The sequence below is a fragment of the Gorilla gorilla genome, chromosome 5 (assembly GCF_029281585.2).
Source record: "Gorilla gorilla gorilla isolate KB3781 chromosome 5, NHGRI_mGorGor1-v2.1_pri, whole genome shotgun sequence".
Lineage (NCBI taxonomy): Eukaryota > Metazoa > Chordata > Mammalia > Primates > Hominidae > Gorilla > Gorilla gorilla.
In genome coordinates, this window is record NC_073229.2 from 65,617,158 (window position 1) to 65,905,515 (window position 288,358).

The window sequence follows — 288,358 nt, forward strand, 5'->3', positions numbered from 1 at the left end:
CCATAGAAAAATTGTTTTGTGCTTTGTAGATTATTTTCACCTCTATTGGCTTAAACTTCCCAATGCCTTTCAAAAAAATTAGGTTAGGCATTTTTTTTTATTTAGCAAATAAGACACAGAAAAGATATATATCTTGCCAGAGGTTTGAAGTTCATTACAGAGCTGGAATCAGAATGTTGATATTTATGTCCAGGGCAATTTTTTTTTAGCTGCACCATGAATATTGCATTGACAAATAGGATATTCCCCCAACTCCTGGCTTGTTCTGGTTGGTGTAAACTGGGGAACCAAAGAACTGGTAGGGAAGGGAGACTACCTTAATCTAGAGTTACTTGATAGTGGAGAGTCCATTAGTGTTAATACTGTTTTCAGGATTTTTCAGAGGCAAGGTCTAGTGCTTATCTTAGCATTTATATCATGTTTTGTATATTTTCAGGTAGGAAAGGAAAATCTAAAGATTTAGTTTTCTTAGGACAAACTGTGAACTACCATCATAGTCCATTGCTTCTTTACACGTGGAAAACCCTGCCAGTGCTCATTGTGATATGCAGTCATCCCCAGGCTGTTTTGGAAGCTCCAATTCATGGCCCAACAGTGATGGGAGGGGCTCTGTGGAACCACTCAGGGATTCCTCAGTGGAGGTATCCATGATATAGCTGGGAAGAGGACCAAATGGTGAGGTGGAAGAGTGGCTCTTTACCATCTATCTCACGTTCCTTGTCAAGGTCAATGTATTATTTTCTAGATGACATGTTTGGCATATTATTCCCTGAGTTTAAAAAATGCAAAAATTAAAATACAGATGCAATTATTTTCAAAGATAATATGGGAAGAAGGATAGCTGTGTAATAGCTACAGAGAATTAAGCACCAGCATTATTAGAGCATTAGCAAGGCAAACTAAACACCTCTGATTAACTGGGCATTTATTCTGGCTGAGACAAACTTGCATGGAGATAGGGAACATTTGGATGTACGGCTGCAAATAATGAGTGTTATCACTTCGTTAAAGTAGGTCAAGGTAAGCAAATGTGATAGATTTTTTTCCGCATGCTATAATTACCAAAGGCAATTCAGTAGGCTTTAGACCTGGACCATAAAATTATATAATAAGCAGTCATTCATTGTAGGTGATTAAAAATAAATGTCTCCAGACAGATTAAAAGAGGAGAGACACAGAGTAAAGCACCATGATCCCACTGTTTATTATATCCACTCTCGTAATTAAGGAAGGTGTAAATTTAAAACGTATTATTAAATATGTGGAGGCACCATGATATAGCAAAAAGAGAGCTGGTCCTGGAATCAGACCACCAGGGTTAAGGAATCACTTTTTATACCTTTGACAACATGGCCTCAGGAAAACAATTTGATCTCTTTGAGCTTTGGTTTGCTTATTTGAAAATGGAAATTAACAATAAATTCTTAAAACATTTTCTAGTGGTCAAATAATATATGAATCTGCAAAGTTCTAGGCAAATGACTATTAATGATAATGGTTAAAAAAATACAAGCTATAAAGCCAGAGCAGAAAGGCAGCACCAAATAGCAACAGAGCTTCTGCAGGAGTTGACATATCTAGGTGTGCAAGCCCAAGACCTGCTCTTCTGAAGCAGTCTTACTGATGAGAGGAAGATCAACCAGTCCTAGAGCAGTGAGCCAGGGCAAAACAAAAGAGTCAATTGCAACCTAAGTATCAACCTAAGAGGTGTACTAAGTATTGACTTTGGGATCCATGACACTAGGAAGAAGGAAAGGTGAATTTTTTTTTTCTTCATCTGGCCGCCTGGTTCCTTGTTCCGAGTATGCATATTAGTAGTCAGTGGTCATTATGATATAAGAGTTAAATTTTTTTTTCTGGCTGGTTTAATTAGGTTGAGATAATCCAGAGTGAAAAATGCTCATTCTGTGCTTCCAGGGAACTCCTGCTAACACCAAAATTTGAAATCAGTTAATGTCCAAAGCACTCATGTGCCATTGGAAGGTCAGTCAGCCTATCCATGTTTCATTCCTGGAGGTGTTGAGACTCAAAGAGCCCCCTGCCATCCAAAGACATCCCAGGTAGCACAGAAAGTAAGTAATAGAGCTGCAGTAGACTTCATGGTTCAGGGTTTTTCCACCTGCTTTATCTACTGGAGGTTAATTGGATGTTTTGCAGAATACCCCAAGCATGGTTTTTACTCCACACAAATAATATCATTAAGGAAAAAGGAGGCTTTAGAGTATAGCATGGGTAGGAAGAAGTGTCTGGAATTTGCTTATTTGAGGGTAACTCTCCAAGGGATTTGTGGAGATCTGGTAAAAGTCTGTAATTACTTGCTCAATAGGAAGATATGGTATATATTATTTCCAAAGTGAAAAAGATGCCTGACTGCAAGTCTCAGGGCCACATGAAGTTAGCAGTGAAAGAATGCAGCATATAGTTTGTTGGAGAGGTGGAGAGGATAAATCAGTGAAAGGTGAGTTAAGTTAGGGTGGAAAGGAAGGGGTGGGAAGTCTTTCTGGCTTTAGAATAGGCGCTGGCAGTTCTGTTGTCAGTAACTGTCACCATACTATTCAGGGAAAATTTGACAATCTCCATTGCTAAATCCCCAAAAGTAACAGTTTAATTTATTTTTCAGAGCAAGCCTCATATAGATTGCAAATATTTTGAGTGGCAAGTTGATTTATTAGGGGAAAATTTTTCCCCATATAATTAAGTTTGCCTCTTATGTTATAATGTCAAAATGAGAGAAAATGTAGACATATTTTAGTTCACCCTAAAGAGACTAGAGGTACTGCAATAATACTAAGAAGACTTCTAAAAAGTTCTTATTTGATTTTTGCAAATTAAAATAGTGATACTATCTAATGGAAACAATTAGAACAATATTGCACAAAGACATATAAAGGCAAACATAATCAATGACCTTCCCTCCAATATAATATTAGTGTTCACAGCATGACATGAGTCTTTCCACATAACTCCTTATTTACACATATAAAAAAAAATTTTAAACAGGCAAACGCTTAGACAAAAACAGAGAATCTCAAAGTGCTTGAGATTTTTCAGCAGAATCAGAGAAAACCAAAACTATTCTCTTTGGCTTCAATCTTAATATAGAAAAATCTAGGCTAAAGCATTGGGGCTAGAGTGAGGTGGAGGTCAAAAAAGAGCACCAAGAGAAGTATACCTGAAGCATTTATTTCTAGAAAATTAGTCTTGTGCAGAATACTAGATGCTAGGCCGTGGGACTTCTTCTCTCAACCTTCCTCTTTCATTTTGCTTATAGAGAGAGGTACATGGTGACATGTCAAACAGCGACTCATGTATCCTTAGGGAAGCTCTAATCATCAAAGTGTATTCAATATACGTCTTGGTGAGCATGTGGTTGTATGGCACAAAGGTTAGGAAATCAAGCTAAAGAGATATGGCCCTAACTTCCAGGGCATAGAAAGAGAAATCAAGGACCCAGAGGCAGATGAACAAGGAAAATAAGTAGCAGAATGAACCAGGGACTTAATATATTTGCAATGTGTCTGGTTTGTATTCTGTGGAATGATGAGGGAGGAACCTCTGGAGCACGCGCACATTTGGACAAGATGAGCCTACAGAGGAATAGCTGTCTCACTTCCAGACATGCTGCTACCTCTGCCTAGTGAATATAACACAGGGAAGGGCTGAAATGAAAGATCATTTTCACATGCGGAGATGAAACTGCAGTCTAAATCCACTGAGGTATAATCCCACTATGCCCAGGGTTACTTATTTAAAAATATTTTTTGGGTTTTGACAGGTAGTGTGCTATCCAAAGTATAAAATAACAAATACCATGATAGCTACATTGTATATTTGACCACTCCACGGAAGAATTTGGATAAAAAACCTTTTCTCATTCTTTTATCTTCCCTCCCTCCCTTCCTTCCTTCCTTCCTTCCTTCCTTCCTTCCTTCCTTCCTTCCTTCCTTCCTTCCTTCTTCCCTCCCTCCTTCCTTCCTTCTTCCCTCCCTCCCTCTCACTCTTTCCTTCTCACCTTCTCTCTTTCTCTTTCTTCTTCTTTCTTTCTTTCTTTCTTTCTTTTCTTTCTTTCCTTCTCTTTCTTTCTTTCCTTCCTACCTTCCTCCGTCCCTCCCTCCCTCCCTCCCTCTCACTCTCTCCTCCTCACCTTCTCTCTTTCTCTCTTTCTTTCTTTCTTTCTTTCTTCTCTTTCTCTTTCTCTCCTTCCTTCCTTCCTTCTTTCTCTTTCTTTTTTCTTCATTCATCCATTCATCTATTTATATAGCATATATATATGTATGTATATCTTTATGTACACTTGTGTATGCATAGATACAATACGAAACAAATTTAAAACACATGTGGTGAGTTATTGCATTATTTTTGGAGTTCCCTCAAATGGGAAAATTTGGTATTTCTTTCTCTTGTGATAATCAGTTTTATTTACAGAAAGGTCATAAGTAAACTGCTTTTATCATTTGCTAGTGGGGTACATTACAGTGAGCAATTCTAGTTACAAGTTCATCAGGGTTTGGCTACTACTCCTGGAACTCTTTCCTTCCCATTGGGCTTCCATCTCTAAGATCTAACTGAAGTTCCCTAAAGCAAGCATTCAACTTGCTGCTTGGTAAAATATCGAACAACCCCCATGCCCACCCCAGTATTCCTAAATAAATAGTGTAAATAAATAGATGAATCTGGCCTCCGAGAATATGGTTCAGAGATTATAGAGTATCTATATTGTTCTGCTCTCTATGAATAGGTATAAAAACCTGTTGAATAGATGCTAAAAATCAGTGGATATGTTGCACCTCAAAAATGTTGTTCTTTTAAAGAGGGCAGGAACAAATCTGCTAGTCCCAATAATCTGGATGCAGACAGTCATAGTAATGATGATGACTGTGGTAAGAAATATGAACCTATATTCTGAGGCCAAGAAACCTCTTACCTGTTCACCAGGGCTTCAGAAATGAATGGCAAACTCCAATATATTTTTTGAAATGCAGAAAAGAATTTAGAGTATTATTTGTATTTGGCTTTTAAACTTGAGAAAATACACGGCCAATGCCAACTGAAGTGTTATCGAAGTTTAATCATGAGTATGTAACATATATCAGCTACTCCCTCTTCAATCTTCACAGATTTTTGTAAAATAGTGACCCAAGATGGAAAGGATATTCTAAGCAATGGGAAGGCAAAGAATCGCTTAAGCTTTTCATTCATTGTGATAGCAACTGAACTTCTTGATGTATTTATTGTTATAAAAATGTCCTTGAAACCACCAATTATTTCTTCCTGTAGATGGTTAGAACTTTTAATATTGTCCGGGAAACTTCTAGAAGCATAATTTGTCAAGTCAACCTTCATACAGCATTTGTAAGTACTCTCTATGAGAACACTCAGAAAATGTTACAGTTTCTGACTCATTCTCTCTAGCCCAGTTGTGTGTTAAACTGAAGGACACACTTGACTATTGCACTAGGATAAAATGGGTTAGGTTCTTTTTATCTCTGTCAGTTTCCCTTTATCCACACATTTAAAATAATTTCTCTCTTTTCTTTTTAAGTCACAGCTGTGTTATTCAAGTGCACTTTTTTTTTTCAATAAAGAAAATATACTGCATTGGCATTCTGAGTCATTCTGGTTTTGTTGGTATTGTTTATTTTAAATTTAAAGATTCAGCAACACAGTGGGTAATAAATGAGAGGCTTTGACAGAACTAAAATAAGGGTGCCTTACATTAAAGGGATCAGCCAAATTACACAATTCAGTAATTCTCCATTTGCCCATAACTTTGATTTGTGTGGACTTTTCTAAAACCACAAGGTTTAGGTAAAAATGCTCAGTAGTTGGGAATATTTCTAAGCATTTGGCAGCACTGGGTGCTATCCAAGAAACTCAGGATATCTCTGTGAAGCATGTTACTTATTTCCTTGTCTGAGCAAAAGGAAATATCTGAAGTTCACCCTCTAAAAACTGGAATAACCAATAAATATTCTATTGTTATCTTTATGCCTTCATCTTAGCAGGTAACATTTTCTAGTTAGAAGAGCTGGTTCTCCCCACTGGCTGTAAGTATTTAAGGCAATCTGTGCATATTGCAACAAAGGCCCCAGAAATTTAGAGGGACACACTGTCCTATAAACCCAGCACCATAGCAAACATCTCAATCCCATATTATGGCCATTTGGGAAAGAAACAAAACAGAAAACATGGAAGAGAGTTACTCATGAGAGTATGAGTGTCTCTTCACTCTCATGAGGTGAAAACATTTGAAACCTTTTAACATATTGCTACTGACGGGTAGCGCTATTTCACAAAGCCATGTAAAACAAAGGCTCTGCTATGCTCTACCAACACCACCAATCAATCAAATGAAAAACACCAAGTCAACCCCTAATCTGAGTTGCTTCAAGATTTATTGCTAGACGTGCTTCCCAGCACTTTGGAGGGCCAAGGCCAGAGGATCGCTTGAACCCAGGTATTCAGGACCAGCCTGGGCAACATAGCAAGACCTCATCTCTACTGAAAAAAAAAAAAAGAAGTTTATTGCTTACTTGCATCACAATCCAATACCAATGGGCAGAGGGACTCTGTGCACACAGTCCTACAGGGTCAGGCTCCTTCCATTTTGTGACATCTTCATCTTCTGCATGCAGTCTCCAAGATTGCTACTAAAGGGGGAAGTGACAATGGAGACTTAAACGGTGAGATTTTGTAAGTCATGCCATAATGTTTTATCTGTCACTTCCACCTACTCTCCATTAGCCAAAACTGCCATATGTCCCAGCCCAACTATAACAAGGTATGGAAAAATGAGTCCTCCTGTGTGGCCAAGAGGAAAATGAGATGGTTTTGTTGAACACATGACACAGTGGTTGTTCTTTTGTTTATTTTATTTGTTGGCACCGGTGAAAATATTAACTCTTAATACTAGTTCAAGAGTTTTTAAGTCGTTGTTAAAATATAATGAGGGGGATAAATAATATCTGTTATTTATTAAGTTCTTAGTACATGCTGGAAATGCAACAATACTTATTTAATCCAGTCTTTACTGACCCTATGTGTATGAAGTAGATACTATTGTTTCACTCATTTTATAGATGAAAAAAATGAGATTTAATTAGGAACTTGTTTTGTAATTGACAGAGCTGGGTTTCTATCCAGCCATTTGCTGTCAGAGCCTGGATTGTACTCACTGAGCCATATTGTTTCACCAAACAAACACTGAGTCCCATATGTATTTGTTTGGGTTCACTCTTGGTCTTGATTCAGAACCAAGTGCTCTACCCTTCCATGCCTGATCTTCATGATCTACAAAAGAGCGATAAAAATACCTCCTACTCCCTTGGCATTTCAAACCAACTGGGGTAATCATTGTGAAGTACATTAAATTCCGTCCAATACAGGCTGCACAATATCCTTATGGTTTAAATGTGATTTACTTTTTGAATAGGTAATAGATTCACATGATTGAGATTTCCCAAAGGTACATCAGGATCTAGAGTGAAAAGTCTCCTAACCGCTTCTGTCCCTTCTCCACTCATTTTCCCAGCACAAAGACAATCCATATTACTAGATTGATTTGTATAATTCATTTATATAATTTGTTTACCCTTCGGTAAATAGACTAAATTTCTAAAACAATTCTTGCTTTTTTTTTGCAATTAACATTTTAGCCTGGTGATTATATTCATACATACAATATCCTCATTCTTTTTATCCATTGTATAGTTGTTAATTATAAGAATATATTATAATTTGTTCAACCAGTGTATTAGTCCATTTTCACACTGCTATAAAGAAATTTCTTGAAATTGGCTATTTCTTTGTAAAGAACTGAGAAGTTTGATTAACTCACAGTTCTGCATGGCTGGTGGGGGGGTCTCAGGAAACTTACAGTCATGGCAGAAGGGGAAGCAAATACATCCTTCTTCACAAGCTGGCAGGAGAGAGAAGTGCACAGTGAAGGGAGAGGAGCCCTTTATAAAACCACCAGATCTTGTGAGAACTCACTGACTATCATGAGAACAATGGCATGGGGGTAACTGCCCCCATGGCTCAATTATCTTCACCTGGTTCCACCCATGGCACATGGGGATTAAATTCAGATTATCATTCAAGATCAATTCAAGATGAGATTTGGGTAGGGCCACGGAGCCAGACCATATCAACTAGTTTACTATTGATGGACATTTAAGTTGTTTATAATGTTTTTGCAGTTTTTCACGTGTGATTATTTGTATGACAAATTTTTAGAAGTGATGCCATAAGAAGTCAAAGCTAACATTTAAATTAATATCATTGCATTTAATGATTGAATTTGGTATTAGTCATTGTAGTGTGCAACTGCAAATATCACAGTAAAGATAAAAAGTATATAATGTCTTTTTTTTTGAGACGGAGTCTTGCTCTGTCGCCCAGGCTGGAGTGCAGTGGTGCGATCTCGGCTCACTGCAAGATCCGCCTCCCGGGTTCACGCCATTCTGCTGCCTCAGCCTCCTGAGTAGCTGGGACTACAGGCGCCCGCCACAGCGCCCGGCTAATTTTTTGTATTTTTAGTAGAGATGGGGTTTCACCGTGGTCTCGATCTCCTGACCTCGTGATCCGCCTGCCTTGGCCTCCCAAAGTGCTGGGATTACAGGCGTGAGTCACCGCGCCAGGCTATAATGTCTTCTTGACCATCTCAGGATGCAGCTGCTATTAGAAGAAATGAGGTTGTGATTAGTAGCACTAAATTCTAAAGATTCTGATTGTGGGTCCATCATTATTTAAGTGGTTGGCTTGTTCTTTTTCCACGTTCTTGATCTACATATCTAAATAATGATTGTATTTCTATTTGTTTTATTGCTGTTAGATGGGGCCATGACTCTAAATAAAAAGTTCATGAATCCAGTTTATAAGATATTTTGGAACTTAATCATATTATAGTTTTTGTTATTTTGCTTAACTCTTAATTATAAACCAACATCACAGGCCTGCAGGTACAGTCATCAACTTGTTTCACAATCCCCTCACAATATCTAAAATAGAAAGTGCAAATGATAGTGGTTGGAATAAGTCAGAAGTTTGTTTCTCTGGTAAGTGGTCATATATTATGATGAATATATTCACTCATCAGGGATCCAGGCTCTTTCCACCTGTTGCTCTGCCATTCTCAGTGTGTAGCATCCATCTCAATGATCAAGGTGGTTTTCTCCAGCTCCTCCCATTGTTTCCACAATCCAGAGAGCAGGAGGGTGGAAAGGAGAAAAAGCATGTCTGTTCTAAGGACATAACTTGGAAGTTTCATTGTCTCATACATCATCTGATTTCACAATTCTATAGCTAGAACTTAGTCACACGGCCACATCTAATTATGATAAAGATTAAGAAAAGTGGTCTTTATTCTGTTGAGGGGCATGTTATCCCATGGCTAGAACATGAAGTTTAATTATTATGAGAGAGAAGGAGAGAATGAGAGACATATAGCAGTCTCTGCCATGGCTTATCTCTCTTCCAGCCAAATACCTATGTGCACCCTTCTTCTCACTGATAGAACACACTTTGGCACCTGCTCCATTCCCATCAAGAAAGACAACTACAAAGTTTTATCTGGTAAATTGCATTAGGAGGGCCCAGAAGTTCAGGGTGATGTGAGTCATTTCTATCAGGTTTGGATGAGTCACCCTATGGTCTATTACCCCTCATCCCCAACTCCACACAATAGACAATGGTGAGGGTGGGAACTGGGTAATTACCATGAAGACTTTCACTCAGAAAAGTGCAGAAAGGGATGTACTGAATCACAGAGAGCTATGGCATCTAGCAAATCCAACTCAGCAGGTGTTTTGATACTTCCCAACCCAAGCAGTGAAGTAAATTCCTTAATCAGCTCTATCTGGTAGTGCTGGTTCTTCCCACTGGAAGGAATCCCTTACCATTTAGATTCTTTGTGCTCCAGTGGTGTCTTTTAGACATCCTTTTTGGCTCTTTATTGTCTACTACTAAATGTGAAGTAGTCACTGGAGAGTGTGCACTTCCTGAAAGCTGTAGAGGGTTCTCAGTCAGCTTTCTGACGGTGCAGGTTTGGAAGTTCAGGGTTTATTTTAGGGATCAAAATTACATCATTTGAAGGTGAGGCTTGCATGTATTGCCCCATACCTGTGATTATAGAGAAAGTGGGGTAGGGAGAGAAGGCAATGAAACTGGAATTAAAATTGTCATCGCCACAAACATGTGTGACTAGGACAAGTCCCCCTCTCAATGTTGATTTCCTCATCTACAAAATGATTATTTTGAACTCTGGTCTCTGAGGGCCCCAACCAGTTCAGTCCTGACAGCCGGTTTTAAGTGAGTAAGCAGTTGCCATTTCTAGGAATGTTTGAATTTCCATCAGCCTTGAAGTCTTTTTAAATCTTTTGTTGGTGGAATGTAGTTTATTAAAATAGAAAGAGCACATCATCTCTTGCATTCATACTGTTTTCCAAAGTAGCTTGTGCCATTTTAGTTCACCGTGCTCTTTCCCCCCACCCCCAAACCTGGAAATAGGACTCCTTTCTTTCCCATCCTGGCTTTGGGCTTCATTCCTGAGTATCCTTATGAGAACTGTCAGACACTTTTTTCTCTGAATGGAGGAAACTGTATTGGTTCAAGGACTAGAAGGTCAACAGTCACAGATTCTAGAGCAGTGGTCCTCTGTTGTGTATGTTTGTGTGTAGAGGGAGACTTGAATATTTTGAAAAATATTCTCCAATTCTTTCCTGATACACCGTTCTATCACTGCCTTATTTAAGATGGTAGATTTTGGAAGAACTTTTGGGGTGATCTGATGTCTATTCACCTTCTATGCCCCACTCCAACACACACAACACACACACACAGACACACACACCCCTTCATGAAGAAGCTTTACCCCAGATTGGGGAAGTTGCTAAACATTTCTACATAAAAAGAACTTAACCCAAGATGAAAATTTGATGGAAGACTGTGTTAGGTTCCCATTGGTGCTGTAGCAAATCGCCACAAACTTAGTGTCAACCTAAATAACAGAGAGAGAATCTCTAAAAGAAAATATATTTGTTTGGGAATAGAGCATTGAAATGAGAATACACATGTCATAGTAACCTATGTGCATATTCAGGGAGGTAAAGGAAGATGAAAGTTTTTACTTTATTTTATTTATTTATTTATTTATTTATTTATTTATTTATTTATTTATTTATTGAGACAAAGTCTCACTCTGTCTCCCAAGCTGGAGTGCAGTGGCATTATCCCTGTTCACTGTAACCTCTGCTTCCTAGGCTCAAGCTATTCTCCTGCCTCAGCCTCCCTAGTAGCTAGGATTACAGGCATGTGCCATCATGCCTGGCTAATTTTTCTACTTTTTAGTAAAAATGGGGCTTCACCATGTTGGCCAGGCTGGTATTGAACTCCTCACCTCAAGTGATCTGTTCATCTCGGCCTCTCAAAGTGCTGGGAATACAGGTGTAAGCCAGTGCACCTGCTTGATAGTTTTTAAAATTAAAAATGAGAAGAATTACATAATTGTTTTGAAGCAATTATCCTTGTCTACAAAGATCAATAACAAACGTGATGCCAGTCCAAGGCTGGACAGGGAGTTACTGGGCAGATTTCTTTGCAGAAGTATTTTTTGTGGAAGGCCTTTATGCAAATTGTTAGTTTTTGTAGTGCCTGATTTTTTTTTTTTTTTAAATCAGATATACAGGCATGAGAACCCTCTCTTCATGGCCTTCCTCAGCTCTATCTGTCACCATTTTCTTTCTTTCTTTGAGACATAATCTTGCTTTGCTACCCAGGCTGGAGTGCAGTGGCATGATCCCAGCTCACTGCAACCTCTGCCTCCCCAGCTCAGGTGATTCTCCCACTCCAGCCTCTTGAGTAGCTGGGACTACAGGCATATGACAGCATGCCCAGCTATTTTTTTTTTTTTGAATTTTTAGTAGAGATGGGGTTTTGCCATGTTGCCCGGACTGGTCTTGAACTCCTCAGCTCAGACAATCTGCCTTTTTTGACATCCCAAAGTTCTAGGATTACAGGTATGAGCCACTGCGCCCAGCCTGTCACCGTTTTCTTAATATTAGTGACTCTATCTTAATTCTGACAACTTTCACAGTAGCTTAAAACAATACATTTCTTTTTAAACTTACAGTTCTGGAGGTCAACAGTCTGAGATGGTCAATAGTCACTTGGCTAAAATCAAGGTGCTAGCAGGGGTTCATTCCTTTTTAGAGGCTGTAGGGGGAAATTCATTTTCTTGACTTTCCAGCTTTAGAGGCTGATCACAGTTCTTGGCTCATCATTCCCTTCCTCCATCTTCAAAGCCAGCAATGGCTGGTGGAGTCTTTTTTATGATGTCATATCTCTCATTCTGATCCTCCTGTCTCCCTCTTTCCCATTCAATTCCCTTGTGATTAAATTGGGCCCACCTGGATAATCCAGAATAGTCTTTTTATTTTAAGGTTAGCTTATTATCAACCTTAATTCCATCTGCAATGTTAGTTATTCATAGGTTCTGGAGGTTAAGACATGGAGATATTTGAGACCATTATTTTGCCTAAAACAAACACCAAGCAATGTTGAGAGAAAACTAGCAGGTAATAACATTTTAGGTACATGTTAGATAATGAATTTTACTCTATCTATTTATTTGACATATTGTGTGATTGCTATGAATCTGGCACTGAACCAGGCTTTAGGAATAAATGTAATGAAAAAACAAACAAACATCACAAAAACTCATGTATTTTCCTCTGTGTGGAGAAATAAGCAAGTCTGCAATAGGATAACATGGAAATGTCCTATTATGGGGGACTACAGACGCTACAGGAGCAGCTTCGAACCAGACCTATGGGATGACGGCAACTGGGGAAACCAGGCAAGGGATGGAGGGGTGAAGTGAAGGGGTGGGGGATGCAGCAGTGAGAGAGAACATAGTGACTGGCCACTCAGCAAGGAAGAATAACTAGAAGCAGTTCATAACTGTTGAAGATGGGGACAGAATTTGGGAGAAGCAGAAGTTAGGAGATCAAGCTAAGGATGGAACTTTTGGCCAGACCATGGGCTTTGTAAGTGATTTTGAAGCATTAGCACTTTATTCTGATGGTATTGGGAACCGACTACAGGCTGGGAGGGCCAGATTTCCCTCATATAAAGGTCATTGCAAAGACCGGCACCAGAAGGGTGGTAGTAATGGAAATGAGAGTGAAAGGGTAGGCATGTACTATGGTTTGACTGTCCCTTCCAAAATTCAGGTGTTGCAACTTACTGGCCAATGTGATGCAAGTGAGGCCTTTAAGAGGTGATTAGACCATGAGTGCTCCTTCCTCATAAATGGGATTAAGGCTTTTATGAAAGAAGCTTCTCACAGCATTTGGCTAGCTTACCCTTCTGCTTTTCCCTGTGTGAGGACACAGCGTTCCTTCCCTCTCGAGGATGCAACAACAAGGTGCCATCTTGAAAGCAGAGATCCCTCACCAGACAACTGAACCTGCTGGTGCCTTGATCTTGGACTTCTCAACCTCTAGAACAGTGGAAAAATAAATCTCTATTCTTTATAAATTACCCAGTCTGTGGCATTCTGTTATAGCAGCACAAATGGACTAAGACAGAATGAGACACCTTTAAAATAATTGAGGGGAGCAGAGGACTGACTAGATGTGCTAAATAAAGAAGAAAATCGAGTCAGTGACTATGAGACATTGCCCTTGGTGATGAAGCAAAAGAAAATGAGTTTGAAGTGGGGCTGATGCATGTGAAATGTGGAGGATCCCAAAAGATGATCAGAAACATCCAGCTCTCCCCAGTGGGGACTTGAACACACTTTGAAGAATCCTGAATTAAAAAAATATGAGTTCTTGTTAAATTTAAAATGATCTCTGGCTGGTAAAATTGATACATTCTTGTTCTTTTATTGTAAAATGTAAGTAACATCATTTATAAAATTTGAAGATCAAATTGAAGGTGAACTATAATAACAATTTTTTCTTAAAAATAGAACCAAGCATTTTCTTGCTTTCCTCCTAAGTCCAAATCTAAAGATACAGTGATGGGGAAATTACTTCATCTCACCTGGCAAAATGACAAGGGATGTCTTATAAAAATCTGTTTACAGTAGTACATTTTCAGCCCCATCATTGTAAAGCAGCAGCACACCTCCTCTGGTAGATTTCACACTTTAGTAATTCATTATGTCACAGGTTCCTCTTGGTGTGAAATTCCTCTGATTAGGAAGAGCTGACAGAGGCAGGAGAATGAAGTAATTCTCTTCTTCTCTCTTCTAAACAAGTCATTTTTAATATTTCTCCAAGGTCAAATTCAATTGAAAATAGGACAGGGTGATAGCTCCTTAGATTTGTACTAATAACGGGGTGTTCTCAGCAGAGGCTTTTTGGCAGGAGAGCAAAGATGACTTATCAAAATGCTTAAGAAAGCAAAATCGCCTGCCAGACAGGAGATCCAAAAGTTTTGGGGCTTGTTATAGCTAGATTTTTTTTTAATTTTGCTAATAAGAATGAGCCTAATGCTACAACAGCAATGCCTTTGAAAGCATGATTTCAGATGCAGAGCGCAAATGTTCCTCCTCAAATTTTCTTTATAATTTTAATTTTAGATGTTTCCTTCCAACTAGCTTCAGAGTTAGATAAATTATGAGAGAGGCCAATGCTTTTTATCTTCGTGGCAATTGTTTGAGTGACATCTTGCAGCTTGTATTCAAAAGACCAGTGGCTTCTTCATGAACTTTCCTCAATGAATCCTTCAATCATTCTAGTTGTCTTCTGTGGCCTGCAATACAGAGCCTTGAAGATCTGGAAAACTGATGTTGGTTGTCTATAGATTCAAGGACCTGTGGCTAGATTCACTTACTCATAGGTGTCAAAGAGGGGCTCATATTTCACAACAAGTAGTGACACTAAATGGTCATGGTTAAGCTCTTGATTCAAGCCTCAGCTCCACCCTTTCCTAGGTTTGTGATCTTGGGCAAGTTAGTTAACCTATCTGAACCTAACCTCAATTTCTTATCGGGGACATAGAGATACAGGTAGTATTTGCCTCATTGGGGTTTATGAGAAGATTAAATGAGATAAGATATAGAAAGTATTTAGGCCAGTGGGTAGCACATAGTGAGCTCTAAACAGGAGGCAGTTATTTTTAATTATGTGCTACAAAAAGAGAAAAATGAAAAAACTCTCAAGTTCTGAAAAGAATATTAAAAGATTTTTATTTCTTCCTGTATAGCCCATGTTGTTTTATAATTTGGTACCACCTGCCTTTTATAATAAACACAGCATCAAACTCTATGAATGCATTAATAGAAAATGAAAATCTAAAGAGAAAAAGAAAAAATAAAATGAGGGGTATGATGAAAAGATGATATGTGAAAGATAACTTTTCTTGTTGATGTTAATATATTGAAAAAGCACAGAGAGAAGCCTGTTTGGCTTTGAAGTGCCGAACTAATTAGGTCTGGAGAGTAGATCCTGAGAAAACGTGGGGATGATAAAAGGGAGCATCATTCCAAGATATTTAGGGGAAAGAATCACATGTAAGAGAGCCTGAAGGCTTAGCATTATTCCTCAAAGGGGAGCGACAAGGGAATTAAAAAAAATTTAAAGATTGGTGTACCTGGAAAATTCTCTCTTCTCTCTGCACTAATTCCACCTAGGCTTCTAGACCCAGGTAAGTTTCCATCTTTCAGGAGCCTTCGGACAGTATATATCAAAGCTGTTCCTGTCCACTCTTCCCTCTGAAAGTCCACACCCTTGGACATCTGAGATTTAACATTTATTCTATCTTAACATTTTTCTTAGATTGTTCTGATTTTGGTGATTGGGGTGTCCATATTTGATTCTATGCCCTTCTTTACAGGCTTGGGCATATAAATATTTCCCAGTACTTTCCTTTAATTTTTACATCTACTCTATGTACATATACATTTTATTACTCTATGTGTAATGAAAAGTATATGCACAGAAGTAATTTCCATAGTAAAGTAATTTACACAGAAGTAATTCAGGATCAGGGAGTTGAAGAAATCTCGGATGGTCATATATCCATGCCTTCCCTGTCATCTTTTATCAACCGTATCTTTGTCCATTTGGGCTACTGTCACAGAATATCTTAGACATTGTTGCTTATAAGCAACAGAAGTTTATTGCTCACAGTTCTGGAGGCTAGGAAGTCCAAAATGAAGGCACTGGCAGATTCAGTGTGTGGTGAGGACCTTCTTCCTCATAGATGCCATCTTCTCACTGTGTCCTCACATGGTGCAAGGGGACAATAAGCTTCTTTTATAAGAGCACTAATCCCTTTTGAGCAGGAGCTCTCATGACCTAATAGCCTTTCAAAGGCCCCACCTCTTAATTCTACCACCTTGAGGGCTAGGTTTCAACATATGCATTTTGGAGGGACATGAACATTCAAACCATAGAACACTGGATGCTCATCTTCCTCTACTCTGTGCAACTTCTAGACACATCCAACATCTAGGTTCCTCTCTCCACTGTGATTTGCTGATTTCTCTGTATCTTCAAATGGTTCTCTGAATGCTCCCTCTACATCCTTGCCTTTTCTCTAACCTGGGTTTCCTTTGATGATGAGGCTTCTCTCATGGCTCTCTCAAATAAAGACCCTGTTTTTCTCTCACATCTCATAAAACTCGAGGCCAGAAAATGGTGTAGGCGTATCCCTGGCTCTCAATTGTTGCTTCCAAACCATGTCTCTTCTTTCCTATCTCAGAATAAATAAACAAAAACCCCAAAACAAAAATGCAGGTCCTTTGAAACTTGGTGCTTTCAACTCTTCTATCATTTTTTCTTAACCTTGCTGCTGACTACTGGCCTCCTGTCCTGCAATCTTTCCTGTAAGACTTTGACTCCCGACTTTTTGTCTTCCTATCTCTAGTTCTGTCATCATTTATGATAACTGTAATATCCATATAAATGAACCAGTTAACAGCCTGAACTATCAGTTCTTTAATATCCACACATCAAATGACCTTTTGTCTGTCCCTCTTCCCAATCCTTGACATTAATACTTCTAAAATCCTTACTTCTGGCAGTGGAACAATCTCATATTTCATAGTGGAACAAAGTTAGCTAAGGGTAAAGTGGCCTTGAAAGGGCTTTGTAGCTGGAGACCAGGGACAACTTTAAGATGATCTCTGTGAGTTCAAGAGTCAAGACAGAATAGGAACAAAGACATCTTGGTGGATGCCGGGGTGGTTTTGATAACCACTAGGTCACAACCCTCATGCCCAGGCACTATTTAAGCCCCCAGCCAATACTAGAAATCAAATATAATCTTTAAGAAAAGAGTAAGCTCCCAAATTGGCTAACATTAAGCTCCCATCACCTAGTGGAGTTTTGCAGATTAAGCTCCATTATAAAAGAGTATAGAAAGTTACATTTGCTGTACAACAATGCTGTGAGATAAGATTGGTACCTGCCTTATGCACTTTCCCACTTTTAAAAAAGTCTACTTAATAGTTTCTTCTCTCTCCTCAAACTTTCCCCTCTCCCATCTCTTTTTGTACATTCTTCATTGAGAAATGTAAAGGAATACAGAAAAACTTCCTTATATTTTGAGCCAGATTCACATTTACATATTTATACATGCACATATATATATGTTCTCAGTCATTCCCCCCACCTTTACAATGTATGAAATACCCCAAGTCCATTCTCTTCTCAACATTGTGCAGCTGCAGTAACACACCCTCTTCCATTCTTTTTCTTATTTTTTTATTGTATATTTTTAAGGTCTACATCTCTTTTTGATCATCATCGCCCTCTCTCTCTCAACTGGAAGTTCCCACTAGCATACAACTTGACATTCTTTTTCCTTCACTCCAGGATTCTACAGCGCCTTGAGCTACCACCTCATCTCTTGGCTCTTGGCCAAGGCAAAACATTTTGAAAGGGTTGTCTCCCCTCATTGTCTCCACTTCCTCATTTCCCAGTCATTCTTCAAGCTCACTTCAAGCCCCCGCAGTCTGGCTGCCTTCTCCCACTCCACTCAAGATGCTATTTTCATATTTTCCAATGATTCCCATCTTTCAGAATTTAATGCATATGTTTCTCTTCTTATTCCATTCAAGATTTTAATTTGCATTATACCCAGAGAGTCACTTTTTTCTCTTTCTTCTCTTGGCTTTGTCTTTTGACACTCGACTCTCCAAGTTTTCCATGCATCTCACTGTTCATTTCTTCTCATTTTCCTTTGCTGGCAACTCCTTCTTTAACCAATTGATATTTAAAAAAAATCATTTGATATATATTTTTTTAAAAGAGCCTGTCAACCATGAACATAAAACCCTTAATGGACTTTCACTGTATTTAGAAAAATATTCAAGTTCTTCAGGTACCTTGTTCTCCAATATTTCTCACACCACTCTTCTTTTGCTCACTGGACTCTAGAAATGCTGGCCTTCCTCATGATTTTCCTGCATCACAGCCTTTGCTCCTGTTATTCTCCCTTCCTGCCACTCTCTTCTCTTCACGGATATTTTGTGTGACTGGCTTCCTCAGGGGTCAGGTCAATTGTCATCTTCACAAAGAGGACTTTTCTGGCTTCTTTCTAAGTTTCCCTTTCACACTACTCTATTTCCATTCTAATGATAATTATAACTGTCTTTTTCTTCAAAATATATTTCCTCATTAGTTGTCTCTCTTTGAATGTAAGATTGATGAGAGCAGGAACCTTGTCTATCTTTTCACTGATGCATTCTGAGCGCCTAGAACAATGCTTGGCGCATAGTAGATGCTCATTAATTATTTGCTGGGTAAATAAATGAATAACTAGGTAGTATCGGGGCAGGGATTAAAACCAAGTTTAGGGATTCCAATCTCTGTGTTTGTATTTAACCACTCCACTATCCTAACTTTAATAGTACAATTATAGGATCAGAGACTTTTCTTTCTGATCTTCAGGGGAAGATGTTAGCAACCTTCTGGGGATTTGTCAAAAGAACTGAACTCAAGGTTTTGAACTTGGAGTTGTTTGCTCTTTAGTCCTATTCCTTTCCTTCCACTTTGTAATGGGGTGGGCCAGGGTCTGTGTGGCAGCTACAGGGTTTGGGGTTAGTGAGCTCCTTCCATCTACCCAAGACAGTTTATCACCGGACCCAGTGGAGGTTTAATACATTATTTTACCACGTGGTTCAAGCTAATACAGGTTGCATATCCCTTATTCAAAATGCTTGGGAGAAGAAGTGTTTAAGATTTTGGATTTTTTCAAATTTTGGAATATTTGCATTATACTTACCAGTTGAGTATCCTAATTAGAAGATCTCAAATCCAAAATGTTCCAATGAGCATTTCCTTTGAGCATCACGTTGGTGCTCAAGAAGTCTAGGATTTTGAAACATTTCAGATTTTGAATTTGTGGATTAGGGATGCTCAACCAGTGATTTGAAACACTGCAACATCAAAAGCCTGGGGATTGTTCCTGGTATATCTATCTTATACCTTATTTTTCCCACACACAAGTATACAGGACCTTGTCAAATAGGTCCTTGGAGGGTGTCTTTCATGAACCTCCATGCTCCCCTTTTCTGTGTTCCTTTCAGTCCTCATGAATTCCCCACAGTCCTCTCTTTTTCATCTTTTCATCTATTCCCACTCTTCTAGTTGTTCCCACATCCAATGACCTTCTTTCCCACAAGACAAAAAGCATCTAAACCCTTTGTGGAGTCTTGTGAACTTAGGCCCCTCATCTGTTTCATCTTCCACTGGCCCCATGCTGGTCTATGGAGGATGACTGGATGTGGGTGAGTAATTTAACTCTTGCTTTTCGATCCACCCATACTACCAGCTTCCAGATAACCTGCTTATTCAATCTGTGAAACTTTCTTGTATTCTGTGGTGAAAATTGGTGTGCTTCTCAGTAGTTGCTTCCTTGTAGTCTTAGTTTTCAGCCTTATTTAGTCTTCTAGATCAGTCACTAAACGTCCATCTGCTTTCAAGTTTCCAACACTTTGTTGACATCTCTAATCTGCTGTTGTTGTGTGTCTGGTCATATTTGCTGTTGTGGGCATATGCCATGTTTATACCTTAAATGGCTTGTTTGTTTTTAGTTTTCATGGGGAATAAGAGGCAAACCACTATGCTGATCTGCAGTGTGGTCTTTTATTTTTGCCAGTCTTCTTCATGAGTTGGTGCCTCACTCTAAAGCAGAACACTTGGGCTTGACGTATCAGTCTCTTCTGGTTGATACAGCCTATTTCAGTCAAATGATCAGTAAATGGAACTCCCTATCAGTGTTAGTTTAAATAGTTTTTGAGATAATCCGTTTTTTTTTTTAGTTAAATACTCATCTTTCAGATGATTCCCTTTCTCCTTTCTGGCAATAAGGCTTCTAAATACATGAAGGGGAGAGTGGAGGAGCTTTCAGATTCATTCAGTCTTCTCTGGATCCTCTAGGGTCTTTGCTATGGGTTGGATGGTATGGTTTGGCCCCTGAACTGGTGACTGTTGAGGTACAAATTGTCCCATCTGACACAGATTGCTGAAGGCTGTGGTCCTACCTATTGTTATGAGTAGTGAATTCTCTATGTCATTTGGGCCTGATTTCCAGGTCCCGTCAATCTACTGGCTCCTTCAGTGTCCCTTGGTTCCATTCTGAAAGTTCAGCAGGTTCTTTGTCCCTGCACTCCCTATGAAGGTTGTGAGGAGAAGCATTTATTTCTGGTCATTTTCCCTAGCCGCTTCATTGTGCTAAAGTGTTCCACATTGACTTTGAGCCTATTATCCCAGCATGCTCTTCCCAAGGTTTCAAGGTAGAACAAAGGAAAAACTCCTTTGCTTTCAGTTTTTCCCTAACATATATAAAATGGCTTTCTATAACTGGGATTTTGGCACAATGAAGGGAAGCTGGGACACGTTTCCTGTACACTTCTACCTTTGCCTGTCTCTACACTTCAACTAGCCTGGAAAGAGCTTTTCACTCTCTGGTGGGGTATTTCCTCTTTGTCATAAATTCCTGCTCGGGAATACTCAGCTTCATGTCTCCACCTTAAGGGTGAAAAAGTAATGCCTTGAAACTATGTAAGAAAACTTCCTTTTACAAATTTTGGCTTTGATATAGGTGATGGAGAACAAGTTGTAACTATGCATCACTTAGGTTAAAAAAATGTAAAATAAATATACCAAGTATATTATCCCTTTATAAATGTCTAATGTGAATCAAAATAAGTCATGAATTATTTTAGAAAGAAACATATTTCAAATAAGTTAAAATTACTCCAGAAAAAAAGGAGGACATAAAAAATAAAGACAGCCCAGGAAGAAGCCCTAAAAAATGGAAAGGAAAGGCAAATTATGTATGTTCTAGTTGTGTAAATTCTATCTCTTTGACCATAGGCAAGTCATTTTACTTCTTTTAGTCTACTAAGGTCATTTATGAAAGATAAAAAGATTTCTGTTGCTAGCTTCCGGAGTGTTTTCCAGTCCTGATACTCTGCCTTTCATGATTTCAGATATTGCAGTATAGTAGTGTTCTGGTTATCTATTACTGCATAACAACCACCCCAAAACTTAGTGGTTTAAAACCACAATACTTTATTTATTTCAGGGATTTGCTATCTGGGCTTCGATCTGTAGGGAAAGCTAATTCTGTTTTATCCAAGGTCATCTGGGTTGACTTGATGAGTATAATGAGAAGATTAAGTTGAAAGAAAGGAAAATGCAAACTGAATTTTTAAGAGTTATTTAAATAAAATAAATAAATAAATAAAATAAAATAAAATAAAATTTAAATAAATAAAAACTGGTAACATATTTTACTTCTTCATTCTATTGATGGACAATAAAATTAGCCAATTTGGAACTTGATCAAGATACGTCAACTCCCATACATCCCCAACTCAGTGATAACAGGAGTTTGGCTTATACTTTTAAGGTACTGAAGAAAGAGTGCTCTATAATTAATACAGTGATGATGTTAAATAAAGGTCATCATCTTCCAATTCTTTGAAAATATGAGATGAGTAATAGATTCAAGTAGTCAAAAAGCCCAACATACCTGGTTTCCTCAAAGTTGAGGCAGGAATAAATGGATGGAGAAACAGAAGGCAATTGCTGAATGAATACAAGTTCAAAGATCAGGAGGAATACATTTTCGAAGTAGTGGAAATTTTTATAGGCTTTTTCTCAAAAATGAAAAAATAGTAGTAATAATGGTAACGGCTTACTCAACATAATAAAGTCTATATTAAGAGTTTTATATTAATTATGTCATACAAACCGATAAGCACTCATATGAATATATAAAATAATTATTTCATGAATGAATAAATGCACAAATAGTAGACAGTAATCTCTCAACAACATTCATAGAATCAATACATTTACACTTTTAAGAGATTAGGAAACCAAGACATTAAGAGGTTAAATACAGCCGGGTGTGGTGGCTCATGCCTGTAATCCCAGGACTGTGGGTGTCCGAGGCAGGTGGATCATGAAGTCAGGATTTCGAGATCAGCCTGGCCAACATGGTGAAACCTGGTCTCTACTAAAAATACAAAAATTAGCTGGGCATGATGGCACATGCCTGTAGTCCCAGCTACTCTGGAGGCTGAGGCTGCTTGAACCCAGCAGGCGGAGATTGCAGTGAGCCGAGATGGCACCACTGTACTCCAGCCTGGGCAACAGAGTAAGACTCTGTCTTGGGAAAAAAAATTAAAAAAAAAAAGGTTAAATACCTTTCTCACAGTCACATTCAAGTAGGTGAGAAGTAGATATAAGATTTGAAATAAATCCAAATATTTCAAATTTCAAGCTCCATGGTGTAAAATAATGAAAATCGGAAATGTGGAAAAGAGAAATACTGAAAGAAGAAAGTTTTGTCAAACTTTCAATGCTGTTTAGTAACATGTGATGAAGTAAATATACATTTCTTGTGAATATTATGTATAACCTTCAGTTGCCTTCTAAGGTGGGTGGGCCTTGGTAGCCAGAAGATTCTTTTTTACATCTGGGCTTGAGCAAGAACAGGTGAATTTGGAGGACAAGGCACAGGGATAAATTATAGCTCTCTAGGAAGGAGGAGCAAAAGATCGAAAGAGCTCTTAAGAAGACAAGACTTTTAGATGGGAAGCACCGTGGGAAATGGCTGAGAAAGAAAACTCTATGTGTCCAGCACTAACAGGGACTTGGGAGGAGAAACACATTACTGAGGGCATCACAGTTATTTGCTATGAAAGTTTGAACATAAAAGACCGCAAATTGGGTGCAGTGTATACTGCTCGGGTGATGGGTGCACCAAAATTTCACAAATCACCACTAAAGAACTTACTTACATAACCAAATACCACCTGTTCCCCAAAATCCTATGGAAATAAAAAGTTTTAAAGAAGAAACTTTCTTCATAAAACCTTTTCATCTCCATTCCTAAATCTTCCTGTAATCCCTACGTTCACTAACATTCTGGACGTGAGCAGATTTTTTTTTTTTTTCTCTTCTCAGAAATGGAAAGATGTGCTGAGCTCTACTTCAAACTTGGTGTTGGTGAGAACAAAAGATGCATGCAAGGACAACTGAAATCCAGGTAATAATTTGCTTTACTTTGAGTGACAGATGACAGCCCGCTAGATTCCATTATAGCCTGAGGGAAGCATCCTTAAGACCACATAATGTCTTAACTTTTAAATCTAAGCTCACCAAACAAAACTTTAACTCTTGAGATAGTCCTCTCTGCCAAGGGCCAAGGTAGTGGAGGGTAAAGCTATGTGGGATTAGTGTCAGGGGCTACACAAAATTTATTCTAACTAGACTCTGAATGCAGCAAATTTCCCTGACTTTTCATTTGAGAAGAGTCATGAACTCTGTGTCTTCTGGGTAAGACATGGAGTTTTTTTTCTTTTTCTTTTCTCTTTGCCTGAAAATGTAGACAAATTTTATGTCTCAATCTTCTTTAGCATCTGAACACTTGATTGATCCAGTTATGCTCCAAGGAGAACAATGGCAAATAAGGCAAATAGGTCTCTCTCTCCTCACAGTTTGTGATCTACTTTACAAATGTTTTCTATGATATCGTTCTCATTCTCACACTTTACTTCCACTCACTTAGAAGCAAATATTCTTTCCTTTGTGCTCTTTCATACTTTATATGGACTTTGTATATAACCTCCAATTGCCTTCTGACATGGGTGGAGCCTGGTAGCCAGAAGGTTCTTTTGCAGGTGAATTTGGAGGACAAGGCACAGGGATAAATTATAGCTCCCTAGGAAGGAGGAACAAAAGAGTGAAAGGGCCCTAAGGGAAGACAAAACTTTTAGATGCAAATCACTGTGGGAAATGGCTGAGAATGAAAACTCCAGATGTCCAGCACTACCAGGGACTTGGGAGAAGAAATACAGTGCTTAGGGCATCACAGTTATGTGTTACGGAAGTTTGAGCATAAAACTTTTTTATCTGTATGTTTAAATCTCCTTCTAATCTAAACAAATAACATATTATTTCATTTAGCACTTTTCAAAACCACGTTGGTCTTCACCTGCTAAAATATACACTGTTTGGCACAGAGTGTTTATATCTCCTGTGTTTATCCTGGAGCCTATCATGGACTAATTGCTCAAGTAATCACTGATGCATGTGGATGACTGAATGAAAGACTGAAGAAACATTTCGACATGGCAGCATCCTAGACTTGGGAAAGAATGAGTAGTCCTGGAGGCTGGCCTTCTGGTGGCTAAAGTGTTTCTCCATGTTCTACAGCCCATGGGGTCAGTAGAGGCTTAAGGGCTGTGAAGGAAACACCTGAAATTCCATAATAGCTAGTGCCTTTCAGCTGTGAAGACTGTAATGAGGACACCTGTATGTCACCTGGTTGAACCACACTCAGAAAATTCCAGGTAGAAGAAGAAAAGAAAGAAGTAAACATATAATGAGTTTTGGCCACTTGATAAAACGTATTTTTATCTGTGAGGACAAGAAGCTCAGAGAAGTTAGGCAACTTGCCAAATATTCCATGGCTTGAAAATTACACAGTCAGGATATGCACAGAGGTTTGGGAGACTCAGAAGACTAACTTGTCTTCCAGAAAGCCAATGGCATCACGGGCAAGGAGAAGCTCTTCACAGGTGAGATGGAAAATGACTTCTGGTATCTAGGACAAAACACTTTAGAATATACCTTTTATGTTTTAGATGCAGCAGGTATGATGAGTAATAATTGCTCCTGTGAAGGAAGGGGAGCATACAGTACTGCTTTAGAGAGAACTGGTTGAATGCCCTGCAATTTTGTAAACAAAATTTTGTAAATAAAAATAGAAGGAAGGTGGGATTTGTCTACTGCTCATTCTCTTCCACAGCCTAGAAATTATAAAGTGTTGTCCAAATTAGGAATTAAATCCCCAAATATGAAAGGATAGATGGGGATACCAATAAACACTGGCTGCCTGAGTAAATAAATGAGTCACTCCTGATAGAGCAGTGGGCACTGAAATTGCTTTTGGATCAAATTTTTGGAGGGTGTTACACAGGGTTTGAGTCAGGGAAGCTGGCAAAAAATAACTTCTCTCCTGCGCTGGTGTTGGTTTCTTGGAAACGTAGGCACTAACTATATCATGGCCACCTAGGGCTTTCCCTTTCCTGTTTCATATTAGTACATCACAAAGGACTGAGTTCTTGATGTCTACTCAGTAAGAAGACAGCAGAAGAGTGGCTGAGAAGTAATAATCCTCTGTTTGTGTGATGACTGTATCCTGCTTGTGGCAACAGTGTGATGTGGCTGCAGAGACAGCTAATATGACCTTAGGCTGCAAGAAGGAGGTAATAAATGTTCCTTCTGTATTGTACAGCAATCAGCCTGCAGCTGAAGTTCTGCGACCAGTTCAGGGCAAGCTGCTTCCAGAGTGTCACTGATGAGCAAGAGCATGTTCAAACTGGATAACCAGCGTAATGAGCTCTCTGGAGATCGTGTCATCTGAACAATTGTTGAAAGGGCAGGAAATTTTCTTTTCTTGTATTTTTTTTCTATAAGGCAAGAGTCTTCAGGGGAACAAGTGAGCTCTCTTCAAGTATTTGAGGAACTGCTTTGTGAAAAATGAGTGAGTTTTATTCTGATTAGACTAAAAAGTAGACTTAGATATCAGATCAATGTAGGGAGGAACTTACTAAGAATTGTCCAAAGACAGAATGTGTTGCCTCACAAGGGAGTCAGCCTCCCACTATAAGATGTGTGCAAGCAGAATCTAGATGTTTGCAGCTTGGATAGAAGGCTGGGCAATAAATATTGGAGAGCAAGTGGAAGCCGACCTAGGAAGAAGGTCTGGTTTTCTGGCATAGTTCAGTTAGTACCAGTTAGGATATCATGACTTTCATTTGCTAAATTTGCAGAGCCCATACCTACTGTGACCAGAGAAGGAAGGAAGGAGCCTGAGATGTCATTAATTGAATTCATTCATTTTGTAGACAAGCCTAACTGTTGTCTTCAGCCACTCAGAGGTGCTTGAAACAAAGGAGATAACAAAAGAGATCTTCTGCCCTTTCACTTACCACTGCTTTTCAAAATTATCCAGGGAGGCTGAGGGATAGGCTCCTGGGCTCAGAGCTGTTGTGCTCATCTACTGTAAATGTTTGATTTCTGCATTGGCCTTTGGAAAAAGGCTCTGCACGTGAAAATTCAGAAACGCTGGTTTATACCAAATAGCATGCCCTTCTGTCTCCTGTAGTTTTCATAGTAGTGGGATAATGGCACCTGTTCTCTGCCTTGAGAAATGCTGTCAGTTGCTTTTTCAAGCACCGGTCACCATGAGAACCCAACAGGCTGAACAAGTGCTGAATATCTTGGGCTCACTGGTTGAGATTTATTATTTTCCTCCTGACTTGCATTGCCACTGTGTGTCACTGCTCTGTTTTTCCTGAGCCACAGCCTATTTTTGTATGTGTATTAACCTAACTGCTTCCAACCTTTTCTCTCACTATTGATCTTCCCAATTTGTCTCAAACCCTTCTGGGATTAAAAATGGCCAGCCCTCTCCATTTTAGTGGTGTCTAAAAACTAGTTTCATCTCTCAGTTTTATACTGCAAGTCACCCCAAATAGCATTGTCCTATTTATTTCTTATAAATATTACAAATGCACTCTCAGCTTGCTTTCAAATATCTTCGTTCAGCTCTGTTAGCCTAACTATTTTTTGTGTCTGTGTTTCTCCTAACTGCACCTCCAAATCCGAGTTTCTGGTAAATTTCCCAGTGTGTTTCTGAGCCAAATTCATTTGTGTTCCCTCTAATGCTTGCATCTTTAACATCTTTATGCTTGTGTTTTTTGATTTTCCTCTCCTGTGAGGTTTGGGGACATTGCCTGCTTTATTATCAGTTGCAGGTTTCATTTATCAGTTGTTCTGAATCAATAATGAAGATGTAAAACAATGTTTGACTCCAGGGGCTGCAGATGACACCTTCCTTCAGCAAGATTCATTTCTATTCATTTGTTGATACTGTCAGCCTTTCAACCATGGGAGCATGTATAGCCTGAGCAATTTGCAAGTAAGATTTTGATAATATTATCTAAAATGCTTTCTGAAAGTCTGACTATATGGGCATATTGCTTATATGTTCATTTTCTGTCCCACTCTGACTTGAATTTTTAGTAATGTGTAGTCCTCATCACATCCTTTTGAGATGACATGGATATTTACTGGTTTTCTCTTTACTATTAGATTCATATTTCAATAAACTGTAACTGCCAGTTTACCAAATGGCAATTATCAAGGTCCTTTTGGTCCAGTAGGCCAATTTTATTCCCTTTTGTATTGTACAGCAATCATGTACAATAAAAAACTTCCTCCCTACATTGATCTGATATCTATGCCTACTTTTTAGTCTAATCAGAATAAATCTCACTCATTTTTCACAAAGCAGTTCCTCAAATATTTGAAGAGAGCTCACTTGTTCCCCTGAGGACTCCTGCCTTATAGAAAAAAAATACAAGAAAAGAAAATTTCCTGCCCTTTCAACAATTGCTCAGATGACACGATCTCCAGACACCTCATTATACTGGTCATCCTGTTTGAACATGCTCCAGCTCATCAGTGACACTCTGGAAGCAGCTTGCCCTCAACTAGACATAGAAATTCAGCTGCAGGCTGATTGCTGTGCAATACAGAAGGAATTGCTGTACAATACAGAAGGAAGATACAGCTACCTCCTTTCTATGGCAAACATTCCATTCATCCTGAATTATTAGGATACAGAGAGCCTAGTTTAGCCTAGATTAGCATTCATACCTAGACTGTTGGTGATCTGTGGACTATTTAATGTATAAGGCATGATGCACAGGCTCAGAGGTTATAAACTGAGGTTATAAGCCCATATGGACAGTTCCATGCTTAGATATGGCAGGTAATAGTAAATAATAGCTTGAATAGTGTTATTTATAGTAAAATATCTACCTGACAGCCAGTTGTGGCATTACCATGCAGTTTTGGGTATTTTGAGACGTGTGACCCTTGTGTTAAAATTATGTACATTTGATTGACTTTTTTTTTTTAAGGAATTCTGGGTTTTGGTAAAATAAGGAGGAAGTAAAATTTTTCTCATCCTAAACTTTCTTTTCTTTTCTTTTCTTTTTTTTTTTCCAATTAAAGCATAACAAATCATCCCTCAGAGGAAAAAAGCCAGCTCCCATTTTTGCTAATCCCTGCTAAGTTGTTAATGAATAAATGATAACTGAGCTGTTAGTATTCACAACTATGGACCTACCATATTACTTTTTCCAGAGACCTTTGCATCTTGACAGGGATCTCTAAGGGAACTGGTAAGCTTTCAAGATCAAAGGAGTGAAAAGACAATGAAACATGGCCCTGAAGTTGATATTTTTGGAGGTAGTTTTCTTGCTTGTCACTCTTTTAATTTATCCCATACAAGTTGCTTCCAGCAAATTGGTAAGGTGGGCTCTTTGGAGAATAAAAGTTTCAAATAATAGCTATTTCTGATAATATTTTCTTTTTTGGTTGTCATTTTTTAGGAAATTTGGCAAGGGCAGTGACATCGTATGTGATTTAGTGCTTGTCTTTTCCCCTGATTGTTCTTTTCATTATTTCCTAGGATATCAGGGTTTTGAGATTCAGAGATTATATTTTCAGTCATAATAATGTTTTTTATTTGGCATTTGAAATGGAATAATTAAGGCTTATAAGGCTCAGAGACTTGACAGCTCTTCCTGGAGGAAAGCTGATAATGTTTAGGACATCATGTTAGCACTTTCTCTCAAATTGAAAGTAGACAGGAAAAGTGACTTTTAAGAAAGCATGATTAGGACCCCAGTATAATCAGCTAATTACATGAACTTCCTGGTTTTAACTTGTTCTAATGGTATTCAGATATGCATAAAGGCTTTTTCCACCACCGCATCACCCTACCTCAGGCCGATAGTGGGAACTGAAAATAGCCCCAGATCCAGGTGTGTTGGCTGCATACAATTTCATTTGCATACCACATAGAGGAGGAGAGAAAACCTGGATTGCATTTTTGGCATTTTTACAGTATGCTTCCAAGGAAGGAAAGAGCCACACATTCATTTTCTTTGACAAAACTTTAATTAGAAAACCAGACTCCTCTGATTATAAAAATTACACAAGCTAATAAATCTTGGTAAGTTATAGAGAGAATAATTTTATGAACATTTTATACCTAATAAAAAAGTTAAAATAATTAACAGCATTCATCAGATTAATTTTGTTTTCACATGATTTTCTAATATAAAAAAGTATATAGTCATCAACCTTTATATAAATCCATATGTTTGTAATAGCTTTTCATAATGGGAAGGGACAATATTCATATTTAAATAATGATATTAATAATTGGTAATGAATCAAATCTGCCAAAAGCTGAAGCATGACAACATTGATGATCAAGGTTGCTTAGGGAAATTTGAGCCTTCTGGACCCAGCCCAAATAATCTTTTAGAGAAAATTTAGACACAAGAAATCATATTATGTAGTATTGTCCCACCTAACAAAAATTACTTATGATCAGTGTTGCTTTACATATTTTCAGAATAATCACTGTTTCTTTCCTTTCAACAGTTTTGTCCCAAAGTGCTGCTAACTGTGTGCTGGTGTATTGTGCTGCCTATGGGAAATGGTGTTGGATCAGCAGAAAACTGGAAATCTTATTTGTTTCCCTCCAGACTAGTAAGAACAGATGCACATTGACGACACAAAGTTTCTGCGAATACGTAGTTTCATGTGGGGGATAACTTCTATCCTGTAATAGTACATCATTAAAAAGTGTCTTGCTTCTTAAAACTTCTGCACTGCAGCAAGATGGTATCACATTGACTTCCTGTTCATGTTCTTTTGGCAAGATAAAAAACTAACCCTTGGGTTCAAACAATAAATGAGGGCCGGGCGCGGTGGCTCACGCCTGTAATCCCAGCACTTTGGGAGGCCGAGGTGGGCGGATCACGAGGTCAGGAGATCGAGACCATCCTGGCTAACACGGTGAAACCCCGTCTCTACTAAAAATACAAAAAATTAGCCGGGCGTGGTAGTGGGCGCCTGTAGTCCCAGCTACTCGGGAGGCTGAGGCAGGAGAATGGCGTGAACCCGGGAGGTGGAGCTTGCAGTGAGCCGAGATCGCGCCACTGCACTCCAGCCTGGGCGACAGAGCAAGACTCCGTCTCAAAAATAAATAAATAAATAAATAAATAAATAAATAAATAAATAAATAAATGAGGAGTCTGGGTAGTACATGAAGTAGTCACAGGTGATATCTACATTTCTTTATTGCATTCTGATTTTTTCAATATTGCATTGCAGTGCTAACTCAATTTCATACCACCGCAAAACTATGGTAAGCCATAGTGTTTGAGTTAAAAGTGCTCCTGTGTCTCTGCAATAGTATCCAAAACTAAGAGCTGTAAATTAGTTAATAGACTACTTATTTTCATTTGGGGAACAGGAATGAAAACATTGTGAAGTAAATCATCTAGTAAAGATGACACTACATTGAGCACACAGGTATTAAACATACAAATGATTGGCATTAAACATTCTTTTTACAAGCTGGTACTTTAACATCTACATCCCAAAGTTAATTTCATTATAATAATTTTTTAGCAAACTGTAACTATAAATAGTTCTATATCAAGGTACACATATGTACCCTGAAGACTAACAATAACATGTTTAAGGATGTCATTTGTTTCACATCTCAGACCCAAACCCCAAACACAAACATTTCTGAAACGTTTCAGTTGATTGAGCTTGTAAGCTAAAGAGTGGTCAAATTCCACCATCTATGGACATTTGAATTTGAGTGTTGTCCATGTACTTCCTTGTTGTACATTGCCTGGAAAGTGTTTGGTTAGAAGTTATATAGCAAGTGAGAGCTCTGAATGAATACTCCAGCAATTATAGGAGAGGGAAGGTTTTCATAAACATACTTGATTTTATGGCAGGCACCCCCAATTTTGGATTCAGGGGCAGACATAAGAAGAAAATCTGATTTGAGTTTATCATATTCACCTTACTCCATTAATAAATTTCTTCTGTAGAGCAAAGTAATGTGTATGAAAGACAATTAGATATATTCAGCTTACCTTAACTTCAAGATTCAAGTGGATAAAAATGTAAGTAACAATCTCAGCTGAGAATGAGGCAGAAATACAAGCATTAATGGAAATAAAAGTTATCACATCTCCCAAACAACTATCATTTATGATACTTTCAGAAGACTTTGCACATGCTGAAACCTATGTGGTATAATTAATAAAGCATTTTTTACCACAGATAATGGAATGCTACTTGACCAACATAAATTATCAATTATTTTGGAGAGATTCTAATAAGGATAAACTAAGGCATAAAACAAAAAGCAATAAGAAATCTGAACACAAGTAACAAGGCTACACTCCACTAGCCATCTGAGTCAGAATTTCTATGGGTGGAATAAATAATAAACCTGCTGATGTTAAGAAAACTAAAACAAGTTCCATACAAATGAAAATTTAGAAGGTGAGAAATTTCTATCAGAAAGGAAAACAATACAGCAAATGTCACATTTGTACAGAATATGCTTCCTATAATCCTTCTTGAATCTATGAATTTAAACTACCCCATTTCTCCTTAATTCTTTCAGCCATTAGAGAACCAGTTAATGATCTTACAGAACCTATGATTTAATTACAAGCATCTGTTTTTGAAACTAATCAATGAATCATTAATGTGAGCTTGGAAACAGCAGGTAGAAAACCAATAAATTATTCATTTTGAGGGAAGAAGGAAATGTTCCTGAGCATCAGATAATATATTTTATTTATGCTTATGTCAGGGTAACTTTGTGTATTTGTGTGCATACTCTTACAATTCCAGCTGAAAATGGCTTGGGGCAGTATCTTTTACTTCTTTAAGCCTGAGAAGCAGCAGCCTAGCAATTGCTCCCATTTAAGGATGTGGCTGCCATGATAATCATTCACTTGTTCAGCAGTATTTCTTTTTCTTTCCATTGACAAGCTAGGATACGAGCACAGTCCCTGCTCTGCCAAAGGAAACCATGGCTTTTGTTAAAGTTTAAGCTACTGATAAATATTTAAAGGAGTGCAGGGGTAGATGTTAATATTACCTAGCAAAGAATTCACGGGCAAACAACTTTCAAATGTATCAGTAAGTTTACCTTAAAATGACTTACTAGATAATGAGATACATCTAATATATTTGCAACTGAAACACTTGAAGCTTTCAAGGTCTACCTGAACTAATTTCTTCCCTCCCTCCCTCCTTTCCTTCCTTCCTTTGTCAAATATTTATTGAATGCCTAACATGTACCTGGCACCCTTCAGGGTACTGGGCTTATAGCAGTTTACAGAGCAGAAAAAAAATCTCTGCCCCCTTAGAGCTTTCAATTTACTGGGGACAGACAGACAATAAACAAATCCCATGACAAATATGAAAGAAGGGAGGAGATTTACTATATTTTCATGAGATGGCCAGGAAAGGCCTCTCTAATGCATACTTATTTAATATTTAAGAAGAAACCAAAAAGAAGTGAGGGAGGAAGATCTGTGGCTAACTGGGGGAAGAAGAGCATTCAGGGTGGTGGGAACAGCAATGACAAAAGACCAAATGGGGTGCATGGTTGATGCAGAGAGAACAAAGGGGGCAGTGGCTGGAGAAGTGGTCAGAGCAGGAGACAGGGGAACAAACTGGGTAGGGCTTCCCCTCTTTCATGAATCTCCCACCCAAGTTAATGTCTGTGAAGAGATGGTTCTTTTGTTTAGGCAGATAAAATGTCTTCTTCAAGGCCTATTTGAAGCTGCATTTCCTTCTTGAAGTATTCCCCTTTAATGCCAATATTTCCCTATACCCAGATTCTCTTAATTCTAAAGTATGAATCATGCAATCATTTCTTGTGCTTTACCGTGAGTGACTATTTCCTCTGTCAGCATCTTTAAATAGATTGCAAGCAATTTAAAGGTAGAAAACACATCATACTTTTTCTTCATCCCATATAGCACATGATATTAAACTCAAGGTAATCAAGAAAGAAATGAAAGAAATATATAAAACTGTCTGTCAATTAAGAAAAGACAAAGAAATATATGACTCTAAAAACAAATTCAGGTATTTTGAGAATATAGCCATGAAAACAAAAACATTAAGGTAGAACTCAGTGGATAAGACACATGGTCTGATTTTGTTTAGTAATCTATGTCATTGCTTATCTCAACTTAGAGCTTATACCTATACATCTGTAGATCTCTTCTTCCTGTCCTACAGAAAATGTAATCCCCCATCCATGCAGCCTTCTTTCTTTCTTTACATTAGCACTACTGCCCATTCTTCACAATGTCTATCTTCCTTTATGATTTTTTTTCTCTGAACTCATATCTTCAATTTCCTAGAGTATTGTTACCTAGCAGGGTCAGGGCTATTAGTGGAGCAGAAATTATATACATTTGAGAGACATAGGTAGAGGGTTAAAAACCCACTAGTCTACTAGTTTATTTCACTCATTGCTTGGGATTTATCTACTTAAGCAAAGTAATTAGGTTACAAATGAACTGGCGATAAAATACTTTCATAAAAATTATTTATCCTGAGATAAATTCTTTATGATTTTTAGACTTGAAATAATTTTATATACTTTTAAAAATCAGTTCTGTATCTAAGGTAGTATAGTCCAACTAAGAAACAGAGTTGATGTGCTCCATGCTGAGGTTGAATGAAGAAGAAAAGAAAGTGCCCCTGGATGCCTCTCTAATCATTATTTTAGTGGAACATTTCAATCGCAGTCTAATTATTGAGATCTCCCAATCCCTCCAGTGCTAAATTTCAAACATGTTGGAACTTGGTGTGAAGAAGGGCAAGATTGTTTTTCTCCATCTGTAGATGAATTCTTCTTTTTACCTAAACTACTTAGTTATGATTTTTCTTTAGGCCGTCCTTCTAAATATGTCTTAGTCATTGCCATGCTAAATAGAAGAGGTGGCAACTGGGTAGAAAACGACTCATTAACACTCCTTGCTGATGTTCTTTCATAAAACTATTTTTTAAAAAAATTTTATTTGTGTCTCAATTCTTGCCTGACTGTTCTACTTACTAGTATTTATTTCTTTTGGGTAAAATTATGAGTTTGGGCACCTATTTACACTTACATTCATAATTTGTTTAAGTGTATTAATTTCAAACAAAAAGATGTATACCCTCAAGGCTGTATCTGCTGTGTTTAATACACTAATCAATCATTAGGCATCCTTGCCTTCCTATCTTACCATTTTGTCCAAAACACATCTAGTACTCATTGACATTTATGTCCAACAAACAAAAAAATCAGTATAGCAACTTCTATTTATTATGGAAGACATGTTAACTAAGAATCTTGAACAATTTTTAGATTAATAGCAGGTTAATTAGGTTAATAGCAGGCAAATAAATAATAACTCTAGTTTTGCCAATGTCTCATAACAAATGTTTCAGTGAAAGCAAATAGTTACTTTCTTCTTTTTATGAGACATTAAAGTATTCCGCTGAGCAATTTGAACTGCTTTGTCCCTCACACAGGACTTTGTACATCACTTGGCACATTATAGGTTCTTAATCCATGTTTGTTGGATGGATTAATGAATGAATGATATGGCTAGTTCATCAGGTCATTTTATTTTCCTAGTTCCTAGGTAACTGTCCATATTTCCTGTTATCGAAAAAGTTCTTCCAATCAGTTATTCTCTTTGTCGACTTTTAGCTGTGACTTCCTATTATTGAACATAACCCAGTACTCTAAGTATTTGAATTTAATACAAAAAGAAAATCTATTGGAACATTTGGTAAGAGATATTTGACTTACATATTGTGTGTAACTCTGATTGGAGTTTCAGCACTTCTTTATTGTATAGGTATGACCAAGTTGGCCTTTAGGAGGCCTGATGGATTTTTAATGAATTATTGGTTTTGCCAATCATTACTTTTGTTACATTATGGCTTTTTTTTTAATATCTTGGGTCTGGCATATATCATAGTTTAGTAGCTGTGCTGTTGGGACCAAAGATCTACTTACAACCATTTTCAACACATACTAAATTTTTTTTGTAGGCTGCTTTCCCCCTTTTCTCTTCCTTAAAGTTCTCCAAGAAATAACCTTACTCAAGTCTTTTATTCAGGATCAAAATTTTTCAATTATTCTAGAATGCTATATCATTTTCAAAAGAATGAAAAATAAAATATCAAACTGTTTATTTGGTTTCCTGGCCATTTGTCAATTTTTTTCTTCATATTTTGCTATTTATGGTCTAGTTTAACTTGGTTTCCATTTGCTTACTTCTCATTCCCTGAAATTGTACTGGGACAGAAGGGAAAAATTAGTTCTGTGTTATTTTAATTGAAATTCATGCTGATGAATCATTTTTCCTTAAGTATTCTCTTCTTCTATTAGGTTATAAATTACTCGAATAGCTAGAAATCAGCAATATTGTTTAGAAAATAAGAACTGATTTCCACATAGACCCATTAATAATGTTTCCTTTGGAATTGTAATACTCATCTGCTCTTCAGTAACAAAGACAGGCTTCTCTAACATGACGTTATCAATGTTTGCTCCCTGGAACACTAGTTCTTTAAGATGCTCCATGAACATAATGACCCATGGTCAATTATATCTGGGAAATCAAATACTGTCTTTATGCTACTGGAACATTAATTTCACACATCGAGGGTAATTCAAAGAATAGGCTTCATTTTGCCAGGGTTGAAGCCATTTTAATTTCAAGTAGCATTTCGTGATAATATAGGAACAAAAAGATCTTCAAATTCTCTGGGCATTCATTGTACTTAACTTTTTACTTAAGAGTTGGTATTTATCAATATCATTTTTGTGTTGTATCTGACACTTGTGTGGTCCCACTTGCAGGGGCAGATCAAAATTTTGTTGAGCCTGAAGTGTATACATTTTTGGAGTCCCCTTTTAAGGAAAAGAATGCAAAAATATCATACATTTGAAAATTTTATATAAACATAAGATGTGAACATACTGCTAAGGACTGTCCTAGGGCCTCCAAAAGACTTATATAAGCAATGGGCTCAGAAATTTAAGCTTCATTAGCTACATGCTACACTTGCATATCCCACACGAAAAATAGTACTTTACTATTATTTGGCCTAATAATATAATAGTGCTTCAGCCTCATTATTTCTGGTTCTTTTCTCCACCTGACACTTACCCTACATTCTTAGGGTTGTGAGATTTAGCAAGTAAAAATGCAAGATGCCCAGTTAAATTTGAATTTCAGAGAAACAAGTATTTTTAGTATAGTAGATTCCAAATATTGCATGAAACATACTTGTACTAAAAATTTCATTCACTGATTATTGGAAATTCAAACTTAACTCATGTCCTACATGAATCTAGTTCTAGTATAGAGTGCTGGTTCTAGCATACAGTGGTTCTAGTTAAACCAGTCTATAACAGGACTTCTCTGAAAATGACACATTCTTTTATACTCTATGCCTTGATTCCATGTTCCTAAATTTTCTTCATGAAAAGACTGTCCAGAGCAACTTATTACAAATAAAGATTACTAAGGCCATCCCTTCAAGAGTTTAAAAAGTCTTCTAGAGGAGTTCTACCAACAGGTAGACTTGTCAGATACGGCCTTAGTTCAGGTAATTTCTTTTCTTCAACCTGGAATGTCTTTGCACTCTTCAACTATGCAGCCTTTCAGGCCTAGTGGTGAGAAGCTGACCTTTGTCCTCACCTTCTTCCCTGGACAGATTTAATCCAACTATTCTCAGAACGTCTGTTGCTGTTCACAAACTTAGATTTCAGAGATTTTCAAAGTCCAAGTGTGGTTCCTCAGACTAGTAGCATTAGCATCACCTGAAAACTTGTGAGAAATGTAAATTTTCAGGCCTCACTCCAGATCTACTGAATCAGAACCTCTGGAGGTGGGAATATGCAGGCTGTGCTTTGATAAGCCCTCCAGGTGATTTTGATACATGCTTAAGTGGGAGAATCTCTGCTCTATAAATGGCACCCATTATTTTTGATATATATATATATATATATATACACACACACACACACACATATATATATATGGCTATTTCTCCTACTAGTTTGCTTTGCTAAAATCCTTGATGGGTAGTGGCTGCCTCTCATTTCTCTTTGCATTTATTCTCTATGTGTCTGGCACATAGAAGATGCTTAAAATTCTTCTTGAATGAAAGATTTGGAGAATAAAGGGGTTAACAGATAATTACATTTTTTTTGAGTAAGCTACCTGGTGAAAGCCATGACCCAAAGGGCATCACATAAAGCTACGTGGATGGTCAAGCTGCTGTGTGGCCCCATGGCATGGCACTGTGGCTCCAAGTTTCAACTCTTTTACATTTTCTCAAGTTGTTATCTGCTTCCTCATCCTCACATATTTTAGTTCTATGACTGTAGAAGAATACAAAGAGTTCATATGGATTATTTTCACTGGTCATTTTAAGGCTAATGTTAAAACCATGTATGTGTGAAATATTTGACAGGACAATTATACCATAGGAAAAGTACTGAATTAGAGACAGGCCATCCAATGAATGTGTAACTATGTGTAAGGATATGTTGTGAAAATTACATTTTACATATATATCCATCTTTGCCCAGTGCTGACATAACATTGCAATACTACATCTTTATGGTAGAATAAAAGCATGTGCCTTATACATAACTTTCATAGAAGATGACTGCAGAGCAGATCTCTGATTGTGGGAGGAACAGTGATCTTGTTTCTAAGCATAAATCACCTGAACTGCTAAATTCCCTGAAATGCAAATAAATCTCAAGAATTATTTGCTAATTAAATTGATGTTTATATATGTAGATTAATCTAGATACTATTGTAGTGTCTCTAGCTATAATACATGCATGTAGAGAAGAGTTATATATACCTGAGTATCCAGTAATCTTACATGGAAAAAAGTACAAAAGATTAGACTGCCTATTTATGTTCCTAAGATATTTGTTTCTTCCTCTTTGACTCATCTTTTATTTACTGAATTTAAATAATGCAATATAAACCATTTTTCACCAAGTTAGATATGCAGAAAACCAAATCAAGCATTCTGTAAAGATAAAGCAATTTCCTGAAAATTTGTGGTAAAGCTCTACAAATGTTACAAAAATGGGCCATGCTGCATGTCAAAACCACAGGAATGTGAAGATTAAACTATACATTAGAGTTTTGTAGTAAATAGATCACACAGAGCTAATAACTGGTTACTGTTATACCACATTAAATTCACTAATGTGAATATTGTTGTGTTTTAGAGACTCAAAGTTCTTGGGTGTTCAGGCCATCTTACAGATATAAGTTTTGTGAATTGTATTTATTTCTTCCTTTTTATATTCAGTGCCACAACTGTATTTCAGGCCAATATTACCTTCATTGCTGATGATCACAACAGCCTCCTAACTTAATTCTTTGGTTCAGGTCTCTCATCTCCAGTCTAACCTACACTTAGAACATTGCAGATTAATACTTCTAAATTATGAATCTAATAATAACAATAATAAAAAGTAATCTGAGTGCATTAAATCAAATATAAATTCTGCAGCATGATGTTTGCAGGTCCTTATATGAAACTTTCTGGTTTGTACAAATTCAACTCCTGTACTGGAAATGTACCCTCAAGCTAAATTGAGTTCGTTGACCCAGGAACATATTCTGTGCTTTTGTTGCATGTTATGGCTTTGCTCAGTCTGGTCCCGTCACATGGTGTGCTCAGGCCAATAATCTTACCTCATCTTAAGTGCTATCTTAATGCAATGCACTCCTACCAGGTTTGGTTCTACTAGAAATCATCTCTCTACCCTCTGGATATCCCCTTTTGGACTCTGTACAAGTTCTGGCTTATATTCTAGTTATAGATGTCACAGACGCTTTTGTCTTGTGACTTTTTAAAACTTCACTTAATAAAAGGCTCTATCAGTACTTATTGGATTAAATGGGTTGACTTGGTTGTCTAAGCCACTGTTTTTCAAATTGAGCCACACATTGAAATCACTATGGGAACTCCCAGAAGTACTGAGGTTGGGTCTCGCTACAGGATATATTGATTTAAGTAGTCTGGCATGAAGTCTGGGCATTGAGACTTTAAACATCTCTCTAGGTCATTCCAAAGTACAGCAAATTTTGAGAACCACTAGCTTTGTTACTCCTAGGGTTATCCAAAATGTCGCTTAGTGTGTGTTTGTTGACCATGGTCTCGTATGGCCACTTGGTTGTTGGATTTATCTCCATTCTACTTCTGTGAACAGATGTCCCTCTCATGAACCAGTTGGAAAATTGGGCCTCCCCAGGCCAACTCCAACCTTATCTATAACTCTAAAAAGCATAATTAGGAAATGCTTTTTTCAGGTTTAAAGATTAAAATATATTCCTCCAAACATCTTGTAATCTGATTGCTGGTTCTGGGGAGCACCACTATTATAATTAAAACTTTAACTATTAAAAAGGACAAGGGTAGTGTATAAATCAGTTAGGTTTATGCTTAAAAACTAAGTGCGTATGTACCTTATGTGATCTTCAAAGAAAGCATCAGTGAATCATAAGGAAGTGAATTTAAAAAATAGTTTTAAGCATTTTAACAAACGCATTGTCTTAAAATTTACATTTAGAAAAGGATAGATGGGGAGAAAATCTATGCAGTTATTTTTCATCACATATAATTTGCATTTGGACTTCTCTGTACATGCACCTTTCATACTGATTTATGATGAAAAGATGATATATTGTACCATAGGGACATAGTACTTGTTTACAATGCTTTCTTTCTTGAAACAATCAATAAATCAGAGACGATAATACCTATTCTATTAGGCAGGTATTATTTGAATTGTTAATTAAAATAATATTAACAGAGATAGTTAATTGGAGTGTATTAGTTTGAGCTGTTTGTTCTGGAGAGTTTGGGTTCCCAGCAATCCATGTCAGTCTCTTACTCTCACACTTTGAGGGACACCAGGTGTATATGAGGTGACCAGATGGCCGTGGGCTTTTGTGCCAGAACATGGACTGTGTTCCATCATCAGGAGAATCAAACTCATGCTCTAAACTGGCTCTTGCAACCACTACATTTCAAAGCAAGAGAGATTATAAATTTATGTGATATTGCTGAGTTTTGGGATCCTTGATTTTAACAGATAAAATTCGAAAATAGAGACCGTGTATTTACGTTTTGTAAACAATTCACTGCATTTAAGCCTAAGGATACATCATAAAAAGAGCTTTTTCTTTTTTTATATATATATATATATTTTTTATTATACTTTAAGTTTTAGGAGCTTTTTCTTTATGATCCCTCTCCCAAATCCAAGTAACTCCCCATATCCTGGCAATCCTTTATAATACCACTCACAATGGGTGCTTCCTTTTTATTCCCATCTGTAACAAGTCTCTTCTGGGTTGCTATCATTTCATCTGTTATAGCCTTCATCCTGGACAACCTGCTTTCCTGCCCTTGTATATTTCACTTTTTCTCCCTGACTGTAGTGCCCATCCTCCATCTCTATCTATTAGAATCTTACCCATGATTCAATGTGGATCAGTTCATAATTCCTTCCTTACTTTCCTTGAATACTCCAGCTGCAAATTTCCTCAACAGATCATACATACCTCAAAGTCAGGAACTATGAATAGTTTAGTGGTATTTTCTCCTGAGCCTAGCACAGAGACCAATATAGGTGCTCCTAAATATGTGGTAAGTAAATAAGTACAATCACAAGCCATCTAGGGGTACTTCAGAAACCCATCTACATCAAATCTTGATCCTAAAATGGGACAGATTTTCTAGTTCTATCTTTTTAAAGAGTAACAAACTTTTTGGAGACTTAGATATGTCAGGGTTTTTCTGAAACTTTCCAATGTGTTCCTTTGTTTTTAAAGCCAAACTAAGCTAATGAACAGAAACTAAATAAAACAAAAAGATTTTAGTTCAGTTGTTTAGTCCCTTCTTCAACAGTTTTAGATCTGTTTTAAAATTTTTTCTCACCTTTTTTTTAAAAAAACACCCTTGTCCTTAATTTTTCTTTATGTTGGATCACATTCTCCTTTATTTTACTATCAAGATGTGTATAGCTCTAGGCTCTAGCATTTCAACTTATAGGAAAGGACAGTTATTACCAACAAACTTGAAATTCTTCCTTTATATGGGGACTTATTCTTGTGTAACTGGCTATATAGGAAAATTCAAGAAAATGAAACAAAACAACAACAAAAGCTTCCGAATATGGGCTCTCAAAGATTGAAATTATTAAATAACCTCCTTTTCTTTAGGTCATGAGCAGGCAACTGATAAGCTGGAGAAGTCTTTTATATTTTTCTTCATTGAATGGATAATTACTGAACGTCTGCAAAGCAGACATTGTGTGCTTCATAGTTTGCCATGTCAGTTGCCATTTTTAAAATAAAATCAGTGGAGAATTTCAACTTGAAGCACATATAAATGACAATAAATAGTACTTTTGCAAACTTTATTTAGTATTTGCAAATAGGTTCCACATGTCCAGCTTAATTTTTCTGAGTTCTTATTTCATTCCTTTCTAGCCATGCTTATTTTTATGTAAGGAGAAAACATGCTTAATTACTCTAAAGAAAAGTTATTTTAGAAATGATAAAAGTTGAACATATTTAAAAGAAAAAAGCAGAATAAAATTAATAATTAAAATACTAAATTTGGACAGGAAAATAGCTATTGAATAAGTCCAAACATTTCCATGAAAGACATAAAGGCATCCTTGTTTTTAAGAAAACATATGGCAAATTATATAAAATGAAATATTACTAAGACTACTTTGGTCTCCTCATCATACGTCAATAATGAGGAGAGCTTTGCAATGATAAAGCTTTTGAAGTGGCTTGTGGAATATTAAATTGTTTAATTTTGGCATCAAGTGACCTTACATATTTTGAATGTTGGTTATCTATGCATTATGTATAATGCCACCACATCATTCATCAAAATGCAGTGGACTTGGATATTGCAATATTTAACATGATTGGTTTTAGTGACTTAGAAGTGGTGCTGATAGCCCCTGAACAATTATGCCCCGGCTTGAAACTGTATAACGTGCAGCCAAAGGGATGTGCTTTGTGATTAATCTCTGGGTACTACTGAGGAGCTGCTGGCTCACTCATTGTTTCCATCTTCTGCAGCTCTCATATGGTGAGAAAAATGTTAGTTCAAGTATTTTTATAGTTAATGTTACTACAATAATGCAGTGGAATGCAGTGATAAATTTTAGGTAGAATTTATTTGACCCGATTATAAATTGCTGTAGATTTGAAGGTAACATAATTATTAAGGGGTGTTAAAGTGCTATCTGAATCTTTTAGTAATGCTTTAGTAATTTATGTGTTTTAGAGATATTTGTGAACTTAGGGATTCATAAAAATATCTCTCAGGAATGCCAAGACATTTTGTATTTGCTTCAGAATGCTTTATCTTAACCACGGAGAGATAATTGATATATATTATCACAGTATTATTTTAATGTATGTATTCTTGAATGTTTAAAGGATAAAAAATTACATTATAAGTTTTAGAACTTGTGATTCAATAAAAGACTAAGAAAACATAGATTATGTTATTTTACATTGTGATGTTATAAGATGTTTTGTTTAGGAAGTTTAATTCTTAGCCTAGAAAAATCTTTCCTGAAAAGGTAGCACGCTCAAAGTTCTCACTGAGGTTAGAGGAATAAGTTGCATATTACAATATTCTGTGGGGCATTTAATACTAACAATAAAGAATGAAGAAAAGTCTGGCGAATTTAAGAATAACGTAGCTTTTACAGCATTTGTGATTGTGATTTTAAAAGACCTCGTATTTGACCCTAAGAACCATAGAATATACACCTGTATAATTTATCACTACTTTAATATATAAATTATTTCTATTATTATGACTAATGGAACTAGATTTCTTTTGTTGTTAAAATAAAAAGTTAAGATAGCCAGAAATGCTGTTTAACTTTACCTAGTGGCACTGTAGTAAACATGATTTTGATGACTTTTTTTTCCAAGTAGCTAAGATTTAATTGTTATTTTTCTTAAGATTTTTACCTTTAAGCTTTAGATAATAGATTCGTCATGCAGATAAATTATGAGCAATTTAACTAAAATTATTGTATTTCAGTGTGTCCAAAATATGAAAATAATGATGAACCGAACAAGGAAATATTTGGAACATAATTTCCCTTGACTGAGGTATGAGATTCATTTAATTATTAAATGTGTGTTTACACATGCAAATCCATGGGAAATAATTTGTTCTTTATTTGTTTCTATTATAGTTAAGAAAAACCTGTTTTGCAAATTGTTTTTTCACTGATCAACATAGAGGTAAATTTTGATAATGGACCAAATTCAGGTGAATTGGAAACTTTGGAAGAACTTTTGGTTTGGGTTCTTAGTAAGATCAAAAATAGGTACTTTTAGAATATTTTCTTCTTTGTGAGATCTAAAATGGCTACACAGCAGTCTTCTATTTCACAGGAGATATTTTTGGATGGAAATACAACTTGGGTAATGTTTCTTTGATTTGACATTTTTGTTCACAATTCGTTTTTAAGCTTTCCTCAGTAAGGTAGCTTTAGTTGTAGAGCCCAAGGTACAGAACTACAGAGCAGAAACCTAAAATGGCTTTGTTTGTACTATTTTGGGAGTGATAAATGAGGCCGTTTTCATGAATGGGATGGACCTATATGTAATAGAGTATTTTAGAAGGAATATTCTTATGGGTAAAGACATCTGGAATTGATGGTTTGCCATGAGGTTTGTAGTGTTAATACATCAAAGTTTCATAATTTCATACACTTAGTCATCCTTCTTTGCTGTAGAAACTGGTATTTTGTCTAGCTAGGATTAAGAACAAGTGGGTTTTGTTTGGGAAAGAAAATAAAAATGCTCAACTTTTACTCTCATTTCTACAATTTGTCTATGCATGGGTGAAGACTGTTTCTCCCTAGGAGTTTTCTTTTCACTGATGCTAATGTTTCCGTAAGTGACTTGTGTTTTAAAAACCCTGATTTAGCAGAAAATAATAGCAATGCCTTCCAGAGGAAAAGAAAACTTGAGTAAAATGCCAAATAATGGTAACTTTGTCTCTTTCTATTTGCCTAGAATAAACAAACAAACACCCGAACAGATTTTTTCCTCCAAGAAAAGTGATAAGTGAAATACACTTGGAATTTTTCTGAAGTTATTCAGATTATTTGTGCATCTTACTAGGTAGACCGCTGCCTCTAATCAAAGTCAGGTTACTCTCTTTCTGAGTCAATTTTTGCGCTCTAGGATCTCTGTAGGGAGACAACTAACAACTGCCTTGAGAGATTTCATATTAATATTATGTTAACCAGAATGTATAAGTGGGACTGCGTATAGGAGTGCTCATTTTACATTTTGCGTTGTCTAATTTGATAAAGTGAATGAGCATCAAGGAAAGGTGATAAATAATATTGCTTTTGGCTTTAATATATTGCCATTTAATCAAAGATTGCATGCCATTTTGTCTTTAAATACCTTTATGAGGTAGCTTGGAGAGATCTCTGCCCTTTTCAATCTGTGACAGATTTCCTAGTTAAGAGCAAAAAAGTCTATTGCTGAAAAATATGCATAATTAACAGGAAAGTATAATAAAGTTGTTGCTTAAACTACTAAAACTTTGGCATATTTGCATTGACTAGTTTAAGGTCTAATTTATCAGTTTGTAGCACATTTATGTTTGTGAAGAAAAGATGCCAGAATTTCCTTATTCTACTTGAAAATAGATGCTACAGACTGTACCAGGAGATGCAAGAATACGACGGCCTGCTCTTTTTTTTTTTTCCCCCAGCTCTATCAGTGTTGCTACCAACAACCAGTGAATTCATCAGATAAAATGATAGAAGGTATTTCAGTGTCCAGGGAGAGATTCTAGTAACCATATTACATTAGATAATTTAAATGCTCCCCATAACATACTGTAGACTGCCTCTACTGAGAATATAAGTTAAATTTATATAGCACTGAAAAGTTATACATTTTTATTAAACACCAGTAATCTTTTATCCATGAGAGTGTTTCCTAGTTATTCCTAGGAAATTCTTCAATGCAATCTTCCAAAGCATTAGAATTTTTTTCTCCCTCTGGTTTGACAGAGCCCTGTGGGCAATGTGCTTACTCTACAAACTGTGGCAACAGAGGGAAAGAAAACCGTAATTCTCCTCTATTAGACCATGCCATTAGCTGTTGGGAAACCAGAGCTCAGTTACAAATGGCTTCTAAAAACCTCAGCTCAGATAAGTGCAATCAAATCATACACAACAGGAATCACACACCGTCAGTGGTGATTCCTACTCTGTTCCTAAAGTTTCTTTCTGATTTTTAAGATTTTATAATTACCATGACCTGTGAGACCTTTCTTAAGGGAAATTTTCAACTGGGGAAAAATAGTAGAAGCTGGCTTTCTATAATTTAAGATAGTGCAAAATCAGTGATAGTTTCCTTTATAAATACTTTATTATATTAAAATATCTACCTTATAGAGGTTTTCAGTTTAAGGTACACTCCCATTTAATTTTTACATCTTTAGAGATGCAGAAGACATAAAATGTGATTTGTAGACTAGGAAGCTATACTATAAATATATTCTTAACCCTATATATTGCTCTTTTGAGTTGTTTTCCGTTTTATAAGAAAAGCAAGTGGCTTCTCTATCAGCAATAGAGAGGTCCTCATTAAGTATGAAAAAAACTGATCAGAAAAAGTGTTCATTGTGACTCAAAGACTCACAAAATATAGTCAATGAGAGCCACTCTGGGAATGAATGATGCTTATCTCGGTGCTTACTTTAAGCTTCTTTACAAAGAGTCTCCCTAGCTTTTCACTTTCACTAACAAAAGGGTCTACGGCTCTTCCTTTGTGCTTGGAAATTCAGGAGCACCTCCCACTGCAAAGATTAGGTTATGAATCTGACAAATGAGAACCCAGTCTTCAAGTGCAATGTATTTGCCTATGATCAAGTTTGCTAGCAGTTGAGAATCTATAGTTTTGCAACACCACATGATTCTCTCTGCTGTATTCTAAATCACAGAATATGTGGTATTATTACACTTGTTCTATCACACCTACTTACAGACATCTTGATTTCTGAGATGTGGGCTCATCTCTCAATATCCTTCCAGTGTCATTTCAAATGTTGCCTGATCTAACTCCACAACACTTCAAACACAGAACACCACCTCTTGTGCTCCTAAGTAAAATGTGATGGTGGATTAATCTTGGTCCTTTAGTTGAGAAATCAAGGTAATTTACTGCTGCTATACCCATCCACAGTCCCTCCCCTGCTGGATCTCATGCAATGTGGCTTTGTTGCTTTCACTTATGATTTTGCTGCTTTCATTTGGGTCAATATCATTGTAGTTATTTTGTAGACAAAGTAGTAAAAAACTTGATTTTTCCCTATCCAATATATCTGCAGCTCACTGATTTAAAATATTAGCATAAAGGTCCGCACCACAGTGATAATGTTCAATTTCATATTGAGATTGAAGATGGGGAAATAGCAAGGGCATACCAATTCAGCCATAAATATGTTTTGGGTCAATGTCATAAAATTGTCACAAAATTTTGGTAATTGAGAAAAAGCTAAAACTTTTTTTGTTTGTTTGTTTTTTGTTTTTAAAGGGAAGAAAAAGTGCTTCTGAGGCTCTTTTGGAATAAGTAACAGTTTTCAGATTCACTTTTGCAAAGATTGCCAATATCATTCGCAGACACCAACAAACCAGACTGAACAGAAAGATCCCTGTGGTAGGATGCTGAGCAAATCGTTGACTTCTCCAGTCTCTAAGAGACAATATCTAAATGTCAGTCTCATGGCATTGTATTTTCTGCTTCACCATAAGATTAGCAAACACAAGATATAAAATTATGTTTATTTCCTAACCAATACAGAATATACTAGGCCCTTTGCCTGGAAGCCAGATTTCACTTCTGAGATTTTCCAAAGTCCATTCTAGAAGAGGTGGCTGTTACTGATACCCAGGGAAGGCAATTCTTAAATTGCTTACCTGGGGATGGAACTTTCTGTGGACTTTTGGCCCTTAAGACCAAAAGCCATGAGGCATTTATGAATAGATGATGTAAGAAATTTTAATAAAAGTTGCAATAACCCTGAAAATAGTGTCTTTAATAACCTATGTACTATTAATAACAAAGCATGCATAGTGTCGTGCATTCATAACTGTTTGGTCATAAAAATATGTGACTGTAATTATGATATTTACAGTCAACTTATAAAAATACTTGTAATTCTGAATGGCAATAGTTAATCCTTAGCTCTAACCACAAGCCTAGAAGGATTAGCTTATTACGACGAAATGTGATAGATAATTACAGAATGGACAAAGCTTTTACTCTCTTGAATTCAACATTCAAGAATAACTATAATAGCATCATAAAACATTTGTCATCATTATTCTTCTCACCTCACAAGGTAAAAACCTAAATTCTGTGGAAATAAATGGGAATCAAATAGGAAAGGGCCACTTACATGATACAACAACAGAGGAGAATAGTTCTTTCATAGAATACTCATGCACAACCTTCAAAGAGGTTCATAGTCACTGCAAGAATTCCTGGGAAGACATCTAAACATGACTTTCATTAAAAAGAATTAAGGCTGGTCTAAAGAATCAAATCTGTAAGGTATGATTACCTTTAGCCATAAGCGGTAAAAAATCTTTTAGCTGATCTCTCTGTAATTTAGGTAAGTACCTCTTTGAAGTTTATTAACATCAAAGAGAGTGGAGCTCACATGGCACTTTCCAATTCAAATTTAAATTCTGATGGAAGGAAATAAATCCACATTCCAGTTTACATACAGAAAAAGAGTAGTTTTTTCAAACTTTATAACCTCTTACTTTAAGGGCATACATGTTTCAATTAAATAAAATATTACACAAAGCTGACATATTTCCCACAAATTTCTTCTCTTCTAGGAGTTGATTGGTCATCTGCTGACAACAGATAAGTTCCTAATTTGAATGGCATTAGTACTTCATAAATGAACAAAAGAATGAGTGCAAACTTGAAAAACTAGGGAGAGGTGCATACAAGCTACCAAAAAAGGTTGGGATTGGGGGTGACCTGCAAATCATGATCTCATATCTTAGGATGTATCTTAGTATTCAGGAAATGGAATTCTTGGAAACATCTGTTTCACAGTGAGGTTGGGAGGTCAGATGATGCTCTGTTAGATTCTTCTTAGGATTAAATTACTTCCTAGGACTGCGTTAAGACACTTTAGGTGGTATATTAACTCTTCCAGAACAAATAATTCCATTTCAGTAAATTATTGCTACAGTTCTCTAAAGAGTACTACGGTGTCCTGGAAAAGATAATGTTCCTTCCAAAATGCCCTCTAGTCACTCGAACAGTGAGAAATTCATATTTATCTTAGACACTTTGATTCTTGAAGACATAAACTAAAAAAGAAGAACTGTTTTTCCCTACCCAAACAGAGACTATCTGGATGGAGACATAATACTAAATCTGCCCTGGTCATTTGGCAGTGTATGCCATTTCCTCTACGTGCTTTTGACAACTGGCATGCTTGATTCTTTCCCTGTAAATCAGCCTGCCATTATTCTTCGCATGCAGAATGGTCTATAGGAACCAAGAAAAAACCAACCCCAATAGCCAATCTTTTAAAAAATAGGTGAATGAGTGGAACATGGCACACAATGGGAAGAAAAGGAGTGATCGTTAATTAACTTTCTCAGTGATTATCTCCCATATTTTGAAGGGGATGCGAAAAAACTAAAAATCTTTACAAATGATGGGTAATCTGTAAGAGGAATTCTCCTCCTCCCTGCACCCCCACTACAAAACCCCCACCCAAACAAAAAATCAAAACCCAAACCAAAAACCTCCTCTGAAACTTCTACTTCAGATATGAGATCATGGTCTGGAGGCTACTCGTACCAAATACCAGTTCATTCTAGTACAGCAGTTCATGAGGCAAAAGGCTAGGAGTATTTGTGACATGACTTTACAAATAATGTAAAAACAATAACCCTACGATTATGGGCAATAATTTTCCACACTCAAATCTATAGATATTGCACTGAAACTGACACAATGGAGAAGACATAGATCATTTCCTGTTGAAACCCAATTACCTCAAGGTAAAACAAAACAAACTCCATTTAATAAATGAAATACTACTTAAATGTTTTCATTTTAGGGTCTGTTCCCTTTCCCCTTTATATTCTGCAAAGTTATATGTCTAAGTATACTTGTTTTGTTACTTCATAAGTCTATCAACTTCATTTCCAGAGACTATAACGAGAATGGAATGGTTTGTATCTTTTTTCTGAACATAATTGAGTCAAGGAGTTTTGTTATTTTAGGTATTATTATTAATTTGATTAAAACATAGAACCAAAGTTGATGGGAAATAGTAGCTTTCTTCTAGGTAAAAGAGCTTACTAGCAGATTTTATAATCATTGGACATTTATTCTGTCCTACCTGGAAATAAATTATGTTACTGCTTGGCATGGGAAAAGGCATTTTCTAGTAATTTCCTGTGACAGGAGGCACAGCAATAGTCCAAGTAAGAACCCAACAGGTGCTTGGGAGTAGTTTTAAACTTTAACTTAATGAAAACATTTGCCTCAGTATTTTTGTTTGAGAAAGAATTCAGCAGCAGTTATAGTTAATATCCCACCTGTGGAGAGCTGTGATCACCCTAGGAGGTGGGCCAACCGAGGAGCACTTTCCAGGTAACAAGAGCAACACTATTGCGAGAAGCTACAAATGGTACTGCAGTAGGTGTAGTGAACACTACTATAGTGATCATGGCCTGGGTTATGTTCCAATGCAAGGAATACACTAGAATTCATAGGATTAGAATAGTTTCCTTGTGCTAAGAACTAGTAGATGGCATGTGATGAGTGGGTATGGTCCATTTTATTCTATTTCACTCTACGAGTTTCCTAGTTATGTCTCCTTTCTCCTGTGTTAATTATCTATATTCCATGACAGTTATTTTCCCTATCTAAAATAAGAACGGTGTAACTATGGAGTACCCCAACTCACATACACATACTTGTGCACCCTTAGACTCATGTATGGATAATCTGTGTAAAGTGCTCATTTGCAATTGGGTGAGCTCACTGAAAGCAGCCATATCAGCCTTCCAAATACAGTAAAAGCCAATGAAAATCCATATCAACTGTTTATTTCTAATATAAAACAGTAAACCTTGTCCATGTGGTAATTAATTCAAATGCCTTTTGTGTTTTTTTGTGAAGTCATCCAAAGCAAAAGTCTAGATGACTGCTGACATGATATGCATAATCTAATGAACTCACATCTCTGTTTATTTTGCTCATCCCACAGTTGAATGACACTCTGACTGCTGAGACACTTGGGTTGATTTAGAACGGCTATTAATGAATCTATAAATTTGGCTAAGGTTGATTTGACTTTCTAGGGAAAGGCCAGCCTATCTTCAAATGGACACCTCCCTCCACATAAACGTCAATGTACCCTAAAGACAAAACTAAGTATATGTATATATGGGATATATACATATATATGTACACACAAAATGGATTGGGAAGTCCTTTGGTTTAGACAGTATTAAATATGTACTTCCCAAGTGCATAGGTTTCCTTTGACCAACCTGTTCCAAAAACAAGCATGAAAAGTGCCATGGCACATTTCTTATGCCTTTCCCCCTATTTGAAGGACACCTTTCCTTGCTTCTCCATCACTCCTAAGCATTTTATTTTTAAAAGCAGGTGGTTCTTTTGGCGTTCTATCTTAACACTCCATTGATTCATCCATTCCTTGGAAGAGCTCTCAGATTACATCCAGAAACTTGTTTTTAGAGGAGAACAAGGTTGCAAATAACTTTTTCCTCTTTTTTTAATTCCCTCTTCCCCCCCAAGAAGCAGGCACCTTGAAGTGTCATGAATAATGCACTCTTGATCTGACTTGCCTTGTTACCCCTGGCCAGCCCAAGCAGCTGAGGTCTGAGCTTTACTTGCCCTGCATCATTGTGCAATACTGGAAAAGAAAAATAATCCACTGGTCTATACCCCTCATACTGTGGTGACGTGATCCGGGTTCTCTTGGATTTCTATGCATTCAATTTCCTCTCTCTCCTTTCGCTTGGCACGTTTCTTTTTCTTGTGGTGCTTTTTGGAAGGGGGGAAAAACGTTAGGAACACAGGTAAAATAACAAAACAGTGCAGAAGTGTGCAACCCCCAGTGAGCAGCAAGCATTTGAACAGTGTGAAGGTCAGGTTCGAAGGCACAAATAGAAGGGGGACTAACCCAATAAGAAAAGAAGTAACATTTTGCAAAATGGCTGTCCCATGCTCTTGCAAGGAGCTTTTTATACATTGTGTTCGGGTGTGCTCAGTTGCTAATACAAATGTGAAAAGCAGTGGTGCACAGTGGTCAATGGCGAAATTCAAGGTGTAGATAAGGCACAAGATAGAAATGCAATCCATGTCGACGTTCCATAGTGTCATTAAGCCCAGAACGCCCAGCTCAATTGAGGTGACGCTAAGAATTAGCCAGAAGTTTCCCAGAGGGTGGATCACTAGGAAAAAAGTCAGGATTAACACCAGGAGAACACCAAAGCCTGCAATCAAAACAGGCACTGTGACAGACAAGCTGTAATGGTCCATGAAGACAAAGGAGGGGTTGAACACGATGAATCGGATGCTCTTTGAGAGGGATAGGGGCCTCAGCTTTTCCAACACTTCTATGACTTCTTTCTGCTTGTCTCTGCTAGTCCTGGCCACCAGATACAAGCGAGAAGCAATGATATTGCTTTCATCCCCTGCCTTGGAGAAGATGATATCATTTCGAAAATGCTGGAATTCTGGCTTTTTTAAAAATGAGCTTTGCAGGACACTGATGAAGTCACTTTTGTTATTGGCACTGATGTTGCTGACTTTCAGGAACTGGTAGTACTGCTCCACCCAGGACACTGCAGTGAATCCACTACAGAGTCTTCTTAGGTCATCCTGGACGCTGCTGTTCCAGTACTCTAGGGGCTCATAGACATAGAATCCTATCACAGGGCTATAGTTGCTGAAATATTTCTGCTGAACCATGGCATAGGAAACACTTGGCGAATCACTGGCTAGTAGATTGATGATGTTGGCTCCGTCACTGATCTGTAAGCACCCCATGAAGGAGAAGGAGGCATAAATGAGATAGAGGATGACGACAAATGGCTTCACGTATATATTGGTAATCCATTCATTATAATGTTCACGGAGGAAGTGCTGAATGAAGTGGTGCTGGTAGGGGTTCGTCTCATGATGGGACGTCTGTTGATGCCCATCACTCATCACTGTCTGGAACCACACAGGTTTGCGATCCAGGTATTCTGCAGAAGGGATCTTACAGCAAAAGATGCTGTGGTAGCGGTTTTGCTCTAGTTGGCCAGCAAAGACCAGACAGGAGCCAAAGAAGGAGAAAATGTAGAAGTAGTTCAACAGAATGGAGACACACATGTTTTGACAGAAGATCTTCACAGCCTCTATGTTTGTGAATGGGCTGGCACCCATGCCAAAAGTGATGAAGTACAGGGAGCTTGTCATGGTATAGGTGACCATCACATCAGAATAGGCATCCGCTATCCTGTCTTTGAAGGGCAAGTTCTCTTTTGTTCTCCGCCATCCAGACAGAAGCTCAAACACTCCTTTAGTTCCATGACCTAATGTTTTAAAAAAAGAAAATAATAATTATTTTTATTTCCTCCTATGGCTCAAGTGAATTCCTTATAGTTTATCTATGCTAAATGGCACTTTATACTCTAATCTTCAAAGGGCTGTGATCCTCCTATCGGGGCCTCAAAAGTTGAGTTATGGACAGGATACATTTGGACCCTGTTTCACTTTAGCAAAGCCCAAATTTATCGATATTCTGGGAAAAATGAAACATGTATTGTCTGTTCTATCAATGTGACAAGTTGTAAATATAATGTTACATTATTACATGATCTTTTTCCCCTGAACACATATTGTCTTCCTAAACAGACAGTAAATTGTCAACGGCAGGGGCCGTTATTTGTGCACCTTCAAACGACCCTTAACATCATGTCAAGTGCTTGGTTAATTGGTTCATTGACTGACAGTTCCTAACTTTTGTTTCAAGCTGATTTATATGCCGATTTAGGAAACTATAAAAGTATGTTAAACACTTAAAAATGGCTCTAAACTGATTTTATAATGTTGATAATCTCCTTGGTGGCCAAATGGCTTAGAAACCAATTTCCAGAGTTGATTAATTAGCTCCGGATGTGAGTTTAAAAAAAAAATTCTGCCACGTCACATAAAAGACAGGGCAAGACCTTCGGGGTGAAAAATCTTAGCAAGCACTTCCTTTGGGCTCCTCATAGAGCTCTGATTCATGTGAGATGGATGCTGACTAAATGCTTTTGACTGCTTCGTTAAAGTGAATGAAGAATACTTGTTTTAAACCAATGTTTGTGTCCCTTTTGATAAGAGTAAGTAGGCAAAAGGCTTAGTCAACACATATTACTTGAACACACAGTGTATGCCAGACTCTGGTAGCTACTGAGCTGTAATTTTGAGGAATTTCACAGCTCTTAAGATACTACCACTTTCTTACTAGCAAAAGGAGAAAGCAGCTAAGTAAACAAAGGTATTATACTATATCTGCAATTTCCCCTTTTTTCACTTCACTGAATTGGACCTGTCAATGACCATCCATAATATATCAATTGGTAGCTTTCTGAGTGAGTGGAAATCTTCATAGATCACTCTTGCCCTTGTGGGCATAGCAATACTACATAGGAACTTTTTCTGTGAATGGATACAAGCTGTGCTTGGGCTGTTCTCCAAGGAATCCATTAGACAAAGACATAGCTGAAAGGCACAAAATCAACTAGTTTATGAAAACCTGGAAAATGGACTTAAATGTGGCACTTAGATATTGGAGTTAGGTGTTACAAACTTAATTTACTTAGTAGTGCTTTAACAAAGATGTGATAGCTGGGGTCTTACTGCAATCGCTCTGAATTTGCATTGCCGATAGCTTTTGCTAACTGACCTGTATAATTCTTCCCTTTCTTTTATTTGTGACTACTATGTACATACTTAAAAATATTATTTCCCAGCCTAGTTTTCAACTAGAGGTGGTTCATGTGACATAGTTCTGGACAATGCAATGTAACTGAAGGTCATCTAAGGATGCTTGTTAGAAAACCAGAGGGCATTTTGTTTGAAATAGTATAATGAAGCCACTGGGATGAGTTCTTGTCTGCCTCCTTTTGGAATTCTCTTCTAAGAAAACCAAATCTTGGCTAAGCCATTGTAGGTAAGGCTGTTACTTGCAGTTGAATCCATTCCTAACCAACAATGTTTCCTAGGTCAGTTAACATTTACCAAAACCTCTTTTAAGATGATCTAAGAATTCTTGCTTCATAGTTAATTTGACTATAGTATTTACAGACTTAAATGTATATAATGCAAATATTTGATTTTTAAAGACACATTGGCCAAACTTTTGGTAGTTTTTATCAATTATTAATAGTTACTAAAGGAAGCTAGGCATTGGAATTCTTTTTACCTCTAATGTAAAGCCTATTTATTCTTCAAAGCTGTCTCTTATGGGTCTCCAATCAGGAAAGATAAGTTTATCATAACAAGTAGAAAGGTTCGTGTAAACTGCATTTAGGAAAAGGCACGTTTTTTTCATTTGGAGGTCATGAACTCTTCCTTCTTGCATTTTATCAGGAGCTCAACATACGTGTATTACATTTAGTCTAATGATTCTTAACAATGTTCATTGTTCATTCCTATCTTTGGCAAAACTCCTTGAAGAGACAGAATACAGTACTTGCTCTATTATTCCCTTGACTAAAATACAATGTTAGAACAAGGGTTAAGATAATTAAAATAATTCTTTAATGAGAGCACCTCTCTTCAGAAATGAGGACTCCTGCTATCTTTGTAGTCACAAGGTGGGAAAAGGCTACATAGAGCTACAGCTAAATTTGGCTTGCCTTTGATAGTGGTCATTTTTATGGAACATTAGGTACACTATGTAGGCCAGATTTTTGCTTTATGTAGTACAAAGGCCTGTAGGTGTAGGAAGATGATACTAAACCATATTAGATTAGGTAATCACTTTAAATGTGGTCGAGACTGAAAATACAATTTCCAAACTTTGTTTGGAGATGGCGTGTTTTATCCCACTCATATGTTTAGATATTTTATAGGATTTTCCTACTGATATTCACTCATTTGACTCTCACAATAATCTGCCCATTTTCTAGCAGTTCAAATGTATTGCCTGCTCCAGTCAAGGTAACTGTCTTTCACTGCCCTGTGTGCATGTTCCTCATTAGTCTTATCTTCTTAGCTTTGTTTATGTTATTTTCTGTCCCTTAAAATACTTTCCTCAATTCTGGTCATATTAAAATTCCATTCATTGGTCTGTTAAGGGTCAGTTCAAGTCTCCTATTTGCTATGAATCCATTTCTAATGATTCCAGTCATATATATATATACATATATATATACGTATATATATGTATATATACATATATATACGTATATATATGTATATATACATATATATACGTATATATATGTATATATACATATATATACGTATATATATGTATATATACATATATACGTATATATATGTGTATATATATACGTATATATGTATATATATAGGTATATACGTATATACATATATATATACATATATATACACACACATATGTATATATACACATATATATATGTATAAGTTCCTTAAATTTTTATTGCCCTAACTAGTCACTCATTTTGGCCCACAACCATGTGCTGCTTTGCTCTGGAATTAAATGGTTTTCTCAAGATATGTTCTATCCCTTGGTTGGACTGCAAATTCTTCATGGCTAGGGAGTGCATTTTATCTTACTTTTATACTCTGCAGGACATCTGGTAAAGTGATAGATGCCCAAAAGATGCCCATTAACTTCTTTTTGAATTAAATAAACTATAATTCTTGATTCTAGATGGGTCCAAAAATGGATCTTTTTATTACTTATTCTAAAATTTATTATACATCTTTGTACCTATATAAATATCGATTGTATCCAGAAGAGCTATACACTATTTACTTTCATTCAATCCAATATATATTTATTTAAAGTTTGTTATATATGAACTTTTGCTAGCCGATATATAAGATATAAAGGTAAACAAGGAACACAATCTTTTTCAACAACTGTCCAGAAAGTCATTTTCACTTAAGTAATTCTGAGACCAAGATTATAGCTTCTAATGCAACTGCTTTAAAAATAGGGATATATACCTAAAAAATTTTATTGGCACTTGTAACAAAGCCATCAATACTTCTCTAAAAATAAAGAAGCAAGAGCATGAGTAAAGAAGAGAATATGTCAGAGTGATTTTTCTTTTTGTAGATGTTACTTCTATTGTCATATGAGAAAATATACTACTGTGAAAACAGCTTAATTATTTATTTTAAGCTCCTGCTAATGCATTTAGAATGTCTATATTTATTAAAATGCTAGATATTACTAGGATTTTAGATTTAATAATAACTTTAATTAATTAATATGAAATAACTGTGTATAGTATCAATGGAATTAATTGTATGGAGAGATAAAAGTTTAATAGAAGTTTTATTTGTTTAATCCAGGGTTTCCCAACTGGGCACTATTGACACTTTGTGCTGGATAATTCTTTATTGTCGGGGACTGTCACGAACTTTGGAGGATGTTTAGCACCATTCCACTACCCACTAGATGCCAGTTGCACACCCCACAGTTGTAACAACCAAATATTTCTTCAGACATTGTCAAATGTTGCCTGTGGGGCAAATTTTGCTTCAATTGAAAATTATTGGTTTAGTCAAAAGAAAAAGAAATAATATACTCACTCATACACACACATACTTAATTATCTGTTTCTGATTATAAAATCAGGATACATTTCCATGGAAAATTTGGGAAACATGAAAAATAGTGGTGAAACAAATTATTCCAGAATCCCGCAACACAGAAAACTACTGTTAACAACTTCAAGTATTTATTCCAGTCATTTGTTTATTTATCTTCCAAGCTTATGTATGTATGTGTGTGTGTGTGTGTGTGTGTGTGTATGTATGTATATATTCATTTATGTATCTAGCCATCTGTTCAGATAGGTAACTACCTATATAACTAATTCAAAGAACTAGATTGCTACCAAACAAAAATTAGAATTTAGGATTACTCTTGCCACTCTGTCCAGATGCCAATCAACCATGGAGAGTCTGTTTTCCAATTTCTGCAGTGTTTTCTGTCTTTGTTTCTTACTTTTCACTTTGGTTTCCATTCTGAGGCTGGAACCATTTTTCGAGCATCTGCTCTCTTGAAAGAAGCCCCAATTTTCTCTTTAGCTTTTTCTAATAGTATTTTATTCCCTGCAGTTCCACCCTTACTCAGAGATTCTTAATCCAATTCAAGTAATCCACCTCAAACTGATGCACCAGTGTCCACCCCAAAGACACTGGTGGCCCACCAATTCAGGTGATGCATGGATCACATATAAATGTGACATGCCCCACTGAATGATGATTGGAACTACATTATATTATTTCCCAGTACCCAGTCTTAACTGTTCTTTGAGTCTGTCCCATTTTCCCACCAAAATCTTTAATTCTCACCTGAGGCCACTACTTGTTTTAAGAACAACTCCATTCAAGTTCTGGACTCGTTTTACATGCAGTTACCTAATATATAAAGAGGAATTTTGTTCTTACTAAGTAGGGCTGTATGCTGTACACCGTGAAAATGCAGCTGATTCTTCCTGAGGGATCAGGGAAAGCTTCAAAAGGTTTACGCAGAGGATGATGTTAATGACAGTTTAGGCTGATGGGATAACATGAATAGAGACACAACCCCCTGTAAACTATGAAGAGGTAGTTGTGTATTTAAAGTTTATAATTGTTATTTTTTTTCCCTCAGTAGAGATTAGCTCACTGCTATAGCGAGCTGGTATACTATTGTCCACAGTACATTTTTGATTTGGTGTTCCAAAATCTGACTGCCACACTTTGGTCATGATTTCCCTGGATTACATTAGTATATATTTGCACACTGCATTAGATTAATATAATAAGTAACTCACTCGGGACATTATTAGATGACTAATATTTCCTTTAGCACAGTTTTTTGAAATAAAAGAGAGAGAGAGTTCTTAAGGGTAAAAAAGAGTTGGACAGAGGAAAAACTGGGAGAAAAATTCAAGGAGGGAGATGAATAGAAATAATAGGGGGGTGTGTGTGTATTGAGTACTCCACAAGCCTGATGGGATGCTGATGGGGAGCTCTCTTTCCAAATGAAAGCAATTGGAAGCATGGTGTAACAATAAGGAAAACATACATGGCAGCTTGCTAACATGCCCCCATTTAACAATGATTTGGTAAGTTCTGCTATTTGCAATTGAGCCAAATGAAAAAGATAAGGATCATGAAGGCTCTTCATGGTCATGGTCGTGCAGGTCTGCCAGAGTGAATATTTAAGTGTTTTTAAATTAAAAAAAAATATTGTTACCAAACAAAACTGATATCAGTCCTCAGTGAGGTGGGGAGCACTCAGAACTGGTTATAATTCCGTTTGAGCTTCTAGTAATCATTCTCCAACAAATAAAGATGACTTCTAAAGTAAGATGGATCTTCTCTGAGAACCAGCTCCAGCCTTCCTTTAAGAACATTTTTCCAAACTCCTACTCTTCTAATGTAATCTTCCATATTGTAATTGCATCTAACATTGCTGTAGGAAAACTCTCTGGTGACATAGTTAGGCCTAAAGAGAAGTTTTTCTTTTTTCTTTTTTTTGAGACGGAGTCTCACGCTTTCACCCAGGCCATAGTGCGGTGGCGAGATCTCAGCTCCCTGCTACCTCCGCCTCCCGGGTTCAAGTAATTCTCCAGCCTTAGCCTCCTGAGTAACTGAGATTACAGGCACCTGCCACCACACCTGGCTGATTTTTGTATTTTCAGTAGAGATGGATTTTGCCACATTGGCCAGGCTGGTCTCAAACTCCCGACCTCAAGTAATCTGTCCGCCTTGGCCTCCCAAAATGCTGGGATTGTAGGCGTGAGCCACGGTGACGGCAAGATTTTTTTTTTTTTTTTCCAGAGCAATGTTGTTCTATAAATCCAATATAATTTTTATAGTTGCCATTTTAATCCTACACTCAATCTCTCCAAAACCTACAATTCCAAAGAAAATACTTTTAACGAGGATGAAATTCAATTGGAACTAATTGTAACTGACTCAATTAATGCTCTCTACTGAGTTTTTCTTTGCTATATTGCTTTAATAAGCATGATCTATGGGTTTCTAGTTTATTTTAATCAGCAGAATTAGAATTCTCATTTGCCTTCAGAAGACATACTGGTGGGTTTTCCTTTTCACTTGAACATGCTAATCAAGATATGAAAGCTTGACACCGATATCAGAGACGTAAGAAATAGAGGTTAAAAAAAAATACTCCTTTTTATGACCTGTTCCAAAGAAAGCTTACTACTTTCCCTTAGCTGTTATTTCTTCATTTGGTTAGCTACACTTTCAATAATTGTGTTTGTGAAAATCACCCCCGATTGTGACATCCCAAAGCCAACTAAATGAATGAATAATGAATGAAAAAAATAAAATCACAATCAACTGAAAACTCAGTCCAGCAAAGCAGCTGCAAAAAAGTCTGGATAATGCATCAGTATTTTAAGTTATTGTTCACTTCTTTGGCATTATGTGGGATCATTTATCCATTGTTCCTTCTCTTTAGCTGGCTGATTCCTACTTAGCATGATCTCAAGCATAATCTCACCACTCGAACATGCGTGATCTCTAACACTTTCCGCTTGCCCTACTCACCCCCATTCCACCAGCTTAGACGTCTCTGCCCTGTATTCCAACCCAAATCACAGTACTTACTATACGCTAGACTGAGATTGCCCGTTGGTGGGCCCATCTTTTAGCCAGTCCAGAAACTCTTCACTGGCCAGGTTAGGCACTTGCCTTTTTCACTTTTGTATATTAATTATTGGCTTATGGTAAATGCTCAATAAATGTTTTTAAAACTGAATTGGCCATGATCTACATGTAGAAATTTTAAAGATACTTGAACACGTTCTTCTTGTAATAGTTATTTTTGTAATGATACTTACTAGCTTAACAGTAATAGGTATAATTGATATAAATATATTAATTTATATTTATTATATTTTATGTAATTTACTCTATATATTTTTAATAGAATTATATTTTATATAACTTATAAAATTTATTGAGTAATTAAATATGAATTATAACTTTAATAATAATAAATGTTACTATTTATCATTAGTTCTTACAATAATTATTATTAACAGCCCTATATTCAGCAATGGGTTTTGTGAAATAGATATTATTTGCCTCATTTTACTGAGAAGGAAACTTGCTGAGTGTCACCCAATGATTCTGAATTTTTCTCCCATTTCCTCCTGTGTTCAGTTCACATTGACAGAGGTGGCAACAGATGTCAATTATACCTAATTGGGAAATTAGCATATTATTCATTAATTTGGCTGGTTCAGGATTACGGATGTCTAACAGAGAATGGAATATGAAATGAAATTACTTGTTCTATGTTGTTCTTTGACAGGGTAGAAACAGGTTCATAAGACACTCCTTTTGCCTGAGAGATGATGAACTCTTTAGATATTTTCTAATCCCCATAATGTCTAGTCTTGAGGTGATGATCAGTGTGTATTTGTATACTGACTGCTTGTAATTTAGTATCATCTAAAGTAAATAGATGATTATCAAGCCCCAAAGGTTGCTCAATTCATACAATGGCCAAAGCTTCTACCTCTTGGTTCTTATATAGCCCACAAAGGGTAGGGGGTGTTCAACAGGAATTCTCTAAGCTGCTACTGCCAGGGACATGTATGATGGTTTTACGTGGAAACCTTTGATAATGTTGTTCAATGAGGGAGGGCCTCGCTTTATCTTGTCCTTAAGCAAGAAGTGACTTCACTTGAAATATTCCCATCCCAGTACAGAATGAGTCAGAGTAAAGAAAGAGAGTAGGGCCAGGCATGGTGGCTCACGCCTGTAATCCCAGTACTTTGGGAGGCCGAGGCAGGTGGATCACAAGGTCAGGAGATCGAGACCATCCTGGCTAACACGGTGAAACCCCGTCTCTACTAAAAATACAAAAAATTAGCCGGGTGTGGTGGTCGGCGCCTGTAGTCCTAGCTACTCGGGAGGCTGAGGCAGGAGAATGGGGTGAACCCGAGAGGCGGAGCTTGCAGTGAGCCAAAATAGTGCCACTGCACTCCAGCCTGGGTGACAGAGTGAGACTCAGTCTCAAAAAAAAAAAAAAAAAAAAGAGTAGATGGGAAAAGGAGCAGAATATTGCAAAGAAAAGAGGAAATAATTATGAGCATGAACAGACACTCAGTCCTTAGCACTCAGGAGGTTACAGGATTTTATTAGGTCTCTAATAAGAAAAAATAAAACAGTAGCAGATTCTCATTGTATAATTTTCAGAGCAGTTGTATATTTTATATATATATCTTAGTGTATAGATAAAAGACATATAGTCTCATCCAGAGTTTGCATTCAGTCATTTTGACAATTTATTTTGTAGTTCTATGTAGTATAAAAAACTTAAAGATCCAGTGTATGTGTGTATATATATATGTGTGTGTGTGTTTGTGCATATATACAGATATACACCCATATCACATATGTATACACACATATATGCATATATAGTATATGTGTGTGTGTGTATGTATGCATGTGTGTCTGTGTGTGTATATATGTATATTTGTCAATACACCTAAATTTGTATGTTTTTATATATAATATATAATATATTATTATATATAATATATAATATATAATATATTATTATATATAATATATATAATATATATAATATATAATATATAATATATAATATATTATATATATAATATATATAATATATAATATATATTATATATTAATATATATTAGAATATAAATATATTAATATTATATATAATATATAATATATTATAATATATTATATATTATAATATATTTATATTATAATATATAATATATTATAATATATTATATATTATAATATATTTATATTATAATATATAATATATTATAATATATTATATATTATATATAATATTAATATATTATACATAATATATATTATATATATATTATATATACACATATGGAGAGAAAAAGTGAGAAGAGAAATAGCAATAGAGATGGGAGATGGGGATGCCCTAAAACTTCTTGACAATTGCAGTCAAGATTTTCATACTCAAAGTGGGCCAAACTTGGTAATTAACACGATTTGATATTGTAGTTAGTAGCACATTCCCCCAGAACAGACTGCTTGCGTTTAAATCCCATATCTCCTGCTTCCTAGATCTGTGACCTCAGGCCATTTTTGTAAGGCTCCACGTATCTGTTTCCTCATCTGTAAAAAAGGGTGACAGTGAGATGTACCTCATGGGATTGTTAGGCATTTTAGATAAGTTAGTACATGTGCTTGGAACACAGTAAGTGCTACATTGAATGGAAAAGCACAGTGCAGCCAACTGCAGGACGACTGTCATGGAGAACGTTCCAAATTGTTGGACTTGGAATGCCAACTTCTGAATGCAGCTTGGTTACTGATGTCTTTACTGCCCCAGCTGAGTTGGCTTTGTAAGGGGGGGATTCCCGGAGCTCTCTTTTCAGCTTTCCTTGCTGCAGGGCCTTGGTGCTGCCAAAAGATGAAGCACCAGTGCAGAGCCAGCACACACTGGATGGCTTGCTTTCCTGCTCTCTCCCCTTCCCTGCTAAATAGCCACTATCAGGAAGTTTTCAATTTTTTTCTCTGTACCTTCCATGCTTTTCAAGTTTTAGAAAATGAATATGGGCCGGTCGCTGTGGCTCACACCTGTAATCCCAGCACTTTGTGGGGCTGAGGCTGGTGGATCACTTGAGGTCAGGAGTTTGAGACCAGCTTGGTCAACATGGTGAGATCTTGCCTCAACTAAAAAAAAAAAAAAAAAGTACAAAAAATTAACTGAGTGTGGTGGCACATGCCTGTAATCCCAGCTACTTGGGAGGCTGAAGTGGGAGGATTGCTTGAACCTGGGTGGTGGAGGTTGCAGTGAGCTGAAACCATGCCACTGCACTCCAGTCTGGGTGACAGAGTGAGACTGTGTCTCAAAAAAAAAAAAAAAAAGATTGAGGAAAGAAATGTAGCCTCTGAGGGCTGGGTGCTGTCAAGTAGGCCATGGTGCTGCCAGGAGTTGTTCTGGCACTCCCATCTGTGTTGAGTGTTATCTTCTTGACCACAGACAACCTCACAAAACAGCATCAGACAAGGCCATCCTGTGACCGGCATGAACCGAGACAAAACGAGACCCCTCCATAATCAGAACCAAATCTGAAAAAAACACAAACATTGCCCAAAACATAAAATGGACTAAATCTCTTCCTTTCAAAAGTGGTAGTGGTAATTGGCGCTCCTTTACCAATCACGGCTTACCCTTACTCTAGTATTCTCTCCATCTAGGTATAATAATTACTAAGATAACTATTATTAAGATAACCAGTCATAGAACTACCCTCTCTTCTTGACAGTAAACAACCATGCTCCCTTGAATTCTCTTCCAAATCATCTGACATTTGCAACAGTCATATAAGTCCATTTTAATACCTTCTTCCTAAAATACTCCATGGTCCCCGATGGCGTGGGTTTTTCCTCATTGTAATTAGTCAATAAACCTAAATGTGTTCAATGATAGTAGTATTCTTGGTGGTCTGGCTGGAGGATGCTGGTATTTTATAACAAATATTTTTGGAAAATAAAATGCACTAAAACTTTTGTTGTCATTGCTGATTTATAAGTAAGTTTCATTTGAGTATAGGAGTTATAACAGGAACATTGGGTGAGAGTTAAGCCCAGAAGGATTTGAATATCCAAACCATGCCACCACTAAAAGAGATGGCTTCCTGGTAATATGTTAGTTTTGTTATCACTGAAAAGAGAATGCCAGTTGGGCATATAAGAAGTGGGAAGTTATTTTGAGAAGATGGTAACATGAATATTAACATAGGAGGAGGGAGGAGGAGCCATGTGGAACTAAAAATTCATTGCTTTAGGCAGAGAAGAGAAATGAATGGAATAATCTGGAGTGGGGCTGAAAATCTCTCAATGGTCAAGAGGAAGGAATTGGTAGTTTATAAACTAAATACAAGCATATACTTTAAAAATTAAGACCTAGAATAAAAAAGAAAATAATAAATACAAGAACTTGCAGAAATAACAATTATGACAATCATCATTTGTTGAGCTACACACATTTAGGGAATAAAAATTAATTCTTTCATTTGAAGGACATTTCCTGAGTGCTGCCCAGTAAGATATGGTAAAATGTCATCACTTTGAAGTTTAATAACTTCTTTTTGTCCCATTTGAAAACCACATCACATCCATATGCCTGAATTTAACAGTTCATTAATTGCAAGCTCTGGAGATCTTTTATCCTATAAAGAGTAAAATGGATGCTGACTTAGGATTTTTACAATAGCAAAAGCTGGAGAATGTTTTTAAAATGTCTGATTCAATCATTAGGATGTATTTATGAAATGGAAGGACTCTTACTTAGCAAACTTAGATTATGCACAGCTTTGATTTCTACTAAATATGATTCAAGAGAAAAATCTTCAAAGCTGTAGCACAGATGCTTGATAAAAGCATAATGCTTCAAAGGACAAGTTTTTTAGGGGCATCCCTGAATGTTTTGTGGCCTTTCTTCCCAATGAAGATGAAATAAAAACATTCCACAGCTGGATTTTTTTTCTGAACAGAATGCCCTGAAGCCAATGGAAAACCAGTTAACCCAAAAGTTCAGGAATGGGATGATTCTGATCATTGGAATAGTCATTAAATTAATCAATCAGAACTTCCTTTTTGATTCAACTCTGATTGGTTGATTAACTTTATTAGAGATCTTTTTATTTTTTTTGAGATGGAGTCTTGCTCTGTCACCAGGGTGGAGTGCAGTGGTGCGATCTTGGCTCACTGCAACCTCTGCCTCCTGGGTTCAAGCGATTTTCCTGCCTCAGCCTCCCGAGTAGCTGGGACTACATGCGTGTGCCACCATGCCCAGCTAATTTTTGTATTTTTAGTAGAGATGGGGTTTCACCATGTTGACCAGGATAGTTTCTATCTCTTGACCTCATGATCTGCCCACCTCAGCCTCCCAAAGTACTGGGATTACAGGCGTGAGCCACAACGACCAGGCTGTAGAGATTTTTCTGAAATGTGTTAGACTTTTGTTCCTCTTCTGTATCTAGTCCAGACAAAAAGAAAAGGTTGTATGTGTAGCAATTAAAAAGATGCGCTGTGGAGTCAGGCATTTTGGTCCCAGTTCTGGCTCCATATATTGAATAATATACTTTGGAGTCATCATTTTATCATGCATTAATAATCAAGAGGCAATATGGTATATGAGTCAAGGCATCAGGCTATGTGGGTTTACGTTTCTTCACTACCATCGCAAATGAACTACTCCATGGCTTGATTTGCTAACCTGCAAAATGGAGAGAATAACAGTATCTGCTTCAAAGACTTGCTGTGTTAAATGAAACACAGATACATGAGTCCCTTAGTACAAATATCTGGTACACAATTACTGTGCTCCCTTAAATGTTAACTATTACTGAGTAATATTAATAGTTGTAGCAGCATAGGAATTTAAGTTGAATGTGTACCAGGCCTAGAGCAGAGTTTTAAAGTTTTCTTCTCTGATTATTTTGAAATTTGTCTTTTTTTGTCTTTAGAAGTTAATTGTGGAAAAATGCTGATTAACAAAGGGTTTAGTTAACTGGATTAAACTAATTGAGGCATTCCTTATATGTATGTTCTTATTCAGAATAAGCTAAGTTGTTTTCATTTAGTAGGGTGAAGCTGAAAAAGAGCTTTCTCATCTCTAATTTATTCTGCAAATAACAGCAAACCACTCACACTCAGGAGGAGAACACGGTTGAGTTGCTGGGCAGCCAGCTGAGTTCTATCAGCCCATGGGGCAGGAAGACCCTTGCCAGAGGACTCTCTCAGATGTGGCAGGAGCAGGAGTCAGTTGAACTTATTCCTGATGAGTACAGTACAGGCTCCCTTTCAAATGGAAAAGGCCCTCTTCTCACCACAGTTTGCTGCAATCAGTCCCCTTTCAGCAGCCCACAGCTTAGCCTTGGCCTTATTACAACAAATTTATAAACAGAAGTTCTTTCAAAAAATATTTGGTGTTAATTCTTGAAGTCAGGGTATTGAGGATAGTGGGTGGGGAAGATAGCAGCATGGCAGAGGGGTCTGGAGCACCAGCTCTGGTTTTTATGCCAGGTTCAGTCCCCATCTGTGTTACTTCCCAACTAGATAACCTTCAACAAGAAACTGCTCCATGTAGTCTTCCTCATATGCAAGACAAAGAATGCAAACTCCTATCTTACTGTGTTGCTGAGAATAGTAAATAAGATAATCTGTATAACGTGCCCTTGGCACTTACTAAACATTCAATAAATGTTAGCCATCATTTTTATTTATGGATGAACATTCATTTGGGGTCTTAGCTATATACTCACAGTATATCAAAATACATTTCTAAGATTCATTCTTGAAGTTATCAGTAGAAATGAAGTCAATCATGATAACATGCCAGAACATTTATTGCTCTCTTGTGATAAATTTTATTCTTTCTTTCCATCTTGATAATGTCCATGGACTTCGTTCTGCTCATTTGCATTAGGCAAAGATTCATCAAGAAACAATAATAAGGGCTGGGTGTGGTGGCTCATGCTTGTAATCCCAGCACTTTGGGAGGCTGAGGCAGGTGGATCATCTGAGGTCAGGAGTTCAAGACCAGCCTGGCCAACAAGGTGAAACCTCGTCTCCACTAAAAATACAAAAAAATTAGCTGGGCGTGGTGTTGCATGCCTGTAATCCCAGCTACTGGGGGAGACTGAGGCAGGAGAATCGCTTGAACCCATGAGATGGAGGTTTCAGTGAGCTGAGATTGTGCCACTCCACTCCAGCCTCGGCGACAGAGTGAGATTCTGTCTCAAAAAAGAAAAAAAAAAGAAACAATAATGAAAACAGTCAAATGAAGACCCATGCAGACAGCTATGATGATAAAATAGTTAACTGGACCCTAGGGAAAGACGAGCTTGGCCACGTGACTACCAGAAAGTTTAGACAAATGATCTGAAGGTTTCTAAACCTATATAAAAACTTTAGGGTTTTTTCAGTAGTTACAGAACAAAACAAAACAGGTCCACATTGTTTCTTTTCAGACCATATTCACTTATAATTGACTGACAACAACCTAGGTTTCAGAAATGTTAAATAATGAGCTGATAAAAGCATGTTAGCAGCTTGTAAAATTTATCTCTTTGATACTCGCTGAGATTTCTCAAGAGGTAGATTATTTAACATTGACATGGGAATCTTCAATAAGATAGCCTGCCTTTCAAATAAATCAAACAACTAATCAGCAGATATTAATTAAACACCTACCATATGCAAATCATGGTGCTACACGAGAGCACATTCAACTTTTTCTCTAACATATGTATCCTCCTTCCACGTGCCCAACAAGTACATAAGTTGCACAGATATTTTCTAGAATTTGGAAAGTTCTTCCGTATTTAGAGTTGGAATTCATCACCTTAAATTTCCAAAATTTGCTCCCAGTTGTATCCTCGTATGCCAAGTATTTTGCCACATACCCATACTTCGAATACTGGAGATAGTAGCATGGTATGTTCCTTCTACTCCAGGTCAATCATCTCATTACTTTAACTTTTACTCAGATGATGTCTGCATAGGATTCCATTTGGAGTACCATATAGCAATGAAAATGCCTTGAAACCAAAGTCTGTGTCTTTGATTTGCCCCTCAGCACCTAGCAGTGTCATGGGGATAGTGGGTACTAAACAAATACTTTTGAATCTAGTGCTAAGATGTTTTGTAGATAAACTTGTTAAGCTCAAAAGCAGACTGAGGTTTTGGGGAGAAGTAGATGATAACCCCTGTGATCATCTCTTAACTACAGTTAAGGAAGATGGCAGAGAGATGAACATTTACATGCTGTGAATTGTTATACTTCTTTCATTTTCTGTACTGTAGTGGGTAGTGACACTCTCTTCTAATGTGATGATTGAGATGATTTCTGTGACAAATGTGGTCCAGTCAGTACTGTACAAATTTTGTCTTCACCAACGGTGGAGGTCCTCAAAGGAAAGAAACCCGTTTCTCTCTTATGAGGCAGAGTATCCTAACAATACTTTTTGGATAAGTTTACCGAGTCTATGAATGAACTAATAAATGCTTTAAAAAATAGGTTTTCTCTGCCAGATTGCTGTTTTCCATGAAGAAGGGTGATTTTGATTTGCTAGTGGAGTTGCCTGCCACTTCAATGCTGAGAAAAGATGTTATTACATGGAAATGTATACGTGAAAATTATTTCCATATTCAATTTTAGGAGTTAATCTTCCATGAAAATGTAAATACTCCTGAGAAGACTCACTTTATAAGCACAGTAATTTTTTATTTCTTTGGGTGAATGAGTTTTTCATATTCTTTCCTAAGGTATTGATAAAGTAGGATAGGTACAAAGGAAGGACCCACTAAATGGGGAGATGTACACAAAGGGACCATGGAGAACACTGCTGTGTCTGAATCCCATTAACTCCCTGTAAGGCAGGCATATTACGCTCTCCTTTCATTTAATGGTTAAGAAATGGAGGCTTGGAAGAATCAGAGACATGCAAATGTACAGAGTTCTTTTGGTAGACAGAACCAAAACCCAAATCGTCAGACTCCTACTCCAGTGTAAGGAGACTGATCTCCTTGAGGATCAGTCTTGAGGGCAATGACTGTGTCTTGCCATCATTACTGTATCATCTTTTCCTATGTCAGTACCTGGCACTCAGTAAATATTAATTTTTTTTGTAAAATTGAGGAATGAATGTGTGCCTCTGAGCTCCCGTGTTTTCTGGTGTTCTAGTATTTTGAGGTGGAGATCATCGTTCCCTACTTCTTATGTTTCCATGAACTGGGGACCCCTACTCCACTTTCATTTGGGTAGTGTTAAAGAGTACATTTCTACTCCTTCTTTTCACTCTTTAACTATTCTTCTCCAAGCACTGGGAACTGCTGACCTGATGATGAGAGTCTGATAACACTTGCTGCAATTTATCAATAGGTTGGCTGCTATTCCTCTAAAACAATAAGTAAGTGGAATCTCATTTCTCTCTCCTGCACTACTTGTATAACAGACAAGTAAGAAGTGCCAAGGCTTGCTCTCAGCTTTCTCATTCCATGCATGAGGCAGTCCTGGCCTTGTTTTGTAAAAGGATACCAGTCACCCGTCTCTTAACATTGGTCTCTGGCATTCTGTCTCCAACAGCAACTGAATTTATGAGGCAAACCACAGTCCTCCACGTACTTGGCTGCTAAGTAAATCCTGGGGAGGGAGATGTCATTAAGACCTAATTCTCCCTTCAGGTGAGGGAAGAAAATCTAGATTTTGGATTTGTTAGGTGGAGATTCCTACATTGGCTTCTGGTCCCAGATAAGGTCTCTATTCCAGCTTTACCAAGGACTTTGGGAAACACCGTGCTTTTATTTATAAGGATGACAGCTTAACTCTTATTTAGCTTCTTTGATGTATTCTCTACTACAAAAAGCCTAGCAAGGAGGAGAGTTGATTGATTGAGATGATGGATTGCCACACAATATCTATGTGATGACTAGTGAGAGTACATCTCTAACTTAATAGATATGCCATAAATATACCACATTGAAGCTGCGGTTTTTTATTCTATATCTGTTATCATTTCATCCTTTCTTTTTTCTTTCTTTTTTTTTTTTTTTTGAGACAGAGTCGCTTTGTTGCCCAGGCTGGAGTGCAGTAGCACTATCTCCACTCACTGCACCCTCCACCTCCCAAGTTCAAGTGATTCTCCTGCCGCAGCCTCCCGAGTAGCTGGGACTACAGGCGTGTGCCACCACACCCGGCTAATTTTTTGTATTTTTAGTAGAGATGGAGTTTCACCGTGTTAGCCAGGATGGTCTCGATCTCCTGACCTCATGATCCACCTGCCTCGGCCTCCCAAAGTGCTGGGATTACAGGCATGAGCCACTGCACCCAGCCATCATTTCATCCTTTCAAAACATCATTCTGTATTCTAAAAACTGCATTTTAAACTATCATAACCCCGTCTCTAAAATTTTAGGTAATCTCCAGAGACTTGTTGTGTAATATTAATTTTTAAATTTCTGCATAAAAAGCACCACTTCCATTATTAGACCCGATCCTGTGCTTCTCAGTGATTTCCCATACACAGTAATTAGTCAAAACTGTAAAACATATACTGTGTTTAGGAACTTTACTTATTGAACAAGAATGAAAGCATGGGGCCAGCAAAAGACAATCTTATGAGTAATGCTGGAAATTCAGCAACAATTTAATGTTTACATGATACCACTCACATTTTTTCAAGGATTCTTGTAAATAAAGTAAACACAAAGACCTGAGCTAAGCAGCAATGAGTTGATCAGTTTGCTGGTGGTAAACTAGATAGGAGGAAACTTCTACCTCCCAACTTGATGTAGATGACTTCTATTTAAAGGCAAAGTCACTTCAGAGAGACACGAATCCCTTGCAAGAGGAGAGAGGTCATGCCACCCATGACAAAATGAAGAGGTGTAAGAACAAAGGAAAGAGAGAGAAGGGGAAAGAAGAAAAGAGAGAAGAGGAAGAGAAGCAAGTGTCATTCCTTTTTAGGTCCCTGCTGGTTTTGGGGACATTGGGTGTCAGATTCTCTCTGTTTCTCCAATGAGAGGGGTCATGTTCTCCCTGGAGAAAAATCCAGTGATTGGTTTTCATGAAGAAATGGAAGGCTTTCCTCTTACACTCTTCCTTCAGGGAGAAGACTAGAAGTATCCATAAGTGGAAAAGTATTTGCTCCTACCAGAGGCAAGGGATAGATACTAAAGCAGATACAGGTCTAGGAGAAACTCTTCTTTCAATAGCAAGTCTATAAAATATCACATCCGCCACAACTCCTGGGATTCTCACAGGAATTTTCCCATGTAATGCATAGTTAGATATTTCTTAGTTGCTCCTATCTTGGTCTTGCCCTTTCACTTATTTTGCCAACTCCATGAAATAACATCTGATGTCTCTTTTTTCCCAAATACCTGAGCTTTCACTGTACTATAATTATCACAGGTGCTTAGGACATGTTTTTGACAGATTGAATACAAATATTTCCCCTGATGGACACCAAATGAGACAGTATTTGTGAGATGGCTGTGGGAACAGTAATCCTTTATTGTGCTCCATAACATAGGTGGAATGTTGTATAGCTGTTGAAGATTCTTGAGTTTGAATTCATTTTATTAGGGACAGAAAATGAGTCTAGTGAGCAAGTATTTGCCGAAATAACTTTGCATGTTGTCCTAATAAGGTTTGCAAATGAAGTAGAAAAAAAGAAATGGAAGGTGAACCCCTTCCTTTTGTTTTTAACAGCTTTATTGTGATATAATGCCAAGAAATTCATCCATTAAAAGTGTACAATTTAAAAGTTCTAGTATACTACAAAGTTGTGCAACGATTGCCATAATCAATTTCAGAACATTTCATCACCCTGAAAGAACTTCTGTATCATTAGCAGTGACTCCATTCCCTGGCTTCATCCCCTAACCCACCAATCCTCAGCAACTACTCATCTACTTCCTGTCTCTATATATTTGCCTACTCTGAACATTTCATATATATAGAATCATGCAATTATGTACACTTTCATGACTTCTTTCACTTATCAAAATATTTTCAATGCTCACCCATGTTGGAGCATGTATCAGTACTTGTTTCCTTTTTAATGGCTGAATAATATTCCATTGTATGCATATACCACTTTTTATGTTTCCATTCATCAGTTGATGGACATTTGGATTGTGTCTATCTTTTGCCATTATGAATAATGTTGCTATGAACATTTGTACAGTTCTGTGTGGATAAATATTTTCATTTCTCTTGAGTATATACATAGCAGTGGAATTACTGAATCAAAATGATAACACTACGTTTAGCATTTTTAGGAACTGTCAGACTATTTTCCAAAAGAGCTGCATCATTTACATTTTCATCAGCAATGTGTAAAGAGTTCCTATCCTACCTCATCAATACTTGTTATTGCCTTACTTCTTGATTTTAGTCATCCCAATGGATATGATGTGCTCAATGTGGTTTTGATTTGCATTTCTCTAATAACTAATTATTTTGAGCATTTTTAATATATTTTTGGCCACTTGTTTATCTTCTTAGAATAAATGTCTATTCGAATCTTCTGTCCACTTTGAAATTGGGTTGTCTTTTTATTATTAAGCTGTAATAGTCCTTTAAATATTCTGTATACAAGTCTCTTACAAGATAGATAATTTGAAAATATTTTCTCCCATTCTGTGAGTTGTTTTTTCACTTTCTTGATGGTATTCATTGAAGTACAACTTTTAAATTCATTCTTTCTCCATTAAATATGATATTAGCTTTGGGTTTTTATGGATATCTGTATCAGATTAAGCAAGTTCCCTTCTATTACTAGTTTGTTGAGAGTTATTTTGTTGTCATAAAATGTTGTTAGAGTTTGTCAAATACCCTTTCTTTGTCTATTGAGATGAACATGTGGTTTTTGACCTTAATTCTATTGATGGTATATTATGTTAATGATTTTCAAATGTTAAACCACTCTTGCATTTATAAAATAAACCTCATTTGTTCATTGAATTTGGCTTGCTAGTATTTTATTGAGAATTTTTACACTCAAGTTCATAAAGTTATTAACCTGTAGTTTTCCTTCCTTGTGATGTTTTTGTCTGGTTTTAGTATCAGGGTAATATTTATCTCATAGAATTATTTGGGAAGTGTTCATTACTCTTTCCTTTAAATCTCAAATACGATAATTGTTCCTCCCTCTCACATATTGCCAGGTAACCTCCTTCATTTTATTTATAAATTACAGCACATCTAAACTTCCTCATCAGTCAGTATTTAGGAAAGTACCTATATGATTGGAATCAAGTTATTCTCATCACTAAACAGTACTTATAATGCTTCCATATGATTTAAACCAATTTAGTTTCCCATGAGAGGAGTCAGGTGGAAGATAGAAAAGACAGTATGGGTTACAGACACACAGCTGTTAAGCACAGGGAGGAAAGAAATACCTGGAGGATACTTAACCTCCAAAAAATAGAGGGCTAGGTTCTTAGACTAGAATGAACTCTCAGATTGCTCTGATGGTATTGGTGGTGGTGATGATGATGATGATGATGATGATGACGATTTTATTGTATCCTAGGAGTCTTCACATATAATCTTCCAAATGTGATATTTTTCTCCTCTCCAGTTTTCCTCTCCTTCCTTCTCTCCTTTCTTTCTTCCAAACTAAATTTGTTTCTAGCTTGAGGTAAATTCAGTGGAGAAAACCCACTGATGCCTTAAAAATAGTATGAGCAAGTCAGTAACAAGAGTTATGTTATATTTCCAGCCTAACTCATATTTTCCACTTAGTATAGTAAAAACACTGGGGAACTGAAGAGTTATCATCATCATCAACAACAACAGCAACCACATAATAACCTATCTGATTCTGGGTGAATCAACATCTTCATGTCCCTCTCACAACACTAGACTTTATGGATGTACTCCATTTTAAATACTATAAAATTACATTATTTTAATTCTTAAATGTTTCATACACATCAATATTTCTTTTTAAAAAATCAAGTTAAACAGGTATTTATTCAACACTCATATGCTCTGGGTTTTGAGGAATTACAGAGAGGGAGGTTCAGATACATTTTATTTTGAGGAGCCTACAGTCTCACGGGGTGAAGGCATATATTCAAGAAATACTTAAATAAGAATTCAAGATACTTTGAAGGCACTTTAAAATAGGAAATTTGGTATCTGTTGTCCCTACCCACTATCTTCAAGGTACTGCATAAAATTCAGGGATAAAACTATAAGAGCTCAGGGAAACGCGTAAGTGGGAAAGTTTGCATGAAGGAAATGATTCTAGAACCCAGAAAGATGAAGAGGATTTAAATTGATAATGAAAAGGGAGACATTTAGTGAAAAGTTCAACTAGAAGATTAATTAGCAATAGTTTTTACTACTTCCATTTCAAACAAAGCAACCAATTTTAAAAATTTCAACTAATTTTTCTTACTGTGGTCTCCTTTTAATTACATATAAATAAATTCTTGTTCTGATCTTTCTTTTCCTATGGAGGGGTCATTGTAAAATATATCTTACCTTGAGCCAATTTTGTATGTCCATAAATAACCCATGTACACTTTTGAATATTAAAAATTTTGATGTTTTTTTTTGCTACTAAGTGTAAACATACATTCATATAGTAGTTTCCATTTAAAGTTATGAAATAAATTGTCTTGGAGCTCTCTAAAAAGAGAGCTTTTGGCATTATGATGACCCAAGACTGAAGGTCTGGTTAGCACAGATAATTTAAGCAAAACTTCTCAATATCAAATTTTCGTGTGTGCATTTAATTGAGGGAAAAAGGCACATCTTGTCTTTGTTTTGTAACTTAATTTCGTTTCCTTCAAATCTATCCTGTCAACGGAGAGAGATAGTTTAGAAGGAAAGAAGTGGCCAAAATGCAACTCTGAGGTATTCTTAATTTGAGCACAAAGATGAGTACAATATGTACAAACTTTTTTTCAGCTTGACTAGTTTCTTGAATATTAAAAGAGAAAGAAAAGAAAAAACTACTTGTGGTAGTATCTTGCTTCAGGTACAGAGGTGTCTATAGGGGGGATGATCATTAATTAATTAATTCACTCATTCATTCTTTCATTTTTTTCTTTTTGTTTTTTGAGACAGGATCTCCCTCTGTCACCCAGGCTGGAGTGCAGTGGTACAATCTCAGTTCACCGCAGCCTCAACCTCCCTGGCTCAAGTGATCCTCTCACCTCAGCCTCCCAAGTATCTGGGACTCTAGGCATGCACAACCATGCCAGACTTTTTTGTATTTTTTGTAGAGATGGAATTTTACCATGTTGCCTAGGCTGGTCTCAAACTCCTGGGCCCAAGCGATCTGGCTGCCTTGGCCTCCGAAGGTGCTGGGATTACAGGTATAAGCAACCATGCCTGGCCCATTAATTCATCATTTCATTCAATATATATTTATTGAATGTATACTATGTGTCAGGCACAGTTCTAGGCATTAAGAATACAGCAATAATCAAGGCAGAGCAAGTCTTGGTTACATTCTAGTGAAAAAGACAAACAATAAATAACATAAATAAGCACATTTTTTAATGTGTTGTATATTGATGAATTTTGAAACTGAAGCAGAACAGAGGGGTTAGAAGCATCTGGGGTGTGAGTGGTGGATTTTTGATAGGGCAGCCAAGAAAGGTCTCACCATGAAGATCACTTTTAGAAGATGGCCTGAAAGAAGGGAGGAAGCTGGCTGTAATGTCTTCAGGAGAAGCATATTCCTGATAGAGAAAACCTCAAGGGCAAAGGCACTGAGGCAGGAGACTGCCTGAAATGTTCAAGGAGTGGCCCAAAGCCCGTGTGGCTGGAGGGGACTGAAAGAAGGGAGGATTGATAGGAGATGAGCTCAGAGAGATAATGGTGAGGGGCAGATGGAGCCTTGTAAATCGCAGCAAAGACCTTGGATTTTGCATAGAACAAGATGGGAGGCCATTAGATAAGATCACCTTGGTTGCTATCATGAGAATAGAAGACAGGGATAAAAGTGATGAAGGGTCAGTGCCAGTTAGGATAACCCAGGCATTACAGATGTGTTATCTAAAGCTGTGTTTCTAGGCATTTAGAGCAGAGGTTGGCAAACTAGAGCCTGTGGGCCTAAACCAGTCTGCGGCCTGTTTTGGAAATAAATTTTGTTGGAACACAGTCACACTCATTCATTTACATATTGCCTATGGCTGCTTTCCCCCTACAATATCAGAGTTGAGTAGTTGTGACACAGACCATACGCCTAGCAAAGTGGAAAATATTTAGTATCTGGCTCTTCACAGAAAAAGTTTGCCCACCTCTGACTTAGAATCTCCTGGAAAGAGGATTATAGCAGTAAAGCTATCTCTTATACGCAAAATAGAACAGGAGCAAACCATTACAATTGTGTACAAACTTTGCAGAAGGTAGAGAGGATTATTTCTGGGTTGTAGTGAATGGTACAGTATGAAAATATGATTAGTCTTTTAATAACAGATAATGAATATCATTCATACATTCACTCAAGAAATATTCTTTGAAAACATTTAGCAATCAAAGTTTAATGTGCTAGAGAGATATCAAATACATAAACCCTTAGTAAGTATAAATTGCAAAAGCTCTAAATGCTATGAAGAAAAGGCTTAGAGTTCAATGGTGAGAAAAAAAGGAAAATAATTTACATTAGATGAGGCCAATGGAAATGCCATTTGAGTTAAGATATGAAGTGGTGAAAAGATGGGGAAGAAGAATTTCATGCACAAGAAATGATGTGCAAGGGTGGTAAAATAGAGAATTAGAAGTAGAAGAACTAGGAAGAAAATACAGCCATCACACACACACACACACACACACACACACACACACACACACACACACACACACATAAATGAATGGATAGACTTTTGACAGCAACATGGAAACAGTCATAGAACGTGGCTGGAGATGATGAGTTGTTTGAAAAATACTGGGCTTTGTAGATCATGTGAAGTTCTTTTAATTTTATTGTAAGTCAAAGTCATTGAAGGATATAGGCAAAAACGTGGTAGATTTTACCTTTTATATACCACTCTGGCTGCAGTAAAGAATATGAATTGAAACGGGCCACTAATCGAAGTCCAGGGACTGACCATTCAGGAGCTGGTTTGCAGTGGCTTAGTAGAGAGATGATGATGGTGGCTTAGACTAAGTTGGGTCTATGGTTTAATTCAGCAAACATTTATTATATTGTTACTATGAACTAAATATTATTCTGGGTTCTATATTGAGAGTAGCAAAGAGAAATGAAAGCTGTCTGTGCTTTTAATAAACTATAGCTCTGAAGAGTAAGAAAAATGTGCAAGTAATTGTTACATGTAGCCTACTATGATAAATTATAAATTCCATATGACTACTTGGAACAAGAGCACTAGTGGAGCCCAAAGGAAGGAAAATTTATATTAGCTTGATTGGTGAGGAAATGTAGTTATTACTGTATCCCCAATGTGCACAATACATCAACACATCACACATAGTAGAGGCTTGGGAAATACTGGGAGAATGCCCTCGATCATGTCACTGAACTCTTGTCTAATTATTTCCAAACACAGTAATTTCTGTAACTGCATCTCTCAACCTCAGCTCCTTTCTACCCTTTTTCTTGTTGCTACCAGTCGGCCTATGGCTTGCCATCAGCTCCTCCTGAGGCCATGATCAGACAGCCTGCCAGTACAACTGTGTCCCCGACTGAGCTAGCAGCTTGCTGGACTCTATTGCTTGTTGCTTGTTGTCTGTGGGGCCCCTGGGGGCCCATTAATTTTCCTTCTGTCAATCTGTGCCTGGCTTCACAGTGTAAAAAGAAGCCAAGAATAAGAAATGAAGATTCCAAATAAAGTTGAAATACTTCACAGAAGTCCAGGATCTCACAAATGTACCCTGTCTTGTGGCCAAGACTTACTCAATTCAGGTTGGATCTCTATGAGAGCTGTGGAGTCCCAGCCATTCCAAGAGTGCCTACACACACTAAGAGTTTAATGAATATTAGTTAAACCAAAAAATAAAAAGCAAGCTGTGGTGAAGTTTCAGTTAGGCCAGTTCACAGCTGTCATTGCACACAGTGAAGACTATCAGGAATGTTTTCCTGCTGCTAGAGAGAGAGTCCGCCAAGCCTCAGTCTTTTCCTTGCCCTCCAAGCTGGAATCACTTCCACTTGTCGGATCAGTCTCACTCAGCATGAGACATATTGCAAACTTTACTCGCATTCAAGAGATGGAGCCTGGTGTTAGGCCACGAGCCATATAATCTGGTTCTTTTGAGGGGTGGGGCAGGATAGAGTACTGATTAAAGCCAAGTGTTTGGAAGCTAGATCTTCTCATTTTCTCTTTTTGCACCTCCATATTCAGACTACATGATGTGGGCAGATTTCTTGCTTGCCCAAAACCCAATTTCTTCATTTATAGAAAGTGAATAGCAAAATCTTCTACCCAGGATAAAATCTTTAGTGTATATCTTGACATAGTATCAGTGTTAGATAAGTGGTAGTTATGGTGAAATCTCTGCGGTGACATTTCTGTATTTTGCACAGTTTGGATATAAGGGGATTGGCAGTTTCCCACAGAAGGCTCACTCTCACCATTTCACTAACTTTACAGTAGTGAGACCTTCACTTTTTGGGAGCCCACTTATAGAGTTATTTTGAATTTACTGTATTAGTATTTATTGAGCTATAATTATTACTCATGCAGAAACTTAATCATAAGTCAGTTTAGGAAAGAGACAGGAAATGTCAACTCTGACATGCTTCCTTCCATCTTTGTTTTCCAAAGTAGGACCATTTTAAACGGTATACATCAGCATAATGCCTGCATTTTGTCCTTTCCACATAGAACACCATCTGAAATGAACAGGTTTTCAAATCTTGGATGGAGCTACAAGTCTCTAGTGGCCAAGTGGAATTGGTGGGAAGGGGTTTTGGAAATGACTGTACTTGGAACAGAGAAAACTTTTCTCAGTAGAAGACTGTTTGCCTCCTCATGAGACCAGTAAAATTTCCTGAGATTCTGCAGCCAAATGGTCTTGGTATTATTTTACATTAGTCCAGCGTCCCAGAAGCACAACCACTGAGTAGAATGGGCTTTGTTAATGATTATAATAAATAATGTGAGACTTCTGATTTTGTGCAAGATTGAAAAGACTCATTTGATTCTCTATCTCCCACTAAATATAATTATAAAACCCTGGCCATAATACAAGAGACAAGAAGAAGAAAACTGTGAAAGGAGGAATGAAGAGAATAGATAGACTAACTAAGGAGCTAGGGGTTTTAATAGCATGGGATGAATGCCCTATGTTTTCTTTTTGCCTTCCACACACCCTAGGCTTGGTGCTGGAGAAGCCCATGACTTGGAAACGACAAAAGGCACAGCCAAAAAGTCCTGTTAAAAGTCTGCTCTCTATCACCAAAGGACCAGAAAATAGCTGGTCCAGCAGGATACCAATATTTTTGACAATAGTCGCCCCATTCCAGCAAAACATCATGAAAAAAACCATGCCTACCTCTATTCCCCTGTGCTGCTGGCAAAGGTTGAGCAGGGAGCCTGGACTTCCAATTCCACCTGTGGCAAGGTAGCACACAGCTTTCAGAATCCCCTGTAGCCAGGATGGTGTCAGCAGACTGTAGGGGAAACCTGGACTCCCCTACTTCCACCTCAAGCTGTGTTTCTCCCTCTACAAATTAGTTAGAAGGGGAGGATTTTGGAGAGGAGGAAGCTGGAGAAAGGGTTTCTTTAAACCTTTATATGGGCAAATGCTTAGCAACCCTTACATGAAATTGGTTAGAATTAACACTGTAAAAGATTTGAGAAGAGTTATAGTATAGAATACTGCCCAAGCTATGGATTGGCCTCTGAGTAGCCCACACACAAAGCAGACCTAAAAAGCACTGCAAAGGCTGTGAAAACTGAGTTGTCATTGGAACCATAGCCCCAAAAGGCAGACCAGAACCTCCATGATGAGTCTAAAGAGGGACTCAGCTAAAAGAAAACTAGGATCTATAACATGGTCTTATAACGTGGTGCTCCAAATGTCCAGTTACTATTATTATTGGGGTGAGCACTGAACTTTCTAATGGCCATCAATCAATTCTCAGTCTGCCCCTCACCCTCCAGCTCTTGCCCATGAATTGGGATTTTGTCTCCTTTTTCCTGCCTAGAATTCAAAGTCGTGATTCCACCTCAAGCATCACATACATTGACTAATGCCTCCAGGAGAGAGAGCTGATTCTGTTCCACATGGCTTCTGCAATGAATGGACTCTAGTGAATGGATCAGCTGATATAAATATGATATTACCCCATTGTGGGGGTCCTTTTGAACATAATGCCCAAAGGAGTCTGTGAGCTAAGTCAGTTTCCCTCATGCCACTCTTTGTCAATCTATTCTGGGCTGGAAGTCACCACCTCTCAGTAACGCATCTTATTGAGATCTCATCATGGTTTCTACCAATGTTTTCTTAAGGAATGTCATGGTTTTTAGCAGAAATGATAAATGTAACTCACCAAATCTTTTGGTTGTATCTAATTATGCCATGACTATAAATTCAGCTGCCTAGGACCCATATCTTTCCTACTAACTATTATGAAATATTCATTTTAATAAAATTCTTCCTTGAGAGTAAATGTAAAACTGTAGGTGGCTAATGATCCGTTTGAAAAGATTACAATATGGAATAATGAAATAATAATAATGATGCAAATAGAAAAGACACAATGGTTTGCTCATTTAAAAAGTCTCTCTCTCAGGAATACTGCATAAATGAAATATCTAACTACTTAGCAGGTTGCCAGGTATACAGTGGGCAATAATATATATTTACTAAAATTAAAACCACAAATTATGTTTTGAATGATTTGTTCACACTAATATACAGGCTTAATGCTACTTTGGTCAGGATGGTCAAAATAAATCTAGAAGGGAACTGTAATCCTGAGATAAAAATTATTATTGTAATTTGAGGTAGTTTAAATACCAGAGAGAATACACATCAAACACCTACAGACTATAGATTCTGCAAAGTCATGCCAGTTCTCCAATCTCTGGGAAATGTTAAGTTAAATCTTTTCTTCATACGATATGATGTAGATTAGTATATAAGTACAAAATGCTAACCTAAAATGGGGAAATTGAAAGGTTTTGCTCACATGATATTATCATAAACCAGTAAGCATGCAATGCATATTTTCTTAATATATTTAAATTAGAGACAAAAGTTATATGCTCAAAACCTTATTAATATTGAATACAAATTTAAAGATTTTAATATTTTCCAGTGTTAAGATGCAGTACTTTCTTTGATTTGGATGTCAGGGTTTTAAAACTAAGAAAATAATTACTGTAAGCCATATGACAAATATTTTTGTTACCCTTAATTGTCTAATGATGATTCATTAGCTTATAGTTCAAACTCAATTACTATGTCATTTTCATTCTTTATTATTTCCTTGAAGTGAGCCAGTGGTACTATCTCCCCACTTTTTTACAGATGAATAAACAAGCACTAACAATGAACTGACTGGGCCAAGAGGTTAACGGTGGCAATATAGATGAGTAACTGGACTTCGTAAACCTTAACCCTGCTAGGTTCTGGTGTCTGCTGCCTTGTAGCACTGGCAGGCATTGCATTTATCACATCAGAACCAAAAATACACACTATTCCTCAGAATATAAGGAGTGGGCCATCTCTCCACATGGGAAACATAGCTATTGTAATGGGAGGACCTGGCTCAATATCTCCTCTATGAAAAAATAATCTACTTCCTTCTGGCCAAATGGGAGAGAAGCAGTTACTTAACTTTTTTGACCTTCAATTTTTATATCTAGAATTTTACATTAAATGGTTTGTAAGATCTTACCTAGTATTAACGCCTCTGATCTAACACCAGAAAATAACAGCTTTCTTTGTTTTGAGGATTTCTTCGAGCAGAGGGACTACGGAGATCGTGACAGTGAGGCTACAGGAGTAGCTAAAAAGTCAGGGTGAGTTCAAGTGAATTGCACAGACACGCATGGGCATGTACTGCACAGGCTTGGATGCACATACACAGGCCACGTGGAGACATACAGACTCATTTTAGTCAGGCACTTATAACTTGGTTGGGATGTGGAGATATATACTCTTTTTCATTTCAAGGAGCAATTCTCCTTCTGTGTTAATCAAGTTTTTATTTATTTTTCAGCTACCTCTGTATCTTTCCCTCAAAACATGTTTTCAGTTTGAAACTAAGTCCTAGAAGCTAAGTAGAACAAAGGAAACTGAATAGCACCTGGTTTTCTGATCCCAAATATTTGTAACATCTTTTCTTTAGGAAAGGCTATTCCATGGTCAACTCAGAAAACAACAAACAAATAAAAACAGAGGCATGGGATTCATTCCTGGCATCCTTTGGATTAGAAACAACTGGATTGTCAGTGACAAGCTCATTCTGCCACATCAACAATCACTGTGTTTAAAGACTTCAGTGGAAGAGGAAAAACCCTAGCCATCTTCTTCTCCCACTCTAAATCCCACACCATCAACCAACTGCAGATAGAATTCAGACATCTCAATCTCATTCATTTCGTTCTTCATTGATCTGATTTCCTTCTGCAATCCATTTCATTCTTCTATCTCTTCCCAATTTTGTTTTTGTTTTTGTTTTCTTTCTTTCAGTCTTTCTTTTTTTTCTTTTTGTGAGACAGGGTCTTGCTCTGTTGCCCAGGCTGGAGTGCAGTGGTGTGATCATAGCACACTGTAACCTTGACCTCCTGGTCTCAAGCGGTCCTTCTATCTTGGCCTCTTGAGTAACTAGAACTACCACACCCTGGATAATTGTTTTTATTTTTATTTTTTGTAGAGACAGGGTATCACTATATTGCCTAGGCTGGCCTCAAACTTCTGGCTTCAAGTGATCCTTCTGCCTTGGCCTCCAAAATGTTGGGATTGCAGGTATGAGCCACCATGCCTGGCCTTTTTTTTTCTATCTTTTGACTTCTTTTAGATTTTCTTGGCCAAGTCCATTCTTCCTTTTTTCCTTTCTTCCTCACTCCCTTCTGTCCTTCTCTTCTAATTAATGACATTATAATATTATACATCATAGCCCCAGCTATGGTTTGGCATGAGAAATGTCAGGTTCAGTCTAAAGTTTATCTCTCCAATGTTTTTGGGAAAACTTCATAATAACTTGCTATTAAATTTATATAAACGTGTTTGTTTTTAGCTGCTTTTAGGAGGTCATTAATAACTGCTTAATATTTTCAAAATCTGACCAAAAGCAGTGAGTTTAGTAGGAGATAATTAAGATCTTGGCACTATTGCCGTTGTTCTTCACTGGATGTGTAAAACACTTCTGTCTCCTCTAGGACTTTCTCCATTGTAGACATTGATACAATGTCATCTTCCTTAGTTAATATTTTGGTGTTTTGTTTTTATCATTTATTCACTTTATGATATGATGGATCAGCAGAAGAGACACTGTTTACCTCTTGCCTCACCTAGTCAAGATGTCCATTGCCATATGGAGCTACTCAAAACACCTCCACAAGACGGAGAATCCATTAGTTCAAACCTGTGTCTGTTAGCCCTCTGTAACTTGAACAACCACAGCACAGAGGGAGGGCATATTACTTTGTATATTTCTGTTCATAAAATTAGAGCCTTATTTCTCATTGTGTGTTTATTTTTTTCCTGTCTTACCCTAATAATGGAATCACCTTAATAAAACCCTTTAGAAACAATTTTCCAGTCTAAGCTACACATTTCCATATAAATAATAAAGAGAATGTGTTAGAAAAATACATTCTTTTAGCTTTGGTTCTTTAAATCAAGATAGCCCTTGTAAGCTACTGACTCCTTGTGAGTCTACATTTTTTTTAAATCTCTGGTATGGCATCATTATAGCCCTCCCTCCTGAATCTTAGTATCCACTCCCTAAATATCCATTGTTCCAAGAGACGTGTAGTCTCTTCTCTTGGTAAGAGATAGCCATATGATTTGAAGATGTTAAGGGGTTTTGAAAAGCAATAACACCCTCATTGAGACTTTGGATAGAAGAATATGTTCTAAACATTTTTAGTTAAAATCTACCCCTTCTCCTCACGTATAAATATTTATTCACAGTGCAGTATGTTGGTCACTGTTTTAGGCACCAGACATACAGGAGAGAACAAAATTGGCAAAGCACATCTTCTTAGTGAAGCTCATGACCTAATAGAGAAGACAAATATTCAACATCATCAACAACAACAGCAAGTAGCTGTATGTAAAAATAAAGCCAAAGAATGATTAGTGCTTGTGGTGGTCACTTGCTTACTGTTCTTGGATCCATTCCCAGTTTTTCCCCTGGAAAATATATTCCCAAAGGTTCCTTGCACTCTGGTCTTCAGCTAGCTTTGGTCAAAGGGAAGCACTAACAGGAGACTGGAGAGCAAGGGGAGAAAAAATATCCAGAGTATTTCTTTTCCCTTCTTTTTCAGGCAGTGCATCCTACAATGGCTGCATCTCCTCTAGATAAGCCACCTGTCTTCTGTATGTAAGCCACTATGTAAACCTACCACTCCCCACCCAAGGGCAGCTCTTGGGCTCTGGTGACACTATCTCACTTTCTCCCTCAAGCACTAAAGTTTTAGCAATTTCCTGTTTGTTTCTAATCTCTATGCTGCTTCTTCCAACTCCTTTATTACTATTTCTTTACATCACAAGTCTTCTTTTGAGTTACCTACTGTGGATTCTTTTTCCATATAGGACCTTGTGTAACACAGTACAATGACGTTGCAGGAAAGGAGTAAAGGATGATGTCCAGGTTTTGAGTCTTGGCAACCCCATGGGCAGTGATGACATTGACTGAGTTGGTAAAGACTTAATGAGGAATAGTCATGGAAAGGGCTCTGAGGATGGCAGGAACCAATAATTTTATTTTGCACATGTTAAATTTGAGATGCCCAGTAGAGTAGACATCTAAATTCTGATGTCAAGTAGGCATTTAAACATGTGTGTCCAGAGTCCAAGGGAGAAGACTGAGCTAGAGATGAATTCTGGGAATCATTCATGTATAGATAGCCAGGAGACTGGATGAGATCTAGGGAATAAACGCTGAGAAATGTCAAAGAGACCCTTGGACTAAACCTTGGAGCAATTCAATATTTAGAAGGTGGATAGTGGAGGAGGATTCAATGAAATAGACTGAGAAGCAGCATCCAGGGAGGTAGAAAAATGATTGGAAGAATGTGGCAACAAGAAGTCGAGTGACACAAGTGTTTCAAGCGGAGGGCATGATCAATTGTGTCAAATGTTGCTCTGGGGCTGATAAAGAAGAGAACAGAGAATTGACCATTTGATTAGGGTTATTAGCCACTCCCCTGCAGCATCTGTGATGATGGTAGCAGGGTTTTGCTCAAGGAACAAAAGGCAGCAGATCTGGAAAACCAAAGGATAAAACATATCCTTCATGCAACTAGACAATAGACACCTTCTTGATCTAGAAAAGGAAGAAATTCCCACCCCCATCCCAGTGGAGGGTAAGTTTCTGAAATTAGAAAAACCTACAATGCCTTGTCCTGTAATTCTGGGCCAGAAGTTCTCAGTTGGACAAGTTATGACATTTTGAGTAGGAGAATTCTGTAAAACTGGCCTTTGCCGATGCATTACAAGACTTTTGGTATCCTTGACCATTGCTTCCCCCAACACTAAATGCCAAAATAGTTGCACTTACTTTTTAATGGTCTCCTCTCTACATGCTTTTCATTGTTACCAACTGTATTTCCATTTCCTCAGTCTCACTATTACCTTCCTTCATACCTTCTTTGAATGTTTTCTTTTTCAGACATTTAATAATTCAAATGAATAAGAATTAGTGACATTATTATTGGGATCAATAATTGATGAACTGAAACAATAGTAGGGAGATAATTTGAGGTAAAACCCTTCATCTTGTCAAATAATATAATTCATTGAACTATACATTAAAAAATATTATCTGCAAGGCTTTGTTCCAAGAGCAGCACGGAGTGCAAAGTGGGAAATTTTGGTGACTTGAATTTCAGTGGCAATGCTGAGCAACTCCTGTTTCTCCCTCCTCTTCCTCTGAATAATCTTTAAAATTTCTTTTTAGTCTAGCTTTTCTATCTTTCGCCTTGCTTCCCCATGTGATTGCTCAAGATGAGAGTGAGAATCTCTCTTAAAAGTCATCTTAGACAGTCATCTCTAGTTCTGAGTGACCAGCACTGCTAAAAGCTAATTTATCCCCAATTTTACAGTTTGTGTTTGTTAAAAACTTGAGTTTCTGTCATTCTGTTTGGATCCTGGGTCCAGTCCTGGCCCTACCCCATATTGGTTGTGTCACTTTGAGCCAGGCACTTAGCTTTCTATGCTTCAGTTTTCCTCATCTGTAAAATGGGAATTCAATAGTAGTACTAATCTCATAGGGTTTTTATGAGGATTAAATAATATTCTGTTTATAATGACAGTGTCCCAGTGGGGAGCACTATAAAATGAGGTTTGCGAAATATCACTTTGCACACCAAGAAAAAGTCATATTTATTTCCTCTAATGAGGACAAGTATCTCACACTATTTAGCTTCTTTTGATTTGGGTGACTTGCAATCCCAATCCTCATTTCCAGAAACTGAAGCAATGTGTTTCTCTTTTATGTCATAATTTATTTTTTCACTCTGGTAAAATATCAGAGAAAGAAAATGATTGAATTTTGAGTAAAGGTTTTGCACTTTCAGGGCAAACTAGTGCTTAATAAGATAAAGTCATTGATTCATAATGGGGAAAATATTATATATTCTGGGTTAGACTGGTGTAGATAAAAGTAGAAGTTGAAACCCCTTTGAAAAGGACTACCACTGTAAGCAGTGGGGCCAGTGCACAGAAACAAAGAGAGCCCAAATTATTTTCTAACAACTTCTCATTTCAAGGCTCCAGTTATTTCAAAGAAAAAGTCTGTGAGCAGAGATGCCGAAACTGAAGAATGCTGGAGGAGGCTGATTCTGCAGAGGTTGTTAAAATGTAGATTCTAATGCCCCTTCTCTAGACATTTTTCTGTAGATTGAGTTGGAGTTCAGAAACTTGCTCTTTTAAAAAGCATCTAGGCAATTCTGATGCAGGTTATCTCTGAGGTAGATATTGACACACTCTGTATCCAGACTGCTGGACTCTGTTTCTGAATATATGTGATGCACAAGTGTTAACATAATAGCAATTTTTTTTCTCTCATGTTTGTTATTGTCCAGTGATCTGGCTATGCCATACCACAAATATGAATAACAGTGGGAAAATTCAGTTAATTTACAAAATACATTCAAATACACTTATGTTTGGTATTATGTACACAAAATATCTGTATGGATGATAGAATCTTTTTGTTTTCTTTACCAGTATGTTTTGTGTTTGTTTTAGCAGCCATTTAAGTGTTTTCTTACTGTCATTGTGACAATTAACTTCATGTGTCAACTTGACTAGGCTGCAGGAGGTGCAGAAGTTTGGTTAAATGTTATTCTGGGCATGTCTGTGAGGGTGATTCTGGATGAGATTCGCATTTGAATTAGTACACTGGGTAAAGCCAATTGTTCTCAATGTGGATGGGCCTTATCCAACCCAGTGGAGGTGAGAGTAGAACAAAAGGCAAAGGAAGGGAAAATTTGCTCTCTCTGACTGAATGTTTTTGAGGTGGGACATCAATTTTCTCCTATACTTGGACTTGAACTTACACCATTGTCTCTCCTAGGTATTCATCTTCCAGAAGACATATTATGGGAGCTCTCAGTCTCCAGGATCATGTGAGAAGTTCTTTATAGTTAATCTTTCTCTCTCTAATTAGTATTAATATAATATTATAATTAAAATATATCAAAAGATTTTTATATAATAGAATCTATCTATCTATCTGTCTGTCTGTCTGTCTATCTATCTATCTATCTATCTATCTATCTATCTATCTATCATCTATCTATCTGACTATCTATCTATCTATCTACCTGTCTGTCTGCCTATCTATCTATCTATCTATCTATCTATCTATCTATCTATATTTGTACCATCTCCTGTTGGTTCTTTTCTTCTGGAGAACCCTGATTAATACAGTCAAGTAAATCAATAAAGAAAGAAGAAATAAAAGAATGAGTACTGTGTAAATCAGTCAAAAGGGAGCATGAAAGTGATATATTATTTATCATAATGTTCTTTCTTCTCTCCTCTTTCATCAACTTTTTCAAATTTCTCCAAAGCTACTTCCTGAACCTTTATGAGAATTCATTTCAAATTTGGGGCAATAAAATATGTCTGCCTGAGGTAGTGATTAAACATCCATGTTGAAAGGTCTACAGTGGTAATTCCATGGAAAAGAAACCTAATTAAATGTCACAGGCTTTTTACTACTTCTCTGCTTTAAAAAGTAAAGCCATAAAAAGGGTTGCCTCAGGCTCTCCAAAATGCATGTCAATATGGATTGTAAAAGCTGATGTTAAATCTTAAAGCACTTATTTATTTAAGAAAATGACATATTTATTTTGTCAGCATTTCTTCACATTGCTAGGTATGTTGGTTTATGTATTAGGTTTATATTGTAATATTAACCATTATTGAGGCATAGTCAGAATTCAAGTTTATGACAAATTATAAGAAAATTATTTATGGAGATCGCTTCAAGATGCTGACAATTCCTGGGTAGAGAGGAAAATTATTGGTTGGCATTGAAAGTCCTAAGCATCTTTCGCAGATTAACTGTGGTTACATCAGCTCTGAAGAAAATGGTGGAAAGTTCCAAAAGGCCCTCAGCTGGTAGAAAAGACTCATAGAAAATAGAAGACAGATTTTTTTTTTTTTTGCATGTAAGAAAACTGAAGCTGAAAAAGAGTGAAAACTAAAAGGCACACCTGGAAGTTAGTTTCTTCGTAATGCTATTTTATTTGTAATACATTTGATAATAAATTACAGTGCTTGACATTTATAATTACCATCTTTATTAGAACCATAGACTAGGACTTTTTGCATTGCCTCAGCATTGCCCTATACTGGCACAAAGAAGCACAAAGTACCTGAGAACACCCCTAACTTCACAAAATCAGTAACAAAGGCTGCAAGATACCATTGACTGTCTCAGTGCAAAAGAGAAAGTGAGGAATTTCGGGGGAGTGAGGATGGACTGGGTGGTGATACTGTAAGAATCCTTTATACACACTGCTGAAAGATTTCCGAGCTGCAGAATCTGAATCCTGTTTCAGTGTTATCATCCAGTGCATGGTGAGAGGTTTCTTGAGAGAGTGTGATGTGTGTGCATGCCCTGAAGCTGTGAGTGTGAGCAAAGACCGGTGACTGCTTCTGCTCTGCCAATCCCACAAAGTGCTGAAGGCTGCTGGAGGACCTGACATCAGTGGAGTGAGAAGGGACTGTGCAGTGTGGCTCAGGATAAGAGGATGCTGATATTCTCCTCTGGGTTCCTGTGGCTCTCTCAGTAGATGGGAAAGGACCTTAGCAGTCCCTCTAGTTTCACTGAAGGAGCAGAAATGTTAATGGAGGAGGCGGGACACAAATTGCCTAGGTGGAAACTGGCCAAATGAGGTTATAGCCCACCCCAGAATCCAAGCATTGGTACTGCTGACCCTCTTTGAGGGAATCCTCAGCAAACCACCCCCATCATCCAGGCGAAGACTACCACAACTATTGAGGCTTCCAGCAGCAGGATGGACCATTTTGAGCCAGAGCAAGAAAAGGCTCTCTCCCCACCACCTACAAATAATCAGTCGATTAGGAAAATCTGCCCCCTTATCTCCATTCCCAATTATGAAAGAGCTAGACCTAGAAAAGGGGGGCAGAAGCAGGCAGTCTTGAACCAAACTTTCTTACCCCCTTGAATCAAACTTTCTGAACCCCCAGTTCAGACACACACATACACACACACACACAAACACACACACATATACTCTAAGGTGTTAGAACCGGAGGAATATACCATGCTTCCTCCTACAAGGCTAGTTGATAATGGCTAATGGGCCACGAAATTGAAGATTTATTGTGAAACAGACTGAATTGTAATAACTAAAAAGTTTTTCACCTAAAGTTATAGAATCTGTCCAAAATGTTAAAGCTTGATTTGGAGACAATAATTAGAGAAAAATAAAACAACTTTGTATTTACATCTTCCTGGGGTGGTACTCCTTAGTTAATCTTTTAAAGAAATTCCCTGGTTTAATAAAGATCTTCTTTGAAATAAAATCAAGTTGCTTATTTGTCTATAGAGATTCATTCTCTAAACTACAATTATAATATAAAGTAACATATAGTGGACAACTTTGTATGTAAAACATGATTATATTTTTCAAAATTTAATTTTTATCTTTTTTCCAATAATACTACTTTTGGGCAAAGCAAAATATGATTACATTTTTGTATCTAAAACATAATTATATTTTTCAAAATTTAATTTATATATTTTTTTCAATAATGCTATTTTGGGCAAAATGACTACTATGTTTTAAAAGAATCAGAGTAAAAGAATTAGTCATTCGTTTCAAAATTCCCATGCCACAAAGAAGGTATAAATTGCTCAAGGTCATGTTTTAAACTGGTTTAGAATTGAAAGCATCATCAGTCACCCTACACAGTCTAAATAACAAAAGTCAGATTGATGAAAATGCATAATCAGCGAAATGGACAATGGCTCTCACATATACAAATCGTGTATTACTAAGTAGGTAGATGCTCAAAAACACAAGGACACTATAAACCACCTCACGCCGGTCTTGAAATGTTTTCTTTACTATTCCTTCTTTAGGTATCCCATAACCCTTTTAGTTCATCAACCATCTTGAAGAAAACACTTGATTCTACTATGCATATACTTTTATAAATTTCCTCAAACTCAAATAAATTGAGACATTCGCTGGAGAAAAAAGGTCTGAAATCTTACAATTGCCAAATGAATGTACAGTATATATGTTTCCTATGTGGAGTTATTGGAAGTTTGAAATATTTCTGGGGATTTCATCATACTTTCTTGAAGATAGACATACCTGCAATTTATTTCTATTCTGGTAGTGCTAAAGACCCTCACAGAAAAAAAAATTCCAAGTAGCAAGATGATGAATAATATAGTTGTAACCATGAAAAGTGTACAAGAAATAGAAAAATTAAAACTGCAGTTGAGCAGAATTTCATCTCCAGGTATAACGTCAAACTTCAGTTGCTGAAGCAGTAGAGCCTAGAGGTGGCGGGGGGATGGATGGGTCTAGGAAGATGATTTGCCAAGAGGAGAGGGGAAAAATCAGTAGAGGAAACAGCTTCTAAGTACATGTTTTCTATCTTAGACTCAACACAGATGTTATCTTTTCCACACAAAATCCTAGGATTTTTTTTAACCCTCCAATAGCAGCTGCAGAGGGCATTCACAGACATTTGGACCTAAATAATTTCATGCCTGCACCAGAAAACCACGCTTTTTGAATTTTCATTTTGTGCATATTACTGTATTTCTAAGGAGAACAAGAATAGCTAAATCAATGGAAATGCTATTGGTATAGTTAATGTAGTAAAGATAGAATGCTTTTGCATTTTAAAGATCCAACCTGAAATTGAGTTCTTTGCAATTATTCTATTAACTCTAAACTAGAAAAAAAATCCAGATCAACCTGGGGAAATACAATGGTGTGGGATCTTGGAGTACAAGACAAGAACCAGGACAACAAAGTACCAAAAAAGTTGAATAAGAAATAAGTCTGAGATTCCTCTATGCCATTTTCGTTAAGGTATTATGGGTAATTAAAAGAAAAGGATGAGTAATGTTAGAATATTTGCACAATATTTGTAGTTGGCTAGCTATAGGCATATTTAACTGTTCCAAATGCTGTAGTGGTCATTCATTACTGTGGATTCAATTCTTTTCAATGGAATTTTTTCCCTTATAAAATTCTAAGTGGAAAAAAAATCACTTCAAATACTATGGAAGAGACTGTTAGTTTTCTCCCAGTATATCTTTCCTCCTTCTACAATAACAGAACTCCAGTTTTTATCCTGGTACAATGTTAAAATGGTTACAGAGATTAACTTTGAAATTTTCATGTACTCTTACTGCTAGGTGTAATCACATGACTAAGTTCTGGGCAATGAGATGTAAGAGAAAATGATGTGTTCAACTTCTGAGTCCTGGATAAAGAAGGTTGGGTCCTATTTTCTCCCACCTGCTGGCTGGAATACGGATGAGGTGTGAGCCATAGTGAACTAGTTAGATTAGACCAAACCCCTAGTGATAGCCAAGCAATGAGGTTGAAGAGATCTGGGAGTTGGGCTCTGTGAAGACAGTATAACAGCCCTGGACTGCTTAAATTTGGGCTTCTTATACCCAAATTATTTACTTGAGAGAGAAATAAGTTTTGATTATAAGTACCATTATTTTGGGTTCCTTTTAGAGCAATTGAACCCAAACTCACATCCAACTAAAATAGGTATTCAATCATTCAACAAATTGAATTGATATTTTAAGCCTGTGATATATCAGTCACTGTTCTAATGATGAATTTGATGGAAAACAAAACATACCAGATCGCTGCTCTTAACAAAGTGAAGGGCTTCAGAAAATAATAAATAAAAATAAAACCATATGTAAGATAATTTCATCATGATAAATGCTATAAGCAAAATATAGTAATTAGAGAGTGAGCCATTGGGTATGTAAGGAGAGTACTTTCAATCAGTTGATTATGGACAGCCTCTCTGAGGAGTTGGCAATTAGGAAATCAGAATGATAAGGAGTTAAATATCTAAAGATATGAAAGAAGAGAGTTCTAGCAGAGAGACTGGTTTTTACCAAAGCCTCAGGCCATGAGTGTGCTTAGAGAGGGGAGAAAATTATAAATAAAAGGAAGTGTCAGGGTCAGAGATCATGTAGGATTTTGTAATCAGGATAAGAAGTTTGCATTTTGTGTAATCCCAGAGGGCAACCATTAACAGGCTTTAAACAGGGCAGTGTTAGGCTGTGATTTTTAATTTTTCCAAAAGACATTCTGTTGTCGAAGCAGGATATATGTCTAACAAAAACAATTCTGGGTGTTCACTAAAACATGTTTTATTTTCCTCCTGGCCAGACAGAAAGGCTATGTTGTTGAGTCTGCCTTGCAATTAGGTCGGGTCATGTGATTGACTTCTGGCCAATGGAATGTGGGTGGAAATGAGGGAGGCCACTTTAGGATCTGAACCTTACAACTCCTCATGTGATTGTGCTGCACTTCGAGGACTTAGGTGATGGTGGTGTCACCCCTTGAAGGAACCTGGTCCCTGAATGACTGTATGGAGCAGAGCCTCCCTGTTAGAAATAATCCTTTACTGTGTTAAGCCGGAAGTTCAAGTATTGATTGTTTAAGCAGTCAGCCTAAGCTGACTAACACAGACTGCTAGTGTGGTAACTGAGCAAGAAATGATAGTGGCTTGGACCAAAGGTACCACAGGACATATGTGAAGAGATTGGATTTGGGATATAATTTGAAAGTGGGTCAAATAGAACTTACTGAGGATAGGTTGGAGCTAGCAAAGGCAGAAAATGTATATGTATATACGATGATGATTTAGGATTTTTACCTGAGTGATTGTGTGGCTTGTGATTTCATTAACTGTAGGGTGGGGGTCCAGATGGGGAAACCTAGGAATTACCAAGTATATGCAGAGTGAGGGGAATTAAGCATTGTATTCTGAATTTGATACATTTTGAGATACTTAATTTCCATCAAATGAAAATGTTGCATGCATGAATCTGTATCCCAGAAGAGAAAGAAGAGTTCAAGATAAAAATTGAAATTGTCATCCAATATTGGATGTGGATTCAACCAATATTTGCATTCACAATCCTGCCCACAGAATTTGTTGTTTCTCATAAGCATGCCTATCCCTTACCATTGTCTACTGCTTTGCTCCACAACACTTATAAAGATCCACCCATACAGTTATATTAGAGAAGAATATCAGAAAGACATAAGTCTGGACAAACAAGTACACATAGTGTAAAGAATTAGCTTATGGATAGACATGTAGGTTTAAAAAAGGTAAAATTCCATTCCTAAGAGAATGAGGGCTGCCACCTAAGCGTTAAAGAAAAGGATAAGATAAGGAAATTGGGGACCTCTTGAGAACAGCTAAACAGATTCTGCCTATTATTGCTGAGATTATAGTAAGAGGAAGGAAGAAAAGGTGATCACTGAAGTCTAATTCCATTTACCACACTGTCAGCTTAGGCCACTGAGACAAGGACTGAAGTTGTCTGCAGCAACAGCTAAACAAAGAGACCTTGATTAAAACAAACAAACAAACAAACAAAAAAAGCAAAACAACTGGCTAACATTTAAAGAAAATATTATTGTCACTACTCTAAATATAAAATATGATCTTATGACAAAAATAAATTTGTAGTCCCACTGCTTCAAGATAGTTATAACTCTGACACTTTTCTATAAATTATTCAGCATTTTTTTCTTTTCAAGAGTTAATTTGATAGGAGAAAGTGCCATTTCTCTGCTTTGTTTTACACTTTTGGTTAATAGTACATTACACATTCACCCTCCTATTTGCTATCCACTTATATTTATCTTTTGTTAATTAAATGATCTTATCTTTTGGCTTTGTTTTTAAAAATCAGCTTTTGTCCCTCTATTAAAGACTACTAATCTTTTACCCAAATATCCATTTTCTCCCTCTTGCTACCCCTAATTTTCAGCTGTGCTTAAGGCCACTTGAAATAAGACAATATTTCTCACTCTCTTTTGCAGCTACGTGTGGCCATGTGACTAAGCCCTAGACAATGCCCTATTAGTTGAAACATAGTATAGCAACTTTTGGGAAATTTCTTTAAGAGACAGTGCCATGAGCCCTTTACCACTCCTTTTATCCCCCTCCTTAAAATATAAACACGATGACTGCATCTCCTTCTTGGACCCTGAAGACAAGGACATCTTCTGTAGCTGGCTGCCAAGAATCGCAATGGGTTTCAGAAGAGGAGTCACTATGCCAGCCTTGGACTGTCCACGTTCAAACTTTTACTTGAGAGAAGAATATATTTTTATTTTGTTTAAGTTGCTATTTTGGCAGCAAAATAGGGTGGCTCATGCCTATAATTCCAGCACTTTGGGAGGCTGAGGTAGGAGGAACACTTGAGACCAGGAATTTGAGACCAGCCTGGGCAGCATAGCAAGACACCTTGTCTAAAAACAGAAAAGAAAAGAAAAGAAACTAGCCAGGCATGGTGGTGCATGCCTGAGCCCCAGTTACTTGGGAGGCTGAGGTGGGAGGATTGCTTGAGCCCAGGAGTTTGAGGCTGCAGTGATGTATGATTGCACCACTGCACTTCAGCCTGGCCACAGAGTAAGACCCTGTCTTAAAAGAAAAAAAAGTTACTATTTTGTAGATTTGTGTTACTCATAGCCAAGCTTAATTTTAACTAATGTAGTTATTATATTCAAATTTTCATTTTCAACTGAACACTAGTTTTAGGAGACTCCTTGAATACAAGGTAGTTCCTGGAAGAAATCATGAAGTAAACTTATTTTATTAAATTCTACATTTAATGTCTTGACTTCACTCCTCTCTGACTCTTTCCTTTTATCCCATCTCCATTCCTTTCTCTCTTCACCACCACCTTCCCATTGTGGATATGAGTGTCTGGTTTCCTTTACCAGCCCCCCTGCCGGCCCAACTGGCTCCTTTGTGGGAATTAGAAAGAGGCGATTCTTTAAATGGCTGCAGTTCCATCAGTTCACAACTTGGCAAGAGGGCTGATTGTGGGGACCAGATAAAGGAATCCCTTCCTCCAGGTGGATCCAGAGCCACACAGAGCATATGGCTTGGCAAGTGGAATCTGGGCTGGATTTCAATCCCCCTTCATTCCCTTGGTGGGGTGCCCTTGTTCAATGAACTCTTCGTGCATGTTCACAGCTGGCTGGTCATTCACCAGTAGGCTCAGCTCATCTGCAACAGGACTCTGTGATACAAGGAAACATAGAAGGATTCCCTAGCTCAGAGCTCAGTCCCTTGGATTCAGTAGCGACTATTATTCTTGTTACTGGTTTTCCTTGCCTAAAAATGGACTCTCTTTACGTGCCTGGTTCCCAATTACTGCTCAGTCCTACTGGGATTCCTTTGCTGAATGCATATATCTTTATTGCTGACACTGTTTTTGGTAGCTTCTACTGCCTGAGCTTGTCTATCTGAATATTTATGTTGCTTTTTGGAGCCTTTGGTACATATTTGGTTCTTATCATCTGAGTTTTCAGTTTCCTCTTGTGCTGATGTCTTACTGACTAGTGCTGGACAGGAGTATAGAGAGAAAGTGATATCAGAGACATTATTAATAGCTGGAAAATTCATCAGATATACTGACTCTTCTGTCAGTCATTATTTAAATATGTTATCATAAAAATAACATTTAAAAATATTCTTCAAATTCAAAGTATAAAAGAGAAAATCAAAATACTTGATAAAAGACTTCCCTATATGTTTTAGGCAGTACGGTCTCATTTTCTTTACAGGCTTTCTTTTTTCTAATTTCTGGAACTTGGAAGTATATTATATATTATATTTCATTGGGAATTCTTATAGTCTTACTACTCTTTCCACCAACACAATCAAAGATCTATTGGCCTTACTCAAGTTATAGCACTAAGCACTTTTGATATTTTGTTTTTCCAGAGCCCTTACATATAAAAAGAAACTTAAGTTGCACAGATCGATGTTGCTTAGACCTCTGTGTCATTTCCAACCCGATGTCTTTAAGGTTAAGAATAAAACTGGTGTTGTTTTTGTTTTCCACACTTGATATAAGCTTACAGTGTGGTTTCTGTGCCCTTCATTTGATTTCTTTTCTTGTTCCAAATGCAAAGAGCATGGATGATGTCAAGTTGGTGATTTATATTTCATGTTAATGATAATGGCACCTATAAAACCACTGTAAATGGTATACACTCCTTGTTAGGTTTTTCTTATCTGAACTTTTATTTGTTGGACATAAAAATGAGTTTGAACATGTAAGAATGCTTAGTTGCATAGGTTAAATAGGTTCTCTGGAGTCAGCTCAGGTGAATGACGAATGTCACCTCAGTTCTCCTGGCACGTGCTTCTTGTCCCAGCTGGGGGCAGTGATTTCTTAAAATCCTCTTCTTTCTGAGTGCCACTTCACAGTGCTTGGCTGAGGCTAACATCACTCACAAAATACGAATGGGGAACAAAAAACTAACTCTGGATGATCAGCACTCCCCTTGACATTTCCAGTTCTTATTGACACTGCCCTAAATATTTCTACCCATCTGGGCTTTGCACCTTGCCGGCTACATCCTTTATTCCCTGATTTATTTCTACATGGAATTCGCTATCTTGGTCAATGTCACCAGCTGGTTCTTGTGAGCCTCCCCCTCATCCAGAGCTGCTGTCTCTTCTGCTTGGCTGGATGCTTGATCCAGACCATTGCTGGCCAGCACTGTCCTGCTGCTGCCCAGTGTAACTGAGTCATGACTACATGCAAAAGCCCAGAGTCGAGATTCACTTTAGAGTGAACACGAAGGAGGAGAGAGAAAGAGAAAGATGTCTAACAGGCTATTTCGGGTTATTATCAAAGTGAAGATTAAGATGACTTTGAAACTCAGTGGCACAGAGGCATTCAAAATGAGGGAGTAGGTGTGGAGGTTAAGGGCAAGTGGGTAAAGACCCAGAGTGAATCCAATCTTGTCACTTTCTTTCGAGTATCATGGGCTGGTTCCTTAAACTCTGTGAGTCTCAGTTATCTCATTTGTAAAATGAGGAACATAATATCTCCCTTATAGACTTGTAAGGATTACAGACATGAGGTATGTGATGCACTTAGCACAGTGCCCCACTCATAACAGGCATTCTGTAACTAGTAGCTCGAAAGAATGGGTTCAAGAACTTTGGCCCTGGACTTCTAAGCAATTTTCACTGAGACTTTGTTCAAAACCAGTTGAGAGCAGATTGTCATATGTTTTTAAGAATGCAAATATAATCCTTTGAGTCTAACTTTGTTCTCTCTTTTTACTCAACTAATTCAAGCCTCTGATCAAATGTTACTTCCTCGTAAAGACCCTCTCCCCAACCACCTTATATAACACAGCATTTCCCAACAGTTTCTTTCCCCTTATCTTGATTTGTTTCCTTCATAGCGCTTACAAGCAGACATTTTATATATAAAAAAAGCATATACATATTTATACATTTTATATATATGTATATGCTTTTAATATATATGTATATGTGCTTTTAATATATATGTATATGTATAGCGCTTACAACCAGACATTTTATATATATAAAAAAGCACTTACAACCAGACATTTTATATATACATATGTACACATTTTATATATGTATATGATTTTAATATATATGTATATGTGTTTATATGTGTATATTATATATATGTGTGTGTGTGTGTGTGTGTGTGTGTATGTATATGCTTTTTGTTACTGCTGGTGGTTGTCTCCTCCTCCAGCATCTAAGCTTCATGAAGCAAAAATTTGTTTTTGGTTTATTGCTATATCTCTAGTACTCAGAAAAATGTCTGGGACAAAGAAGGCATTCATGAATATTTGTTGATATCCCTATGTCATGTTTATGAATATATGGCATTTGTTATGGTGACTATCTGCAGCCATCTATAGACAGAGTTACACATCTCACTGGCAGGGTATTTTCCTAGTATTCTTAGTTTAATTGACCATAAAAGTTCTTCTCTCTTAGAGAAGAGTGGCACCAACTCATGCCATCAAAGCAAAGAGTTCCCAGAGGACCTGACAGATTTCTTTCTGACTTGCTGCAATCCTAAAAGAAGCACAGAAGCATCACAACTCCTTAAATTTTTGCCTGTCTCATCTCACACATGACCTGTGATGACAACCACAAAGGTGGGACTCCACAGGGGTCTGTGACTTTCTTTGTTGGCTTGCTTTTAGTTATTCTTTGCTTCCCAATGAATTTGCATGGCCCTTTCTTTGCTTCTGGTCAGATGCAGCATTCTGCTTATTCTGTTTCAGTCTCGGGGCAATTTATCAGGGCTTGTTTCCCACTTGCTTCCAGTTACATATGCCTCCTTTATCTCATCATTCTTCAACTGAGTACAGAACAGGTTCTGGGGATTGATTATTGGAGCTCCTCACATCAATGAGCAATTTGTTGTGCAGAGGCTGAGGCTGGGGGTTGGCAGATGAGGCTTCCAAGACTCTCACAAATGAGACTCTTGTTCATTTTCCTCTTTCTGTCGAGCCCAATAAACACAAAATACAACTGCATTCAAAGGTGTTGTAGCTCAACTTATCTGCGTTATCAAAGGACGTGTGAAGAACATCCTCACCTCAACATTGTAAATGCAATTGTCACAATCTTGACAGGGCATTGGAGTAAAAGTCTCTCCTGGAGATGAGGAGCAAAGGTGAGTGCTCTAGGTTGACAGTGGCCAATGAATAGATGTCTCCCTTGACACTCTTATACAAATATATTTTCTCCAAAGAGCTTAATGGTGTACAATATATTATTCTAATGGGATATGACTGCTTCTGAGAAAAGATGCTACTTGTTTGATGGAACTAGGATACTATTTTTTATTTCTTAACTATAACATGTCTGATTTTCTGTAACTTAAAATCCCATAGGATGAAAAAGAGTAGGTGATGCATAAAATACTTCATGCATTGCTACTCAAAATGTGTTCCCTGGATAAGCAGCATCAGCTTGACCTGGGATTGTGTTAGAAATGCAGACTCTCAGGCCCCATCCAAGATCTATTGAATCAGAATCTGTATTGTAATTTGTGTTCACTTGATTCATAAGCACATTATAGGCTTGAAAGTATTGGTTTCAGAGCTAATATTTTGATTCTATTATTTTATTTCATAGGTAAAATAAGATACTACTGTAAATGCAAACAAATAGCCTGTAGTAGAAAGAACATAGATCTGAATTTGAGTTTCAGCTACATTACTAATAATCTTTGGGCAAATAGCCTCAGTTTTCTGATCTGTAATGTGAAGGAAGTAACATCTGCCTTCAGGGTAAATGTGAGGATTAAAGGTTATACTGTATATCTAAAGTATTAGCACACACAACGTCTGACACTAAAACCTGATAACTATTACTGTTTTCTCATTGAAATCTATACAGTTAGGGGATTATTGAAACACTTGCACCATTTGAAGTTCATTTAGTGGGAGGCCAGTAGCATTGTCTGATGAGTTCCCTTTGGACTGCCTACCGGTGAGCTACCTAGGACTGGAGAGCCCTTTGCCTCCAGGGAAGTGGCTGTACCCACTCAACTTCTCATGGGACTGGGGATCCCCCAAGTTCTCTAGGCATTGGAAGCCATCATTTCTCAGGACTAACCAAAAGAGTCGGCACCTGAGCTCAGCTACTTGGAGCCTGAACTAGATATGCTTACGTGCCCTCTATCCCCTAACTCATACTTGCTCTATTAAAAAGAGAGATCTACAGGGAGGCAAAATCTCTGTGGGGCTGTGCCTCTTGTTGCTTGCCATCGATATAGGGAGAATGTGGGTGGTAGTAGGGATGAACATGTTGCCTCAGGTCAAGCAGTCCCTCCGTAGCCTTTCTGCAAGATGCTGAAATAGGCACTCATTCCCTGCTGGTCCTGTTGTTCATGAGTTGCAGCTTGCTCTCAGGGATGCAACTAATTTTTGCTTGAGCCCTTTGCCAAACAATATTATTTTGGCACACAATGAAGAATGGGACAAAACAATGACCTTTTAATCTAAGTGATACAAGATGTGATGAAGGGATCAGAACTGGATCTTATGTTAAAAAGGAGAGGGAGAAAGAACATTCTACTAAAACTTAGGACTCGAGGTCTAATTCTCTCTCTAATTCCATACATACAGTTATCTGGGTCATCTCTTCCAGGACACTTTATCAATCTGGGTTTGTATTTTCTATTTTTAAATATAAGAATATTGGATTAAATTATTTTTTCCATTTTTAAAAAGTCAATGGTTTTTTATTTATTTTTTCATTATTATTATTATTATTATTATTATTATTATTATTATTATTATTTTGTAGAGACAGGGTTTTGCCATGTTGCCCAGGCTGGTCTTGAACTTGTGGGCTCAAGAGATCCATCTGCCTCGGCCTTCTAAAGTGCTGGGATTACAGACATGAGCCACTGTACCCATCCTATTTCTTATTTTTTGATCTCATATGCACCAAGATGAAAAACCCAAAGATTTTTATAAAAGTTTGATAGATTGCATCATCGTCTTTCATATAAAATTTTAAATCACATAAAATAAATGGTGACAGTTTTCTGTCTTTCTCCATATAAAGACTGTGTGGCCCATGTGAGGCGTGGAGGGATTCCTTCATCCAGCGGCTTTGTTTTTCTGGACTATTGCTTTTCCCAAGCTCACACCTCCTTGAAGATTTCTGGTTGGCTCAGTTTTAAAAAATTGCTCCTAAGGCAGTAAAAAAAGCCTATCTAAATAATTTTGAAAGGAGCATCCCTTATCTAAGATGAGTGAAATATTTTCATTCCAACTTTAGCAGGAAAGAGTTTCTACAACTGGCACTGACAATTATTTCTATAAATAGGAAAGTCAGTGAGAATGAAACCAGGAGATCTAAAGGGATGCTATGTTATAGTGGATCAAAGGCAGGGGCCTTGGACAGGGGATGAGATTCCAAAAAAAGTCTCTCTAAACTACTGAGGAAACAAAATGACTGAGGTTACTTTTAGCATTTTCTTTAGTCTTCAGTGATTTTTATTAAACTATACCAACAGATAACAGGCCTACCATTTAATTGACATTCTTTTTGTAAGAATTCATCTTGAATAATGTTACTTCCTTATGTACTCCCAACCATGAAGAATTGATCTGTCTTTGTTATAGCACTATGCTTTGTATATAGCTATATGCTATTGCATTATATTCAGATATATATCACATTTTAGCCTTTATATTATTTTGTAGCAATTCCTATTTACATTTTTGCCCACCCATTGTGGGCAAAAGAAAGAATGAAGGAATCCCTCCACGCCTCACATGGGCCACACAGTCTTTATATGGAGAAAGACAGAAAACTGTCACCATTTATTTTATGTGATTTAAAATTTTATATGAAAGACGATGATGCAATCTATCAAACTTTTATAAAAATCTTTGGGTTTTTCATCTTGGTGCATATGAGATCAAAAAATAAGAAATAGGATGGGTACAGTGGCTCATGTCTGTAATCCCAGCACTTTAGAAGGCCGAGGCAGATGGATCTCTTGAGCCCACAAGTTCAAGACCAGCCTGGGCAACATGGCAAAACCCTGTCTCTACAAAAAAAAAAAAAAAAAAAAATAATAATAATAATAATAATGAAAAAATAAATAAAAAACCATTGACTTTTTAAAAATGGAAAAAATAAGAAACATGTCTTGATCATCTTTGTCCTCCCAGGGACTAAGTTAGTACTTGGTGTCGATGATACTCAATAAATGTGTTTTTAATGCTGAATGAATGAGTTATAATAATATGCAATGTACTAATGTATAAAGAACCTATCATAATGGTGCTTGTGAGGAGAAGTATTATAAGCAATCATGGATTTTCCACATTAGAGTGGAAATTTCTAATCTAAAACAAGATTCGAGCTGATGCTAGCCACATCTGAGGTATAGAGAATGTTTTCAAATTGTCTGGTTCTAAATGGAGCTGCATTTAGAATGAGGCTATTATTATAAAAATCATACATTGGTATCTAATATTTCATTTTAATAACCAGACATCCTATCAAATATTATATAAGTACCTTGGTATGTAAAATCTGTCTTAGAAACAGTATAAAATGAAAAAAAATTGGCTAAGCAAGCAAAATAATCCACATGGAAAAGATAATTTACATACCAAAATGAAAACGTTCATTTGAACTAAAGATTCAAACTCAGAAGATTTAGCAGAAGTAGAAAGTTCTACTTAAAAAGCATTAAATAGGTCACTGAATATCAAGAGCCTACTTACACCCAGGTGGCCAGTTTTTATTTTTTAACCTTTACATTGATATTTAATATAAATCATAATAGAGAAGGGTATCTGATAATCTCAAAGGGATGCTTCTGTAGCACTGCAATTCTTCCCTCCTGAAACTTGCGGTCATTTTAAGATGCTGCCTATTTTGAAGAGAACATAACTTTAGCCCTTTCATCTTGCAGTAGGTAAAAAAGTTGTACATTCTGACAAATCACCATTACATTTTAGTTTGTGACACTACAGTGCCATATATGTCTACAGATGTGAAATTATGATTTTTCCAGAGAGGAACTCCAGGCTGCTACAAAAAGTTTGAATCATTGCCTGAGAAGCAGGCTCTTAAATGCTCTGGTGCTGTTTCACAGGTGATTTGTGGATATCCACTGAGTGTGCAAAGTCTGTGTGCCAACACAAGCCATCCTGACCATCCTGCTTACTGCCAGGTATTATTTGCTGTTGAATGTGACCCTCTTTCTGGCCCCTTTCACTTTTCATTTCACCGTGGTGGGAGCATTCTACGCACCTCACAGATCGGTGAATCGGAGACCATGCTAGACAGAAGCAGTGACACCTGCTCTTTGTTCTACAGCTTTTCTACAGCTTCTCAGATTCACTTTTTACATGACAAAATGCATAGAGTCTGAAGTAAGAAACTTGTTCTGCAGTCTTACTTTCAAGCTTGTTTTGACTAGTTCTATTGACTTTCATGCCCTTCGGTTAAAGCTGGGTCAGTGGCCTTAAATCAACTATTAGAAAATAGTATATTTTTTTCTTTTTTTTCTAAAGTGGATGCAAAAGAAAGGAAAGAGAAGGAGTAGGAGGAGAAGCAGCACATTGGGGTAAGCACAAAGCTCTTTGAAAGGGTAAAAAAGGTGGATATTTTACAGACACATAACAATGTCTTACACCTAAGCATTCAGCTACATTAAATAATTCCAAAGATTCATTCTAAATATATTCAGGTAATTGGATGAAAATTTCGTTTTGTATACAGATGTTTAGGATCTGATATAAAGTCTGTAAAACAGACATGGATTTTAAAAATATAACTTCCCAAAATAAAGTTCTGAGACTCTACAACATCAATTCTTGTAGCAAAACCTTAGCTATGTGTGTCTACAAGATCACTATATTTCTATGTATTCCTAGGCACATATTCCCAGGGATCCAAGACACACATTAAAGAAAATAATTTTAGGAGATTTACTTTCCAGAAAACCTAAAAAAAAAGTTCATAAGAACTATGTATGCTCAGAAGGTACACAGAGTTCTATGAAAATGCATATTCCAAGTGATAGTTCTGGACCAGCTTGGAATTTGAGTGAGTTAGCAGCTTCACATTACATAGGCAACGTCCAGGAAATATTGTCTCCTTTCGTATTATAAATATTGGTATTATGAAGAAGTTATACATATGTACTCATGAAGTGTATTTTATTTATTATTATTATTTTTTGAGATGGAGTCTCACTTTGTTGCCCAGGCTGGAGGGCAGTGGCATGATCTCAGCTCACTGCAACCTCTGCCTTCCGGGTTCAAATGATTCTCCTGCCTCGGCCTCCCAAGTAGCTGGGATTACAGGTGCATGCCACCATGCTTGGCTAATTTTTGTATTTTTAGTAGAGACGGAGTTTTGTCATGTTGGCTAGGCTGGTCTTGAGCTCCTGACCTCAGGTAATCCTCCTGCCTCGGCCTCCCAAAGTGCAGGAATTACAAACGTGAGCCACCACACCTGGCCTGAAGTGTATATTATACTCCCCAATCTTCCTTTTAGCTATTTGTGTGGGAATATGTTTGCCATGAAAACCCCCAGATTTATGTCTGGATATAGATTTCCACATTATTTTTTATCCCACTTGTTTAAAAATGGTTAAACATTCAGAGACCTAGAGTAGCAATTACTTGGGTAACTCAAGACACACTCTGTTCTGGTTTGCATCATTCAGAGAATTCAGGCAAATGCAAATGCAATTTGACCTTTTTTTCTTTTCCTTAGGTATATTGACACCCATCTTCCTCTTTCTCTTAAATGGATCATGTCTTTGAAGATAACTAGCTAATAGTATTTACTTGTCATCTCTGGTGGGCTGAACAGTCCTCTCAAAACTGTTAATTCTTTGAGGAAAGGAACTCTTGTCTTTTATCTATCTTTGAGTCCCTTACAGAGCTGGACAGAATTGCTCAATAAACCTAATAATGGGGATATTTTTACAAATACTCCTATTCAGCAGAAAAATACTCTTTGGGGGAACATTCTTTCTTCTCATAAACTTCCATACAGTGGGTAGATATGAAATGTGGATGTCATTAAGATCTATTTCCTATTATTAGAGAAAGGGAGTTTGGTCCCAAAAACACAATCATAAACACAATAAATATGCAATATTAAAAAGGATTCATTATCTATGATGTGGAAAGCTGACAGAGGGAGCAAAGAGGTTAGGTGTGATGGGGGAAGGAGCGTAAGCTACTCTTTTGCTATGGGCAAGGCAGGATCTGGTTCTGAGGCGTGGGGGTGGGGGTGGGAGAATGACAAATCAATAGAATAGGCTCTTTAATTCTTTGCAATTTTGAAACATAGTTATTCCTCAGTCGCAAGAGTCTAGACTGGATTCCTGGGAGAGCATCACCTCTCTAAGTGCTGCCAGTTTATAGACTGTGACCACCCAGCCATCCGTCTTTATCATTCATAAATTGTCAATCAGATTTTCTTTGGGGGGTGGCCTTCTAGTGTGTGTTCCCTAATATCAGATTTCTGCATACCATTTTTCCAAGATCTCTACCTCTTTGCAGTTACCTAGAAAAATATACCTTTTAAGATGTGGAGGTGTGTTACAAGGATTTCTTCAGGGGACTTGAATTGAAGCTGAGATAACACTCTGGTATGAATTGATTTTAGTCCAAATTTAATTGGGTCTGTTAGTCTATAAAGATGAGGTTACCAGGTCCTTTACAGTGTGCATATTTGGAAGAGATATGGGGGAAGGAGTTAGGTATCATAACTTCAATCAAGGAGAAGCAGGAAAGCCAAAGGGCCAGAAACAAAAAGGCCGAAAAGAAGAGGAGAGAGGCAAGCCCGAGAGCTCTTTGAACATCTGATGATTTTGCCCTGCAGGCTACTGGAAATGGTGGCATCCTTACTTCACATGATTTATGAAGAGCTTTTTTTTTTTTTTTGAGATGGAGTTTTGCTCTTGTTGCCCAGGTTGGAGTGCAATGGCACCATCTTTGCCCACTACAACCTCTGCCTCTTGGGTTCAAGTGATTTTCCTACCTCAGCCTCCCAAGTAGCTGGGATTACAGGCGTACACCACCACACCCAACTAATTTTGTATTTTTTGTAGAGATGGGGTTTTACCATGTTGGCTAGGCTGGTCTCAAACTCCTGACCTCAGGGAATCCACCTGCCTCAGTCTCCCAAAGTGCTGGGATTATAGGCGTGAGCCACTGCTCCCGGAGAGCATTGTGTTGTTTTTTTTTTTTTTTTGAGACGGAGTCTCACTCTTGTCGCCCAGGCTGGAGTGCAATGGTGGGATCTCGGCTCACTGAAACCTCTGCCTCTCAGGTTCAAGTGATTCTCCTGCCTCAGCCTCCCAAGTAGCTGGGATTACAGGCATCTGCCACCACACCTGGGTAATTTTTGTAGAGATGGGGTTTCACCATGTTGGCTAAGCTGGTCTTGAACTCCTGACCTCAGGTGATCCACCCGCCTCGGCCTCCCAAAGTGCTGGGATTACAGGCGTGAGCCACCGCGCCCGGCCGAGCATTGTGTTTTATTTGACGCTGACTTTGTGTAAGACAGCATCCTTCCCAGAAGGTTCATTAATCCACCCAAAGGGTTCCTGAATGAGGGACCTGGCAGCATCCTGCTTAGCACTCCCCATTCACCACGAACAGGAAGGGGCTGCAGCCAGGTCTAAAATGATCACCAGTCTTACTCTAGTCCTTGTTCCTGGTCATTAAGTGGCTTTTTGGTCTTCACCACCACACATGCAAATATCATGAGAGTCCAATCAGAGTTATATATGTGTACTTGGCACTTTTTTTTGGACAAGTTTTCCCATTTTTGGAAAAAGAAGTAATTCTAGATGGATGAACACAGCATTGTGAATGCACATCAAAAGCCAAGTGTTTCAAATGGCAGCTGAAAAGCTAAGAATTAAATGCATGAATAAAGGAGCACATTTGTAGTGGTAATTTCAGATGGAGAAAAACAGGTAATTGTAAAATCGTTGCTGTTTGACTGAGGAGCAATGAAATAATTCCTTTACTTACTGTAAAAATGCTATGTACTTCTAAAACATAATCTCCAAATGTGAATATGCTTAAAAATAAATATGAAGAAGCAAGTTTCCATTTTCATTTAGGCTGTATGCTCTTTGAATAAACATATAGATTCTTCCTTCGGCCTGAAGCTGACAAGGGTATTATTAGCATAATAATGGCACACAATAGCAGCGGTAATGATTATGCTCATCTCTTAGGGGCCATGAAGTTTTCCTAGACAGTGTGTCGTGTATCCTCCCAAAGTTCCTGTAGGGGAGATAAACAGCAGCCAGAATTATAGTCATTTTAGTGGTGAGAAAATTGAGATTCAAAGGTGAAGTGACCCAAGGACTAAAGGGCTTCCTTCTCTGGGACATACTGGACATTATAGAAATCCATATAATGCTGCAAAACCTAAGAGTGGGCCTCAACTTGTATGCACCGTGGGGACTGCTCCTACCTAACCTCTGACATTATTCTCTACACAGGAATTTCCTCTTTCTAGAAACACTCCTGCTTAGCTTGCATTCTCTGCTCTCCGCTGAAGAATCCCCAGGGTGTGGCAGTTGAGAACATCAACTCTGTAGCCAGCTGATTTCCGCCTTCACTATCCAGGAGACTGCACATAAGTAATCTATCCTCGCTTGGTCCTCATATCTAATAGTTGTGACCTCAGGGATTGCTGGGAGGATTTAGCACTGTGCTGTGTAAGGCATTTAAACAGTGAGTTCAGAGGAGGCTGACTCAAGTTCAGACAAAGGAAATAATGTTTGTCAAGAGCAAAGATGGGGGCTAGAGGTGGAAAAAAATTAGGTTTGGAGCTTCTACCAGTGGATGGAATAAAGGGATAAACACAACAGATTATGAGAATGAGACCAATGGCATTCATACGATAAGGAGCATAAGTTTTTATTTCTTTCTGACACGTGAGAGAAATTTCCTAAAAGGTACATGGTGTGATTCAGTAACTATGTTCAGAGTAATATTTTTCAATGAGTCTAATGATGAGTTTTATCAGGCTACATCTTAGAATGGCCTGCAATACAATAGGTGGCTCAATGCCAAAGTAAAGCTACAGAAAAGCACAGTTTTGAAGGGCAGCCCACATATTCTGGAGCAAGCACAAGGCTAGTTCTGTGTGGTACAGTGTGAGGGTCAGGAGCACAGGCTGCAGACAGCAGGCCTGAGTTGGGAGCCCAACCTTGCCACTTCCTGGCTATGTGCCATTGGACAAATTACTTCATTTCCCTGACTCTATCTATAAAGTGAGGGTAATAAAATAATTCACCTCATAGTTTCATTATGAGGCTAAATTAGTTGGTATATGTGAAGACTTGGAGTAGTGCACTGGTACTAAGTTTTTTGTATTATTAATCAAAGGAAGAGAGTATAGAATATCTAGAAGAAAGACGACACATAATGTAGGCCACACATACAATAAACAATACTTCTTGCTGCTGCACTTGTGATCACAGTCAGGTAGTGAGAGTTCAAGGTTATACTTTCTGCAAGTTCCTAGCCTGTAGGAATTTGATATGGCTGATTAGAGGAGGAACCATATGCTCTGATAATCAACCCAGTGGAAGGCCAGGTTGACATCTGAAATGAAAATCCAGGAACCCAATTGAACAAATGGTGAATGGGAGGTTATTCCCCTACTGTGAGCCCCATAGGTGCTTTCAATAACTTCAGATGCATTTTCTAAGAGCAAGCATGAAAGCAAATAATAGTCATTACGAGATATTCTTCTAGATTCTCCTGTGAGAGAATTAAAAGTTTTTCAAGAAAGAGTTCTGTGTCCACGAAGATACAGGTAGCACTTCAAGGGCCCACATTTTGTGCACTGGAGAGAGCTTGGCTGAAATCATTTTAGTCTAAATAAATTTCAAAGTGATTATAAATATTTATCCATCCTGACTATAAATCTCAATAAGGAACCAAAAACATTTTAAGTGCTGCAAATTCCTAATGAATCCTGCAAGATGAACTGGATTCAAATATACTTCTCGAAAACTGAGTTTTGGCCTAGTAGGTAGGGCAGTAAGACACAAGTCAATTAAATACTGGAAAATCATAGACTTAGTATAAGATCAGTTAATATAAGTTCTTTCTTTTGGAAATCATGAGTACTAGTTATTTATTGAGGCCAATCTTCATTTATGATAGAAAAATGCTTTATCTATAATTACAAAAATAATGACAGCTTCTTTCTTCTCTGTTTTAAACAATAACTGAATTTACCTGATTATATTATTGTTAAACTGCTAGCCATTTATTTTGATTATTATGAATTACAAAACAAATTACTTCTTAATAAAGGTATCAAATTAATTATTAATCAAATTATGTTTCATTTGATTATTATACTTAAACACTTCAGATGTTATCTCTATACCATCTTGGTAGAATAACAGGGTAATCTGTTCACAGTTTAAAATGTTACTATATATATAATGTACATGTATATCCATATCACCAAATTCCTCATGAAACTGTTCCATTGATCTCTAATGAGACAGCCAGGTGGGAGGGGGTCCCAGGCGAAACTCCAACCAGCTTGCCCACTGATGGGGAGCCTCAGGAAGTTTGCAGCAGGGAGGAGCCTGGACCCTCCTCTTCCTGTGTGGAACCTGGGATTCAAGCTGCAGGTGGGAAGTGCTCTCCAGGGACTCTGGCCCTGAGAGAGTTCCTGTTCCCCTTTATCTTCCTTTTCACCCAGTAAAACCCTGTCTTATTCACCACTCAAATTGTCTGCAAGCCTGAATTTTCGTGGCCATGGAACAAAGAACCCCATCTTTAGCTGAACTAAGAAAAAGTCCTGTAGCACTATTATATATGGAAATTTTCTAGATATTAAGCCAAGAAAAAAAAATGAGTATAATGCTTGCTTTCCAGCACATCTTACCGATCTAAATCTGGGAATGTAATCTAGTAGCATAAAAATATATATGTGTGACTTAGTTGCAAACGTATATAAGAAACAGTTAAATTTGACCAGTGTGACTTTTGGTTCACTTTTCAAAATTCTTTCTTATTAAACATTTTCCTTAAACTACTAGAACTGTATTTATTTTAAAATAAAGCATTTGGGTCTGAAATGAAGTAGCAGCTCTTCAATAAATCACTCCCCAAAATACCTTCAATTTATGTATTTACTCACTTCCTCACCCACTTTGATTCTGTTATCTTCATCTCTTGGTGAGAAATATTTGTGAAAATACAGATATTATTTGTATATGACTACAAAACCCATGTCAATTTTGAGAAGAGAGATTTTAAATAAATTTTCAAACTTCTGGGACTTTGTAAACCAATTTATATATTGGATGTGCACAGTAGTATTAAATTAAGTTCTAAAATATTTTATCCCACCCATGTCTAAAATTAAATAAGTCTATGTTCACATAACAAAATAGGGTTGAAAAATATCTTATGTTACTTGTTTTTATTTTTGGTATTGTTTTAGAGTGAATATTATTTAATTTCCAGTAAGTTGTGTTTGTGTGATGGAGTTATAGATTTAGAAATTGGATACTTTAAAGGGCTCTTGTTATAAAATTAGAGCCATTTTTCTTTATTTTGTTCTCACATATTGCACACAACCTTATACACTATATCCGATTTTGTTCTTGGGTTAAATTAATTAATTAAACTGTAAGATCAATTGGGAAGTCTATCATTCATATGCTACCTCTTAATCTGTGGCTTTGAATTGTATTTAGAGGCGTGTTCTTATGGTGAGTCTCAATTAGGGGAAATATTAGTATGTTGGAGTCCTTTAAAATGAGAACATGCCATGGGGCACTTTGCATTGTTCAGATGTCTGCAAGAATTCAAGAGAAGTAACACCACCTGGCTCATCTTGCTCTTTCTGCCAGTTCTCCTTTACATCACCACTAAGGCTGACTTAATATTCTTTTCCTCAGATACCAAACAGCATCAAGGGAGGCCTCAAACACCAAGAAAGCATTTTAGGAGGAATTCATCAGTACCAAATACACATACATATCCTCGTTTTCTTGTTATTGCTTTAAACACATTCATTTATATCTGGTATGCATTTAATTATGCTTTCAATTTCTGTTATATATTTATTTATTCAACAAATATATAGATTACTGATTAGGTGCCAGACATCATTTTAGATGCTGGTATACAGCAACAGAAAAGGAAGCATTCTTGCTCTCATCGATATATTCTGATGAGTGAGACAGGTAATGAATACGTTTATACAAAGCATATAATTTTAGGTGAAAACAAGTAGTATGGAGAAAAATAAAACGAATGAGGCAGATAAGGAGGGTAGAGAGTACCAGTGGCAGTATGATTGATAGGGAGGACTTGGTATTTTATCACATAGGGTGATAAGGTGACATTTAAGCAGAGGAGAGAATGTCAGAGATACAATGGGCATTGTAGGCCATTCAAAGTAGTTGAGTCTTATCCTGAGTGAGAGGGAGAGCTTGTGAATCTTTGGAAACACAGAAATGACTTGGTCTGATTTACATATAATTGTGCATCATTCAGGGTGAGGTGGAGAAAACACTATAGGAAACAAGAGGGGACAAAACAAGAGGCTATTGCAGTCGACTAGGTGAAAGAAGATGGTGGCTTGGACTAGGGCAGTGTTTGTGGACGTGATGAGAATTATAAGATTCTAGAGACATATCTTGAAGTTCTATCCAATATGATTTGATACATAGAGGATGATTCTTTGTCCTGGTTTACATTGGACACCCCCTGGATAATTAGGAAGAGTGCTTTCTTTCACTCTAAAAAGTGTTTCAGTTTAGATGGTAAATTTTATGGTCCCTTCTTTATTAAACACTTTGTACTTTCAAAAACATTTCCTCAAACATAATTTCGAAAAGCCCTGATACCATGAATCTCTCTTGATTGAGATAAAATCTGAAGCTGAGAAAGTTTTAGTGACTTGTCCAACATAGTAATGGCAAATCCAGAATTTCAAACCAGGTCTTTTGGCTTCCAGTTCAATGTTCTTTTTCCTATATCCCGGTGAAGTTCTATTTATAAGACACAAACACCTCATTTGTCCCTTTACTTAGTCCTTGTTCATTTTTTAAACATCTATTGTGATGTGCTAGGCATTGTTCTAAACAGTTGGGACATATCAGTCAACCAAAGATCCCTGCCCTTTTACAGTTTACATTCTAATACACACAAAAAAGGATAAGAAATAATATAATAAATAAGTAAAATATATAGTATGTTAGCCTATGATGAGTACAATAGAAAAAAGTAGAGTAGGATAAAGAGGATTGATCCAAAAACACTTCCGTCTTAACCTAGAGGTGGTCAAGCTAGGTTAGAAAAGGTGAGTGAATTAAGCTGGAGAGCATTCTAGGCAGAGGGAACAGCTAATGTGAAGGCTGCAGGCAATAGCAAGTCTGCTGTGCTCCAAAAATAGCAAGAAAGCCCATGTGGCTGGGGCAGAGTAAGCAACAGAAGGAGTCGTAAGAAAGGTCAGATTGACAATGGAGTCAGATCATGTAACCCCTTGCAGGCCACTGTGAGGGCTTTGGTCTTCCATCTGGGTAAAATCAGAATCAACTATGAAGTTTTGAGTCATGGAAAAGCATGCCATGACTGGTGTTTTAAGGGAATGACTGGCTGCTTTTCAATAATAAACTGTAACAGGGCAAGAGCAGAAGTAGAGAGACTAGTCAGGAAAGTACTGTAGTACCATCATGAAAAATGATGTTGGCCTGGACCAGTAAGGTAACAATGGGGATGGTGAGAAGGGGTGAGGGTGTGGCCACGTTTTGAAGATAAAATCAACATTATTTCCTTATGGACTTTGTGAAGGAAAGAGAGCTGGTAAGGATTATTCCATATTTTTGGTTATATAACTGATTGGCGTTTGCTGCTAACCTACACAGAAAGGACTGTGGGTAAAGGAAGTTTGTGAGGAAGGTTTACGAGCTTTGTTTTAGACATTCTAGGTTTGAGATGTCTGTTAGGCATCAAATGGCTATGAGGTCTATGAGCATCAGGACACACTTGAGGTTCAGGGCATAGGTTTGGGCTGGAGGTGTACGTTTGGAGTTGTCAGCATATATTTGGTATTTAATGCCAGGGGACTGGATGATACCACTGCAGAGATGAATGGATATGGAAAAGATGACCAAGAACTGAGTCTAAGGCACTTCAACTGAAAGAGGGTTGGAAGAAGAGAGGGGACCTGCAATGGAGACTTGGAAGAAGCAACTACATTGGAATAAAACCAAGAAGGAGACTTGATAGGCAAGTAAAGAAAATATTTTGGCTGGGCGGGTTGGCTCACACCTGTAATCCCAGCACTTTGGGAGGTTGAGGCAGGTGGATAACCTGAGGTCAGGAGTTCAAGAACAGCCTGACCTATGTGGTGAAACCCCATCTCTACTAAAAATACAAAAATTAGCAGGGTGTGGTGGCACGCACCTGTAGTCCCAGCTACTCGGCAGGCTGAGGCAGGAGAACTGCGTGAACCCGGGAGGCAGAGGTTGCAGTGAGCTGAGATTACACCACTGCACTCCAGCCTGGGCGACAGAGACATTCCCTCTTAAAAAAAAAAAGAAAAAGAAAGAAAATATTTCAGAGAGGAGGGACTGATCAACTGTAAGATGTTGCTAATAGGTCAAGAAAGATGAGGACTGAGGATTAATCATTGAATTTAGCAGTGTGGAGGTCAATGGGAACTGGACATGAATTGTCTGGTGGAATGATGGGGCTTGTGATTCTGTATGTCTAACAATTTTTCAGATGATTCCAATGTTGTTGGTCTATAGAACACCTCTAGGCATCAACAATCTAACAAAGAAGCAAAGGGACTAGATAGAAGCCAGGAAAGAAAAGGGAGGGCCTGTGGCTACAGATGCTAAAAGGTAGTTTGTGATCCTGTGGAAATTTCTTCTGAATGCTTCTGTTTTCTCAGTGAAATATAAAACAAGACCATCAACTAAAGGCGATGGGAGAGAACTGCAACATAGTACTAGGCAAGTGGGTAGTGAATGGACTGGGGATGCATAACGTAATTGCTGGGAAGCATTGCATCAGGGAAAATTCAGGTATGTGGTAATGAATTTATAGTGAGAATAGTGGTGTGCTTGCGTGTTTTTCTTCAACCATATTCTGCTACACAAGTACAGTTGCTGGCAGGCAGAATTAGATTTAACTATAATTTTAGTTTTATTTGGAAATGTCAGGAAAATGAGAGAGGGTCAAAATGTTCAGAATCTTTCCAAGGGAGTGATTATAATAATTAACAATGAAGTTTAAGCTACATAAGGATAAAAGAGAGGCCAGGAAGAGGGTGAGGGGCAATGAAAGCTGATAGAATCAATGTACTGGAGGTCACAGTCGAGTGGAAAGGGAGTTCAGGGTACAAGAAGGAGTGAGTTGGAAAGATGCAGGTAGTGTTCAGAGAGGGAATGCATGACACAAAGTTACAGGGGGAAAATGGGGAAGGCATAGGTTATGGCTGTAGGAGCAAGTGGCTGAGCCTGAGTTGAGGACAAGTTCTTTGGAGAAGAGGTAGCTGAGCCTGAGTTGAGGACAAGTTCTTTGGAGAAAAGGAGGTCCAAGAACTAAGACACCAAGGAAGTGGACTATCCATAACAGTCGTTCCTAACTTTAACTGAATCAAAGTCCCATTAGAGTTATTAAAACTCAGATTACTAAACCCTACTACCAGAAATTTTAATTCAGTTGGTCTGGAGAGGGGCCTGAGGATTAGGTGGTATTGATGTCTCTGGTTGGAGACTACATTTGGAAAACATGGCCTACAGGTACATTAAAGTCACTAGTAATTAGAAGAGGAATAGTATGGGAGAGAGGGACACTGAGGCTGGAGCTAAAATTGCCAAAAACAAGGGGAGGAGGAGTGACCCAGAAGCGAGTAGTGGACAGTTTCAATGAGGTGTTGTGGAAATCATAATGTGATTATAATGCAGTGCAAGCATTTGTCTTACACTTCTGCTCTGTGTCAGTGATTCAAGCTTCTGAAATCAGGCTGGTTTCTGTATCTATCCTTTGTGTGCAATGTGACCTTGCACCAGTTGGTTACCTTTGTGTATCTGTTTCCTCATCTCTAAAGTAGGGCTTTTATTAGCCCAAATCCTGAGGTTGTTGGGAGGATGTATGAGTTAAAAATGTTAAAGTGCTTATTACAGTTTTGACACGTGATGCTCACTAATCTCACCGCAGTTTTACCTGTTATTTATTAAACAAAGAACAAAATTCTTAAAGAAAGAGCACATTCCTTGTTTAAATGAGCTCTCCTGAAGCCCCCTATGTTGCCCTGAAACTGGTCTTTTACCTCTGGTTTGATGCTGAACTCCATACTTTCCATAATATTACTTGAAATTTTAAGATCTGACTCCCCATAACAAAGGGAACTTTTGGTGATTTAGACATACATTGCTTTGAACTAGCAATGTTGTAAAAGACATTGACATAACATGAAAGTACTATTATTGCACAGATGTAAACTATAATTATGATCATAATTGTTTTCTGCAAAGGTCCCTTGTCCAGTGGTAGAAATGGATTTAACCACAGCCTTTTCGTGATCTTTTCATCTTGGATGTCATACATGACCACAAAGACAATAAAAAATGAAACTACATCTTCAATGCCATTATAATTTCACTGGGTAATGTAACCACTGTAACTAGCCTGTACGTTGAGTTTAAATTATCTAGATTATGTTTCCTGCATTATGCCCCATGCAGTATAATTAAGAAGAGGTATTAGGGGCTGCTCACCAAAGCTTGGGTTCCATGTCACCCATATATTTCACCTCCCCACAGTGGATGACTTTCCTAAAAAAATTATTTAAAAGAAAAGAGAGAGAGGGAAGCAATTTAACCAATGATTTTGTTTTTCATCTCCAAAGGGAGTTCCCCAGAGTCATTCAGCTGAATATTTTTTAAACTTCATACCATAAAGCATTAGCCTTTCTAGGTCATTGTACTGCATCTGAGCCTAAAATTAAAACCATAAATAGTTAAAGCCTTAACTTTCACAGCCCTGTAAAAGCTTGTGAAAATAGACATTTCCTTTCACCACTTATTGTGCTTATTTATGTAAGAAACGGCACTTTGAAAAATATGACTTAATAGGAAAGTCACCCAGAGTATAAGATATGGGAAAAACCAATTTAGATGTTTCCATTTTTCTTTTCCTTCTAATTACTCACTCCTTCTTAATATCAGGAATCATACTATTCTTGATCCCATTTAAAGAGGGAGCAATAGGCCATCTCAAGCTAACAGTCAAATCAATATTAAAATGTGAAAGGGGGTGGTAAGCCTAATATCTCCCATAGCACCCATTCCAATGCTGATCCACAGCAGATAACTAATAAATCTTGACTTCCTGACACAGAGTCTCACTTCCAGACCTTTTATTACTTGGCCTGCCTACACAGCCACCATATCAGTTGTTCTGAAACAAACCTTCCTTAGCTTCCAGCATGCCTGACTGTTGGCAACTCAGCCCGCCTCCGTACTCACTCTCCCTCGTAACACAGGGGCTGTACACATGGGAACTACATTTTCCAGAATCCTTGCTAGCTGGGTTTCTGATTAAAGTCCACCAATGAGAGACACTTTTGAAACTTTTGGGACATTGAAGAAAAGCAGAAGACGTACTTGTGTTCTTCCAGAAAAAGCAAAAGACATGTACCACAGCAGAAGTGAATCTCGGAGTGTGGAGGAAGCTATGGAAGCTGCTGGCATGCCCTGCAGGTCGGCAACTCCTGACTTTCTGAAAGCTTGGGGAGACCTTCTCTGTCCTTTATCCTCTATCCCTTCTAATGGTTTTGAAGCTCCCAGTTGCCTATATTATATCTATCCAGAGTGAAATACCATTCTTCCTGACAGAACTTGACATAGTTAAATTATGTGGAAGAATATGAGTTGGGAGACAGAAGTTACCCACATGAATCCACGTGGTATAGACCAGTCTATTAGGAGGCAGAGCCATAAGGTAGCGAAATTGATGCCATCTAGAAAGATGCAAAATACTCTGGAGTTGAACTGAGTAGGGGTTAAGTCAAACTCAATACTAATTAGCTGTTTGACTTTGAGGAAGTTACTTGATTTCAGTTTGCTCATTTGTAAAATGAAGTTAATGATAGTACCTACCTTATAGGGTGGTTATGTGGTTTAGTGAACCAATGTTTGTAAAATGCATAGTATAGAGGCTGATATATGTTTGCTACTAAGATTTTTTCTAAAGAAAATTTAAAAATTAATTAAAAGAAATACGCATTTTGATATTTCCTTAAAAGTGGTCTCTTTTTAAGAAAATCAGTGTCAAACTAGGTACTGATTCCAATGCTTCAAGCACTACTAGAATGTGGACATTTTTGAAGTTGTGTTGAATGTGAATCTAGCAGTCACATTGGAAAATCAGCAATTGCACAATTTGGAATATTCTTTTTCCCAGTGCAGGAAGCTCCCAAGCCTCAGTATTTCTGTCTATATTATGCAATTTGGCCATTCACCTTGTTCATGTGCTTTAACTCTGAATGATTTAGGGCTGCTTATACAAAATCAAACACACTCTCAAAGGATGAAACACTGCTACTTTCAAAGATGTTCAAAATAGCATTGCAGAGAATCCAAAGGGATCCCAACTGGGGAGTTGCAAATACATCCTAGACAATGACACCATCACTGGCATAAGCTTATGGTCTCAGAATAACTATTTTGAAAAGGATAGAACTCTTTAGTTGATGCACTTAAAGAAAAATAATTTTCCTGGCTTATAAAAACCCATGAGTATGTGAGGGTTGTCCTTCATAAATTCTCAGGGATTGCAGAATAAAGAATAGGAAAACACAATTAAAAAAATAATAACACAAAACAGCTTCAAGGACAGAAAGTGTAAGCTGCAGGATCTTTCTCTGTTGCTGTTGTTCTTGTCACAGCTGGTGAAGGTTGCCAAGGTCGCCCTGTTAGGCACAGACAGCTGAAAGTTCAAGTTTGGGAAAATTTGGTTTAAAAAAGCAGGTCTTTTCAGTGACAGAGCAAGACCCTGTCTCAAAAAGCAAACAACAACAACAAATAACCAGATCTCCTCATACTGTAGCAACCTCATGTTTGACATTCTATGCTTTTCCTAGCAGACATTGCTCAGTTTTGCAAAATGAGGTACACTTTTTGTTCTTGGCAGATGCCACCCAGGGGAGAGAGAGGAAAAAATAATCTCTGTCTTGTTAGTTCTCTCAGGTGCCAAACGATTCCCTCTGGTTTCTAAGTGTTTCACTCATCAGTTGAGAAATTCAGCAAGAATACGTCAGGTAACCTAAAAAATATTTTTCCAGGTGTTTATATCAGAAAATATTCTGTGGCAATTCTGTAGTCTGCAACAGCAGTTTGGAACTTTCTTGTGGCATAACCCTTCCGTATGCAGTTTCATGAGAAACTTGTTCTAGTTGATTAGTCTATTTCATTCCAGCTGAATGCACATATCAGTAATTTATCAAGATGGTTCTTTAGAGCATGCCCAATTTCCTAATCCCATTCACTTTGGGAAAAATCTCAGATTAAGCACTGAGAAAACTTATTTTTTGTATTTGAAATTCTTATAAATGTAAATCTGAGAGTCATATATTTGAACATGTACAATTTCGTGCATGGTTTATGTAAAATTTGTAAAGAAAGAAAGGGGCTTTAGGTTTTTAAAATGCTTTGATGATTGTGCACAAAACTTAAGATTATTTTATATTTATGATTTTCTTGTGTTTTCCTAAGAATACCCTTATTTTTTATCGTTCAGTAATTCAACAGACATTAGATGAATACCTACTAGGGATTGGCACTCTGCTACTGGAGATAGAGAAAATTTAAATCCAGAGAGGAAAAATTTACATGTGCTGTGGGGAGGGAGTGAAGGGTGGAAAGTTATTGTATTAATTATCAAGCAAGAGTCAATTACAGTGCTTTAAGTTTAAATACATTTCTCAAGCTCATGTGCCTGGAAAATTACAGTTTATCAGTGGTCAGCCAAATCCCCCCTGCTGCTTGTTTTTGTAAACAAAGTTTTATTGGAACATAGCCAAACTCATTTATTTATATATTGCCTATGGTAACTTTCAGCTGCAAATACAGAGCTGAGCACCTAGAAAGAGAGTTATTGTAAAGCCTAAAATATCCACAGTCTGTCCCTTCAGGGAACTTTCTTTCCCCTGGTTCAGGTTAGTATAATCGAAAATCAGGCATTTGAACACAGTTCCATCTGGCTACAAAGGCCCTTCCATCTTATTTTGTAAAAATTTCAGGGTCATAATATCCTAAGTTACTATTTTATTAGCAGTAAATATTTTCTATAAGTTTCTTTTTAAACACTTTTTTTGATGTTGAACTAAAAACCTCCATCTCCAGAAATGACCAATCTTCAGGAATAGATTCTACTTTTGCACACATCATTTCAGAAAGGGAATGGCAGACTGGTAGCAATAAATAAAATGAGAGGGCAGACGTAGATGATTTTGAAAGAATCTTCCTATTCCAATATCTCACTGTTCTATGTTTCTGTAATAAAAATGGCATGGTCTAAAATTAAATATAGTGCTGCAGCTGGAGCAAACACACTGCACAATGGTTTCTGGAAATCAATGAAAGATTGAGACTAACCTGCCTACAATTGCACAATTAAAAATCCAATGTTGCAAATCTTATTTTTCATAAGTAAGGATAACCCCTAAACAATAACAAATTATTCAAAAAAATTTCAGAAAACATTAATGAAAATAGCTTGGCAGCATTTGCAACCCATTTTTGAAACATTTATTAGATTCTAGCAGGTGAATATGTTGTAAAAATTGCCCTTAAAGAATAAGATACAAAATATCAACAGCAGAGCAGATGGCAATAATTATTCCTTCAAATTATATAGTCCAAGTGACTCATTAAGACATATAGTTAAAGCTTTAACAGGGGCTTTAAACCTGAGAATGGGCTGGACATATCTACATTAAGAATTCTACTAGAAAACCTCCATTTAAATAACAGGTACAGTGCTAAGGGTAGAGGAATTGAAAAACAGGGAAGCAAATGGGAATACTCATCATGTTATTCTTTAGGCTGCTGTAATTACATCTCTGTTTGCAATGAAACTTGGGAGCATCTTTCTTGTCCATTCATTAGTTCAACAAGCATATATTGAAGACCTACTCTTTGCCAAACACTGAGTTAGGTGCCGGAAATACAATGGAGAACAAAGCAAACTCACTCCTCACTTCGCAGTGACTGTGGTTTAGTAGGTGAAGAGAAGCATTGAGAAATTATAATAAAGTATGATATGCTAATGGGTGTAGGGGAATATAGAATCCTGTAAGAAAGGATCCATTTGAAAATGTGGATAAATATAGAGTCATGCATCCAGAAGAAATCATCAGTATAAGTAGATGCTAAGCAGGTGATAAAAATAAAATGCCAAATCCAAAGGTGACAGAATCCATTTATGTCTGCAAAGCAATGACATACAAGGGGTAATTGGCAAGGAACAATGTGTTTGCCATGGAAACCGAGAAGGAAAATTTTACTATAATCATTAGGTACAATGCTAATTCACACTGATAATGTTAAAACATTTTAAACATCTTAAGTAAGATGAATGCCTCAAGAATTCGCCTGGTTTACTCTCTCTGAAAATCCATCCCTTCCAGAACAGAGTAGAATTCAATTATTCAATTTGAGAAGTATAATCTTAACAAATATTACTGGCATGTATAACATACTTGTTTATTTTAGTGAAAAACGAAACAAAACTAACACCTGTGTACACCCAACCAGCCTAAGAAATACTTTACAAATATCCTTTCTTAAATTCTCCCCCGCCCAGAGGTAAACTCTCTCTTAAATTTTAAACAAATCATTTTGTTTTTATAATGTTACCTCATTTCTAAGTAATGCCTAAACAATATATTGTTTAGTTTTGCTTATTTTTACACCTTTTATAAATGTAATCATTCTGCATGTTATTTTCTAAGAACTGATTTTCTTTCGTGCAAAAGATTTTTTTTGAGAACAATCAGGTTGAATGATGAAGCTGAAGTTTATTTACTTTCATTGATTTTTTTACTACCTTCATATGGCTCAATTTTGGAAAAGTGGACATTTATATGATATAGTGTTTTCCTATCTATGAAAAGTATAAATTATTAATTTAATTAGATCCTCTTTACTGCCTTTAAATACAAATTGTTATAATTTTCTTCATAAAGCTCTTGTAATCTTTGCCAGGATATTCTTAGTGACCTTATATTTTAGTTGCTATGTAAATATTACCAATTTAGCTTCATTGTTCATGTTTTCTTAAGTAGTATTTTGTTATTCAATAATATATACTTTAAAAATTTAATTATAAATTTTTCTTTAACCCACAATTATTTAGAAGTATACTTTTAATTACAAACAAATGAAAATTTTCTTATTCATTTCTAACAATAGCATTGATGTTAGAGAATGTGGTAAATATGATACTGATTCTTTGAAATTTGTTGAATCTTGATATAAGGTCCAGATCATGGTCAATTTCCATCAATGTTTCATTTGAGCTTAAAAATATGTGTATGTTCTCACTCTCAGTGCATGATTCCTAGTAGAGTAAATTTGTTCATTGTGTTGTTGAAATATTCCATTATTACTGCTTTTTTTCTGCTACATTTATCAATTATTGAGAGAAGTTCAAATCTTTCACTACAATAGTAAATTTTTAACTTATTTTCATATTTCTGCCAGTTTTGGCTTTATACATTTTGAAGTTATGCTATTAAGAATATATCAGAATTGTTGCATCTTTCTGATAGCTTGAGCCTTTTTGTCAATGTGTAAGGATCCTCTTTATCTCTTAGTAAAGGCTTTGCCTTGATGTCTTTTGTTCCCCCGATATCAATATAATTTTACCTGCCTTTGGTTATTATTGGCTGACTTGTATTTTTCCATTAGTTTACATTCATCCTTTGTCTATCATTATGTTTAGGATGTATATCTTATAAACAGCATATAGTTGTATTTAAAAAATGAAATATGGCTATTTTAACTGAACAGTTCAGTGAATTTACATCGATTGTGATTTCTAATATATTTGGATTATTTGTACCCTCTTATTTTGTGCTTTTAATTTATATTGTTTTTAATGTTTCCTTTTTTATTACTCTTTTTTGCTTTGTTTGGTACTGAGTTTTCTTCAAACCTTTCCTCTCTTAGTTTGAAATTATGTGCACAATTTCTATTCTATTTCTTTTTAGTTTTTATTTTTTCAGAGATAAGGTCTTGCTCTGTCACCTAGGGTAGAGTGCAGTGCCATGATCATAGCTCTTTGCAACCTTGACCTCTTGACCTCCTGGGTTCAAGAAATCCTCCCACTTCAGCCCCCTGAGGCCTACAGGCGTGCACCACCATGCCCAACTAATTTTTTTATTTTGTAGAGATGAGGTCTTACTATGTTGTCTAGGCTGGTCTGAGACTCCTGACACCAAGTGATCCTCCTGTCTTGGCCTCTCTAAGTGCTGGGATTACAGGTGGGAGCTACCATGCTTGGCACTATTTCTTTATTTTTAATGGGTACTCTAGAAATGTTTATGTGCATATTTAACTCAGAAAAGCTTGAAGTTTATCAATATTTTCACCTTTCCCCCAAACAAGTAAAGAAAATTTTATATTGATATGCTACTTTCCACTTATATACTAACTTTGCCCAATCTTTTAGCTCAATCTTGACACATTTACCCTATCATTAGATTTTTTTTAAATAATCAGTGATTATTTAATATTTACAAGAGATTATATTCTCTTTTATTCACGTTTCTTTTAGTATCTCACATCTTCCTTTTGAGGTCATTTTTTTTCTTCTTGAATTACATTCATTAGTTCCTCCTTTATTATTAATTCATCTTTACTAAACTCAGTATACTTTTGGTCTCAAATGTCACTATTTTACCCGTATTCAAAAGAGTTTTTTTTTTCTGGATATAGAATTCCACGTTGACAGTGTTTTATACTTCAGTGCATTAAAGGTAATTGTATTCTACCATGCATAGTTGTTGAAATATCACTTTAAATTTTGTTCCATTGGGTGTTCTTTTCCTCTCTAGCTGCTTTTAAACCGTTTTCTTTGTCTTTAGTGTTTTATAATTTCAGTATAAATATTTGGATATGGATATCTTTTTATTTCAACTGCTTGAATTCCTTTGGACCTCATGACTCTGAGAAATTGAGGCGTTTATAAATTCTGGAATAGTCTTAGTTTTGTTTTCCAATATTGTGTTTCCGCCATTGTTTCTGTTCTTTCCATCTGGGACTATGATTAAAGGTTCGTTAAATTTTCTCACTTTGTCCTTTATGTCCCTTAGCCTCTCTTTCATAATTTATATTTCTTTGTTTCAAAGTGCAGTGTTCAATAATTTCTTCAGCTTGATTTCTCAGAAATTTCTTCCCTCAAAAAATTTGTATGGGTCAGGAGTCAGGCATAACTTAACTGGGTACTCTGCTTCAGAGCTGGAGCTGTGGTCTTAGCTCAAGGTTGAGCTAGGGAAGGGTCCATTTCCAAGCTCACATTGTTGTCAGTGGATTCAGTTTCTTGTTGTTGTAGTATTGGGGCCTCCGTTTAGTGCTGGCTGCCAGCCGGAGGTGCCCTCAGCTCCTAGAGGCTACCCTTAGCTCCTTGCCCTGTGGGCTTTCCAATCATGGCTCTTTCTTTATCAAAGCCAGCAATGACGAGAGGCTCTTTGCAAGACAGAGGTCACAGTCTTATATAATATAATCACAGAAGTGGCATCCCACCATTCTTGCTGTATTGTGTTGTTTTAAAACAAGTTGCAAGCCCCACCCACCCTCAAGGACAAGGGTCACAGAAGGACATGAACATCAGAAGTTGGGAATTGTGAGGGCTACCACAGTTTGTCCACCAAATATACTTTTTTAGCTTATTTATTTTTGCTACTATATCTGATTTTATAAACTTTAAAATGAGAAACAGAATGCATCATTATAAGAGAGGGAGCTGAAATTTCTTCTGTTCTCTCCATTCCTTTGTCTTTGTCTGGATTTCTGTACTATTCTTCTAACTGGTCTCTTACCTTTAATCTGACTTCCTTCTAATCCATTCCGCACACTGCAGCCCATAAGATCTTTTAACATGGTATATCTGAATGTGGAGCAGCTCTGTTTACACCTCTCAATGGCTTCACTCAGTCTTGGGGTCCGGTCTGAACTCCAGGTCTTGCTTAGTCCTAGAACTTTATATTTATACAGTTGTGTTTCTCACCACTGTCCCCTCCTTACCCTCTCTCCACTTTTATTGAATTACCTGCAGCTCACTTATTCAACAAAACATTATTGAGCATACACTTGAAGGCTCTAGGAACCAATAGTAAACTGTCAAAGCAAGTATCTTCATTTCTGAAAATTAAATGCTGTTCATGGAGACAAATAATAAACAAGTTGGAAAAATAAATGAATACACAACTAAACAATCATATAAATGCATATTTCTTAGATCATGAAGAGGATATGAAGATAATGCAGGGGCTAGGGATGTCAAAGTGACGGGGATGCATTGGCCTGTGCCTGGTTTAGATAAGGTTGTTAGGACAGGCCTCTGTAGGAAAGAGCTAGCCGAAGACAGATTGGATTGATGAGTTGGAAGCATCCATGGGAAGGTTTGAGGGAAATGCAAGTATATAGGCCCTAAGTCAGATCAAGCTTGCTGAACACCTGCAGGCTTATGTGGCTGGAACAGAGTAAGGGGAAAGCATTAAAAGATATGACCAGGTGGGGCAGAAAGGGTCTTTGTGGCTTTGATTAGTGTCTGCAATATGTCTCTGTGTCCCCTGAAACCTTTGCCACCTGGTCCCTGCCCTGAAGGCTGATCTGTGTAGGTTGCATCCATAGGCTCCCTGGCAGGAAATGCAAAGCCACAAGCGGGAAATCTGCAGGAGGGAGAAGGCAGTTGGGAATTTATTGTATTGATTATCTGCTTGAGGGGTTGCTATGGCTGTCTGTGTCCTTGACTCAAGGTCACAGATACTATCAAGCAGCTCTCTCTTTGCAACTGTCTCTCTCTCTCTCTTTTTTTCCCCCAGATTTCCAACTCCTCCTTTCTTTGATCCTTCAGAACAAATAGTGATACAGTCTCCCCTCCTTACTAGCCTTGGGGTAATGATCTATAAGCCATGTTTTCCCCCACATTCCCTTTATCAAAGTCTTCTATACAACCCCAGTTTGAATGTTCTGTTTCTTTCCTTTAGAGGTGCTAACTAATGCAGTAAGGAACTTGGATTATTATTTTTTTAATTTTATTATTATTATACTTTAAGTTTTAGGGTACATGTGAACAGTGTGCAGGTTTGTTACATATGTATACATGTGCCATGTTGGTGTGCTGCACCCATTAACTCGTCATTTAGCATTAGGTATATCTCCTAATGCTATCCCTTCCCCCTCCCCCTACACCACAACAGGCCCTGGAGTGTGATGTTCCCCTTCCTGTGTCCATGTGTTCTCATTGTTCAATTCCCACCTATGAGTGAGAACATGCGGTGTTTGGTTTTTTGTCCTTGTGATAGTTTGCTGAGAATGACGGTTTCCAGTTTCATCCATGTCCCTACAAAGGACATGAACTTGGATTGTTTTACTTGAAAAGCTCCTGGAGGGTTTGAAGGAGGAAAGTTGCATAATATAAATTACACCTTAAAGAGCACTCTACCTCCCACATGGAAAATATAAGCTGGGTGGGAGCAAGACTCAGGACAGTACTTAAGACGGCATTACAGAGGCTCAGGTGAGCAATAATTATAATCTTGCTAGTGAGGAACAGTGTAGGTAGGAAGAAGTAGCTGGATTTGGATACATTTTGAAGGTAGAGATGATTACATAGATATTGGATGAGAAAGATGAGGATAAAGAATCCAAGGGCTCTTAAATTTTTGGCCAAAGCAAAGGAAAGAATAGTGGAAGAGTTACCTAAGAAGCGAAGCAGATTTTCAATGAGGTTTTAAAAAAAAGATTTTGATTTTGGGGAAGTTAGTTTTGTGATGCTTATTAGACATAAAAATGGAATGTCCATTAAGAAATTATATCTAGATGAATGGAAGCAGGGGAGGTAGTTTACAGAGCTGTAAATGTGGGGGATGATGGAACATAGATGGGATTTGAAGCTATGGGACTCTATGAGGTCCCCTAGCGAGTGAATAGATAGAGAAAGGATTGGCTTTTAAAAGTTGGGAAGATGAAGAAAAACCATAAAAAGGGAATAAGAAGTAGCAGCCTGGTTAGTATCAAAAACTCAAGTGAGTCAGGATTCTGGAGGTCAAATTAAGAATGGAATAGTCAATGTGTCAATTGATGGAATTTGGGAAGAGTGAGTTCATTGATGACCTTGTCACTAATGTTGGTGGAGTGAGATGAGCAAAAGCTTAATTGGAGTGAGTTCAAAAGAAAAAAATTCAAGGATTTTGCAATAAATGGGAGCAAAAGAATAAGATGTGATTTTTGCAAGGGGATGAAAGTCAAGAGAATTTTCTTTTTAAATAGGAGATATTGTGGCATGATCCTCTTTGCCTGTGTTTTAATCTAATTCTTGTCCTTGAAAACTCAAGTAGTTTTTCTAGAAGTTAAGTATGGGCAGGATGTAGGGAAACCACAGTTCTAGTAGTAGCTCATTACTTCAGGGTTAGTATATAGGGAGACTTTATCACTCCTAGCCCAAAGGGGCATTGGGAGAAGTGGCTCCTGTATCCTGAGTGGGGTTTGATATCAGCCTAGATGACTCTAAGACACTGTGTGTTTATCATTCACAGAATTATATCACACTGAATTGGAGGATGTGTGACTAGTGCTGGGCACTATCTAGGTTACTCAGTCAACTTATTATATCAACATACTACAATAAAAATATATCACTGCAGCCATTTACACACAAGGGGACCCAGATTTTTATTTGACAGTGAGATCTGGAAATGATATTTCCAGTTCTATACTCAGAAATCATTTATTGAATAACTGAAGACAGGCCATGCCCCAAACAAGGAAGGCTGGATATTTTTGTATTTGTTTTGGTTCCCAAATGACCCTTCCTCCTCTATACAAAGATCCCTTTTTACATCTTAGAAGAATATTTGACCAGACATCAGCTTGCCAGAAAACAGAAGAATAGAAGAGTATTAAGTAGATAAATGTCAAAGACAATCTGCACAAAATAAAAATAGATTAATTTGCATATGAATATATTACAATAATCTTTAGAAAGTTTCCCAAGATAGAAAAGAAGAAAAAAGTAGGATAGAGATATTATACAACATACCAAGATAATATATCAATGACTGAAGTTGCCTCAGAGTTCTAGAGTAGAAAATACACTGCACATCCAAGCAATTGTATAGAAGAGAAACAAAGGAATATTTCATTCCTGATTATGCTATGGCAAAAGATTTTTAATATTGTTAGTCAAATATAGGAGAGGACGGCTCAGAGAGGCTGGATGTGTGCATGGATTAGAAGAAAAATTAGAATGAACTGGACAGAAATAAATATTACAGAAAAGGGTACAACGAAAATGAATGGTGGTAGTGGTAAGGTAATTTGAGCTTATTTCATTGATAAAGCATTGATAGTCCATGTCTATTGTAATGTAAGCTTTTACAATAGAGTTCCCCAAAGGAAGAATTAATTGTCTCTTGGGCTGTGCTGCTGCAATATTTTCTTATCTATCGCAGCTATAGTTCTCTTGGCTTAGCACTCCAATTACTCTGTAAGTTTTTGTTGTCGGTCTATCAACACCAAAAGTTATGAGTTCCTTCAGAGGACTTTTTATTCCTTTAATTATTAGCTTCCATGAGACTACCTGGCACAAAGTATATACTCAGTGGTAAATGTTTGCTAAATTAACTGTAGAATAAGTATATACCGCCCCCCTGCAACCACACCCACATATGTACAATAATGTGCTGCATAACAACATTTCAGTCAATGACAGACTGCATTATACAATAGTGATTCCATAAGATTACAATACCGTATTTTTGTCATACCTTTCTGTATTTAGATATGCAAATGCTTATCACTGTAATATAACTGCCTACAGTATTCAGTACAGGAACATTTTGTACAGATTTGTAGTTTAGGAGCAATAGGCTATAGCATATAGCCAAAGTGTGTATTAGGCTATATCATTTCAGTTTGTGTAAGTGCACTGTATGGTGTTTGCACAGTGACAAAATCATCTAATGATGCATTTCTCAGAACATTTCTCTGTCATTAGATGACTCATGACTACACATGACTCTATATAGTATATATACTATACACATACACATAGAGTAGAAAATATATCACATATATATGCAGTATATTTCATATACATACATGCACATATACATATACACACACAATTATTCTTTAAAATCAAATGATAAAGACTCATGAACATTGAAAAATACTAAACTACTGTAGAAACAACATATAATTGTGATAGGATGAGGATGAGGATGATGATGATGACGACACTATAAATGACAGAATGTACCGTCTAGAACAAAGGAGTTCCCCCCTTAACTTCTGAATAATGGATGTTGTCCTGAGAGTTTATGACAATTTTGACACTTGTATGCAAAAAAGTGTGACTATATAATTATGCTTGTTTACTTTCAATCTGAAAGTGAGGTCCTTATCGTTCATCAGCATTTTACAATGGTCTGAATTTTTTAAAAAGTTAACCACCTTGCTTTGTGGGGAAAATGATTTTGAGAAATCTACCTACATGAAAGTGCTAGATTTATCTCTGAGTTTAGATGAGATTTTAATCAAGATGTCATCTTTGTATACATCAGTATCCTACTTAGAATATAGCTAATATCACTCCTGAACTGTACATCTCAGAGGGAATTCCATTAGGCTAAATGCTTTGAGATATCCCTATAGGTTATAGTATGAACATAAGATGATATTATATTGATTTAGGTTAAAATCAACATAGTCACTGAAAAATTAGAATCAAATTATAAAGAATGGAGCACATGAAATGCATTAATAGAGAAGTAGAATGAAGCCATGTGTATCTTCGTCCAAAGTGCTTTGCATGTAAAAATATTCCATTAAGAAAAAGAGTATTTGGGTGATGTATTGATGTGACTGAGGACTATGAAATAATTTCCCAGGAAAACACTGACTGCTTAAATGATGACATAAAACACTATCTGTTCTAAGATGGAATCTTCCTTTAATTTTGAATGCTGTCTGCCAAAATGAATTGCAGGAACAAACACTACATCTCATAGTATCTTCTGAATGTGCAATTTTTTTCCCCTAACATTTCCTGTGGCAAATAGTTACATCCTAATTCAATTTTTAAGGGGCAGTATATTTTTTTAACTAATTAAACATGTCCTATTTTGACATAATCTCTTCCACTTTACTACTGAAGTGAAGCTAGACACTAGAAATTTACTAATGAATTAGAATTGCTTAAGAAGGACATAATTAGGTCAGTGAGGTGGCTCACACCTATAATCCCAGCACTTTGGGAGGCTGAGGTGGGCGGATCACTTGAGGTCAAGAATTCAAGACCAGCCTGGCCAACATACTGAAACCCCATCTCTACTAAAAACACAAAAATCAGCTGGGCGTGGTGTCACACATCTGTAATCCCAGCTACTCTGGAGGCTGAGGCACAAGAATCACTTGAACTTGGGAGGTGGGGGTTGCAGTGAGCTGAGATTGCACCACTGCACTCCAGCATGGGCAACAGAGTGAGACTCTGTCTCAAACAAACAAACAAACAAAAAATAAAAAGGACATAATTTATCTGTTTTTTAAGATGTGATGATCCTAAACTTTTCCTTCATACAGCAAACATATATTAAGTGCCTGTTCTGTGCTAAACCTCCTGCTAAGGTTTTGAAATAAAAGGACTAAGATACAAATCCTGTTCTTATGAAACCTGTGTCTAGTGATAGATGGACATGAACATGAAGTACACTAACGTGAGGTAGCTGACATTAGAGGCATTCTTTAAGTGTTGCAGCATTAGTATTGGTATTGCAATTTTAATATACGCCATTACTGGTATTTTGTAGTATTAGTAAAACTGTTGTAGTATTAGTGTAGCATACTGTATTTTCCAAAAGTGTTTAAGGGAATATTCCTCCTATATGTTTTTCCAGAACCTTGCTACTCCCCTACACTGTAAGTGTAGTTTATTTACCCATCCCTTGGCTATAGGTGGGCCTTTAAGACTGATTCAAAGTATAGAATGCAGCAGAAGTGACAGTATGTGATTTTGAGACTAGGTCATAAAAAAGTAATATGGCTTCCACCCAGCTTGCTCTCGGACCAGCCACCATGTTGTGAGGAAGTTCAAGCCCATGGAAAGGGTAGGTGTTTTGGCCTCCAACCCTGGCCAAAGTCTCAGCAACAACTAGCCAAACATAGGCATGACCATCAGATGATTCACAGTCTCTGAGCCATCCCAGCTGACTCTGAGTGGAGCAGAGGTGAGTTATCTCTATTAAGGGATACTCACATTGCAAATTTGCGAGCAAAATAAATTCCATTGTTTTAAGCCACTAAGTTTTGAGGAAGCTTATCATGCAGCAATAGATAACTGGAACAATAAGAAAAATTAGTATAAGGCATTAATAGGAGCATGTGTAAAAATATTTGTAATGTAAGGAACCGTATACTATAGGAATAAATAAATTGACAGAGGTACAGCTGGAGATATCTTATTTGGGCAGATGAGAAGAATCAGAGAAAGAAAAAATAAACAAAATGGATATTGTCAAAGGCTCTTGAATTATGAGTCTGATTTATAAAAGGGAAATAGTATAAGCTGACAGGGGTGGGGCTTGCATGTGATGAAGAGAAACAGCAAAGACGTTCATAACAAAGGAAAAGTTTGAGTAAATCCAGAAATAATTGACCATTATGGTTGGTTTTGGACAAGAGCAAGTGGTCCAGTTTTCCTGGAGTGTAGGAAGACTTTCAAAATGGAATTAGAAACTTACTAGTGAGTCATGAAATCAAATCAGAAAATCAGACTTTTTTTAATGGATCAGAATAGAATATTATAAAAAATATAAAAGTCCATTTTATTTAGTAAGAGTAAGGCTTATGTTGTGAAATGTTTACTTGTGGTTACATACATGTATAACCTGGGCCATAATATATAACAGAATAATTGTGGTTTACTCTCAAAAATGTGTGAAAAACACTGAGAGTGTGTGCATTTAGGAGTATAGTAAGAGATAAGCTTGGATTTGAGGGCAGGAGGCCTGTCCTGTTCCTTTCCAAGTCCCATGGTATAGAGCCATCATTCACTTTCTCACAGCTTTTACCTAAATTAAACTTTTATTATGATTTGTTTTAATGAATATATAAATGAAGTTTTTAGTTATATATTAGTTTCATTATATAGTGGTTCTTGACAACTAGGAAAGTATTTCTAGTTCTTTTTATGCTCAATTCCCATTTATGTTGTTTCTGAATGAATGAGTAGTACAGCACTGGAATATCCTTTTCATCAAGTGAGATTTTCTTTTCATTGAGAGATATTACACATGAGTGGAGAGTAAGCTTACCAATTTGGTTCTGTTTCTTCTGTGTCTCTGGAGAACCCTGACGATACAAATATGTGTAACAATAGCTAATATTTAGTCAGTGCTTAATATGTGCCAGCTTCTGTTTTAAGTACTTTAGAAATATTTTTCATTAGATTTTCCAAACTTCCTCATAAGATAGGTAATATTATACGGATGAAGCACAGAGATATAACTTGCTCAGGATCAAAGAGCTAGACAATGACAGGGCAAGTATTTGAAGCCAGAGAGTATGGGTTTTTTTTTTTTTTATTTTTATTTTTTTTTGAGACGGAGTCTAGCTCTGTCATCCAGGCTGGAGTGCAGTGGGACGATCTCGGCTCACTGCGAGCTCCGCCTCCTGGGTTCACGCCATTCTCCTGCCTCAGCCACCCAAGTAGCTGGGACTACAGGCGCCCACCACCACGCCCGGCTAATTTTTTGTATTTTTAGTAGAGACGGGGTTTCACTGTGTTAGCCAAGATGGTATCGATCTCCTGACCTCGTGATCTGCCTGCCTCGGCCTCCTAAAGCGCTGAGATTACAGGCATGAGCCACTGCTCCTGGCCTAGAGTATGGTTTTTAAACGCTATTCTATGTACTTTTTGGTTTAAACTGTTCATACATACACAGATAAGGACTGGAAGATAAAATCATTTGAAGATAATTGTCTTAGAGCAGTGAGAATATGTTTTCTATCATTTAAAAAATTGCCTTTGGATGGGCGTGGTGATTCATGCCTGTAATCCTAGCACTTTGGGAGGCCGAGGAGGGCAGCTCACTTGAGGTCAGGAGTTCGAGACCAGCCTGGCCAACATGGTGAAACCCTGTCTCTTAAAAATACAAAAATTAGGTGGGTTTGGTGCCAGGTGCCTGTAATCCCAGTTACTCAGGGAGGCTGAGGCATGAGAATCACTTGAACCCTGGAGGCGGAGGTTGCAGTAAGCCAAGATCGTGCCACTGCATTCCAGCCTGGGTGACAGAGTGAGACTCTGTCTCAAAAAAAAAAAAAAACCTTGCCTTTAATATATTAAATATTTTTTAAACAGAAATAAAATTCAAAGAGTATGATGGTTAAGGGCCATATATATATATATATATATATATATATATATATATATATATAGTTTCATTCAAGAAAGATTGTACAGAATACAAATTCTCAAATCCCACTTTGAGACTTATTACTTAAGCTACATATGTTACTGTAGGTAAAATTTCCATTATTTCTAAGACCATTCAGAAATACTATTTGCTAAAGATGTACTTTCTATTTCTGTTACGAATTTTCAGACCAATCGACATATGGTGCATCTTTTATAAAGTTTAACCTGAATTAGTTATCCTATGTTCCTATCCTACTCCCTCCAACCCAAGAAATAGTAAAATGGATTTCTACTATTCAAATGTAAGACTTTTTTTTTTTTTTTTTTTTTTTTTTTTGGAGATGGAGTCTCGCTCTGTCACCCAGGCTGGAGTGCAGTGACGCAATCTTGGCTCTCTGCAAGCTCTGCCTCCCGGGTTCACGCCATTCTCCTGCCTCAGTCTCTAGAGTAGCTGGGACTACAGGTGCCCACCACCATGCCAGGCTAATTTTTTTTTTCTATTTTTAGTAGAAACAGGGTTTCATCGTGTTAGCCAGGATGGTTTCGATTGCCTTACCTCGTGATCTGCCCACCTCGGCCTCCCAAAGTGCTGGGATTACAGGCGTGAGCCACCACGCCCGGCCATAAGACTAAATTTTTAAGATATATACACATCAATGCTAAGCAAAGTCTGTCCATTGGAGGTGAAAGAAAATCAATTCCACATTATTTTCCAAAAGCATATTATGTAGAATTCTCAGTATTTAAGAAAGCCCACTCTTTAGCTACTGATAGAAAATGTGATGCCTTTTATTTTTAACAAATATGGACAAAAGTTTAGTGTCTTAAATTACTGTGGGTTTTGTTTTTATTTCAAGCCAAAATACCCTCTATTTGTAGTCTTTCTAATGTTGAGGAAATATATGTATATTAATCAGCATAGACTAGATTATATTGTAGTAACAAATTAAAGTTCCAGTGACCTGGACTTCTACTCCTGGTCAAGATAGATTAACAGAGACCAGCTTTACCATTCTTCTGCACACCTGAAACAACCAAGACAAGAACAAGACCACAAGACAACACCTAAAAGACAAGACCACACCTAAAACAACCAAGAACTGGATAAACTATATGAAATAATGTTTATCAAAATATGGGCATCAGACAACTAAAGACAGTGATCCCTAAGAACGGGAAACAAATGACTTGAACCCTGCCATTACTTCTAGATCATTGCCTTGAGAGAGTTTCCAGGCCATGTTAATGGGAGGGGAACACTGGGCAGCACCTGGTGTACTCCCTGAGTTGAGACGGAGCTGAGGGTGTGAGAATACTCAAGTGGATAGAGCTCACAGAATAGAATACTGGAGAAGAAGTAGGTACAGGAGCAAGAACTCTGCAGATCTGCAGAGTCTGCTTCAAGAATTCAGAGGAGTACTGATTAGCACATGTGTGAGAAAACTACCCTAAATTACAGGGGAAGAAAAACAATATTCAGAGGAAACAGGACCTGGTGTTCAAACAGGGCATGGAATAGTGTCTGCTACCATCAGCCAGACTGGAAACAAATCTAGTGGGGCACTGGTACTATGTACAGAAGGGTCTTCCATCAGCAGTCGGGAATGATTGGCTCTAGATTAGCATTGCTCTGATTTCACTTAACAAAACTTTAATGTTAAGCTGAAAGGATCAGTTTCCAAGAAAGAAAACTGTTTCTAATAAAAGTCTCAATAACAATCATAGACATACAAAAATACATAGATTTCAACATGGTAAAATTCACAATTTCTAGCATCTGATAAAAATTACCAATTTTTAAAAGAAGCAGGAAAATATCCATAATATTGAGCAAAATCAATCAGTTTAAACTAAACCAGAAGTGACACGAATGTTGGAATTAGCAGATAAGGACATTAACCAGTTATTATAACTGTATTTTGTATGCTCAAGAAGTTAAACAGACATGATGTACAAAATGATTAAAAGGAAACTTCTAGAAATAAAAATGACAATTCCTGGGATAAAAATATACTGTATGGGATTAAGGGCTGATTAGACATTGTAGAAGAAAAGATTAGTAAACTTGAAGACATGTAATGGGAACTAACTATAGTGAATCAAGCTGAGACAAAAATGTTTAAAAAGGAAACCTGAATGTCAGTGAGCATTCAGATAACTTCAAGCAGTCTAATATATATAGAATTGGAATCCCTGGATAGGAATGGGGGAGCAGAAAAATATTTGAAAATATAGTAGCCAAAGGTCTTTTAACTTGAGGAAAATTATAAACCCATAGATGCAAGAAACTCAAGTGAAAGGAACATGATGAAAACTACAGTGAGGTATATCATCTTCAAAGTGCTCAAAACCAGGAATAAAGAGACAATCATAGGAGCAGCCAAGGCAATAGGACATATTACATACATAGAAACAAAGATAAGAGTTAAAGAAAATTTTTGATCAGAAAAAACAAAAGTGAGAAGATAATGGAACAACCTCTTTAAAATATTGAAGAAAAAAATCTGTCAATCTAGACTTCTACATCTATGGAAAATATCAGAGACGAAGAGGAAAAAGACAAGAAATGTTAAAAGGAGTCTTCCAAATAGAAAAAAAAAAGATGAAAATATCGTTCTTTAAATAGGAATGAAGAATACAAATGTTATAAGCAAAAAAAACCCCCAGAGTTTTTCTTCTTATTTAATATTTTAAGAAGATAGTTGACTTTAAAAAATATTAACAATGTAGTATATGGTTAATGACATATGTAAAATATGTGGCAATAATAATATGTGATAACAATGACAAGATCAACAAGTGAGAAATGGAAGTATGCTATGTAAAGTTCTTATACTATGTATGTAGTGGTAAAGTACCACTTGAAGGTAGACTGATAAAGAGTTATGCTATAAATTCAAAAGCACGCACTTAAGTAATAATAAAACATAGTCAAAGAATTATAGCTAACAAGCTAACCGAGGAGATAAGACAGAATAACAAAAGCACTCTATATATGCTGATAGAAAAGATGAAAAAGGGAACAAAGAAAAGATAGGACAAATACAGGTAAATAGGCAGATAGACTTAAATTGAACCATTAAAATAACATAAAATGCAAGTGGTTTAAATGCTCCAATTAAAAGACGAAAGTTTTCATATTGGATAAAAATGCAAGACCTAACTGTATTATGTCTACAAGAAACTCACTTTAAATATAAACATATGAGTATGTTTAAAGAAAAAAATTAGAAAATTTATACCATGCTGACGTTAACCAAAAGAAAGGTGGAATGACCATATTAATACTGAATAAAGTAAGTTTCAATGTAAAGAATACCACCAGGAATAATGAAGGTTATTTCATAATTATTCCTGCAATATAATACATTAGAAAAACATAATAATCCTCCTAATAATAACTAGATCCTAATGAAACATTAGAAGGACTAGTATTTAGAATTACTAATTCTAACAGTAATTAGAAAGACAAAATAATATGCTTATTTACCTAATAACAGAGCTTCAAAATATATGAAAGAAAAAAAGAACTGCAAAGAGATAAATACAAATTCACAAGTATAGTCAGAAATTTTAATTCTCTTCTTTCACTAATTGATAAAACAAGTAGACAAAAAATCAGCAGGGTGATAGATGACTAGGAAACTGCTATCAATTGTCTTGACCTAGCTGCCTTTTTTAAAAAAAAAAAAAAAAAAAAAAAGAGACAGTGTCTTGCTCTGTTGCCCAGGCTGGAGTGTTAGCTTACATTTGTGGAGCAAACAATAGCAGAATTTACAGAGAGCACTTACCGCAACATATCACATACTAGGTCATCAAACAGTCTTAATAAATTAAAAAAAAATTTCAGGTTCTACAAAGCGTATTCTCTAAAATATGATTAGATTAGAAATCAATAACAAAAATTTTTGAGCTGTCTTCAAAAATTGGGAAACTATATAATGTACTTTTAAATAATATACTTACAAAAGTGAAATTGTTTGTATTAATATTTAACAAAGTAAATTTCTTTCTTTTTTTTTCTTTCTTGAGACGGAATCTTGCTCTGTCACCCAGGCTGGAGTCAGTGGCGTGATCTCGGCTTACTGCAAACTCCCTCCGCCTCCCAGGTTCAAGTGATTCTCATGCCTTAGCTTCCCAAGTAGCTGGGATTACAGATGCCCACTACCTGTGCCTGGCTAATTTTTGTATTTTTTAGTAGAGACAGACTTTCACCATGTTGGCCAGGCTGGTCTCAAACACCTGGCCTCAAGTGATTCAGCTGCCTCAGCCTCCCAAAATGCTGAGATTACAGGTATGAGCCACCTTGCCTGGCTAACAAAGTAAATTTCAATGTAAAGAATACTATCAGGGATAGTAATAAAGGTCATTTACTAATCATTCCTTGGTCAATGCACTCCTGGCTCAAAGAAACATTTTTTTTTTTAAAAAGAAGTTATTTTAAACTGAATAAAAATTAAACACACTACCAAAATGTGTGCCACTAAAAGAATACTTAGGGAGAAATTTACTGCACTAAACACCTATTTTAGAAAAGAAGAAAGATCTTAAATCAGACATCTCAGTTTCCACTTTAGGAAACTAGAAAAATAAAATGAAAATAAACTTACGGTAAGCAGAAGAAAGGAAACAATAATCTGGAGTAGAAATAAACTAAATAGAACATTAGAAAAGAATGCAGAAGCATCATGAAAACAAAAGCTTGTTCTTTGAGAAGACAGAAAAAAATTAATTCAAATCTAACCAGGTTTATTAGGAAAAAGAAAGAAGAAAAAATCAGTCTCAGCAATGAAAGAGGTGACATCATTACAGATCTACAGATATTTCAATTATAATGAGAATATTATGAAAAACTTCATGTCAATAAATCAGACGTTTTGTATAATATGAAATAATTTCTTGAATAATTTATACTACAAAAAAAATTCCAGTGACTTAACAAAGTCAAGAGTTCATTCTTGTTCAATCTATATGGCCTTTGCAGATTAAGGGGAACTTTGCTGTGCCTAATGACTTAGGGATTCAGGCTACGAAGCTTCTGCAAAGCAAATGAAACAATCACAAAGTCAGAAGTCAACCTACAGAATGGGAGAAAATATTTTCAGACTATATGATATGGTTTGGTTTTGTGTCCCTACCCAAATCTCATCTTGAATTGTAATCCCCATAATCCCCAAGTGTCAAGGAGAGACCAGGTGGAGATAATTGAATCATGCATGGGGCAGTGATCCCATGCTGCTCTTGTGATAGTGAATGAGTCCTCACGAGATCTGAGAATCTCGTGAGATTATAAGGGGCTCTTCCCCGTTCACTCAGCACTTCTTCTCCCTGCCACCTTGTGAAGAAGGTTTGTTGCTTCCCCTCGGCCTTCCGCCATGATTATAAGTTTCCTGAGGCCTCCTCAGCCATGCTGAACTGTGAGTCAATTAAACCTCTTTTCTTTATAAATTACCCAGTCTCGGGCTATAAAGCAGTATGAAAATGGACTAATATACCATATATCTAATGAGGAGTGGGCATCCAAAATATGTAAGGATTCCTACAACTAAGCAAAAAAAAAAAAAAAAAAAAAACAAGATAACAAATAACCTGACTGAAAAATGGGCATGCCAGGTGCGGTGGCTCACGCCTGTAATCCTAGCACTTTGGGAGGCCGAGGTGGATGGATTGCCTGAGTTCAGGAGTTCGAGACCAGCCTGGGTAACACGGTGAAACTGCGCCTCTCTTAAAATACTGTACTCCCAGCTACTTGGGAGGCTGAGGCAGGAGAATTGCTTGAACCCGGGAGGTGGAGGTTGCAGTGAGCCAAGATCGTACCACTACACTCTAGCCTGAGTGACAGAGCAAGACTCCATCTCAAAAAAATAAATAAGTAAATAAATAAATAAAAAAGAAAAATAGGAATAAGATTAAATAGACATTCCTAAAAGAATAAACACATGCCAACAAATATATATAAAGATGCTCAATAATCACTAAATCACTAAATAAAACCACCATGAGATATCACCTCACATCTGTTAGGATGCCTGCTATTAAAAAAAAATAAATAAAAAGATAAGTCTTGGTAAGAATATGGGAAAATTGGAACCCTTGTACACTACTGGTGGAAAAATAAAATGGTGTAGCTGCTATGAAAACTGTATGGAGATTCCTAAAAATTAAAAATAGAACTACTATATGATCCAGCAATCCCACTTCTGAGTACATATCCAAAGGAAATGAAATCAGTATCTCCAAGAGATATCTGCACTCCCATGTTCATTGCAGCATTATTCACAATAGACAAGAGTTGAAAGCAAAGTAAATGTCTGTGGACAGATGAGTGGATAAAGAAACTGTGGTACATATACACAATGATATACTATTCAGCCTTGAAAAAGAAGGAAATTCTGCCATGTGTGACAACATGGGTTAACCTGGAGAACATTATCTAAATGAAATAAACCACTTTACTGCCAAAAAAACCCACTCAAGTGTGCTGATTTTTTAATCGTTACAATACTGACCAACAGAGCAATGACATACTTCCTAGAAAATAAAATGTTATTTCAACTAAACTTTACTGCTGTAGTAGAGTATCTTCGGCTAATTATTGCAAAGTCATTGTGGCTCTCAAGCAAGCAAATACCCTATTAAACAGACCGTGGAACTTAAAGGTTTTGACATAACTGTAATAGGATTAAATCACTCATTATCAAGATGAAACTACTTTATGCCAACGTGCTGTTGCATAAAGGATAATACTGTTGCATGAGGATAATGCTGTTGTATGAAGATAAATACTTCATTATTCCACTTACAAGCATTATCAAAAATAGTCAAACTCATGGAAGCAGAGAGTAGAATAGTGATTGGCAGGTACTGGAAGAGAGGAATGGGAAATGAGAAGCTGCTGTTCAATGGGTATGAAGTTTCAGCTAAGCAAGATGAATAATTTCTTGAGATCTGCCGTACAATATATTGTGCCAATAGTTAATGATAGTGTATTATGCACATAAACATTTGTTAGGAGGATACATCTCATGTTAAGTGTTATTACCACATTTTTTTTAAAGGAAGTTGCATTGAGGCACTAAGAACTCTATATCTGTTGCAGCAGAACAAGAGCAAGACTGGAGAATCACATGTAAGCCTCCACAGTTTCAACCTATAAGTGATACACAGATCCCTTTTGCTCCTATTTATTGGCCAGAACCTCATATGGACCTGCCTAACTATTGGGGGCTGGAAATTGTATAAGTACAAATGTCTACCATAGACTGACAATAATATATTAAATGACACTACTTGGAAGACTTTTATTTTATTTTTTCCTTTTAGAAAAAAGTGTAGGCTTACAGTCGTAAATGTCTCAAATGTATTTCTGAACTATGCACCAGTTGTCTAAGTGTTGGTACCTGCAACAACACTTCTGTATAAAGTAGTTTCATCTTGGTAATGAGTGGTTTAATCCTATTACAGTTATGTCAAAACTGTCAGTTCCACATTCTGTTTAACAGTGTATTTGCTTGCTTGAGAGCTGTAATTACTTTGCAGTAATTAGCGGAAGATATCCTACTACAGCAATAAAGTTTAGTTGAAATAACGTTTTATTTTCTATGAAGTATGTCATTGCTCTGTTGGACAGTATTGTAATGATTAAAAAAACAGCACACTCGAGTGGGTTTTTTGGCAATAAAATACTTTCTGGGGTATGACAGTACAATATTGATAACTGCCATTTCATATTTGTATTTATAAAAGGATTCCTGCCAGTTGTTATTTGGAAAATACCTGGCCTTTATTCAGGTTTCTCATGAGCCACATTTACTCTTTATTTTTCCTCTTACCATTCTGTGCATTTTTAATTGGGTACTAATGGGAAAAATGTTTTCAAATGAAAAAATTCCTCAGTGTAATTTCCCTTGTGTTAGTGCTTCAGTAAGCAAATTTGAATGCCCTGAGCATTTATTAAATTAGGTTTATTTTTAACTGAAACTAACTAGAATATATTTAAAGATAGATAAGTTTTCATGACAAAGTTGCAAAAATATCACTTGTAGATGTGAAGACTTGAAATTGCACTTTGTAGCTCTGTTGTTCTTGAAGTTTTAAAAGCAACTGTGTATTTTTAAAAGGATCTGGGGAAACATTTCCGAAGTATTCTCTTTAAAAAGATCTCAGAAAAACTCAAAATAGTACAGACAGAATGATTTCCTTGTTTTAATAGGAGTTGAATGATTTTAACTAATGAAGGCAATTTTTAAAAAGAAAACTAACATTTACTAGGGGCCTATTATCTGTAAATCGTGATGCAGAACTTAGTAATAATACTAATTTAAATGCAAAGTCTATTGCTTAATAGGAAAATCAAGAACTCTTGGTTCTGGCCTGGAGCGTTGGCTCACACCTGTAATTCCAGCACTTTGGGAGGCCAAGGAGGGTGGATCACGAGGTCAGGAAATCGAGACCATCTTGGTTAACACGGTGAAACCCCGTCTCTACTAAAACTACAAAAAATTGGTGGGCGCCTGTGGTCCCAGCTACTCGGGAAGCTGAGGCAGGAGAGTGGCATGAACCCGGGAGGCGGGGCTTGCAGTGAGCTGAGATCCGGCCACTGCACTCCAGCCTGGGTGACACAGCGAGACTCCATCTCAAAAAAACCAAAAACAAACAAACAAAAACAACAACAAAAAAAACCCTCTTGGTTCTAAGAAGTTCCCATTTGATGTAACTTCATTGAGGAATAAAATATGGAGAAAATATAAGTAAGAGATAGATGACATATTTCAGAATGAAAGATAACCTTGTTTGTTGGTTTCACGACTTTTCAGCATCTAGAATTTAGTAGCGAGAAATGTTTGGCTCTGTTTACACAAAGAAATGTGAAAGATTCATTTGGTCATACAGGCATACTTTGATTATATAGCAGGTTCATTTCCAGACCACCACAATGAACTGAGCATCACAATAAAGTAAGTCACACATTTTTTGCTTTTTCAGTGCATATAAAAATATGTTTGCACTATACTATAGTATATTAAGTATGCAATAGCATTATGTCTGAGAATGTACATACCTTAATTAAAAATATTTTTTGGTAAAAAGTGCTAATGATTTTCTGAGCCTTGTGATTTATAATCTCTTTGCTGGTGAAGGGCCTTGCCTCAATGTTGATGGTGCTGACTGATCAGCGTGGTGGTTGTGGAAGATTAGGGTGATTGTCACAATTTCTTAAAATAAGACAACAATGAAATTTACCCTTCTTTCCATGAAAGATTTTTTTGTAGCATGTGATGCTGTTTGATAGCATTTTCCCCACAGTAGAAGTTCTTTCAAAATTGAAGCCAGTCCTTTTAAACCTTTCCTCTGCTTTCTCAATTTAATTTATGTAATATTCTAAATCCTTTGTTGTCATTTCAACAATGTTCAGAGCATCCTTACCAGGAGTAGATTCTATATCAAGAAACCAATTTTTTTTGCTCATTCATAAGAAGCAACTCCTCATCTGTTGAATATTTATCATGAGGTTGCAGCAATTCAGTCCCATTTTCAGGCTCCACTTCTAATTCTAGTTGTCTTGATATTTCCACCACATCTGCAGTTGCTTCCTCCACTGATGTCTTGAGCCCTTCAAAGTCATCCATGAGTGTTGGAATCAACTTCTTCTAAAATCTTGTTAATGTTGATAACCTTCTCCCATGAATCATAGATGATTGTAATGGCATCCAGAATGGTGAATCCTTTCTAGAAGGTTTTCAATTTACTTTGCCCAGATACATCAGAGGAATCACTATCTAGAGCAACTAGAGCCTTACAAAATGTATTTCTTAATAATAAGACTTGAAGGTCAAAATGACTCTTTGATCTATGGGTTCAGAATGGATATTGTGTTAGTAAGCATACAAACAATAATCATCTCCTTGTACATCTCCATTAGAGCTCTTGGGTAACCAGATGCATTGTTGATTTGCAGTAATATTTTGAAAGGACTCTTTTTCTAAGCTGTGGGTTTCAACAGTGGGCTTAAAATGTTCAGGAAACTGTCATAAACAGATATGCTGTTATCCAGCCTTTGTTGTTACCTTTATAGAGCACGGGCAGAGTAGATTTAGCATAATTCTTAAGAGCCCTAGGATATTTGGAATAATCAATGAGCATTGGCTTCAATTTAAAGTCACCAGCAATATCAGCCCTTAACACGAGTCAGCACATCCTTTGAAGCTTTAAAGCCAGTCATTGACTTTTCCTCTTTAGCTATGAAAGTCCTAGATGGTATCTTCTTCCAATATAAGGGTGTTTCATCTGCATTGAAAAACTTGTTGTTTAATGTAGCCACCTTGGTACTTCATGTTAGCCAGATTTTCTGGATAACTTGCTGCAGCACTTGTGATTGCACTTGATACCAGCACTTATTGCTTCATCTTGCACTTTTATGTTATGGAAACATCTTCTCTCCCTAAACTTCATGAATCAACTTTTGCTAGCTTCACACTTTTCTTCACAGCTTCCTCACCTCTCTCAGCCTTCCTGAATTGAAAAATTTAGGGTCTTGCTCTGAATTAGGCTTTGGCTTAAGGGAATGTTGTGGCTGGTTTGATCTTCTATACAGACTACTATAATGTTCTCCACATCAGCAATTAGGCTGTTTCACTGTCTTGTCATTCATGAAGTCACTGGAGTAGCACTTTTACTCTCCTCTAAGAACTTTTCCTTTGCATTTACAACTTGGCTAGCTGGCGCAAGATGCCTAGCTTTTGGCTTACCTCTCGTTTTGTTTCTTACTAAGCTTAATCATTTCTGACTTTTGGCTTCAGATGAGAGATGTGTGACTCTTCTTTTTACTGAACACGTAGAGGTCATTGCAGGGTTATTAACTGGCCTAACTTTAATATTACTGTATGTCAGGAATATGGAGAACCAGGGAGAGTGGGGGAGATGAGGGAAAGGCTGGTCAATGGGGAAGTCAGAACACAGACTATATTTATTGATTAAGTTTGATGTCTTACATGGGTGTGGTTTGTGGTACCTCAAAACAATTACAATAGTAACATCAAAGATCACAAATCACCACAACAGATATAAAATATAAAAACAATTAAAAGTTTTGAAATAGTGCGAGAATTAACAAATTATAACACAGATACATGAAATGAACACGTGCTTTTGGAAAAATGGCACTGATATACTTGCTGGGTGCAGTTGTCACAAACCAGTCTGTAAAAAACAGAACATCTGCTAAGTGTGATGACTTGAAGTACAGTAAAACAAGATATGCCTGGATTTGTAAATAAGCCTTTGGCCACTCTCTAGCCTAATGAACTAGGTGCTTTCCTGAATCATTTACTTTTCATACATTCCCTTCCCAATAGTTTGAAAACAGTCTCAAATAGTATTTTTTTAAAAATAATTTTGAGATGGTAGGAAGGTGGACAGGAAAATATGTCTTGGAAACCTCAAAGAAGATAAAGGTCCTCTATAAATACAAACAAGACTCTAAGACTCAGTCAAGGAAAACTTTATAATGAAAATGAGAGGGAAAGAGGAAAATGCTATATGATGATATATTAAAGTGCCCAACCTACTCATTCCAAATAATGGGCTGTATATTATTCACTGATTTCTCTACTTCTTAGTCTAAATTTGCAGTAATTTGTTTCTTTGTTAAATTCCTTTATGATTAACTTGCAAAGTCCCTATTAGTAAAAATACAGTTTCTGATATATTGCATAAACTTTATAATAATCCAGAACTATTTATTTCTCATGGTTTGAATTCCACTTGACATTGCTAAAATTCTTGCTTTAAAAAACTTGACTGGCTCTTGAGGAAAACAATACAAAACAGAGAAAGGACTACAACTTAAATGTAGACAAAATTAAAAAAAAATGGAGTTACTGATCATCTATTCATCCCCTAAACTTCAGGATTTCAGCAGTACATTAGGAGCCTGTTTTATTTTCACATACTTGTATTTTCCTCTTGTGTACTCCTACTAGTCACCTGCTTATGGTGACAGAAAACAAATGGCAACAGACCTATCAAGCGTGCATTTACTTGTTGAAATCCCTTTTTGCATTCATGGGTTTAGATAATATCTTTTAATATCTAACACAAGCAGGCATCACATGAGAAAATCTGAAAAATTATTTGTTGCATTTTTATTGGCTTATCCTTATAAAGATTTTTTAAATTTATACTTCCTACCTATCATATATGTGTTCCTATAGAAAGTAAAATTATATTTAAACTCAATAATGAGTAAACTTAAATATTAAAGTGGTATATTACATGGTTCAGGTTAAATTTTGCTGGCATAAAATTCTTTAAAAAATGACCCGCCCCCCAAAAATAAAATTGCATAACTATTAGAAGGAAATATTCTTTTAGGGGGCTTGAAGAATTTCTCAGTACTTAATTTTCATTTTCCCTGAAGCTGGCATAAATAAAACTTCAGGGCATTTAAAATTCTTAGAAATGAAAATTTCAATTACAGATGGCAGAATACAATTTAGACTCCAGTCCTTTTTATTGAAATTTACCAATATTGACAGCAAATGAAAATTACAGAAAAAAAATTTACCCTCAATGAAATATGAGCATATCCACAATCCAAATAATAAACTGTGAATCAAATACCGTCAAATATAACCAAAGTAAATAAAGGGGCCAAAAAAGGTGACCCATAACTCTTTTCAAAACCTTAAGGAGGTCGCATTAGTTCCTAAAGGTGAGAGCACAATCTGAGCATATGGATGTAGCTGGGATAAGAGAGAGTTGTTCCCATAAAAGAGACACCTATGGCTACATTTGTTGTTTATGACTTAGTTTTCTTGTAGTCAAAGGAAGCTACAAGAAGAGAAGGGAAAGACAAGAAGAGAAAGGAGATTTCTAACAATACAGAGCATATTGAGCACATGCATTTAAGTCTGCTCCTTTTTGGAGCCCCATGAAGATAATGTAGCTTTCAAAAAAATATAAACGTCATTAAAAAGAAAGTGGAAATAAGAGACAATATTAGATGAACTCTTAACAAAGTGAGGAAATAGAAAGCAGGTGGGAGAGTGGTAATTGACTAAGCATGGGGAAAGATGAAACCTGAGTGCCTGAACAGAAGGATGTCAATAGGGATTCAAGTTGCAGAATCTTAGAAAAATGCAACAATTTGCAGCAAGCTGGATCTCAGGAGGTAAGGGTGTGAGGCTTGCCTGAGAAGACCAGGCCTGGTTGAAATCTTCTTAAGAGGCAGTTAGACCCATGGGTAGGATGAGGTTTCTACTCTGATGAAATTACTAGAGACCTGTGATTTGCAGGACACAGAGTACAGTGGAGGTCTGAAATGAGAATCTTCCTAAAACTGAAGGTTTTAGAGGAAACACAGTACGGAAGAGTGAGATTCCCTGTCTGATTGCTTTGTTTTTTTGTTCCTGGTAACAGATGTATTCCCACTAGGCAGGAAATTGGATTGAGTTTTCTCTAGACAAATGGTTCTTGATTGTGGCCCCAGGCCCAGCAACACCAGTATCACCTGAAACTTATTACAAATGCAAATTTTCAGACTCTGTGCACTGACTGAAAACATCCAAGTGTGGGGCCTAGCAATTTTTGTTTTAACAAGACATCCAAGTGATTCTGAAGCACTCAGGTGTGAATATCAAACTCAAGATTTGAGAACCACTGCTCTAGAAAAACTGATTGGCCTAAGAGATCTGGCGTCAACTACTTCACTCTACCATGAAGGCTGCCAGCCAGTTACACCCAAGCACAAGCACATAGCTTCCAATATGCTTTCAAAATACCGGACACCAAGGGATCACAAGATTTTCGAGGAGAGCCTTGAAGTCGGAACACTGAAACCCAAACAAACAGGAAAAAGGACATAGAGAAAAGCATGACATTGAAAAGAACAGAAAGAACATAAAAACTATAATTGACAGCTTCAGAAAGTTAAGAAAAGAGATTGAATTCATAAAACCAGATCAGACGATTAAAAAAAGGAACAATAAGAAACAAGAAAGAGTTCTTTGGAAATTGAAAGTATGATTGCTGAATAAAAAAAATAAATCCCTCTAGAAGAGTTATATGTGAAGGTCGTCCAAATTGAAATGGCCCACTGTGCTGTGTACCCAGCAGAAGAATGAAAAAATACCTGCACCAATTCAGAACCTGAAGTTTCAGAACACTAGGGTTTAAGAGAGGTGGGAAAGAGTTACCTATAAAGCCTGGGGAATCAAATTGGCACCTGGTACTACAGCAGCTAAACTGTGGAACCTGGGAGATAATGGGTAAATGCCTCCGAATTTCAGAACGAAGTTTCTAACTGATGCACAGCCAAATTATCTTTAAGGTGTGAGGGTGGAATAAAAACATTTTCAGATGCATGGATCTTAAAAATTTACCTCCTATGCTCCCTTCCTCAGAATGCACTCCATGTAAACAAGAAGACTCAAGATTTGAGAAACAAGGCCACCATCACTGGACATAGAAAAAGAGGATCCTCAGAATCAAATCTACAGGAAATTTCAAGGTAGAAGATACTGCAACAGATTTAGAGAGTGACTAGATGACTGGCTCAAGAGACCAGAGGGCTCCAGGAGTGACTGTTCTGGGAGGAAGAAATGGACTTAACCAATTACTTGACATGGAAACTGAAACTGAATTTGGGAAGAATTAGGGTTATTAACAGAAAAGCAAGACAATTACTAACTTAAGAAAATAAACTGAATAGGAAAGAAATGTAATAATAGCCCAGATTTGAAAAAATATTTACATAGTCATATTAATGTGAGCACTGAACACTGATTTAATAAATGATGGTAAAACAATAATGAGAGGATGTAGGGAGAGAAACACACATGGCGGAAGTGGTAAAAGTGGGCTAAATCTTCGCAGTTCTTTATAGGAAGTCAGTAGATGATGTACAGTTGTTAAATCAATCACAAAACAGCAGAATAATTGTATATGAATTTACTGAAAAAGCTGAACATTGGTGTGGGCTCCATTTAAAGGTAGAACTTAAATTAGGCAAGTGGGAGGATAATGGTTATGTTAGAAAAAGTTACATAATAACTAACAAAGATCAGGAACTGGGAAACGGAGCTATAAAAAAGTACACTAATTTCAAAATATTTTATGATAGGGAAGAAATAGGGTGGCCAGAAAAAGGGAAACAAATATTTTTTAAAACTGTACAATCTTCTAATGTTTTGCATAATCTTATTCCCTTATCCATAGAAATTCTAGAAATGGATAGCCCTCAAATTTTTTGAACATTGTATAAAGTTTAGCAAAGTCTTTTAGCTTCAAAAATTCTTTTGCTTTTTAAAAATTTTAAGTAAATATCATATAATTATTTAAATAAAATTTAATATGCTCTGTATCAATCTATCACCTATCTTATATATCTAAACCATTTATCCATCTATCTTTTTGTCTGCATATGTACTAATTGAGCAACATCTAGAATGAGCTTCACCTAATGTTAATGATGACGCTCCTAAGTGATGAGACTTGGAATTATTTTTTACACTTGTCTTTTTACTTTTTGTATTGATTAGAATTGTTTAATAATAATTATATTCATATTAAAGTATCTTTAGAGTCTTGAAATTGAAGACCTATTTTTGAATGAATTTTATGGCTTGCAAGTTGAATGATGTCATTCCCCCTTTATCATGCTTCTGTATTATAATCTCTCATTATGTTTTTAGTACTCTTAGAATTAAACTATTTGTTTCATGTTCCTCGTTTCCTCATTTATTATTTTTTCTTCATGTACACATCACTACGTTATATTTCTTATTCCTATGAGTCAGAAATGTGTGCTTAACTTATACCGTTATGTATATATTTCACATTTGAAAGAGACACAAACAGAATGGCCACATATTTTGCAATGGATATTTTGCTATAATTAATTTTCCTGAACAAAGATACATGTGCATGTGTTTCATTATTTAATTCTTAAACCTTTAAGAAGAATTATTGTGAAATGCCAAAACTTGGTTCATACCTAAGATTTTCTGTTTCCCTTGAAAACATTCAAACAAGTACTCAAATAGCAAGGAAAAGAAGCTTTCACTTACTTTTACTTAATGGAGTCTAAGAAGATAAGCTCCACCTTCACCAACAAAAATGACAATAAAAACAATGCTACAATGATTGTAGCTGGAGATATAATCAAGGCACTGTTGAAACAACAACCGGGAACCTGTGAATCAGAGCAGAAGCTGCTGGAGCTGGACGGCACCAACAGGGGCAGGCATTTACCTCGTAGTTGCTGGATTGTGGGCAGTTGGAGAAAGGTATGCAGTGGGGCTGGGTCAACAGGGATAATTCTGCACATTCAGGAGGTTTAGGGCAGTAGCTGTATAAGTATGGAAATATTTTAGTACTTTAACCACTACTAGTGGTTAACTGCAGCCAGTACTGTTGCCAGCGATGAAGACCAACCTTTGTTACAGTATCTTACGTTTATACAGTTAGAATTTGCATACAAATTCAATCCTAAAGAACAAAGCAAAGTTAAAGCCATGCTCTTGCAAATCACTGCTTGAAATCCTACCATTATTAATCAATTACTTTGGGTTAAGCATATACCATCCTTTTAAAAATGAAAATCCAGTTATCAAGTAGTAACATCAAAGCTATTGCCAGCAATTGCCACTGATGTGAGTCTCTCTCAAGTGTTAAGAACAGGACACCCAGAGAAAGGCAATTTTGAAAGAGTAGATGACGACGGGCAATACAAGTAATTGGGCCCTTTATGTATGAGCTGACTGCACATGAAGAGAAGACATAAAGAAGAAGACGGGAATGAGTACAAATAATGAGGGATAAGTCAGGAGAAATGCCAGAGACAACCATTTTCTACTTGTTAATTTTTCCCAGGCTTCATTCTGGAAAGAAAACAAGAGAAAAGTTGGCTCTAATATTTCATCTCATTTTAGCAGCAGGGAAATGGCTAACCTTTCGTATGTCCTTTGTCCCAGAGCCAAACTCCATTTTCTCCTTCATGCTTCCTACTGTATTTTGTTCTATTACGGAGCCAAATACATTCATTGTAATTAAACATGGACTTTGAGAGCTAGAAGTGTTTTAAGAGTTCAAAGATAAAACCATCTTTTGATGGTCTGTGCCAAATAAGCACAAACCCTGATTTTGGAAAATCCATGATTTCTCAACCTTAACAATACTGACATTTGGAGCTGGGTTTTTGTTGTTGTTGTGGGGGCTGTCCTGTGCATTGTAGTATGTTTAAAGCATTCTTGGTCTCTACCCACCAGATGTCTGTAGAATTCCTCCTGTCCCAACAATCAAAAATGTTTTCAGGCATTGCTCAATATCCCCTGGGAGGCAAAATTGCCCCTGGTTGAGAATGCTGTACGAATATAAGAAAAATATTTGATTTTGGAAGGCATAGCATTGTTATTTCTTGCTGATTTTCATTCTTAATTGTGTTTAACATACGCTAATATTAACACTGATTTTTATTTGCTGACCACAAATTATTGGCAAGCAAGGAAGTTGGCCAATATATACAAAAATATCAGCCAGAAACCAATCTGGAGTTTAAAACGTCTCACATTAAACTATAATTTATAATCAAACTATAGCAACATCATCATCATTCGTTCATTTATTTTCATTCAATGACTGTTTATTTACTAGGAACCCTCCTACGTACTGGAGATTCCATGGTAAAAACAAACAAACAAACAAACAAACAAAACAAAACAAAATAAAACAGTTGACTCATCTCCTCTGGGAAGCCTTCTTCACCTCCAAGGCTGGGTTGGGCTTCCTCACTGGAACTCCTTAAAAATTATCTCCTTATCTCATCATGGCCTTTAAGCTTCATTGTGATTGTTTGCATTTTGAAGTTATAGCACGTGCTTTGTTCATCATCATATACCCGGTGAGTAGCATCACATACTGGCTGCTCAATGTATAGTTATTGAATAAGTAAATGAATGACTAATCCACTTGAAAAATGCTTCCTGTCATGGATTCTAAAATTTATGATGCATTCTGGCTGAAGCAGGTGTTTATTCAAATACCAAGGTATCCCTTTATTGTTTCTCAGCATCTGTTTTCCTAATCTTCTTTTTTTTACATTTTTTAAAAAAATTATATTTTACTTTAAGTTCCAGGATACATGTGTAGAACGCGCAGGTCTGTTACATAGGTCTATGTGTGGCATGGTGGTTTGCCACACCTATCAACCCTAACTTTCTTGGTTCATGGATTTTTCAACTAGAAGTTTGCTAGCTACTAATCTTGTCTTGCATTGTAAGATTGACTTTGAGAGCCACTTCCTCACCAATAATTACTCTGTCTTCCTTCCCCCATGCATCCACGTGTCACTACTGCACCCACCTGCGCCTCTTCCTGACTGTGCTATTACTTTAATTCTTTAGTAAATCTAGTAATATTTCTTTAGCACCTATTAATCAGCTTGGCATTGTACTTAGCACTCTGCATATAAAGATGAACAGGGAAGCTCTTGTCCTTGGAAAGTGCATAGTGTGCCACATGCTTCTTCAACTTTACAGACACATTCTAGGCCATTTGTACATAAGGTAAGTGTCAAAAGAGATGGGTCATATTTTTGAGATGGGTTCTTAAACAAGTGTTCCACTTATCTATGCTTTGATCCCATTTCTGCCCCTTTTGAACATCATTTCAGCTCTCAGATGTTTCATCTGTCTTGTCCTTTCTGGTTGGCAATACCTTTTTCGAGCATTTATGGACTACTTCATTCTTCAATTGCTTATGTTTTCTGCTTTGGTAAAGCACTTCCTGAAACTGCTATGCCATTGATGCTGTTCACTCAGCTTGTTGCTGGAGCCCCAAAACCCTTGAAAAGCCCTCATTAGGTATGATTTAGCAGCTAGAAAATCAATACTTCCCTGTCTGTCTTTCAAGAATGGGGTCAAATGCACAAATTTATCTTTCCAGAGAGAAAGAATGAATTCCTTAGTCTTCTCAGCATCCTTTTCTCATAGGGGGAATAAATTATCCTATCTGCTGAAAGTCTGCTAAAATCTCAATGCAGCAATATTTCCAGAGGCATTTACGTTACAGAAATATGTAATTACTGGCCAGGCGCTGTGGCTCATGCCTGTAATCCCAGCACTTTGGGAGGGCAAAGCGGGTGGATAATGAGGTCAGGAGTTCCAGACCAGCCTGGTCAACATGGTGAAACCCCCATCTCTACTAAAAATACAAAAATTAGCCAGGTGTGGTGGCGTGCACCTGTAATCCCAGTTACTTGGGTGGCTGAGGCAGGAGAATTGCTTGAACCTGGGAGGCAGAGGTTGAAGTGAGCCAAGATTGAACCACTTTACTCCAGCCTGGGCCACAAGAGCGGGACTCCATATCAAAATAAATAAATAAATAAATAAATAAAAATATAATTACAAAGCCACAATTCAAAGAATATGTCCCTCTTAAAAATGGGAAAGAATATAAATAGATAATTTACAGAAGAAAAATTTATATTATCAATATGGATATTTTAAAAGTTCAGCATCAACAATAAGAATATATAAATTTAAATGAAAACGCAATGTTTCATGATTTTCAAGTTATCATCAGTTTTCAAGATGAAATTTTTAAGGATTGGTGAGGGTTTGAGGAAATAGACACTGTCATTCCCTGCTGAGAAGATAAAGTAACATAACTTTATCGAAAAGTAATTCGAGGATGTTATTAAAAGAGCGTGTATTCTGTGGCTTAGCAATTTCGCTTTTGGGAGTTTATCATAAGGGAATAATTAGAGAGGTGAGTAAAACTGTATGCTCACCTCTCTAATTGTGTACTCCGTTTTACCAATGAAGAAACAGAGTTATCCAGAAGTTAAGTAATGGTTATATATAAGGTGAGCAGGCTTTCAAGGTGACTCTCAATGATCCACACCTCCTAGTATTTATTCTCTTTTGTAATCCACTGCCCTTGAGAGTGAGCTAGACTTAGTGACTCACTTTTAATAAATAAGAATCAGCAAAAGTGGTGGAATCTCACTTCTGTAATTAGCTTACAAAAAGCTGTGACTTCCTTCCATCTTGCTTGTAAATTCTCTTGAGGGCTTTGATGAAGCAAGTTGGCATCTTGAAGAGTTCCCTGTGACAAGGAATTAAGGATAAGTTCTGGTCAACAGCTCATGAGGAGTTGAGATCCTCACTCCAACAGCCTGCAAGGAACTGAACCCTGTCAACAACCACTGAGTGAGCTTGGAAAGGATCCTGCCCCAGTTGAAATTTGATTCCAGCCTTGTGAGAGATCCTGAAACAGGACTCATTATGGCCATGCCCAGGTTCCCAATCTCCAGAAACTTTAGATTATAATTGCTATTGTTTTATGCAAGTAAATCATAGGATAATTTGTTATGCTGCAATAGATAGCTAAAACATATATATTTATAAAATAAAGTATTTCTTCTGACAATATAAGAATGACATTTTTCAACTTTGTTTTATTCCATATCTTGAAGTTTTTCCATAAATAGCACACTCTATTTATACAATCAGAAAAATGACATTAAAAGACAAAAGAAAGTGTAGATAAATCAACAAAAATCTATTTCTTTTAGTGGATTAATTTTAGAATTTCCGTGCCCTCTCGACTAACATGTTGAAGCCCATGAAGGTAAAATTGCTTTAGCCTGACAGCTCCAGGAAGACTCAATCCTGTGACCTAGGAAACTTCCAACTCTAGTCGTTCCTTAAGTAATGAACTTATTGATAGAAATAGAAACATGGAAATTAGCATATAATCCTTACTGCTTCCCTACTCCTCTCCCTCATCCTTTCCCCCCTTCTCATTATTTTTCTTCTCCTCCTTTACTTCTTCTTCCTCTTCCTCCTTCTCTTGATTCTTTTGGGATTTCCTTTTGTTTGTAGAGTCTCCTTCTTACTTCACTCTGAGATTTAGTGTTCTTCTGATTCTTTCCATTTCTCCTAATATTAGTCCAACACTACTACTATTACTGCTACTCACAGTTCTTACTCTACTATTATTCCTCACACCAGTTTATTACAGAGCACTACTAAACTACCAAGAGGGGGTATGAGTTAGAGGTCTGGAGAACTCTGCTTCAGCGTGAAACTTGCTCTATCACTTAGTGTATATTCTGGAAAAATAATTAAAGCCCTCTATATCTTAGTTTCATAATATAAAAATTGAGATAATAACAGTTTCTACCTCATAGTTTTTGTGAGTATTAAATGTGTTAATTCGCTTAGAATAGACATAAGAACTAAGTTATACGTTTCTAATTATGATAAGAATTGCTATCAGTTATTTCATTCTTCCTATGTTCCAGGTATTACATTAAGCACTTTACATAAGTTTTCTCATTTATTCTGCACAATAACTCTATGAGACAGATCTTACTATCCCAGTGATGGTTAAGTAAACAGGTCAATAAAAGTTAAGTAACTTGTCTACCAACAGAATAATGGGAGAGTAAAGTCAGGATTCAAAACTGAATTTTTCCATGTTTCTTCAAATGTGGGACATATACCACTGGTGAAAAGATTTCAGAAAGTACACAGACTCATCCTCTGTTCCTTGTGTTATATCAAGATTCTATTAAACTTAGAAATAACCAGAATGAATATTCTATTCATTTTTGTTATGAATATTCTATTTATTCTTATGCTTTCGTTGAAATATTGAGTTCATAGACATAAAAAAAACTCTTAATGAATAACAGTTAAAAATTTTATCACCCGGTGAAAGAAGCCTTCTACCAAAGCTTACCACGTGAGTCTATTTCTATGAAGTTCTAGAAAAGGCAAAACTAATCAATGGTGACATTTAGTCAGAACAGTGTTTGCCTTTGAGGGATGGTTGTGGGGATAGGGTTTGACTGAAAAGGTGCATAAACGAACATCCTGGGATGACAGAATGTTTTATATCTTGATGAGGTTTGGGTTACAAAGGTATGTATTTTTATAAAAAGTCAATGAGTGACACAATTAAGACTTGTGCATTTATTGTATATAAATTTTACATAAATGAAAAAAGAACTAAACAAATATTGAACTCTAGTAAATGACATGCACACGGATGTGTATGGGGTGAAAGTTAAAATGGATAAAAAATAAGATGGTTGATCAATAGATAGAGGATGAATAGATGAATAGCTATGTGATAAAAAAGTGTAGTCAATGTTGATTGTAAAATCTAAATGGTAGATACAATTCTTTCAGCTTTTTTGGTTATGTTTTAAATTATTTATAATAACATGTAGGAAAAATTAAGCTCCTAAATGACAGAAATTTGCTGATTCTTTATTAGCAAGCAAACAAATCATGTTAATTAGATATTTAATTATGTCTAATATTAATATTCAATTAGTACCTAATATCCAATTTGATATGCCATACTTTTAAATCTGTGTTTTATTTCCCAGGTACCCATATATCAGATAAAATTGTATTAAAAATTTGGAGAGGAGAATACTATCCTTGGGTAAAGCACTACAGAGATCTAAAATCTTCTAAGTTCGTATTTCCTGCAAGTTCATAAAATTGACCACTGCTCATTCATATAGTTCTTTTTGCTGTATTTTTGACAGCCATAGAACAAGTGCATTTTTACTTACTAAATCTGCTCTACTTGGAAAGCAATACTGCTTTTAAAAACAACAATCTTATTTCTAATGAATTTTAAAATAAACCATATTTTTAGCATTCATCAATATGGACACACCAATATACTTTGACACCTCTAGGACTTGACAAACAAGAATATTTGTTTATATTCAATTTATTTCATGCATAGAGTAAAAAGTATTTCCCTGCAATAACTTTAAAATCAAACACACTTTTTTAAGCATGGAAGGGAAATGATTCTATTTTTATGTATAAGAAAACTAAAACCTGAAGGAAGAAGATTTCCCAGAGTTCTTATATAACAAGGGTAAATTCATGCACTTTAGGCCACAAAACCCACATTTTTATATTCATATGTTTATATGCTACAATTTTTTAGTCATGGAAAAATCTACTCCACGTTGTACTTGGATAGTTTCACTCATTGCTTCTTCATACACCTTTTTTCTTTCTCTGTGTTGTTAATCTAAATTTTTTCCGTTCTTATCATTTGGTTCTCTGTAGCTGTCTTCTTATGTAAAACCTTGAAAATTCCCTCTATCCTTCCATAGATTTTCAAAGAAATGGATTTTGATTATATAAGTGATGTTTTCAAACCACGTTTTATACACATTTGTCTAATATCAATGATAGTTATTGAATTCTGTTGATAAATGTTATCACATCCTTTTCTTTGAATAAGTTCCTCAAAATAAATGATTAAACTTTGCATGAAATTTTATTTATAATGATAAAATTTCAAAGTAATTATTTTAAATGAAAATAATTAAAAGTTATGAAAAATTAAAAGAATAGAACTTTTTTTAACTTCATGTTTCAACACTAAGCACTACCTATATATTCCCTACTGTGAAAGACAAGTGGTACACTGTTTTTTCTCCTCCCCAAATTTGTCATATGAATATATATATTTAACATTTTAATATTTATAATAGTTGCATTCTGTTTTATATCTGTAATTCTCAGAATTGAAGACTTTGTTTCTGTATGTAAGTAGCTTTATCATGTTTACTCCATTGAGTTTTTATTTTGATTCTTCTTTTTATGACTGCATCTTGCAAAGAAGTTTCTTTTTCAGGAAAGGGTCATGTGTGCTGTATTCCCGTAGTAGTTACTGCAAGCAGGAGATCACCTATCTTTAGCCTTCATGCTTGAACAACAACTTGGGTAATGATGAATATTTTATGCCTATTCCATATTTCTATTTTTTCTTCAGAATCACATTTTATCACTATGTTGATGCCTTTGTCTCCATCTTAATCATCTCTTCTCTAATTGCTTTCCTATTTTTGTTCTTTTTGTTTCATTTTGTGCAATTTCCTCAAGTCTCTCCTGCATGTTTCTAAATATGTTTTCGCTGTTGTTTATTTTGTATTTTGTTGCTTCCAAAGCAGCTCACTTCTCTAATAAAGCCTTTATTTTTTCTTTCTATTTTTTTCCTGAGTTCTGCCAGCTTGTTTTTCCTCTCTTTTTGCTGTCTCTTCAGTTTTTCTGTTTGCTTTGTGGTCATTTTTCACATTTTTGTAACCCCTAGAGGCGTCATGGTGTTTGTATTTTTATGGAACATGCATTGAGATTTTTCTATTTTTAGGGAAAATTGAAAAATCTGATCTTTTGGTAGAATTTTATCAACTGTATTTTGCTTATGTTCTTTTCTTAATTTTGTGTGCTAGTGCCTCTCTTTACTAAATAGAGGCAATGTTATCTGGGGTAGCTGTTTGCTGAACCCTCAGGAGCTGGTTGCAGAAGTGAGGTGGGCTTGCTCTCAAGCAGTCTTAAAATCTCCCTCACTAAATCTGCTTGTTACTCTACTCTGTGCATCTTCTCTTGGCTTTTGACATTCAGGAGGACACAAATGGTTTGTGGAGACCCTTCTTAAGTGGCAGTTCCCTAGATTAGGAGATACTCCATACCGCTGCATTTCCAGCTGTCATCCAGGCTCATTTTTGTGAGGAAAGATTACTCCTGTTTTGCTCAACTTTTCCTAACGTTTTATGGTAGTAGATAAGGCTCTCTTGGGACATTCCTCTGACTCTCCCAAGACTTGCCACGACTTCTGCATCTCATCCCTTTGTTAAAAAGATGGTGTGCACACTTCTCAGAATTGTGACATTTAACTGTCAAAATATCTCCAGCCTGACATAAATCTAAGGAGATGGATATATGTTGGTTTCTTTCATCTCTCATCTTAGTCCAGTATAGTAGGTATTCACAATTTATAGTTTGGGGTTGTGACTCTTTCCCTGCTTGCTTTCTGTACTTTGTAAAGGAGGGGAGCTATTAAAAATATCCATAGCAGCATGTTTGAGTAGAAGCATTGTTTACCTGTTAGGCTGATATCAAGTCCCATCTCCCTTTGGATTTTCTCCAACAAATCCATCACAATCTGCTCTTTTTCTCTGGGCCCTTCATGGTGCTTAATATTTTATCTCTGTGCCTGTCATGTCCTAAACAGTCCTTATTTGTTCATATGTGTAAAAATGAAAACTTAACCTCAACAAATGAAGGTATCACACTAGTCTGTTTTATCTCTCTCTCTCTTTTTTTTTTTTTTTTTGTTTTGTTTTGTTTTTTGAGATGGAGTCTCGCTCTGTCGCCCAGGCTGGAGTGCAGTGGCGCGATCTCGGCTCACTGCAGGCTCCGCCTCCCGGGTTCACGCCATTCTCCTGCCTCAGCCTCCCGAGTAGCTGGGACTACAGGCACGTGCCACCACGCCCGACTAATTTTTGTAGTAGAGACGAGGTTTCACCGTGTTAGCCAGGATGGTCTCCATCTCCTGACCTCGTGATCTGCCCGTCTCGGCCTCCCAAAGTGCTGGGATTAAAGGCATGAGCCACCGCACCCGGCCGTCTGTTTTATCTCTTTAGCCCCTCTACCTAGCACAACACCTAGCAGATAATAGGTGCTCAATAAGAATTTTGAATGAAGTAATGAATTAACTTATGAATATAGTACAAGATGACTTCCAAACAAGATTAAGTTATTTTGGAGGGCATCCAATGTATACCAAGATAAATAACGTTGAAATTTTTTAAAAGGCTATGAAATCATATATATTATGTACATGACAAAGCAGAAAGTAAATAAGCCCTAAATACCTTCAGAAATTAATTGAATTAAAGAGATAATGGAGATACTTTTGGAGGATTACTTATGTTGATTACATATTTCTGCAAGTTAGGGTAAAATTAAAAATAGACATCAAAAAGTCAAATAAATGTCAAGCTGAAGGGAAGAAAACTATGTTGGAGATAAAATGGAGGAAAGAAAGAAAATTGTTTGGGTACTAAAATATGTGAGGGATTTTTGTTGCTTTTTTTTGTTCCTGCAGTAAAAAAAATGAATTTCAGCATATTAAAAAGTATGATCTAAAAAGTTTTAATGGTACCTTGTAATGCCAATGTTGAATTTATGCAGGGTTCAAACTATGTTTTTGAATTTCACAAGACAAACGTTTAGTTCTCAGTGGTTTAAATGTTTCACTTTCTTACTGTTCAGACAAACATTCTGAGAACATTTTAAAGGCATGACATTAAAACAGTTTTGAAAAAAAGATCGTTTTTTCTATTTAGGAAGGTACATTTGGTATTTCAAGATTTGAAGGGCAAATAACTAAGATTTCCAAGTTTAGTTTTTTATAGTGCAACCATATGACAAAACTCAGTCTTTGTGTGTAAAAGGATAAAATAATGGTAAATGCCTAACCTAAAGTTACCTTAACATACTTGGGGAGAATAAAGAAGATAGTAAATTACCGATGACCTTAGCAAAATATGCGAACAGTTGAAACACTTATGAAGTTCAAATTCTAAAAACCTCTAAATATTATGATAGTCTAGGCTAATCTGTCAGTCCAGTGTTAGAACCCAGTAAAACAGGATAATTCTAGATTTTTGCATTTGCAAAATACTATGAATCATAAATATCAAACATTTGTCAGTAAACCAAATGGTATTTAACCCAATCTTATGTAAATTCATGACAATATTACATATGTAATATTTAAACAAAAATAATAACATATTTCATTCCCATTGTAATACAGTATATTTAAATAAACTGTATTAGAAATAATATGCTGTAAATGCTTTGTGACAAACATCATCAGTAAGTGTTTTATTAGAAATATATTTGCATTAGTAATGCTTCTATATAAATAAGTATATTTATAAATTGGCAATTATTGATTTCATACTCATTTAAACTAAAAACAATTCAAGGATTCTCTATTTTGCTAGACATTAAACCAAATCTAATGTATTAGTCTGTTCTCACACTGCTATAAAGATACTACCTGAAACTGGGTAATTTATAAAGGAAAGATGTATAATTGACTCACAGTTCCTCATGGCTGGGTGGGACTCAGGAAACTTACAATCATGGCAGAAGGGGAAGCAGGCACATCTTGCATGGTGACAGGAGAGAGGAGAGCAAGCATGTGCATGGAATACTGCCTTATAAAACCATCAGATCTCATGAGAACTCAATCAATGTCACCAGAACGTCATGGGGGAAACCACCCCCGTGATTCATTTACCTCCCACCAGGTCCCTCCCTCGACATATGGGGATTAAAATTCAGATTACAATTGTCAATGAGATTCGGGTGACGACACAGCCAAACCATATCATCTTAATACAATGATTTATTGGTGATTGCATTAAAAATGATTCTTTTAAATAAGAAAGCCTCTATTTCATATAAAGGTTCAGTGCAGATAAATAAATACTTGGAGAGTATCTAAATATACCCATGGGCACAGTTTCAGAAGATAATGCACCAGAAAGAAAAATAAATATTAATATTATAAAACTATAAATATGGTTTAATTAATTTAATGTTCAGGTAATTTGTCATAATTGCACTTATGATCTAAAATAAAATAAATTTGAATGTAATATAACTTGGCTAGGAGAAATGCAAAGGTACAAGAAGCAATTAGGTAGTTTATAAGTCAAGATTTTATGTAAATCCTGAAGACAAATTTTTATTTCTTCTATTTATTAAGATTTTTCTGTGTGACTTTATAATGAGTATAAAGTTAGCTCAGTTCTCTGCAATGAAATGCATTGGGAATTCCAAATACGGGAATTTCAAATATAATTATGACCATTCCAACACATTTTCATTTACTTATGAGAACTGATTTTTATGCATCAAACTTAATATATCTTTTCATGTGATTCCTTAGAATTATTCTAAGAAGCTAACTTCTTACTGACTCCTGCTTTCTCTATGTATAGCTTCCATTCTTACTACTCTTTTAAGCTGACATAGTTGAATAAAAATCATCATGCTGATAGAATTGATTCTCTGTGCCTTAAATAAATATTGAAAAAAAAGGCCACACAGCACAAAATGAAGAATATGCTAAAACTGATAAGTGGTACAAGGACAAATTTTAGGACACAGATGCAATTTTATGAAATAACTAGCTAGGATAATCTAATATTTTCAGATGGTAATAAAATTATTTGCAGTAGCAAAGCATATACATAGACAGCAAGACAGTGTATGAAAGTCATTTATATAGACTTAAAATATTTTTAACATTGCTAGTTGGAAATATGTAAAAAAGTAGAAGAACAATTTATGATATAAATATTCCTATTTAATTTTCCTGTTTTAGAAAAAAACTCCTTCATTTAGTGGATAATGAAAAAACTAGTTTTAATTAAATAAAATTCATGCCGATTTAATTGCTATTTGTATTATATAGCCATATTCAGATAATTTTTTATTGCCATGCCCTATTTTTCACTGTTCATTTAAGGAAAGAAAGGTTGTCATTTCAGCATAAAGATTTTCATTTAAATGCATTCCTTTTTTTTTCAATAACCACGGAATGCACATTTTGAGGAAAGCTTGTGGTGGTATGATGTTATATTGAAGTAAATTTTTCTTTTTAAAATTTTGTTTGCTCTTTTTGACTTGTTTCGTTTTTCAACATCTAAATTATTTTTGAATAGAGACCAAAGCAGATCTGCTTCATGAAAAATTTCAGCCTATATTGAACTGAGTAATTGTCTATGTAAGCATATATATGTGTATATATTAATAGTATTGATATAATATATTAATACAATATCATTACGTATAAAATTTATCCCTTTTATGATATAAGAAGTATGTCTGAGGTTTTAGAAAATCTGTAGACAGTATGACCCCTGTTTGTAGAACTTTTGTCTAAATGAATAGCTATTTATGAACATATGGAGGGATAATGTGCTTAGTAGAAGAACTTAGATGGAGCTCTTCTGTTTGTATTCTAGCTTTATTGCATGCTATCTGATATGACCTTCAGCCAATTATTAAAATTATCTATGTATCATTGTCCTTATTTATGACAATCATTCTTATATTTTGGATTATTGCGAGAATTAAGTCACTTAACACCTGGAAAGTGTTCATCACTGGGACATTATAAATGCTCAATATATTTTAGTTATTATTACATCTTCATTGTTAGTTACTCTGGCTCCTTAACCGCAAGATCTTGGATAGGTGGTATACTTACAAAAATTAAATTTGAATGCTTTTAAGTAGCATACATATTCTCCAGCGTACAAATCCCAACATTCCCTATTGTCAGGACAATATGTTGGTAGCCTGCCTCCTGAGGTATTTAAGTTAAGAATCTTTTGATATGGAGATATATGTGGCTGCTTCTACCTGTCTTCAACTGCTTTATAAGAGATTCTTCATATCTTACTGTCATCCAGTCATTGAATCTATTCTGCCTAGTGGAGCTGTATTACATTTTCTATCTATTTGGTCTAATCAAGCTCCACCCCAGAGTACTTCAAATAATATTTTTGAACAGTAAATTGTAAGAATCACCATGAATATCATTTCTTTTTTCTCCCATAATGTGCATACATCAAGTTGTAGAATAAGGTTACCAGTGATATAGTCTGCTTTGTATCCACTCAACATTCCAGTCATGGGTATGCCACTGCCAGGGGAAATACCTGCTTGATATCACACGCAACAGTGGTGTGTTGCAGCGTCATACTCTGGATAAAGTGAATTTGCTGCATCTTGTATTTTGAAACTTCTCATAGTGGCAAAACCTTTTTTTTTGAGAAGGAGATACCAGGGTATTAAAAAATGTAATAATTGATCTACAGTAGAAGCAGGTTTGAAAAAGTTTGCATTTGAATATTATCTATTGGATTAAAATGGAAGATAATGAACAAATTGTCACCTAGGAAATTACATGAAGAGAAAAATTGGGTTAGAGGCAGTAAATATTAACATTAAGAACATACACATGCATATTTGAAAAAGACTCAAATGGTGAAGCCTTAAAAACACACACCGGGAACTGTTGTGGGGTGGGGGGAGGGGGGAGGGCGGAGGGATAGCATTAGGAGATATACCTAATGCTAAATGATGAGTTAATGGGTGCAGCACACCAACATGGCACATGTATACATATGTAACAAACCTGCATGTTGTGCACAAGTACCCTAAACTTAAAGTATAATAAAAAAAAGATTAAAAAAAAAACAAGACTAAATATCCAGCCATTTAAAGTGATGGTGCAGCTGCTTATGATTCTTAATATTCCAAGATTATGTCATTTGTGTTAACGCTTTAGTTAAAAAAATGCTAAATGCTTGATAAAAAATAAACACATAGATACACTAAAGGGCCATTTCTGAATGTGCTAATTCCTTGAGGGTACTGGCCTGAAAGAATGAGAGGGTTCAGAAATTTAATTCCAAGGGTTGCTCAAGATGAGAAGTCTTATTGAGATACCTTCTCCAATTCAAACTTGGATATCCAAAGCCATAGCTTTAGAACAGTGTCACATGAAAACTAATCCCCATGTCTTACTCTCAGTCACATAACATTTTTTTTTTTTTTTGAGATGGAGTCTGGCTCTGTTGCCGAGGCTGGAGTACAGTAGCGTGATCTCAGCTTACTGCAATCTCTGCTTCCAGGTTCAGGTGATTCTCCAGCCTCAGCCTCCCAAGTTGCTGGGACTATAGATATGCGTCACCGTGCCCTGACTAATTTTTGTATTTTTAGTAGAGATGGGTTTTCACCATGTTGGCCAGGCTGGTCTCAAACTCCTGACTTCAGGTGATCTGCCCGCCTCGGCCTCCCAAGGTGTTGGGTTTACAGGTGTGAGCCACTGTGCCTGACCCCAGTCACATAACATTTTATAGAAGCTTGTCTCTGTGCTAAGTAGAGGAGAAAAAGAAATATTAAAAGAAAAAAATAAGACGTTGTATTATAGATGGGTCTTTGTATACATTTACACATTGGACAGGGAACCTAAAGCTGTGACTAGATTTGAAATGTTTTCCAATTAGTAGTGCTGTCAAGTTCTAGGCTGATACAAACACATAGCCACTTTGGAAGAGACAACACCATTCTAGGAATCTGAAAACACCCATACAATTTTTTGCAAAAATAGTGACTATCACATACTTATAGATAACCAGAAACACAAAGAAACAGGATGATTGAGTTAAGAAACCTATACCAATGACAAACAGCAGTAGAGCCACAGAAACCTCAGGCAATGAACTAATTATAAAAGTCTTAGAGACTGTGCTGATATGGTTTGGCTCTGTGTCCCCACCCAAATCTCATCTTCAATAGTACTCCCATAATTCCCATGTATTGTGGGAAGGACCCATGGGAGATCATTTGAGTCATGGGGGCAGTTTCCCCATACTGTTCTTGTGGTAGTGAATAAGTCTCATGAAATCTGGTGGTCTATCAGGGGGTTCTGCTTTTGCATCCTCCTCATTTGCTCTTGCTGCTGCCATGTGAAAAGTGCCTTTCATCTCCCACCATGATTGTGAGGCCTCCCCAGCCATGTGGAACTGTAAGGCCAATTAAACCTCTTTTTTTCCCAGTCTCAGTTATGTCTTTATCAGCAGTGTGAAAATGGACTAATTCAGTAAATCGGTACCAGTAGAGTGGGGCACTGCTGAAAAGATACCTGAAAATGTGGAAGCAACTTTGCAACTGGGTAACAGGCAGAGGTTGGAAAAGTTTGGAGGGTTCAAAAGAAGACAGGGATGGTCAGAGAAAAAGACAATGGGATAAAAATGATAGAGAATCGTTATTTTCAATATAATAAAGGAATTTTGTACCCAGTAAAAACAGCTTTCAGTATAAGGACCAAAAAGACATTGTGAGTAAAACAAACAAAAAATGGAGAGAGGTTTGCACCAGCAGGACATTTCTAGAGAACTAAATAATGTTCTTTAGAAAGAAGACTGATCCCAGATGGAAGGTCAGAGATGTAAGAAGAAATAGCAATTGTTAAACAGCGGTAAATAAGTGCATTAGTAAATGTAAAAGATTATGTATGAGCTGTATCGAAAAGAACGATGTCTAATGAAGTTTAAAAAAAAACAACTAACAATAGACTTAAAGTGCTAGACAGCAATATCATGTAAGTCGGGAGTAAGTCTAAACGGAGCTTAAACGATCTAAGCTATTTATTATATATAAAAGGAAAAGGAAGGTTTTGATTAATTTTAGATTTCTTAAATATGAATACTGTAATTTATATAACAATCACAAAATCAAAATCAAAACTTTTAACTTTCAAATCTGTAAAAGGGAAAAATGAGTGATGAGTTATATTAATTCAATCCAAAAGATGGTTAATAAAAAAAGAATAATAATAACATATAGATGTATGAGACAACTAGAAAGAAAAATAAGACAATAGATCTAAATTCAATCATATCCAAAATTATTTTGAAGGAACTAAAAGGACTAAATTTCTCCACTAAGAGATAAAAAATCATTAGCCTGGAAGAATCTCCACATTCAACTATACACAATATACCAGACACATATGGAAAATGTAAGAAAACAGGTTAGTACAAAAACAATGGAGAAACGACAAATATGAACAAAATATTCTGATGAAGCTATAGTAATATTAGAAAATAGACTTTAAAACAGAAAACTATTTCTAGAGATAGAACACCACTTTATGCTGATAAAATATTTAATTCACCAAGATGATATAATTGTGTATATATATATACACACACACACGTGAACATATATATATATACACACACATACATATGCACGCACGTAATAACATATGTGGTGAAACTATGAACAAAAGCTAAAAACTGATTACCAGAAGACTTCCTTCCAACTTACATGTTATCACAAAAGATGAGGGAGGGAGTTATAATTAAGAAAACGTGCTCAGGAGGTTTCTGGAACGCTGGTAATGTTCTATTTCTTCCTTTGAGCAGTCTTCACATGTGTCAACATATAGCTATTAGTAAAAATAGTACACATGCAGGTTTTATACAGTTTCTGCACTTATGGAAATTCTTGATTATTATTAAATTAAAAAGCAGAATGCATAATAACATATATACAGTCATCTCACTTTCATTTGATATCTCTGTATATTTATATATTTATCTAAGTATAGATGTAATAAAATTATGTACACACTCTTTATTACTAATAGTATCTGGATGGTGGTTTGATACTTTCTTTTTCTTTTAATGTTTTCCTATAATAAATATGCTACATTACTTTTGTAATAAGAAAAACATGAATTAAACACAGACACGCACAATTACTACCCAGAATAGAGTGGAGAGAGATTGGTAGAAAGATGTGTGTCAGCCTTGAAAATGAAAAATGAATAGCATTGTATGAGACACAGATACTCAATGAGAAGGGAATACTTGGAAAGCAGCAGTGCTGAAAAGGACTTCAGGGTGAGTGTGGACAGCAAATTAGATAGAAGCCTACAGTATAATGTGCTAGGAATGAACGCCAATGCTATTTTCAGCTGCAAAAGCATGGGCACCATGGCACAAAACAAGGACAGGCAGCCTCTTTTATATATATTTGGAAAGTCTGACTGTAAGGCAACAATTTTACGTCAAACTACTTTTAGCTTAAACTAAGTACATGAAAAAAATAGCCACCATGACCTAAAAATGATTATGGAAGTCACCAATGCAATAATTTTTCTATTCTTGCTTTGTAGAGAGCATAACCTCTTTTAATGCCAGCCTCAGATTTTGCCAATGATGATGGTAAAAACATGTATGTTAGAAGAATTTTCTCCAGGCTCTTTCTCAAAGTCGACATATCACAATAGCTAAGATAGATACAAAAATTAGTCTACACAGGGAGCTCTGCCCTCAAGACTTCCACTTGGAGAAAGCAGACTCTAGGAATTATAAAAGTAGGTAAAATGAAACTTGACAGTTGCCTGGCCTCTGAAAGGAGATGCAATGCACAATATATTAAGGACTTTGTGAACTTGAGATGTCAAAGCAGCAGGCAGAATATGGCAGCTGATGTCCAGGTGTCAGTTAATATTCAAAGTCAGGTGGACAATGCAGACTGCTCCTAAGTCTGCTGATGGCCAGCAGCTGGGTTGGTAGAGAGTAGAATCCATTTCCTTTGAACATGTTTGTTTGGCAAGAATTAGGCAATGAATTAAAACAAGTGGATGGACCTTAGGGCAGGACTTCAGATCCAGCAGGACATGGGGGTACTGTTTCATATCTAGTAAGAAATTGAGAGGCTTAGAAGGATATAAAAATCCCTCAGATGGTAGAAATAAAAAGATCTTAATTAAAGGACTACTTATAGAGATATGGGCAGAGCCAATGGAAAAACAAAACAGAACAACAAAAAGTACATTGAGGTACAGACTATTGAGAGCAGGAAGCTGTTATCACTTTTAAAGTATAGAGACAAAATGATATTACCAGTGCCTGATGATGGCTGTAGATATGGAGCAGAGGCTGCCTCCCAGAGACTGAAGTTGTTGCCAGATCAGGGAAGGAGGGAGCAGGTAAGAAAGACTTTGACCTGTTTTTCCTTCTACCCTACTATCTTCTGGTGGTGACTTTTATTGGCCAAACGCAACCAAAAGCCAGAGGACAAGGGATACTGGGTGATGCAGTCCATAGGAATCAGCTGTCCAGAGCAAAGATGAGAAAAGAGAAAGGTGGGAAGAAAATATGGTGGCAATGGAGAGGGAAAACAGAGCGACCAGCACGAACCCCATGCAAGGCACCCAAGGTAAAAGCCAATTATGCATAGTGGGTCAATATGACAGAGCATATTTCATTCAGTCAGTCCAAAAATAATTTAAAATTCCTCCTATATTGTCCTAGGCTCTCTACTAGTTGCCTGGGACACAAAAACAGCAAGTCTTGATCTTTTAATGAAGGCTTTGCAGTCTAGCATGGGAAGTGATGATAGGCATGTAAACAAGGGTACAGAGAAGGCAAAAGAGAAAACCAATCAGTGATTCTTAAATTTGGAGGTCAGTAAAAAATGACATAGAACAAAGAACATTTGAATCTGGTAGATCACAAGTAAGAGGTGGAAGGTAATTTCTGGAAAAAGAAACATCACAAGATATGAAACAGCCTTGTGTATTTGGATAGATATCAGCTAGGTTTTGCTTAGAATTAGAAGCTATTCAGACACTAAACCCATGGGTTTCCTTGGAGGGACTTCTCTGCCTTTGCTGAAATGCTACGGAAACACAGCAGTGCTGAGCTGAATACATATAGATGGCATGTTGGTAATGGCATTTGGATAGGGTGAGGGAATACAGGAACACACTTGCTTCTGCTTTAGGATTTTCATTTTTCAGGAAAAGGTTAAGAAGAATTAGAATGGACAAAGGGATAAATAGACTGAAATAAATAACACAACCAAAAAGAAAAATGTTCTAGGAAGTTTACAGGAGGGAACAGTAGGGAAGAACCTCAAACAGTTAGAAATCATAAAAAGATGGTCACTTTCTGAGGATTAAACTCATTTGGTCTAGATAGATAGAGTTTGTTTCATTTGACCTGTTTATTGACATATATAAGTAAAATATTTATAATAAATAAAGAAAGGAGAAAGAATGTGTGGTAGTCCCATCAGAAACACTGTTTACTTAGTTCATTTGCTTACATAGTTAGTGATATTGATTCATCTTGGCAAAAGTTTACCAACAAAAGGAGGTGGCCAGCATGGAATGATCGGGGCTAGCAAGGTGAGCATCTGTTTTACATACACAGAACTTTCCAGGGAGCAATGGGACAACATCTGGGAGGCATTGGGGCAGCATTCGTTGAAAGGAACAAAGAAATTCATCAGGTAGCACTGCTTTAATTTATGCTCATCACAAAGTCTTCTGAATAATAACTGGTCTTTTTACATATCTTGAGAAAATGACACCTAGTTAGAAGATACATGTAAGCCCCTTTTTTGGAGAGGTTACCAGACAGAGATTCTCACTCACTTATTTATCTCTTGTCAACATGCTTAATGGGATTCCTTCGTTGAGAGTTTGGTTTGCCACTGTACCTTTATAAAACAATTTCTTGACCCATAAGACAGAAGTTCTTCCCCTGGAATACAACAAAATTACAGATAATTCTGTCATTGAATGTCTTGGCATCTTACTTAGTTTTTCCTGGCAACCATAAACCATCATTGCCTCCAGCCTTTGAGATTGGGTTAACTTGTCTACAGGAGAGAAAGTTAAGGTGTTAAGTAAAAATCATACCTCCAGGAACACTTCAATAAAATGACTCCAGGAAGTACATGGATAAAATATTTGATGGACGTGCAGCCACCCATGCTATGAAACACATTTAGTTCATGTCTAGTATAATTTCTACCTTCCATTATATTATGAAGGAGGCACTGTCGAATGGTAGAGGAATGGCAGTTTTCAAACTTTTTTTAACTTTTATTTTAGGTTTAACTTTCAACTTTTATTTTAAGGGTACATGTGCAGGTTTGTTATATAGGTAAATTCATGTCACAGGGGTTGTAACATTATTTCAAACTTTTGTATATTTTTTTCGTTCATAGTAATTTTTTATTCAAACTAAATCTTTACGGAAACTTGTCATGTGAAATATTGAGAGCAAAGTGCATGGTCAGAATCAGGAGAGAGTGGCTGGGCGCGGTGGCTCATGCCTGTAATCCCAGCACTTTTGGGAGGCTGAGGCGAGCGGATCACTTGAGGTCAGGAGTTGGAGATCAGCCTCGCCAACATGGTGAAACCCCATCTCTACTATTAATAAAAATTCAAAAATTAGCCGGGTGTGGTGTTGCATGCCTGTAATCTTAGGTACTTGGGTGGCTGAGACAGGAGAATCACTTGAAACCGAGAGGCAGGGCTTGAAGTGAGCCAAGATTGCAGCACTGCTCCCCAGCCTGGGCTACAGAGTAAGTGAGACTCCTGCTGGCTCAACTATTCTCAGGCCCTGCAGTACCCTCTGCACCCCAGAAGCCCCAGGCTCAGTTGGAGAACAGCTAGCAGAGCCAAAGAGCCTGGGAGGCAAAGTCAAGAAATGCAGGTTGTAATCCTGACCACACAGTCTTGAGAATGGTTCTGATGACTTTACTTTCTTATTTAATAGAAACAGCTGCCCTACTTACCTCTTGGCAAATAAGGAATCCACATTCATAAAAAAATGGCCATTGAATACTTTTAAGTGCATAAAGCTCCACACAAACATGAAAAGGTACAGCTTTTAAACTAAACTTACACTTGAAACACCCAAATCCCTTCATCACCCAATCACTTTCAATGGCTTTGTTTACAAGTCATTGATTTAAATTTTTTAAAAGAACACATAATTTTACACTCAGGTTTATAACATTTTTCTAAAAAAATAACCTTTATCTTTGCTGTGAGCTAGTAAAATCACAAGTCATTCATTCAAGAAATAATTATTGAACACACCACTTATTATTTGCCCCGCATTGTGGCAACACAGTAAAGTATATACCCTTGCCTCGACTCTTGATCATGGCAGGGTAAAGGAGGACGAAGGTAATAGAATTATAGAGAATGAAGCCATCAATTTACTGCTAAGTATTATAATGAGTCCTCATTATGTTCATCAGTCTCACCCCAAAACCTACATGTTAGGTGTCTTTCAGTGATCTCTTTTGTGTGATCTTATTTGGTTTTCATTCGATGAAGTGAGCCAGTTAACCTCCTTCCTCTCTTTTTTCTTTTTTTTTTTTTGTGCTAAAAAGTAGTTTAACCTAATTTTGTCCCCACTTATTTCTGGTAAAATTATCTCATTTTCCTTCATTACTTGGCTTTTATCATTTAGTAATATGGCTATATTATTTATGCCTTTTTTATGTCACCTCAAATACTGTTAATAAATACTCTTTACTAATATACTATCTTACTTTATATCATTAAATATAATATTTAGTTTAGAATGTTACACCTAAAAGGGAAATAATCACTGCAAGTATCACTGGCCTGGACCTACTCTTATTTCTATTTAGACTAAGTCAACGAGGGGAAGCAGCAAAACGAACAGCAGCATCTTCTTTATATTAAACTCAAACTCAGGATTGTACTCAGACTGATTTGCTAAGGGTACATAGTGATATCTGTAAGTCAAGTCTTGAATATTAGAATTTTGTCTTGGTCTGGATTAAGGCATTACTCAATCATTAACAAAGAAGCCGACAACTATGATACACAAACACTTGCTGCAAATATAAGCCACCATGTTCCAGGAAGGCAGGTGGGAATTAGTCCACAGGGGTTCCTCAATTCTTGGAAGCCTAAGGTTGGCCTCTGGGACCATCAAATAAATGTAGAATGTATCTTATCTTTCTCTGCCAATTTTCTTTTTTGTTAGATCACTAGGTATGATAATACTGGCTTGAAAGATAATTGAATCTAGGAAGTATATCTCCCATTTTTCAATACATTTTTCTTCAGAAAAACAATGGCATAACCCTTAATGCATTTTCACCCTACAAGTTTCCAGAGTTTCAATTGCAGCATTTACCTTGCTTGATTCAGTACTGCAGAAAAAAAATCCCATTCTGGTTGGCAATTGCAGCTGTCCTGCACCAGGCATATTTTTTTCTTGGGACATTCTGACATGACAGTAAAGTGGACTTCAATTAATGAGGAGTGTTAAGGTTGCTTTTGATAAACATGTATTTGAGGATGGCTTAGATGCTGGAGAAATGGAAGTACCTGCCGTATTATTATTCTACCATGTGCTAGATAAATTGATGTCACTCCCATGTCCCTCCCTGCTTAGCTATTCAATCCTGATTCACTATCTGACTCAAGAAGTAAAAAGCAAGAGCAGCACATATTGAACAACAGGAGGCATATTTACAAATCTTTCCATTTAAAAAATCTAAACTAGCATATCAGCTACTCTCAAGATAAACAAGATTACTAAAATGGGTCCATATGCATCTCACCCTCAGTAAAATTGTTATGTAACAGTACTCTTTCTCATTCCTAAACTTCAGTAACCACTTGAGGAAACTCATTTGCAGTAAAAAGTGCAAGAGACGGAGGTGGATTCCAAAGAAGATGTAGAACTTTAAGGAGTCAGGAAAATTACTAGCAGTGTTGGACAGTGCTATATAATAAAAAGTACACACTAGTCAATGCTACCTCAAATGCTTGACATAAAATTCACCTCTTACTTCTTATGCCAAGATAGCTATCTTTTCCACCTCCTTTAAAAGGTCTAGCATAACCAGTTAGTGAGACAATGTCTCACTTCATTAGAAAGGTCTGACACAGTAGGTCCATGTCAAAGCTTTAAAAGAAGAAGAGAGAAGGAAATAAATAGGCAAGAAAATTAAAACTAAAGAATTACATACATAAAAATAGGCACATTAAAATATCTAAGCTAAAACAACCAAAAGTTAAGACTTTTCTTGCTCAAAGAACTCTAGCAATCATAAAAGCCACCAATAAGTCAATGTTTAAAAATGTTGACTATGAGTACTTTAGACAATGGCAAAGATGCCAAGGAGACACAGTTCTATCCCCCAGTGAGTCAAAACTCTAGAAGAGATGACATACAGAATGAGTGTCAAATAAATGATTCACTCATTAAAGAGCTAAAGTGGAAGAGATGTTAAAGTACAATGAGTTCTTCCTCATCCAATGAGAGAGTAAGATGAAGGAGGCCCAGGGACAAGACATCTAGCAGGTAAGAGGCAGGAGCTGGACTGGACTCCAAGTCGTCTGACTCTAAGCCTCTAAGCATAAGCATGGGAATATTTTCACATCATTGGCCAGTGTTTTTCAAAAGAGGCGACTGTCACCAAAGTAGCATGACTACAACTAATATGGTTAAGAAATAGCTCCAACTAAACATTCCAGATGTCATAATAAGGTCCTTTCTCTTACAGCAGTGGAATTATTTTAGGAAGGATTTTGATGTGTTTGATGATCCTGAGTAAAATAAGTCCTGTGGCAACATATTAGAGACATTTCTAATACTGTAAAGTAATCATTATAAAGAACTTTAGCCAAGCATTAAGTCTTAGTGGGCCCACTATATCCTAATCACCGTGCTGGTTCACGCCTTGGGAAATAGACGTGCACAACGCAGAGGTGGGAAGAGCTATGTCTTCTCAAAACTACTGACCCACAGAATCCATGAACATAATAAAGTGGTTGTTTTATCCTACTAAATTTTGTGGTGTTTGTCATAGATAACTAGAAATCTCCAACATAGTTAACTAGATATCTAGTCACAGATAACTAGAACAGACTCCAACCTAAAACAATTATCTGACCCAAAAAGAACCATAATATTTCAACTTATCAATTTCTTACCATAGTGATGTTAGGGAATAATATTGCCATTTCCTTTATTATTTGGCTTAGTTTATGTGAAAGAGACAAGTGATGCTCATAAAACAATCCATTTGCCCATCTGCGTTTTCTATACTCCTTGCTGTTGGCTAGCCAATAGAATGTATAAGAAGTAACTGCATCACTTCTGAGGTAAGGCTGTTACAAATAGGTATGAATTCTCTAACTATTTTCTCTTTTGCCTGCATGGCCTTGAGCACAAACTCTGAGGATTCATGGTTACAAGATGGAGGCATCCTGGATCCCTGAGTCTCTGTTGGAAGAGAGGTGGCAAAGAGATCTTCCTGACCCACATCAAACTGTGAGACAAGCAAGAAATATATCTTTGTTATGTTAACATGATCATGGCATTATTTGTTATTGCAGCATAGTCTAGTCCAGCTGACCGTGACCCGCACAATTTTCATGATCTGTCATTATAGTCACATCTTTGTATATACTGTAAACCTCATTTTTTGTTTTCTGATTAAATTCAACTCAACACCTACTTAATTCTTCTACCCAGCTATATGTGCCTAGGGGTTAAAAAAACAGCAACCATGTTTACTCATTTCTTTTTTTAAAAAATTCATGAACACAAGCTTCAAGTGGGCCTTTAGAGCTTTCTAGTTATCTTTCCGAATTTTCTTTAATTCAGTCTCCAGTTTTCCAAGGTGACTCAAATTCCTTTCACTTTCCACAAACCAACACCTCCTTCCCCAAGTTTGTTCTCAGCTGATGACTGGCTTCATATTTGCTGACAAAGCTGAAGGCACAGAGGAGGATTTCCACATGCTCTCATCCCCATATGCACTGAGTTATCTGGATCTGTCCATGTATTAGGCCTTTCCTTTACCTATAGTAGGTGATCTGTCTATGAAATGACTCCACTTACGCTCTGAATCTAGTCCCTTCTTTCCTACTCAGTGGCATTGCTTCTGCAGTTTCTTCCTCTCTCTGCTTTCCTATAAAGTTTTCTTTCTCACCTGAGTGTTCCCATCAGCATGCAAATATTAATTTCTTTTTAGTGCAAAATCCCTCAAAAGAGCAATGTGCAAAAATCACAAGCATTCTTACACACCAATAACAAACAGAGAGCCAAATCATGAGTGAACTCCCATTCACAATTGCTTCAAAGAGAATAAAACACCTAGGAATCCAACTTACAAGGGATGTGAAGGACCTCTTCAAGGAGAACTACAAACCACTGCTCAATGAAATAAAAGAGGATACAAAAAAATGGAAGAACATTCCATGCTCATGGGTAGGAAGAATCAATATCGTGAAAATGGCCATAATGCCCAAGGTAATTTATAGATTCAATGCCATCCCCATCAAGCTACCAATGACTTTCTTCACAGAATTGGAGAAAACTACTTTAAAGTTCCTATGGAACCAAAAAAGAGCCCGCATTGCCAAGTCAATCCTAAGCCAAAAGAACGAAGCTGGGGGCATCATGCTACCTGACTTCAAACTATATACTACAAGGCTACAGTAACCAAAACAGCATGGCACTGGTACCAAAACAGAGATATAGACCAATGGAACAGAACAGATCCCTCAGAAATAATGCCACATATCTACAACCATCTGATCTTTGACAAACGTGACAAAAACAAGAACTGGGGAAAGGATTCCCTATTTAATAAATGGTGCTGGGAAAACTGGATAGCCATACGTGGAAAGCTGAAAGTGGATCCCTTCCTTACACCTTATACAAAAATTAATTCAAGATGTATTAAAGACCTAAATGTTAGACCTAAAACCATAAAAACCCTAGAAGAAAACCTAGGCAATACCATTCAGGACATAGGCATGGGCAAGGACTTCATGTCTAAAACACCAAAAGCAACAGCAACAAAAGCCAAAATTGACAAATAGGATCTAATTAAACTAAAGAGCTTTTGCACAGCAAAAGAAACTACCATTAGCGTGAACAGGCAACCTACAGAATGGAAGAAAATTTTTGCAATCTACTCATCTGACAAAGGGCTAATATCCACAATCTACAATGAACTCAAACAAATTTACAAGAAAAAACCAAACAACCCCATCAACAAGTGGGTGAAGGATATGAACAGACACTCGTCAAAAGAAGACATTTATGCAGCCAAAAGACACATGAAAAAATATTCATCATCACTGGCCATTAGAGAAATGCAAATCGAAAACCACAATGAGATACCATCTCACACCAGTTAGAATGGCGATCATTAAAAAGTCAGGAAACAACAGGTGCTGGAGAGGATGTGGAGAAATAGGAATACTTTTACACTGTTGGCGGGAATGTAAACTGGTTCAACTAGTTCCATTGTGGAAGTCAGTGTGGCGATTCCTCAGGGATCTAGAACTAGAAATACCATTTGACCCAGCCATCCCATTACTGGGTATATACCCAAAGAACTATAAATCATGCTGCTGTAAACACAGATGCACACATGTTTATTGTGGCACTATTCACAATAGCAAAGACTTGGAACCAACCCAAATGTCCAACAATGATAGACTGGATTAAGAAAATGTGGCACATATACACCATGGAATACTATGCAGCCATAAAAAATGATGAGTTCATGTCCTTTGTAGGGATGTGGGTGAAGCTGGAAACCATCATTCTCAGCAAACTATCACAAGGACAAAAAACCATACACCGCATGTTCTCACTCATAGGTGGGAATTGAACAATGAGAACACATGGACACAGGAAGGGAAACATCACACACTGGGGCCTGTTGTGGGGTGGGGGTGGGGGGAGGGATAGCATTAGGAGATATATCTAATGTTAAATGACGAGTTACTGGGTGCAGCACACCAACATGGCACATGTATATATATGTAACAAACCTGCACATTGTGCACATGTACCCTAAAACTTAAAGTATAATAATAATAATAAAAAAAAGAATTTTTATTCACTATATTCACTTCATTCCCTCCAATCTGTATTGAATCTCTTGAAATTACCCTTTCATTTTCAGCATTCCCCCAAGCAGCTCTTTTCAAAGTCACCAATGACTTCTATATTGCTAAATCAGATGGCTACTTCTCAGTTCTCAACGGACACAATTTCTTAGCCGCTTTTGGAACAATCGTTGTCTTGTTCCTTCATAAAACACTTTCTTTACTCTGCTGCTGGTTTGTTATTCTCTCTTGCTTCTCATGCTATTTTTCTGCCTGATCCTTCTTAGTATCATTTTCTGAATTCCTCATCTTCCCAATTTCTAACCACTGAAATGCTCCAGGGCTCAAATCTTGGATGTCTTATTTTTTCATTTATATTTATCTTTATACTTGATCTCATTGGATTCTATGGTTTTCAATATTAGCTATGCTGTGATGAATCTCAAATTTGTATCTTCAGCTCTAATTTACAGATTTCCTCTGAACCTGATCTATGTACTGTGTTATATTACTGACTCCACATTTGCCACTTGGTTTTGATTTTTCTCCCACAATGAATTCCTCTCATGACTTCACTACTGCAGTAAATGGCAAATGCATTCTATCACTTATTTGGTTCTCTAAGCTTGGGGTCATCTTTGACAACTCTTTTTCTCTTACATGCCATATCTAGTCCCTCACTGAGTCCTGTCAATTCTATTTTCAAATATTTATCCTGAGTCTAATTCCTTTTTATCACCATCCCTGCTCCCATGCTATTTCACATCACCATTATATCCCACGCAAAATTTGCAATAACCTGTTAAATAGTCTCTGTAGAATTATTCTTGCCCCATTGCAAATTAATTTATGTAGTGTAGACAAAAATGTCTTTATGAAGTATGTCAGACCACACCCTCTTGTCTCAAAATACTTCAAACAGCTTTAATTTCACCCGAAGATTAATTCTCAGTGTCCTATATGACCTGACCCAATACTACCTCTTAGACCCCTTCTTGTAACACTCATACTCAGATCAGACTCTGATCCAGACATATTCGCTTTCTTGCTCTTCTTCAGCTTCGCCAAGCAAGGTCCTATATTAAAGCCTTAGCACATATATTTCTCTCTGCCAGAGCCACTCATCTCAGGTGCTTCGTTTAGCTCTCTGCTTCAATTTTACTCTTTAGGAAGGCTTTTATCTGACCACTTATGTTCTTTATCCCTTATTCTGCTTTATTTGTTTTATTTATATCACCTAGAAATCATATAACATAGTTTATATTTCTCTATTTAGTTGTCCTATTCATCCCTTCTGCAGTACTAAAACGTAAGGTTCATGAGGGTGACAACTTGATCATTTCTGTTCAATGCCTTTTACTTCAGAACCCAAAAATTTCCTGAACATAGTAGATGCTCAATAAATCTTTGAAAATTAATAATTTAATATGAGTCTCAGTTTGGAAAAATGAGTGAAAATCTGTATCTGAAAGGCTTGTTTTTACTTGCAAAAAACGAGTCATCACTGTGTCTTGTGGTATCAAGCTGACTGAAGTGAGACTTCTACACATAACGCAGACTCAGAATGGACAAAAAAATAACAGTGATCCGAGGCTACTACTGTCCCTGGCAACTATCCATAGAATATCAGCAAAGCACAGAATGAGCCAGCTTGGCATCTGTGTGTAATATTAGCCCATATTTCTTCTTCCAGAAAGAGGAAACACATCCACATAAAGCAAATGAGGTGAAAAAAAGGCTGACAATGAGTTATAAATTAAATTAGTGCCATTCTCATTGGTATGTGCTTAGAGAGAGAAAGGATGTTAGGCTGGCGCTAAATGAGGTCCTTTCAAGTATTTTTTAAAAAAATTATGGCCCGGCACGGTGGCTCATGCTATAATCCCAGCACTTTGGGAGGCCAAGGCAGGTGGATCACCTGAGGTCAGGAGTTTGAGACCAGCCTGGCCAACATGGTGAAACCCCATCTCTACTAAAAATACAAAAATTAGCCAGGCGCGGTGGCACACGCCTATAGTCCCAGCTACTTGGGAGGCTGAGGCAGGAGAATCACTTGAACCCAGAAGGTGGAGGTTGCAGTGAGCCAAGATCATGCTACTGAACTCCAGCCTGGGTGATAGAGCGAGACTTCACCTCAAAAGAAAAAAAAATTATTAGAATTCTGGAATTCTTTCTGAATACTTCTCTAGAGAGACTGCATGCACCTCTAATAATCTTTTTTTCTAAACCCCAGTCTGAGACATACAATTTGACACATATAATTTTTTTATGAGAACACCAGGACAAAGTATAAAAATTGTGACTGGCTTAAAAAATGTGGGATATTTAGGTACAGTATCTATGCCTCTGAAATGACTTCGAGAATATTAAGTGGATGAATGACAAGACAAAAAGAACAAGGAGATGCAGTACAGAGGCAAGATAGGCAGTCGAAGAGAAGACAGCTAAGCCAGTTCAGTGTGAGGAACAAACAGTATCAGCGACACACCCAGCTTCAGGGATGATACTGATAAGCATGAATGGTTTGAGTATTGACACATAATGGAGTAAATAAATATTCACTATCTCAAAGAAGTCATCTTAGGAAGACAGGAATAGAAATAGAGGTTTACTAGAAGAGTTGGGCTTCTTTCCCTTATACCCAGCTAACTTAGGGATTATGCAGTTTTGACACCATGTAAACTGTAATTCATCAAAAACTGGTTTCAACCATTATCGTGTATACCACCAGCAGATATACATGTGGCAAACACAACGTATTTATGCTCAACTTCACATTCCACCTCACCACCTTCATAGCAATATGCTTTTATGTCTCACAGCTTTGTGTATCTGAGGCTCTGTATGCAAAGCTGTGATTTTTCTATTCTAAGCCTCTCTGTCTCTCTCTTTCTATCTCTGAAGGCATTAGAAGGCAACAAAGGAGACTATAGATTACAGATTTGAGGATAACATATACTTTAAAGGTTTTTATAAAATACTAACTTCAAAGATGAAACAAATTGTATTTTGAAATCTTCAAATTGTAAGGCTGAAGATTCCAAATCCTTTATTTTATACATGAAGGACTTAAGGCAAAGGAATGTCACAGAACTGCCCAATATAACACACAGAGTTAGTAGAAAAGCTGGGATGAAAACCTAGCAGAGTGTTCCTTTTATTTCACCAGTTCTCAATCTTGGCCTCTTTTCTACTACAATCATTTTAAAAATAAAACAAAACACAACAAAACAAATGCCCCCTTTATGGAGCAAAAATCTTAAAGTATATGTTCTTAGGTCTTCTGTTGGTATGTTTTCAGAAATAGCAGAAATGATCCTTTCAGAAGATTTTAAGGACTTGAATTGCAGAAATACTTCAGAGGGACCATTAAGCAGTCTTCCTAAAGTCTGCACCTACACTGTCCAGGGTTTATTTATGATTCTAAAAGTCACTGGGAGAGGTGCAAAGTGCGTGTTGAAGGGTCTAGACTTTTCACTCACTGTGGCTTTTAGCATTCCAGTTATTTGTTTAAAGAATGGAAATACCTCTTGGGCTTCACAGAGCCTAGGTTACAATCCAGCATCAGCAGAGGTAGTTTTTCTCCTTATTTTATGGAATATGTAATTGTATGTTTTTCTGGTAAATGCTTTCATTACCTAATTAGTTCATCAGCAGTTTTAGAAAGCAACCCTGGAAAGCAGTAAGGTGTCCAATTTGTTAACCTCCAATGAACTATGTTTCATTTGTAAATCATGCTGTATGGTTCTTATAAATCTTATTATTTTAAGCGATGAGACTTCATTCAAAAAAATGTAACAAGTGTAAATGGTTCAAATCTAGACTCATCTTTGTCATTGGTGACAAGAATTTTTTTATATAATAAGTTATTTGGGAAAAAGAAAGATACTATTTACTAACAATATTAATATGTATTTAGAGATGATATGCAAAATCCAGGAAGGCTCAATTTCCTAAAGCCAAGGGCTGTTTTCTATTCATCAGTGAATCCGTTGCACTTAAAACATCAGGTTAAATAGTAAAACTTGCTGATATTTACTTAGCAGTTACTATAGGCTATGAGCTTTAATTATATACTGTTACATTTTTCAAACCTAGCTTTTGAAACTGACATCATTATATTCCCCATTTTATATGAGAAAAAACTGAGGTTTAAGAAGATGAACTAGCTGGGCGTGGTGGCTTACGCCTGTAATCCCAGCACTTTGGGAGGCTGAAGTGGGTGGATCACCTGAAATCAGGAGTTTGAGATCAGCCTGGCCAACATGGTGAAACCTCGTCTCTACTAAAAATACAAAAAATTAGCCAGGAGTGGTAGCCAGCACCTGTAATCCCAGCTACTCAGGAGGCTGAGGCAAGAGGATCATTTGAACCTGAGCGAGAGAGGTTGCAGTGAGTTGAGATTGTGACACTGCACTCCAGCCTGGAAGACAGAGTGAGACTCTGTCCCCCCAAAAAAAAGAAAAGAAAAAAGAAGATGAACTAACAACTTAACATGGCCACAATGATATTGAGTTAATAGATAAATAAGTTAGATCCCAGCATCTATCATATAAACACACTTCATATTTTCATTCTCAAAAACATTTGCTAAGGTCGAAAAAGAAAGGGCCTATGTCACCTAGAAGACTTTCTGATCACACGCCTGTATCTTTTTAAATTTGCCCATAAGGCTGTAATTCAGAGCTGATTTTAACCTGGAGGGTGAGAAACAATTATTTTGTTTAAGGAATGAAAACACTTCTCTGGCTTCATAGGACATATATTACAATCCAGCATCAGGAGAGGTAGCTCTTCTCTTTATTTGTATGGAATATATAATTGTCTGTTTTCCTGATAAATCTTTCCATTACCTAATTAGTTCACCAGCAGTTTTAGCAAAACCCCTAGCAAGCCCTAAGGTGTCTAATATGAAGACTGTCTTACTCATGTCAGTTCACCACCAATAAGCTATTTGCAGCTCATTCTCTAAATCACTACACATAGGGAATTACATCACACCTGATGTGTAGAACCCTCTTGCTGTACCAACAGCTATCACCATCATCATCTCTTTTCTGATAAGACACATCAATCTTGTTGCTAAGCACTTAAGTGCCTTTATTCCCAGATTTGATCTTCTCTTTGAAAGAATATGTGCGCGTGCGCGCACACACACACACACACATACACACCACCTACATAGTATTTTCTAGACCATTTATGTATAGCTGGAGGAAAACTTACAAGATGAGATAATCTTGATTAAGGCTATTCATTAATTCTTTTCACCAAAGATGAAAAAATTAGAGGATATTTCTAAGTGGCAGCAGGAAGGTTTCAGTTTATACAGAGGTAGGGGAATGGAGTATACTCTGTGCAGAAACATTGAAATAAATTAATAAACAAAGCTTACTTAAGAAGTTCTTTGAGATTAGGACACATCATTGGTTCTCAGAATTTTCATCCCATGATATTCACTCTTCACTCCCATCAACTTGAGAATGGCCATGAATATGGACCACAAAATTTTGCTCGAAGTAGATTTTGGATCTCCTTAACTCGGTCTCTCATAATCCCTGATCTGTTATTTTTGAGGGATCTGAGTAGAGAATTCCAATGTTGTATAACTTAAAAACATTTGACAGCATTAAATTAAATGAGAAGATGGTTTGCTCATCCCATAATTTCCTGAAAGGCCCAATAAGGTGAAACAGACACAACCCCAAGTAAAATTTTATGTAATGACATAGACACCCCAATGCAAAATTAAAACAGATTTCCACCTGAGAATTCAAGAAATGTACTACCTTGCCCCAAACCGGTAAGAATCCGATTACCACAAGGATGGATAGTTACCCATGGCGAAGAACGGGATTCCCAGCAGGGTGGAGTTGTACTTTCCATCGGTGATGAAGAAGATCCCTGCTGCTGTGATGATGGAGATGCATACTGTGAGCACCCCCAGGAGACCCAGGAAGGGCTTACTGCGCAAGCAGTCCTTCATGGAGCTGGAGAGGGTGGCTGTGGTCAGGATCAGCACGAGGCTCACCAGGACCTTGCTTCTGGCCAGGATGCTGGTCTTATGAAAGTCCCTCCAGAGGCTAAAGGATGCTAAAGAGTAGAGCTGGAGTTCTTGATGCTCCTCCTGGAGCTTCCTTATAAGATTGCAGAACTCATTCTCCCACTTCTCCCCTATGAGGTCTTGGGTGGCAGAGCCATAGGTCTGGAGGTAGTAGGTGATTTGAATGGCTCTGGCTGACTTGACCCGCTGATCTTTGCTGTTTGGCACTTCCACTACCCCGCCCAGTTGGTGTCCAATAAAACTGTTCCTCCCATCCTTGAAAACAGAAAAAGAAGAGACTTCAGTTACGGATGTATATTCCAGGGAATAGATTCTTACTCTAAGTGAAGGAGCACAAGGAAGGCAGAGATAGGTGCTAGTAATTGTGAAACTGATGTGGGTGGAGAGGCAAGTTAGAATTTTATATTCAACATTTGGAGCTACATGGGATACCATGTATGATGATCAAGGGCAGAAAATATGCAAAAAGTATTACAAAGCTACAGAAGAATTGCCACATGCATAGAGAAATGTAGATAAATATTTTGATCTCACTCACATCCCAATTCCCAACATTTCCTTTTGTAACAATCCATTACAAATCCTTAATACGAGATCAAGTTTTATGATTCAGTTTCAGCCAAAAGTAAAGCTTGCCATGAATTAATAATATTTCAAAAGTTAAGATAATTATCTGTTCTATAAATATACACTAATCTTTCTAGGGTTCATTCATATACCTATGCCAACACTCATACAAATACACACAAACATGAATATTCTTATATATTCTCTATATTTTGGGAATATAATTGCATACCGAAGAGCAGTACAAAAAATATTGTTTCTTACAACTAATTTAATGGCATTGAAATATTTCCCAAATATGATGTGAACACCTATTCACACATTACAATGCTCTCTCCAAACACCTGCCTCAGACATAGGTTGACCTTTTCTTATTGATGACAGTAGACAAATCCCCTAAATTAGACTGATAAGAATTTCAGATTGAATTGCCAAAAGTCAATTCATTTTCAGAGTTTGACATGAGGTAGAGTAGGCAAGATCATGAGAGTAGGAAATTGGTAAGAGAAGCAATCACTGCTCTTTAAGGCACATGTATGTGGCCAAAGAGTTACTAAAACAGGTTGAGAACAGTAATTCTCATCCAGTGTGCCCCAACATGAAGAAAGAAATCTCGAAGAGCTGTCAACAAATTATCATTAATTTGGAAAATTTATTATTGCCACAACTATCATTTATTTCAATGGCAATGGTTCTCAGAATACTGAAGCTAGTAGCAGGTTGCGTGATGAAGTATAGTGTTGAAAGTATGCTCAAGTACCAGGTGAGAGACAGGCACTAAGGTATGTTTATGTCACAGTAGACTGTGTGTCAACTGAACCTGCCAAGATGTTTATCTAACAAGGATATAAAGGGGTAAAATCAGGAGAAGAAACAGTTCTTCCTAGAGTGGGTAGGGCAGAAGACAACAAACTCAATAGTGTGATAACTCTTGTTTTTCGCAGAACTGGGAGGTATTATGTACTCTAGCAGACACATGTCTTAATTCTTGTGGACTTGTTTAGCTCAGACACTTATATCTAAGGCACTTGTTTGTATTTGCATTTTTAACATGTGACAAAGCAACCCTAATACTTGAGAGTGTGTTGCAAACACAAAAAGTTTACAATATTTACAGAGAGTAAAAATGCTGTTAGTAGGATCACCAGGAATTCCAAGTGAGGAATTTCTTTTTTTTTTTCTTTAATTATTCTTTTAAGTTCTGGGGTACATGTGCAGAACGTGCAGGTTTGTTACATAGTTATACATGTGCCATGTGGCTTGCTGTGCCCATAAACCCATCAACTACATTAGGTATTTCTCCTAATGCTATCCATCTCCTAGCCCACCACCCACCGATAGGCCCTGGTGTGTGATGTTCCCCTCCCTGTGTCCATGTGTTCTCGTTGTTCAACTCCCACTTTTGAGTGAGTGTTTGGTTTTCTGTTCCTGTGTTAGTTTGCTGAGAATGGTGGTTTCCAGCTTCATCCAAAGGACATGAACTCATCCATTTTTATGGCTTGATAGTATTCCAGGGTGTATATGTACCACATTTTCTTTATCCAATCTATTATGGATAGGCATTTGGGTTGGTTCCAAATCTTTGCTACTGTGAACAGTCCTGCAATAAACGTACGTGTGCATGTGTCTTTACAGCAGAATGATTTATAATCCTTTAGTTATATGCCCAGCAATGTGATTGCTTGGTCAAGTGGTATTTCTGGTTCTAGATCCTTGCAGAATCGCCACACTGTCTTCCACAATGGTTGAACTAATTTACACTCCCACCAACAGTGTAAAAGCGTTCCTATTTCTCCACATTCTCTCCAGCATCTGTTGTTTCCTGACTTTTGAATGATTACCACTCTAACTGGCATGAGATGGTATCTCATTGTGGTTTGGATTTGCATTTCTCTAATGAGCAGTGATGATGAGGTTTTCTTCATATGTTTGTTGGCCTCATTAAATGTCTTCTTTTGAGAAGTGTCTGCTCATATCCTTTGCCCACCTTTTGATGTTTTTTTTTCTTGTAAATTTGGTTAAGTTCCTTATAGATTCTGGATATTAGTTCTTTGTCAGATGGATAGATTGCAAAAATTTTCTCCCATTCTGTGGGTTGCCTGTTCACTTTGATGATAGTTTCTTTTGCTGTGCAGAAGCCCTTTAGTTTAATTAGATCCCATTTGTCAATTTTGGCTTTTGTTGCCATTGCTTTCGGTGTTTTAGTCATGAGGTCTTTGCCCATGCCTATGTCCTAAATGGTATTGCCTATGTTTTCTTCTAGGGTTTTTATGTTTTTATGTCTTACATTTAAGTCTTTAATCCATCTTGAGTTAATTTTTGTATAAGGTGTAAGGAAAGGGTCCAGTTTCAGTTTTCTGCATATGGCTAGCCAGTTTTCCCAGCATCATTTATTAAATAGGGAATCTTTTCTCCATTGATTGTTTTTGTCAGGTTTGTCAAAGATTAGATGGTTGTAGATGTGTGCCATTATTTCTGAGGCCTCTGTTCTGTTCTATTGGTCTATATATCTGTTTTGGTACCAGTATCATGGTGTTTTGGTTACTGTAGCCTGTAGTATAGTTTGAAGTCAGGTAGCGTGATGTCTCTAGCTTTGCTCTTTTTGCTTAGGATTGTCTTGGCTATATGGGCTATTTTTGGTTCCATATGAACTTTAAAGTAGTTTTCTCCAATTCTGTGAAAAAATTCAGTGGTAGCTTGATGGGAATAGCATTGAATCTATAAATTACTTTGGGCAGTTCGGCCATTTTCACAATATTGATTCTTCCTATCCATGAGCATGGAATGTTTTTCCATTTGTTTGTGTCCTCTCTTATTTCCTCGAGCGGTGGTTTGTAGTTCTCCTTGAAGAGGTCCTTTACATGCATTGTAAGTTGTATTCCTAAGTATTTTATTCTTTTTTGTAGCCATTGTGAATGGGAGTTCACTCATGATTTGGCTCTGTTTGTCTATTATTGGTGTATAGGAATGCTTGTGATTTTTTGCACATTGATTTTGTATCCTGAGACTATGCTGAAGTTGCTTATCAGCTTAAGGAGATTTGGGACTGAGACAGTGGGATTTTCTAAATATACAACAATGCCATCTGCAAACAGAAACAATTTGACTTCCTCTCTTCCTATTTGAATACGCTTTATTTCTTTCTCTTTCCTGATTGCCCTGGCCAGAACTTCCAATACTATGTTGAATAGGTAGATTCAAACAATTACCCTGTGGTGAGGGATTATTTTAAAATCTGATAGTAATGACCGTTTGTTTTACTAAATCGAATAATCAACAAGTTAAAATATACAATCAGGTTCTTTGCTTGCATAGTCTTAATTAAAACTTGTTTCTGTTTGAAAAAAAAAAAAAAGAGGGCATCCTTATTTTGTGCCAGTTTTCAAAGGGAATGCTTCCAGCTTTTGCCCATTCAGTATGATATTGGCTATGGATCTGTCATAAATAGCTCTTATTGTTTTGAGATACGTTCCATCAGTACCTAGTTTTTGAGAGTTTTTAGCATGAAGGGGTGTTTAATTTTATTGAAGATCTTTTCTGCATCTATTGAGATAATCATGTGGTTTTTGTCATTGGTTCTGTTTAAGTGATGGATTACATTTATTGATTTGCATATGTTGAACTAGCCTTGCATCCCAGGGATGAAGCTGACTTGATTGTGGTAGATAAGCTTTTTGATGTGCTGCTGGACTTGGTTTGGCAGTATTTTATTGAGGATTTTAGCATTGATGTTCATCAGGGATATTGGCCTGAAATTTCCCTTTTTTGGCTGGGTCTCTGCCAGGTTTTGGTATCAGGATGATGCTGGCCTCATAAAATGAATTAGGGAGGAGTCCCTCTTTTTCTATTGTTTGGAATAGTTTCAGAAGGAATGGTACCAGCTCCTCTTTGTAACTCTGGTAGAATTCGGCTGTGAATCAGTCTGGTCCTGGGCTTTTTTTTTTTTTTTTTGTTGGTAGGCTCTTAATTACTGCCTCAGTTTCAGAACAAGAAAGGAATTTCATAGTCACTCCACTTTCTCCCTACATACTAAATGAATACAATCATTCTATTTATCTCAATGTGACCAACTCTAAAGGAACAATCCAATAAGAATTTCAGTTGAGTTTTTTTTTTTTCTCAGAATGTCTCCCACTTCCATGTAATCTTTATAATTTTCCCATCTTTTTCCTTTTGGAATCAAATGGAAATTTTGGCTGTGGTTCCCAAGGCTCTCTCTTGATTAAATCTCATGGGATATTACCATGAGCTGCAAGTAGAAAGGTAGGCATGCTTTGAGAAAGGAGGCGGGGATCTCATCCCAGAACTGAGAAATTGTGGAAAATTTCTGTTCTTTAAGTTGACACTAATTGATCCCCAATTAGGCTCATTTATTTTTGTTTTAAGCTTGGTATAATTTTTAGCTCCACCCTTGTTTCTACACCTTTGAAATCCCACTTTGATGTGGAATTCTACTTCTGATTATTTGAAAGAGAAAGTTTTTAAAAAGCATTATCTATTTACTTAAAATGTGCAGCTATCAGTCTTTACTAATTTATGTCATCAAAAAGATTTCTCAGAGATCTTTAGCAGCAACAAAATGATTTATTCGTCTCTTGGGGCTCATTTGGAGATTACAGTGAATAAAAAAGGGTGCTGATAATGTATCTGGACAAAAGACAAAATTTTAAAGAAGGCTAGTGTCGGTTTTTAAACAACAGATCTTCGTTGAGTTTGGCTAGCTGCTAACCCCTCTGTTGAAGTTGTCTAATTCCCATTTTTACAAAAAAAAAGTTTATAAAAGGTACACTTCTATCCCTCTTTTCCCATTATTTTAAAATTAATATAACAAATAGAATGAATTTCTTACTCATATTTTTCTCTATACATCAGAACAAAATAAATAAGGTTTTTGGATGTTCTGGAATTGAAAGCTCCATTAAAAGGTCCACATTTTGTACCTGCAGTTGGCCCAAAAATCCAACTAATTATAGTTCTGAGAAATACATTTTTGTACATTATTTGTATGGGAAAATTACACTGTTTTGTAAGGGATTATAGAAGAGTTTATTCGCTTCCCAAACTCACCAGCTCACAGATGCTTCTGTGTAGGAAAGACAAAGAATTAATATAAGAAATATTGTAATTATCCTGTGGACAGAACTTCCTTGAAGTTCTGACTACAAGTAATAATGAAAGAACACTTAATCAGGAATCATGTGAGCTGAGTTGCAGTGTGCAGCTCACATTAATGGAAAAAGGTCCTTAGTTCATGGCTAATTCATTAGTTCATGGCTAGTTTATTTGGTTTTCTTATCTATAAAATGAGCAACTGTGAGTATATAAACAAATGTTTACATAATAATTAAGTAATTTTCAGCTCTATTTTTCTATGAAAATACAATGCATAAAGTTTCACTGGAGATGCCCGGATGTCAGAAAGGATATCATTATAACTAATAGAGTCATTAATGGATTATTTGTATAATTGAAAAAGATCTTACTTATCACATGATGAAGCCCTTTTGTTTAATAGATGAGCAAACCTAGAAGCTCAGAGAAGGTAAACCTACTAAAGGGATGATTCCAAGGTTGAAACTCAGATCTTCTGAGTCCAAGTCCAGTCCTTTCTAGAGTCCTAGGGGAGCGATTTCAGGGCAGCCAGTTTGGCTCCCATGAAATGTTCTTTATGATTAAAAGTTATTTCACTTGTAGACCCCCTTTTCCAATGTCGTCCTCTCCACTAAGGCAACTGTCTAGCAATGACACATACTCATATACTGATTCAACTTCTTCTTTTCCCCAAAAACCTCCTACAAAAGTTCTGAAATTCCTTTAAGTGTAAAAATCACCTTTATGTCCCAATAAAGACAAGTCTTAAAGTAAGAATATGACAAGATGCTAACATGCTGTTTTCAATGCTCTCTTATATGAGTGCTTCACTGAACTGAACTGACATTATTAAGAGTAGATGACTTCGGTTCCTAGCTCATATCCCTGTGTACACTGTTGTTCTTCAGTCTATTCTCCACACGGAAGCCAGAGTCTATTTGTACAATTTAAATGAGACAACATCATCCCTACACCTAAAACCCTCCCCTGGTTTCCACTTGCAGTAGGAATACAACAGATGCCTCTTGCCAGGCTTCAAAGGCCCTGCTTAGCCCATTTCTAGAGGAGTCTTCAGACCTGTCTCCTATTACCCTTCTCATGAACTCTGCTCCAACTAATTTTTTAAACCTTTCTTCCTATTCCTTGAAGAAACCAAGTTAATTTCCACCTTATGATCATTGCATCAGCTGTTCCCTCTGCCTGAAATGCTTTCTTCTGCCAAGACTACTTCCTGGTCACCGAGGACTTAGCTTCAAAGAAATATTTGACCCACAAGACCTAAACCAGCCTTCCTTGCAATAATTCTATTGCATAGACTTTTTATCTTCTTCTTACAAATGATTTCTATTTGAATTGATCTTATTTTATCATTTAACTGCTCCTTTCTGTGTCCTCTGCTAGAGTGTGTGCCTGTTGAAAGCTGACATCTTTTCTGTTTTGTTCACTGATAATTTCTTTGTGCCTAGAAAAAGCCTGATGTGTAATAAACATTCCATAATATTTATTAGCTGAGTAAATTCACCTTAAGATATATACAACTAATTATAGGTTACTTTTTAGAGACTAGTTTGCTAAGACCAGGACAAGTAGGAGACAGATCAAAGTGCCTGAGAACAGTAGGAACTCAAATGAAAAGAGGCATATGTAGAAATTTGAGGCTGATACAGAAAAGAAACAACAACATCTCTTTCTCAGTCTGCTTATTCTAGTATAATATTTCCCCCAAATATGTTTCTTTTTCATTTTCACTGCACACCAAGCATGTGCAGGAAGCTAGTCAACAGACAGGGGGACTTAGGGAGTGCCAGAAAAAAGAATTTGCATGTATCATGGCCCGCAGGCAAAAGCCAGGGTAAGATGCTCAGGGACCTGAAGGGAGTAATAGGATTTGAGGCTACAGAAGGCAGCAGGGCCTCTTCAGTAAAGGCCATGAAAGCCTTATTAAGGAGTTGGACTTAATTATCCTTCAATACAAACCCATTGGTGAGTTTTAAGCTAGCGAATGACATGATTTACTTTCAAAAGTTCTCACTCTCATTGCACTGTGGAAAATGATTTAGGAAGTAAAGGTGATTCTAAAGGAAAGAGCTCAGTTAGGAATTCCCTGCAGTATTTCAGGTTCTTGATGAAGCATAAGAAAGTGTCAGCTGAGGCAGTTTCTAGTAGGCAAATTGTTCCAAGGTGAATCATTGGAATTACAGGTCATGATGCTATCTCATGGCCATAAAGCATCTCATCACATTATCTCTCCAGCAGCAGTAATGCTGAAGAGAAAAAAAAAAATCTTGGGTTCGAAAGCTCTTATTTAGTTTCAGGTTACTATTCTGTAGCTTTAAAAATTACTCTCACTCAATGCAGAGCTTTCAATAGCTCTAGAGTGAAAAACTAAACTCTCAGAGAGAAGATTAAAAAAATATTAAAGTGATAAGAGAGGATGGAGACATTAATGTCACAGACAATAGTGCAGAGAAAAAAATTACTTGATGATGGTTTGAAATTATAGGAGAGCAAGTACAATATTTGTTCCTTCTATGTACTAGGTTGGCATTCAGACACTTTCTGTGACTGCAAGATAATTTGACAGCACAGCTTTTGTCCAAGACAATTGCAATTCAGATTTCATTGATTTTCCATGAGGCAGACACTGCAAAGATATTGGAAAGTTTTAGATGGTTAGTTGTTTTTTATCACTGAAAAGAAAGTCTTCCTGTGTTTAGTAGATGGTGACATTTCCAAAGGAATATTGTTTCTTTTTTTAATCAGATTTTTCCTCATATTTATTTTCTAACTTATATATCTTTGTTTTATTACCAGGGTCAAGTATATACACAAACTGGGATTAAATGAAAATATTGGTTATCTTTATTTTCCACACCAGAACTTCATATTTAGTAGAAATGAGAAAATAATGAGAAACACCTAGTTTGTACAAGGTATTTATTTTTTAAAAGAAGAATCAAAAGTCATTCTCAAAATGAAGACTTTAAAGCATTAAAATGCCCTAAATAAGTAATAAATTCAATTTATTTTGTCACATTAGTAAGCTAGAAAAAGGCCATGATGTAGTTCACATGTTTTTCAAAGAAGAAGATTAAAAAAACAAGATTTCTGTATTGCTGAAATAAAATAAAAACTCTAGCCATCCAGAATATAAAATAAGTTTAAAAGAGAACTCCAACATATCAATTAACTGGGACTTGGTTGGAAATTTTTAACACATTTGGCAGAATCAGTTCTAAGACATAAGAATTCTATTCGCATTATCTTAGGCAACTCTTCCAATCGCTCTATGAAGAAGTGCTATACTGGAGTAGCCTCAAGTCAACAATAAGGACATTGGGACCAAGAGAGAGGATACAATGAAAGAAATGTTATACTGCTACTAAGTGGCACAGCCAATCACTTGATTCGTATGTCTGACTCCACATTCTTAACACAACTGCCCATATACTTGAATAATTTTTATATGTATATATTAATGATAGGTACTATAATGTAATGGTTATGTACACAGAGCCAAGAATCCACTGCCTTGCTTAGAGTCCCAAACTCAACACTGACAAGATGTGCAAGGGTCTTAAGCTCCCTGTGTGTCAGTTTTATTATTGGTTAAAATAAGAATTATATAGGCATTGAGAAGATTGAATGTTTGGATATATGATAAGTATTTAGAATAGTGCTCAGAAATAATTGGCTATTATTTCTATTAATATATGTTATAAATAAAATGCTTGAATGATACTGTTTATTCACTTATCCATCTAAGATTATTCCACGTTTCCCAGCAAATGTTTGTAATATGGTGGAAAGAACTTAGGGCACAGGGCCAAGACTCCTGGTTTCAAGTTCCATTTCTGCTACTATACCGCCGGGTGATAGAGGACATGCTGTTCAGCTTTTCTGAATGCCAGCACCCTCATCTCCAAAATAAAAAGTGTTGCTTACATTATCGCTAAAGGTCTTACCTGCCCTATAGTTAATAATTCATTGGTGGTAGTCACTGGACACTACATAGTATGCTGCAGAAATCTGCCCCAAGAGAAAAAAATAAAAGAAATAAAAAGGAAGGGAAAACACAAAATGACCAGTGTTCATTTCCATAGAAACAAGAAGCATTTTATCTTCTTCTGAAGCTAGACCAAGTCATGTGTCTGCCCTTTCTTTGAGTAATCTCTGGAGAGAGTTCTTCTCAAATGGAGAAGGATAAGGAATTTGCCCTAATTTACCTAGATATAAATCACCTCTGTAGCCCAGATGAATTAACTTATTTCTTAGATAGTAAAATTCATTTTCTCTCCAGATGTCTACCAGTATTCTCTCTACCATTTGCTTATCAAATACTAGTTCAAATAGGTTTTAATTTCTCTTTTATTGAGGTAAAGTCTTTGCACAAATCTATTAACAATGTGCAGAAGTAGTTAACATCTGCATTAAATGTGAGCCATGTAAAAATAAACTTGGTTTCTCTGTAACTTATATTAGTGATTCTATCCCAAAAGTTTCCATAAAAAGCAATATTACTATTCTTACATGAATGAGTCTTTCACAAAGAGATCACAGCGATTCTTAAAAGCAGGCATTCCGATATCAAACAACACTTAGCTCTGATGTTGACCTACATAAGAGAAGTTGGCCACCGCTAACGCAGGAGCATTTGAGGAAAGCAGCAAATCCCTATGTATAGTGTCCCCCTTCAGTAGAAAGATTAAAAGTCCTGCCTTGCCTTTCTTTTGGACTAAGAAATTCTCTTCTAAAAAGGCTCTGGTTTACAACCAGAGGCTATAGGACTATGACATCTGGAACATTAACACCTTTGACTGGAAAAGTAGATCAGACTGACAAATTGGGGAGGCAAAACTCAGAGTAGAGCTCGAAACATCCTCATGGAAACAAGAAAGTTACGGAAGATGAGAACCTTCGGCATTGTAGGTACCTTCATGGGGTGCCAGTGTGGTGAATATGTGGGGGTACCCAAGGATGTGACACACAGCACAGGTGGAAAGAGGCAAGGAAAGAGGCAACTGTTTATTCATCCAAGAAAGATTCAGTGAGCACGTGCTCTGTGCTATACCGCTATCGAGGATAGAGTGGTAGACGGCTACAGTGCCTATCTTCAAAGGGCCTATGGTGTGGGGTCAGGGAAAGATAAGTAAGTAGGCAGGCATTTTAAAAAAATATAAGTACTGGCCGGGCGCTGTGGCTCATGCCTGTAATCCCAGCACTTTCGGAGGCCAAGGAGGGCGGATTATGAGGTCAGGAGATTGAGATCATCCTGGTTAACATGGTGAGACCCCGTCTCTACTAAAAACACAAAAAATTAGCCGGGCGTGGTGGGGGGCGACTGTAATTCCAGCTACTCCGGAGGCTGAGGCAGGAGAATGGCGTTAACCCGGCAGGCGGAGCTTGCACTGAGCTGAGATCGCACCACTGCACTCCAGCCTGGGTGGCAGAGCGCGACCCCGTCTCAAAAAAAAAAAAAAAAAAAAAAAAAAAAAAAAATATATATATATATATGTATATATATATATATATATATATATATATATATATATATATATGCACTGTGGCAGTGATTAACACAAGATGTCAAGAGAGCACTGAGAAGGAATCGCCTAACTTAGTGGGTACTAAGGAGGCTTTCTAAAGTAGGTGTTACCTTAGCTGAGTCCTGAAGCATAAGTACCAATTATCCAAATAAAGCTGGAAGATTTGGTTGCTGGACATGGAAAGAAATGGTCTTCTAAGCAGAGGAAACAGCATACACAAAGGTGTAGATCTGCCCTTTGTGTAAGTAAGTGTGTTGTATTCCTGAGACTTGGAGAATTACTGGAATATATGATGAAGGAGGGTAAGAGAAGAGTGATTTCTCGGAGATGGACACTGGCAGTGAAAATTGTGAAATTTGCTTATTCCAAAGCTCTCTTTCGCTGCAATGTGAAAAATGAACTCCAGGTGTGCCTTGGGGATGGATATGAGCACTAGAGATAGGGCATGGCATGATTTTTTTTTCCTTCCTTACAGCTTTGTCTAAGGCAAGACTTACCTAACTGATTATGCGAACATTAAAAAAGAGGTTTTTCAGATCTTATGGAATGCACACTATTCTGAAAATAAATTTTTCCCATACCTGGGCTTTTTCCAAAGAACCACCACTTCTGGAGTGTTGAGGGATTCTTGGAAAAAATTTACTTTCTAAAATTATGAAAGTTGTTAAAAGTGATCTACTCATTCTAATGATTCTCATAAATTCAATCAATTAAAACAAATATTAGGTTGCTGCAAAAGTAATTGCGGTTTTTGCTACTTTCTTTGGCAAAAACCGTAATTACTTTTGCACCAAACTAATAATACATGTACTGAATATCTGGGAAAGCGTATTGCTATCCTGCATGTCGAAACCAAGATAAAGACAAATAAAGGGAGGATAAAGTCTTTTCTTTGAAGACTTTATATTTTTGTTTACAGACAAAGCACATAAATAAAATGCCAAGAGAATAAAGCAGCATGGAGACTTACAATACAGAAGACGTTACTGAAGAGTGAAGATACGTGCTGGGGCTGCAAATCTATACACATTACAGCATGATCTCCACTACTATGTAACAATAAATGTGTATATATAAATATTCAAGGGAAATACATTGGCTTGTTTCTGGTATAGGATTATGGGTCAGTTCTGATTTCTTTGTTAGGTTATTTTATACTATCATTACAAAATTTGATTGACTCACCAACAAAAATAACAAAAAGTGTGTTGAGAGAACTGAACAAAGGGTAAATTGAAATGGGAGGGATGACGTAGATATTATGTCCAGTCAAATTTCACTTAGGCAATGGGAGAGGAAGAAGGATCAAGAATCAGGATTCCCTTGTGCCCAGGCTCAAGTTCTAAGCAATCTGTCTAACTAAACTTGAGTTGTTTTTAATATAGGATTATAGGTCATTTCCGATTTCTTGGTTAGGTTATTTTATACTGTCTTTTAAAAAAATACTATTTTTAAAAATCGTATAAAATCTATATTTTCTTTAATATAGATAGTATATTATACATACTACAGTAGAAACAAGTTTTTCTGCTTCATGAAAGACTGTGGTTTTGCCCACTGAGACATAATAGAAGATAGTATTTTACCTCTGAAAGTGAATAGCAACAGATTTCTGGCCGCTAATGGTAGGGAAAAGTGCTAACACACACTTAACTCCTGAGCTGATCTGGCCTTGCACTTGGTTAAATGGTGTTTTCTTTTCAAAGAAAAGATCATGGGGACCTTGTTGGCTCAATATCACTCTCCTGGTATTGAACTTGACTTCTGAACTGGCCCACATAAGGTTCTTTTTAATCTTTGCCTTTGTACCTTTCCATCTCATATATTTGTTTTCTTTAATTTCATAAACAAGGCCAAATCATTTGACCAACCAAACAATAATTATGTTTTGAGTATTTGCTATGCATAAACTATCATGCTAAGTGAAAGCTAGCTTATTTTTTTTTTCTTGGATTATACAGATAGTTGTAATTGCAGAAGTCTGGAATATGAAGTTGAATACAACTTCTAGGAAATATGCCATTGATTTATGTAGTTTGGAAACAGTACTGTCATTTATGAAGTCCACTTTTCTAATTTCTATTTTGCTTTGCTGTCTACGGTTATATCAAATTTTTATTCTCAAAGAAACGTCTTCGGATTACTAATGCATATTGTCTTTTACTGTTGTTCTCTGTGTATCTTTTTTATCTCTCCAACTAGACTTCTAAGTTCACTGAAGATAGGGAATGAAGGTGGTACCTTTCTGAAGCCAAATGAAACAAATATGGGGTACATATCTCAAGGAAATGTACAGGAATGCACATAAGAAAGAATGTGAAATCAACAATGTAGCCTTTATTTACATTTGGGAGTGAAGTTAGTTGTGTCTTAATCTTTCGATAAAACAAAAGTGACACCCTTGTATCTTTACTGAATATGATTGAGATTTTAATATCTCATTGTCCTACTATGTGAAAAATACTCCCTCCCTCTTCCTTGTTCTATCTCCTTTCTCCCTCTCCTCTTCTTTCGCCTCTCCCTCTCTTTATTTCTCTCTCTAACCCTTTCTCCCTGTTTTCCTCCTCTTTCCTCTCTCATCTCTCTCCTTCCTTTATTTGAAAGATAACTACCTCAAAGCCACAGTGAGGGATAATTATTGAACTATGTCAGTAAAATACTAGATAAAGAATACAACGCTTGCTTAAGTTCATTTTATCTTTGCTAAATTACCTTTTATTTTTAATCCCCAAAAGGACAGACATGCTTTGAAAATACAGTGTGTGATATACATTCTAATGAGGTCCGTACAATTGTTCCTTACTATAACCAAGATATTCAGCTTCAAAGATATTAAAATAATTGAAAGTCTTTTAATAAAGCCAAGAAAGTAAGTATGCTCCTATCTTCCACTCCATGTGGAAGTTAAATATTACTTTTCTCAGAATAGGAGACGAGGGTGCGACAGCTTACCTTTGCAAGTGTGTTAACATTTTCTGGGCTGATGTGATGTATTTTAGTCAAGTGCATAGCCTAGTCTTTGTGTTAAATTCCATACTCTTGGATATCTAGGAAAGGAGCACCTCAATGCCTTTGGAAGGTAAATTAAATTTTGTTTTTAAATTTGTAAGGTACCTGAATGAAAAATTAACTCGAAAGCAAAGTGTATGTGTTTCACCTGATAATTTAACTTATTACAAAAGATTAACCAAAAATCATTATATACTTAGAAAATAATTCTTTGTTTTTAATTTCTTGAAAGGAAAAAAAAAGCATTGCCTTTCTGGTTGTCTTGTTTAAGGCTAATATTAAAGTTAGCTTGCATTCCACTTACAAATACTTGCCTGATGTAGGAGAGGAGTGACCCAATCAAGCTAAATATGTTGTAAGCAAGGAAATAAGTCAGCAGCACATTAAACTATGTTAAATATGTTTGGACTAGCTTTAATAAGGAAGGTAAAATTTCATACCATTTCATTTTTTGAATGAGATCAATTCATGGATGACTTCTTTACATGTGGTTTTAGTTTTATACTTTTGTGAGATTTTTAAATTAATAATGTTTGCAAATTAAAAACATTTATTTATTATATATCCCCATTTTTGTTTTGAAAATATGGTAACCTTAATAAGTCCGGTGGTAGTAAGTTACAATGAGCAAAGAAAATATGACTGGATAACCCCAAAAGGTTTTGACAATTGATTTACTTAGATTTTTATGCAATAGAGAAAAATATTAAGCTAGATAGTCTCCTTATAATGAAAGCAGTCATCACTTGTGAATCTGGTATTCAAAATTAGGCCAATTTAAATCAAGACAATGCTCATTCTAGCCCTGGAGAGTTTAACTGCCACCACTACATAAGCATGAATGCGGCTTCTTGCTATCACATATAAATATCCCTCCTAATTGTATCCCTTCTGATATCGCCTACCTCCTATTTCATGAGGTTTGGAGACAAAACTTCCAATGGAAATTGCACTCTTCTTTTAGGTTGGTTTTAATTTTCTTCTGAATGTTCCCAAATAGGGCCTAGTCTCAGCAGCTCGGTTTCTCATAATTCAGCAATCAATATTTTTTCTTCACAAATAACTATCTTTCTTAAAAAAGCTCAAAACTTTAGCATAGAGAATGCTCCCAAAACTGTTCTTACAAGATGTTAAGAAATAGACTGAAATCTCTTTCAAGGTCTTCAGAGGAAAGACCCATAGTTCATGCTAGGGGTCATATGACCTGGTTACCATAGCAATGATGGCAAAACCACCTTGACATCACAGGCAATATGTCTTGCAATAGTGGTATGGCTTTAACGTTCAGAGAACTTGAGTTTGAATGCTGACTTGGGCACTTACGACTGCTGTGACCTTGCAAAATTACTTAGAGTCTCCAAGTGTCCTTCTTCAGCTATAAAATGGGACTGTCTAGCTCATAAGCTTTATTATAAGAATTATGTTTGATGATATTTGATGAGAGATAGCACCCTGTCTGTTATTTTGTAGGGCTCCATCAACAGTTACTACCTAATTACAAAATTATGATAGAATGATTCACTGAACTTAAATAAAATAAATAAAATCAAATCATGGCTCTTGACACAAACAACATTCTATCAACCCTCAGCTTACATTACAAATACAGAAAGTGTCCAGGACTCTCTAAGTAGGGTGTATTTAGCTAAAATGAATGAAAGATTCCAACTGTGTCTGTTCCAGTCCAGGAGGTCCACTCTCTACACGACCTAGAACTTGCTCTTAGGTCAACACATGTTTGAAAGGCAGACTCTGCCTGGTAATTTTAGGAGAAACCTAAAAAAGTTGGTTCAATTTTCCTTCTAATATACTTCAAATGACCACCTAGACATAGGCTTTCTCTACTCTGGAAAACAATTCATTGTGAAGGTAAATTTGCTGGGACAACTGAGCTCACAGAATTTACCCTCCTTCACTGTAGGTATTCTATGATCCCTTGGGACTTAGAGTCAGGCCTTGTGTCAGCACTGCCATCTGCTTTTGTTTCAGGCATAAAACAGATGGGGCTTCTGGATGGGACAAGCTCCATAGTGGAAAGAGTGCCTGAAGCTTTGTGGCGTTCTCTGCAGGCAAGATTGCAAGACGGAAGTAAGAACCAAACCTCCTGATTCCACAGTACAGAAGTTTCTCCACTGAAAGATCCTTCTATAATTAAAAGCATCTGGTGCAGGCATGAAGGAGCTTCTCAAAGCTTCTTTATTTTATCACCTATCTTTAAATTTCATACATAAAATGGCAGTATGCAAAAGCCAGATGACATGATTCTACATCACACGGTTTCATTTTGTTTTTGCTGCCCCATTATTTGAACACTCTACTGGGTTGCTAGAGAAAAATAATTTCATCAAAATAATTTGCAGCAAACTTTAATTTTAATATATCTGTTTCAATGCAATATTTCATTCTTGCTATAGATATTAAACATTCTTTATAATACACCGTAACATGTCACAGACATCACTGATGTTTGCTCAAGAATGGCAAGAACACTGTGTCTGGTACAGTATTAAGATAAACTCAATATATTTCATCTTCCCCGTGGATGGTAGATATCTTAATTGAAATGACCTGATAATGTTAAAGTGACAAGAAAAAATACACAGTGGGAAATGCAAATACAATAAAAGGTACGCATAGACGTTGCTCCCAATTTAACACACTTGAGAAAAAGCTAATTTTTGACAGCACCTGTTATAAACAAAGCTACAGGCACAAAAATATAAAAATTTGGTCCATTGTTCTTAAAAATATTGCCTGTCATTCTCCCTTATTGCAACATGGATTAATTTCCTATAATTTTGCAAGTAGTCAGAGAATTCAAGGTGACTATGTCACACCATATGAATAAGGGCAAAGATTCTCTTCTTTAGAGAGATTATGTAAAGAAAACAATCTAACATTCTTCACTTACATGGAAGTACTTTGTGGAGGAACAATTAACTTGCTAAGTGGGTGTCTGCTTTGACTGAAAGATCAGGGCTATTTGAAGCAATAGCCCTGTAATTTGTTACATAAGCAGGTATTTAGGATAAGTCTTTTCAAATGCATATTGCTGTGTCAATGCATTGTTAAAAATACCAATAATAACATACACACCCCCAAAATAACACTTTCTCAGAACTGGAGCTGGCAGTTGCCTGGACCTCATTGGAGCTGTTTGCAAGAAAATACTGAGAGAGGTTCTGAAGGAATGGAATGGCACTCAGGGACAGGGCTACTCAATTGGAAAAATAAAGAGATCTCCCTAGTTTTAAAGGGCAATGACTCCTACCACTCTCTCCAACAGCAATTTGAACATGATCTCACAGCTATTGCTCATCCAGAACAGACAATAAGTATGAACCTGAGGGAGACATTAGAAAGGTCTTCTGTATCGCCCTAAGGAATTTGGCATAGTGACCATTGAAAATCTTTAAAACTATCTGATGAGATATGTGTGTTAGAAGTTCTTTCTGGTAGCAAGCTTCTTTTGAAAGAAACCTCCTGGGCTGGAAAGTGTTCATGGCTTCTTGTTCTGAGTGGGAATTAGTCCCTGACTCCCTGGGCTAGAAGTCTTTCTTCCTGGCTGGCTGTGAGGTTTCTTTGTTCACTATATTTGATACTGGTTTCCTCATGGGAACTTCTTAGTCAACTGAAGCCTTTTATCTCAAACTCTTCCTAATGATATGTTTTGCCAGCTTTGTCCATCTCCTTTTTGTTAACATGATCTTGCAGCGGACAATTTGGAATTTCAGTGGTCTCTTTGGGGAACTTAGGATCTCTTGAGAGTCATTTTTCTATGTCCTTTCCCTTCCCATCAACTTCTCTCCTCACCCTTCCTCTTACCACCTTCTTCTATATGTCCCCTTCAAACCCATCTCTGCCTCTATTCCTCTGCCAATTCCTGCCAGACCTTTCCCTTCACACTTCGGTTCCTTAGCTCCCTACATTCACTGGGGCTTTAGGTCCCATACGCTCCACTGGAAGCTCTCAAGGGATTCAGGGTCTCTCAAAAACAACCACTTGAGACTGAAAGAGAAAACCATCTAATTGGAAATAGATTGGCTCTTTCATCCACTCAGATGGGCTTTGGAGACACCCAGACAGCTGCTAGATGTACCCTCAGCCTAAAAGATAGTCCATAGCCTCCACAAGATTACATATTGGGGCAAACAAAAATATTAAAAATCTTCTTGATGATTATTGGTAAAAAGTTTTTGCTCTTATTGAGTACATAACCTCAATTTGTCCCATTTTTTTTTTTGGTAAGAAATACAATTCAGATAAAAAAGTAAAGTGGAGAAAAGATGAGAGCCAACTATTTTATATGAACTGGTAAGTTATATATTACTGTGTTCTACTGAGTCCTGGCTAAAATTTTTGAATGAAAGCGATAAGATTTTTGTTTACATCTGTCTATATGTTTATGTATGTTTATACATGTGTATGTATATATGCTATGTATATGTAATATTTTTCTTCTACATCCAGATAACATTACCAAATTAATTAATGGAATCCCTTTAAAAAGTTCTATTCAAATTGGCTAAGAGATAAATAAGTGCTTATGATAAATAAAATCTTCCTCAAACTCCCAGGAACATAAAAACTAACCCAAATGTTTTTCCAGTTCATGTGACTTCGGTAAAACATTGATAAATAAGATTAACGTAGTACTATTGGTTTAATGAAGACACTACATCTTTTAAATTGTCAGTATTACTATAACATAAACATAAATTTTAATTCTGTTTGGGTTTACTAAGCAAATAAGGTTAAAAATAGGTAACAGGAAAATAGCTTGAGATGATGGGTAGCTTTGTGTAAAGTTATAATATGTCTACCGTAAAATTGTTTCCAAAATCTCTTGGTAACTTGCAACTTTAGAGTTATGCTAAGTAACAGATATTTATTATAAATCTAGATCATCCCTAACATAAACTACTGGAACATTCATTAATGAATATAAATTAAAGTTCATAAACTTTCGGCACCTTGTTTTCATATTGCATAGATAATATAAATATATTTGGGTCTGTTGGTAAACGTGAGGAATTGTACTATGGAGAAGTGTATGACTATGAGAAACCTGCAATGTTATATTAATAACATTTGCTAGTTTGCTATAGACTCCTAGTATGGGAAAGACAATTCACAACTGTCTACTTCCTAATTTTCTTTCAATATATGTAATCAAAACTACCAGAAATAATAAGGGTGAAGGAAAGTAACTGTATATAAAAAGCAGGCAAGGAAACCAGGATGTGGTTTTTTTGTTCTGGTTTTTTGTTTTGTTTTGAGACAGTCTCGCTCTATTGCTCAGGCTGGGGTATAGTGGTGCGATCTCTGCTCACTATAACCCCAGCCTCCTAGGTTCAAGTGATTCTCGTGCCTCAGCCTCCCCAGTAGCTGAGATTACAGATGCACACTACTACGCCTGGCTAATTTTTGTATTTTTTTGTAAAGACAGTGTTTTGCATTGTTGGCCAGCCTGGTCTCGAACACCTAGCCTCAAGTGGTCTACCCACCTCAGCCTCCCAAAGTGCTAAGATTACAGGCATGAGTCACCACAATTGGCCTAGGATGTTTTTCTTTCATTTTTTTTGATAAGAAAATATATGAGGTATGAAAGGTTTGATTTGGCTAAGGTTAAAAGTGAGTAATTTTGCTTTAAAGTAGAATGACTGGTTGTTCAAGAATAATAAAGAGGAAAAATATAGGACAAAAATTGAGTGGATATAAAAAAGTCATAGAAGGTCTGTGGAAAAGAAATCTTGAAAAAGGAATTTTATGTGTGATGAAGCTAGCTAAAATTTAAATGGATTCATTTATGTTTAAAGAAAGAAAAAAATTTTAAAGACAATATCAAAAGTGCACTGGTGCAAAACTACAATTTGTTTTTTTGTCTAAGTAACTGAGTATTTTTGGATTTTTTTGGTCTGTTCTTAATAAGAAATTAAAGGGCTTTCTTTACCCTTTAAATAATCTTCCTATAAATCAAAGATTTTGTGTCTTAGCAAAATAATTTCCCATGCTTTATGTCAACCTTTATCATGTTCTTGATTATTTAAGATAACCCAAATATTGTTCATAGTAATCTGACAACTTACCTAATCAAATATTTAAGGCTTTTGACATTTTTGATAAACTTTCCAAAAATTAAATTCTAAATGAAGTTCTTTTTTACCTCAAACTAACTTTGAGATTTCTCAGGTGGCCCCCAGAAAATCTCAAAGGATTTGCTCTTTCACTTTGTAAAATGAGATATTAAAAATAATTCAGTTATTTGTTATAATAAATTATATGGGAAGCACTGTCAAATAAGAATAATGTTAAATCTTCTTTATATGATGTTTGTATGACTACATGTTATTAATATGTGTTCCAGAAGTTCTATGAAATTCCTACAAGCTTGATATGTGCTGGTATAATACTATCAATCATAATTCCAGTTACTGTTTTAAACATTACATGCCACAGAAATAACCAAATTTCCTTATCAAAAAACTCTCATCAGATTCTTAACCTGAACAATTTTAAATCTGTTGTCACTACAGATAGTTTTTTACTTTGATTTTTCTCTGAAAGCATTTGTAATCAATTCTAAGCCAAATGCTTCATCTTCAAAGAGATTTATAAAAAGACTCTGACATATACAGTACTATGAAAGACAAATCTCTGATAACTTTGAGACCATGCTACTGAAGTGAGAAAAAATTTCCACAACTAATGAAAAAACTGATGGATTGGTAAAATTGTTAGCCCAAGATCAAGCAGAACAAAAATTAATCATATGAAACTGAAAGAACTGATGAGGACGATTTTAATTCCTATGGCTTTTCTGCTTGAAATTTTGCTATTTTTAAATGTTTAATTTTCTAGACTTAAATAATCCCTTCCTTTTCTTTTAAGTTTCTATAATTTGTAGCCATTTAGTAAAATATGCCTTTGAGAAAAAAGGTGAAACGATTGCTTTTTCTCCCTATCTGATCTTTCCAGAATTCAGAAACTCTTATTGAGTGTTCTTATTTTTCATGGCAATATAGTTATTTTCATAAGTTCAAGCAGAATCTGTTCTTCTGGACATAAGTAGAAACACTGGTTACATTACCAAGGTTTTGACTAGAGTATTATACTTGAAAATGATGCATAAAATCAGATATGAACACACAGTTTTAAGAAACTAAGGTTGACTTTATGAAGCTAAAGCTTACAATGTCCCTTGAAAAGCCAAGGTACTTGACTTACAGGGTTCCAGCATTACAAGTGAGTAAGGAATGTCACTTTCTGGTAAGCCCAGGAAAGTCAGAACATCTTAGAGACCTCAAGAAGAGAAGTTACCCAAATCTATAGGTACTACAGGTGAAGTCTGGCTTGGCTTCCTATCCTTGAGAGGATTTTAAAGTCTGATCTGAGATCCCTTATGAATATTACCCACCAAACTAAAAATAAAATAAATAAAATAAATAAATAAGAAAAAAAGGTCTATGTAGTCAATGACCACTTATTTTGCATTTATGTAAATAATCAGGCCATGTTTAATGAGACAAGACATATTTTGCAACTACATTAGTCTTGCTGTAATTTATTGTATTTGATAGAAACAAGGGTGACTGTAGAGAGAAAAATTATATTTCAATGGAAAATTATGGCACACTTTTGAGGGTATTAAATTTTAGTCCTGTTTGCCATCTTTAAGCTTTTGTTATTTACCTGTAAACTGGACTAGATTCTGAATTCTACTTTTCTTGAATATCTGACTACAACTCTTGAAACTAACATTCTAATTTTTATCCTACCTTCCTGACTTAGCACCACTAAAAATGAAAACAGCTCTTTTCCAGGATTTTGCAAGCTGAAGCTGGATTACTTGATATAAACTCCAAGTCAATCACCATCACAAATCATGTGTAGGCAACTTTCATGTCTGCTGCTGTGTAGGCCACTCAGAACATTCACCAGAATACCCAGTAATATCACTGAACAATTCAAACTGCAAGTCAGAACATTTCTCAGGTTGTCACTGCCATCCTCACTCCATCATCCTCCACCATCTAATAAAATAAGTTTTTCTTTAACAAGAAATAAACTGCAGAGATACCAACCTCACATCTAGAAATCTTCTCTACTGACTGCCCTCTGACCTCAGAAACTGGGTTTCTAACTATTAATCTTTGTTTTTCTTTATTTTCACAGAAATATCCCTAATTAAATGGCTGACTGCTTGTACCGTCCAGCAAATATTCTCTATTACGAAGTCCCAAAAGGTGACTCAGAAAGTCTTTAATGGATAAGACTATCTGATGAGAACAATGGACTTATGTTGTTCCAAGGAAAGGAGAATGTCTCTTTTCCTGAACAGAAGGCGAAACTGACAAAGGTTCTTTGTTCAGGGAAACTTAAGTCAGGTTCCTGAACCTTCTCCTAGGCTAATCTGTGTACTTTCTTATAAAATTCAATTTTAGCAAGACCCTTACCCCTACCCCTCCATTTCCCACCCCTTGATATCTAGTCTAATTCTAATTACATCTGGTTTCCCCTCTGCCACCATTCACCAGGTAATGTTTAAACATCCTAGTTTGCCTTCAGCAAGAATCCTATCAGATCAGTTTAGCCAGAAGCCCCCTTATTCCTATGTTGCCTGTTAGTAATTTTTCATCCAGTGACCCACACCCTGCTCCTTGACTGTAAATTACCTTCTGCCCATGCTGTACTCAGCGTTGGGCCCAATCTCTCTCCCCCGCTGCAAGACCCCACTGCAGTGGTCCCTGCACCTATCACAATAGTGTCCCTCTGAGTAAAGAATAATTACTTTCTTTAACAAGTGTTAAGAATAATTTTTTCATTAACAGGATAAAAATGGCATAGGTTATCAGCTTACAGACTGTGGCTAAAGCCATACCTGTCCAGAGAGAGTGAAGAATGTGAGAATAGAAGCTGTGGGGGGAATCCATGGGAATAGGGAAAACACATTCGGGAAAATTCAGGGAGGCAAACAGTACTGCAAAATAGTAACATCTCTTGTATAGTCTCCATTGATGAAGCATTTCCCCAAAAATACATTAAACAAGGGATGGGAAAATATATTAAGCAGAGGAGAAATTCTAAGGGATGACAACCCATTTGCTGACATTTGTTTAAGTATCTCAGAATGATTTTTTTATAAGACATGGGCTTAAAATGCACTCATATTTTCCAATTCATTGAAATAAAAGTGATTCAGATCCTAAGAATAGTTTTCAGTTGGAATATGTTTTCGATGCCTAAAACACTGAATTCCCTCCAGTCAAGTTGAAGTTGCATCCTGTTCAACCTTTGTGATGAAGGATTTGCCTTTTAATGGTAAATTTGCATTTTAATATAATGATGTACCCTCTGTCCTTGACATGGCTATTCTCCACAAAACCAGGCTTTTTTTTTTTTGGATAATGTGCTCATTATAAAGCAATGACACACTGTAGAAAATTTATCTCAGATATTAAAAACTAGTTAAAAGAAAGTGTATGAAAAAAAACATTCTTCTCTGCTGTGTGCAATATGAAGAAGATCCTTAGAGATGACCTCACAAATTTCCTGTTTCATAGCCAGACATCTGTAAAGATGGAAATAGTCATAAAAAGAGTGTTGTTAGATTAGGTCATTGAATATGCTAAGAATTATTTGTAAAGAGTAGCTTGATTATTCAAGGCCACATGAGTCAGCAGTATACTGTAAGGAGAAAAATAGCTCTTTCTCTCTCTCCCTCTCTCTGTGTATGCGTGTGTGTGTGTGCGTGTGTATGTGTGTGCGTGTGTGTTTATGTAGTGGGAAGGGACATTTCCAAAATTCTAACTTAATATGACACAGCAACACTTTAAATAGAAAGAAGCGAAATTAAGTAATAAAGAATTATAAAAATGAGCTCTTATATACAAAGCAATAACATATTGTATTAAGAATATTTTGACAATACATTTTCTGGTTATAATAAAATGGACATGTTTTTAAGTTGTTCAATAAGTCCATTAAAGCTACAGTATTTCTGAGGAAACTTCAGAATTTTCTGTCAATTTATTTGCAAGGAAACTTTTTATCTGTGGCATACCAAGTTAGAATTGACATAATAATTTTTAAGAACATTAAACTGAAATAAATCTCTTTCCTCTAATGTCTTGTGGTAGTTTCTGAATCACTCCAATGACATTTGTCATTATTAAATGGCATTTTCATTATTTTTATTTCTCTACCTTTTTACTGGAAACTCCTTGAAGGCAGAATCAGTGTTTGATTTTGTTTTCTTTTGTTTTGCAATTGTCTACACTAAAGTAGCTCTCAAAATTTACTTATTGAACAAAGAGTTGTAAGCATCTTATCAGCTAAAAATATTTGTTTTAGAATTGTGTGTCTTTTCTGAACAGAAAAGGACAGGGTTATGATTATAAAAAGAAACCAATTGGTCTAATTTATACATGAAATTCAAAAATTTGAAATCAAATTACAGCCACTACAGTAAATCATCTCTCAAAGGTTACTCTGCTCAACCTCCTTCCAGTATCATGGGAAATCCCATTATCCTGAACTGTGTGGACTGGAATATTATAATTAAAGAATTTTTCACATTTGTTTCTGTAGAGATTGCAAGAAGCTGAGAGTGAGAAGCCCTCTGGACCTCTGAAAAAAATGTGACAGTTTGTACTTTTTTCATCCTTTCTGGTAATCTTTGGAGCCTGATGTGCTCTTTTATCCCTAACTGTTAAGAACAACCATGTGAGCATCTGCCTCCATCCAAGTTCAGCAACGGGAGTGTCACTGTGGCTGCACCTCTCCATCTAGTGAGACCGGCCTTCCCCTTTTTTTCTTCAATGGATTTAGTGTGGAGTTTGTGGTGCTCACATTGCAAAAAATGCCCCAGGCCATATGTATGGCCTTTTTCACAGTGAATCTAGGCATTAAGAAGTATTATACTTACTGAAAACTTTACATCCAGATGCATGGAGACTTGTAATACCAGTCATGACAACAGAAAAGAGCAAAACATGAAATTCGCAGGCAGGTGGATGAAATTCAGGTAATTAATATTTTTTCTTCATGTCAAAAGGGTAGTTGGACCAACACTGAGTGTTTTTACGTAGTTTCTGCCTTCTCTCAAACATCTTTTCCATTGATTTCAAGAGCCTGTGTTGGTCTCTTACTTGGGCCTGAAATTTTTACTACGAGATGATATGATAATGTGTTAGACAATAGGGTTGGGAGCACCATTTTATGAAAAATTATTCTTAAGAATATTAATTCAGGAGGCAATTAATGAATAATTAAATTGGATGCTGTTTGCTTCTCATGAGCAGGGCAGTCCAGAGCAACAATCTGTTACCTTGGAAAGCACCTTCAGCAAGTCCCTGAAGTAACCATCCATTAAATAAACAGGTTTTGAAAAGTCAAACATAAGGATCCCTTAAAGAATTATGGCCCTAGTGGATACTATATTTTGTAGAAAATCCTGGGCCCCTGGATATTAGGGAAAAACAGGAAGTTTTGGTATACTGTAAGCTTTTGACTAAAATTAACTGTACAGTGTCTTTTGTGTGACAAATATAATAGTCATGTTTATTTTACAAGAAATGCAGGTACACATGACCTAAAATGACAGGTTTAGGTCTCAGTGATGGCCCATTTGGATAAGGAGAGATGTCTAAGGACAGTCATTACTGGGTGACTACATGTGGTTGTTCAGGTCGAACCTGATAAATGGGGCATTTGGGTGTGGGCCTTGACATGAGGAATTAGAAGTAGGGGCTAGATGTAAAGGTTGGCAGTTGACCGTTACTTCATTCTCTTAATTTCCTTGGAAAAAAATGAAGATTACCCAGGGACCATTTGGTTAATATCTTATAGAACAAGGCTGAGGGTGGAAAAACAATAAAATGGATCTTGGAGATAGTATTGTTGATATTTAAGTGAGAGTTAAATTCACCCAGAGTAATACTCAGGTTTTTATTTGTTTCACTGCTATTTCTTTTACTCCTGAGCCATGGCATACTACAGAATTTTCCAGATCTGCCAGCACTTCCATCGGATCTAATTACCACAAGCACCATATTTTATCAGAATAAACTCTCTTTGCAGCCAATGAAAATTTTGCTTTTCACTCCTTAATCTCCTCACTTCCTAAAAAATGATTAAGAGATAAAATGTCTTAAAGAAGTGACTAATAATAACATGCTGGATACAGGTATCTGAGCATAAGCTACCTCGTCAGGGACAGGGTGGTACCTTCCTTTCCAGAATCATTTGCTGTTACACACGTTCTGCGTTCACTTCACCCTTCTGAGGAAGGGGCGGGGACATATTTCTCATAAGAGTTGAACCATTTCATCCTGATGCTCTATTATTCTTGTATACCAAAATGTATATCAAATGCAAAATGCTTTTTCTTTACTTTTGCGCTGAAATTATATTTCCCCTTTTATTATTTGTGTAGTAGATGAATAAGGCTCTCTTTATTTTGCACAGAAATACATTGAAATATTATGATTTTTCCTAGTCATATAATATACCATTGAAACACGTACTTGGAAGATGATAATACATCTAACAGCTCAGACTCTATTATTATAAATAATAACAAATTACAAAGATGAGTTGGGTCACTCTGAATTGGGAAAATCAATCTTCCAGAAGATTCTGATATTTCACTCTGTTACAGTGGTTTTCAAAGTGTTTTCCCTGGACCAACAGCCTCAACTCACCTGAGAACTTGGTAGAACTGCCAGTTCTCTGAATTATGATTCAGAAATTATGAATCAGAAATTATATTAAAAAATTATGAATCAGAAACAGGGGATAGGGCCTACCAATAGCTGTTTTAATAAACTTGCAGTTGAGTCTGTTCTGACAAAGATGCTCTCCTTGAAGAAACTCTACTCAAGCTCTTCTGAGATCTTTTTTAACAAAGCCTTGGCTTTTGGATTTCCATGTTCATGTTTGCATTGTCCAATTTTAGCAAGAATCCTCCTAGGTCAGTTTAGACAGAATCCTTTATTCTCAGTATCTGATCACTTTCAATATCTGATCAGGTTCCTCATTCTGCATTATACCCCAGCTGATATCTACTAACCCTGGCCTGCCTTCAGCAGGAATCCTGTCAGCTCAGTTTAGCCAGAATCTCCCTTGCCACTGATGTTTCCTCTTAGTAATTTTCTAATCATAAACACCCATCCTGCTCCTTGGCTATAAATTCACACTTTCGTTGGTGTATTCAGAGTTGAGCTTTATCTCTCTCCCCCACTGAAAAATCCCATTGCAGTGCTCCCTGTACGTACTAAGATCATCCCCTGAATAAACCCTGCCTTACATTCTTTAATGGTGTCATTGAATAACAATTTTTTTTTTTTAACAGATACACCCTTGAGCTTGAGAATCACTGTCCTAGAACTTCCTCCAGTGCTTGCAATGTCATCTCAGTGGTATTAGGTCAAATTTCACATCGGGAAAATGGCAAAAAGTTTGATTTTTTTTCACTTCTGAGAAATTAAGTATGTGTGTATAAGCAGAGAGATACTTAAGCAAAGAGTTTCAAGAGAAATACAATTTGCAAAGACAAAGAGGTGATGTTAACAAGCCAGACTAAGGTCATGCATAGCCAGGACAAAAGGTCAAAGTGCTCAGGTAAGGGAGCAGAAAATTACAGTAGTGCCCCTCATCCACAGTTTCACATTGTGCAGTTTCAGTTTCCTGTGGTCAAGTATGGTTTGAAAGTATTAAAATGGAAAATTCCAGAAATAACTAATTCATAAGTTTTAAGTTGCAAAACCTCCTGAGTAGTGTGATGAAATCTCATGCTGTCCTACAACATAAAATCCCAGATGTGAATCCTCCCTTTGTCCAGAGAAACCACACTGTAGATGCTTTCTACCCATTAGTCATTTAGTAGCTGCCACAGTTATCAGAAATTCTGTTGTGGTACTGCAGTACTTGTGTTCAAGGAACCGTTACTTAATTATACCTCAAAACACAAGAGTAGGGATGCCGGCAACTCCAATATGCCAAAAGGAACCCACAAAGTGCTTTCTTAAAGAGAATAGGTGAAAGTTGTTAATAAGAAAAGAAAAAAGTCACATGCTAAGGTCTCTAAGATCTACAATTAAGAACCAATTTTCTATTCATGAAATTGTGAGAAAGGAAGAAAATTAGGTTAATTTTGCTGTGGCACCTCACACTGTAAGTTACTGCCACTGTGCCTGATAAGGGATTAGTTAAGATGGAAAAGTCATTACATTTGTGAGTGGAAGACATGAACAGAGAATGCATTCTATTGATGGCAACTTGTCGTTCTTCAGCAAGGGATCCCCTGAAGATGAGTGACACCAAGCCATTTACTGCAAGTAAAGGATGGTTACACAGACTTAGTAATACAGAAGATCAGTAGTAGCCTAAGTCTCTGTCACAATGACTGTGCAATTCACCTCACTTCATCTCATCATGTAGGCATTGTATTATCTCACGTCATGACGAGAGAGTGAGTACAGTGTAAGATATTTTGAGAGAGAGAGAGCATATTATCAAAGCTTTTACTACAGTATATTGTTATCATTGTTCTCTTTTATTATTAGTTATTGTCAATATATTATTGTGCCTCATATATAAACTAAACTTTACCATAGGTATGTATGTGTAGGAAAAAACAGTATATACAGGGTTTGGTACTGTCCGACGTTTCATGCATCCACTGGAGTCTTGGACTGCATCCGTTGTGGATAAGCGGGAACTACTGTACTTAAAGTTGACATGCTACACCGAAGAAGTGTAGAGGCACATAAACTCTAGAAGCCAAGGTTCCCTTTTATTAGAAAGGAAGTATGCACAGATTTGTGTCTTTCCTTCTTTTTTAAATCTCATTTTGATCAAGCTTAGGCTTAGTCAGACATGCACTGTGAACTTCAGAAAGGAAGACTTCAAAAGTTGAAAAGAAGTTGACAGAATTTATGACATGTAACTCATAACAGAAAAAGAAAGATCAAAGATTTGAAAAGTCTCAAAAACATCACTCAGACTATGCAAACAGAAGTAATTCCATCGAGGGAAGAAAAGGGGAAGAGCCTATAGAAAATGAGGTGGCACACAGTATTCTCCAATGAGCTTAACTTTTAAAAGAAAAGGTCAAAATAATAAAAAGAGTAAGATGATGTAAAAGACCTTCACGAACCCATAAGAATAGTGTTCAGAAGGCTAACTTTAAAATGAGCCACCAAATGCTAAAAGTAAAAAAAAAAAAATTCCTTTTATTTGTTATTGTTGAGGTTTGATTTGTTTTGTTTATCTTTGTTCAGATAAAAAAAAATCATAGAAGAAATAAGCCCACTGTTCTGGCCTAGTAATGTCACTCTCGGTGGCTGACCAAAAAGAAAAAATAAAGACTAAAACTAATACTTAGTTTCTGTTTCCTCTTTCAACGAGAATGAAGGGGTAACTTAGGGAAAAAGGAATTGAAACTGAAGAAGGAATAGAAGATGATGAAAACATTGTCGAATGATGCCTTTAAATTATCCGTGTCTCCTGACAGGGGTTAATTACCACCCACTGTTCTAAGAGAATGTGAGGAGACTGAGCTGCCTACGGTGATGAGGCAGCCACAGAAAACAGAAGTACCAGAGCCCTGGGGATGGGCAAATGTAATTTGGGTTCTAAGGAAAGGAAGAAAGTGAATCTCTAGAGGCTGCATGTGGCAGCTCATGCCTGTAATCCCAGCACTTTGGGAGGCCGAGGCGGGCAGATCACTTGAGGTCAGAAGTTTGAAACCAGACTGGCAAACATGGTGAAACCCCATCTCTACTTAAAAAAAAAAATTAGCTAGGTGTGGTGGTGCCCACTGTAATCCCAGCTACTCGGGAGGCTGAGGCACAAGAATCTCTTGAACCCGGGAGACAGAGGTTGCAGTGAGCCAAGATCATGGCACTGCATTCCAGCCTGGGCGACAGAGTAAGTCTGTCTCAAAAAAAAAAAAGTGAATTTCTAACCCGAGTTTATAAGGATTGATGTTGATTTAAGGCATGATATTTCAAGGAGTGGTGAGTAAGAAATTAACACAAGAGACTGGGATAATGAAAAGATGGTGTGAGCTGTGGTTTCTATTTTCTTTTGTTTTCAAATAGAGCCACAGGTTGATTTATCAAAGAATTATTGAGAACCCAGTGCACCTGGACTTCGTCAAGACAACATCTGAAAAGGTTTGTTATGGACAATGATAAGATTCTTACTTATTCTGTAAGTGCGAATATAAATTGGCAGAACCACTTTGAGAAACCTTTGGAATTATCAAATAAAGGTAAAAATGCAGAGACTCCATGATTCTGAGATTACTCTCTTAGCTGGGGAGCCTGGACAAATTTTGCATACATGCACTTGGAGACAGGCACAAAAATGTTTATGGCAGTATTATCTACAGTGGCCCCAAAGAGCAGACAATGCAAATGCCCATGAACTTTAGAGCAGATAAATTGTGAAATTATCCCTCAATGAAATGCTATAACATAAAAGGAAAGGAACCAATAAGGCTAAGCAAATCAATATGGATAAATCACACAAATAGAAGGCTGAGTCCGATTAGCAAGGAACATATACTATAGAATTCCATTTATATAATGTTCAAAAATAGGAAAAACAGGATCATCTTATTTAGGATTCAATGCTTACGTGAAAAAACTGTAAAAGAAAATAAGGGAAAGAGATGGTCACTAAAGTCATACTTCCTTGGTTATTACCACTGGAGAGGAGGTGAAAGTATGTTTCTGGGGACAGATGCCAGAGAGATACTGAGCTACTGGCAGTGATTTATGTTTTAACCTTGGTGGTGTTTACATGGGTGTTTGCTTGATAATTATCCTTTAAACTATACCTATTTCTTTTATGTATTCTCCTGTATGTATGATGTATTACACAATTAAAATGCTAGAGGAAATTTCTCATGATATTACTGTGGAAAAGGTAGAGAAAAAATACTTTGGGTGATGATATTCAATTAGATGAATTTGAAATGTGTAATAATATGTGGACTTAGGTATTTAGATTAGGCTTGAGTTTTTTCAGAGGAATATTGAAGGTCCCCAACCTTGTTCATTGCTTCCATGAACACTTTTTATCAAGGACTCAGATGAATATGTGATATTTACATATGATATCATATTTGAAGCTTATATAAAAATTGCATGAGTATAGTCCTGGCCAGTTCTTCTCAGACTTTTGTGTACAGAAGAAAAACCTGGGAAGCTTGTGGAAATGCAGATTCTGATTCAATAAGTCTGATATGGGGCCCGAGACTCTGCATTTCTAACAGGCTCAAGGTTATGCTGATGCTGCCAATTAGTGGATGTCACTTTGAACAGCAAGAGAATGGGCAACCTTTAAGGTCATTCCCAATCCTAAAACTTTATGACACTATGATTCTAATTCTTAGTTTAGGTACATGCATGAGTTAATCTCATACTACTAAGGCCATGCCACACTGGGTAATAAGGTTTCTATCAATCCAAGGAGGCTGATTTCCCTCTTATTCCATATTCTTGTTACATCTTTGTTGATATTCTTCCATCTTTATTTATAGTGACTATTTTCTCCTATTGTGAAGTGCAATAATGGATCCCTGGCAAGTGTTCATCCTAACTTTTTCCTTATAACAAGTGGAGCCACAGGAAGCATAGTCACCATGGTCCAGAGGCAATTTCCTCCCTCCCTCAGTGAAACACCTACTATAAGTCAGTTTTTGCCTCAGAGGAGTCAGAAAGAAAGGAAAAAAAAATGTCTGGTGCATCCTATTTTCTAGCTCCCACAATGAGGGTTTAAAATCATCAGTTGTAAATTTGAAGGCCAAAAGGTTGGTTCTATATTACAAACAAGGAGTATTTTTTTTATGAACAACTTTAGAGCATGGTAGAGGTATTAAGAAAGAGAAAAAGTAAAAACTATGTATTAAGTGTCAACTATATGCCAGATGGTGCTTTCCTATGTTTTAATGCCTCAACAATTCTGTGAAATGGATACTACTAGTATTCACATTTTACAGAGAGAAGTCAAGAGGCTGTTCAAGGCAACATATCTCATAATGGATGGAGTTAAGACTAGAAGCCAACTAGAAGATTGGTCTAACTTCCAAGAGCAATCTTCCTACTGACCCATCACACTGCCTCAGTGCAGCACCTACAAAGACGTAAAATCTCATTTTGGTGAAGCATGGATTTGAAGTACCAAGTATTTTATTGTATTCAGAGATATCTTCAAAATTGCATCGTTAATATATACATTATATATATAAATCCATGTAATGATTACGGCAGTTCTATTTTGAATATCATGTTTTAACTAAAATCCAAATATTCATTAAGTATAAATTACCAGTTTCTTTGAATTACAGTGAGATGAGCTTTGTTTCCTAAATAAACTTAGCAGTGACAAGTTAAGTTGAGCGAGCAAACTGATTTAGACCACAGAATTGAGAGAAAGTGGACCTCCACCCAGGTGAGAATGTAATTTGACTCTCAATTTTCACAAAGAAACATCAGTCCTGCTACTACCTCTTGTAGTTTCTGACCATGTTCACCTTCCCTTACTTAGTAATATAGGACATCAGCTCTATAGTTCCCTATCAAATAACCCAACTTCAAACACTCAGAAATCCAACTCTAACCAAATGTTTATCTAAATAAAGTAACACTTGGTAAAGACTACCTAAGGAACATGTTGTCCATTGACTCTGTAGACTATGTTAAAATCTCTCCTCAGTACCAGTTTGAACACGAGAGGTCTACACACCTATCTATATCATTTAGCCCTCTCACAGAACTTCCATCATTAAAGTGTTTTAATGCAGCACTCTCAATTTTTATCACAGGTTACTGATAGCCGCAGCTACGTGTAAATTTCCTCTGTGCTTGCTAAAGATGTTATTGAGATTATTGTCCAATATGTCAACTCTTCAAGATTCAGCAATAAGAAAAACTAGTAGCCCCCTTACTTCCTGTTGAGAGGGTCATGCATTTTTTTGTTTTTTTTTTTTTAATTTGATCGCTTAACATCCAGAAAACTGATCTGAATTTGAAGTTTAACCATAATTGCTAGAATACATGTAGTCACATCTTTATTTTCTTTTTTACTCTCTTTTTCTTATCTTTTAAAAAGCTATCTGAAATTATTTGTGAATGTTTATATAATTAGTAAAAAAATTAAAAGTGTTTGGATTGCTGGAAGAAAGAGCTGCTCATTGCAAAATTTCTTTGCTGACTGCTGTAGTTTAAGACATGCACAGAAACATATTGACAAATTAATTAGAATCTTGGCACTGAAGGTCATAACTGCAGAAAACAAACAGACTAGCCTTCTCTATTTTAAAGTTCACAAGCTGAATGGTGGGAGATATTACAAAAGGCCAATGATACACTGTTAGAGACAAATGCTTTGTTCTCTTCACATTGATTAACTCCAAGAAAAGAGAAAGACTCCCCACCCTTTCTTTAATCCTTTCGCTTCCTGTCACCACTCACGTTGAGCAATTTTTAATCGAAATCCAAGCCCCAAAACAGGTGATTTCTACATAGCTTCCTATCAGGCAGTGTGCAGACAGGCAAACACCATAAGCAATCAAAAGATTTATGTTTAAGCCTATTCTTTTTCAGCTTTGTGTCCTTGGAGAAATCACTTTCTTCCATAAATATTAGTTATTTAATCTTCAAAATAAGGATCTAAAGGCAAATGCAATACAACACAATATAATACAAGGCACCTCCATGCAAAATGCAATAGAAATATAAGCTTCAATTTATGTCTGGTGAAAATGTCCCCTGCTCCCAATAAAATAAGTCTTTCACAGAGGCTGAAAGGTGTGATAGAAATATCAGTTCAGCATTCTGAACAGAGAAACGGACCAGAATGCCCTTTCCAACCAAGACGCTGACCCAATTTTATTATTCAAGATGCTGTTTGCTTGACCAATCGTTTGGTCAACTTTCCCAGGCCACTGCATTGCAGTTTTCTTCTTATTTTTCTACCCTGCAGTTCTTTCTATTCTGCAGTTTCTAGGTCTTGCTTTAGTCAAAACATTGGGCAGACATCTGATATTGAAAACTGAATAAATATTACATCTATCAATAAGGTGATTAATCAGAAACTACTGCCAACAAAATCCAGCACCTCAGACAGTTACCTGACTTCTCTCATTGCCTTAATTTTTACCTAGGAATAGTAGCCAAAACGAAAGAGCCAAAGCAAGGTCTGCTCAGATTTCTGATGAATCTTTGTGGTCTTGGGTCTAGTCCCCAGCTAATGTATCAAACGTAATCTGTTGGATTTCCATTCTGTACAGAACAGAGAGACAGTATTGGTGACTATGTTGATAATACTGGGGAACAAACATTAGAGCTGGGAGAAATGAGAGAAACACAGTGCATTTGAAAAAGGCTCAAACACACACACACAAACCCATGTATTAAATGTATTCACTGCTAGAAGGTATGGACATACCTTTAATATGGAGAAATACACAAAAGTATTTCAATAAATTTCCACGTCAATTCTAAGACTTCCCAGAATGGTTTTTCAACAAATCTAACCTTCTTCTCCAAACTGTTCTCTTCTGTATTTACAATATTAGTAATGTACAGATGTCAATCTGAAACATACACCTCATAGAATTACTAGAGAATTATTATTCACTCCCTATAAAATACTTAATTATTTTTATGCCGAGAGGCAGAGTTTTTTGACTTTCAAAATCAAGACTGTAATTTAGAATGTTAAGACTGTTATCTCACTATTTTTTATCTTAATCTCAAATTTTTCCTTAAGTACATTTGCCCTTTCTGCAAATTTCTTTATTTTTAGTTTAAGTCATTTGCTATAATGCATTTTCTTTGTAACAGCAAAGCATGGATACAGTCTCAAACCCAAAAATGTTATCACTCCTTAAATTCAAATGCCTGTGCTTGCTGTTCTGACTATGTACAATGTCTCTAAGAAATGCCACCAAAAATAGGTGCCAAGCTCATTGCAATATTCAAAAATTAAAAACATGCTTCCAGATGCCAAGTGTTTATAAAAGTGTGGCTGCCTGCCTCCTGGAGGGGATAAAGCTTATCAGATGCACTGTAAAAGTTATACAGAATTCTAGCAGATCTTAAGACAAGATGCTATTTAACCTGGAGGCAGAAGCAGAGAGTTTTCAGGTTTAGACCCTTGATCCAAAATCTAAAGTAAAATTGCCTGCAGTATATGAGAATTGGAACGTAAAAACTGTGAAGTTTGAGGGGAACAATAGGAGAAATTAATAAGAATAGGAACCTTGTTTTTCCCAATTGATCCTCATTACAGGACCCAGTGAAAATCTTATTTTATGAATTCTTTCCTGAGACTGGTGGGGGGTGTTGAAAGCTGCTGTTTTGTGTATTTTCATTAATATTTTAATGTTTGTACTTGCATCCTAAGGCAGTTTCATGAACTGAGCAATTTTTTTGCATGAAAGAGGAAGAATCCGACATTTTCTACTCCCTCCTGTCAGAAAGTTTTGACACACCATGAGGGTATTCTGCTGTTATCTGGAACTACATTCTTTTCATCCAGTCTTTTAGTGTCCACAAATTACTTCCAAATTGAATGCAAGTATGTAATAGAAACTTGTAATACATTTGTCTATTTTTTTCTTTGTAGATCTGAGTCTTCCAGTCGAAGTGCAGTTGTAGATGCAACATTTTGAAGACAGAAAGAAAACAGATTTACAGCGCAAACTTGGAGCTGAGGGTATCTGTTGTTCAGTAGAAGAAAAACATTATTTATCATTTTGAAAAAATAATGATTGAGTGACACTGTGTTTTTTAATATAAAGTGGGGGTTGGCAATGTACAGCCCACCAAACAAACCTGGTCCTTGCCAGTTTTTCTTTTAAATAAAGTCTTAATGGCACACAGCCATGCTCATTTGTTTATGCAGTTTACTGACACTTGGCCTAGAGCATGAAAAACAGGTATTGGTATGCTCCAATTTTATTTATTCCCACTTTTTTATCATGCTAAGAATCCTCTTTTATTGAAATGAATAAGATAGGAATTTTGAGGTTTAAATCTCCAAATATTTTTGGCATGGATTCCAAATAATGAAGTCCTCAAAATCCTGTCAAACAGCATTCATACCATTGAACTTGAATGGAATAGCACCATAAGATTTAGAGGCTACAATTCTAGGTAGAATTTGCAAGCCGAATTTATATCTTAGTGTTTCCACATCAAACCTTTGAAAGATTATGCAACCCCACACATTACAGAATATGCCCCATTTCTTATAGAAATACAATTGCCACCTATGCCTCCAGACCTTTTATGACAGCCCTTCCATCTCTGCCACAATGGTTTATTATAAGTTGTCAACTCTGCATATCATCCCTACATCAATCACAGGAGGAGAGGAAGATCCTCAAGATTTCACCCCTCTGGCTCCAGTCGGCCCTGCATCTAAATTATCCAGGAGAGACAACTGCATGCTGTACTTCTAAAAATATGTTTTGTGGAGTGATTAATTTTTACTAACAACCTTCAGAATTAGGAAGTTTTCTTTGGCCTAATCCTTTACTATGGTTTGATTCCATTCTCTCCTCTAACAGCAGAGGTGAGAAATAGAGTAATTCCTTGATCACATTTAAAAGTGTTGGAGTCGCAATATTTCTAACATCTCAGGTTTTGATTATTCTAGCAATGCCTCTAACCACAAAAGATGGCTCATTTTCATTCTTCTTTTTCATAAGGTGACAACAGATGCCTAGTACTCCCCCTTTAGAGACCTCTATGGTTTTGTTGAATTTATTTTTATTTATTGTTCTTCCCTTCAGAGCATAAGAGCTAATATTTGCTCATTTCTTATTTTGTTGTAGACACTGAAAAGCATGTCTCATTTCAGTCCTTCCAGTGATGTATAGGATATTTCCTATAATTATCCCCATTTTAAAATAAGAAAGCAAAGGCTTGGAGATAACATCATTTATTCAATATCACACAGCTATAATGTAACAAGGCCAGGATGCAATTCCAAGTTGGTCTGATTCCAGAGATTTTTTTTTCTTTTTTTTTTCCCACTCAGCTCTGCAGCTTTGAGTACAGAGATTGACTTTAACGCATCTTCATTCCCTCAGGGTCCAGCATAGGTTCAAGTATATAAGGGATCCTCACTGAAATGTTTGTTGAATAAATCAATGGCTAAACAAATTTTTAACAAGGTGTTTAAAATCCATATCAAGAATATTAGCTATATTCTTAACACTTGCCATGTCTTGGTATAAGCTGTGACTTTGCCAGCTTCTTTACTTAACAATTTGTTGAAACTAGACATTCAGACATCCAGTGAGAAAGGAAAATTGGAGAGTAAATACCAGGGGACAAATGAATGTAAGTTACTTAGGAGAACAAATCAGAAAATAATCCTAAAACTTGCTATCTCTGAACGAGTTTACTTTAGCTAATTTTTAATGTATTCCTTCATGGTTAAGACCTTTTCATTGTATATTGTTGGGCCACTGATTCCCAGACATTTGCCCACATTTAAGTCTTCTTACATCACTCATTCGTATTGGAGCTGCTCCTTTATGGAAACAAAATAACTGAAGATGCAAGTAGCTTTTGGGGGAAGCCCTGTTCCTATGAAGCTTTTTGAGTGAATTCTCCCAGTCTCCTCTTAATAGGATTCTGATAGAATTAGAAGTGTCAGTTATAGTCTCAGTACCATGACTTCAGTTTAAATTGAATGAATATATATTCAATTAATAGGATGGATTGATTATTTTCTACCTTTTAATGTTAGTTATAAACAACTGTTTGAAATGTATTATCTATATTACTTCCATGGACCCTTATTTTAAACTTCTTCCGCAATTTCAGTTTTTATTCTATATAATTCTAAACTTACTGATATTATTTTGGAACAGCTTTCTCAATTGTTCTGACTTTTAAGAGGTCCTGCAATTTGTTTAATAATACATATCTTGTCCTGCAGTATAACATCTAATTTATTATACAACTTGTCAATTTTCAAATAAAATAAAATGCACATAAAATAAAGTTTCCCCAGGAAGAAATATTTGAAACATATTAAAATTGAGGCTTGTTTTAATTAAGTTGTTCCTCTTTGGGGCATATTAAAGCAATCTGGGTTATTAAGAAGCTATAGTAGATCAGGTTATATTCCTAACTTCTAAATGTTTTCTGAAGAAAACATCATGAAGGAAAAAACTGTGGATGCTCATAACACCTCCTCTGACACCACTGTCATAAACTGAATATTGCTTGCAATGTCTTGGATTCACTATGAGAGCCTGAATATTGGGTTGCCTGGCCCATAGGTCCAATCACCAGAATGATTTTTTCCCCCTTTGTTCTTACGAGATGAGAATAAAGTTTAATAAATCAACCAAAACTGAGATTTTATTTGGTAGAACTCTCTCCCTTCCCTTATCTTGTTCTAATGACTGTAGTGTTTTTTTCAAGAGAATATAGCTGTTACAAACCACTCCTGGCCAGCTTCCAGTTAGGAAATTCAATTTTTATCTATTTATACACCCCAAGAAAATCCCCCTCTAATTATCACTTAGAAACTTGCATTGCTTTGATAACCACAATGGTTGCACATAGACTTCTATTATTACCTTTTACTTTTCTCTGCATTTACTCTCAGTGGACCTAAATGCAAAACTACATAGCTGGACCAATGAAAAAATGTGTTTGATTGTTTATGTCTTATAGAGTCAACCAGTTAGGCAGCACATATCAAAACATAATGATTTTTGAGATCATTCAGCATTGTAAATTCTCATGAGAGCCCCATAATCAATGCAGCTTGGTTGAACTGAGCTGCTATGGACTGTTTATCTCTCCCCAAAATTAGTATATTGAGATCCTAATCCCCAATGTGATGATATTTGAAGGTGGGGCCTTTGGGAGGTGACTAGGTAATCTGGGTGGAGTCCTCACGAATGAGATTAGTGTTTTTGTTAAAGAGTCCCGGAAGGCTCCCTTGCCCCTTCTATCATGTGAGGACAGAGAGAGAAAAGAGCAGTCTACGCACCAGGGGGTGGGGCCCACATCAGACCATGAATATGATAGTGCCTTGGTCTTGATTTTTCAAACTCCACAACTGTGCGAAATAAACCTTTGTTGTTTAAGTCATTCTGTCTATGGTATTTTTGTTACAGCAGCCTGCTATGACTAAGATAAGAGCATACAAATGTAATAGTACACATAGGAATTCTCTCACATATGAAAATGGATATTGTGTCCTTAAGATATAAAATAAGCATTCTAGTAAAAAAAAAAAAAAACTCTTCCATGGAACAGAAATAGAAGTTCTAAGATTACTAGTTACCTGAAAAAGGGGTAATGAACTGTTGTGAAACACTGTTGAAGAAGCTGAGCATTTTGGAGAATTTAATGTGGTTTCCAGGGTTATGTGAAAATGCTAGATGCACTTAAAGCAGGTACTAGGAAAATTTGGCCCAAAATAGATTATGCAATAAATAGCCAAATGTGAGAATAGAAACTTTAATGGGAAATATTTATCATCAAGCAGTCATTCAAATGTCATCTATTTTCTACTAACTGCAATTGAGCAGGTGGTTCCCCATTTTCCATGATTATCTTCTAATCTTTGGGGAAAATATTTTTTAGAAAGTTCAAAATACTTCACTTGAAAAATGAACTGTCTGCATGAGAGACACAGGTCTGACAATATACAAAATACATATAACAGGCTGATTTTGTTTAACTGAGTTTCACAAAACTCTCTCAGGGCAACCTATCTTCCCTATGTTGCCAAAAATCAAGTTAGCAAATAGCATTTTTTCTACAGCTTCCCCTAAGGCTGTGGAGGATGGCCTCTGTGATTTAGTAGGCCTTTTCCCTCCTTTGTGCCAGTGACTAGGTTTTGCAGTATTACTGAGGATTTAGCATCTCAGCTCGCTGTTTCTGACTCTCCAAAATGAGGAAGATGAATTATTTAACATCCAGGAAGCACCAGCTGTGTTCTCTCCTAAATGCTGAGCTTCCCAGAACAACAGGATTTACAATTGAAATAGGTTTCTAATCTAAATAGGACTACAACTTTCACAAGTGAACAAGGTTAGAGAGTTTTTCCTCAGTGGAGAATATATTTTAGTGAGTGTTTCTTAGTGGCTTTCACTGGAAATCCTAGAAATTCTCCAGAGAGTAGAGTCTGGCTTCCTGCCAAGTGGCCTGTGTACTTTTGACATGGAAGGCACACATTCTGAGACCACTGAAGAAGATGATTGACAACATTCACTATGAGGGATTTAGATGAGGTACAAAGACGATTTTCTTGATGGCTTGTGGGCAGAGAAATCTGTGAGAACTATTTCACTCAATGTTCATAGATCCAGAGCAGTGGTTCTCAACAGGAGGCAATTTTGTGCCTCAGGGGACACTTGGCAATGTTTGGAGACTTTGTTTTTGTTTTTCACGACTTGGGGGAGGAGGAGGATGCTACTAGCATCTAGAGGGTGGAGGCCAGGAATGCTACTAAACATCCCACAATGCACAGGGCAATCTCACAACAAAGAATCATCTGGCCCCAAATAGTGCCAAGGTCAAGAAACCCTGACCTAGAGAACTTACACATGTTTCGAGTTCTCTGAAATATTGAAATACTTGAGGGTCCTACATTGGGCTGTTCCAAGGTGGCTTTCTGTGTCTTTAATTAGCCTACCTTGCCTAGCTCTCAAAACTAAAATAATGCACTCATGTGTTTAATGAGGATAAAAATGTTGATTTACTACCCAAGTGAGCATGCTCTAAAGACTGGTTCTTCTTTTGTGCAAAGTGTTCTTGCATTTCTCCACCTGATTCCAACCTTTGTTTTTGGAATGAGCTCAAATCTCACCTCATCCTAAAAGCCTTGGGGAAAGATAAAGGTGATCCATTTTTCCTCTAAACTCCTATCCATAGCAAGTAGTGCTTGCATCCCTCATTAGGCATTTACTACCTTGTAGACTCTCTGTATATATGTGACATGTGAACTACATCGTAAATTCTTTGCTGGTTGAGCTACTATTTCATACTGCTTTGGTAACACACAATCTATTACTATCAGTAAGGACTCCATAAATGTTTATTCACCATATCTTCAATATTTTGGGTACTCTCAGAGTAGTCATTATTAAATAAGATAAGAAAAACTTTGGCTACCAGTTTCCCCCAGTCAAAATTTGTGGCAGAAAGACCTCAATGTAAAACTACATCAAATATGTTTCTGTTTACGTTGGCTTCTATTCTACAAAGCCAAGTTGTGTTTTTCGATTTCTAGCCTGTTAATGAAAACTAGGTATCAACATGGCTTATTAAGAAAAGAAGAATTATGTAAGGTCATTCTACATTGTTAATAGAAAAAGGAATAATGGAACATCATAATAAAGAGAAATAGTTTTGTAATAGAGAAGTGTCACGATATTAGTCAGGTTTATTAGGGCTTCAGATGAGTATTCCAAGAAAAGTGGCAGAAATTCGATCAATTACATGATGCGCACATAAATTGAACTTAATAAAACTGACTAAATTGCTTCTGGAAAAAATGCTATAGGGAATATACTTTTATTAGTTCTAAGTGAGAATGAATTTGATGATATAGTAAATCCTTTTCCACTTTTAATCTTGAGTTTCCCATGAAAAATGTCAAGAACAACTTTAGATATATTATGGACAACGAAACTGAAGACTGAGGGACCTATATGGCTGGTCAATGCTTTAGGAATGAGTAAGAATGTAGGTGCTACAGTAGGAATACTGGATCCATCCAATCTGAGTGGACTTTAACAAGTTACTTACCTATCTGTGCCTCAGTTTTCTCACTGTAAAAATGAGAATAATATAGTGTTCTAAGGGCTGTTGGTGACAACCAAATAAATTCATGCACATTATTTGGAGCAGGTCCTGTTCCAAATGACATGGAGCATTTGGTCCATTGAGCACACACCACCATTACATGGTGGAACTGCTCCCATAGATCCATATCAGATGAGACTTGACCTATCCCTGTCTTCAAAAAATTTAAAGAAAGAGACTTCCCAACCTGAAGTCTTATTGTGTCTGCATTAAAGGAAACAAAATACAGAGCCAAATAATTACCGAGATAACTAAAACAAAAGTGCTGTCATAGGACAGTCAGATAACAATACCTAGATTTTCTATTCATGATAATTGAATTAATTGGGCAGTTGTGTAATGCTGTACTTCACTTTGCTAGTACAAAATAATCCTTAAGAAAAAAGAGAAAAATGCACATTTTCATTTTATATTTCTTAACACAGAGACTTGGAGTCCTACAATTTGTAGATGAACATCAATTCTCAGGAACACACAGCAAACAACCTTTCAATCAGTAAACTGTGAGATAACATTTGTTGATTATTTTTACCCATCTTGTTCCAGAAAGATTTAATGTGACCTTTTGTTAAAGGTATAAAAATTACTCTCCCTTTGTTTAATGGGAATAAAAATGCTGATAAATCACCCAAATAGGCATGAAGTCAGAATGTTTATTAAATCAGGTATTACCCAAAACAAAAGTAGGAATTAAGTCTTTGTTCTTAGTCCTTATTAAAAATGCTCAACATCTTAGCTATAGTTACTTCATAATTTTACCATCTTAGCTGTGGATGCTTCGGGATTTATAAAAGAAGTCATATATACTCTTCACTTTTGCTTGTTAAGTAGTCCCACAGTTACCTTAACAGTTCTTACACACTAGGGAAAAAAGACCAAAGGGAGGATAATTTTTGGGGTCATGGAAAGTTCCACTATCCGACAATCTTCTGGCCAGGTCCTGTGGATGACTAATAACCCTCATGTTTTTTCATCTTAATATTTCTTGGTCCATACCCATAAAATTTTCCTGCTTTGTATTCATTTTTTAAGTCTATAGCATTATTGCGATTTTATGCTGACTTCATAACCTTCAGAGTAACTGATCATAGCAAAATAGCTCCCTGCTTGCAGAGAGCAGCTCTCCATTGACCTCAATTTTAATGAATAAATTTTGAAAAAGAAAACATTTATTACCAATTGAGATAAGCAGCTCTGAAAGATTTTCACCAACAAGTAAAGCCCATTTTTTAAAAGTATAGAGCTCTTGAGGAGGCTGAATCTGATGTAACAACAATTCTGAATTATTTAGAACTCTAGATCATTTTGGACTAACTTTTTAAGATTCAAGTTACCCGACTGTGCTGCTAACTTCCTATTTACCTGTCTTCTTTCCTGACTAGATTGTAGGTTTCTGAAAAAGAAAGCCTGTGACTTATATCTATAACCCCAGTGCCAAGCACAGTGTCTGAAACAATGTAAGCACAGAATACATCTCTTTTGAGAATAGTATTCATTGAAATAAGACAAATACAGGGAGGAGAAAGTTGAGAAGACACCTGGATATCTTTATAAATAACACATCATATGCACTTAGGAGGTGCATCAATTTCTTGAACTTAAAAGTTTAATGTTTCAGGAGCTAAAAACAAAAAGGGTAGGAGGTTGAGAATGAGATCTATGTGTGAGAGATTTTTAGTCAGAGAGGTGAAGGCTAAGAAAATATAATTATCATTTCCAAGGTCACAGGTAAAGAACAGTTTCGGAAAAAAAAAAAGGAATGACTTTGGTTCTCCTTCTTCACTAGAAGAATAACAAATAGCAATCGCTTGTTTTAAAGAGAAATGAGAAAAAATTTTCTTCTGGAGAGACATTAAATAGTGAGTAAGTTACTAAGGAAATTTAGATACAACAGAGCTCCCTGAAGTGAGTAGATGAGACAACCCTCCACAATTTTTGGAGATACATTTTATGAAACTCTATGCACAAAATATGATGCTTACGTTCAACTCTTTGGAGGTGTGTTAGAGCAGTAAATAGATGAGGAGTTAATTCCCTATTTTATATGGCATTGCAAAATATAAGGCAGATACGGATTCAACTATGTAAAGTGCTTTTGCCTTTCTGTCAAAGACAGAGTATTTAATATAAAGGTGATCATGGGGTACTAAATATTTGGCTCTCCTTTTGTAATGAAAAATTTCCAGTTATCAGTGGCCAGTGGTGTATACTACATCACTCATATTAACCGAGAAAACAACCTTTCACCTTATGTATCAAGGGATTTATAATTGCCATTTAAAAATAATAGAAGAGGGAGTAAATGATTTGTGAACCCACTGCACTTCTAATGGAAAAGCTTTCTACTGACCCAAGAAGGGCACTTGGATGATTATGGCTTCGATGTAGCTGGAACTACTTTAAATATTCATTGCACTTTAATGAACATGCTTTTCCTCTAATTAGATATTATGTTAATACTGTTTGAATATGAGTTGACTTGCTACACTGATCTGGGGAAGCCAGGATCCTTATATGAATGAATGAGAGATCTCAGGTTTGCTAAAACTAGTAAATACATCTAGAAGAAGAGTATAACATTTCGTTTACAGGTGAAGAGACAGAAAACATGCAATTCGGCCGAAGAATGTCAAGTAAGTCTTGTTTAAGCTAAGACTGATTAAAATTGTTTAATATCATGCTTTTAATATTCAAAACGTGACAGCTAAAAAGTCAAAGAGTAATTCACTTTGTCGTTCATTAATTTGACATATACTTATCTCTTACTATATGCTTAGCAAAAGTATAGGTTAACAATGGATAACATTAATAAATTAGTTGCAAAGTCACAAACAAACACTGATCATCTCAGGATGCCTAGGAATTTAGTTTATCTTGATGGAAATCAGAGAGCTAATAACAATTTAATAAAAATCAAAAGTCTATATTAAGTTTTAATATTTTACTTCATTAAGCTATGAAAATTTATTACTTTTGACCCTATCATCAACATAATAAATATTTACCATGAGTCTACATATTTACTTTTTAAAATGAATGCCCTTGCATTAATGTGTTAAACTAGTGTGCCTTTTAAAGTGTCTAGGGACATATTTTCCCAATGATAAGCAATCCGGGACATCTTAGGAGCATAGCAAATTGATTAAGACACCATATTTCTAGCCAATATTTATAGATTAGGGAAGTACAGGAAAGGATAAAGTTGTTCCCTTTAGCTACAGAGCTCCCATGGGGGCAACTTACCAGGCAGGAAAATGGTACCGTGGTACCTGGTGTCAGGGCAGATGTTCTCTCCTTTGAGACCCCAAACTTGGCCTGAAGCTGAGTTTCAGGGAAAGCAGCATGGGTCCTATTTTAAAGTGTTCCCTTATCCTCTCATCCCGTCCACAAAAGAGCTAGGTAAGATAGGGGGATCTTTCTTCGGTTGCAGGTTCTTTAGTATTTCTCAATTTCGCTATCCACTGGAATCATTCAAGGATCTTGAAAAATACCAATGCTTGAGTTCTTTCCCTAGATATTTTGATTCAATCGATCTTAAGAGGGGCCCCAGACATTACATAATTGAAAAGTTCCTGAAGTGTTTCTTTGAAGAATCATTGAACTATACCAAGTGAAAAGGAGTAAAAATTACTTTGTAATAGGATAAGCCACAAGGTACTCTTAGAAGTTTAATCTTGGATATAGTCCTTAACAAAGCAATTTACAGCATGTTGGAGTTGGCCTATAAATAACTCAGGTCCTCCTAATTTCTATCCAAGGTTTTTCTTGAAACAACTGCTCCCCTGGAACTTGTTGACCTATATTTATATTTTGCTTTCTTAAGTTTACATGAAAGTTTAAACTTATGGAAGCACAAGTTTCATAAGTTTAAACTTATGAAAGCAACATTCTAAATCATACAAGAATTATTTTTCCCTACAGTTTCTATTAGCAAGTCAGAAGGTTTTACTTTCTTCCTTATGTCTGTTAAGGATTGTAAAATTCAGTCCCAAAACACTGCCCCAGAAGTATTCTAAAGATACCAATAAATGGTTAAGTAAATTACATCATAGCTACCTGGTGAACTTTTGTGCAACCAGTAAAATGATTATAAATATGCTTATGATAAAACAATAAAAATAAATAGGATAAAAAATAACATGCACCCTATGATGACAACTGTGTATTTTATAGTTAAAGGCTGGAAATAATTTTTTTATAGAATTAGTGCAGGGATGGTAAGTGATTTATCACGTGGTTTCCTAATCTTCCAGTGATGTTAGGATTCTGAGTTTATATTAATATAAACTAGCTACAATTTATTTTAAAAACTACCAAGTGCTAAAAATTTTGAAAATCTGCAGGGTGTATACTAACAATACCATTTTTTGATCCCAGAAAAGCTGAGGGACAAAGATGTTAAATGTCACATCCAAAGTCATACAGCAAATAAGTGGAGATATTTGATTCATAGATTTGTCTATTTCCTATGTGTTACCCACTTCATCACTATTTAAAAAATTTTAAAGACAGACTCGATCAATAACTGGCTCCCCTACTAGTCCATCAAGAAACAGGATCCACCCAGTAAAAACATTTGTTGCTTTAGTCTAAGTGGGTCAGATTGTCAATGGATGCTTATAAGTTTATGATAAAACAATAAAAATAAATAGGATAAAAAAGACATGCAACCTATGATGACAACTGTGTATTTTATAGTTAAAGATGGGAAATAAATTTCCAGTCAATGAATTCACAGGATATTGAGCTGAGAGGGAAAGATGGGGAGTGAGAAGCTCTTATCAAGTTAGTTATCAATTACCAAAATATTTTTCAATCAAGAGGAAGATGAGTAAGATAATATCAGTTTATAAACCACTTTTTAAGAGAAGTTAACTCTAAAAATATAAATTTGAACACTGCTTTGGAAGAGATACTCTAATAAGATGTGATTAGCTAATAAAAAAGTCTAAAGGCTCACAGCCTAGAAAAAATCCAATTCCTTAAAAACAATCCCCAAGGTGAAAATGATTGAAAGAATGAAATGAAAATAAGAGCCAAGCTGCTAATATCAGCTTTATGTGCTACTCCCTCAGAGAGGTATGCTCTATCTATAAAAGGGGGTCATTAAACTAGTTCAAACCCTGAGCTTCTCTCATTCCTCTGAGGTGTTCTTGCAGGGTGAGTATCTGTCTCCTGGGGCACTTACTGGCGCCCTACCCTCTCTGTCCTCATGCCTTGTTATGCAGGCTCTGCCTCACCTACCCAGGTCTTTGCCCTGTAGATACTGTCCCCTACATTGAATTGTACAGAAAGACTCAGTTCCTGGGAAGAAGAAATGACAAGCTAGGCTTTTCCCATGAAGGAAGGGTACTATGCAAGAGCCACATATGGAATATTAGGATGGTATCCAATGTTTCCCACTCTTAGTGGAAAAGTATGGTAAATGTTGAATTAAACAGATTTAGGCAACCAGAATCAGCACTAAATGAGAACTCCCTTCCTAAGCAAACACATTTACATTTACTTCATTTCATCCATCATTTACTGAAGGCTTTCTTATACGCAAAACTGTTTTTAAATTATGTGGAGAAGGCTATAAATGTAAACGAGATACAATACATATCCTCAAAAGCTTTATAAAAGGCTACTTTCAAAAGCTTCATAATTTTGAAGGAAAATAAGAAAGGTTCTAAGTAACACATATACTTATTAGTGCTATAGTACAAATGTTAACAGTATGCTTCACCTTTGTTTTTAATGAAATTTTTCATACATACAAAGGGTAACCTATACTGTCTAGGGGTTCAGGTTTTAGCCTGTTAATATTTTCAGTCTGTAACTTTTCGCTAATATGTGCCTGTCATTTATTTTCAGTAATCAAATTTTTCTGATGTATATATAGTTTCTATCTTCTCATAGTTAAATATAAAACAAAAGACATTTGGATTCAGTGAAATCTTAATTGAGTGTACTTTCTTGGATATATTAAAACAATAAATGTAACTCGGGTTTCTTAAGGCCAGAGTATACAAAAGAGGTCATATTAAGAGTAACTTAAATTTCACTTGCTGGCATTCCCACTTGAATATGATGGGAGCTCTGGCCCTTGCAGACCTTCACCTATGCATTTCTAGGGGTCCTTAGAATACAGAATATGTTTCAGTAGTCTCCACTAAGCCTTTCATGGTCTTCCTCTTCAACCTTCTGGCTGATGATCACTGCTGTGAGTTAGAACTGCAAGCACTGGTGACCATGTGACACTGAAGTCTGTGCTGAAGTCTCCAGATGTGATTCTGCAAGCTCTCATGGTGCCATTTTTGTCAGATCAAATATAGCACACCCAGTTAAATCTGAATTTCAGATAAGTAAAGAATGCAATATTTATTACATACTTAAACCAAAAAGTTATTCTTTAAAACAAAATCTGAAATTTAAATTTAACTGGGTGTCCTGTATTTTTACTTGCTATATTTGGCAACCCATCAGGTGCCCAAGCATATGCTCTCTGCAACCTTTCCTTAGCTGAAGCCACATGGGTGCTGTGTACAGGTGGGTAAAAAGTCTCTCCCTCCCTCTTCTGGCGGCGGTTTTTTTTTTTTTTTTTTTTTCCTGAGCCCAAAGCTGTTGCTTGTGCCTCGTGTATCTCAGGACCACTCATGAAAATGGCTTTCAATGTCTTTCTGTAGCCAGAGCTTGGACAAATCACAGGATATCAGACTGACTGGAATGGGCTTTGGTTTGATTCCTTTACAGCTTCCTTCAAGGACTTGCCCTGCAGACTTCCTTGCTGGTTATATCCTCCCAGGCAAATTAATTTATGCTAAGAAAGCTAAATGCCCTATTAGTTCATTAGGCACATACACTTATACTTTAGTAGAGATTCACTGTATATTTATAACACAAGTTAGATGGAGACTAAGGGAACTACCTACCTCTAAAGTACATGAAAATGCTTTCTACTTCTGGAAGTACTTAGAGAAGCTCCATGGAAAAAGTGGCTTTAAGGCCTCAGCTTTTAAGAGATATGTATGATTTTGACTGTGCAATAAATTCCAAGCAAAAGGAAGAGTATGAATGATGATAAGAAACCAGGAAAGTTCAGGATGTGATTGTTTTTGTTTGTTGCAGCATTTGATGTAATGATAACTGAAACTACAAGGGAACTTGAAGGCTGAGCTAAGGGAGGTTCTCAACGGCCATGGTCAGGAGTTTGTAGTTTTTTCTTCCTGAAATGGGAAGTGCTTGTAAGTGTTGGTTAAGGAAGAGAATAATCAAGAGATTCACATGATCTTGTAACGTAGACTAGGTTTAAGCCTGATAAATTATAGTGAGAAAGATTAGATTGTCACTTGAATAGATAAATGACAATGAAGGCCCCAGGTAGAGACAGCCAAGAATGAAAATGAAAATATATTTGAAAAAAAGACTTTGGTTCTGAGCATTGGTAATCTGTTATAGTCACCAGAGGTGCCTTTAAAAGTCACAGTGCCTGGGCCATCTCCAGGTTAATTAAATCTGAATCTCTCTAGATGGGATCCATGAAATCAGTATTTTTAAAGCTCCACTAATGATTTCTACACTCAGCCAAGACTGAGCACCCTTTAAGTGGAATCGGAGTCAACTGCAGGGCTTGTTGGGCGCTAGCCCCAGTGTTTCAGCAGATCCCGAATTAGGTCTGAGAATTTGCATTTCTAACAAGTTCCCAGGTGATGACAATGCTGCTGGTCCAAGGACTACACCTTGAGAACTACTGCTGTAGAATGATTATGGTCCAATGATTAATTAGATATTACTGTTTATATGTTTTGACTGAGTGGGGGAAACTTAATTATAGATGACCGAGACACTGAGTCTGAGTTAATGGTAGCATAGAGATGCCATTGAAAAAGTTACAGACGTGGAAGAAAATAGCAGATGCTTGGCTTGAATGAGAATATTAAGAGAATGGATTCTGAGAAAAAAAATTATTAAAAAATATGCCTATGGGAATAGAAAAGAAAGTAAGCCAGCAAACAGTAGAGAACCACCAGAGAAATAGAAGAACCATAATCTCACAAAACCAAGAGGGAAGAAAGTGGTCAAGGCTAGCTCTATTTAGAATATCATAAAAATACAATCTTGAAAATACTTTCAGACCCAGTGCACACTGAGACAAGGGTCCAAGAGATCTTCCTTTGCTACTTTTTACTGTCCTTAGCAAAGAGAGGTCACGTTCCGAATAATGACCTGCAGGCAGCTCCAGTTCTTCAGTGCAAAAGGCAGAAGGGTCTATGTCCATCTTATTACACTTACCAAGGAATTAATGAGGACTACCAAAAATAGGAGAGATTTTGAGCTTTGAGGGTTGAAACAAAAATGATTTTTAAATCTAATCATGAATTCAAAAGAAGGTAATTCCCTGTCTTCCGGATAAGGGCAGAAGGTCAATGCTGAAGGTCAACGCTCAAGAACTTAACCCACTAGCATTTGTTAAGAATGTATAATGAACCAGGTGCTGTTCTAAGCACCTTATAATCTTCCCACTCAGAGTGTGGATCATGTACCAGCACCATCAGTGTCACTCGGGAGCTTGCTTGAAATGCAGACTCTCACCGCACTCCAGACCTACTGAAGAAGAATCTGCATTTTTAACAAGATTCTTAGATGATTATTAGAGTATGAGAAGTACTGCCTAAGGTATTATGAGCTGATTTAATACACTCAGTACCATAAGGTAAGGGCTATTATGAGGGAAGTGTTACAAAGAAGTTAAAAAATGGGCAGGGCGGGGTGGTTCACGCCTGTAATCCCAGCACTTTGGGAGGCGGAAGTGGGCGGATCACAAAGTCAAGAAATACACACCATCCTGGGCAACATGGTGAAACCCTGTCTCTACTAAAAATACAAAAATTAGCTGGGCTTGGTGGTGGGTGCCTGCCGTCACAGCTACTCGGGAGGCTGAGGCAGGAGAATCACCTGAACCCGGGAGGCAGAGGTTGCAGTGAGCCGAGATCACGCCACTGCACTCAGTCTGGGCGACAGAGTGAGACTGTCTCAAACAAACAAACAAACAAACAAACAAACAAACAAACAAACAAAAAAGTACCCAAAGTCATAGACTTAATGGGGGTAGAGCTGAGATGTAACACAATCTGGATATACAAACCCTGACCTATGCTGACTCTCAAAATTCATTACATGACCCTCAGCACTCACCACCATCACTCTTTAACCTCTATCCACAGTGTCTTTCCTGCAGTGCTTCTAGGGCACCACGTCCTTTCCATCATATTCTTTATTGTCTCTACCATTAACCCACCCCTGTGTGTTAACTCCCTCTCACCCGTCAGATCTCTGCTCACAGTCACTTTCTCAAGAAAACTGTTTTTTACCCCAAAACTTGGTATTCTATTCTCACAGCATCATGTATTTTTCATCCATGATAATTTGTAATTATGAATTTATCTATGTGATTGTGTGTGTGTGCGCTTTCTTTAACAAGACTCAAGCTCCCGGAGGGCAAGGACCACATCTGTTTTGTTTCTCACTGAATCTCCAGTGGCCAACACATTGCATGAGACTTAGCAGACACAAACGTTTCCTAAATGAATGTGTATGTGAATGGCTTTTGAATCTTACCCACACAATGTCTGTCTTACCCACATTAGTATGGCCTGCACTGACAATCAGAACTGCACATGCTCACTCTCCATGTCATTAAAGGACCTGGTGAGGTAAGAGAACAGAGCTCAGATTGAAAGGGAAGAGTAAACTTTGAGGCTGAACCCTTAACATCCAAACAAACTTCCATCTGTCATGAATACCTGATCTTCTTTCATAACCTCCTGAAACTCTGAGAGCCATTTACATACCTTTTTAGCTTTCTAGAACCCAGAACCTATGCTCTGTCTTCAGTCTTTTTGTTTTGTTGTTTTGAGACAGGGTTTCCTTCTTTCGTCCAGGCTATACAGTGATGCAGTCTTGGCTCACTGCAACCTCAGCCTGCCAGGCTCAAGGCATCCTTCTACCTCTGCCTCTCAAGTATCTGTGACCACAGGTGTGTACCACCACACCTGGCTAATTTCTGTATTTTTTCATAGAGATGGGGTTTCACCATGCTGCCCAGGCTGGTCTTGAACTCCTGGGCTCAAACGATCCACCCACCTCAGCCTCCCAAAGTGTTGGGATTGCAGGCGTGAGCCACCGTGCCTGACATGCCTTCAGCCTTTGAAATGGCAAAGTTAGAAGATCCCAGGTGAGGTCTCTCCATGTTGGGAGGGGAGCTCCAGAAGAGAAACATTGACTGTTCCAACACAAATCCTGTAACTAAACACAATCCATTCATTTTTGAATGCTGTTCATCAGGCACCTTTCAGAGGCCCTGAATTCATCTCAATGACAGAAAATGAGACTTGATTTCAGTGAGAGGCTCTTCCATAATAATCCTGTCTGAAGAAAGCATAGATTACAATGCCACTTTAAAGGTACACTCTTCTGTAATTTTGTGTTTCATTTTCTTCCAAATACTTTTACTCCCATGTATGGTTCCCATATCTTGCGTTCTCATGTAATATTAACATAATTGGAGTAACTAAGGTTTAATGCTGCCACTATTGTGAAATAACTGCAAAGGGACTTGAGAAAAATGCTGCTGATTTTTTTTTTCTTAAAGAGATGGTTAGATTTAATTTCAACAGTTTTAGAAAATATTGAACGACTGTAATCAGCTTAAAGCTTAAACAGGTGACAGGCTCAACTGTAGATGATAGGGATGAGGGTTTTTCAATGTAGAACAGCCTCTTGATAATTCTCCAGATACCTCTTTGGTGTTTCCATGATAACACCATGATAAACGATATGCTGAGAGTCTCAATTACCATATTTTCTTATGGCATATTCAGTCTCAACAATATATGAGTCTTCCAAATCGCATCATGAATTAGGAGTGCTGAGGTCAACCTTGAGTTTTAGATCTGAGCGTCTCTAACACAAAGGGGCATATTAATCATCTGGGGAGCTTGTTGAAATGCAGATTCTGATCAGTAGGTCTTTTGTAAGACCTGGGGAGTTTTAATTTCAAAGAAGCTCCCAGGTGGTGCTCATGCTGCTGGTCTATACAAAACACTTTGAGGAGCGAGGTCTTAGAAAACAAACTGAAATTAATTATGTGGCTTACAATGCAATTTGGCATGCTTTTAAGTCAGAACCATTGCCTAAATATTTCTGCATGCCAGCGCTGTTGTAAATGTACCCTTGTCCACCAGCACACTGGCAGAAACACTCTAGAGAAATGAGTCTTTCCACGATTCCACCCTGGGGAGGAGACTTGAGTGATTTGTTTAACTAAGTTAGGGAAGAAATAGATCTGCTGTCCAATCAAAAGGTGTCTTGGGCAAAACTAGGAGGTTGGAATTTTCATATTTCTTCTTTAAAAATATTTATATTGAGCCTATGTCTGGACGTATCTGAAACAGGTCTGGGCAAAAGCTGGTCTATTCTAGAACAGAATTAAAAGCAATGTGGTCAAATCACGGTGTAATCGCTAATGGGTTAAAATGCAAAATATTCTCCATACACAATATATTTTGAAAAATGCAACATAAAGATTGCTTCACTTGTAATATAGAATTATTTAAAGTAGAAAAGATTAAGAAAATAAAAACGGTTAGAGTGCATTATTGCTTATGGTGTCAGGACATGGAAAGAAGCATGGTATTTTTGGCGGGGTGGGGATGATCTTGGTCTCCTTATACACTTCCATCATGATGTGTGTATGTCTTTGACTTCTACTCTCCACCCCCACCCCAAGTCCTTGGTGGTTCTGAACCACTAAAGGAAACTATCATCAGATAAGCTGAAGATAAGTAAATGGGAAGAAGAATGGAGAGAATGCTTTTCTATCCCCACCCCCCACTTTTTTTTAACCCTCTCTTAATCCTTGACTTAGGAAAATAAAAGGAAGCTTAAAAAAGTACTTATGAAAAATTTAAAACCAGATTTAAATCTGGTTTTAAGGCCTTGCTGAAACCAAGGAGCAGAAACTAGGCCCCAGTGCCAAGCAATTCTTTAGCCCACTTTGGGTGCTCAGAAAAATTCAATAAAAGAACTTATCCCAATAGGATGGCCAGGAAAAATATGTACAATAATTCAGTTGGGTGCTATGATCAAAGTCTTTCAGTAGCATCATTCAAATGGAAAAAAGCACATCTACTTTACTCCAGAAGAAAAACATACTAGAATATATCCCCAAATCCACCATAATGATAATTATCTACTATGTGGTAGAATGGTACCTAAGAATCATAGAATTTCATTGGCTGACAAGAATCCTGACAATCCCTGGCCTGACTCTATCATTTTACAGAGAAAGAAGCTGACGCCTACATTGGTGATGAGACTTGCCTAATGTCACACAATTGATCCTTAAAGAACTGAGAGTTCTAACCAGTACAGAAACCTAGGTCTCATAGAACTCAGGTCTCCTGAATATTTCTCAATTTAGAGCATATTGTGCTATCCCATCAATTTTTTTTTTCAGGCCATTTGAAGCCAGGAATACTCAAGCTTCTTTGGCACATAAGCCACTGGCTCAAAACTTTGGGCCAGGTTACAGGAATCTACTTTTAGCTGATCCTGGAGCTAAAAGTTTGTTGTTTGTTCTGACTTGATAGAAAATGATATTAAAGATGAAATCCTGTGCCAATGAAGAATTTTCTAAACTCTCCACAGTAAGGGGATAGTAAGAATTTGCCCAAACTAGAAGCTTCACTCTGTGTCACCTTCCTATGAGCCAGTCACTCTGAGCAGGTAAGGGAAATAATGTGAAACATTAGTTGTGGTATTTTGTCATGGATTTCAGATGTCAGGAATTACAGCCCTACTTCTTTCTTAGTATAAAGGGCTGTCGTTACAGAGAATGATGGAGGATGTCATGGGATCTAATATTGTATTGCGGTTAAGAATATGAGCTTCAGTACCCGACAGAACTGGATTTAAATCCAAGCTCCAGCAAGTACTAGCTTGGGGACTTCAAGGAAGTCAACCTCCTGGTCTTCAGTTTTCTTTCTTATAAAAATGGGAATAGAAATAATCCCCCTGACTTAAAAACTTGTAAAGATTAAATAGCATGTGTGTTTGAAACACCTAGCACCATGTAGGATACAAAGTGAACATTCAGTAAGGTAGTGATGTTTTACTCAGTCAGAAAGGTAAGCTTAAATCAAAACATCAGAGAAGATCCTGACATGTATACCTTATACGGTTTTAGAATTAGAGAAAGAAGTCCATAGCATAACTTTGCTTGAAAATTTCCCCAAGTAATGCTGGTCCTCACTTTTCATGTTGGCTTAAGTTACTGTTCCATTGAGATTGGAGCTAAATAATTAACGGCAACATCTTCCAAACCTGGAGCATGCACCCAAAATGTACCCAAAGAAACACTGTCTTCTGTTAAGAAGCAGGAAAGTCTATCTTTGCTCTTATTTCAAATGTGGTACATTGAAGTACATACTGATTTCACTTTAACATCTGTTCAGAGGTGTGGTTATTAATGGAATATAATGGGAATGGCAGGATTCAGGGAAATAGATTTGCTTTATTTCTCTATCACTGTTGGCCTGGATGTTGGGATCTAGACCTGGAATCAAACCCATATCGAAGGACTACATTTGTCTGCTTAAATCTTTACCTGTGTCTTTACTGCAGCTAAAATAAAGAACTGGGGACGTATGAGAATTGTTGCTTTCATGAAACTAGCCAGGTGGAGAAGTGAGGTTATGTCGGCCTACCTAAAAACAGGGAAATATTACCTGTAAACACCTGACCTCCTTGAATGATAATGAAAACACTTCTTAGAGTCCAGAACAGTCCTTGCTTAAAGATTCTGAATGCCTATCTCACTTTAATCAAGAGGTAGACTTCAACAACATGTTAAGTATTTTACTTAAAAATTCAGTCTGCCCATTTCTATTACTGTATACAATAGTATGATGTGTATATTTTAAAAGTTGAAAAAAAATAGCCCCTAAATATTTGGGTCAAAAGCACTTTAAAGACAGCTGGAGAATACAAAGAATACCTTTATAATAAAAGTAAGCCACAAAAGTTGAAAAAGTGATGATAATTTTGTGATATAGCAGTATAAGTGTGCAAATTAATCAATAAATTAATCAATGACTATTTGTTGTGAATACTATCTACACAGAACTAGATTGGGTTGGGGTGGGGAAAGTGAATAGTACAGAAAGGATATACGATATGATTTGTGTGCCTAGTGAGAGATATAAAAGAAAGATTATAATGAAGGGAATAATTTCAGAAGTCATGTCATATAGATGTAGGGATTTAAGATTTTGGCATATTTTCTACACAGCTTTTGAAATCGTGTATATGTACCATTTCTTTTGTGGTATTCTAAGTCGATGGCTGCTTTTTTGATACCAGTTTTATCTAAGCCTCTATTTGGAATTCCATGGAAGGCACCTTTCTGTGTCCCTGCTTGTCTGGATCACCTTGTCAACATAATCATGTTTATCAGAAGTTCTAAACCTTTCTGTGTCCAGGACTCCCTGGGTGTCTTAATAATATTTGGAAGATGACCTTCTGTTGTCATAACAAAGGTTTCTGACCACTTCTGTCAGTCAATCAGTGTTTGCACATCTTCAGCCTGTCCCTAAGCACTGACCTGCTTCTTTAATGTCAAGTAATTGCCAATTCATACTCATGTTATGCAGCCACCGTTATTTATTCTGCAATTTCCTAATTTTCTGCCTACCAATAGCATTTTCCAGTACTAAAATTTTCCATATTGGTCAGAGTTGGGAAGAGTGGTGACCCAGTAGAACAGGAGAAAGCAAAATGAATTTGAGGGCTAAAAAAATACATATAAAAATTTTCCTCAAATCTTGTACACCAGGAGTTCTCACACGTTAGTGTGTATTAGCATCATAGAGGCATCCTTTGAGAGCCCTTGAAACACAGGAACCAAAATCATTTTTAAATAACATGTAATTAAAACAAGGCCATCTCATTTTGCTCTCTGCCAGGGAGTTCTGATCCTGGGAGCCCCTGGAGAGCCTTTGACAAGATTCTAGGCATCCACGGTACTCCTAAGATTATATTTTAAATATTACATTATGTATTGCATGAGATTGTGTTTGAACACTTGAGAGGGCCCATTGCTTTCAGAAAATCTCAAAAGCCCAATTTACCCAAACATAGTTTAAAGACTCCCACTGATGCCAGGCAGAGAGAGTTAAGACAACACATTTGAGGAAACATTGATAGATACTAGAATATTGTGGAATAAGAACTTTAGCTAATGTGTAACACTTCTGTTCTTTTTATCCTATTATGATATTAACCTTTGTAATTAATGATTCCCTTCTTTAGCGATTACCCTCTGACTTCTACTAAGATGTATATCAACCACCAAACAGCATAAATTTTCCATGAAGCACCTGTTATAGGCCTAGCACGGTGTTGGGTCAATGGTGTACTCAAAGATTGCAGAGTTCTTGCTTTCAGGTTACTCTGGGTGAGGACACTGACATCTACCTTTTTTTTTTTTTGAGACGGTATCCCTCTGTCACCCAGATTACTACTGCTAAGCCTCATGAGAGTGAGAACTTTGCTTTCGTTGCCACAAACTCTGTCTCACATGCTTAGGAGAGCATTTAGTAAATCATAAGAGCACAACAAATGATTATTAAATGAGTAAATTGAATACCTCAGAGATTTTATACTGTAAATAGCATAATGATATTACCAGATAAACAAAATCTCCTCAGTGGCTGATTGAACAAAAATTTTACACCTGGAGGATAATGTAAATACAAGCACTAGAGGACCCAACCAATAGTGCATACTAATGAACTACAAAGTTGACTCCATAGGAAAAACCAACTGAAGTTTATATATGACAAAGTTTCAAATCTTTCTTTACTCCAGGTGTTTGGTATAGGAAATAACTCAATTAAAAGAGTATAGGTTAGGAAGATTACCTCTCCACCACATCCTTTTCTTTAGCAAGCAATAATGTTGATGGCAAAGGATTCGGGGAAATGAAAAGCATGCTGCCTAACCACACATCCAACATGCTCCCATCAGTAAGTTTGAAGCAGGCAAACCCTAACCTAGATTTAAAGCTGATAAATCATCTGTTTCGTTTCACTAAACATCAAGGGGCTGCTCAGCTTTGTAAGGCTGAAACCCTTGTCAGCCTCTGGATTCATTTAAATGGGGACAACATGTTAAGAAAAAAAAAAAAGCAGGTTATAAGGTTTCCCTGAGGAATCTCTAGTTTCTAAGTGCATTAAATCCTCCTTCAATTTAGGAAAAAGATTTTTTTCTCTCAAAACTCCTGAAAAAGGTTTTTTTAAATGTATAGATGCCGACTATATCAAATTAGTGATTTCCTATATTAGGTCATTCATTTATTGAAACTGGAGTCCTTTCTATTCCACTGTCTCCACAGATGCACACACATATCTTCACATACATTAAAAAAAATTTCTTCTTCTTTGGAAACACCTGTCTTGGGAGTTCTTGGCTGTGCAGCTTCTGGGCATGCACAGGGTCAAGCAGACAAATGGTGCAGTGACTCTTTTGGAAGTCACATTTGTCCCTGAAACTTCAGTCACCTGGAGACTGCATGCCTTATTGCCTGCAGCAGCTCAATCTTGACAGTGTAGAATGAGTTTAGAAATCTCATTTGAGAGACAAAATTTAAATTGAGAGTCTAAACAGCACAATATATTTAATGCTGAAATGACCGTTCTTTGTAAATTTTGCTGACTGTGATTTTTTTTTCTTTCCTTTCGGTATAAGGCTGTTGTAGTAATCTTGCTCTCATTTGGAATTTTTTATGGGAAAGGAAGATCACTGGACTCAGTTATCTAGTACATCAGTTAGGTGCACATTCCTATTTTTATACACAGAAAATTTCTGCTTCGTTTGCTATGCAAACACACATACACATCATTCCTGGAATCCCTACTACATTCATAACTCACTGCTTTCAGACACACACTCACACGGCACCAAAACACAAACTCCCCACATGTTAACAGTCAAGCCAGGCTGAAGATGTAAATAGGTGGATATGACACCAGGTGGATGTGTAATCAGTAATAAGAAATACATTGAGCCCCATAATGAAAAGAAATCCCACAAATTGTTGAGGATTCCCCCTCCCCCTTCCATTCACTGATTTATTAACCCTGAACAAAGATGTAATTGCAGGGTCTCAGAAATAACTTTTGTTTTCATTTTTCTTTTTTTTTTTATTTTTGGTATTTGTTTTGTTTGGCCTTGAATTTCTTAATATCTAGTCATACCATTCATTGCCTGTTTTCTTCACTCAGTTGCCCATCTTTTCCCCCCAGAAATGAAAGAAGCATTAGCTTCTGAGTCTTAAGGATGAGACCTCTGCATTTTCTTTGCTTGTTTAGGGCAAGAAATGAAGTGCTGCCTCTTTAATTGGCAGAAGCATGCAGAAGGAGCATACCTTTAATTTAGTGTTGGGATACCTCACTTGCACCCTGGCTGTTGTCTTATTGGAGACGGCAGCCTGCCTGAGATCCTCTAGCACTGAAATAATATCATCCAGCACGCATTTCTTATCCTGATTTCTCAACACACACAGATGGGAAAAAGTATAATTATAGCCCTTGTGGTTCACCTTCATTTCCAGCACGGCTCGGTGGGTCTGCAGGATCCCCTCAGCCTGGAGCAAAATATTGTCCCCGGTTGGGGAGAGGAGGATCACCCTGCCATACCTCCCAGGGGTGTGTAAGTCCGAATAGAGCTGGCTTTTGGACTGGTCCAGGGGGAAAAGGCTGCTGGCCAGGCTGCGCTCGATCTTGGCCAGGCTGTGGCTGGGAGCGACCAGGCGCTCCAGGTCGCCCTCGGGCTGGAAGCGGTTGAGCGCGCTGAGGCCGAAGGTGATTGTCAGGACTGCGGGCACGGTGAGGAAAAAGACCGGGTGCCGGCTCACGCACAAACCCAGCCTGTGGCAGAACGACTGGAGCCCTCTGCGAAGCACCTGCCGCAGCATCCTCCACCAGATCCAGCTCGCAGGCGCTCCCGGCCGTCTTAAAAAGCACATGTGACATGTGTAAGCGCCGGGCTACCCCGTTCTCCCCCATCCCACCCCCTGGGGCCAGTCCCCCCTCCCCACCGCCGCCGCCTCCCCACCCACTCCGCGCTCACCCCACAACCACTCCGCCTGGTCTTTCCCCGGCCCCACCTCCATGCGCTCCTACTACTCTTTCAAACACTGCAGCAAGTTGCAGCAAGGCGGGCAAATACCGACAGCGCGCATGGGGGCGGGCGGCGGGCGCCGCGGGGGCGCCGCGGGGCCCACCCCCTCCCGGGTCTCCCCGCGCCCTCGCCGCCTCCCGCGCTGGCTCTCACCGCATGAGCAGCGTTCCCTTGGTCTAGCCCTTCATCTCGGTGCTGCAGTCCCCTGGCCTCCGTCGCTGGAGGTGGTTCCGTGTGGAGCGTCCCACAGATGTGGATTTCCTCTCTGTCTTGGTGGGGTTCGGTGCCTAACTGGAACCATGTGCCTCCGTGTTGTAAGAAGCAGACATGTGCCCCACAAAGTGTGGGGGGAGGCTGAGGGGGGGAGAGGAGGGAGAAGGGCGGGAGCACGTTGGGGGTGGGGGGGGGGCAGATAAGCTTTTTTCTTTTTTTAAGATGCTGACAGTTATTTTTAGAGTTTTGTGTTCCCTCTTCCCTCCCCGCTGGAGTGAATGGAAGAGGAAATAAATGGTGAAGGTGCTGCTGGCCCATTGGAGCAGGGGCAATTAGAGCCCAAGGAGTGGGGCGTGGAGGGAGACAGCTCCAGGGTTCCAGGAGGCAGCCTTCTCGCCCCTCCAGTTTCCCTGTGCCCTCGAATTCTGCTTTTCAGCGAAGAAAAGGAGCAGAGAGGATGATGCTGCATTTTTAACACACCACACAGCATGCAAGGGATTTCCTTGCAACACCTTCCTCGCTGTGATTCCACAGACCAGTCCGCTGCAGCTGAGGGCTGCGGAGACTCCATCTATCCCTGGTGCGTTGGGACCGTCTGGATAGCTTCTTTCCTCTGATGGCTGGAGAGGAGGCATTTGCCAATAGCAGTAGCCTGTGTGCGTGTGCGTGTGCGTGTGCGTGTGTGTATTGAAAGTGAAGATCTACAGGCAATATGAGGTTTCTCATAACATGTTACATTCACTTTCCGTATTCTTGAGATTAAAGGACAGAAAGTTCTTAAAGCTGATTTCAGTCCCCTTTCCCAGTGTCTCCTTCCACCCCTCACCCATGAGGACTGTTTCAAGCCATCTGGTTCAGGCTAATTTTCCCCTGTGAGTGGAATTCCAGAAACAGACACTTCCAGACACACCAGGTAGTTTTGCCTGAAAAAAAAGAGAGTCGGGTGGGTAGAGGGAAACCTATTGGAGTCACTTGTAAAAAACAGTGAATCTCCTTCACTGTATAAGAAAGAAAACCCCCACCAGATACAATTCCTCCTTCAGCACCCAAAAATGTGAAGATGAGGATCTCAGCTTCAGATCAGGTCAACTTCAAAAGCTAATATTAATAAGTGTGTGTGTGTGTGTGTGTGTATATATATATATATATATATATATATATATGAATTTTTTTAGGGCAAACTCTAAAGTGTGATTGTGAACTGGAGATTTGCTTTCCAAAGTTTCTGTTCTTTTTGGAATGACTTCATAGAAAAGATTGAGTTTCAAGAGATGTTCTGTGCACAATTTCTTAATAACAGTGAAAGTGCCCATTCTTAATTAGATACTTAGAAAGGGACCCATTTATGCATACAAACAAGCTAAAGGACTCCTTGTCATAATATATACCTTTTATTTTTTTCTACTGGAATTGATTCTTCAGTTAAGAGACCAATGACACAGCAGAGAGCTCAGAAACAGCGACAATGCTTAAGGGAAAGTGTCTAGAAGAAGGTGTCATATATAAGATTAAATAAAAATTCCACCCTTTCTAAATTGAAAGTGACCTTGGCACCCATTCTGTTTGAATTTCTACTGAGTGCAGGAATAGCTTCTATATTATCTCTGGTAGTTCTCCATCTGGCCCATGCTACAACATTCCCAAATTCACAAATTTTTCTAGAAAGCCCATTCTATTGTTACACTGCCTTTTCTTGTATTCAGTCAAACTCAATCTCTTTGCCACATTCATAGACTAGTCTTTCCTCTCCTTCAGTGGAGTCACTTTTGCATCCGACTGTCAGATCTTTTTCTCACTTTATATAATGTATTCCATTAGTGCCACAAGATGGGACATTTTTGGCTATACAACAGAGAGGAAATGTATCTATCATCCATTTTCTATACCTTCGTTATTACATTAAATATACTTGGTTATATCCTCTACGTTAAATTTTTTAATAGCCTTTATGCAAAAATATGCAGTAATAGATTTTAGAAATGGACATTGTTGCATAACTTATCAAGTCCATTTTATAAGTAAGGACACTAGAAATGACAGAGATTAAGTGACTTCAAGGCCACCCTCAGAGTTCTCTGTAAAGCTGAGACTGGTCTCTGGCTATCTTGCTTCTCAGCCCATTGCATTTCCTTCGGTAGCATCAGGCAGCGTACTCTCTTCTCACAACAAACAAATATGTCAGTGTTATTGTCTTTTTTCTTATTCTCTTCATTTCCCACACTTCCTTCTTCAATAAATTTAATAGAATTAGGGAAGAATAAAGATACCAATGTATAATTGACTAAATAATGTATGGTATATACCTGAGATGAACCACTCTGACATAAATGTAAATCATGTTGTAGAATTATAATGGCATGGAAATACATTCACTGAATGTTAACTGAAGAATTAGGTACAATATGAAACCATTTTGCAAAATAAAAAATATACACATAGAAAAAAGATGAAGGATGCATTAGAATGTTTCTGTTTATTGCTAGATGATGGGATTGTGGGTGAACTTATAAAATAATGTATTTGCTAATTTTAGAATAGCTTTAAATGAAAGAAAATTGGCAGATAGTATAGAAAATTTCCTTATAACCTATGCTCAGTTTCTCCTATTATTAATATCTTACATTAATTTGGTAAATTTTTAAAATTAAAGAATCAATGTTAATACATTATTATTATGAGTTCGTACTTCATTTAGTTTTCCTTACTTTTTACCTTATGTTATTTTTCTGTTCCAGGATCCTATCCTGGATACCACATTGCTTTTCATTGTCTTGTCTCTTTAAGACCCTTTTGGCTGTGACAGTTTCTCAGGCTTTCCCTGCTTTTGATGAGCTTGACAGTTTTGAGAAGTGTTGGTCAGATATTTGGTGGAATATTCCTCAATTGGGAATTGTCTGATGTTTTTCTCATGATTAGTCTGGGGCTAGGAGATTTTTGGGAGGAAGAACAGAAAGGTAAAGTGCCATTTTCATCACATAATATCAAGGGTGCATTCTTTCAAAGTGACTTATCACTGTTGATGTGAACCTTGATCACTCAACTGAAGTAGCATTTTTCAGGTTTCTCCACTGTAAAGTTAATCTTTTTACTATCCTCCATACTGTGTTTTTTTTTGGACAGAAGTCACTATGTGCAGCTTACACTTAAGGAGTGGAGAGTTAGGCTCTACCTCCTTCCTCCTTAAGGTTGGAGTCCGTAATTTGCAAATCTTGTGCACAAGATATTCGTCTATTTTCTCTATTTATTCATTCATTCATCCAGCCAGTCTTTTATTTATATTGGCATGGACTCATGGATATTTCTGGATATTTCTTTTTTACTTTGGGCTATAATTTGAAAATACTTTCTTGCTTAGATTGTTCCAGCTTTGGCCACTGAAAGGAATTCTTCCAGTTACCTCCTGTGTCTCTGTGATATTCCATTACTGTGGGGTATTTTCTTCTTTTCTAGGAGTATTACTACTTCCTGGTATTACAAAATGCTGCAGGCTCATCTTGTGTATCTGTCCTATCCCAGTCCTAGAATCAGCCACTTCTCCAAGCAGCCTTTGTTTGTTTTATTGGAGAATGGTACTACAAACAAAGATCTGGGTGCCAGATATGCTGGTTGTTACTGAGTTATCATTGCTTCTAATCCCTGACAGAGCAAGGACATTACATGGATCTATACTTACCTATATCTGTGTGTGTGTGTTGTGTATCTGTAATGGTTTTTATATAACTATCTGCATCTATATTAAGCCAACTATGAGTTTATATTTATGACTCCAACTCTCATCTATTGCTACGTAGATTATTGTAGCCCCTTTCCCTTGTTTTCCTGCAACCTCCCATTTCTACAGTGAAAAGTCTGGGTCTATGAGTGATTTAAAAATTGTTTTTCTATAACAACAATATATATTTTTAATAAGAAAAATAATTTAAAATAAGGAAGAAAAGCATGGTTGCTCAATTTTTATACTGTGAAAAGTTAATGCCAAATACTATTAGGGATTCATTAGAAAGATAAGTTATATGATAAAAAGAAGGGAAATGTTAGCAATATTCCAGATTAGCCCACAGAAGGTTAATTTTCACTAAAACATCAGTGGATATCAATCACATGGTAATTATTGCAAATCTGATTTAAAATAGGGCTTAATATAAAGCTGAAAGTGGTGTATTTAGGGACCAATTAGTAACAACACATTAATTGGTTCTATTTAGTTCAAACAGAATTCATATTTTCTGATATATCTTGGTCAGTATGAGTTTTCAAGACTTAGAATCAAGTTGGGACTTATTAGCTTGTACTTTTGCAGGATGAGACACCAGAGGAAACTGGACTTGGACACAGAATAGCTGAGTTCTAGGCCAATTCCATAATTTACTTCCTAGATGTTTTAAATAAGACACCTAATTATTTGGTCCTGTTTATTCATAAATATAGATTACATTTATTCACTTGCTCAATTCACTCGTAGCAGTATTCACAAAAACTCAGTAAGTTTGCCACATTAATTAATGCTCTAATACTACCAATTCTAACCATTCTAACATGCTAAGCCTCCAAAGCTCAGTGGAATAAAACAAAGTTTTATCTTGTTCAAGGTTAGCAGTCCCTTGTGGATATTTCTGGTCATCCAGTAAAGGAATCAAGCTCAGGCCTGGATTCCACAAAGTCATTCATCCACCTTCCACTGACGACTTCAAAGTCCTTCCTGAGGTCATTTCCTAGCCTACGAGTTGCAGAGTTGCAAATGGGAAAAGAGCTGGAAGAAGCACACCTGGGAGGTTTTGATGGTTTCTTCTGAAATGCATGAGAAACATCACTTTTTCATGCATCTCTCTGATTTGCACTTAACCTCCAGGGAGGCTGAAAAATGCAGGTTAACTTAGTGCCAAGGGAGAAGAGCAGATGAGCTTGATGATCAGGCAGCAAACTCACCCTCTTTCTGGATTCTTTGCCCTGTTCACCTTCAGTCCTGATTATAAGTTCAGGGCTATCATCTGACCCCCTTTTGTCATTTTACATCAGACTTTTTCTGCCACTGCCATCTCAAGGAATGCTGGCTTGTGGGTTTTAAGAAGATGCTCTTTGACCTTCTTCTGTGACAGGTTTAAGGAGTTTGCCAGGGATTAGCCTCATCGCTTGGCTCAGGCCTCTTGTATGCAGAAGGGCGTATCCGAGATATAACGTTTTACATTTTAGAGGCAATTTTGGTCTTTAGCATTTTGGATGTCTGCAGCTGTAACTGGCTTGAATAATAAGGACATTTCTTATCTCACATAACAAGATGTCCACAAGAACAGTAGTTATAGAGCTGGTTAATTTAGAGACTCAAGAGTGTAATTAAGAACCGAGGTCATTTTCCTCTCAGCCTTGCCCATGCCCACAGCTTGAGCTCTGTGCTCATGCTTGCTCCACAGGCAACACACGCAGACAGACAAGATCCCAAGGAAGAAGCTGCCTCAGCTCTTGTGTCTTGTAAGAGTGAAGAAGCTTTTCCCAGAAGGCCTCCAGTAGATTTCCTCTTAAGTCTCATTTCCCATGCCCATGTCTAAATCAATCACTGGTGAGAGGAATGATAACGTGGTAATTGGCTGAAGCCAATCTGGACTCACACTGGTGCTGGGAATGGGGCCAGACTCCTCTCTGAGCACATTGTCATGGGGGAGTTTATGCAGAGTTTGTTTTGTTTTGTTTTGTTTTGTTTTGTTTTAAACCAGTTTCTTTAGGAAGAAGCATGATAAGATGTTGGGGATGTTTGGGTCTTGGGCAGCTAACACTAACCTTGATGCTGAGTTTTTCTGTATGAAGCAAATTTGCTTCTGGAGACTGCTTTCTAAATGGAAAATAGAAATATAATCTGTTCAAATGAATTGACTTACTGATTTTTAATTCATTTATGTTAAAAAGCTTTATAATGGTACAGGAAGGAAGCCCAATAATATCTGATATTTTAAAAAATTATCTTTATTTAAATAGGATATAAGCATATCTTTATTTAAATTATCTTTATTTAGAATATAAGCATATATATTATTCACCTGGAAAATCTTCTATCTCTGTTCACTATATCTTTGAGATGAAACTCACTGATGTAAGGAGTCCATGCAAACATCTTTTCTTAAAGTAATAAGAAGTTTAGATAGAATTTGCATTAATTGATAACCTAAAATTCATCCTATTTAAGAGGGTACATCAAAGATGACTCGTGGGTTCAGTCTTGTTATGTTGTTGCATGTTGTTTGCTTAAAGCCTATGATAAACACCGTTCTTATCCTAATGGTAAAATATCCAACTATACGTTTAACAGTGTAAAAAGAAAGCCTGTAGACACTCACTTTTGTCCCATTTATAAATGAATCATAAGTATGGAATTTTCCCCAGAGGTAGTATTTTTCTATGGTGGAAAGTAGTTAAAGTTCTGGAGAAGATTTCAGACAATCAAGTTTTGTGGGTTTTTTTTTTTTTTTGTACTAGTTAGTTTAATCACTTAACTGCTTAACCACTGTATCACCTTGGTCAAATCATTCCATGTCAATAAACCTTAGATTCATATGTACAAACCAAAACAAAGTACAGTTAATATTTTGTATCTCAGAAAAATTGCAGGTTCATTTCCAGAACATCACAATAAAGCAACTATTGCAATAAAGCAAGTCACACAAATTTTTTGGTTTCCCAGTGCATATAAAAATTATCTTTATGCCATACCATAGCCTGTTAGTTGTCAATAGCATTACATCTAAAAATGTACATAGCTTAATTAAGAAATCCTTTATTGCTGAAAATGCTAATGGTCATTTAATATTTCAGCAAGTTGTAATCTTTTTGCTCGTGGAAGGTCGTGCCTTGACGTTGATGGCAGCTGACTGCTCAGGGTGATGGTTGCTGAAGGTTAGAGTGGTTGTGGAAATTTCTTAAAATAAGACAACAATGACGTTTGCCACATCTCTTGACTTTTCCTTTCATGAAAGATTTCTCTGTAGCATGCAATGTTGTTTTATCGCATTTCACCCACTGTGGAACTTCTTTCAAGATTGGAGTCATTCCTCTCAAACCCTGTGCTACTTTATCAACTAAATTTATGTAATGTTCTAAATATTTTGTTGTCACTTCAACTATATTCACAGCACTTTCACCAGTAGATGCCATCTCAATAAACCACTTTCTTTGCTCATCTATAGGAAACAACTCTTCATCCATTAAAATTTTATTTTGAAATTGCAGCAATTCAGTCTCATCTTCAGACTTCACTTCTAACTATTTTGCTATTTCTACCACATCTGCTGTTGCTTTCTCCACTGAAGTCTTAAATTCCTCAAAGTTATCCATAAGGGTTGGAATCAACTTCCTCCAAACTCCTATTGATGATGATATTTTGCCCTTCCGTCATAAATCATAAATGTTGTAATGGCATCCAGAATGGTGAATTCTTTTCAGAAGGTTTTCAGTTTACTTTGCCCAGATTCATCAGAGGAATCAGTATCTATGGCAGCTAAGGGCCTTACAAAATTTATTTCTTAAATAGTAAGACTTGAGGGTTGAAATTACTTCTTGATTCCTGGACTGAAGAATGGATGATGTATTAGCAGGCATGAAAACAACGACCATCTTCTTGTATGACTCCATCAGAGCTGGTGGGTAACCAGGTGCATTTTCAATGTGATAAAAGAAAAACTAACTCCAAATTAAATTTAAAGGAGTTTAATTGAGCAATTAATGATTCATGAATTAGGCTGCCCTCAGAATCACGGCAGATTCACAGATATTCCAGGGATGCCTCGTGCTCAGAATGAATTTATGGAGAAAAAAGGTAAAGTGATGTACAGAAACAGCAAGATTTGCTACAGCTCTGTGTTAGCCTTATTTGAATGCAGTTTTAACACTCAGCAGTCTATGAGTGGTTGAAGTATGGCTGCTGGGATTGCCCAAAGCTCAGCTATTGTTATGGGTGCATACTATTAAGTTAGGTTTTCAATTTTGTCTGACTATTAAGCTAGGTTACAGTTCATCCACAAGGACTCAAATATAGAAGTATGTAGCCCTTCTCAGGGCATATTTAGTCTGCTTTAACAAGTGAGCAGTAATATTTTGAAAGGACTCTTTTTCTAAGTGATAGGTCTCAACAGCTGACTTAAAATATTCAGTAAAGTGTGCTGTAAACAGATGTGCTCTTATCCAGGCTTTGTTGTTTCATTTGTTTAGCACAGGTGGAATAGATTTAGCATAATTTTTAAGGGCCCTAGGATTTTGGGAATGATCAATGTGGCACCAGACATATCTGCTCCTTATAAGAGAGTCCGCCTGTCCTTTGAAGCAGGACATTGACTTCTCCTCTCTAGCTTACATGGCACCTTCTACTAGTATAAAGCTGCTTTGTCTACACTGAAAAGTTATTGTTTAGTGTATCCACTTGCATTCATTATCTTAGGTAGATCTTTGGATAACTTACCACAGCTTTTTTATTAGCACTTGCTGATTCACTTTGCATTTTTGTGGAAATGGCTTCTTTCCTTCAACCTCATGAAACAACCTCTGCTAGCTTCAAGGTTTTTATCTGAAGCATCTTCACTTCTCTCAGCCTAGCTTCCAGACTGCCTCAACTTTTGACATGCTTTTCACACTAAGCTTAATCATTTCTAGTTTTTGATTTAAAGTGAGAAATGTTCAACTCTTCCTTTCACATTCCTGAATACTTAGAGGCCATTTAGGGTTATTAATTGGCCTAATTTCAATATTGTTGTATCTCAGGGGAATAGGCAGACTTGATGAGAGAGAGAGAGAGAGATGAAGGAGCTGCTGGTTGGTGGAGCATTCAGAACACACACAGTAATTTAAGTTTACAATCTTGTATGGGTGAAGTTTAAGGCACCCAAAACAATTACAATAGTACCATCAAAGACCACTGATCACAGATCATCATAACAGATATAATATTAATTTAAAAGTTTGAAATGTGATATCTAGACACAAAGTGAGCACATGCTGTTAAAAAAGTGACACCAATAAACTCGTTCAATGCAGGGTTCCTACAAATTGAAGGTTTATAGGAGAAAAAAAACACAATATCTGCAAAGCACAATAAAGTGAAGTGCAATAATATGAAGTGTGCCTATAATAGAATTTAACTAGGTGATGATTAAATTTTCTCCAGCTGTGATTTTATGATATTCTAGACTTTGATTTCCTGGGATTCCTTTGCTAGGTTTGCCACATCTTAAAAAAGAGCAGCCTCTGATTCCCTACTCAAGTCTTAGTCTGTCTTCCCTGGTGATTCATGTATTTGCACAACACCAAACACAGAGCCATTGAAGATTGGGAGTGGCCCACGACTCAAGAACACAAGCTTTGGCATTGGTCTGGAAAAAGATGGAAACTGTAAAAATACTTGGAATATTGTGGCCACAGAGGAATAGCTGGACTGAAGATTAAATACTGCCTGCCAAATTATAGTATGGTGCAGTCTTATTGGATCAATGCACAAAGATGACATGCTGCTTTGTGCACATTCAATTTTTAGTCATTTAAATAAACATTTTCTAATTTGGGAAGAAGTACAACAAATTTTTAAAAGCACTTTTAGATTTATTCTCTTCTTAAATCCAATAGTAATATAAGTTGGTCAGTTTTAATCTATAACATAACTGAAGGATTTTCTACATTTTTTTCTTCCTTCCTTTTTTCATTTTCTTCTTCCTTTTTTACCTTTCTCTCAGCAGAAACTCTTTTTTTCTGAAATGTTTTTAACAAGGCCTTCTTCAAAGTACTCTAAAAATGTATCTCTTTCTTCTGGAAGAACCAGAATATATTTCTCTCTTAATGTTTGTTATGAAATTGCATATTTTGGCCAGGCGCGGTGGCTCATGCCTGTAATGCCAGCACTTTGGGAGGCGGAGGCGGGCGGATCACGAGGTTAGGATATCGAGACCATCCTGGCTAACACGGTGAAACCCCGTCTCTACTAAAATATACAAAAAATTAGCCGGGCGTGGTGGCGGGCGCCTGTAGTCCCAGCTACTGGGAGGCTGAGGCAGGAGAATGGCGTGAACCCGGGAGGCGGAGCTTGCAGTGAGTCGAGATCGTGCCACTGCACTCCAGCCTGGGCAACAGAGCGAAATTCCATCACACACACACAAAAAAAGAAATTGCATATCTTCCCAAAAGTGTATGCTTACATTCAAATTGGGTTGTTGGTTACCAAACTGAGGTTTTGGTGGTGTTACTGTACCCAGAGAGAAACCTGCTTATTAAGGATGAGTTTCTCATTAATTACCTTGCATAGTCGTAACCATGAAAATGAATCCCGTTCCCTGACAAGACAATTCTCCCATCAGAGTTTGACAAATTAAAGAATTTTATGAAGCCTTTTATTGAGCAAAAGTGGGCATCACACTCACCATTAAAGAGGCATCTAATGGGAAACCAACTGGGATTTTGCCCCTTAATGGGCTCTGTATTTATCATTACATTATCAAATATCAACATTCATATCACTGTAAAGAAAACAACAATAGAAGAGTACAGTATTCCCTACTTCTGGTAACAGCATCCCTTGCCAAGTAAGGCAGAGGAGAAAAAGGTAGTGAGAAGGGGACTTTGTAGGGAGGGTTTGGCACAGAGAGAGTTCTAATCTAATAGGGAGGAGTGTTTGACCCCTGACATTGTTTAGAATGAAAATATATTGTGACAATAAAAAGCAGACCAGTGTTTAGTCTATTTTATTATTTCTTTAAATTTCCTACAGCCAGTGCTATTAATGCCTATACCTGGGGTGGAGTGCTTCCATCTCTCCACCTCCATGGCAACCCTTCATATACCACTGCTCCTAGGAGCTGAAACTGATTTCTGAATAACTTCCCATTCAATATTATAGTATACTGGTGAAGAGATTTGGGTAGAATTTATAGCCAATTTGGGATTATTATAGGAAAGAACTAGTTGCTCTTATACAATTCAAACCCCTGCCCCTTATGATGATTTTTTTTTTGCCCTTCAGACTGATGTAGAAATTGAGAGGAAAGAAATAGAAGAGCCTAACTGCTGGTGTAGCAGAATCAGCAGATGACTTTGTTTCAAATAGAGATTTCTTGCTGGAAAAAACAAATTTCCTCAGAAAATATAAGTGAAATGATGTTAGATAAAAAACTCAGACTATGTTTGACATTCAAAAATTTAGTCTTCAGCCTGTCAAACAAAGTGAAGAATTCTACTATGACCTTGGCAAATATTCAGCCTTTTAGCTAAAAAAAAAGCAATGTAAACAAAATGAGTAAATATCCAAGTTTTATATGACTGTTCACATGCCACACATATATACTGACACATCTCCAGAAAACATATAGACTGTCTGGGGATTTAGTTATCTTGTTGACATAGGCAAAATCAACAGGCATTTATAGAAACTGTGATGAAACGTCTTTCTGTGAGACCTCATCTTTGGCAAAGTGCCCCTTCTTTGCTGAGCAGCTGTAAAATTTAGTGTAGTCTTTATTCTATTGTATTGAGGTAATCCATGCCTACTTCCTACATAGACTGTAGGCTTCCTGGGGGGAATTCCTAATACTCTCTAGAGTTGTACTCTAATTTCTAGCAAATGCCTGACACATAATCACATAATAGCTACTTAATTTATTCTAGAATAGTTTTCCCAGTGTCAGAGAAGTATGGATGAGAACTACGGAAGATAAAAGAAGCATAAATGTCACTAAGGATAAGACACAACAGGCTAACTTCAATCTTGAGGTGTGATCTTTGTGGCTGATGATGTGGGTCTCAATTCCTGTTTGCATTGTGTACATTCTCCTTTTGTTCCCAAGTACCTCTTTGTTTGGCCCTCCTAGCTGCCCTGCCACCAGCCTCAGCTCTCCCGGTATTAATGGATTGTCTGGGGCTTACCTTTCTTGTTTTTAGCATTGTATGCTTCTGATACTTGTTTCTGTTTTTGGTGATCTTCAGGATCTAAACAAAGTTCATTATGGCTGAAGTGTAAATGCAGGGGCAGAAGTAGCAAAAGACAAAGGTAAGGTGGGCAAGTACAAAAATATAAAGAGGCATGGAAACCACGTTTATTCAATGCACTCACCAAAGAGTTACTGAATAACCAAAATGTACAAAACCCTCCTATGTACAAAACCCTACCTATGAAGGTAATAGCACAAGGATGATGTGAAATGAAAGAATTTGAGAGTTACTTACAAGTGAAAATAGATGTAATTTGGTGATAGATTAAATGTGGATGTGTACATTAAAAGCAGGCAGCATACCTCCTGAATTCACTTGAAAAATAAGTGTAAAAACAGCAAGACTGACATTTCTGCTCTGTTTTAGGAATAATGGCAATACAGCATGGTAGATATATAGACTCTGGATACAAACAAATCTAGGTTCAAATCCCTCAAATCCATCTTCTGCCACCTTCTAGTGGTGTTACCTTGGTCAGATTATTTAACCACTCTAAACTTTAGCCTCCTCATCTGTAAAGTGGGATAATAAAAGCTCACACCTCTTAGACTAGCGTGAGGATTAAGTGAAATAACAAATATATTTATTCAAATATATTAATAGAATTAGTATGCATATTATATAAAGTTATAAAATAATTATTAAATGTGCTTCTTGCCTTCAAAGTGCTTATCTGACATCCAAGGAAGTACATAATTGCTTGAGAGTGAAATTATTTTACTTATATTTAATAGCTATAAGTGTATATAGATATGTTTTGCTATTATTTTTATGATTGTAGGCATTAAGAAGGATATAGTTGTGTGTGAAAAATTTATGATAGTCAGCAGAGAAACTTAGCTATGTTGAATGTTTACTCTATGCTAAACAGTAGGCTATTTACTTTGTATTTATTGTCTAATTCATTACTAAAGAAACCTGTGGCATAGAAATTGCTATCCATTATTACAGGTGCTAGGACTGAGGTTCAGGGTTTAGGAGTTGCTGAAATTTAAAATCAGGCCTGCCCACCCAAAGGCCCTGTTCATTCTGATATTCAGGCTGCGGAGTGGAAAAATTTTCTGTGTTCTTGGCCTATTTTGGATATGTCCTTTTTAAGAATAACTGTCTATTTCTTGACTTTCTCCTACCTTGCCTATTCATGAATCCAGGGGAAATATTCCAATGCCTATGTCAAATTTGCCACAGGAAAAACAGCTTGGCTTAAGATTTTCTTCTGTAGCCAGCAGAGTTCAGGAGTCAGAAAATGAATGAAGAAGGAAGACACCAGAACAGGGGAGTCAAAAGAAAAAATGTGGCTTATGAAATATTCTTCTTAGGTCTTATAAAAATTCATTCAATCCATGTTTCTTTTATTCAAGCTCTGGCCTATTTGGTCAAAAGAAGCAACCTTAGTAATTAGCTGTACTCTCAATTCCTCAGTCATTTCTGATCTGTGAACTGGAATGATTTCCTGATGATAGGACAGTCTCCATCACATATTTCTTAAACAGATGAAACCACACACACACACAATGCATAATTCCATATTTTTATACTTTTGTCAAAATAATTCAAATAGCACATATGCCCTGTGATTAAAAATAAGACTCTTTTATCCACATCTTCCTACTTTCAGTTATACTCCCAAGATGCCATCCCTGCCATTTTCTTTAGCTCTTTCTTTTTGAGGATTTCTCCATATCCCTACACAATATTTATAGAGCTTGATTTCAGGATTAACTACTTTAGACCAAAGGTTTTTAATCACTTCTTTTATATTCCCACAAAATTAAGTCAATTAGATTTATACAAATAACTAGAGTTCTCCTTAAGATATAAGAAATTGACATTATTAAAAACACTGAAATGTATATAACGAATGGTATACGAAATAATTATTTATATTTATTATGATATAATTTAGTGCAGAACAGATTTACTCTCATTTATTTAACCATCTTATTGGTACATGTTTGGCTTAGTTCCATATTTCTGCCTTTTTAAATAATGCTAAATAAACATCATTTAATATAAAACTGTTACTAAATATAAGCATATAAATAGTTACCCAGGGGAAAAAAAGTAATATAATTACTGGCATATTTGCACAGTATTTTTTGTTTTTGTTTTTTCAGTTTTGGAAAAATATTTTTAAACTTTCTTCCAGAAAGTCTGCATATATATATTTTTTAATATATATTTATATATACACATTTATACTTTTTCACTAGATAGGGTATTGGCAAGCTTTTTCTGTAAAGGGCTAGATATTTTAGGCTTATGGGCTAAAAGGCAAAATAGAGAATATTATATGGGTAACTATATAACAAGAGAAAAACAAATTCTCATATATTTTAATTAACAAAACCAATAGTAATAGTAGAGTATAATTTAATTAACAAAATACAATAGTAATAATAGAGTATAATTTTTGTAACATAGATCTACTAAGAAGAAGAATGGAATTCTTTTTGGGTAATCACATTTGCTTAGTTGGATATGGTAGGCAGAATAATGGCCCTAGATATATGTCTACATCCTAATCCTTGTAGCCTTTGACTATGTTCTATAACAAAAGGGACATTGCAGATATAATTAGGATTATGGGGGTTAAAATGGAAGATTTACCAGAATTATTCAGGTGGGCACTTTGAGACAGAGAACTTTCTGAAGCTGCAGTCAGAGAGATGCAGCAAAATAAGTTAGAGAGATTAGAAGCATGAGAGGCACTTTACCTGCCAGAGGTGGAGGGGCCACATGGAAAGCATGAAAAAGAATGTGTCTGGAGTATCTAAGAGCTAAGATTAGCCCCTGGCTGACAGTCAGCAAGGAAATGGGGGCCTCAGTTATACAACCACAAGAAATCAAATTTGTTTAAAATCTGAATGAATTTAGAAGTAGAATTGTCCCCAGCGTCTCCAGAAAGAAACACAGCTATGTTAATACCTTGATTTTGGTCTCAAGAGATTTCTAAGCAGAGGACTCAGTTAAGCCACATTATACTCAGACTTTTGAGCTAAATATCTGTGAGATAATAAATGGGAGCTGTAGGTAATTTGCTATAGCAGTGATTAAAAAAAACCCTCCTATATGGGGTTCGAATTTAGCGTTCTCAACCATCAAAATTAATTGCAAATATTAATCTCTTAATGTTGATCTGGAATGAGATTTTGTGTGTTTCATCTATGAAATTTCTTTCACACAGGTATTGCCAACTACTGTTAGCAATCTACAAAGCACATGATTTAATTGGATTTGTTTATATCTTAAATAAAAGGAATCTCTGTATTCTACTGGATACTTCTCTTGATATTTGACTTTTAACATGTGATTACATTTCAGATTAATCACTTCCAATTGAATGTTAGATAGAAACTCCACAGTTGCAGTTAAATGGATTTTGAAATATGAAAATTCCTTTGCACTTTCATCATAGTCACAAAAATGCTGCTGTAACTGTATTTTTAGGTCAGAAAATTTTAGTAGTGAGTAGTTTAGCTCACTACTAATTTGTGGAAGAGTGTACATCTAGTTAATTGTTCTAATGTTTGGCAGCACAATGCATATAGAACATTTGACATTATTTGTGACTCAAACAATATCAGTTTTTGTGGAAATGACTAATGAAATATACATTTCACATATAAGCACTATTTGGCTTTTCTTAATGTTCATTAAGAAACACTTTTAATTCTATAGGAAAATCTAATTTCAAAACCGCTCAGTGTTTTATAACAGTAATTGAGAGTACTTCTCTTTTTTTCTTTCTTTTTTTTTTCTTTGAGACAGAGTCTCGCTCGGTCTCCCAGTGTCACCCAGGCCGGAGTGCAGTGGCACGATCTCAGCTCACTGCAACCTCCACCTCCCAGGTTCAAGCTATTCTCCTGTCTCAGCCTCCTGAGTAGCTGAGACTACAGGTGCACGCCACCACACCTGACTGATTTTTTGTATCTTAGTAGAGACGGTGTTTCACCATGTTGCCCAGGCTGGTCGCAAACTCCTGAGCTCAGGCTATCCCCCTGCCTCGGCCTCCCAAAGTGCTGGGATTACAGGTGTGAGCCACCCAACCAGCAAGAGTACTTCTCATTAAAAAAAAAAAAAATTAGTCTGGGCCCTGAGCTCACAGTCACCCGATAGTTAAGTCTGCAAGAGTGAAGGAAATTTACCGTTGATGGTATGGTTCAATAGCACACAATGGATTCAAATATTTTTTGCAAAGTATCTGCTGATGAATAATACATGCATAGCAAGGGGTTTACATACCTTACATTTTTACAAGCTTTCTAAATTTATAAAAATTAAGTTATTTTCTGCTTCATATTTATTTTTATCACTATCAGTTATAACACATCTTAGCAGATTCCACTTCAGGTCATGCTTAATTAGTGTTTTCCTGGCTTTTTTTAGAACATTCTCACATATAAGCATATTGATAGAGGTTAATTTTCCAGTCACTTCAAACTTGCCATTGACTTCTCTAATAAGGAACAACTGACTAGAATTGATAACATGAGTTGATCATCAAGAGCCAAGAAAAGCCTCTCAAGATCATTTGCCTTTTTCATTTTTAGCTGACTATTGATATACTCACAGTGTTTTCAATTCTTTGAGAAACTGTTCTTGCCAGAAAGTTGACAGTCCTAATTACTTTCTCTAGCTACATTTCTTTAGTTGCTGCAATCACTCATGATTTTATACTACAACATCAGCAAAAGGATTTCCTTGCTTGGCTGATAAGTGAGCTGCTGAGAAATTTAGTTGCAGCCTCATTTTTGTATTTCATTTTTTGAAGAAATTCTGTCATGATAAGATATTCCATTTACAATTTTCTATTTTTTTCAGATTGCTGTTTATCTATGAGTTAGGGATGTGATGCGTGCCTAGTCTGGTAATGGCAATATTTTATTCTTTTAGCTGAGCTATCGTGTCATTGCTTAAAAAACAAACTTTTTTTCATCTAATTTGACAATGAAAGAATCCACACTCCATTGTACTATAAGACTGCAACGTTCAGAGTCTAATATTTTTTGGTTTTGACATGACCTGTAACAATAATTTAAAAAAAAAGTGGTACAGCAATATTCACAGCATCCGAAATGTTGTAGAATTATAATTGTGTCACTATGATTTACAGTGGACCAAAGAGCAGTGCAAAGCAATAAGAGTGCAAAATATGGTCTGTGTCACATACTCAACCCTGCTGTAGTGGTGTGAAAGCAGCCACTGACAATGTGTAAACAAATGGCAGCGTTATGTCCTAATAAAACTTCAATTATGTACACTAACACTTGCATTTCATACAGTTTTCACTTGCACAAAATTATTACTCTTTTGTTATATTCTTACCTTGACAATTTAAAGAAGGAGACCCCATTCTTAGTTCATTATTTATAAACAGGCAGCAGTCTGAATCTGGCCTTTGGGCTGTAGGTGGCAGACTGCTGCACTAGAAGAATATTCTTTAATAAAAATCTAGTATCCATAAAAAAAAATTAAAAAAATTCAAATACAAGGAAATATTACCAATTTCTGTTTTTTTTCCCTAATATACATCAATGGAAAATAGCAGGGCAGAACAGGGATTGTGGAGGCAAAAAGGAAAAGATATACTCACTTATTTTTCAAAGCAAGTCTGCTTACAAATGAACTAAACATTTTGTGTTTATGAGTAGGAGACAATAGAATGATGTAAATAAAAAGTGGCGTTTGCATTTTTCCCCTTAGCTTTTCTTATTTTCATGGGGGAAAAAGACTCAGACTTATAAAGTTATAAAGTGGGTATGTCGATCAAGGAAAACATCCAATATGTAAAAAGAAATGAAACAATTCCACCTTGAGGCTCTATGGTTGCTATGTATTTTTTAATCACCCCACAAATGTTAATATTTGTCCTACCACTTTTGTTATTCTTGTTCTTTTCTAAATGGGCGAATAAGAATCTTTTCACATTAATAATGCCTTTAGTTACTATTTTTTTCAAAATTATATATTAAATATAAAGGAACTGTTTGTTCCAAAGTAGACTTTCAGCAGAGTTAGAGAAGCCTAGCACTTAAAACACTGACAAGGTAGACACAGAGACTGCTGCCAATTCCACTCCTATCACCTACCCACCAATCCTCCCCTCTTTTCTATGCCTATGTCTTTGTCTGTGCAGTAATGTGACATGGCATTTGTTTCAGGACAGGTCTAGCCTCAGCCCAGAAAAATGTGAAATGGATTTGATGTCAACTCTTTGTGACCATCTTTCAGTTTTTTTCTCCTCTGGTCTATCCAGTTTCTTCTGGTCTACCCAGTATCTTCAGTCTACCCAGTATTTTCAGCAGCTCCAACACTCTGAGTCTTATATTTAGTAGTTGTTTTTTCCTCTATGACTATAACTAGTATCTTTATGCTTTTAAGCAATAAAATAACAAATTTCATAAACAAAATTGTCTACTAATATAATTTACTAATAAGGAATTATAATGTAATAATGATGCTATTAATATTAATGATGTTAATTATACTAATTTACATTCGTGGGGCCCTTACTAAGAGACAGGACCCTTGCATACATTGTCTTATTTAATCTTCAAAAAAGTCCCAGGTGGGCAGTAATCATTGTTACAGGGTTCTAGGTAAACTAATTGAAGCTCTAAGAGGATAAATAACTTTCTTAAGGTCTCATAACCACTAGATGGCAGAGCCTGGATTCAAATTCAGAATTATCTTTCTTCAAAGCCTGCATATTTATTCTAAATAGGAAGCTGACAAAGCAAATGGAAAAAGTCATACCTATCTAAAAGAATTAACCTGCTATTGTGTGAACTCTCCTTTCCTTCAGCTCTGTTTTGAGTTAGGCCAGTAAGACAAGGGTCAGTCATTTTATCTATGTATATTTAGTCTTAATGGAAACTATTATATGGTGGTCCTTAAGCAGTTAGATTTTAGTTAAATCATGTAGTATACAGAACATGTTGACATAAAAACAAATAACTTACCAGTAAGAATATTAATGTTATTTAAAAATATATAACCCAATTGGCTGCAGTAAAGTAAGACTGTAGCCATAATTTTATTTCAAAAATCAAAATAAAATTTTAAGTGGGCACGCTAGGTTACAAGACCATCAATAAGGGAACTCAGGATCGTAGATTCCTTGCCATTTCCCGTAAGTTTTATAAGGTAGCATGTAGTGTTTTGTTGATCTGATAAAACACAAAGCAATATTCTCTGTGTTTTTTAGAGGTCTTATTTGACAGCCTTTTAGTGTGCCCCTTTTGGAAGGGTGGGTCCCCTAAATCAGAACTGATTAATTTTTCTCTCTTAACATAATTTAGATGCTCAACAAATAGGTTGATTTGGTTTAAGGAAATCTAATGAAAATCCTAAGTTCTTAAATGGGTAAGTGATTTGTAGTTTACAATATTTCCTTTCTTCGTAAAAAGCGATTGACCTTTTGGGCTCTGTTTAATGACTGTCAACTGATAGTGTTAAAGACGACTATGGAATAGAGCAAACAAAAGCTGTGCATAAAATGAATGCTCCTAAATTTGGATGATTGTGTAAATGTGAAAGTTATTGAAGGTGACTTATCTCTTAAAAGCTGTGATATGAAAATCAGCAAAAATCCAGCGAAGTCTGACAAATCTTGTAGGAATACCATTAAGCATTCAATGAACTAAAACGCTGTGGTTTTAGTGCAGTGAAAATTTACATGTTTCACACAGTCAAAATTAGCTCTCTTTTCTCCTGTCACATAAGCTTTGCCCAGATCTCTAGTTTAAAGGAATGGGGGATGGCCAGGTGCAGTGGCTCACTCCTGTAATCCCAGCGCTCTGGGAGGCCGAGGCGGGTGGATTACCTGAGGTCAGGAGTTCGAGATCAGCCTGGCCAACCTGGTGAAACCTTGTCTCTCCTAAAAATACAAAAAATTAGCTGAGTGTGGTGGCGGGCGCCTGTAATGTAGGTTACTCAGGAGGCTGAGGCAAGAGAATCGCTTGAACCTGGGAGGTGGAGGTCGCATTGAGCCAAAAATCACACCGTTGCACTCCAGCCTAGGCAGCAAGAGTGAAGCTCCATCTCAAAACAAATAAATAAATAAATAGGAATGGGGGTAATCATTACTCTGATGCAAGCTTTCCTGTGTTGAAGACAGAGGTACACCAGTGCCATAATGGAGTGAGATCAGTAGTAGCAAGGGCAGAAATTTCCAAAAGACTAATAGCAATTAAATAGTAGTGATAGCAGAAGAATTTACCGTGTCTGTATTCTAAAGCAGACATGGTTTTAGGAATAATCTAAGTATTCTTTATTTAATACTTTCCATAATATTGAACTCTGAGACGCTGGGAAATTATGATCACAAATTAAGTAGTGGAATAGGTTGAAATCCTGTTATTCTGTCTCTATGGGATAAAGAAGAATCACAATGGCTATAACCACACAGAAATTTTTGTTTTAACAGATTTTAGTGATAGATAATAAAATCTTAACACATGTTAATGCATTTAGTCATATAGTCATTGTAAGGACAACTAATAATCATATTCAGATATGTACGATTAGAGACCAACAATGAATCTTTTGAAAACTAATGTATAGATTATTGTTTTAATTTTAACCTTTATTGACCCGTTATTGAATTGCAATCTTGTATATGATTTTGTAGTTTTTTGTTCTTAAATGTCAATCCACTTAATTAGCTCTTTAAATAGTATTTGATATCTCACAAAGCCAGTTGAGCAAAACCTATTCATTGTGACAGCATTCAGTGCATTTATCAATTGCATTTGAAATTCTTATTCCCAAAGTTGTGAATCACAATTTTATGTCCCATGTGTGTCTCATCTTATGCCTACCGTAATGATTAGGGCTTGCCATTTGTCCACATTCTGCACTACCTGTAATTACTTTGCCTCTTTTAAAAATTCTATTCTATTCTTTCTTTCATATTTTCCATCTGCCTTCTTTGATTCAGAAGTCTCTTTTAGTTGAAGACTCAATTTGATTTTATTTTTAAATGTTCATCACTATTCTATATAGTTTCTCAGAACTATTTCTCCAATTTCAGTCCTTATCACTAGATGTAGACTATGCAGTATATATTAGTTCTTAACATAATATCTGATACAGTTAATTCAGAATCTACACTGTTATACAAATTTATTATTGACTGTTTAAAGTTCAGAGTAGGTGATGCATTTAGTGTTAGAAATTCCAAAATTAATTATGAAAAATATTAAGTAAATATGCATTCAGAAATGCATGCAATTATTATAGTCACTGCATATCTGCTATATATTGTGTCAATATTTTTAGATTAACATTTGTCATTTTTACATGATCATTGGATTTGTCTGGAGGGAAGGTCATTCTCAGGGAAGCCTATGAAAACATTGCTCCTCCATAGTAAATAGCTGCTATCTGCCGAACGTTTTACTTAAGTAACGGATAGTTAACTTATATTGTTTCTAATGCTCACAACAACACTGTCAAGCAGATATTTTTGGTGCCATTTTGCAGCAGAATCATAGAGGTTATTCCGTCAATATCTGTGCCAGGATTTTAACTGAGACCTGCCTAATTCCAAAGCCTGTGATTTTTTCTACACTAGGCTTGGAAAAAAAAATCTCGGAAGGGGTAAAATAACTATTTCACGAGAAAACCAGGGTATAAAGGGCTTCTGAATCCCCTGAAATCACCATGCATGGGGCTGGCCATTCAATAATGCAGACAATACATCATAATGTAGAATGCGCATTGGTAGGCAGCTGGGCTCCATAAATGTTCAAATCATTAAAAGAAAACACATGTAATATTCATCAACAGTTTCACTTCAGTCTTGATTTGATTGCTTCATTCATGACAGATGTAAAGTCACAATAACACTTTCAGTCATCCTTTAAAAGAGCATGCTCCCACATTATTTAAATAGAGTCCATTTTTTTACAATTTTAGTTTGTGGCAAAGTTTTCAGTTTCACACTTACAAACAAGTGTGAACCTGAAATCGCTTTTTCTATTAAATTTTATTTGAAAATTTTATTTGAAAATTTCACAGTAAGCAATTTCTGATAACTTACATCTACTTCTGGGTTGGTCACCAATAGCAAGGTAAACCTTGGCAAAATTATCATCATTTAGGATTACTGATGTGAGGAAACATACAGATTAACAAAAATCATTATATGTTAGTATGCATTAGGCACTCATTTTAACCTTTTAAATTTTTTATGGCTTTTACTCTCCTTAGCCTAAAACAAAAAGCATAATTATTGTCATTGTTGAGTGGCTAGTAAAGGTAATAATAATAAAAAATAATAATAAAATAATAAAAATGAATAAAAATGAAATTATAAAAGGAATGCTTATAGTAGTAGTATTCAAAGTATGGACCTCAATCAAATACATGGGAGCTTGTTAGATAGATACTTAGGCCCCACCCAGACCTTCTGAATCAGAGTCTCTGCAAAATTAGCATTTCTTCAGGTAATTCTGAAGCATGCTAAAGGTAGAGCACTGCTATTTAATATGTGGTCCTCTGACTGGTAGCATCAGCATCACCTGAGTACAGAACTTTGGACCACACCCAAGGTCTATTGAAGCAGAAATTATACTTTCTTTTTCTTTTCTGTTTTCTTTCCTTCCTTCCCTCCCTCCCTCCCTCCCTTTCTCTTTCTCTCTTTCTCTCTTTCTTTCTTTTTTTGATGGAGTCTCACTTTGTTGCCCAGGATGGAGTGTAGCGGCACAATCTCGGCTCACTGCAATCTCCATTCCTGGGTTCAAGTGATTCTCCTGCCTTAGACTCCTGAGTAGCTGGGATTAAAGGCCCATGCCACCATGCCCAGCTAATTTTTTTTGTATTTTTAGTAGAGACGGGGTTTTGCCATGTTGGCTAGGCTGGTCTGGAACTCCTGACCTCTGATGATCCACCTGCCTCGGGCTCCCAAAGTGCTAGCATTACAGGCATGAGCCACCATGAGAAATTCTGTTTTCTAAGATGCCCAGATTAAGAGTACACACATACAGATACACACACACACACACACATACACACACACACATGCACACACACAATAAAGACCTAGATAAAATTTCATGGGACATCTTACTCTAATATATTCCATACATCTGTCTTCTGTCCTAAATTTGTTGGCGTTCATCTACCCTGAACAAAAATGATTTTCTGCGTTCAGTGGTTTTAATTCTAATTTTCCCATTCCATATTTGGAAAATGAAACCCAGGGAGAAATTAAAATAGGAATCCACTGATGAGATAAGTCTATTAGCCATGGTTCCTTTATTATCCCTAGATGGTGTGGAAGAATTCATAACAGCTCTTGCAGTGTTAATTTACAATATCTTCTCCACTGGCCTTACCAAATACTAAACTATCTATTTTTTATTTTGCATTTAAACATTGAAGCATTTTATCAATATGCAGCTAGGGGATTCATTACACATCCATCGGCCAGTATTGAGAGGTATTAAGATGAGAGAATATTAAGATAATAAGCTGTGGTGAAATAACTACTGGTTATGAGTCATAGACCTGGTATTCAGTCCTGGACTAACTATGTATTAATTATAATTTTTGATAGCTCATTGACTACTCTCAGGCAAAATGAGAAAAATCAAATTAATAATTTATAAATGGTCTTGACATCTTAATCAATGATTGGATAATCACTTTAGTTACTTAGGTAGCCAAAATGGGGGTACCAAACAGGTTTGCTGTGATAGGGCAGAAAGGGTCAGGACAGGACAGGTTTAGCATAAAACGTCATGGGGAATACACTGTGCAAGCAGATACACAGGAATGTCACCAACTCCCCTTCCCTAGCATGGGAATGGGTCTTAGTGAGGCCACCAAGGCAAGATCCTTTCATGAACACTTCTCTGTAAGCACTAGTTTTTGCACGAACATATTATCAATGTATTATGTTATCATGTATCATGGTCTTGTTTGAATTTTAGGAATGTCTGTGCTCTCCAGTCACTATGATTTCTGGCTCCATCTGTGGAATTCTTTTTATTCTCTTTTACTATCTGGGGCTGTGTTGGGCACAGGCAGTGCTGGGGATGCCACTGACAGCAGCTATCCCCAGGCACAACAGACTTCCCTGGCATGCTTCACTTGATAAAAATAGTTTTTGGCACTGGTATAAAACCTTTCATCTTTGAGTCTTAAATTATTTTAAAAGCATTAATTCTTGCAGGATTCCTGCAAGGCACATATTTTAGAGTCACAGATGTACAGAGACTTGAAGATAAAAGGAACTTCAGAGATCATCTACTTCAAACCCCTTCATTTTTCGAGTGAAGAATTGAAATCCCCAAAAGGTGAAGTGACTTGCCCAAGCAGTTCTCTTTTTAAAAATGTGAATTCAGGACAGTTAGGTGAATCACTCCAAGCCATAGAATGCATTTTAAAGTATTATAGAAATTAAACTTTTTAAAAATTTTATTTCCTAACTTTGGGGGAAAGTTAACTGCTTTTTCTTTCTTTGCAAGCAGGACAAAGGTATTGGGGACTATGCAGAGGTGGATTTGTAAAATGATGTGTTAATAATGGGTGATAATTTAAAGTAGATCAAAGTAGTATACCATTAAACAGAAGAAATAATATTGCTTCTCCTCATGTAATTTCAAGGTATAGGATGGGAGAAATTGCTGGAAAATAATTTTTATTAAACCTGACAACCTCTCTGCCCACTTTTAATCTTTAATCACCTCTTACTACATTGTCACCCCTTTTCCTCACCTTCCTATATTAATTATCTATAACTTTAAAGGAAGAAAAAAATGGCGAGGAAAAGAAGGAAATTGACTATAAAGAAACCTACTGGTCCATGAATAGGGATGATGGGAAGGTCACCATGGAAGCTTTTACATCTACTTTGAGAAGGGAGAATTACACTGAAGCTGCTGAAATAATATTTATTGACCATCCCATGAGGGCAAGGCATTTTCAAAGATTCAAAGCTGTCATTTGAGATTTTGCAAGAAGCAAGAAAATAGTCTTATGCAAACTTCATCCTACCATGAAATTAATGACATAAAATGTGTAATAGGGGTGCATATGAATTGTTATGGGAACACATAGAAAAGAGGCATAGATTTAAAATTGATGTATTTCAGAAGATTTAGAAGAAATTCAAAGTGATTCTAGAAAAAATAGTTGGTAAAAATGGGACTGAAAGAGAAAGGGCATTTCAGATAAAAAGGAATGTATTCTACCAGTGGCATCCTATTCTTTCTTTCTCTGAAAAATAAAGGCACAAAAAAGAAAGTTACAGGGATGAACAACAGTATTATGGCGCAACCAAAGGACTAATTTGTGAAGAAATAATGCGAGGAAATGAAGATATGAATCACGAGTAGTGACAATGAGAAGAATCCACTTGAGGGAACTTGTTTGGAGAATTTTGGGATAATTTTCTGCTGGGTTGATAGATAAGGGGAAGAAAGAGGATACAGGGTTACATTACAGATAAAATGAAGAAACATTGAGATCAATTAGAAAATAAGGAAGTCTGCAAAGGCCCCACTGAATGCTGTGTAATACAATCAACTGAGAGCAGCACTGACAGAACATTAGAAGATATATGGATTTGACCGAGTCAAGAAATAACTTTCCCTCTGTAAATACTTGAGGATAGCTTTTCAAATCCTTCCTTTCCAAGATATGTGATTGAATAAAGAAGATTATATCTCAAAGGACAACACAATGAAAGAAATGTGATTGATGGCCTAAGAATATAAGGAAGAGTTGGGGTAACATGATAAATGTGAGTAAATATAATGATATTTTAAGATAACAGATAAATATGGTTTCTCTTCCTTGAAATCTCAGCAGGTTAGAGGAAGAAGTGACTTTAAGGATTATTGTTGATATATGTAACAGAATATATGAGTCTCAAAATAATTAAATTGAGTGAAAAATGACACACCAAACAATAAGAGTACATACTGTATGATTCTACTTATGTAAAACTCTAGAAAAAGCAAACTAATAGGTAGAGACAGAAAACACTTCAATGCAAGCACTGCCATTTTGGAGACAAGGTAGTATAGATTATAAAGATGTAGGACAGATTATAAATGGACATGAGAAAATTTTCGGGGATTGTGGACATGTTCATTATCTTGATGTGTTGACAGTTTCATAGAGGTATATATGTGTCAAAACTTACCAAATTGTGTACTTTATACATGTCTGTTTTCTTACTGCCAATTATAAAGTATAATTTCACATGTATACAGTGTACCTAAAGTTTTTTAAAGAAATAATATGTATAAATGAAAATCCATTTACACTAAAAACGTATAGTTGTCTTGGCAAATATTTCCTTGGATTGCACCTATGAAGATATACCTGTCTGACATAGGATATCTCTTCTCCTTGTGGAACAGGAAAACTTATTCCATAGTGATCTTCTTTTAAAAAAGAAATATAGGTCAGGCGCTGTGGCTCACGCCTGTAATCCCAGCACTTTGGGAGGCCAAGGCGGGCGGATCTTGAGGCCAGGAGATCGAGACCACTCTGGCTAACACGATGAAACCCCGTCTCTACTAAAAATACAAAAAAAAATTAACAGGGCGTGGCGTGGTGGGGGGCGACTGTAGTCCCAGCTACTCGGGAGGCTGAGGCAGGAGAATGGCTGAACCCGGGATGCAGAGCTTGCACTGAGCCAAGATTGCGCCACTGCACTCCAGCCTAGGCTCCAGAGCAAGACTCCGTCTCAAAAACAAACAAACAAAAACAAAAACAAACAAAAAGAACCAAAAAAACAAATATAACTGTTGTGTTTCTATGAAACGTAGAGTGTGAGTGAAATTCATTGGTAGAGAGCAAAAGGCAGTGCATCAGTTGTCAGGATGCCTGCTCTCTGATGTCAGCTAGGGCTTTGATTTACTCTGTGATTTTGGAACCTAACCTCATATTATCGTCTAAATACTGAGAATTAAAACATCTATGCCACACCTCACACATTAAAAAAAAAAGACAAATTTACTTGGACATATTTACAATATTTTTGTTGGTACTGTGCCAGGCTATGGGGAAGCAATGATGAATAGGATATGGTCTCTTCTCTAGAAGCTTCTGATAGATATTAATATATAGGCAGACAAATCAATTATAGATAACCTAAATTTTATAATAATTTTATGAGAAGAATACAGTAGAAGTGCAGAGGAGGAAGGAACTAATTATCTGAGGGTGGAGGAAGTGATATTTCAATTAGTTCTTGAAGAAGAAATCATTCAGCAGACAGAGAAAGGAGGATAGAGATTGAATGTGGAAGAAATCGGCAGAGGCACAGACACATAAGGGGACACAGTACATGGGGATGTCTTGAAATTCCTTGTGCATGGCAGGGCGTGGTGGCTCTCAACTGTAATCCCAGCATTTTGGGAGGCCGAGGTTGGCAGATAACCTGAGCTCAGGAGTTCAAGACCAGCCTGGACGAAATGGTAAAACCCCATCTTTACTAAAAATACAAAAATTAGCTGGGCGTGGTGGCGAGCGCCTGTAATCCCAGCTACTCAGGAGGCTGAGGCAGGAGAATCACTTGAACCCAGGAGGCAGAAGTTGCAGTGAGCCGAGATGGTGCCACTGCACTCCAGCCTGGGCAACAGAGCAAGACTCTGCCTAAAAAAAAAAAAAAAAAAAAAAGAAATAAAGAAATTCATTGTGCCATTGTGCTTGAAGAAGAAACTAAATGTGGGATGGAGTTGAAAGATGAATCTGAAGACAGCAACAGCATGGGGCAATATTGTGATGGGCCTTCTATGCTACCTTGGAGAATTTAAACATAAGGGAACCACAAGAATTCCTTTGCATTGAAGTATATAATCAATACAAAACTAGAATAAATATATATTGCATTAGACAAGTAAGAATTAATACACTAGAATAATCAATGTAAAAAGAATGCATTGATTAAATATTTGACTGTTTCAACTGAAAATTTTGTAGTTATATACACAAATATTGATATAGGAATAAAACCAAAAATGACCATAATTTTATTTCTTGTTAAAATAATTTTTGCAATGTAAATCTAGGTAAACTTATGACAAACAGTTAAGTAATAATTATATTTCTTTGTTACTTAATTTAAACATTTAATATTAACGTATTACCATAGATCAAAAACTCTTTTCTTAGAAAACTATTGACTAAATTTAGCTTCCACTTAGAGAATAAAAGCTTATAAAATTTAAATGTGCTTGAGAAAGACAAGCATAATTTAAAAAGTAATGGTTATTAATAGTTTTAATTTAAAATATAACAAAGAAATAGAAAAATAATTAACAGATCTTTTTATTGTTAAGATGGGGAAATTCATCTTGTATATGACAGATATAATGCTTAACAGTTTTATGTCACTTAGTTTAATCCTTATGAAAATCTCCTAAAAGAGGCATCATTATCCCATCTGAAAGACAAGGAAATTGAAACTCAAGAAGTGTAGATCATACCACAGATTAATTATAGATTTGGAATTTAAATGCAAATCTAAAGAATTCCAAGTAGCATACTCATTTTTTTTACAATTAATAAATCACTAAGAACGGTCAATAATAGAGTAAGAAATATTTCGGGGTGTTATCCAACCTGCCTCTATAAAGTTCACTTTGGGTCTTTGAATTGTTTAAATCAGCAAGGTTTCACTAACCAATTACTCTATGTCTAGCATCTTAGAAATAAGAAGGACAAAGCCCCTGTCTTCTGAGGACTTATAATATAGACAAGAAGATAGGCCCTTATTAGGAAGCTATTATAAGAACAAACAGAGGGATATAGTACAGTTTAGGTTTGCTGTGGGAAGAAAAAAATCAAAGCCATCATAAATACAGAAGTTAAGTTCAGTCCATCTGCAAATAGTAACAGCTCACCTTTCTGAATATATGTGAAATAGGATGAGTCTGGCCAAGCCTTGCAGCAAGAATGAGAGGGTACAGGTGTCCCTTAACATCAATTTCAGAAAGAGAAGGTAGTAGAAAGCAGAGACTAGGTTGCTTCCATCAGTTAAGTTCTTGATTAGTAGTTGAGTTCCTGTACATCACCTGTCAGGTCTCACGGCCTCAGTAACAAGGGCCCATATCCCTTTTTAGTGTTGCCAGCCACAATCACCCAAACTGGCATTCCTGGACATCAGGAAAAGCCCAGGAGCAAAAAACCCCTGAAGATACCTTCAAGCATCATTAATGTCATGGTTTCCCAACACAAAACAACTGCAACAAGGAGAACTGAATTTCCGATGCAAGGTGCAAAGTAGCAAACACAGGAGTTACTTGAACTTAAAAGAAAAAAAATGAGATAAGTCAAGGATGGAGAAAAGTCACTGGAATTTCTTTTCTTTTCTTCTTCTTCTTTTTTTTTTGAGAGAGAGTCTCGCTCTGTTGCCTAGGCTGGAGTGCAGTGGCAGGATCTCCTCTCGTTGCAACCTCCACCTCCCAGGTTCAAGTGATTCTCCGACCTCAGCCTCCTGAGTAGCTGGGATTACAGGTGCTCACCACCATGCCTGGCTAATTTTTGTAGTTTTAGTAGAGGCAGGGTTTCACCATGTTGGCCAGGCTGGCCTCGAACTGCTGACCTCAAGTGATCCACTCACTTGAGCCTCCCAAAGTGCTGGGATTACAGGCGTGGGCCACTGCACCTGCCTGGAATTTCATGATTATGAAATTGATGTTTTTCTTGCCATGATTATGCTTATGTTTGGTAATATCTATTATCGCTTAGTGCTTGCAGAAAGAGACTAATCTTAACAAAAATATTTTCTTGGTCTTGTTAACTCCAGAGATGTCCCCATCCTGTTTGAGTAGCTATGGGTAAAAGAAGATTCAAATAATGGAAATAAGAATTATCATCAAATATAAGCTATAATTAAAAATTGAAAGTAAAATTGAGTATTATACCAAAAAACGGGGCCATTTGAAATTGCTCCATACACAGCATATTGTATCTTAATTTTTTTTGAAGACTTAAGTACCTAGACATAGATTCCTTAAAATGACAAGCTCAGAACCTCTACAGTAATTTGCTTCATATTAAATAACATTTCAGCTATTTTTGTCTGGAATTGCTATGACAAAGAAGCTTATTTATCTTCCTTTCATTTGAGAAGCTGCTTCCTTCCTGGCAGTAATGAGGTTGGCAGAGTTGGTGTGGACCTGATCCAGATTACTAATACACACTTGGAGAGGGATTTTCAAACTGCAGGATCTCCAGATAGTGGTCGCCAGCCTCCACAATTCCGGCCCTTAAAGGGATACCTGCTTCCAGGGCCAGCAGTTGCTAGCGTGCTGGACAGGTGGTAACGGGCCTTGAAGAAGCAGGCCATCTAGCCACTTTAGGAATTTCTGTTCTAGAACTTGGTATCATTGCTGTTTGCACTTCCTGCCTCACAGAAGATACTCAAATCTGCTTGCTTCTTTTGTCCTCCATAAGCTGGGTACAGGATATTAATTCCACAGGATAACAGCAACATGAGACGCAGATGAGAGACAGGCTAGCTGAAAAGGAAAGCCTTTGAAATGGAAATATAGAATATAAATCCTAGGAATATTCTCTGATTATTTCAGAATCCAGGAAAAAACTTACCTTCAGCCATATTTTTCTCGTGATCCTACAAGCAATGTACTTGTGGATTTGTAGCAATGGGGAAATAATTATGATATGAGGTTTAGAATGCAGCATCTATAGGGTCAGTCTGTCACTGCCTTACTGCATGTCTGAAGCAAACGCTTTGGCCTCCCTGAGCTTCTAGGCTATGCTGTGAATACAGCTTTCTGAATTAGGTGTTTTGATGCAGAAGTTAAAACTGAATTTGTTTATGCATAGATTTAACGAACACCAGAATTTTTAGGTGCATGTTTACTATGCAAACAAATGTCTACCGTAAGTAGATTTTCTGCAGATAACCTCATTGGAAATTCCCCATAAGCAATTTCAGTTACTGGCCATATTAATGAAACTGAACACCACATGCTGGGTTGATAATTTTCAACAGCAAGGCAAATCCAGAAAACATTACTATTATTGAGATGTAACAGGACAGGAAGAGTATAGTGAAAGCAAATAATTACTGGCACATATCTCATAAAATTGAAAACAATATGAACCTGTTACAATTCAGGTGATATCAACATGGTAGGTGGATGTGAGTGGATGTGCATAAGGGGATGTGAAACATGTTGAAGTTTCTGTTGCATTTGGAACTGCATCTAGATACTTAAACCAATCAAGATATATGTAGAAAAATAGGTATATCTTCAAATATGTATTAAATTTTAATGTAAGTCACTAAGATAATGAATATGGATTGTAAAATGTCTAAACAGTAGAGTAAACAAGATTGACCCAGAATCAATGAGGCCTCCTGAAAATGTGATGTCGTCCCTTGCAATGTAATTCCTTCCCTTATTCTCCCATTAACAGAACCTCTCTTTTCAGTCATGATGACTCAGTTCCCAAGCAACAGTAACTGTTCTAACGTGATCAAAACCAAGTTCATCTGAATCCTTTCCTGCAATTTTGTTTTACTGAGGAAAAAATGAAAAGAACTCTTTCATCCCACAGGATTTAGAATTATAAGAATATGAGCCTAAAGCCATCACTATTCAAGTAGGAGCTGCAAGAATAAGAAGCCTGAGAAAATGATGACAATAAAGAGAGGAAGCTAAGCTTGGTGACAGGAAGGTGGAGAGATTACTCTGATGCTATTTAAGCCCTGATATTCTGTCGACACTGAGGGTCACTTTCCTCTCATTGTTCTGTGTGTTTCTTGCTTCAGCCTTCACATAAACACATATATGTTTTTTTCTTATATTATTTTGAGTCGTGCATCTACCACTTGGGATAGAGAATCCTGACCAAAATCTCAAGAGAACAACTTAGGTAACAAAATTACATGGTAAACAAATAATCTAAAATGTTTTACCATGTTTGTTTCATTATGTCAAAATAATTTTAAAAAATAATAAGCAATTTAAAAATACATAAAAAGTAATCAAAATAAATATGGAGGTATAAATTTTTCTATGACAGAGATAACATTGGATTGAATTTAAAAAGTTAAACAGAAAAGAGAAAAAAAGAAGAAAAAAGAAAAAAGGAAAAAAGAAACCAGAATAAGAACAAATAGACAACCCAAGTTACTAAATGGTATTTTTAAGAGATACATCCCAAACAAAATGATACACTGTTTAAAAATGTAGGATGGAAAAAAAATATCTAGTAAAATTTATTTTAAAAATGGCTGTGGCAACAGTGATATAATTAAAAAATAGAATTCAATGTGAAGATCAATTATTTGGGTAAAGAGGCCTATTTTATTATGACACAAAGTCCCTTTTACTAAGAACTTATAAAACAGTTAGGAGTCTTTATTCTCCTAGCTGTAACAGTTTAACATATGCTAAAGCAAACCCAGTGAACTGTATAAGGACTAGTAGATAAAGACATGACCATAATAGGGGATGTTAACACTTCCTCTCAGAAATCATCAGGTCAAGCCAATATAACTATAATGGGAACAAACATGACTCATGGGATGTAGTCATAAAGTGCTTCTACTTTTGCTTCTCATTGTCTTTTACAGTTGTTGAGTGGAGATATTTCTTCCCCTTTTCCCTGTTCAGGTAAACTGGGTAGCCTCACGATTTATTATAAATTAATAATTCCTATTCATTCATTTACCAAACAGAGTCTCAGTTCAGCCCCTAAAATGTCCAGTCCTATGTCATCATCAAAGAATCTAACCTTGATTTCAGGCATATCCCCCTTTCCCTTGTAGGTCCTACTGTGGACAAACAACAAAAGAAAGGAAGCTGATTGGCTTCCCCTCTTTTTCCTCCCCTAATTCTTTTACTCCTTCTCTCCTTCTAGCTAATCAGGTCCTCTAATTAGCTGGTGCGGTTGGATGAAGGGATTGGGAGACAGATGATGCTGCCTTTCTATGAAGGTCTGTCTGGTCAATGGAAATTACAAGTCTTTTTCCCAATAAACTGTGGAAGAACAGCTTCCCACCAAACTTCAGGTCATGATTTTGCTGCCACAAAAGCCACTACAGCCTGCTGCATGTTCATTTCTTAGTCTAGACTCAGACCCCAGGCTACCAATACCGTCCTTCTAACTGCAGGGAATACAGGTTAAACTCCTAGTCATTACCTCAAATCCCATTTCCAGTGATGTGGAGCTGGGATGTAGCAAACTCCCCACTCTTCTTCCTTGTAGGAGAGAGACAGTGGTTGTGATTCTTCAGCAAAGTTCAATCCAGAGAAATCCTCTTCCACAATTTTTACCAAATGAAATTCCTGACCCTTTAATAGCCTAGATGTGAGTGAGGAACTTAACAGTTGCCTAAAGTCTTACAAATATCTGATTGAAAATTATTCTTTGTAGGGTTATCTTACCCTGAGACGTAATTTCTAGTGTTCTCGAGTTTCAGCCAAAACTTCCATTTTAACCTCATCCTATTATATAAGTAAAAATGAAAAGCATTTTAAAAACTATTCTTGAGGGTGGAGCCAAGATGGCCAAATAGGAACAGCTCCAGTCTACAGCTCCCAGCGTGAGCGATGCAGAAGACGGGTGATTTCTGCATTTCCAACTGAGGTACCGGGTTCATCTCACAGGGGAGTGCCGGACAGTGGGTGCAGGACAGTGGGTGCAGTGCACCATGCATGAGCCGAAGCAGGGCGAGGCATTGCCTCACCCGGGAAGTACAAGGGGTCAGGGAATTCCCTTTCCTAGTCAAAGAAAGGGGTGACAGATGGCACCTGGAAAATCGGGTCACTCCCACCCTAGTACTGTACTCTTCAAACAGGCTTAACAAACGACACACCAGGAGATTATATCCCGCACATGACTCAGAGGGTCCTATGCCCACAGAGCCTCGCTCAGTGCTAGCACAGTAGTCTGAGATCAAACTGCAAGGCAGCAGCAAGGCTGGGGGAGGGGTGCCCACCATTGCTCAGGCTCAAGTAGGTAAACAAAGTGGCCGGGAAGCTCGAAATGGGTGGAGCCCACCACAGCTCAAAGAGGCCTGCCTGCCTCTGTAGGCTCCACCTCTGGGGGCAGGGCACAGACAAACAAAAGACAGCAATAACCTCTGCAGTCTTAAATGTCCCTGTCTGACAGCTTTGAAGAGAGTAGTGGTTCTCCCAGCACGCAGCTTGAGATCTGAGAATGAGCAGAGTGCCTCCTCAAGTGGGTCCCTGACCCACGAGTAGCCAAACTGGGAGGCACCCCCCAGTAGGGGCAGACTGACACCTCACATGGCTGGGTACTCCTCTGAGACAAAAACTCCAGAGGAATGATCAGGCAGCAGCATTTGCGGTTCACCAATATCCGCTGTTCTGCAGCCACTGCTGCTGATACCCAGGCAAACAGGGTCTGGAGTGGACCTCCAGTAAACTCCAACAGACCTGCAGCTGAGGGTCCTGACCGTTAGAAGGAAAACTAAAAAACAGAAAGGACATCCACACCGAAAACCCATCTGTACATCACCATCATCAAAGACCAAAGGTAGATAAAACCACAAAAGATGGGAAAAAACAGCAGAAAAACCGGAAACTCTAAAAACCAGAGCGCCTCTCCTCCTCCAAAGGAACGCAGCTCCTCACCAGCAATGGAACAAAGCTGGATGGAGAATGACTTTGACGAGGTGAGAGAGGAAGGCTTCAGAAGATCAGACTACTCCGAGCTAAAGGAGGAAGTTCTAACCAATGGCAAAGAAGTTAAAAACTTTGAAAAAAAATTAGATGAATGGCTAACTAGAATAAGCAATGCAGAGAAGTCCTTAAAGGAACTGATGGAGCTGAAAACCAAGGCACGAGAACTATGTGATGAATGCACAAGCCTCAGTAACTGATGCGATCAACTGGAAGAAAGGGTATCAGCAATGGAAGATGAAACGAATGAAATGAAGCGTGAAGAGAAGTTTAGAGAAAAAAGAATAAAAAGAAACAAACAAAGCCTCCAAGAAATATGGGACTATGTGAAAAGACCAAATCTACGTCTAATTGGTGTACCTGAAAGCGACGGGGAGAATGGAACCAAGTTGGAAAACACTCTGCAGGATATTATCCAGGAGAACTTCCCCAATCTAGCAAGGCAGGCCAACATTCAAATTCGGGAAATACAGAGAATGCCACAAAGATACTCCTCGAGAAGAGCAACTCCAAGACACGTAATTGTCAGATTCACCAAAGTTGAAATGAAGGAAAAAATGTTAAGGGCAGCCAGAGAGAAAGGTTGGGTTACCCACAAGGGAAAGCCCATCAGACTAACAGCTGATCTCTTGGCAGAAACTCTACAAGCCAGAAGAGAGTGGGGGCCAAAATTCAACATTTTTAAAGAAAAGAATTTTCAACCTAGAATTTCATTTCCAGCCAAACTAAGCTTCATAAGTGAAGGAGAAATAAAATACTTTACAGACAAGCAAATGCTGAGAGATTTTGACACCACCAGGCCTGCCCTAAAAGAGCTCCTGAAGGAAGCACTAAACATGGAAAGGAACAACCAGTACCAGCCACTGCAAAAACATGCCAAATTGTAAAGACCATCAAGGCTAGGAAGAAACTGCATCAACTAATTAACAAACTAACCAGCTAACATCATAATGTTAGGATCAAATTCACACATAACAATACTAACCTTAAATGTAAATGGGCTAAATGTTCCAATTACAAGGCACAGATTGGCAAATTGGATAAAGAGTCAAGACCCATCAGTGTGCTGTATTCAGGAAACCTATCTCATGTGCAGAGACACACATAGGCTAATAATAAAGGAATGGAGGAAGATCTACCAAGCAAACGGAAAACAAAAAAAGGCAGGGGTTGCAATCCTAGTCTCTGATAAAACAGACTTTAAACCAACAAAGATCAAAAGAGACAAAGAAGGCCATTACATAATGGTAAAGGGATCAATTCAACAAGAAGAACTAACTATCCTAAATATATATGCACCCAATACAGGAGCATCCAGATTCATAAAGCAAGTCCTTACAGACCAACAAAGAGACTTAGATTCCCACACAATAATAATGGGAGACTTTAACACCCCACTGTCAATATTAGACAGATCAATGAGACAGAAAGTTAACAAGGATATCCAGGAATTGAACTCAGCTCTGCACCAAGCAGACCTAAAAGACATCTACAGAACTCTCCACCCCAAATCAACAGAACATACATTCTTTTCAGCATCACACCACACCTATTCCAAAACTGACCACATAGTTGGAAGTAAAACACTCCTCAGCAAATGTAAAAGACCAGAAATTATAACAAACTGTCTCTCAGACCACAGTGCAATCAAACTAGAACTCAGGATTAAGAAACTCACTCAGAACTGCTCAACTACATGGAAACTGAACAACCTGCTCCTGAATGATCACTGGGTACATAACGAAATGAAGGCAGAAATAAAGATGTTCTTTGAAACCAGTGAGAACAAAGACACAACATACCAGAATCTCTGGGACACTTTAAAAGCAGTGCATACAGGAAAATTTATAGCACTAAATACCCACAAGAGAAAGCAGGAAAGATCTAAAATTGACACCCTAACATCACAATTAAAAGAACTAGCGAAGCAAGAGCAAACACATTCAAAAGCTAACAGAAGGCAAGAAATAACTAAGATCAGAGCAGAACTGAAAGAAATAGAGACACAAAAAACCCTTCAAAAAATCAATGAATCCAGGAGCTGGTTTTTTGAAAAGATCAACAAAATTGATAGACCACTAGCAAAACTAATAAAGAAGAAAAGAGAGAAGAATCAAAGAGATGCAATAAAAAATGACAAAGGGGATATCACCACTGATCCCACAGAAATACAAACTACCATCAGAGAATACTATAAACACCTCTACGCAGATAAACTAGAAAATCTAGAAGAAATGGATAAATTCCTTGACACATACACTCTCCCAAGACTAAACCAGGAAGAAGTTGAGTCTCTGAATAGACCAATAACAGGCTCTGAAATTGAGGCAATAATTAACAGCTTACCAACCAAAAAAAGTCCAGGACCAGATGGATTCACAGCCAAATTCTACCATAGGTACAAGGAGGAGCTGGTACCATTCCTTCTGAAACTATTTCAATGAATAGAAAATGAGAGAATCCTCCCTAACTCATTTTATGAGGCCAGCATCATCCTGATACCAAAGCCTGGCAGAGACACAACAAAAAAAGAGAATTTTAGACCAATATCCCTGATGAACATTGATGCAAAATCCTCAATAAAATACTGGCAAACCGCATCCAGCAACACATCAAAAAGCTTATCCACCATGATCAAGTGGGCTTCATCCCTGGGATGCAAGGCTGGGTCAACATACGAAAATCAATAAACGTAATCCAGCATATAAACAGAAACAAAGACACAAACCACATGATTATCTCAATAGATGCAGAAAAGGCCTTTGACAAAATTCAACAATGCTTCTTGCTAAAAACTCTCAATAAATTAGGTATTGATGGCATGTATTTCAAAATAATAAGAGCTATCTATGACAAACCCACAGCCAATATCATACTGAATGGACAAAAACTGGAAGAATTCCCTTTGAAAACTGGCACAAGACAGGGATGCCCTCTCTCACCACTCCTATTCAACATAGTGTTGGAAGTTCTGGCCAGGGCAATCAGGCAGGAGAAGGAAATAAAGGGCATTCAATTAGGAAAAGAGGAAGTCAAATTGTTCCTGTTTGCAGATGACATGATTGAATGTCTGGAAATCCCCATTGTCTCAGCCCAAAATCTCCTTAAGCTGATAAGCAACTTCAGCAAAGTCTCAGGATACAAAATCAATGTACAAAAATCACAAGCATTCTTATACACCAATAACAGCCAAAAAGAGAGCCAAATCATGAGTGAACTCCCATTCACAATTGCTTCAAAGAGAATAAAATACCTAGGAATCCAACTTACAAGGGATGTGAAGGACCTCTTCAAGGAGAACTACAAACCACTGCTCAAGGAAATAAAAGAGTATACAAACAAATGGAAGAACATTCCATGCTCATGGGTAGGAAGAATCAATATCGTGAAAATGGCCATACTGCCCAAGGTAATTTATAGATTCAATGCCATCCCCATCAAGCTACCAATGACTTTCTTCACAGAATTGGAAAAAACTACTTTCAAGTTCATATGGAACCAAAAAAGAGCCCACATTGCCAAGTCAATCCTAAGCCAAAAGAACAAAGCTGGAGGCATCACACTACCTGACTTCAAACTATACTACAAGGCTACAGTAACCAAAACAGCATGGTACTGGTACCAAAACAGAGATATAGACCAATGGAACAGAACAGAGCCCTCAGAAATAATGCTGCATATCTACAATTATCTGATCTTTGACAAACCTGACAAAAACAAGCAATGGGGAAAGGATTCCCTATTTAATAAATGGTGCTGGGAAAACTGGCTAGCCATATGTAGAAAGCTGAAATGGATCCCTTCCTTACACCTTATACAAAAATTAATTCAAGATGGATTAAAGACTTAAACGTTAGACCTAAAACCATACAAACCGTAGAAGAAAACCTAGGCAATACCATTCAGGACATAGGCATGGGCAAGGACTTCATGTCTAAAACACCAAAAGCAATGGCAACAAAAGCCAAAATTGACAAATGGGATCTAATTAAACTAAAGAGCTTCTGCACAGCAAAAGAAACCACCATCAGAGTGAACAGGCAACCTATAGAATGGGAGAAAATTTTTGCAACCTACTCATCTGACAAAGGGCTAATATCCAGAATCTACAATGAACTCAAACAAATTTATAAGAAAAAATCAAACAACCCCATCAAAAAGTGGGCAAAGGATATGAACAGACACTTCTCAAAAGAAGACATTTATGCAGCCAAAAAACACATGAAAAAATGTTCATTATCACTGGCTGTCAGAGAAATACAAATCAAAACCACAGTGCGATACCATCTCACACCAGTTAGAATGGAGATCATTAAAAAGTCAGGAAACAACAGGTGCTGGAGAGGATGTGGAGAAATAGGAAGGCTTTTACACTGTTGGTGGGACTGTAAACTAGTTCAACCATTGTGGAAGTCAGTGTGGCGATTCCTCAGGGATCTAGAACCAGAAATACCATTTGACCATGATTATAAATCATGCTGCTATAAATACACATGCACATGTACGTTTATTGCGGCACTATCCACAATAGCAAAGACTTGGAACCAACCCAAATGTCCAACAATGATGGACTGGATTAAGAAAATGTGACACATATACACCATGGAATACTATGCAGCCATAAAAAATGATAAGTTCATGTCCTTTGTAGGGACATGGATGAAGCTGGAAACCATCATTCTCAGCAAACTATCGCAAGGACAAAAAAACCAAACACCGCATGTTCTGACTCATAGGTGGGAATTGAACAATGAGAACACATGGACACAGGAAGGAGAACATCACACACCAGGGACTGTTGTGGGGTGGGGGGAGCGGGGAGGGATAGCATTAGGAGGTGTACCTAATGCTAAATGACGAGTTAACGGGTGCAGCACACCAACATGGCATATGTATACATATGTAACAAACCTGCACGTTGTGCACACGTATCCTAAAATTTAAAGTATAATAATAATAAAAAAATAAATAAATAAAAATAAAAACTATTCTTTTACTATCTTTCCCCCCAAGTTGATTCTGGGAGAAACAATTATAGCCTTATCTGCAATGAAAAATAGCAATAATAGATTAAACCTTTAATTAGAGATGTTGAAAATAATTCTAAGAATATAGAGAGAACGAATATAAACAATGATAAATCTAGGCTTCATAATACAGAGAACAACAACAACAGAAAGCTAAAAGATGAATTTTTGGAAAACAGTAATAAACAAAATATTAAAAATGCTAGCAAGTCTGACTAATGGGAAAAAAGACAATTCACTAATAACATTAGGAAAAAGAAACAGGACATAATTACAGATGTTGAGAAGATGAAAAATAAGTTAACATTATATGCAAATTTATGGTGATATATTTAAAAATTTACATAAAATAATCATTTTCTGGGACAACAAAAGTGACAAAAGTGTCTGGAAAAAGAAGTAAAATACCTTAACAAACTAAAAACAACTAAAAAAACTTCAAAGTAGTACTCTTTTAAATGACATCTCCTTATTTCGTGAATTCAAATCATCTTGTAAGGGACTTATGAGTTGTCTAATAATTCTTTTTATTTAAGCTGTTTCAAAGTAAAGAATAAAGATAAAAGTTTCCTTATTCATCACAAGGCTACTATAACACCAGTACCACAAGACTGTCATAAAAACCTAATAGCCCAATGTCATATATGAACATACAACTTTTTAAAATCATCAAATTAAATTTCTTACTGTATTAAAAAATTAGTAAAACATAACCAAGTATTTATCTTAAGACGACAAATACCGTTCGTCATTTAAACATTATTTTAGTGACACCTGAAACTAAATATCAGGCAAAAAAGGCAAAAATAAACAAGTGGGACTACATCAAACTAAAAAGCTCCTTCAGAGTAAAGGAAACAGTCAATGAAATGAGAAGGCAGCCTACAAATTGGGAGAAAATATTTGCAAGCTATATATCTGATAAGGGATTAATATCCAAATTAATTAATATCTATAAGAAACTCATGCTTCTCAACATAAACAACAACAAAACCCCAAAAAACAAAACCACAAATAACCAGATTTTAAAATGAGCACAGGACCTGCATAGGCTTTTTTTCCAAAGAAAACATACAAGTTGCCAAAAGGTATGTAAAAATTGGTCAACATCATTAATCATCAGGGAAATAAAAATCAAAACCGCTATGAAATATTTCCTCACACCTATTGGGATGGCTATTATTTTAAAAATAAAACTTAAAAAGAGAGAAAAAAACAACAACCAAGTGATAGGTATTGGTGAGAGTGTGGAGAAAAGAGAGCCCTTGTATACAACTGTTGGAAATGTAAACTGGTAAAGCCAGTTTAACACAGCACGGAGGTTCCTTAAAAGTTAAACACAGAACTACCATATGATACAGCAATTCCACCACTGGGTATTTTTCAAAAGGAAAATGAAATCAGCGTGTCCAAGAGATATTTGTACTACCATGCTTATTGCAGCATTATTTACAATAGCCAAAACATGGAATCAACTTAAATGTCTATTAACACATGAATGGATTTTAAAATGTGGTATGTGTATACACACACACAATTAAATACTATTTAGTCTTTGGAAAGATAGAGATCCTGACATTTGTGACAACATAGATGAACCTGAAGGACACTTTGCTAAGTGAAATAAGCCAGACATTGAAAGAAATAAGCTACCCTGCATAATCTCACTTACACACAGATTTTTTTAAAAAACAGAATGCATAACAGAAACAGAGTAGAACAGTGGTTACAAAGGGTGAGGTGAGAGGAGGGAGGGGAAGGAAATATGTAGGTAAAAAATTACAGAGTTGCAGTTATATAGGATGAATAAGTCTAGAGATCAAATGTACAGCATCAGAATCATAGTTAATAATATTGTATTGTATACTGAAAATTTGCTTAGAGTCCAGATGCTTTTACCACACACACACACACACACACACACACACACAAGGTAACTGTGAAGTGATAGATGTTAATAGGTAGATGGATTTATTAGGTTGTTTGTTCTTAAAGTAACATCTAAAAATATACTGTGGTTAGTAATCTTTTCAATTATATATACATAAAATATTTTTATCTTTACAAATATGTTCTCCCAATCTGGTGCTTGTCTTTTTACTTAAGATATTTCTCATTCTGCAGAACATTTTAATATTCACTGAGTCAAAATTAAACCTTTAATAAAGGTTTAATAAAGGTTTACAGAATGACCCTTCTACACATGCATTGTTCACTGTTCTGTGATTGCCCCTCTATATCCTTTCTCTGTCCTGCTCTTATTGCTTGGAGGCTGATGTGGGGTTCCCTTACCTTCTGGCTTTCGGTTTGGATTGGCCCATGGAGGCAACAACAGAATTGGAGAGTGAGAGGGGATTTCTGTTATTTCTTCTCTGCTACTTCTCTGCCATACTGTGGTTGGTAGTGGCTGCATCCCTCTACTGATGGCCAGACTTCTCACTGGGTAAGTCTGGGCAAGCCTCCCATGACCACAGCATTCACTGGGATCCAGTAACAAAGAACATCCTCTCCTTGTTTTCTCAGGCCGAGAGGTGGTAATTGCTTTCTTCCTTTGCTAATACCTGGGTATTTCACCATCTTTTGCTGGTTCCCTTAACCCTGCCCAAAAGTGTTTCCTGTTGAAATCACAAGTGATATGTAAACTGTACAATACCATGCAGCTATTAAATAGTGTGATGCAGAACTGTATATGTACCAACATGAAAACAATTGCACAATACATGTGTTTGCTTTTTAAAAATCCAAATACCCACATATGTATCATTTATCCATAATAATCACGATTTGCCATGTTTTAGTTCAATGCTATTTCCACCATTTAGACATTTCAAATCCATAGTGCACTATAATAAAAAAGGTATATAATACATACTTGAACAATTCATTGGTTTAAAAAGAGCTTTAACTGTCAAAACATATGAACAAATGATAATCCTAGATGACCTATGTCATTCCTGCAGCAATACTGTGACGTCAGTGCAACCCCTGTTTCAGGTTCCACATCCTCTGCCCGTATAACAAAGAACCAGGATTCCATGGCAACACAAACTGGCCAGCTGCAGCACCTTACCAAGCATCATGCCCTATATATAGCACAATAGCATCACGAACTATAATTTCTTCAATTATTATAGCACATTGGTTTATAAATTGAGGATCAAAACACATACTAAAATTTTAGAAAGTTATGGTGTTTAGATGCTCAGATAATATATCTTCTGCTATTTTAAATGCCAACATCACTATAAAGTGATATTGAAACATAAAAGTAAAAATGACAACTACCTCTGGGTATGGAATTGGGATTGTTATGGGCACAGGGGAAATTTATCTTTTTATTTTCTAAACTTCTGTATTAATTTTCCAGTAAATCCATATTCATTTTCTTGTTATATAAATACATTTAAATAAAATTTGATACAGAAAAAGATGCGATTTTCTACAGTGAAACTCTGATAATTCCACAGAAGATGAAAAGAGAACACGTTGACTACATACAGAGCTCTCTGAAGTTAGCCTTTAAAACAACACATACAAAAGAAGGAGAATGGATGCAGAGAGATCACTAGAATCATTAACTCTTAATGTGAAAAAAATGCCTTAGACAGAGCATCCAGGTCGGTAGCAATACAGTCAGGATACCCCAAAGCTCAGACTGTGTTGAGATCTATGAAAATAGCCCAAGACAATAAGAGAAATTATATTTGTTAATATCAGACAAGAACATAAACTGAACAACAGGGAACTATTTAAGAAGGACTCACATTTTTGTTAACCTGATGGAAATAACACACATACTCAATTACTGTTTACTTTTGTTTCCTTAACAAGGAGACATAAAAAAGAGAAAGAAGGAGTTGAAGCTCACTACAGAAGTGAAGATAGAAAGGGAATACTTCGACCCTTTAAATGGTATTCAGTCTTTAGATACTAAAGGATTACATTCTAGTGTAAAGAAAGAATTTACAAATGTGGTCAGTAACAGAATCAATAACCTTTGGAAATTGGATAAGTTTAAGGAAATAAACCAAAGTCCCAATGTTCTAAAGTAAGAGACATAGATTCTGAAGATTCATTTTCAGTTCATATTAATAAGATCTGTGTGTGCGTGTGAAGTGATCTTTTATCTTCTTTAATTCAGTTAGTGCCTTATTTGTGGAGAGATACTCATCACATTTAACTAAAATTTTAATTATTTTGGCAAATATCTTATACTGATGTAAATATGTAGACTTTTTCAATGGTGAATGCTAGATTGTCTGTCTCATAGTATTTTTAACCATCCTGGTGATTATTAAGTGTCTGTTGAGGAAGAACAAATGAATTAATTAGAGATCTTTTGAAGCAGCGTTTCTCTTATCTGTGGAAGCACTCTAGTTCACAGTGTATGATTCTGTGTCAATGCTGATGCTAAAGACAGATAAGAAAAAGCTGAGGCTCCTCTGTGAGGCCTTGCAACTACAGAGTGAGGAGGCAGTCATGACAGGAACAGGGACAGCTGGAGCGAGATCCTCCATTCCCCTCACAGATTTCTTTCTTCTCTTAATAGGATAATGTCAACCCCAGTCCCATAGCCTAGTCTCACCCCTTCTTAGGCACTGATAACAAGAAAGCAAAGAAAGCTGGCTCAATGAGGTCCTCAGCCCCATCAGCCTAGTCCCAACCCCTCCTCTGGCACTGATATCAAGAAAGCAAAGAAGGCTGGCTCAGTGAGGTCCTCAATCTTATGCTCGAGAAATTTGACAGAGGTGGAGAGCTGATCTGTCTCAGTAACAAGAGCCTCCTGTCACCTTTGAGGCAATGGCCCTTCAGAATAATCTTTTCTATTTTGCCTGTCCCCTTTGTGGCATTATTATCTTCTTGGGTTCTGACAACACATCAGACTTGGGGTATCCTTCTATAGACATGGCAGCTGGATGCTTGTGAACATTGCAATTGACTTGTTTCAGGCTGGGACTTTCTACAACCCTTCCAACAATGTCACCAGACCACTTCAAACCATCCTTCTGCTTGCCTGCTTGTTTCTTTTAGGGGCTGACCCCTCACTTGTCAATAATGAAATGTGTTCACGATTCCAACCATGGCTGGGAGCTGTTTCAAATCTAAAATAGGCAGCCCCATCCCCACTCCAACATGACACTGGGAATGTCATGCCTTTAAATTCAGCAGCACTGGGTTACACCTAGGTTGACGGCTACTCAGGGAGAAGAATAGCCCATATTTTATGTGGAGAAGTATGATCAGAGATCCAAATCCCTGACTTCTAAACTAATTCTGTGAACACTGTTTTTTTTTTTAGATGAGTACTATCTCTGGAAGTGTATTTTCCAACTTGTCACATTTTTCAAATTTATAAAATTTTCTCATTTCATTACACAAATAAAAGGAAGGTAATCATCATAGTTCCAATTTCTCAGAACCTTTCCCAAGTGAAACCATATAGACAACTCTCTGTTTGCAGGCCCAGATCAGAAATACTACTCTTGCCTGGTCAATAATGGTGGTAGGTGATAAAGCGTAAGGACCAGAATGGTCATCACAGTCACTCTCCAGATTTTCAAATTAACAAATGTGAACTAAACTTTTCAGAATTTTAAAAATAAATACCAGTAGATCAATATTGGCAGTAATTATGCTTTCTCTAATATAAAAAATGTATGAAGCAGTTATCTCTATTAAATAATCAAATTAAATATAAAATTTATCTT

General features: G+C 36.8%; 1 protein-coding gene across 1 annotated transcript; it reads right to left on the reverse strand.

Moving 5' to 3' along the window:
- Positions 1-50,324: 50,324 nt before the first annotated feature.
- PTCHD4 (patched domain containing 4) lies at positions 50,325-242,660 on the reverse strand. The gene is made up of 3 exons (XM_004044156.5): positions 242,229-242,660; positions 182,283-182,763; positions 50,325-53,184 (listed from the first exon to the last, which is right to left on the reverse strand). The coding sequence occupies exons 1-3, from the start codon at positions 242,652-242,654 to the stop codon at positions 51,551-51,553; spliced, it is 2,541 nt and encodes an 846-aa protein (XP_004044204.3). The 5' UTR covers positions 242,655-242,660; the 3' UTR covers positions 50,325-51,550.
- Between the last annotated feature and the right edge of the window lie 45,698 nt (positions 242,661-288,358).

Bases quoted from the DNA above. Each gene is read 5' to 3' on its own strand.
- PTCHD4 (XM_004044156.5), bottom strand. From the start codon at position 242,654: ATGTGCTTTTTAAGACGGCCGGGAGCGCCTGCGAGCTGGATCTGGTGG. The intron at 182,764-242,228 runs GTGAACCACAAG...TCTGTTTTCAAG, and splicing joins GAGCCGTGCTGGAAATGAAG to GATGGGAGGAACAGTTTTAT. The intron at 53,185-182,282 runs GTAACTATCCAT...TTAAAACATTAG, and splicing joins AATCCCGTTCTTCGCCATGG to GTCATGGAACTAAAGGAGTG.